Source organism: Rhinolophus sinicus, linkage group LG06 (genome assembly GCF_036562045.2).
Source record: "Rhinolophus sinicus isolate RSC01 linkage group LG06, ASM3656204v1, whole genome shotgun sequence".
Taxonomy (NCBI): Eukaryota; Metazoa; Chordata; class Mammalia; order Chiroptera; family Rhinolophidae; genus Rhinolophus; species Rhinolophus sinicus.
Genome location: NC_133756.1, coordinates 3,340,197 through 3,545,629, shown reverse-complemented (window position 1 = coordinate 3,545,629; position 205,433 = coordinate 3,340,197). Strand labels below are relative to the sequence as shown.

General features: G+C 44.2%; 2 protein-coding genes, 1 long non-coding RNA gene and 1 pseudogene across 6 annotated transcripts; 2 read left to right on the top strand and 2 right to left on the bottom strand.

Annotated features, from left to right (window-relative positions):
* Positions 1–1,170: 1,170 nt before the first annotated feature.
* Positions 1,171–18,098, top strand: PARK7 (Parkinsonism associated deglycase). 3 transcript variants are annotated; one of them, XM_019746787.2, is made up of 7 exons: positions 1,171–1,308; positions 2,473–2,585; positions 3,932–4,033; positions 6,312–6,371; positions 7,231–7,300; positions 11,858–11,944; positions 17,748–18,098. In XM_019746787.2, the coding sequence occupies exons 2-7, from the start codon at positions 2,496–2,498 to the stop codon at positions 17,906–17,908; spliced, it is 570 nt and encodes a 189-aa protein (XP_019602346.1). In that variant the 5' UTR covers positions 1,171–1,308; positions 2,473–2,495; the 3' UTR covers positions 17,909–18,098. The 3 variants fall into 3 exon arrangements, with proteins under 3 accessions (XP_019602346.1, XP_019602347.1, XP_074190213.1); XM_019746788.2 differs by having other exon boundaries at positions 1,300–1,451; XM_074334112.1 differs by lacking the exon at positions 1,171–1,308 and adding an exon at positions 1,917–1,941.
* A 15,542-nt stretch (positions 18,099–33,640) lies between these two features.
* LOC109455237 (kallikrein-1) lies at positions 33,641–36,228 on the bottom strand (annotated as a pseudogene).
* Positions 36,229–45,848: 9,620 nt separating this feature from the next.
* Positions 45,849–59,784, bottom strand: ERRFI1 (ERBB receptor feedback inhibitor 1). Of its 2 annotated transcripts, none has more exons than XM_074334111.1 (4): positions 59,644–59,784; positions 49,488–49,681; positions 49,307–49,383; positions 45,849–48,463 (listed from the first exon to the last, which is right to left on the bottom strand). In XM_074334111.1, the coding sequence occupies exons 2-4, from the start codon at positions 49,607–49,609 to the stop codon at positions 47,286–47,288; spliced, it is 1,377 nt and encodes a 458-aa protein (XP_074190212.1). In that variant the 5' UTR covers positions 49,610–49,681; positions 59,644–59,784; the 3' UTR covers positions 45,849–47,285. The 2 variants fall into 2 exon arrangements, with proteins under 2 accessions (XP_074190212.1, XP_019602283.1); XM_019746724.2 differs by lacking the exon at positions 59,644–59,784 and adding an exon at positions 59,081–59,221.
* Positions 56,873–204,483, top strand: LOC109455265 (uncharacterized). Its single transcript, XR_012497830.1, has 13 exons — positions 56,873–56,887; positions 59,119–59,829; positions 72,534–72,696; positions 79,523–79,654; positions 84,279–84,425; positions 94,446–94,546; positions 171,088–171,218; positions 176,273–180,705; positions 183,600–187,163; positions 187,852–188,815; positions 191,798–194,162; positions 195,376–196,273; positions 203,412–204,483. It is a non-coding gene; the product is annotated as an uncharacterized LOC109455265 (long non-coding RNA).
* Positions 204,484–205,433: the final 950 nt, after the last annotated feature.

Here is a 205,433-nt window from a genome sequence, read left to right as displayed (position 1 = left end):
CACTGACATACTTAAAATACTGTTTGATCTCATATATTACTGGTGAGAGTGCTAAGTGATTCAACTTGCATGGAGTTGCTCAAGTGTATTTCCCACTTCTGGCAATTCACCCTCCGGTTACACCTGCACAAGTAGGACATACGAATAAGGTCATTCAGTGCAGTGCTGTCTGCAGAGAAAGCGATTGGAAATAACCTAAGTGTTGTCAGCAAGGCATCAGTAAATAAACCATGGGACATGCCAACAATAGCTCACTTATCTATCTGGGGTGCCTGGGGAGGGGAGGTGGAGGAAGTACTTCTTGAAATGAAAAGCTCTGAGCTCTGAAGATACTCAGTAAGGCAGTGGTGGCGGGAGGGGGGTACAGAACAATGTATATAGTCTGCTACATTTCTATGAAAAAGAATGAAAATAATGATGTATATTTCTATTTGCTTGTGCTCGCATAAAGAAATACTGGAAAGATGCCCAAGAAACTATTAACGTTGTTTCTTGTAGGGATGGGGTTGGAACTGCATGGGGACAGAGGCAGCAAGGGGCCTGTCTGTTCAACGTAACACCCTTATCCTCTTGGTGTTTGAAAATGGTAAAAGTATCAATATTCAAAAACTTTTAAAAATAAAGTTTGAGATTATAATTTCAATACATTTAATCAAGTACTTGTTAGATTTATGTCCTCAGCATTGCTATAATCCTGACGATGCAAAAGCAGCACTGGGATGTTTCTAAAAAAAACTGAGAAACTAACACACGTGAAATTACCGTGTGTAACTAAATTAGTGTCACGCGGACTGGCGACCAAGCGTGGGAGCGAGAAGACCGGGAAGACTTTGAAGAAAGAGTCCTGGTAGAGCGGTGGGCGCTCCGGGGAAGAGGAGCCATGCAAAGAGAGACCGCAATGCACAGAGGAAACGTGAAGAACAACTCAGAGCAAGAAGCCTCAGCTCTCGAGTCGGGCTTTGCATTTACGGGTCGCGGCAAGAAGCGGGTTAAATCCTGCGGTGGCGCGGGCAGGGCGGGCCGTGCCATTCGGGGCGGGGGTGATTTCGTGAGGCTGCGTGAGTCCACGGGATTCGCTCGGTGCTGGGTGTTCCAACTGGAACCCTACGAAGCGAACAATCGGGACGTGGAAAGGCAGGCCCTCCTCTGATTTTCTCCGAGGTGGGTTCGGCCGGCCGGACGTTACGTACGTGATACGAGCGGCGTGCGGCTGCGCAGTGAGGGGCTGAGGCACCGGGCCTTGCGGCGCGCGTCTGCGCAGTGAGAGCAGGCGAGCAGTCCGGCGGCGTGCATCTGCGCAGTGCGTAGGTGAGGGCCTGACTAGGGTGGCGTTCGAGTATTCGCGCGTGGGTCCTCGTCTAGTCCGGTTTTGGTTCATTTTTTTTCCTGGCGCAGAAGTGCCACCGAAGGGGCGGAGGAGCCGCGTCTGTGGGAGGAGAGGCGAGGTTCAGGTCGGGGCCTGGGGAGCGCGGCGCGTGCGTGGGCCGTGGCGCTGTGGGCGGCGAGGGGCCGCGGGGCCGCCGGGCTGGACAGGCCCTGGCCGCGGGGGCGGGGCCTCGGAAGGAAGCCCCGCAGGCCGTGTCCCCGAGCCCACGCGCACCCCAGCCGGCGGCTCGCGGCAGCCGAGGAATGTGCGGCTTTCTAGGATAAGCAGATAGTTGGACTTTCACATGCTGGCGTAGGAGCAACTTGCAAGCTTCCGACATTGTGTGCATGGCTTCCCACCAGTTGGAACTTAGTTAATCCTGTGTGTGTTGGAATCGTTTTATTAAAGTCTATTTTGCATGGACAGCAAACGACAGAAAGAGAATAGGCTGAGACCTGTTCAGACCCTGGTGTAGCAGCTGCCGTTCACAACGACAGAACTAAGTGCGAAGAGAGTCTACAGTCGGGTTGCCTTCAGTGAGGGGGGAATTCCAATTTTCTCCAGTAACAATAAAAGTGTGTTCACATATTTTAACACTGATACCCCCCCGCACCAAATTTTTAGTACAGTTATTGGAACTAGAAAAATCCCCTCCAAAAACCTTACAGATTAATTACTAAAAACTGTGTATTTAGGTTTTTTTGCCCATGAAATTACGTTTAGTCGTTTCTCTATAATGTAGTGCTTCAAAAGACTTTTATCTCCCTGCATAATGTAAAATACAAGACCCATGCCCTTGTGTTTTAGAAAATTTCATTTGCATTATTAGCAATTAAATTTTAAAATCATGGTAAGAAATTAATTCGAACACGTGTTAGCAACCGTGTTTTCATCTCAAAAATACAGTAATTGAAATTTTATTCCATAAATCAGTATTAACCTAAAATGCTTTTTTCATATTCCATTGTGTTTATCAGAACTTTTCCCTGGGAGGCGCTTAATTACTCTGCTTAAAATGTTTGTAAACTTAAAAATTTTGTCTATTCCATGGTCACAGTGCAAGTTTTTTGGAAAAAAAAAAAATTTTTTTTTTTTTTTTAATTAAGTCTTTGAAAACTACAACGTAAAAATGGCTTCCAAAAGAGCTCTGGTCATCCTGGCTAAAGGAGCAGAGGAGATGGAGACCGTCATCCCTGTAGATGTCATGAGACGAGCTGGAGTAAGTCCCTCAGCGTTTTCTAGCCCTCCTCCTTTTAAAAACATTTTTTTTTATTTTTAAAAGTTATTTTGAATAAAACAATAACTTATGAAATATTTCCAACATACACAAGAGACTGTATAATAATAATTACCTGTTTATTTTCTGCCCATATTAATACTTGCTAACATTTTGCCATATTTCTTTCAGACCAATTTCTTGAAGAACAAATGCTTTAAAGAAAGCATTGCAAATCACTATGTAAATTTCCCCAGTCCTGTTCCCCTTCTGTCCTGGGAGGAACCTGGGAATATGATTCCCCGTACTTAGCTGTCCACAAATGTGTAGAAAAGGTTTATTACTTTTCAGTAAGTTCAGATATTTCAGTGGAGATTGTGGAGTGTTAGCATTAGACAGTAGTTCTCATAGATGTATGTAGTATATAACCCCACTAAACACGTAAATAGTGTTTACTGAGTGCTACCTATCATTCTTAGCACTTAGATAAACACATAAACTTGTTTAAATCTTACAAAAACCCTATGAGTTATCACCATCCTCATTTTACAGTTGAAGAAACAAGCACAGAGACACTAAATAAAGTGCCCACATCGTTAAGTTGAAGAGCTGGGGCAGACCAGGGCAGTCTGGCCCCAGAGTCTGTTAACCCTCCATAACCATTATCATCTGGTTTTCACACGTGATGATACGTATGGGTCCAGGTGGTTTATTTAAAATTGCTGCTTAGTATTATACTGGATGACTATGCCACAATCTAGCTTTCTGAATTTATTCTTATTCCTTTGTTTCACATCATTACAATTCTGTAATATTCTTGTACAGGCTTCAGGCTCTCTGCCTAAAAGTGGACTTGCTAGGTCATAGGACAGCCCCTAGTTGGTGTGACTAGATTTTATTAAATGACTGCAAAGAAGCAGCATGGGAGACCACCAGCAGTGACGAAAATTCCCAATTTCCTGTCCCAGCTCTTAGTATTGTCAATTTTGTAAATGTTTGCAAGATTATTTCTATCTTAAGAAAGTACCATGAGGTTGAAATGGCAACAGTAATTTTGCAAGATGGATTATTAATAGAATAATTAAATAAATTGTCAGCCAAACAAGAACACTTGTGGGAGAAAGGACACTAACCAGACAGGGTGCCGGGACAGTGTCTGTAAATCAGCATTGTCCCAGGCAAACTGGGACAGACCTAGTTATTAAACATAGTTTGCTAGCATATTAGCTTAAAGGCAGCATGGTTTTGTTGTGGGATTTCCTGCCAAGTTATTTTAAAACACAGGGCAACTGTGAAAATGTTACTCTGTTTCATTGTTCTTAAATATCATGATGATGTCTTTCTCTTAGATTAAGGTCACCGTCGCGGGTTTGGCTGGAAAAGACCCCGTACAATGTAGCCGAGATGTTGTCATTTGTCCTGATGCCAGTCTGGAAGATGCAAAAAAAGAGGTTTGTTCTCCATACTTGGAATTACTTGTCTTACTGCTTTTTTATTAGTTTCTTGAAGTGTCTTTTGACTACATCTAAAGCTGTTGTTAGTATAGAGTTGTTTTAAGAAAGTTTCTTTGCTTGAATGTCTTCCCCACAATGAGCCCTGGGAAGTGGAGCCCTGGGCCTTTTACCTCTGTATCCACAAACCTGGCAGTTTCCTGATTCCTCCTGCGCCCAGTAGGTGGGTTGGGGGTGGATGGAGGCTGGGACGCTTCCATCAGTATTCTTCTGGCTCACACTGGCAGCCCTCCCTCTGGTGACAACTTGGACTTGATAAAAGAATCAATGGCCACATTCCCCATTCATTTCTGATTCTTTATTTGAAAGCTACTTTTTACCTTTTCAGTGACACAGAAGTAGTTAGTGATTCATTTCATGTGGGACACTTCACACTTGATTCGTGGTTGGATTAAGGGAGGAGGAGGAGTTCTACTTAAACTGCGTCACCTGTATTTTTAGAATTACGGTTCTTACTTACTGTTGAGGTCAAACTGTCAAGCTCTGAGGTCCCTTTCCTCAGAAGCTTGCCCGCCCACATGTGCACAGACACTTTTGCACGCCCTTTCGTGGGGTGCAGGCTGACCTGGCCTGTGTGAAGGGAGTGAGGGCTGTATGCCCTCTTGCAGCGGAGACTTGGCAGGAAGAGAGGCAGAGCAGCTCATGGATGGTCATTTGTGTCCTGGAAGGATCCTGGAGTCTGGTTCCCCGTACTTAGCTGTCCACAAATGCATAGAAAAAGGGGTATTACTTTTTAGGTTCATTTCAGTGGTAGATTGTGGAGTGTTAGAATATTGGCATTTACATGTAAGTTGTTGAAACTTTCTAAAGAGCACGTTGAACGGGAGAGTGGCAGTAAACATTCCTTCTCTTCTTTTTCATCCTACGGTGTCTGGGTGTTTAGAACAGTTGTTACCTTTTGTGTCTATTCATTTGTCAGTTCGGATTTTAAAAGGAGTGAAAGAAATTCTATACTTTATATATTTCCTTTATAGTTTTTAATTTTGCTTGGTTTTAAAACAACAGTAGGATGTTTATAGTTGTTAAAAGTAATTCTAAATACTAAATGTTACTCTAAATACCTACTAAATATAATTTGCTTAGTGACTAAATTTTTTTATTTTTAAAGATTTTATTGAGGAAGGGGAACAGGACTTTATTGGGGAACAGTCTGTACTTCCAGGCCTTTTTTCCAAGTCAAGTTGTTGTCCTTTCAATCTTAGTTGTGGAGGGCGCAGCTCAGCTCCAGGTCCAGTTGCTGTTGCTAGTTGCAGGGGGCGCAGCCCACCATCCCTTGCGGGACTAGAGGAATTGAACTGGCAACCTTGTGGTTGAGAGTCTGCGCTCCAACCAACTGAGCCATCTGGGAGGCAGCTCAGCTTACGGTGCCGTGTTCAGTCTCAGTTGCAGGGGGCAGAGCCCACCATCCCTTGCGGGACTCGAGGAGTCAAACCGGCAACCTTGTGGTTGAGAGCCCACTGGCCCATGTGGAAATCAAACTGGCAGCCTTCGGAGTTAGGAGCATGGTTCTCCAACCGCCTGAGCCACCGGGCCGGCCCGTGACTAAATTTTTAAAACAAAATTTTTTTAATATCTGAAAGTATTGTTAAACCAATTTCCATCTTGTAATTTCAGAAAGTTTGAAATTATTAGGTTTCTAGGATGTTTAGATGTTTGCGATACTGAAATATTGTCTCCTCCCTAAGTTTTATTTTTCATCAAGTTAAAAAATTTTTTCTGTGCCTCTTAAAATTTGTTTTTGTTTTGATTATGTTTTATTACTATGCACATTCTTGTTGAAAAACAATTTATACAGTATAGAAATACATAAACTCAAAATATTGAATGTCTCTTTCCCATTCCCCCTCCCCTCCATCCTATACCACCCCCCTTTGTCTCTGAGTGTCTGTATACTGTGCACATACATCAGGGGGTGTATGCAATAGACACATACATCTCCGTGCATACAGTTTTTTTCTTTTTACAAGAATGAGATCATGCGGCACCTGCAGTTGTGCAATGTGGACGCCCTTGCATGTTACTGCAGACAAATATTCTGCCTTTTTTGCTAGTTACAACAATATTCCATGATAGAGATGCACTTTATTTAACTGTTCTATGAACAGTTTCTTGCTATGAACCATACTTAAAATATGGAAGTGTTATTGACTGTCACTTTAGTGCACATTTCAAATGAAAATGTTTTCACTTTCTTTTTTTATTTTTTAAACTGTTGCAGGGACCTTATGACGTGGTGGTTCTGCCAGGAGGTAATTTGGGTGCACAGAATTTATCTGAGGTAAAAACTGTATAAAGTATTTCTACATCTGCTTGTGTTCTGTTGATTTTGTTATTAAAATATTTCAGGAAGGAGGCTGTGAATAAAATAGGACTAGGTGAAATTAACAAAATGGTGTTCTAACTTAATTTAAAAAAACATTTCTAATGGCATTTAGAAGTAAGCTGAATCGGTGGAACAGTTATATATGAACAGATTTGGTGAATACAATCCAAATGTTAGACTATTCCCCACCGCCCCCAGCAGCAGAAGAAAATTATGTGTTTTATGAAGGGTTAAGCATAGAAAGATAAGAAATTGGCTGTCTATTCAACAATGGGGTTTGGGAGGTGGTTGCAGGAGCGAGAACTGCCAACTTGAATGAAAACTGGCATCCAGAAAGACCACTGCTTCTTCATTTTAAGCCTTAGGTGAGGAGTCAGCCTCCAGGAAGAGAGAGAGAGGAGGGCGGGCAGGGCTGACCAGCTCAGAAGCAGGTCAAATCGGATATCTCGGACTGTAACCCTTCCTGACTGCCATGAAAACACCCAGCCACCACATTCCCTCACTTCCATGTCTTTTCTCCTTAGATACAAAATGGCAGGAGTCAGTGTGGAAAATTGCTTTTCTCATCTCATCCTTAAACATCTTTAAGAAAAGGATGCCTTTCTCTTCCAGTAAATGCCTTGATTGGGTTTAGGAATGTAGAAACATTATGAGTTTGATAATTTTACATTAGTAATTTAGAAATATTGTTGAAAAATGGTTAAATTTAAGATCTTGTGGTTTAAGCTAGAATCTGATTCTACCAAAGGTTCTAGCCAGAGATTGGCTTGTGGCTTAATGTTAACTCGATGTGTTTTGGGTTTTCTTTGAGTAGTCTGCTGCTGTGAAAGAGATACTGAAGGAACAAGAGAAGAGGAAGGGCCTCATAGCTGCTATCTGTGCAGGTAACGTGCAGACCATTCGTGTTTAAGTGTGTCGTCGGTTTTCTTAAAAAAATACTGCAAGACTTTGTTCCAAATACTTCTCGCCCTTCATAAAGTGTGAAGGGCATCTGGGTCGGCCTATTTGGTTTGGGTGGCATGAGCTAGTGTCGTTTCAGAAATGACTACAATTGTTGTCTTCCTCTCCGTGCCTCTGGTCTACATTCTGTGAAACGTCGTGTTTTCTGTGTTTGGTTGACCTCGGAGGAAAATAAGGCCCTCTGGAAATCAGTGAACAGCTTGTTACAGCAAATCTTTGTGCCAGAAAGTATTTGTGCCAGCACCCAGTCAGCAAGAATCGGCTGGAGTAAGCGTAACAGGTCTGCCCTGTGCTTGCCCTGTGGCTGCAGAGGCCTCTGGGTACTTTCTGCCTGGGCCTTGTGCTCAGGGCTGCATTGAGGCACTGTACTACCTGCCACATCATTTGGGGTAAGCTCGTTGGTGTTTCGTAGGTGTCCCCACATCTTGCAACTTAGTAACATTTTGATTTCTGATCCCATTTTACGAGTAAATCCGTTCTTGCTCTAATATCAGATGGTGTTCTGCCATCTTGCATTCTTTCCATAGTGTAATTTTGACCAGTGCCTGCCTTACTATATATAGGTCTTTATTAAATGTTCGTCAAGAGAGTGAATAAATAAATGACTGAATGGATGGATTTGATAAGATGGCACGGTGTTGTCTTGTAGGCTTTTTAAAAGAAGTTACAGACTAGGGATCCTGGGGACTGTGCATTAGAGCCGGGGTTCTCACTGTTCATTCAGGGGCTCTCAAGGTCAAAGCAGATACTAAGACGTTATTGGCCTTTGTCCTTGTTCTCACAGGAGTGTCCACAGAGTGTGACGTTGCCATGATCTGGGCATGGCATGTGTGCTTGAGTATTCTTGTGTCGTAAAAATTTCCCAGTTTTAATTTATAGCGGGGCAATTATTGATAGCTACAACCCACATAAACGCTACAGGGGTCCAGAGACCTAAATGTTTGGGAACCACTGCTTTTGACTGGGAAGGACGAGGAGGTGGGCGCCCTCCAGGCCCTGTCCCTGGGTCCTGCTCAGCAGCAGCCTGTGGGACACAGGGATGGGTCTCTGCTGACAGCACCCCAGTCAGTGTAGCCCAAGCCCCTCACCCCTTGGTGGGGAGGAAGTCAGAGTGCCTGTTCGTTGTGTGAGGACTGAGTCCAATTGCCCCGCCCCAGCCTCATTCTTAGATGCTCTCAGCAAAGGAAGAGAGGAGTTTGGGCCGGGGCTCTTCTCTTAGGACTCTGCTGAAAGGAAAAACCAGAGTCAGTTTGTCCTGTGTCACGAGGGTGGCAGAATTATCACCCACATCTGGTTCACTGTTTTGTGCCCAGGCAAGCTTGAATACTTAGACTTATAATCATTTAAATCATTAAAAAATAAACAGTGTTTGTATTGTTGAGTATCCTGCACTGCTCTTCTGGTGCTGCTCTTCTGGGATAGGAAGAAGTGTGATTGTTAAGATGGCAATTCTGAAGTGTTGCAGTTAGGAATCGGTAGCTGTTCATTGAACTGAAGGAATATTAGCCTAGCCCCTAATAGTGAATGAGAGGCCGAATTGGAAGGGAGACTCTCATGAGAAGAAAATGAAATGAGATTCGCTCTGGGTGGGAAATGGGAAGGGGAAGGAAGCCTGGCAGTGAAGGAGCCAGCGGTTGTCAGAGGTGAGTCTAAGTACAATCTCAGGGACGCCTGGAGGGGCTGAGGGGTGGCCCCGGTGTTCTTTCTGTTAGTCACCACATGGTGGCGCTGGTGGCTTTCTCGGCTGCCGGAGGGATTCTGTCCTCGGTGCTCTCTGCCTCCTGCTCAGAGCTGGATTCCTGCTGCAGACTCAGCAGTGTTTTCATCCGTCAGAATTTCAAGTAATAGTACTGAATTATCTCTTCTCTAGTTTTCCAAATTGGATTTTTAAGCCTCAGAAAGCAGTAATGATGAGCTTACCATATGAGTAAGACATCACCAGTAAATTCCTACTTTCAACTGGAACATACGTGACTGTAGGCAGCAGTTTTCTCACCTGTGGGGAGCGGCCTAGAAATTCCTGACTCGCTGTGCGATCACTCTTCTCACTGTACAGTCGTCTCTTGTGGTATTCGTTCAAGTTAAAATTGAGTGATAATGATGCAGTTTTTATGGACTTTTAAATTTGCTGCCGTGCATAGCTGTCTCATATTGAGGATAAAAACAACTAGGTGGAGAGTGATATCAAATGTATTTGAGACTTTTGATTTAAGGAATGTAAGTCAGGGCGGCCAGATAGCTCAGTTGGTTAGAGCGCGAGCTCTTAACAACAGGGTTGCTGGTTCGATTCCCATATGGGATGGTGGGCTGTGCCCCCTGCAACTAGATTGAAAACGACGACTTGACTTGGAGCCGATGGGTCCTGGAAAAACACACTGTTCCCCAATATTCCCCAATTAAAACAAAAGAAAGAAAAAGAAATGTAAGTCAGCACTTGGTCTGAAGCTGACACCTAATACTAGGCAGAAAGCTTGTGTAATTGCATATTTATATGATCTTCCTTTGTAGCAGCTCTGAGCCTGTCATTGGAGCAGCCTGTTGGTACATTACATAACTGCTTTTTACTTGGGGTCATGTTGAAAAATGAAAGGTCAGTAAGAGCAAGTGCTGGGATTTGTTGAAGCTCAAGTGCACAGACGGCCGTAGGGTCTTGGCTACAGTGCTGACCACTCAGAAGGTCAAGGTGTGGTTCTAACGCATGGTTTTCTAGGTGTGACATGAGGTCTTATATTTTTTGTGTGTGGCTTAGATAAAAAAAAAGGTAGAATGACTACTTTTAAAAAAGTTTTAAGATAATATAACAAAGGTTAAAACCTTTTCGGTTTTAGTCTTTATTTGAGGACCGTTACGTACAGAAAATTATGCTTGTGATTGTCAATGAAGTTGACCATTCTTAGTGAACACATTTTGATAAAAACCTCAAGTTAGCAAATGCTTATTTTTAAAAACTTCATTTTACGAGGGAAGGCATAGAGGATCGCAAAGTGGCTATTCACGGCTCCTCACTTAGTAGTTTTAATAAAGAAACGCTAGTGCCTCCATCTCAGACCCGTAAACGTTGCACAGGTATATCCTTCAGGGCTAGACTGTGTTCTGTTCATTTTAATAATTTTACCACCTGGTATGTTTGGATGGATGGATTAGTGCTAGCTTTACTTTCAAGTAAAAAAATAAAGTTAGTCCATAAAATAGTCAACTCCAGAAGTTTGGAGAGCACCAGTTGCCTCTAATGTAGAACTTAATTTTTCATTTGCTAAGAGGTTAGCCCTTGGTGGTTTCCCGCTTTAGTACACTGATAACATGTACTGCCTGCTCCTTGAGGGGAGGCCACAGTCTGTTTATCTGTGTGCTCTTTGGAGGTCATGGTCAATCTTTATGATTAAATGGTTACTGAAGTGTTTTGAGTCTGTACCTTTTTGCCAGAAGTACTCAGCAAATGATGTATTCCATACTTTAGCTCTCATTTTAAGAAGTGTTTAATTTCAAAATTGTGAGTATATTTTAGGTAAGAGCTTCGTGAACTTTTTTTTAAAAGATTTTATTGGGGAAGGGGAACAGGACTTTATTGGGGAACAATGTGTACTTCCGGGACTTTTCCCAAGTCAAGTTGTTGTCCTTTCAGTCTTAGTTGTGGAGGGCGCAGCTCAGCTCCAGGTCCAGTTGCCGTTGCTAGTTGCAGGGGGCACAGCCCACCATCCCTTGCGAGAGTCGAACCGGCAACCTTGTGGTTGAGAGGATGTGCTCCAACCAACTGAGCCATCCGGGAGCTCAGCAGCAGCTCAGCTCAAGGTGCCGTGTTCAATCTTAGTTGCAGGGGGCGGAACCCACCATCCCTTGTGGGAATTGAGGAGTTGAACCGGCAACCTTGTGTTGAGAGCCCACTGGCCCATGTGGGAATCGAACCGGCAGCCTTTGGCGTTAGGAGCACAGAGCTCCAACTGCCTGAGCCACCGGGCCGGCCCAAGCCTCCTGATTTTGAAGAATGTGTCATGCGGGATGTCATGCAGGGTCTCAGCTCCCGCTCCCCACACAAGAACACCCACGGAGCCACAGGTAGGGGAGTCACACCACTATAGTATCACTGGCGGCTGGGCTGGAGACACAGGAGGCAGGAGCCACATGATCCTCAACCCGTCATCCACTTGTCCCTGCCAAGCAACCTCACTGGCCAGCTGCAGTCTGCCTCTCTCCAACCCGTAATCCACACTCCGCCACGCCACGCCACACCACTACACCACCCTTTGCTATCTTACCCACGGCGGTTATATCAGTGGCTAATGGCTAACCGGTAACAGCCAATGGCCAACTAGTCCCAGTTGATGACCATCTACTACCCGAGCCAGCACCTTTCTATGTGAGGCCGAGAGCCTGGCAACTGCTTTCTGGGGCTCTGTCCCCACAGAATACTTTGCTGTTGTAATTTTTAACACACAGGTTTTTCTATATCTACATTTAAATCTTTTTATTAATCTTCTTTTTAGGTCCTACGGCTCTGTTGGCTCATGAAATAGGTTTTGGAAGCAAAGTTACAACACACCCACTTGCGAAAGACAAAATGATGAATGGAAGTAAGTATATGCTTATATTTTAATAAGACCTTTTCAAAAAGCTATAATTTTGCATTGTTTCCCGCCCGGTGTAATCTAATTTGTAGAGATCCTCTGCGGCTGAGGTGTGGTGTGTTCCTTACTCTCTTTGCCAGGATTTTAACCTGAGAGGGAGCTAAGCGGCAGGATAGAGAGGCCTGTCTGGCTGTGCCCTGGTGGGGATAGGGTGCTCAGCCAGAGGCCAGCCGGATTCCTGACTGGCACAGGTTGAAGTGATTATGACATGCATTTAACTAGTATTTTTACTAAATGCTTTGCTGGCAGCCTGAGGATAAATTTTAAATCTCACCCGAGTTTCAGAAAGTGCCCTTTTGGCCCCAGTCCAGAGTAAAATGGACATTGTTCTCTTCCTTCAGAGAGTGCCCAGGAGGCAGGCCTGCTGGCCTTGGTGACATGTTTCTTTTCTAAATACCAGCTAGACATTTAACTTCTATTAATTTATTTTTATAATAACTTATTTTCATGGTAAAAAATGCAGACAGTGTAAAAGCGGGTGAAGTAAATACATGTTCCTTTTCTCTAACTTGCCACCCCTTGTGCTTGTCAGCGGTAACTTCTGTTCAGGTTCCTTGTGTATCTGTACACTTCTCTCTGCACACACTGATTAGCCCTCATGGTTTAAGTTTTACTCAAATGACAGCTACTGAATACATTGTTCTACACCTTGCTTTTTTAACCTAAATCTTAGATCTTTTTTTTTTTTGTAATTTATCAAATAGTTCTCTAGTTCTCTTGTGTGGCTTATTATTTGAGGCTATAAAAGAAGCATGATATTGTTTCCTCCAGGAGTTAACAGCTTGAAGAGACATATCCATCAAATTTTAAAATACAGGGCAGCATATAATTAACAGCAAAACAAGGTATAATACGAGCACTGAGTGTACAGCTATGTAATGATCAGGGCTTCCCCGGTAACAGCTCCTGACATTCAGAGCACCAACCCGGTGGCATCTTTGTCACACAGGTGGTGTCTTCCTCTGCCATCTGAGTCTGGAGTGCACGTAACAGAGAGGCAGAGACCCTGGGACTTGCAGAGGGAAAGAAGATCACACTAGTGTGGATAATTGCAAGAGAATGAGAAGTTTCTAGTTAGAAGCCAAAAGTGATTCACCTGGCGTTCAGCTAGTGAGGAAACTGAGTCACTGCTTCCGTTTAAAACACCAACCAACCAAAAATCAGTGAATCAATAAGATGAAATAATACCAAAGCTGATTTGAAGAAAACTGCAACCGATACACTTTCTCCCCTGTCAGTCCTGTCCTGGGCTTATCCTGAGCTAAAAAAGTAGAGCAACTAACATCATATCTTTTCCCAGCAAACAAAAGGAATGCAGTTTTCATTGCTGTTTTTTAAATTCATAGACAATATTTTTTAGAGCAGTTCTAGGTTCCCAGCAGAAACTCCGTGTCCCCCACCCCCCACGTGCACAGTGTCCCCCACACGAGGTGGTACATTTGTTACAATGGGTGAGCCAACACTGACACATCATCGTCACCCAAAGTCCATAGTTTACATTGGGGTTCCCTCTTGGTGTTGGACATTCTGCATATTAAATTTGATCCAAAGTAGTATTTTCTTGAAAACCGACACTTTTTTATTTTAATTGCCGGCAAAGATACTAGGTTGTCAATACCATCTATGTGAAAATTTAAAAAGGCTCTCGCTCCTGGGCATTTTTTTAATGTGGGAGTTTAATTTACTCCGAGGTAATGGAGAGGTTTTGGAGGATCAGAAAGAACAGAATCTGGCTTTCTGTAGTGGTGACATATTAGAAGGAAGGCTTGAGTGGAACCCATTCCTCCATGACCTGATGGGGTATGTGTTGTTTCTGTGCCCTCACAATGCCCGAGAGCATTACGGTCGGTTGGGAGGGGAGGAAGATTAGACTGTAAGCTCTCAGGCGTTCGGAGTACATTCACAGGCATGTTCTCTGTGGAGTCTCACAGTCCCCAGTGCCCTGCAAGCGTGTGTTGGAAACAGGCTCAGAAGAGGCCAGAACCCAGGCCCAGCCTCTGCCCCAGTGAGGTTCCCACACGCATTCACATTCCCCGGCATTGATGGCTACTATAAGAAACAGGTATTTGAAGTTTCTGCCCTTTCAGAACATTTTACGAGGTGGAGCTGTGATTACTTCTTGGATGTCTCGTTGGGTGAGGCCCTTCTGGTCGTCACCTTGAATTTAATAGATGAGTAGAAAATTTTTACACAAATAAGCAGTCTAATCCGAGTGCAAAGTCCTTCCATTTCTCACTTTTTAAGTAAGTTGTGGCTTTAATGCTTTTCAGTTCTCATCTGTCCATGTAGTAAGCCTCCGAATGCCTGTCACTGAGCAGTGAGGAGGGGGTCTCTGGAGCCAGAGGACCACTCACTGTGTGACCAGGTGGTTCCTGAACCTCTGAGCCTCATTTTCTCGTCTGTCATCCGAGAACAGTATCAGCTGCTTCTCAGGGTTGTTGATGGGCTCGGAGAGTTAATGGGTTTAACACACTTAGAGCCTTGCAGCGCTTGGCTGTGCTGGGACACAGTGGGGACAGGCTGCTCTCGCCCTGCCACTCTGTGCCAGCGTTGGTTTGACTGGATTCCCACAAGAGTCCTGTTAGGTTGGTGACATCCCCATTCTACAGCAGAGAAAAGTGAAGCTCAGAGAGGTCAGGCAGCTACTAAATGGCAGACCTGGGATTTGATCCCAGACCCACTGTGCTCAGGGGTCAGCGACCTTTCCTTCAAGGGCCGAATAGTAAGTGTTTCAGGCTTTCTGGGACTTCAGGTCTGTTGGAGCTCTGAAGGAGCCCCCGACCAAATCGGTGGGGGTACCCATGTTAGTGGCTGACCACTTGCCCCTGGCCTCCCCAGTTGCTTTTTCTCTGAAGAGACTTTCTGGTTTGGGAGTGTTTGCTTCAAGTTAGAAGAAATGAACGCCCTGTGCCAGATGGAATATGAGGTGTGAGTGCCCAGCTCCCCTGTTGAAATGAACCCGGCTCCGTGGTGAGTGCGTGTGCGTTGCTTTTCTTTGTCTTCGCCACTAGGAGGCGGTAGGTGATAAGTGCAGACCATTTGTTCTTCCTGGTTTAAATTTTGAAAAGAACTGTGGACCATCTTTAAACATCTTTAACCAGTTTAAGCTGTATTTGTAATGTTTTACCCACAAAGAGGTTGTTAAGTGAACCCTTTCGAGCTGTGCCTGGTGTTGCCCCAGTTGAGGCAGCTCATCCCACAGCTCTGGCAGACCCAGCTCAGCTGGTTTTCTAGTTTAGCATTTAAAATGACCTTGGCCTGCTTTCTCCATCAGTCAATGAGGTTAGACTATGAAAACCTTCCCCCTCAAAGCAGGGCTCCTCTTTTTCTCCACAGTAGTGACTAGGAAATTATTGACATACTGTGTTTCAATTTTTTTCCCTTGGTTATTCATGATAGTAAGACAAATTATCACAGGTGGTGTTAATCCACTTTGAAAGACGTAGACACCAGTGCGTGGGTTGTAGAGCCCATCGTACCAGTCGTTAGGTGACGTTTTCTGCCTGTATTGATTGAACAAGGCTTTCCTGAGGTGCTCCTTAGGCTGTGGGAGACGGCATAGCCGTGGTCTGCACTGCCTTTGGGGTGCCGGACGGAAAGTGGTCAACACAGTGCCTGCCTGGCTCTACCTGCAGTGACAGGACATGGCAGGATTTCATAGAGGAACCTCCTCAGCTTTAACCCCTCCCCTAAACCTGCTTGTCCTTCGTGTCCCATGTCACTGCGTGCCACCGCTACCCACCGGTTGCCCGGAGCAGATAGCTGGGAGTCATCCTTGACGCCTCCCGTGTCGAGTACGTCACTGAGTTCTGGGCATTTTATCGCCAAACGTTCATTTCCTCTCTATTGCCACTGTCCCCATCCAGGTCACAGTTAGCTGCCACCTGGATGGCAGGTTCTCTTCTGTCTCCCTTCCGGTTCCTTCTAGTTCAGCCTCAGTGTAGGCCAGACCCAGAGAGCTCGTGCCCCATGACATGGAGTTCAGTCTTTAGGTGCAGGGGAAAGTCGGCGAAGGGTCTGGTGGAGAGAACTGGGTAAGATCTGATTTGCACTTGGGAAAGGTCACCTCTTTGGTGACGCCGAGCACGCAGTGGTAGGAAGGCAAGGCAGAGGGGCTGTGAGGTGAAGATCGTCGTTCCGGCCTGGGCACGCGCAGAGAAAACGAACGGACTTGCATTCGCCGTCATCCTCCTGATGCGTGGGCGCCTCTCCTTGGTGCCGTCGATACTCCAGGCCAGGCAGAGGCAGGTGAAGGCCAAGCCTTTACAGAGTGGACAGTAAACAAGGAGACTGGCACATAGTGTATAAACTTGTGTCCATGCTGGGGGGTGCTATAATCTGGGGGACCTGGTTTCAAGGGTGGTCACAGATCCCACCTCCCAGGCGTTGGTGCGGAAACCCAAGGAGCACGTTGCTGAGAAGAGCTTTCTGGGCAAGGAAGCAGCCAGTGCAGCGCCTCCTGGGGCAGGAACGGCCAGGCTGCTCAGTAACCGAGAGCTGCAGGAGGGAAGTGATGGGCACAAGTGGGGCGTCTCTGTGCAGTGGGCCACCTGGGGCCGGGGCTGGGGAGGCCACTTGGAGGAATCCCAGTGGCAGGAGACTTGCTGCATGTGGGAGAAGCATGTTTCCTATTACTGTATTTACAACAGCGGGGCCAACTGAGGGATGACACAGAGGGAACCTAGTCCCTGAGAAGGGAATGTGGCTTCTCCCTCCACACAATTCCCCCCGCCCCCAAAAAAAGTTACGCTGTAATTGTTTTTGAGACAGTAGAGCGTGTGTGTGCATAACACAGGTAGTTTCTGCCTTCAGCACTTTCACCCTCATCCCTCTTTCCCTCCAGCGTCTTATAGGGAGGAAAAACAATTTTCCCTCGACCCTTCTCAGTCCTTGGCTGAGAGCCCTGTAATAACAGACAGATTAACAAGAGAAAAACACACAGAAGTCTACTGACATGTCTGCCTCCTGAATCCATGGGAGATACCCAGGGAGAATGAGGGCTCGTGAGGTGGTTTGGAATTCCGACTTAGATATTATCTTAGTAGGGAAAGAGGACGGAGGCCTCTCGGGAGAGGGAATGGTTTTTAGGGAAGGCAACTGGGCCTTAGAAGAGCGGATGAGAGGTAGGATCGATTGTGACAAAGTCTGGGTGTGGTGTCGACTTCTGGTCTCCTGTCCTGTGACAAGAGTCCATCTTCCCTGGCTGATGAAACTCGGGGAGGCGGGAGGGGATGTATGACCGTTGAGCTCCTTCTGGAGGATCTGTGTTCGGGCCAAGAAAGGGGTTCGGAGAAAGCCTCTCCCTGCATTGTCTGGTTGTCAAGAGCCTTCCTCTCAAAATAATATGTCAAAGTCACGTATTTGCGGTGTCGTGTCCTGAACTCGACAGTCACTGCTGCCCTTCGGTTTACAGAATTGATGCTGAGCGTTCATTGTATGATAGAAGTGTGAGCAATTCGCATTTACTGGGAATTATTAAGCAGCTGCTCTCGCCTTTCGTGTGTGTGTTTGTTTCCTGTCCCAGTTGTTGGTTCCTCTGGCCCTTTGCTGTACCAGCCTCCTTCGTACCCACATGCTGCCCTCTGAAGGGTTGGGAACGCCTGGTTGTTTCTGAACGGCTGCCTGCAGTGGTGTGTGTTTTCTAATTTATCTAAGTGAGGCCAGTGACGCGCTGCGCCGGCTTGGCTGTAAGCGGGAGTCACTGTTGGCCAGCGCAGCCCATCAGGATGTAACCCTTTTCTCGTCCAAGGTCATTACAGCTACTCGGAGAATCGCGTGGAGCAGGACGGCCTGATCATCACGAGCCGGGGGCCGGGGACCAGCTTCGAGTTTGCTCTCGCCATTGTCACGGCGCTGAGCGGCAAGGAGGTGGCCGAGCAGGTGAAGGCCCCGCTGGTCCTTAGAGACTAGAGCACAAGTTCCCGCAGTGGGTCACAAATAGGCCGCTTGTCACCACTTTCACTGAGTTCACTTTAAACAGAAGTGGGTGGTTACTCTGCAGAGCCCCGTCGTGAAGTGACACCTACAGATTCCTCGCCCTACAGTTGTGTCCCCACATTTCTGAACCTTGATTGCAGAATAAACAACACTTAGCAAACTACTGGTTGTTCCTTCATTTGTCTCCCGTTTCTTTTGTGACACTAAACTCATTATCAGGTTCATGTGCAGCTCTTAAGTGTTGACACAGCTACTGATATAAAAGAACAGTGAACATGTGTTACTGGGCTTTGTAGTAATTACCGGCGGCCAAAAAGATGTACACAAGTGGACGCTTGGTCAGCGTCGCCCAAGCAGGAGCTCGCTGTCATCAGAGGTGTCTGGACGCTGATGGGAACCGCTTTGAGCACGTCTTGTCATTGCAGAAGTCAAACGTGACTTGTATTCATCTTTTGTTATCGGTATATATCGAGTAGTACAATTTTAATAGTTTTTTCCTTTCCTAAAATGCGAATCCCTTGTTTTGGCACCCTCTGTGTGTATTTGGTCTTCCACTTGCCTCTGGCACAGAGCTCCCAAACCCTTGGAATTTCCTGAGCCTTGAGAGTGATCAAGTGTCTCTTGTCATTTTAATAAGGTGGCTTTTGGATCCCACCAGAGGGTGGGGGCTGGTTGTCAGTGGAGCCAACCATGTGGTTAGAGGGTTGGAACTTTCAGCCACACTGACTTCTGGGGAGGGGCTTGGGGTTGAATGAGTCACCAACGGCCAGTGACTCAGTTATGACTGTGTAATGAAGCCTCCATAAAAACCCAAAAGGACAGCTAGGTGATTGGCCCCTTTTTCAGAGAGTTGCCACATTGGGGAACCAGAAGGCTTCCACCATGCCACCATGCTGGGCCCCAAGCTCTGCGAGGACAGAAGCTCCTTCCATCAGGACCTCCCCCGTGTATCTTCAATCGGCTGTTAATTCATAACCTTTAATTTTAACACCTTTTGTAATAAATCAGTAATCTAGTGAGTAAACGGGTTTTCCTCTGTTCTGTGAGCCGTTCTAGCAAGTTAATTGAACCCAAGGAGGGGGTCAGACCCCCAGCCTGTAGCTGGTTGGTCAGAAGCACAGGTGACAGCCTGGGCTTGCCAGTGGCATGTGCAGTAGAGGGCGGTCTTGGATGTAGCCCTTCTTCTGTGGGATCACGGTCTGTCTCTGGGTAGCGTCAGAATCCTGTGGCTCCTCCGACACCTGCTGCTGTCTAAGAATTGCCTGGTGTGGGGAGGCCTACACACGCATGCACACACCCATGGGAATTGGTTCCGGAGACCTCTTCCAACGCGTTTTACACATCAATAACAAAAAGCATGAAAGCAGAGATTTAAGAGGCTTGTGATTTCTCTCCCATTCAACCAATGAAGTTGGCCTTGATGGTGAATTTTGGTCAGCCAGTACTTCTTTTTCCATAGTAGAAAGTCCTCAAGCCTTTCGAGGCTGATGCAGCCTCTCTTTCCCTTCCTCAGGTAACAGCTGCCAGCTGTTCACTGGGTGAAACTCCCCAGCTCCCACGGCAGTGGATAAAACACACCAGGCAGGGCAGAGCCTTCTCTGCCCCGATCACAGACCAGTCAGCCAGGGGGACTCAGGTCTGGCCTCTGCCCAGCCTGGCGCTGTTCTCTCTGCTGGGAACCTGGAGCTGCTGGCAGCCACCTGGTCACTGTGACGATGGCTCCATCACGAGAGGTGGACAGCTGGGCCGTTCCTTGACCCAAGATCCAGCTGGACCTGAGTGAGAACACTTTTTGGACTTATGGACAGGAGCCAACAAATTCCCAGCTTTGTATGTGAGACCTTACTTGTGACTGACAGTGACGGAGGAGTTAAGTAGTGGTCAGGCTGCTGCGAACACCTGAGCTACTACCACCGTGTTGCCCCGAAAAGAAGACCTGGCCGGACCATCAGCTCTAATGCTTCTTTTGGAGCAAAAATTAAGACCTCGTCTTATTTTACTATAATATAAGACCCGGTCTTATATTAATTTTTGCTCCAAAACACGCATTAGAGCTGATGGTCCGGCTAGGTCTTATTTCTGGGGAAACACGGTAAGTAGAATATTGAAGCACAGCACGGAGAGTGGCACTCTGCTGTACCCCCTAGTCACCGCTGCCCTTTCTTGCCCCCCTCTTGTTCCTTCCCCACCCCCCTCCGGTGATAGTACCAGAGTCAGCAGACTTTCTGGAAAGGCGAGGTTGGGAATATTTCAGACATGCGGGCCCTAAAGTCACTAGTGGTCACAGCTTCTCTGCCCTGACAGCCTGAAAGCAGCCACAAATACTTCATGTGATAAGCATGGCTGTGTCCCAACAGCTTCGTTGTACAAAACAGGGGTGGAGGTGGGGGGCCTTGGCCTGTAGTTTGCCAACCACTGGACCAGAAGGCAAGGCAGATGTTAATTTTTTAAAATGTGAACATGTTATTGCACATTTTGATAAGCGCTGTCACAATACAAAGAATGCTAAGGGGCAGAGAGCAGGAGTGGCTGCGTGGGGGTGGGGTGGGTGGGAGGGCAGGTCTCTGAGGACGGGACATTGGAGCTGAGACCTGAGGTGGGAGTGGGGGTTGGATTTCATTCCTTCAGCAGCTCTGTTTTGCCCCTTCTTTGTACCAAGCCCTGTTCCTGGGACTGGGAATAAGCCCCTGAGAGAGAGAGACTGTCTTCGTAGAGCTTATATTGTGGGAGAGAGAAAAATACAAATTTGAGAATATCTACATTCTAGGAAAAGATGGAGGGTAAGAAGGCAGTGGCGAGGCTATGTTCTCAGGGTGCTGAGGGAAGGCCTCTCTGAAAGGGGACCTTAGAGGAAATGCAGAGATTTAGGTGTGAACGAGGCAGGTGTCTGGAATGCTGAAGAGCCTTCCAAGCAGAAGAAACAGGCCCTGAGGCAGGAGTGTTTGGGGTGTGGAGGAACAGCCAGGGGGCCAGGTTGAGGGGGACTCTCTGGGTGAAGCTGGAGGAGAGCCGGAACCCAGACTTTGGGACAGACTGGGGGTGGGAGCAACCGGAGGCGGCCCTGGGCCTGCGGTTCAAAGGCTCAGAGGTGAGGCCCAGGGTGGGCGGCTGGAGGCACAGGGGGATGGCAGAGGGGGGGCGCCCATGTGCGTGTGAGACGCACAGTCCCCACATCTCTTCAACACAAGGTCAAACGGAAATTCCACAAGCTGCAAGGCGGGGTAGGTGGGTTTAGAGTTCAGGTAGATGGATTTGAAATGTCTATAAAATACACCTTTAATAAAGGAAGAAAAACTTGAGACCTGTTACATGGAAAGTCACAAATTACTGCTGACCCCTGAAAGTCAATTTTGTGTTCAAGGTGAGCATCTGTCAACTCCCAAATTACAGGGTGATTCTCCCCCCTCAGCCCCTGCCTCTGAATAAGCTCCCAGGAATTTTAGAGGGATCTGCAGGAAGGGGGCTGTTGAAAGCCATTATCTCTTTGAATTTTCATTATCTCTTTGGATTGTTGTGCCCTTGGGGCAGCCAGGAAAGGTTGTTGGGCAAGATGAAAGCATTTAAGAGAATCTTTAGCCCTGGTGTGGTAGTGAGTATTTTTTTCCATAACAGTGTTTGGGGTGGGGCCCCAGGACCCGCTTTATCTACACCTGGGGCCCTTTCTGACCAGGTCAAGAATTACTGGCTTTAGGCATATCGATAACGTTTAAAAGCCTCCGCTCCCTATCTGCCCACTTTTCTATGCTAAACACACCTGCTCACTTCCTTCTAGGAAGTGAGGGGCTTGGGGGCGGGCTGTTACGCAAACAAGGAAAACTTGGGAACTGAAATAGGAGGGGTGCTGTCTATGTTTGAAAGTGACCCGGAGTAGGAATTGAGGTGTGTGGCCCCTCCAGCTTGACTGTCCTCTGCCTGAGCCTCGATGGCTCAAATCGGGGGACTTGGGGCATCATTCCATTCTTCACACTTGTTTCTAGAGCTCCACCTGTTTGCCCGTGGCCACCTGGAGTGTTAGGGGGGAGATCATGTTTAGAAATCACGTCTGGAGCCCAGAGCTCAGCCCCCTCCACTGAAAGGAGAATTCCTCGTAAAGGATGTGCTCAGAGCCCTTGACCGGCTCTTGGCCGTGGCTTTCCCACTGCGGGCAGGAGTGGCCAGGCTCCAATCCCTGAGGCCCTGGCAAGTGTTGCTCTAGGGAAGTGACCTCCGAACTGCCTTTCTGAAGGGAGCGTTAGTAATTGTGACTTTCAGATACTAGGTCAAAGCCACACAAATGAAGGGTTTGGAGCGATTTGTTTCCCAGGTGTAAGATAGTTGAACAGGGAAGGGAGTCAGGGCTTATTGAGCACCTGCTGTGTACAAAACATCCAGCTAGGTAGCTAATTGCTTTCACACTTGACAAAAAGGATTATATGTCACTGTTCTGCCCCTTGGTTTTTCACTTATTGTATCTTAAGAATTTTTTCCTCTACGGACATGTGGAGAGGTACTTTTAGCTATTAGGTTGGTGCCAAAGTAATTGCTGTTTAAAAGGTTAAAAATAATTGTAAAAACCGCAATTACTTTGGCACCAACCTAATACATCATTCAACTCAGCCATCAGTAACAACCTTACAAAGTGACCATTGTCATCTATTGTCAAAAGGAAAAGAAAAACCTAGTCTCTTTAAAGGTCAAGAACCTGTCTGTCAAAAAAAAGAAAAAAAGAAAGAAAGAACCTGTCTGTCCTGTGCTATAGGATTGTGGGAAGGACCGAAGGCTACAATAAAGGGGGATGCACATTTCGTAAACTGTGAAGCATTAAATGAAAAGTGGCATTTCAGTGTGGCCAACTGTATCATCCTGGAGTTGTGTTCTGTATCCTAGGGTGTTGGTTCCCTACGGAGTGAGGGGAACCAAAAAAAATTCAAATGTTCCTGCAGAATCTTTGCATAATGTTCTGCTTTTTTTTTTTTTTTTTTTTTTTTGGAAAACCCCTGTCTACCCTTAGGGACCTGGGTGTCCAAGAAGCAGTACTGCATCTAGCCACTGTCACTCACCTGTCTCGTTCTAGCCACAGCATCTTCCCCACTACACGTGGGATCAGAGTCAGTGAGGTGCCAGGAAGGGGCCACAGGAAATCCTGTTTGCATCTGGGCTGGACACACCCCGCTAGCTCCTAGTGTGGGGTCCTTTCGGAGCTGGTGCTTCTCCCCAGGACCTGGGATCCCCTGGGACCACACACTGAGGAAGTATTCACCATTGTCACCATCACTGTCATCATCACCACCTGTCGACAAAAGATGTCCAGACCTGTAGAGAATTTTTATAAGAGTTTATTTGAGCCAAAGTGACAAATGCCGGGGAGCAAGGTCTCAAATGCCCCTGAGAATAACAGTTTTGCAGCTTCTTTTATACATTTGAAATGAAGGAAGATGACATGGAGGGAGGAGAAAGCAAGGGGGGATTGGCTTACAGGAGAGTTAAGATCCTCTGCTCCCTCAGCGGTGGTTAGGGCTTATTTCAAAGGTGTGTTAACCTGGGTGGGCAGAAACAATGGACAGGGCTGGCTGAAGACAAAGATAAACCTTTCACTAAAGAAGTTGCCTGCCTGGGGCGTGACTACCCACCTGACCGGCCCAGTTAGGAATTTCTGATGGGATCACCCTGGGAGTCTACTTTCCGGAGAACCCCTTTTCAATCTGCAAAACCATCACTTATCCTCCTCCTCATCATCTTCACTTCCTGCAGCCCCCAGGGGCTGTTTCAGGTCCCCAAACAGGTCCCAGGCCAGCCAGAACCCCTCCACCCCCCACTGGGCCTCACAGCTCAACTGCTTTCTGTTGCCTTTTCCTCATGTGACATCCTCAGGTCTTCTCTTTTAAAAAAGTATTTTGTTTTTGAATTCAGCCTGCTATTGGAGATTTTTGCTGAGCTTAAAAGTAACGTTCGAATGAAAAGTTCATTGTCTTCAAAAATGAAGAAGAAAAAAGTCGTGGGTGACGGAGGAGTCATCGACAGCAGGCACAGAGCTTGGGTGGGAGGACAGAGCCTGAGTGAGGCAGCTGGAGCCTCACAACTGTCTCATCTTTGCTGGAGCGGTTTTTTTAAACGCCAAGCAGAGTGAGTGTGCGGTACAGAGTGCTTGGCTCAGGTTTCTTTTTTCAAAGGGAGAATAATATTTCACAGTTTACTGCAGAGAAAGTTGTGCTTTGTTTTTAAACCCAAATGGGACGTAGCTGGTGCCAGCGTCCTAAAGTCCAGCGTCCTGCCCCGAGGGTTTGTCATTCCAGCCACCCTCCCCTCCAGGACTTAGGGTGAGGCTTTGGCCCTGGCTGACTTGAGCCTCTGCTCCCCAGGTGTGTCGTCAGTTTCAAACAAGAAACAGAATTCTCTGCATTCACCCAGAATGACTAGCCCTGGGGACGGAGGGGGGTCAGTGGCAGCCTTGACATGAATACCTGGCCAGGTGGAAGGCAGGTAAAAGGGGATGATATGGAAACTGGTGGGCAAGCCTCAGAGCCTGAGACATCCCCTCCGATTGGCAGTAAGCCGTGAATCAATGCAAAAATGAACTGCAAGTTCACCAGCAGGATGAGATCACCCTCTTCTAATACTTGGTTATGCTTCTGCATCCCTTCTCCAAGAATGACTGCCACTCAGCATGCTTACATCAGAGTAAATCATCTCCGGATTGTGGATAACACGAAATTGTTAACCCAAGAGGCATCTAGCTCACTGCCACCTGCGTCTTAAAACACTGTTAGGAATTTAATTATACAAAGGCTACATCAAGTCAATACCAGCTCCTTGGAAAAGATTCAAATGATACGTGAATGCAACACTTGAAAGTTCCGTTTCATGTCCTCCCTCCCCCAGAGCCCCTCCCTTTCCCCAAATTCATACTCTGGGGTTGCTCTTCCAGTCTGTTTTCCATGAATTTACAACTGTGTAATCATACACATCCATACCCACCACATTACATTATGTTGCAATATAAATACACACATTATAGTTTTAAATATTTTAAAATAGATAAATAGGGTCCTATTGTGTACATTCTTTTGCAAATTGAATTTTTAAGAACTTGGTATGTCTTAGAGATCTGCTCATGTCAGGTTGGCTGTTCATGTGACAGCTGAACAGGATTCCACAGCACAGCTGGATTAGAAATGATTTAACCATTCCTCTACTAATGCATTTCCCCCCGATTTTTATTGTGGTAAAATACACATAACAAAGTTTATCATCTAGCCATTTTTAAGTGTACAGTTCAGGGGCATTAACTACATTCATATTGTACAACCATCACCACCATCCATCTCCAGAACTCTTTTCATCTTTTAATAACACTGACACTCTGTCCCCATTAAACACTCACTCCCTCAGCTGCTGGGAAACCCCTTTCCACCTTCTGTCTATGAATTTGACTACTCGAGGTACCTCATGTGAGTGGTCACATGGTATTCGTTTTTTGTGACTGGCTTATTTCTTTTAGCAATAATGTCCTCGGAGTTCATCCATGCTGTAGCGTGTGTCAGAATTTCCTTCCTTTTTAAGGATGAGTAATAGTCCATTCTGTGTCTATACCACATTTTGTTTCTCCATTCATTTGTTGATGGACACTCGGGTTGCGTCTGCGTTTAGCTATTGTGAATAATGCTGTTATGAACATGGGGGTACAAATTTCTCTTTTGAGACCCTGCTTTCAGTTCTTTTGGGTACATACCCAGAAGTGGAATTGCTAGATTTTATTGTAATTCTCGTTTTAATTTTTGAGGAACTGCCAGATTGTTTTCCACAGCGCTGCACCATTTCACATTCCCAGCAACAGTATACAAGGGTTCCAGTTTTATTACATCCTCACCACAACTTTTTGTGTTTTTTTTTTTTTTAATTGTAGCCTTCCTAATGGGTGTGAGGTGCTATTTCATTGGCTTTGATTTGTATTTCCCTTGTGATTAGTGACGATGTCTTTTCATGTGCTTATTGGCCATTTGTATGTCTGCTTTGGAGGCATGTCTGTTCAGTCCTTTGTTCATTTTTTAATCGGGTTTAGTTTTCTTGTTGATATTAATGGATTTTAAGGTATTTTTACAGTTATTAAATATTTTTTAAAATGTCTTCAGGAATACATTTGTGCAAGTGTGAATATTTTTAGAGGATTTTTCGGATCAAAGAGCAGGCACACTGATTTTGATACAGATGGCCAAGTTGCCCTCCAATCTGCCCATTTCCGCCATGCTCAACAATACTGGTTATTAGCCATCTTCTTACTTAAAAATCTTCATTGTGAAATAGCGTATAGACAGAGAGTAGGTGAAAATGCAGAGGTACAATTTTAAATGCATGCCTGTTTACCCACCACCCATGTTAAAGAAAGGAGCTTCACCGGTGCCTGATTGGGTGGTCTTCCCCAACACCCCCACCTAATACCCCAAAGTAAGCCCTTTCATGAGGGCACGAATCGTCCAGTTTCTCCGTTGTACTGTTGGCGAACATTTGGGTCGTTTCCAGTGTTTTGCATGGATCTCCTGATGCACGTGTGTAAGAGTTTCTCCAGGGTGCACACCTGGTTATGGACCACTTGTTCTTTTTTTTTTTTTTTAATTTTATTGGGGAAGGGGAACGGGCCTCTATTACTGGGGAACAGTGTGTACTTCCAGGCCTTTTTTCCAAGTCAAGTTGTTGTCTTTTCAATCTTAGTTGTGGAGGGTGCCGTTCAGCTTCAAGTTGTTGTCTTTTCAGTCTTAGTTGTGGAGGGCGCAGCTCAGCTCCAGGTCCAGTTGTTGCTAGTTGCAGGGGGCACAGCCCACCATCCCTTGCGGGACTCCAGGAATTGAACTGGCAAACTTTGTGGTTGAGAGCCCACTGGCCCATGTGGGAATCGAACCGGCAGCCTTCGGAGTTAGGAGCACAGAGCTCCAACCGCCTGAGCCACCGGGCCGGCCCTCGATCACTTGTTCTTGATTGCAGAAGTGACAAGGGCCCTTACCTGCTTTTGTTTCAAAGATCCCTTGGCACACTAGTAAAGCCTGTGGACACCTTCTTAGAATAACATTTAAAAATATGTCAAATAAAATACATAGGAATACAAGGGAAATCAATTATATTAGAATATAGTTTTCAAAATAGTTCAAAAAAACAAATTTATGTTAAGCAATCTATGTTCTTCCTCGATTAAATGGTATGTTAGCAATTGGTCTAATAGCGACCATGATTTAGAAGTTGTGATGAGCATAAATGATATTTTGAGATATCTGCAGCAAGTTTAACGTGATATGCAAAAAATCTGTGTTCTGTTGGTGCAAGTCTACTTCACCAGCTTCACCAATACTACTTCAGTTTGGTTCCTAATAGAAGAAATACCAACTTTCAGTTAGAGATTTTTGAAGATAGTTTTTCCCATTCAAGCTCACAGCGCCCCCTGAATTCTTTCCATGCACCCAGGTTAAGAATCCCTGTACTAGGAAATGCTAGACCATTGCCCGAGCGGTGTTGGCAATTTACAATCCATGAGCAGTGAATAAGGTTGACTGTTGTTCCATATCCTGACATGCTAGCTATTGTCCAAAGTTTTAATTATTGCCAGTGTGGCGGATGTGAAAGGCTTTCCTTTGCATTTTCCCTATTACTCGCGAAGCGTCTTTCATATTTTTTCTTTGTCTGTGCATTGAATATCTTTTGCTCATATTTCTGTTTTTCTGTCTTTTTCTTTTTGACTTGTAGGAATTCTTTATATATTCTGGATATTAATCACTATTATTGATATGTGTGGCAAATATCTTCTTCGGGACTGTGGTTTGCCTTTTCACTCTATGGTATCTGTGATCAACAGAAATTCTTAATTTTAATGTAGTAGAATCTGTCGATTTTTGTCTTTATAGTTTGTGCTAAATTCTTTTCTATCTCAAGATCATAAATATGTCCACTTGTGTTGTTTACTAAATTACTTAGTTTTGCATCCCACATTTAAGTCTATGCCTCCTGGACTTAATTTTGAGTGTGTGAGATAGAGATCTGGTTTCATTTTTGTCACATAGAGTTCATTAGTCGTCCCAGTGCCAAGTAGTGAGTGGTCCCTCTTTTCCCTACTAATCTGCAGTTCTGGTTCTGTCCTAAATCAAATTTCCATAGTTTGTCTTCATCTGTGGGCTGTTTGATCAATCTGTTGGTCTCTGCTGGCATCAGTCCACACGGGCTAACTTCTCCTGTGGAGGTAATTCTCCCAACTTCTTCAGGAGTATCTCGGCTATTCGTAGCCTCGGCTCTTCCAGACAAATGTTAGAATCAGCTTATCAAGTCTTCACAAAAAATGCTGTTGGAATTTTTATTGGGATTGCATTAAATTTGGGCAATGTTGACATCTTTCTTATATTGAATCTTTTTATCCAAGAACATAGTATACTTACCATTCATTTAGGTCTTTAAGAGCTAATGTCTTTCAATAAAGTTTTGTAATTTCTTTTTATTTATTTATTTATTTATTTATTTTTAAGATTTTTTTTTTTTTTTAATTGGGGAAGGGGAACAGGACTTTATTGGGGAACAGTGTGTACTTCCAGGCCTTTTTTCCAAGTCAAGTTGTTGTCCTTTCAGTCTTAGTTGTGGAGGGCGCAGCTCAGCTCCAGGTCCAGTTGTTGCTAGTTGCAGGGGGCACAGCCCACCATCCCTTGCGGGACTCCAGGAATTGAACTGGCAAACTTTGTGGTTGAGAGCCCACTGGCCCATGTGGGAATCGAACCGGCAGCCTTCGGAGTTAGGAGCACAGAGCTCCAACCGCCTGAGCCACCGGGCCGGCCCTCGATCACTTGTTCTTGATTGCAGAAGTGACAAGGGCCCTTACCTGCTTTTGTTTCAAAGATCCCTTGGCACACTAGTAAAGCCTGTGGACACCTTCTTAGAATAACATTTAAAAATATGTCAAATAAAATACATAGGAATACAAGGGGAATCAATTATATTAGAATATAGTTTTCAAAATAGTTCAAAAAAACAAATTTATGTTAAGCAATCTATGTTCTTCCTCGATTAAATGGTATGTTAGCAATTGGTCTAATAGCGACCATGATTTAGAAGTTGTGATGAGCATAAATGATATTTTGAGATATCTGCAGCAAGTTTAACGTGATATGCAAAAAATCTGTGTTCTGTTGGTGCAAGTCTACTTCACCAGCTTCACCAATACTACTTCAGTTTGGTTCCTAATAGAAGAAATACCAACTTTCAGTTAGAGATTTTTGAAGATAGTTTTTCCCATTCAAGCTCACAGCGCCCCCTGAATTCTTTCCATGCACCCAGGTTAAGAATCCCTGTACTAGGAAATGCTAGACCATTGCCCGAGCGGTGTTGGCAATTTACAATCCATGAGCAGTGAATAAGGTTGACTGTTGTTCCATATCCTGACATGCTAGCTATTGTCCAAAGTTTTAATTATTGCCAGTGTGGCGGATGTGAAAGGCTTTCCTTTGCATTTTCCCTATTACTCATGAAGCGTCTTTCATATTTTTTCTTTGTCTGTGCATTGAATATCTTTTGCTCATATTTCTGTTTTTCTGTCTTTTTCTTTTTGACTTGTAGGAATTCTTTATATATTCTGGATATTAATCACTATTATTGATATGTGTGGCAAATATCTTCTTCGGGACTGTGGTTTGCCTTTTCACTCTATGGTATCTGTGATCAACAGAAATTCTTAATTTTAATGTAGTAGAATCTGTCGATTTTTGTCTTTATAGTTTGTGCTAAATTCTTTTCTATCTCAAGATCATAAATATGTCCACTTGTGTTGTTTACTAAATTACTTAGTTTTGCATCCCACATTTAAGTCTATGCCTCCTGGACTTAATTTTGAGTGTGTGAGATAGAGATCTGGTTTCATTTTTGTCACATAGAGTTCATTAGTCGTCCCAGTGCCAAGTAGTGAGTGGTCCCTCTTTTCCCTACTAATCTGCAGTTCTGGTTCTGTCCTAAATCAAATTTCCATAGTTTGTCTTCATCTGTGGGCTGTTTGATCAATCTGTTGGTCTCTGCTGGCATCAGTCCACACGGGCTAACTTCTCCTGTGGAGGTAATTCTCCCAACTTCTTCAGGAGTATCTCGGCTATTCGTAGCCTCGGCTCTTCCAGACAAATGTTAGAATCAGCTTATCAAGTCTTCACAAAAAATGCTGTTGGAATTTTTATTGGGATTGCATTAAATTTGGGCAATGTTGACATCTTTCTTATATTGAATCTTTTTATCCAAGAACATAGTATACTTACCATTCATTTAGGTCTTTAAGAGCTAATGTCTTTCAATAAAGTTTTGTAATTTCTTTTTATTTATTTATTTATTTATTTTTAAGATTTTTTTTTTTTTAATTGGGGAAGGGAACAGGACTTTATTGGGGAACAGTGTGTACTTCCAGGCCTTTTTTCCAAGTCAAGTTGTTGTCCTTTCAGTCTTAGTTGTGGAGGGCGCAGCTCAGCTCCAGGTCCAGTTGCCGTTGCTAGTTGCAGGGGGCACAGCCCACCATCCCATGCGGGAGTTGAACTGGCAACCTTGTGGTTGAGAGGACGCACTCCAACCAACTGAGCCATCCGGGAGCTCAGCGGCAGCTCAGCTCAAGGTGCTGTGTTCAATCTTAGTTGCAGGGGGCGCAGCCCACCATACCCTTGTGGGACTCGAGGAATTGAACTGGCAACCTTGTGGTTGAGAGCCCACTGGCCCATGTGGGAATCAAACCAGCAGCCTTCAGAGTTAGGAGCATGGAGCTCTAACCGCCTGAGCCACCAGGCCGGCCCCTGTAATTTCTTAATAAAGGACTTGCATATCTTTTATTAGATTTATTATTAGGTTTCTTTCTCCTTTCCCTCCCTCCCTCCCTTTTGATATTGTAAATACATTTTAAAATTTGTTTTCTGGTTGCTGCTGGTATATAGACATGCAGATACTTTTATATACTGATCATGTATTCAGCCTTTTAAAACTCTCTTATTCTAATATAATGTAGCTATAAGTTATTTTGAATTTTTTGTATAGATATTCGTATCATCAGTAAAGACAATTTATTTCTCTCTTTCCAATCCTTAAATGTTTTATTTTCTTGCCGTTCTACCCTTGTTAGGATCTCTAGTAGAATGATAAATTCAAGTGATTACAATGGGCATGTCACATCATGTTGGATTATAAAGAGAATTAAATATAACATTTGCCATAGAATTTTAAATTTATTTTTATTAAACCTTTGGTGTTTTTCAGTCTCACTGCAAATCCACGATTTGTGAATATATTTCTTTCCTCCCACCCTCCCTCCCTCCTTTCCTCCCTTTCCTCCCTTCCCTTCCCTTCCCTTCCCTTCCCTTCCCTTCTTCCCTTCTTCCCTTCTTCCCTTCTTCCCTTCTTCCCTTCTTCCCTTCTTCCCTTCTTTCCTTCTTTCCTTCTTTCCTTCCTTCCTTTTAATCTATAGGAATTTATTAGGATTTCTAGATTTGAGCCTTGGTATAGTTCAACAATTCTGGAAATTTTTCGCCTATTGCCTTTTCCAGTGTTGCTTCTTCCGCATTCTCTCTGGGCTCTCCTTCCAGATAATCTGATTTACATCTTTTTATTTTATCTTTCATATCTTTAACCTGTCCCTCATGTTTTCCATCCTTTTTCTTTTGGTCCTTTATTCAATGTAATTTCTTCAGGTCCATCATGTAGTTCATTAATTCTTCACCTGTGTCCAATCTGGTGGCTGACACGTTCATTGAACTACTAATTTTTTTAAATTAAAGTTTATTGGGGTGACAATTGTTAGTAAAGTTACATAGATTTCAGGTGTACAATTCTGTATTACATCATCTATAAATCCCATTGTGTGTTCACCACCCAGAGTCAGTTCTCCTTCCATCACCATATATTTGATCCCCTTTACCCTCATCTACCACCACCCCTCTCCCCCCTTACCCTCTGCTCTGGTAACCACTAAACTATTGTCTGTGTCTATGAGTTTTTGTTTCTCATTTGTTTGTCTTATTCTTTTGTTGTTTTTGGTTTATATACCACATATCAGTGAAATCATATGGTTCTCTGCTTTTTCTGTCTGACTTATTTCGCTTAGCATTATAATCTCAAGATCCCTCAATGTTGTCACAAATGGTCCTATTTCATCTTTTCTTACCGCCGAATAGTATTCCATTGTGTATATATACCACAACTTCTTTATCCATTCATCTATCGAAGGACATTTTGGTTGTTTCCATGTCTTGGCCACCGTAAACAAAGCTGCAATGAACATTGGAGCACACGGGTCTTTCTGTATAAATGTTTTCAGATTTTTTTGGGTAGATACCCAGGAGAGGGATTGCTGGGTCATATGGTAATTCTATTCATAATTTTTTGAGGAACCTCCACACTGCCTTCCATAACGGCTGCACCAGTCTGCATTCCCACCAACAGTGTATGAGGGTTCCTTTTTCTCCACAGCCTCTCCAACACTTGTTACTATTTGTCTTGTTGATGATAGCCATTCTGACTGGGGTGAGGTGATATCTCACTGTGGTTTTTATTTGCATTTCTCTGATGATTAGTGATGTTGAGCATTTTTTCATATGTCTGTTTGCCATTTGTATGTCCTCTTTGGAGAAATGTCTCTTTAGGTCCTCTGCCCATTTTTCAATTGGGTTGTTTGTTTTTTTGTTGATGAGTTCCTTGTATATTTTGGATATTAGCCCCTTATCAGAGGCACTGTTTGCAAAAATCTTCTCCCATTCAGTTGGTTGCCTCTTTATTTTGTCGATGGTTTCTTTTGCTGTACAGAAGCTTTCAAGTTTGATATAATTCCATTCATTTATTTTAGCTTTTACTTCCCTTGCCTTTGGAGTCAAATTCATGAAATGCTCTTTGAACCCAAGGTCCGTAAGTTTAGAACCTATGTTTTCTTCTATGTAGTTTATTGTTTCAGGTCTTATGTTTAAGTCTTTGATCCATTTTGAATTAATTTTGGTACATGGTGACAGATAGCAGTCCAGTTTCATTATTTTGCACGTGGCTTTCCAATTCTGCCAGCACCATTTATTGAAGAGGCTGTCTTTGCTCCATTGTTTTTTTTTGTTTTGTTTTGTTTTGTTTTGCTTCTTTGTCAAACTTATCTGTCCATATTTATATGGTTTTATTTCTGGGTTCTCAATTCTATTCCATTGGTTTCTGTGTCTGTTTTTCTGCCAATACTGTGCTGTTTTGATTATTGTGGCCCTGTAATACAAGCTAAAGTCAGGGAGTGTGATACCTCCAGCATTGTTCTTTTTTCTTAAGATTGCTTTGGCTATTCGGGGTCTTTTGTGATTCCAAACAAATCTGATGGGTTTTTGTTCTATTTCTTGAAAAAATGCCATTGGGATTTTGATGGGGATTGCATTAAATCTGTATATCGCTTTGGGTAATATGGCCATTTTGACTATGTTGATTCTTCCAATGCATGAGCACAGAATGTCTTTCCATTTCTTTGTGTCTTCAATTTCTTTTAAAAATCTCTTATTGTTTTCAGCATATAGGTCTTTTCACATCCCTGGTTATGAACTATTAATTTTAATTACTACATATACATTTTCTTTTAAAATGTTTTGTTCATTTTCAAATCTATTTGTTCTATATACATATTTATTTATTTAAACATACTAAACACATGGATTTCATGTTCTGTGTCTGGTATTTCTAAAATCTGAAGTCTTTGCGGTTCTGTTTCTGCTGTCCGTGGTTCTTCTTTTTTTTTTTTTTATGCGTATTTAGTTTTGCAGGGGGTCAGGGACAGGGCGGGGACATTCAGGGCTTGGCTGCCGTGGTCTCCTTGATCCACTCCAGGAAGGGCGGAAGTTTGGTGAGGACGCCGGGCGTACTGGGTCGGGCCCAGGATGTGATTCACATCCAGGATGTGGTTCCTTGGAGCACACCATCACAGATCAGCAGGCCCCCTGAGTCACCCACACAGGTGTCCTTGCCACCCTGCAAGTGGCCAGCATGCACCATGACATCTGTCACCTCTGGAGGCCGGCATTGGCACACACATCGTTGGGCAGGAGCTGGAGGTCCACACACTGGAGCTCACCTGGGTGCTCAGACCAATGGATCCAGTTTGAGGTCGCCCCGGCCGGGGCATAGCAGGTGCTCCCCAGGCGGGGTTCCTGGGGGGACAGGTCCAGGATCTTCACAGTGTCTGTTATCTGGCGTCCTCTGCCAGGTGGAGCAGCCTGAGGTCGTGGCTGTCTGAGTCTTCTCCTGGATAGGTGGGTGGTTCCTCCGAGGCCAGGTTGCAGTGAGGGTGTGGGAAGCGCTCACTGACCTGGACAGACTGTGCTGTGTCTCCATGCTCAACAGGTTGTGGCAACCCAGCCAGAGCTGGTAATTACTGGGGAGAGAGAGGGACCAAGGGAATGAGAAGAGAGGAGGGGAAAGGGAGACGGGGCAGGGCAGCATGGGGGCGGGTCCCAAAGGAGAGAAAGAGAAACAAGGACAAAAACTGAGCATGAAAGCTTTAAAATCATGGAGAAATAGAGACAGTGGGAAAGCAAAAGAATGTGACAGTGGGAAAGGCAGATCCAGAGACAAAGAGAAAGGGAGTGAAAAACAGAGAGCTTAAAAAGATACAGGGAATGAGAAAGTCAGAAGGGAGAACAGAGAGACAGAGGGAGCAGAAGGGAGGTAGGGTGAGGAAGAGAAAAGACAGAGACGGTGAGAAACAGACAAGTGGAAGAAGCAGGAGGGAAAGAACAGAACACGGGAGGAGAGTGAGAGGTACACAAAGTGGGAGAGGGATGGAGGAAGTAAAGAGAGAGGAGAAACAGGCCTCCGTGGTTCTTGCTATCCCTATTTATGGTGCTGTATTTCCTTGTGGCTTTTGCTTGGGAAATGTTCATTTTCCTCTATTTTATTTTTTCTGAGGTTTGGGCTGTGGTTAAGTTCTTTCAGAGAGGGTTTGCATTTGCTGCTGAATGTCACCTGAAGGCCCTATCATTCCATGACACATGTCGTGTGTGGTTTCAGTTTTAGGGGACTAGAAACCACTCAGTGTGGAATGAAGCAGAAAGGGGTTTAAAATAGGGAATTGGGTGTTTATAAAATCACTGGAAAAACTGGAGGAGTGGTCATAGGCTGCTGTTGAAAACCACATGACCATAGTTTTGGCTCAGGAAGCTGGGCTTGGGAGGCCACTGCCGCTACCGCAGCTGTGACCATAACAACCACATCTACCCGCAAAGCTGCGGCTGAAACCCTGAAAGGCTGCGTCTGGCCTCTGCCACAACTGTCTCTTACACGTGTCTCCACACCCTGATTGCCAGTAGAAAGAGCACCTCTGCCTCACTTCCATTTACCAAATCTCATGCAGGTCTGAGCAATTGGCAGAACCAAACTCACACGTAGAAGCTCGCTGCAAAAGAGCCTCAAAAACTAAGCTCTTACTTGCCAGTCTCTGTGATACAGGAGTCGGAGGTGCGCCGAGTCCTGGGAACTCCCAGTAGTTGCTGTTCTGTAACAGCGTGTTTCTGGGTAGCCTTTTGTCAGCATTTGCCTAGTGTATCTTTTCCATCCCCTTATTTTAAACCTGCAGGAGACACTAGTCACTGGCTACTACTGAACACTCATTTCTAATTCCCTTCTCACTTGTATACTTTTACTACATAGGCTGCGGGTGACCCGCCTCTTTTGCCAGGTGACAACAGTTTTGATTAATGAAACACAAGCAGAAGTCTATTGAGAGGTCTGGGAAGGTTTTTGGTTTTCTTGAAAAAGGAAGCAATGGGACCACTGTTGCTTCATTCCCTTCCCTTTCTTCATTGTGGACATACTGCCTGGAGCCTTGGCAGCCATTCTGTGATTATGAGGAAAAATTGCTGGGATACCATCCCTACCCTGCAATACTAGCAGCCACCTGCCTCCAGACTTCTACAAGGAAAATAAACCCACTTTGTTAGCAACTGCTAGTTGGTGTTTCTGTTATTTGTATTTAAAATATATAACTTTGTTTTTACATGTGTCTTCTATGAATAACGTAGATTTTGTTGTGCTTGCTAAACTGAAAGCCTCTGAATTTTTAAATGGGAGTTTAATTCAGTCCCCTTTTGGGATTACTGATATGTTTTGACATATTCCTGCAGTCTTTTTCTCTGTTTTTTTTTTTTTTTAATATTAGATTTCCCCCTTTTTCTTACCAATTATTAGATCGATCTTTTTCTTCAGGTGGTTTAGAAGTAGACATGCAATTTTCACTATCCCAGCTGAGATAACTTTCTGACCTTTTTTTCCTTTTGTGTGCTGTACTTTGAGTACTTCCCCTTATCTGTCTTTACATCCATGTTAGAATCTTTTCTTTTGCAGTATCCAATCTGCTGTCAATTCTCTAACACAAAAACTTTTCCAGATGTAGCATTTTTCAGGTCTAAGATTTCCATGGGGTTCTTTTTTGCAGTTTCTATGTCACTCCTGAAAATTCCCTATACCTTCTTACCCACAGTATCCATCTTTACCTGTAACAGCTTTGACACATTTATCATAATGATTTTAGAGTGTTTGCTAATTCTAGCATCTGGGTTCTCTGTGGGTCTGCTTCTATTGATTGCTTTTTCCTCTTGACTGTGGATTGCATTCTCCTGCTTCTTTGCATGTCTCATAAGTTTTGATCTGAACATTATGGATGATACACTGTAGTACAATGATTTCTGTCACCTTCCTCTGAAAAATGATGAATTTTGTTCCCGAAGGCCGTTACACTACTGGCTGATAACCGTGCCCCTGCGGCAGCTTGTTTCTAGGCTTTGTGAGGGCAGGTTTATTTCAGTTTTGCCCTTAATCTACGATGTGGCCCTCACTTCTAAAATGTGGCCCTTCTGGGGACTTAGTCAATAGCCTAGGAGGTTCACCAAACATCTCTAACTTGGCTTAACTTGAGTGCCAAGCTTTGTGTCAGCAGCTGAGCAGCTGCTAAAATGTCTCCTCAGTCTTTTGGCTTTCCAGTTGTCACTTGCCACCGAGCCCTTTTGGAGGAATGACCTGTGCAAGCACAGTTGAGGATTCAGCCAAGGGTTTAGGGGTGTTTGTACACAGACTTCAGGACTTCATCCTTTCCAGTGTCTACAGCACCCGCCCCCCGCCATTGCCCAGCTACTCCGGCAGCCCTGAAATCCAAATTCTCTTTCTTTGGCCTAAAAAGACTGCCACTGTGTGTTTGAACTGTATTTCCTGTGGTCTGGGAAACTTAAGGAACGTTCTTGGGGGAAAGCGGGTTACACGTGGATCTCCACTAGTTTGTTTCCTTTCTTTGCTCTCCAGTACCTTCACTTAGTTGCTCTTTATATTCTGTCCTGAGTTTATAATTGCCAGAGGCAGGATGGTTAATCTGATACATGTTTCTGTGCTATTACCTGAAGTGGACCTTACCCTTTAAAGCTTTAATGTACACTTAACAGTATTCAGTAATATCCAGAATCAACCAATTCTATCCTGTTGTCCAAACAGACAAAAATCTTAGCCTGTTTTCCTTTCCCTCCTTTTTCTCCTCCTCCTTGAATTAACCTGGAACCTTAGTTCTCTATTATTATTCACTTGTTAGTTTTGTTAAGCGTGAACAATGATGTAAATGTCTCTGGAAGTTGTGATGGTTTCCAGTCTGCCACTGCCCACCAGGCGCTGCATCTTCCTCCTTCTTAGAGGTCTCTTTGTCTGGCTGTGTTTCCATCCTTGAGAGTTTTTCAGAGAGCAAATCTGAGTGACAGACTTTCTGAGGCTTGTATGCCCCAGATATTTTATTCTGACCTTTTATCTGTATGTGAACTTGGCTGAGTTCATGTTCATTTTTTCTTAGAACCTTGATGAGATTGCTCTATTTTCTCCTAGTGCCCTATGTTGCTGGAGCTCATGTAATTCTTACTCCTTTGTAAGGTCACTTTCTGCTTGTTTTTCCCTTTGGAGGGTTTTTTGTTGTTGTTGTTGTTGTTCTTGTTTTTGTTGTTTTATCCTTGGTATTCTGAAGTTTTGGGAAATGTGTCTGGGTTGGTCTTATTTTCAAGTGAATCATTTGGCATCAGAGGGTCCTTTCCACGTGAAAGCCTGTGTCTTTCTTCAGATCTGGGAATTTTTCTTCTATTATGTTTTAATTACTTTTTTTATGCCACTTTCTATTACTGTCTTCAGATTCTAAATGCCTTTTAACTTTTTTTCACATTTCCTATCTCTTGGCTTTTCCCCCCCAAAATAGCCTATTTTTGTCTCATGCATGAAATATTCTGTCTAATCTCTGAGGATTATTTTAACATCTGTTTGTGAAATGTTTGCATGGGTGCTGGTCGCTGTTCATTGAGTTTTTTGCTTTTCTCGGTATTAACGTTCCTCAAATGTTTGGTGATTTTAAGTGTTATGTTCTTATTTGTGTTTGCAAAACTCCATCCCCCTGTCTGTGGAGGCAGGCTCTGATGACAGGAGCTGGGAAGAGGAAGGCCCGTGCATCTGGACAGAGTGTGCAGCAGGGCTGGCTGGAGGCTCTCATCCAGGGGGGCTTCCCATTGTGCCCAGAGTTCTTGCTCCCTGGGGCCTTGTTGTATCTCGCTAACACCCATGCCCTAGCCTGTAGGCATACTCACTGATGCCGCTGGGCACAGGTGGGGGTGGGTGGGGTGGGGTGTGCTGGGGGAGGCGCTGGCTGGCTGATACTCCGACTTGGTTCTCTAGGTAGTCAACCTGACTACCGCCCCAGGCTCTGTCCTGTTCCGTTTCCATAAACACCGATCTTTCTCAGAAGTCTTGGAACTGCTTTCACAGAAGTCATGTCCTACGAATGTTTTAGCCTTTCTTTTCCTTTGATCCTATTTCTCCATCAAACCACCCCTATCTGCTTTGTATCTCTCACGAATTCCTGAAATGGCCTGGTGTGCCAGTAGACATTTTTGTTTTTTACGTATAGATTTATTCTTTTTAAAAATTATTTATTTATTTTATTTTTTCTTTTTTCTTTTTTAAAATTTATTGGGGTGACAATTGTTAGTAAAATTACATAGCTTTCAGGTGTACAATTCTGTATTACATCATCTATAAATCCCATTGTGTGTTCACCACCCAGAGTCCGTTCTTCTTCCATCACCATATATTTGATCCCCCTTACCCTCATCTCCCACCCCCCAACCCCCAGATTTATTCTTAATATCAGAAGATTTCAGTTGTTTAGCAGGGAGGTAGGAGGCCTGCATGCATTTGGCTATGGATGGACTCTCCGTAACTATTCAGTTACATTCCTGGCTACAAACTATAGAACAGGAGAGCTGCCCCACTCTGAATAGTGTTGCTTGTCTTGGTTGAGGTTCAAACTTGAAGGAGAAAGACCTGCCAACCTCAGGATTTGTAACCACAAAAGGAGTTGAAAACTTATCCTTAAAGTTAGCAAATTTCAGAAGAAAATTTTAAAAGAAAAATTTAGAAGTAAAATGCCCACCTGAAACCAGTTATGGAGAAGCAAGGTGATAAACAAGTCGAGGGAAATGCACATGGACTTCTCAGTCAGCCATGCTTGTGTCAGCAGACACTGATGTATAAATAATATGGCAAAGTTTTATGTGCAACTCTGGGTGTGGCGTTTATGTATGATTCAGAAAGAATAATATGAGTTTGTATAGGTGGAAATGGGCATTTGGGTGGGGTTTAAGCAAGGACGGAATTATAATGCATGCCGGGTGGATGGTAACACCTCTTTTGGCCTATAAGGCTGTTCAGAGAAAACTGTATCCAGAAAACTGCCTTTTGGGAATACTGAGTGCTTAGACTCCTTGGGAATACGATCTAAGAAAAAAAATCACATGACTTACAGTCCGTAGGAGTTATCTACGGACTGACACTGCAGGTTTTAGAGGAAAGCATTGTAAGTGAGCATTTCAGATCCGTAAATCAATTTCTTTATGAGATCCTTATCAATGACAGATGACACGTGGCAATCTATGTATTATTATTCAAGTTGGTGGGTCCTTGCAAAAGGAACAATTGCACTGATTCAGCATCCACTCACCTTGGAAGGGGGAGAAAAGTGTAGCTTCACAAACAAAAACAGATTTCTGGCCGCTGTCCTTAAAGTCTTCCTACACAGCTGGTTAGCGACAGGACCAACAGCCGTTGGGTTCCACTCTCCCACAGCGCTACTGTCCCCCCTCAGCCGCCGACTGGCATGTGCCCGCCGCAGGTTTGGTCTTAGTGACAGTGACTTTATCGCTGGGCTCTGTACAAGCGTCCTTTCTTTTGAACGAAGCCTCTTGCTTCTCAGGCTGTCTGATGACGTCACACAACAACGATTCTTTCCTGGTGCCCAGCACTGCGCCTGGCAAATAGCCGGTTTCCGATAACTGGCAGCTGGTAAACACCTGCGAGCAAGTTCAATAAGCCGAAGTTCCACCACGCGAGACAGCTCGCAGGCCGCAGCTGCACTGCGTGCAGGCACACACGCGGCTTGGGGACGCGATGTTGTGCTTTTCTGCTCACGCACTCGCGGGCGGCGCCACGCGGTCGCTGCTGTGCTGAGTTAGGGGGCAGGTGGAAGGTTGAGATGAAAACTCCCAAAAGGTAGGGACTGGAACGTTGATGGCAAGATAAAGCTGTGGCAATGCTCTGAGCAGAAAGAACTGCCAGGTTCAATGGACTCTTGTTGTCTTTGGAATGTGGTTATTATAATGTGTACGAACGTGACGCACGGAGCTCGGCGCCTCCCCCACCCGGCTGCGCGGGCAGTGAGAACCGAGCCCGCGCTATCTTCACAGTTCTGGGATCATGTGAGCCGGCCACCTGGGCTCCGGCAAGCACCAGACGTGTAATTAGAGGCTCCGGGCCCGGGTGATGCGCAGACAAGTCTTATCATGCGCCCGGCTGCCGTGGCTGCGCGGCTGCCTGCGCAGCACCGGGGAGTTGGGCGCCCCAGCCTGGCTGAACTGCCGGAACTGTCCAAGAACGGTGATCGATCACTAAATAGAAAACTGCGCGAGGACACCAGTTCCTGCACGAACACTGGCCCAGCCGGGGATTTGGCACATGCAAAATGCAGCTTCCTGCGCGCTGTGCCCGAGGCCGCTCAGGGCTCAGGCCAGAAAGACAGACTCATTAGCCTTACACAAGAAGGGAGTGTACAGAAGTCGTGCAGTCCCAGGAGGGAGGCACTGGGCTAAACCCTCCCACTGTAAAATGAAGAAATGTGCACGCACCAAGCGTGTGATTAGATGTTTATTTGACGTGCTCCAAAGTTATTTCCGAGGAATGAAGGTGGTGTCTTTCCCCATAAGGGTACCAAGTCGAGGTGGCTGATACACACATATTCCCAAGGATTGGTCCCTCCCCCTCACCTTTTTACGTAGGGAGGGGATAAGCAACAGTTGTATGCATTGTCGGGGATACAGTTTTAGTGAACTTGCTGCAGGCTAACTTGCTTGGGGTTCCTGGCAGTTTTCTGGAATCACAGGCTGAGGGATGATGGGCTTTGAGAGGCAGCTCTTTCTAAGCAGGTGAACACCAGGACCTGGAAGAGTCCTTGGGTCTGTTCCCAACCCTCTCCCATCTCCAGACCTCATCGGCTGCCCTGCCAGGTGGTGGAACAAAGGGTCGGTGCAGGGTGGAAGGATTCCCTCAGGTATAGAGATCCATCCAGGCCAAGTGGGCTGGCCACTGAATCCTGATAACATGAAAGCAGAGCTGAGCTTGTTTAAACACGCTCTGGTGAAGTGATTCTCAGCAGCTCAGGCAGAAGTAGCTGAAAGGTCGATACTTTCAAGTGAAAAGAAAGCATGAAAATGCACGTCCCTCAAATTGCATTGACATAATACCCCCCTCAAATTTCACTTAGTGACAAGGAGTAAGAGGCGAGGGTGGCCAAGTTTGGATGCATTGGGACCTTGTACCCTATTATCTCCTCTCTCTCCTTTCCCCAAATAAAACCCAAAGCTTCTCCTAAAAGTTGTGATGTCCACGTGGAGAAGGGCCAGAGCGTCTGTCCAATGATCCAGTCTACAAAGAAAACGTGCCTCGGAGTGTATTTTAGTTCGAACCAAGCTTGTTTTCCTCAGGACAAGAACACCTCAAAACTCTAGTCCTGGTTTAGAAATTCAGTTCTCCTCCTGATTTGTTTACACATTTCAGATCGAAAGATGTGGACACTCAAGGCTGTGTGTTTCTAAAGGCCTTTAAAAGACACACCATTCGCAAACCCTCAGAGTTTGAAGTACTCTCTTTATTACAGCTAATGCAGATTAATCTTGCAGAAGATCTTGGCAGATCAAAGTTAACACGTAGTTTATCTTCTCAGTCACCATGACCATAACGTATAGTTACATGGCAACATACGAGGTGTGATAAAAAAATATGGTGAATGTTTAAAAAAATGTATTACAGTACAAGACACATTGCCATTAATCCCCCTCAAAATGTTCCCCTTTGTTTTGAACACACTTAATCCCATCGTCCTTGCCACTTTCTGAAGCAGTTCTGGAAGTCCTCTTTCATGAGTGTCCTTACTTGTGCTGTCATGGCTGCCTCGATGTCCTGAATTGATTCAAAACGTTTTCCTTTCATGGTCATTTTGACTTCGGGGAAGAACCAGAAGTCTCACCATGCCAGATCTGGTGAATAAGGTGGGTGAGGACACATCGCAATGTTTCTATTTGACAGAAATTGCTGTATACCGGACGTGAAGTGACACAGAGCCTTTCCATTGTGATAAAAAAAAAATATGGTGCATGCTGCTGCCAAGTGCCATCCAACGGAAAGACAGGGATCTTCAATAAGGGAAGTGGCACGTCGAACCTTAGTAACAGTGTGTGACAAGTGTCAACTTGTTCGGTGCAGTCAGTCAGGTGTGAGCTATGGTTGAGAGACGGTGTATTTAAAGTATGTGGTAAATCATCCTCCATCATGACAACGCTCCGTGTCACACATCGCTTCTGGTACAGCAATTTCTGTCAGATAAAGACATTATGGTTTGTCACCATCCACCTTATTTGCTGGATCTGGCATCGTGTGACTTCTGGCTCTTCCCCAAAGTCAAACTGATTCAGGACGTGGAGGCAGCCACAACAGCACAGCTAAAGACACTCATGAAAGAGGACTTCCAGAACTGCTTCAGAAAGTGGCAAGAATGAGGGGCGGCCAGTTAGCTCAGTTGGTTAGTATGGTGCTGATAACACCAAGGTTGCTGGTTCGATCCTGCATGGGCCACTGTGAGCTGCGCCCTCCTTGAAAAAAAAAAGAAGTGGCAAGAATGATGGGATAAATGGGTTCATAGCAAGGGGGAGTATTTTGAGAGGGATTAATGGCAATGTGTCTTTCACTGTAACAAAATTTTTAAAGTTAAATATTCACCATATTGTTTGATCATACCTCGTGTTTTTAAAGCTTTGTTAGCTTTTCACAGAATACCTAACAATGCCAAAATTAATTTGTAAATTAATTTTAAAAGGTAGGACCCAAGTCCATTTTGATAGTAACTATTTCGAGATAAAATACTTTGAGTGTTACGACATGTCAGCTTCCCGGTTTTGATAATGGACTATAATTATATAAGATGTTATCATTGGGGGAATCTGGATAATGGGTACAGGGGACTTCTCTGAAACTTTTTGGGAGTCTATAATTATTTAAAAATAAAAAGGTAAAAAAAAGAAAACTATATGCAATAACCATGCTAGAAGCTTATTTTTAAGAAAAAGTCTCCATATACCCTAAAATTATAAATTATGTGATGAAATTAGAACTAAAATAATTTAATATATATTGTGATTTTTGAACCAGTAGACGGATGGAGTTCTCTTTAACTATGAAACACTCTGGAAGAATCCATGGGCCTTTTTTAGAATAGGACCCCTAGCAGTGAAGAAACATCCTCTTAAAGATGGTTCTTTTCTACATAGTTAAGACATCACTTGAGACCTAGAGATAAATAGTCAACACAGAAACAAGATTAAACTTCCACAAGCAAGTGGAATGTAATAAAAACATAGGCTCCTCATTCTGATTATTGCAACCTGGGCAGACTTAAACTGTAGCATTATCCAAATTTTGAGTTGACTTACAAAGGAGTCTTTCTGACCGTAACGCCTGCTTTCTGCCCTAAGTCCCTAATAATGCAGCCTCTGGGTTCGTATGGTGTTGTGCGGTGCTCCAGCAGGGTCCCACATTGACGGGAAAGTGAGGCTCAGGGAAGCTAAGGGGATCCTTCACACAGGATGTCCTGACTGCAGGACAGTACTTTGTTACTAGCACAAATTAGCATGGCCTGGAAAAAGTAGGAATGTGTATATTCTCTCCCAAATCAAAGAAAAGCCCCAAGGTAAGAGGGAAGATACGGAACTAGATAGTCTTGACCACAATGCAGAAAGGCAGTGGAGGGGGAAAGGCAAAACGAGATGCAGAGTAGTGGAAACACTCGTTCAGACTTTCTCTCCGCTGTTGGGAGCTGGAGGACGCACAGCTGGGCTCTCAAGTCATGCGCTGCTGGTCTGCGTCTCACCTGAGGTCCCAAACCTGCCATTTCTCTAAGTATCTTTCAAAGCCAGTTTTCCTCCATCTCCACCGCCCAACACTCATCTCAGGATAGCCTGTCCTGAAGTCTCCCCGTTTCCAATCTGTTCTCCGCAACAGCCACTGTCATCTTTTTTAAATAAACCAGATCACGTCACTCCCTTGTGTAAATCTTTAAGGAGCGTCCACTACCCTTTCCCACTGTCCATCCTACTCCTGCCCTAACAACTTCCAGCTTCTGGAAAAGTCCCAGCCTTTTCTTTGATGCCCCAGGGTTTTACCCTTGTTTACTTTACTGTTCCTCCCTCTTCATTCGCCTCCTTCAGTGTCCATTCCAGGCCTTCAAATCTTACCGCCTCAGAGAGGTAGGGGCCCTTGTCACGGCCGTACTTTGCTTTTTAGCATTTACCATACATTGTAATTATGTTCTGCTTTAAGTTCTGTAAGGGCAGGGGTGTGTCTGCTCTCTCAGCATCCAGCATGTGGCTGGTGTTCAACAAATGTCTGTTGAATGAGCTCCCCAAGCCCATGTCTTCATCTGTAACAGGCCAGAAAGGACATCTGACTTTCAGGATGATGGAGAGTAACAGATGATCACCACAGTAATTACTGTGGTTTATAGGCCATTGTCAGAGACTAGTCCTATTGTGGGTATTAACCCTCCCCCCATTTTACCAGTGAGAAAACTGATGTGCAGAGATTTTGAAGAATCTGCCCAACACATAATCAGAAAGAGGTAGAGTTGGACTTTCAGCCCAGATGGATTTCCGAGTCCTCATTCTGGACTCTGGAGAGTACGGAGCACCTGCACATGCTCATTTAAGGTCATCAAGCGCTTCAGCGTCACCAGGAACCCCGGGTTTGTTGACAGCAGGAGGGAGAGCAGCTTGATTTTAGGACAGAGGAAACCGAGAACTGGGCGACCTGCTGAGTGCCTTTACGGGAGGCATTCCAGCTTCCTCCTGCATCCCAAAGCTGCCAGGTGGACTTGCCAGCTCTGTGAGAGGCTGGGCAGGCTGGGGATGGCCTCACATCAGGCAAGAAGCAGAGCTTCCCAAGAGCCCAGAGTCATCCGGACTTAGTCTTAAAACACCAAATGAGTCACATCATGTCTATCAGAGCCGGTTTCTTCCGGTTCCTTCCCCTGGATGGGGCCGCCCTCCCCAGATGACACCTGTTTTGATAGTAATATACCAGCCTCAATTCACATTCACTTTCTTATTAAAGGTAAATACAAATAGCTCATTTTCACTGTGCATTTGTATATTTAAATATAAATTGCTCAAATTATTTGTCATTTTAGGGAATGACAGTAAATTTCAAGTTTAATATGTTAAACTGCAAAAAAACAAATCTTCCCTTCTGCTTACAGATATAACGTTGTCAAATTACTTGAGACATAAAATTTTGTTAAGAGTTTAGGCAAGAAACATTATTAACGGTATCATAAATAAGTATTATAACTTTATTAAAATGAAAAGACAATATTCAAAATAATGCAACAAAAATGAATAAAATCCTTTGTCCAATACTGTACACATAATGCAGAAATCAGTGCATTTTTCTAAAGCACGTTTTTAACCTTCATTTAAGTTCATACTAAAATATAAGCTTTAAATAGCTCAAATAATATCATTCAGCAGTTTAAACTGTAAACAGTTTGTTGAACTGTTAAGAGAACATTGCAGTAATGTACCTGTTAGTGAGCACCTCCTCTTTTGTGCTTAACTATACAAGATAAATACACCAAAGCTGTGGGAGTGGGAGCGCCAGCCGTGTCTTGCTGCATCCAAGGGGAGCGGCCAGCTGTGCGAGTTTTCAAAGCAAACGATGCTGATGTGACCTCTGGTATTAAGACACACTGCGCTCTTGGTCAGAAGTGTTTTACTGAAAAAGTAGACAGTCCCCAGGAAATACTGAACAGGAACCAGCAACACAAGGCCAGCTTGTGTTGTGCTTGTTTATTAATACAGTCTAAAAAACAAAAACAAAAAAACCACAACACACATCCCCACACAGTAACTCTCAATCATAGTGACTCGCTTACGCCTGACGTTCTCAACACTGGCGAGCAGTTCGGGTGCCCCGTTTCTGTAAGGCGCATGTGACAGACAGTGGGCCGTTTCAGTGGGTGGAACAAAGCAGGAACTGTAAGGAAAATGTACTAATTCTCTGATCTTCTCAGTTTTCAAGATGTGAGACATGTACAGGTGAAAAATATGGTTGCCAAATAAACCGCTATCCCTCCCCTCAACCAAACAGGAAGCCTTTCGGTCTTGGGACAATTTTTAAACTAGGTAGGTAGAGAGCCACAGTGAGAACGTACACTCTGCCCTCCATGGAAAAGATAACTTGCAAAAATAAATGAAACAAACTATGACAGGCCAAAGAGCCAGAAATCTTCAAACTTACTAAGCAAAAATAATTTTTTTTTTTATGATTTTGATCTAAACACTGCATTTTCCTCCGTTTGCTCAATTTTCAGTCTATCAGGAGCCATTCTCCAGCTTGAGTTTTTATCATTCTAAATATATATTACTCTAAGACAGTAACTAACTGGTTAACCTGCAACTATGGTCTCCGGTTACACCGCGAGTTTATACAGAAGGTACACGATGTATGCGTACAGAAAGGCTTCCCTCTGCCCTCCCGGCCGTCACGGCCCAGCCTGGGACAGACTCTTCTCCAGCGCTAACGAAAGCAGGCATCCTCAGCATAGCAGTACCTCACACCGGCTCTCGGCCTTGCTCCTTAACAGAGAGTTCAACTGTTTTGTTCTGTAACCTGAAACGTTTTCCCGTGCACGTCAACCACACTGGAAAATCGTTGGAGAACCGTCTCCTCCCGCGGAACGTCTGCTGACCCACGAGCCAGACAGAGTCTAGGGAGACACAACGTAGGACAAGTGTTTCCGCTTCACGTGCCCCCCCAGATCCACTTTTGTTTTAGAGTCCAGCTTTTCTGTGGCTGAGACGACACTGCAGTCAGCAGGTAACGGCTGGATTTGGGCGCTTGTTTCTTCTGCTTCCCTAAAGAATTTTTCGTATTTGTCCAGGTACGGTGGCCTCTCAGGTAGTAGGTAATAATGTGTTGAACTGACCTTCTTCCCATTTTCAATAATGGGCAGGATGCAGGGAACCTTACTGGCAGACCCTTCGCTGTTCTGTCTTTGTAGAGCTTTGCTGCTGACGTACTTGGGGTCGGGGGCAAAGCTCTGTGTGGGGGGCATGACCCCATTGAGGTAAGACGGCAGGCTTTTAGGACTCGGTGTGCGGGAGTTACTCCGGGACAGAGGTTCCCTTGGGGGCACTTTCGGAGGCCTGTCTTCATCACTGTAGGTGCTGGACGTGACCTCGGCCGACCACCTCCTGTAATCTGGCTTCACTGGCCTGGGAGGTATGGGCACCCGGGGGGGGACCTCAGGTTTGTCCTCGTCGGAGTTGGGAGAAGCTCTGTGTAGGTAGCTGGATATCCTAATGGCGGGCTTGTGAAAGGACCCAGCCGGTCCTGAGTGAGACCTTCTCAGTCTCCGGTGGCTCTGAGGCAGAGCAGGGTTTGCGCTGTGCGCGCCGGCGCTCGGCTCGGCGGCCGGGCTGAGCCCCGCGGTGGACGCCGCGGGGGCATCGAAATACGCGTAGTTGATCTGGCCGCAGCCGCGGAAGCTCCGCCGGCCGGGGACGTCGTACTTGAAGTCAGACAGCGTGCGGTCTTCCAGAAGCAAGGCGGTGTCTGAGCTGGTGAAGTACTCGACCTCACAGTCCGTGTCGTCCAGAGAGGGGCCTTCGGAGACGGGCAGCGGCGGCAGGGGCCGAGAGCCCCGCTCGCACAGGGCCGCACAGGGGCACACGGAGGGGCAGGTTTTGATGGGAGTGAGCGGAGGGGGAGAAGCACACACCCCATTGACCGAGAGTTTCTTAAGACCACACACAACTCGATCCTCTTCATGTGGCCCCAAATTCTCACCTGGAGGAATGAGAAGAGGGGGCAAGCTGGGCCTCTGAGAGGGGCCGTTTTCTGCGGAGCAGAGGCCGTTCATCGCAGCAGCTGTGGAAGCGCGCCCTGGAACCAACGAGAGACGTCAGTGAGGGACCCGCCGGCGCCCACCCGTGACCACAGCCCCGCTATGTGTGCTCCTGCAGCGTCTGCCTAAATGAATAGAGCGACGTGCCGGCTGGAACCGAGAACACCCATGCAACAGCCACAGGCGTAATTAGAGGCTGGAGATTGTTAACAGCGATCTGGTTCAAAGAACAGATTAGCTCGTCTCCCTCGGACATGTGCACGCCACACACCCACGCACCGCGGGCAGGTTTTGTGACATGTGCAAAATTCGCAGAAGATGCACAGCATGTAATTTACGTGACTAGCAGGCTCGGCCAGCCTAGTCATTTACTGTGCGACCACACGAGGTGCGGCCTAAGGCCTCACTTCAGTGCCATCTGAGTACTGTGAGTGAGTGGACTTGTTTGCCACGTGATAAGCAGCTCTTGATAAAAATCTAAGGCACATAATGTTGCCATTAAAAGTACTATGTGGTGTATCATATACTTTTCTAAGTTTTTCAAATAAACGTTTACACTACTTCATCACTTCCGAACAGGCAACACTGGTAACAAAGTCCAGTTCCTGCAAGTTATGTGTGTTTCATAGGTGGGGTTAGAACTGAATTCTTGATTTGAAAAGATCACACTTCCACAGACAGATCAGTGAGTGGAGACCTGGTACCGGTGGTTTGAGAACTGGTCATCCCCAGGATCTGTAGCCACTAGGGGTCAGACTGTTGTTGGAAACAATTCAGGTCCTTTCCTCATTTAAACAGTCATGCTGGAGAACAAGCTAACAGCCCAGACCACGCCACCTTCTGCTCCCAGGGCCAACTTCCCGGATTTGCAGAACACATACCGAGAGATGTTAGGTGCGCCTGACCAGGAGCGTTCAGACTGTAGGCCATGGTTATGGGGTCAATATTGAAAAAGTTACTGAAAGGAAAGGAAAGACATCTTGGTCATAAACAAGTCGTGGTCCTATTCTCCATCTCATTTCAATATCCCAAGATTCCGGGGGCATGGGGTCCCGTACATACTTTTCAAACTCCCTGCGACTGGCCCAGTAGGACTTCATGTTCCCCACGGCTTGGCCATCGTGGAGAAACCCCGTTTTCAACGGGACCCGAACCTCCTGAGCAGCCACTCCCGCAGAGGACATCGTGCCTTATTCTGGGTCGACTCCACACTTGGGATCCTAGGGGCTTGTTGGTCGACTGGTAGCTTTCGTCCCCTAGAGGGATAAAGAAGAGATGAGAGCATGAAGGAAACAACTCAGAAATACCCACGAATAGCTAATATTGGAGAATTTGGGGGGATGTTGGAGAGAAAAATTTAGTTACAGACTTTCACTTCATTCTGACATTTTTACACTCACTGCTACTTCTTGTGAGGGTGTTTGAAGGAGGACACTGAAAATACTGTTTTTCATAAACACTAATCCAAGATGTATAATGTGCTCAGCAAAGCGAGAAATAATCGACCGACCGCCCACAAAAGCAGGCCTCCTGGTGCAGACTGACACTTGCACAGCAAACCCTGCTGGCCTGCCAAAGCACACAGACCTTTCTCCAGCCTCCCGACACCGACCTCCAGTGTGTGTTTGCACTGGGAAAGGAGCTCATCTTCCCCTGAGCTAAAAGGAATTTCAGAAACCACTGGATCCCGTACTGCAGAACTCCTACTATTCACTGAAACCTGACGACACTTAGATCAGAGGAGACTCTCCAGCTGGCACCTGATTCCCCCGCAGCCCAGCATTTATTTGGATTCTCTATTTCAGGGTTGGCCCTGGGAAGACAAATTCTCCAGTTATTACTTGTTCACAAGAATAAAAGAAATATATGAAGACACTAATTTCCATTATCTTGTAAAAATCAAGTTCTGCAAGATTACTGGCTTCGGTGGAGGCCTGGGACAGCTTCCTCCTCCCTTGTAGAGACAATCTTAAAGGTACATTCCTCACATTGTCATCTGAAGTACCTGGCTGCTTCCAGGCCTGGACAACAAAAGCTAAGGAAGTGCAAGTTTTCTTAATCTAGTAGTTCCTCCACTTTAGGGATCACCCCCTCCTCCAGTCAGATGTACCTGTCTGGGGCCCCCAGAGCCTTTTAAATTCTCCTTTTATTACTCATTATAGCATCAATGCTAATGTTAATTAGCATCATCTTGGCTGTCTTCAGGTAATTCATGTTTGCTTAGAATACGGTTAGGACATCATGTGTCAGCTATCTGTGTAACACTGACCCCTTCTGAGATGTGTGCACATAAACTTGGTAACGCTTTCATTCTCACCAAACATTTGTGCATAGGTTTGGTTTTGTTTTATGGACAAATCTGTCACCTCTTGCTAGACTGTGAGCTCAGATAAGAGGCTCTGTCCCAATCATTAATTATCCTGGGCACACTAGCAGGAGTTCAAGAAGGGAATGTTCGTTGAATGAATGTTTGTACAGTACTACCTATTACTGATAGCAATTGCATGTATATAATGTGTAAGGCATAGGGTTTTTTGCTTTTAGCTAAAGATCTAAACAAATACTTTGCAAGTGTTTATTATTTGTTTTTTCCACATAAGAAGGAACAGAGAGATAGTAATGTTTCAGTGACAAAGTAGGGATGGGTCCCAATTACTGAGTCTCAGGTTTTTACTCTCAAAGTCAGCTGTTTTGACACACAAGGCAGAGATAAATAAGTTTAAAATAATATTTCAGATAGTCAAACATTATTTTTCTTTAATCAGTCTCTCAGATATGTGATTAAAAGGAGGGGAGAAAAGCCCATCATTTAAGAAATCTAAGTTATTGGGAGGTCTTTTATTTTTTTTAAAGGTCGGTTTTTAGATTATTGAAATGAAGCAAATGTATTTTTCCCTTCTTGAATCAAGTAAAGCTACACAAAAATTTAAAAACCAATTTTTAGAAAAGATCGCTAGGCACTCCCTCTGTGTACTGAGGGTGTTTCCCGGTGGTGTTTCCCAAGCACCCCACAAACACTGGAAGGCTGTAGGGAAAGGATCTGTGGTAATACAAAAATGAAAGGCCAGATAGGAAGGAGAATATGGTATTTAAGTAGTTTGAAAGCACACGTTTGAAGATGGTTCATCCAGATTACAGGAAAATGCTGCGGGGGATTCTGGAGGCCCAACCCCCACCTGTCTGCAGGCTAACAAGTACTACCAGCAATTACTGTGTCAGCCTCCTAATGCCATCTAAATCTCAGCTTTCAACAGAACGATTGTGTAACTATCGCCTCTGCTGAAATTGCCTCAGAATTCTAAACTTACATTTCAATGGTCCCTTAAAATTATTTATATGGTCTAGAAAAAAGTTATTTTTTATTCATTGTTTCCATCACCTACTTGTTAGCTTTCTTAAGAAAAAAAATTGTTTTAGTATAAAAAGAATTGTGTTCACTAAGCCAGCTCACTTCTGACCACAATAGTGTCTTTGTGTATTCATAGAAGGTGACCTGCCTCTACCATTTCAATGGGGAATTGTGAATGGGCCATGTTATGAAACCATCGGAACTTCCTACTTGCTTGCATGGGAGAAGAGAGAAGGGCATTATAATTGCATGTTTTCATCTTTTAGAAAATAACTTCAAACTGTACACTCAAAAAGGGTAACCTGCCATAGGTTTGGAAGCAAACTTTTAAAATGTATCCCTCAGATTGTGTATGAAGGGTATGGGATCACCTGAAGTTCTTGTACACCTCTCTCAGAACTCGAAGGATTTAACATGTATGCTGCTGGGGGAATCAACCAGTTTGGTCAACCTCAAGTTAAAAAGAAACACACTGCTTAAGTGACATTTAACTACTGCTGCACTGTTTCAAATAGTTTCCTCTTAACTGTAAGCCTAGCTCTGCCTTATAGTTCATTAGGACAACAACTGCAAAAATATATCGATGTGGAAAAATCAGTATCAGTACAGGATGGGATTCTGTTATGAAATGCAAACATGAGAGCTACTGCTAATCCAGACAGCATGGGGCAGACCAGGATCTAACTCACCTTGGGTATAACAACTTTCCTAAAATGTGTAAACTAATCTTTCACCTTTAAGTGTGTCAGAAACAGTTAAATCCCAGATGTGAACTACTTTTTCCTGTTAAACATCACTTGATTGATTGATTTTTTCTGATTCAAGGGAAAAAAAACACCAAAAAAAAAACCACCCCAAAACCATTTCTCTTGAGATGGTCCTTTTATTTTCTCTCTTTACCCCCATCACCTCCCTGGGTTCTGATCCACGTGTACAGCTCCAGCTCTTCATCGACAGCCCTGAGCCCCGGCTCCGGCTTCCACTTAGCATTTCCTATTGTCTGGTGATCTTTTTTCCACTGGGATGGTCCTCTGGCATCCTCAACTCTACAAACCAAACTCCTGTCACTGACTTCACACCCCCACCCCCTTCCCAAACCAGTTCAGGGTCCAAGAGGACCACACTTCTCCTGGAGGCACCATTTTTAACCTGAGTTACAGCCAATACACATTCAGTTTCCTGAGTCCTGTGCCTACTGCTACATGGTTTCTCCAATCTGTCTTCCTTCTGTTCACTGGACCGCTCTGCCCTGGGTCTGAAAGCAGCCAATCCATCCCACACACCAGTCCCAGATCAATACTCCTGAATTACAGTGGAAGAGCTAAGATCTTCCACTGCTTAATAGCTAAATAAAAGCGCCTCAGTCTGGCAGTGAGGCCTCTACTATGAGGCCCCAATCTACCCTTGTAAAGCTCTTGCTTCTCTTTCCCCCAAATCTGTCAGAACGCCACTCCTCTACGGCCATCTCTTAGAACACTTTCTCCACAAACCCGCGGAGCAAAGCCTTCTGTTCTTGGATTATTCTGTGCTGTGCCCCCATTCCTTTCCCATCCTCCAAAACTCCTAGGACAGAACCTGTTTGTCCCTGGAGATCCTGGCATCATTCATTTCTAACCAATATTTATTAAACAGATATTGAGAAAATATTCATCTCATTTTTAAAATTTTAAAAAGTTACAATGAAAACTTCACATGTACTGTATGTAAATCAGTGAGGAACTAAGGGATAAAAACAAAGGATTGTAAGGGATAAACTTAATGTGTGCTGTAACAAGTTTAGGATATGTAGCAGGCAAGGAATTTTCATTAAATTCATTTCCAAAATCCAAAGTGGACAGTTTGCAGACACGGTAAAAATTATAAGCTTAAATGGTTAACAATGTAACTTTCTAAACTGGTTTCTGTTACTGTATATTTACTTAAGGCAATCAGGGGAGTGCTTTCTGAAAACTACAAATTTCACCTTCTCTTACACACTACTCCTTCTGGATTATATAATGCACCTACTATGTTTTTGGTGTTAAAAACAAAACAAAAAAGCACATTGCACATTCTTTTTTTTTTTTAATGTTCAAAATGGATTTTTTTTGCACATTCCATATTAAGGTGAAATCACATGCCTTTACCTTGAGGCCAGTCTCTTTGAAACTTTTTTTAAAGAACCAGGCTACCTTAAGACAGTAACCTAGATCTGCTCACCTTGCCTCCAGATCTCATTAATAAATGTCAGAAGCAATCCACAAGAGGAGGAGGGGCACATTTTTGTCACACAACTCATCCAGCTCTGCCCAGTGCTTCCTTATTTAAAAGTGTGATGTAATTTCCTTCTTTCAATCTGGTTTTAAAACCTGATTTCTGTTTATTCAGGGTGATAAATGGTCTTTTCAGGGGCATTTAACAATTACCTACCTAACTATTCCCATACCCAGGGAGATGCAAGGTAACTATATTTAGAGCCAAAATTTGTAAAAAGGAAACGATTTAGAAACATGACAAATCCTGATTTTATTTTTTTATGTTCCTTAGTGGAGTTTTATTTTACTGACAAATCAATCCCATGATTTTAGATCCTCCCCCAAATAAACCAACACGTGCATGCTTGCTTACCTTCCTTTTGAAAATGTCTAAAATAATCACGTTTGGAAAAAAAACAAACAAAACCCCACCATTTTTATTGTGATTCATGTCTAAAGCATTAGTACCCAAGCTGAATATTCAACTGAGCTGTTTCACAGAATTTCAATTTTTCTTAATAATATAAGAAAACTTACTGATTTGATATTCACCTACATACTCAGTGTTTATGAGTTGTAGTGTTGTGTGACCTATTTCCTGAAAGCAAAAGACTTCAAAATCAAAGGCCCCCATTTGGTTTTTTCCCCAGGGTTTTTAACAGGCTATGACTTGGGGAAGGGGAAAAGGGTCAGGCAAGTTAGAAAAATTTCCTTCACTGTACCTTGCTACTGTGAAAAGCATAAACAGCCTTCACATTAAAAGCATAGGTGACTTAATATAATCCATTAAAAAAAAAGCATAGGTGACTTAAAACATGTTTTATATTATGTTAATAAATTGTAATTAAAATCCTCCTGCATGAATTCAAACTAAACTTGCTGGTTTCAGTAAAGACGGAAGAGTCCAGCAGGTGCGGAGGGGCATTTTTATCCTCCTTAGCTCCACCCCTCATTCCTCTTCAACAGGCCTAGTACACAACAGCCCATTTGTACGTGGTAAAAACTGAGGCAACAGGGAAAATAATTTATCTTCAGATTGTCAAAATCAAAGCTAAGTGACATAATTTCTTGACTAATTTGGACTATTTTCTTGCTAAGTATTTTAAGAAATGGCAAGCTAACAAAAAGCCTATTTGTTGGATTTCCATAGTTATCAATAGCCTTTTGATTCACTTAGTCTACACAATTTTAGTGTGACAGCAGGTATCTTCTTTTGTCCTTTGTAGTTTTCCTACAGAGTACTACAACCAGTAGCAACGCACGCACGCACGTGCACATGATGGAAAAATATTATTCCTTTTAGACACACATAATAGATTTCTCACTGTAAAAGACAGGTGAATTCTGTTCCAATTTTAATAACAACAAGCGCAATGGCCTAATGATGGATGGAAATCGGGTCTTTAAAATCTCTAATTTACTTAATGAACATTTAACACTTTGTAAGCAGGCATTTTCCTGCCAAATCGCGTCGTAACGCGGGGCTTTTTTCACATTTTCTTGCCAAAATTAGACTTTCCGTAAAATATTCATATCTTTCGATCTATTTGATATTTTTCTATGAAACTTTCAGTGTTTTAGTTTAAAAAGAGGTGCAAAATATGTGTTATTCTCGTCTCCCGCGCTTTGGTATAAAAAGCGATATGACGAGTTTACTCGTTTCCTGCAAAAAATGTGTTAAGTCACCCAATGGGTAACTCTAGATTGTTATAATGAACATAACCAGTAAGAATAATAGCAAGTTCAATTGACATTTATCTGACAGGCATTGTTCTAAGTGCTTTATATATATTAACTTACTGAATCCTGTCAACAACCCTATGAGATGGGTTACTATTGCTACCCTCATTAACAGAAGAGGAACTGGAGGCAGTTAAGTAACTTAGCTTGGTCAAGGTCGAGTGGTGGGGCTGCTTAAACCGCAGAAGGCCTCTCACCGCCACACCAGCTCCGCAAGCCCCCACACACTTACACCAGGGGAAGAGCTGACCCGCTACAAAGCTCCAGTTCTGAGGGGACCTCAGACAGACTTCTCTGGGGATTTGCAGCTTGGTAATAGTTTTTCTTGGGTGATCCTTAGACTATGAAAGTTCCTGTTTTACTTCAACTCCCTCAAATTCTCCTGTAAAAGTTATTAGTTGCAGATTTGGCCTATGTATCCTCTAAAAAGGGTGGGTTAAAGTATTACTTTTACATTCCATGCCTACTTCAAACAATTCTTCGGAAGCCCTCAATCTTGAATGACGCCCCACCATCATGTATCCATTACACGGGCGTATTTGACATAACATAAGCCTGTCTTGACCAGAAAAAGGGGCTACTACATCTCCCCACAGGCCTCCTGCGTCACTCTCACAGCACGCATCCCAATGATGCCATTACAAATATTCTGTATTTGTCAAGCACTCAACAAATTACAAAGCACTTTCTAATACATTATCTCACTTGATCCCCACAACATCCCTGTAAGAGGCAGGGATTATAATCTCCATTTTGCAGATGAGGAAATGAAGCGAAGTTAAACAGCTTCCTGTTACTAGCAAAAAGGCCATCCCAGCTCTTCTGCCCTAGAACCCAGCATTTTCCTCACTAAACTTCCACTGCCTCTCCTTTCCACAGGGTCTTCATTTCAGGCAACCACCTCATTTCTCCTCCTAACAGTTTATAAATGGGGAAACTGATGCAAAGAATGGCTAAGTGAAATGCTCAAGACGTAAGCGTTAGTCAATTTCAGAGAGAAAAACAGGAACTCAACTCATAGTAGTTAACTGACAAATTCTTAGTGGGCAAAGATTAATTATTTTCACAAATGCTTATTCTGGACAAGATACTATGCTTGGTGACAGTGACATGGCTGCGGCCGGATGAAGCTTAGTCCAGTGGGGAGAGCAACAACAGTAAGAAGCAAACAACAATTTCAGATGGTGGTCATTTCAGATTCAGTAAGAGGGTAAGGAGGCAGGAGAACAGACTTACCCCGGTGGTTAGGGAAGGCCTCTCCAAGGCGACTTTTTATATTGAAATCCAAAGCACGGAAAAGAGGCAGCCATGGGAAGTCAGGAGAGCTTTCCACGCACAGAGAGTAGTATTTTTTAAAGACAACCTGTAACTCGTGGATTTTCCCATTCCGTGGGCTTTTAATAAAAGCTATTGGAGTCTTCTAATCCTCACCTTCCTGTTTCCTCTGTTAAACTGTAATGTTTTGTTGGCACTTTGGAGTTGAAAAGGCTTCTTCATGTAGCCAGAGCCCCATTATTTTAAAAATATTGAGGCCTGGAAGATTGGCCTTTTAGTAATACTGCCCAACTTTATGGTATAAGGGACTGGACTAAAGAATCAATGACTCTGAATCGCAGCATCTTTTGTTTCCCTTCTGAAGTCTGAACTCCACACTAACTTTTCCCTACCTTAAAACTACTCTTTCAAACTTACATTCAGAACCCTGAAACTCCCCCGTTTTATCTCCCTTCACAACACATGTGTTTATACTGTGCAAACAATGCTAGAACGCCACGACTGGATTTTATCTAGGGAGTTATTCATTAGCTTTTATCAAGTATGGCCAAACAGCAGCACCAAAGGATGCACAGGAATCCTGATGATAAGCAGCCACTCACATTTATTCAGGTTGAGAGCAGAGCTGTTTCTCTGGTAGAGGGACTATGACATTCAGATTCCTGGAATTACCCTTGGCACCACCTCCTCCCTCCTCTGCTCACCTTTCTAAAGCGACCGATGGTATGTGGACATTCAGGTCAGTTTCAAGCACGTGAGAGTGTACCTGTAATTTAGCAACTTGCTTTTAAAAGCTCCCATCAGTATTAGCAGAAAGGAACTACTACTATCTGGTTCAACTTCTGAGAAGCAGCAGGTAAGAGTCTTTTCACACAAAAACTCAAGAATACAGTATAATTTTTAAATCTCATAGAAAGATTTTCTGCCAGTATCTTCTGCCAACTGGAAGTAGGAAAAACAATTCATTGAAACAGTAATTTTATCTGTCAAAATATGAATAATTCAGACATTTCCTAACAGTCATAAAAAAAACAGATTTGCTTTGCAACCCTTATCAGTGACGGATCCAATCCTGCTGAGCTTTAAAGTGTAAAATATGCTTTCGTGCAATTATTTATCAACCATCAACTATGTGCAAGGGTGCATAAGATAGACGCTGGACAAGGCAGAGTTCCTGCCCTTAAGAAGTTTGCAATCTAATACACATTAGGTTATATAAATCATTAGTCCAGCATCTCTATCACCTAGCAGCCAATAGCCACTGGAACACAGATGAAAATAAACTCAAGTGAAGGGAGGAGGATGGCAAATAGTGTCTGAAGTCCATGCTAAAACCTGTATGGATTTCTCTGTACATATTTCCTAATATCTGGACAAGAGCTTGGTTGCTAACATACTGGTAACAATCAGTCAGCATGTTAACAAGAAACCAACTTTTATTTTGGTCTTAGCAAAATCTGGTCATTTCCTGAAATGGGTACCTTGCTGGTCTTTGGTCTGTTTAAATAAAGCTTCACTTAAAACTATAATTACAGACATGCAAAAAAGGAAAGAAAAAAAAAAAGAAAAGCAGTTAAAAAAACAAACAGCAAGACTAGGTATGATGAACTTAAGATGTTCCAGTTTCAACAAACGTACACCACTGCATTCTTACAGATCGGTAAAAGCTTAAAAGTCTGCAGAACACTTGCTCTCCAGAAAGAAAAGACGAAAAAAAAAAAAAGCGTTTTAACCTCACCTTTCCTCACCCCTGACAGTTGCCTAGAAACCAGTCCTGCCCTACCTGTGTTGCAGGTGTACCTCAAGTCACCAACACATCTCTTTTAAAGCTACAAGTCTCTATTCTGACTGCACTTAAGTTTATGACTAACAATCTATTCATATTTTTTATCAGGTAGGAGACTGGTTTCTTTCAAGCAATGACGAAACCCTAATAAAGACTTAGCAAGGACCAATACAACACCAATCACGGTTAAGGAGTCATCTCGGTTGTAATAAGACTATGATACACACATAAATACACACGTACACACGAGAAATACCCATTGAGCGCTCACGTTTGGAGCAGAATTCCGCGGTTCCCCTCCTTTTGCAGCAGCATTTAGGAAGCTCACAGCAGGTCACATTTCTGAGCGAGGAGGAGGGCACGGAACTACCGGATGAATTAGGGAATACCGACTGCGGCGGACCGTCGTCGCGGAGACGGAGCAGTGGGGCCGCGGCTCACAACTGGTGCCGGTCACCGGCCGGCAATCACCCACCGCAGCTTCGGGGATGGGGCGTGAGGGCGCCCGGTGCGCGCCCGGGTAACGCAGCCCCCAGTGTGAAAAAGGCGCCCGCCCGAGGCCGCCGCCAGCCCGCGGGCACAGGACCCCGGCTCGCCGCTCCGGCCCCTCCGCAGCGGTCTCGGTGCGCGGCCGGCGACGCGAGGGGCGCCCCCAGGCCCATCTGCGCGCCCAGGCCGGTCCCTCCCTCCGCTTCTCCGTCCGTCCCGGGGAGACTCCGCGTCGGGCGACCCTCTTCGCGCCGCAGAACCCGCCTTGCGTCGGGAGCCGCCCGCAGCCCCGAGCGGCAGGGGCGCGGCGCCGCCCTGCCCACCCTCAGCCCGCAGGCCCCTTACCCCCGCGGAGCCGCGGCTGCCCCACGGCGCTCTCCCGCGCATGTCCGTCCCGGCTGGCTCAGCGCCGCGGGCTCAGGGGCCCCGACACCGCGCAGGCGCCTCGCCGCTCGCAGCCGCTCGCTCCCCGCTCGCGCTCCTCGCTCGCACTCGGCCGCCGTCGCCCGACCGCGGCCGCCAGGCTTTAAAGTAAGTGATGACGTCGTCTCCCACCGCCCCACCTCCCCCGCGCAGCCAATCCGGGCCGCCAGCTGCTTAAAGCGGCGATGCCGCGGCCGGGCTCGAGCGTGGGGTCCACCCGCGTCGCGCGGCCCTGCGGGGCCGCCTTTGTCTCCCCAGACGTGTTTCTGGGGCGCCGCAGCCCCGCGCCTCACCTCCGCGGGCTCCGAGCGGCCGCTGCCGAGCCCGGGAACGCCTCACACGGACTTTTCCCCCCGAAGTGTGCGGGCAGCCCGGCCTCGGCAGTGGTTCCTGCCTCACCCCAAGGCGGCGCCGTGCCTCGCACGGAGTTTCCCGTCTTTTTCAGCCGCCGGGACGGTTTTTGCGTGTTTCCTCCTGTCCGCGGGCCGCCGCAGCGTGGGTGGGCGGAGGAACCGGGAGCAGGAGAGTGGAGGTTTCTCGGACGGGTCTTAGTAGGGCCGTGTCTGCCCCTCGGCAGGCCCCACGGTCACCACGAGGCCCGCGGGCCGCAGTGTGGGAGGGACAGCGAGGGGGCAGCGTGGGACGACAGTGTGGGGTAGCAAGGGACAATTAGTGTGACAGTGCGGTGCGGCAGCCTGGGACATCGGGACAGTGCGGGACAGCACAGTACAGAGCAGGACAGTAAGGGGCCGTGTGGGACAGCTGGAGACTGTGCCGGGCAGCGAGGCCACATTGGAGAGTGGGGAGGGTCTACCCAGCCACCTCCCCTCTGACCACACGTTTGAAAATCTCAGCCAGACCCTCGTGGCAGCTGATCTGGCCAGGGCCGCCCACGGGCTTCCAGAAGGAGCACCTTCACTCCCGACCCGGCGTTCCCTTGAGTTCCCCATGTTGAGCTGACCCATGCCGACCTCAACATCTCTTGGCATAGGGGCAGCCATTGATGCCCCAGGACAAAACGCCAGCGAGCCCGTGGGAGGAGGTTTCTTGGCGCGCCAGTGATGCAACTTAGGCTTATAGTTTAACCGTAAAATAAATAATAGAAATGATAACAAACCAAGAGTAACTAAAGTAAGAAAAAAAGCAAACAGACAGAAACCCTCCAGTTTTAACTAGAACAAATGCCCTGAATTGTCCTCTATTGAGTGGAGGCCAGAGACCTCTCGCTGACCTCTTTAGTCTCCGAGGAGCCCCTCCTTGCATTTCAGCAATAACGCCTGATAGTTGTACATTTCGCACTGCCTAATGGGGCTAGTTTAACATATTGAATGGGAGATTCCAACCTCATTATCAGGTTAACTATTAACTTCGCACTCCATGAAACCATTTGCCTTTTCTACCCTATTATTTACTTACATTCTCCTGAATTTAATTCAAAGGCCTAATTTTGAATCCAAGTCCTTAACACACACACACACACTCACACACACACACACACACACTCCTCTGAAGTATCCCTTTGCCCTCTTTCAGTTGCAAGATAAATGAATGTTTAGCAGAGATAAGCTATCCTTTCTGACCAGAGGGTGGGGGGGGGCTCCTCTGGACTGCAGAGAGGCTTTGGGCCATTTTCATGCCTAGTCTACTTATCAACAATGGTAATTTCATCTTTTTGTTAACTTATCTTCTTACTGCCATTCATTTAGTATTATTTTAGGATGATGGAAATTAGTCACAACTAATTGCTGGTTTTCTTACCCAATTAACTAGGTTTTTGAATTCACAGAAAATCCCCCCCCCCTTTGGTGTCATTTATGTTGACGGCTTACCCATATGCTGTTATCAGTGTAAAAAAAGGATCAGCGGGAAAAGCTGCCAGAGAACATCTTTTCAGACTTCACAGTGCAGCATTTACTGAATGGGGACCTACATGAGCTCAAGTTTCTTCGGAAAGGAACCCTAGTTACGCTACTTCAAGTTGCTACAATACAGGGGTAATTTGTGCTGGCCTTATTGGCATGCTTTTACATCTCCCTATTCATAAAAAGTGATAATCACCAGAGCAACCATCAAACACACCCCTTCTTTAGAGAAAGAAGATCAACAGGATACTTACTATATGGTTGTGAGCTGTGTGATGTGCTAATGTTTGGGTAGATTGTCAAAAAACATGAAATCACATGAGTAATATGTGATTAATCCGATTTTTTTCTTCTGCTCTATTTTAATCTTGCAAAATAAACATCATGATTTATTCATTTGGGGGGGAAATCCAGTTGTAGCTGATAGCCTACTGAATTTTGCCTACAATTATAGTCATATAATGTGGCTCTCTCAGCTGTGAATGAATTACATGAGGAAACTTATACCCCACAAGTCTTTTATCTAATAGTCTACTAAGGATATTTTGTAATACTATTAATATATCAATAATAAAGTATCTGGAGGGAATTGAAAGGAAAATGCTAAGCAACTTGAAATATTAGCAAATTGCATTTATCAAGTGATCATTTATTGACTTCTAATGGATTAGAATACTAGTTTGGAGGTTTAGGGAAAAAAATATTCTCTTTGTGCTGAACCTAACTTTTTAAAAATTATCTCCAGTAAGAAAGAAATTTAAAGTCGGACAATGTTTATGGTTTTTTTAAAAATATCTCTCGTAGTCCATTTAATTTTGAAGCCACTTTACAAGGAATTTATATTAGCTGATTGTTTTTCACATTGAAGCCCCTCACACATCTAAAACGTTAGACTTACATCACATTGACCCAGATTGTCACTTTGCACTTGCCCTTCTTTCAGTGTAAGAAGAAGCTGTCCTTGGAGTGAGAACAAGGGGAGGTTCTGGCTCAGAAACCTTAGACTCTGCTTTCCTAAGGACATTGCTCTTTTCTCTCCTCTCCCAGTCATCTCACAAGTCATGCATAGCCATAAACATGCTGGACAGGGACCTTTCAACGCTTCCAAATTTATATTTTGATACTATTTGAATCCCGCAGGCGTGTACACATTTTGGTATTTATTCTTCTTGATTATAAATGATTTTGTGTTCCTCCTTTTGAGCAAAGAAATATTTTAAAGTGAGACACTTTCTGCATTACCCTTAGTCCTAGAGCCTTTACTTTTGTTCATTCACAATATAAATGTAACTATGCACTTTTTTTTTTTTTTTTACTAATTTATAAATAAGTGTGCAGTAAAGAAATACATGACAATGGAAGAACTGCATTTCTTAGAGGTCAGTTTGTTAGTATGCCACTTTCTGTTTTGGAAACATCTGGGCACAGATACATATATTTGTATATCCAATAAACTTTGTGGATTACTTTCAGACACACATGCTGATAAGAGCCAAGATTCATTCATGAGGAATGCCTCATCACAACCTAAGTCTCTACTGAGCTTTCAACTTTAGCAGCCATTTGAAAAGTGGCACAGAAAAAGATTTCTTTAAAATTTCCATTTTCCTTTATGTAGTTAGGGATACTACACCCCCTTCCTCACTTTTCCTCAGAGAGAGAGAGAGAGAGAGCAAGAGAGAGAGAGAGCAGGCTGGTTTTAATTTATCTATTGTTTTATTGTCTGTTGTTTTAAGTGTTGTGTTAGCTTAACTACTTTTTCTTAGTATGTGTTTTACAGAGGCTTTTTGTATAGTTGCTTATTTTTAATTAAGCCACTTTACACTTAATTTTCTCTCAATACACATTTGATACTATTGGAGATTATTGTATTTCTAGTTCTATTCCGTTTCTAGAACTTATAACCATCAGAATTTTTAGGGCCCTATAGATACATTAATTTAATATGTAGATGTTTACAAGACATTTTTTTCAAATTTCTTTTAAACACTAACCTGAGTTTATCTTCAAATGTTAACATCACATTTTCTCCCCAGTAAGTGCTGTATTTCCTATTAGCTGGCCAGTAGGGGGTGCTCTAGTCCCTTGCAAAATAAATAAATAAATTAAACATATTAATGTAAACTCTTCATAAGAGATTTCAGAAATATATTTCACTCCTTCATAGCCACCAACACAGATGAAATATGTTTATATAGACACAAGCAAATAGTTCAGCATATGTATGGAAAGTAAAATTGTTATATTAAGAAAAGGAAACTTTGAGATGTTTACTTCTTTGAATTTAGTTCTAAAATAATTTGGTATTATTATACCAAATGGACCCCTTGGTAACAGATACTTTCCTTCATTCTAGAAAAAGAAGAATAAGAAAAATGGGGCAGTGATGGAGAGCCCAGGCCCTGGAATCAGAGGGTTTGGGTGTGAATCCCAACTCACTGGCTGTAAGACTCAGGCAAGTGACTTACCCTCTTGTAAGCTGGGGATGACGGGTTTTTACTCCGCAGGGCTACTGGACAGATAAATGAGATTATACATGTAAGAGTGTTTAGAACACGGCCTGGCCCCCATCAGGGTTCGATAACTGTTAGTTGTTTTTATCAATATTGTTATTCTCATTGTTACTGTTCTGTATTCTTTGAGAGATTTTTGAACACCTTTCACTGCAAGATTCCAAAATTCTCTATTGCTTATTAGTATGCATGATTTGTCAAGGAGGTTGTTTCATTAAATTCCAGGAGCATAAATGATTTAAAAGATAAAATGTCTTACTTTATCTGCAGTATTTCCACTTAAGAGGCTATAAAATCTTAAGCCAAAGAAAGGCACCTGTCATAGTGAAATTTCAGGCACCAACAGTTCTTGGGGAGATATGCTACGAGCAGGGAGAATCTTCTAGTATCTCTCAAGGGAAGGTACAAGTAGCCTTATGTCTAAGAGCATTTACGTATAAGCCCATACTTATAAATACCCACAGGCATGTTTCCTTTTAAAAAAAGCAGATTTAATTTGTGCATAAACTTAAAGTGCCTGAAGAACTTTTCAATATGAACAGCTTTCCCACATTCTCTGGAATGCCAAGACAAAGAGACCTACGCAGCGACTAGATACAGTAGCATTGAAAAGAACTGAACAAGTGCCAACACTTCTTGGTATTTTCATTCATACATTTATTCATTCATCCATCAGTAAATATTTATTGAACTCCTACTACATGCCAGTCCATGTTAGATACCCAGCAGTGAGCAAGAGAGACACAATTACTGTCCTCAGAGAACTTTCAGTTGTGGGGGTTATGGATAAGCACAGGGGAAGTGGGGTGTTAGGGTGGGATAGGGGGCTGGTGGTATGCTATGGGTATGCTATTAGGACAGGCATCAACCCAGACCTGGGGGAGTCAGGAGAGCCTTCCAGACCAAGTGATGTCTTCAGCAGTGGGAAGGTGAAGGGGGACGAGGAGGAGGTTGACAAGAAGGTAAGCGATGAGGCTGGACAGGTTAAACAGAGGCCCGGTTTTACTTGACTGTATAAGCCATGCTAAGAAGTTCAGACTCTGGGCTAAAAGTAAGGGAGCCATTGAAAAAGTCTGAAGTGGACAGTGACATGTTTAAGTTTCTGAGTTAGAGAGGTCACTCTTGTTGCCATAGGTATTGTGTGACCAAAAGAGTTGTAATTTTGGGTTGGGGGTGCTACGTTGCCTTCTTAGTTCTGACTTATCATTTTTGGCTAGGGCACTGGTTCTAACTCTGGGACATGGAGGCTTGAAGTAATTATGAAGCAGTTGAAAGACAAGAAGGGGGATAGAGAGAAAGAGAAACAAATGCAGGGTTTAGTCAGCTCCTTCATCTTTACCCACTTAGGGTAACAGGAGTGGTGTCTGGCTTGTTTGGGGAAATACAGGTTGATGTGCATGGTCTGCAATTAATCCTTCGGTATCCACAACATTGGCCAAGTTACAAATACCCAGTGGAGACACCACGAGAACTCAGGGCTTTAGGTTTAATATTCCTTTTATCAGGGAGGGTATGAAGTTAAATCTGTTACAAAGGTTAGATGAATGTTGGTTGATACTTTAGTTAAATTTTGCCAGTACATTTGTCACCAGAATTTCTTTTGAGTTGTTTCTGACCTCTTCCTTAGTCAATCAAAGACTATGGAATTTAATTTCCAGGTTATACTTTTCTTAAAATAATGATTGTGAATGACCCGTATTTTAAAGGTGGAGGATTTTTTTTCCCTATAAAAAAGCATATTTGACTTTGTAATTAAGACAGTTCCTAGCCTTCTGTTGTAAAGCATGTGTGATTATATCATTAACCTGAGGATGCTGTGATTAATGAAAGCTGTTTAGGAAAAAATGTGACAAAAGTGTAGTTTTCACTGATTAAGAAATTTAATAAAATCTACCCCTTATTAATGCATATTGGCATGTCCATTAGAGGGCATCTCATGATATCCAGGGTAAGCATTATATTCATTCAACACATTCTTGCCAAGAGTCTACCATACTTCTGATGGTTTCTACGTTTTCAAAGTAAAATTCAGAACAATTTCCACTCATTTGAGCTTTCTGGTTGCTTGTATTTCAAGTTTTCTTTAACACTTTATACGCATTTGCTTCATCGCATTAGAGTATCTGATCCTTTACTTACTATTGTTTATTTTCTGTCTCCTGTTGTTGACTCTCTTGGTCATAGGTACAAGCTTAAATTGTAGGAGGGAAGGCTTGGTGAGTGCAAACAGCCTAACTGATACAGAAATGCCAAAGAGACTTCAGAGCAAGGCTGTAGATTCTACCTCCTTAGAAACCTTTAAGAATCAAACAAACTCTCTAACCAGTATTTTCACTAGTACTCTAAACTAAGGAAATAAACATAAATAGAGAAAGCTGTTTTCCCAAAGATGTACAATGCAGTTATTCATAATAGTGAAAAACTGGCCTGTTAGCAGGACAACTGGTCAAGTAAAATACGGATTATCTATTCAGCTATTATAATGATGCTTATAATAATTTTGTAATTAGGAATAGTAACTAATAATAGCTAACACTTTTATAGCATTTACTAAGAACGAGGCACTGTTCTAAGGCTTTATGTATATGAATTAATTTAACTTTCACGACAACCCTATGAGGTACATGCTATTACTATGCCCAATTTACGACAGAGGTTGAGTAATATGCCCAAAGTTACAAAGCTAGTAACTGTGGATTCAAACCGAGGCCATTAGTTTACTTTTCACAGCTATAAATTCTCCCAGTATCATGTATAGTGAAAAAAGTAGAATACAAAATTGAATATGGAATTCAATTTTGTGAGTTGAATCAATTCACTTGTAATCAATTAGGATTTTTAAATTTGCTAGTCACAGAAAACCCAACTCAAATTTGTTTAAGAAAAAAAAAAGGAATTCAGTGGTTCAGTAACCGAAAAGCCTAAGGGTGTGTAGCTGTATGTACTGCTTTATTCAGATGCTCAATGTCCCCAGATCAGGATTTTCTTTAACTTGTGGCTTTGTCCTCTTTTGTATTGATTGTGTCTTGTGATTCCTCAGTGGCGTGTTGGCTGCCAGCAGCAACAAGAGGTTAGATGGCTGTAGGGAAACCCTAGGGTCATTCAATTAAAACAACAACAACAATAACAACAACAACAAAGATCTCATTTAGTGGTTTGAACAAAAACCTGGGCGGGATTCTCCCTAGTACAAACTGAAGGCCAGAGAATGCAGGCCTCTGATTGGCCCAGCCTGAGCATAAGCCCACCCTTGGAACCAACTGTAGAATCAGCTCCATCTGAAGCACATTGAGAGTAAGGAAGTGTTAGTTTCCTACAGTGAAACTGAAGAATGGATTTGGGGAAAAGAGAGACAGATGTTTTTAGTATACATCAAGTATCCACAACAACCATTTAAAAAAAAAATCTATAAGATAAGCATTTAAAACTGTGAACTTACAAATTTCTTGAAGTTTTTCTGTTCTTTGACCCCGATGACACTGCCCTGTTAGACCTTTTTGATGCCTCCTCTGTCCTTTTCAGTCGTCTGTCCTTCTCTTTCTTGGGTGCTTAGCTGTATGGATTCTCTGAAGCTATCGTATGTGTTTCTAAGTTAGCCATCTCATTAAATTCCTGAACTTTTATTATTACTCTATATGAATTGCACCCAAGTCTAATTGTAGCCCTGTCTTCTTTCTCAACTTTTAATAACAAATTTTCCGTTTTTTACCAGTGCTTCTCCTTTGGATATTTGTAGCAGATTGGCTTGCTTGGGAAGCAGGCTTTGAGATGGAGTATGTTATTAGAGTGTGCTCTTAGGCTCTGTTGAAGGGAAGTGGAGAAAGCAGATTTGGGCAGAAGTTGAGCTGTGATGCAGGCCCAATATAAATATATATATATATATATTTTTAGTGGTTATCTAGAAACTGTGAAATCCATATTTGACACAGCAAAGTCTAAAACTAATATCTCTACCCTCCTGAAAAAATATAAGAAACACTATAAGAACATGTTAACTCACATCACTGCATCCCAATTTTCATGTTCTTGTTTAGAATTTTAATCTTTTTAGCACCACTAATTGGACATTATCATTATTGTTTATATAGACAGCCAATACTTATTTAGATTTAACCATATATCATTTTTCTTCATCATCCCCTCAGATATTATCCCTCAGGTATTATTTTAGGGTTAGTTTTCTTTCTACAATATATTTCTTTTGGAAGTTCCTTTAGGAATAATTGGTTGGTTGAAAACTCAAAAACTAGCAGGTCTTGCTTGCTTGAAAATGTCTTTTTTTTACCCTCCTTCTTGCAAGATAACTTCATGTATATACAACTCTAAGCTGACAAGTTTTTCCTCAGAATTTTGAAAGTATTATTTCACTGTCTTCTAATATCACTACTGATGAAAAATTTGTTTTCGGTCTAATTGTCCTTTTCTTAAAATTGTCCTTTTATGTAGGTATTATCTTTTCTCTCTGTCTTTAAAGTCTTTGTCTTTATTGGTGAATTGCAATTTGTTTACAGTTGGTCTATGAAAGTTCTTTCATTTGTATATGAGGATTATATTTGATCAGTTCTAGAAAACTGTTAGATATTATTTCTATTGCCTCCTCCCCATTCTTTTTTTCTCCTTCTATAACTTTGATTAGATGAGTAATAGACCTTCTTACTCTGTCCTTTGTGCATCTTAACTCTTTTGCATTTTCTATTCCTGCCTCTCTCTGGGGATTTTGTGCAATTTCTTCAAATTTATCTTCCAATTTGTTATTACTCTCTTTAACTATATCTGTTACTTAACATTAATTGACTTTATAGCATCAATTATTATATCTGTCATGTTTAGATATTACATTTGATTTTATTTCAAATATGCTTGATCATTTTTTATAATTTTTTTCCGTCTCTAAAATTTTCTTTTATTTCTTAAATTATAGTAAACATAATATTTTGTATTTGGCATCTAATAATTCCAATATCTGCAGTCTTTGTGGGTCTGCTTCTGCTGTTAGTTTTTCTACTTAGTCTTATTTTTAATAACTTGTTTCCTCAAGTATTTTGTGCTTTTTGATTCGAAGCTTATATTCTTTGGAACTTTATCTTTGGGAATTCAAGGTTGGTGTTTGTTTATGCTAGATACCTAGAAGCACTACTGAGCCAGGATCACTTGAATAAACTATATTTTGGCTAGGAGTTGTAGGGCTACCACACAGAAACTGTGGGTTTTGACCTGTGTAAGAAAGGGCTTGTGAATTCTCAGGGGAAATTTTCTTCCTTTCCACCTCAGCCAAGATATGAACAAGCAAGTACAGTAAGGTGCCATTTACGGACGGGGATACATTCTGAGAACTATGTCGTTGGGCAACTTAGACATCGTGTGAACGTCATTGATTGCAGTACACAAACCTAAATGCTGCCTACTACACATTTAGGCTGCATGATACAGCCTATAGCTCCTAGGCTACAAGCCCGTACAGCATGTTACTGTACAAAACAACATGAGATTAAATCAAGCACAAGAGAAAATGATGCCATCAAGAGACGTGATAAACATGAGCTGTATGAGGTTGCTGCCAGCATAACAGGGTATACTATTTTACAGCAAACTTTTCTTATTAGTAGAAAGAGCACACTTTAAAATAATGTTAAAAAGCATAGTCTGGCAAATACACAAACCAGTACCATAGGTGTTTATTTCCATTATCAAGTATTTACTGTACATAATTGCATGTGCTATACTTTTATACGACTGGCATGGCAGTAGGTTTGTTTATACCAGCATCACCACAGACACATGAGTAATGCATTGCACTATGAAGTTACAATGGATACGACGTCGTTGGGTGATAGGAATTTTTTAGCTCCATTGTAATCTTATGGGACCACCATCATATAGATAGTCCGTGATTGACCAAAGTGTCATTTATGTGGCTCCTGACTATGTCCCCTTCATCTCCCTCTTCAAACATTTTCCTAATTCATCTACTGAAGGTGTCACCTTTCAGGCAGACACCTTCAGTAGATGAATTAGGAAATTCTCAAGTTTACGCAGTCTTTTCTATGGCACCTCACCCCATGCAGGTACCTGGCTTTGTCTCACCAATCCCACAGACTCAGCCCACTAAAACTCAAGGCCAGGAGTCAACAAACTTTTCTATAAGGGACCAGATATAATCATTTTAGGCCTTGCAGGCCATGTGGTCTCTGTTGCAACTACTCAGCTCTGCCATTGTAGCATGAAAGCAGGCATAGACCATACATAAATGAATGGGTGGGGTTGTGTTCCAATAAAACTTTATTTACAAAAACAGGTGGCAAGCTATATGTGATTCGCTGACCTCTGCTCTTGTTCATCAGGAATTGGCAAATGCTCTCAATTGACGGATGCCAATTTCCTTACCTATTTAGAATCGTGCTTTCTTCTTAGGTCAGGTCTCTGAGGGTTTTACTTACAATTTTGCCAGTCATGCCTTTATAAAGATGTTTTAAATGCAGTTGAGTTGTTCTGGGCCAGGAGGGTTTCTCTGGATGTCTACTCCACCATTGGTACAGATTTTCTCAGACTGTCAGGCTGCTCAGAGACCTTTAATAAACACATTTGCTTAACGTATTGAGTTCGGATTTCTCAGGTGGGCATTTAAGGTTTTTGATTATCTGTCTGTAGCTTATCTTTCCAAGTCTTAGTTTCCTTACAATTACCATGTTTTCAGCCAAACTAGAATACTCACGCTTTCTTGAATAAGCCTTCCTCTCTCCCCATCTCTCCCATTTTTATGCTGTACGCTGTACTATCCTTACATGTTTGTTTTCCATGGCAACAGTAGCCAGTTCAAAGACGCTTTTATGTTCAGATCTCACCTCAGATACCACCTCCTTCATTTTCATCTCAGTTGGATGTACTCTGTCTTTCCTCAGTGTTCTGTCCTATGTTATGATCATTTGTAAAATTGTTTTGACCACCTCTGCTAAATTGTAAGCTCATTGAGGACAGAGGACATTCCTTACCCAACTTTGTAGATGTTCTTATTCCCTCACAGAGTACCTAGCATTATATTTTAAAAATAGCATGTACTTAAATATTTGCAAAATGAATGAATACATAACTTTTTTTTTCCACTTGGGAAAACTCAATATTTTATTGTAAGGCCCATGTTATTTTTCAAAGGTCGATCTTTAGTTCTTCCTTAGGCTTATCAGTCACTCATTACACCCATCACATTCCTTCAGAAAGAATGACAGTCATGCTTATGTCCTACAACCCATGTACAATCTCTTTTCATGGTGTCTGAAGTTATTGCTGGCAAAATAGTGACAACACCCAAAGATAACTACTGTTAACAGTGTACATATTGTTAACATTTCCCATTGTATAAGCACTCTTTCACAATATGACATTTTCATGGCTACTTAGTAATCCATCATACGGATATAGCATGATTCATGTCTGACCAATCCCGATGTTAGACTTTTAACATAATACAAGATGTGATCAAACAATGCAGTGAATGTTTACATTAAATTTATTACAGTAAAAGACACATTGTCCTTAATCCTCCTCAAAATACACCCCCCCCCCCCCGCTTCGAACACACTTCTTGCCACTTTTTGAAGCAGCTCTGGGAGTCCTCTTTCATGAGTGTCTTTAGTTGCACTGTTGTGGCGGGCTCCATGTCCTGAATTGATTCCAAATGTTTACTTTTCATGATAATTTTGACTTTGGGGAAGAGCCAGAAGTCTCATGGTGCCAGATCCAGTGAATAAGGTGGATGAGGACACACCGTAATGTTTTTATTTGACAGAACTTGCTGTACCAGAAGCGATGTGTGACATGGAGAATTGTCATGATGGAGGATGATTTACAGCACACTTTAAAACACACCTTCTCTCAACCGTAGCTCACACCCGACTGACTGCACTGAACAAGTTGAAACTTGTCACACACTGTTATTAAGGTTCGATGCGCTGCTTCCCGTATTGAAGATCCCTGCCTTTCCGTTGGATGGCACTCAGCAGCAGTCACCGTAGTTTCTGATCACAACAGAAAGGCGCCATGTCACACATCACTTCTGGTACGGAAATTTCTGTCAAATAAACACATTACGGTGTGTCTTCATCCACCTTATTCACCAGATCTGGCATCGTGCAACTTCTGGCTCTTTCCCAAAGTCAAAATGATTCAGGACATCGAGGCAGCCATGACAGCACAACTAAAGACACTCACAAAAGAGGACTTCCAGAACTGCTTCAGAAAGTGGCAAAAACGATGGGATAAGTGTGTTCGAAGCAAGGGGGAGTATTTTGAGGGGAATTAATGGCAATGTGTCTTTTACTGTATTAAATTTTTTTAATGTCAACATTCACGGTATTTTTTAACCATACCTCGTATTATTATAAATAATGTTATAATGAACTGCCTTGTACGTAATTTTCCACTTCTCTGCTTATTTCCTCAGGATAAATTCTATCAAGTGAAGGAACTGCTGAGTCAAAGGGACTGAAGGTCTTTACAAGCTTTTTCTCTTGCCAAATTGCAACCAGAGTATTGGACCAATTGGGACCTCCACCAGCAGTACAGTGCCCATTTAATGATACACTCTCCAGCTTTGGATTTTTTTGGTTAGTTTCAGTTTTTTTCTTTATTTGTTTTTGAGTGCTAATTTATCAAGTAAAATTTGATTACAGTTTTAAGAAAATGTACGTTTCTCTTATTGATACATATATATGTACACACACACACACACACACACACACACACGTCAACTAACCCTTATACTTTTTTTTTTTGTTACTTACTTGTTCATTTATCTTTCCTTTTGTGACATTTGTCTTTTTCTTATGATTTATATATTAAAGAATTTATTCATTGTCTATCACATAGGTTACAAATATCTTCCCATTTTCATATATGTCTTTTCTTTTTGTTTAAGACAATTTTTTGCCTTAAAAATTTTTAAATTTTGACATAATTTCAGACTTACAGAAAAGTTATAAGATTAGTACCAAGAATTCTCAGATGCCTTCACCCAGAGTCCTCAAATGTTAACATTTTATTACCTTTGTCTTATTCCCTTCTCCATTTTTATCTATTGGTATCATTCTCTGTTTCTATCTATTGGTATATATTTGAACTATTTACAAATAAGTTGTAGTCACGAAGCTATGACATTTAAAAAAGTAGCTGTAAGGATTTTTAAAATAGACTTTATTTTTTAGGACAGTTTTAGATTTACAGAAAAACTGAGAAGATAGTACAGAGTTCCCACATACCCCGTACCTAGTTCCTTCTATTTAACATTGTACTTAAAATGAATGAACCAATATTGATACATTACTATTAGCTAATGTCCATCGTTTATTTGGATTGCCTTAGTTTTTACCTAATGTCCTTTATCTGTTCCAGGAGCCCATCCAGGACACCACGTAACATTTAGTTGTCATGTCCCTTTAGGCTCCTCTTGACTATGGCAGTTTCTCAGACTTTCCTTGTCTTTGATAATCTTGACAATTTTGAGGAGTGCTGGTCAGGTATTTTGTTGAATGTCCCTCTTAATATTTTGAATGTCCCATCCTAATATTTTTCCTTAGGATGTTGTTGGTTCTGGGGAGGCAGACCAGAGAGGCAGAGTGCCATCTTCATCACATCAAGGTGCATGCTACTGACGTGATTTGTCACTGTTGATGTTTACCTTGACCTGACGGGTACAGAGTCTTCTAAGGCCTAGATAGACATAATCAGTAGTATTTGGGTCAGGTCAGCTATTCTGAACAAATGTTGGAGGTTCAAGTTATCTTTGAATCATCATGAAAACTATACAGTAGCCAGAGAACTGTTGTATTCATTGCAATTCATGAACCTGAATAATATGTGGATGGGAATTCCCTCACTGTATGATTAAATTTATACAGTGTGTTTTGGTAATGCTACCATCTAGGAATTAATGTTAAAACAGAAAGTCTTAAGATCAGTTCTTTAATACACGTAGCATATTACGTGAACTGCACACATTTTTGCCTGCATCCATATGGAGGTAGGGATGTCTGTGTGTCTGTATCCCAGATGGGGCCTTTGATTTTCTAGGATTGTTTTGCAAAGGAACACATCTTATCTAGAAATGATCTAGCTGTCTTGTTTTAACTATCCTTGTTTCCACCCACTGAATAAAACTTTTGAATGCTTGAGCAGTTAAATTTCCCACATCCTCCATTTGATCATTTCCAGGAGCCAATAAGAAAGGTTAGTAAAGTGAATCTGAACGATTTATTTGTACAGAAAGAATGAATTTCCTCTTAGTCGCACATCCGACACCCACACGATACCTCATCTGTGGTGCTGGGAAGGAATACTTTCAGGAGAAATTTGATGCCCAATTAGTGTGTTTTAATTTAGTCAGTGGAATTTCCATCTGGCTCTAATGTGTATTTTGGAGGGTTTGACTAGAACAGAGTTAAACAGTTTATTAGTTTGTGAGATGGGGTCAGTAGGCACAAAGGACTTTCCACACAAGCAGGATTTTACAAATTGAATGTTTTCCCTCATTTTGTTAGTGGCAGGATGACCAGGGACAGAGAGGGCACGTGCTACTTATTTTGTGATTAAAAAACCTTAATATGAATAGTTTAAAATAAGAAAGAATGTCACAAAAATGGATGGTAGATAGACGTCTTCTCTTCTAGAGAATTTGGAAATTTACAGGTACCTAGATATCTGGCAGATAGAAATGTTTCCTTGTTCTGGACTACAAGGCACAAAACTTTATCTACTTTAGATAAGTGCATTTTGCATAAGTAAAAAGCATGTGTTTAAAGAGTTTTATTTTCTATCTATATGTAGAGAGAGAGAGAAGGGAGGGGTCAGAGAGAGAACCTATTCAACTTTCAAAACTTCCCTATGTTGGGTACATTCACACACTAATATTGGAACTAATAACTAAACTCAACCACCACAGAAATATCTAAGATAAATAAGCCTATTATAAAAGTGAAGTTTCCACTGAATGTTTTGATACCTATTCTACCTAAAAACAGGGGATTCCAGAAGTTTCGGATCCTGGCCAAAAAATCCTGTTGTCACATGTATCTTTTTCAAGCAGGCGTATGTTGCGTTTAAAGGCCCTCAGTTGTTCAGTTTCCATCCACTTGCATGTGGTCTTAGACGGACGACATGGTCCAGGCACTTCCCTAAGAATCACGCTTTCTTCTTGGGCGCCCTTGTTTCTGGTCGTTCTGTCCCACTGTTCAGTAACGTCCACACTTGGTTATCTCTTACCATTTTCCCTGCTGTGTGCTTAGAGTCACACTTATGGTTTAGATTTTCTGTTTTTCATGAAGGCATCATAATGCAAGATCCAATGATTGTGGCATATTCCGTTTGAATAGGAAGTCTGAGTGTGATCCTTTTGACAGTTCGTCCTGATTTCAGAGGATTATGAACTCATTCTTTTTAAGAGAAAGGTGATTATATACCCATAAAACTTTTGAAAGTGGCCTTTGCTAACTTGCGAGTCCGATTGTGTTTAATCATCACTGCTAAGATATAATTGAGCAAGCCCCAGGCAGAGGCGTTTCCCACAAAAACATTCAGACCTTCCAGGAACAGGACCAGAAATTTCTCCATATGTCTGTAGACTGAACCTCAGGATGTCTGTGAACAGTTTACTGTTTCCACTGTACCCTTAAGTTTGTTTCCCAGCCATGAAATTGCCCATGAGAAAGAGTCGTGCAACTGCTCACTGTTAGTCACTTTATATTTCCTGAATATTCCCTGTTTAATTTCCCTGGTAGCTGGCAATAACATCCAGGATTTAAGTTGCTAAAGGGAATTCGGGAAAACCCACATAAATGTCTAAGATGAGGTTTGGCAAGCTATGCCTCTTGGTGACATAACAATGTCATAACTAGAGATTTCATCAAACAGAGGAGGCAGGAAATCCCCACCGTTGCCAGACACCCACTTAAACTCACTGGAGTCTGAGGACCATCGTTTGTTAAAAATGGATTCTACACAGTTTTAAATTTGATTATCAGGCTCCTGGAATACAAATTTGGGCCCGGAGTTGAGATGCACTGAGGTTTCTTTTAAAATGGTCATCTTAACGGATTTCTTAGACAAAGAAAAGAAAACTTAGTAAAGTTCCTGTAAGGGGAGCAACAGCTTCTCCATGAAAAGCCTGGCTCTGCTCCCTCCGGATGGGGCTTCAGCTCCAGGGACAACACGCTGGGCCTCACCCATCAGCCAAGCCAACCACAGCAATCAGAGTGACCGCGGGGTTCCCAGGCTGACTTTTCTCATGCACATGATTATTAATTTTATAAATTATTACTTTATATATTGTAAAAATTAAATTTACTGGGGGTAATATTGGTTAATAACATATAATTTTCAGGTGTACAAGATTATAATTTGACATCCGTATACTGTGTGCTCCCCACCCAAAGTCCAGTTTCCTTCAGTATCCAAACTATACAAAGAGCTCACACAACTCAAGAACAAAAAAACAAACAATCCAATGATTTTGAATTTAAGACAGAATTCTGTAAGTTGAGGTATTAAATTTATCTTTATCACTGTAAAAATGGTCCAATGTGTTCTGAATTTTATCCCATCTTCAATGTTTTATAGTTTGTAAGTTTTAATTATTTCAAGGTAACTTTCCCTTTTGTTCCTTTTTCTGTTTTTATTGTGGTTTGGATCTAAGAATATGACCAAATTCTGTTCTAGAATTTGACAACTTTTTATTAGAGAGACCTGTGTGCTCGAAAAGGAAGTTCGTTGTTCTGCTCTTCAGTTCTCTCCTTTCATACTTGCTAATTCTGTCCTTCTTATTGTGTCGTCCTGGGCGACTGTCTTTGTCTAATTCTTTGATATTTAATTCTATCGCATTGGTAAATATTGAGGTCACTGGTTACCATTATATATGTCTAGTTGCTGTATTTCCTCCATTTATGACATTTTTATTATATTAATCGGATTATGAAATGAGTTTTATGTTTTTATTGTTTAATGGTCTGCCATTACACAGTGATTTTATCTGTTAATGCTTCTTGCTGTGGCATTGATTTAGTCTGATACTATGGTGACCTGCTCTGCTCTTCTTAAATTTGTGCAGGTGTCTTAGAATGTAGACCACATTGTTATTTCAAAAGTTGATATCAGTCCATGTTTACATAACTCCTGTTGACAACAGATTGTTGAATTTTGCTGTGTAGTGAAGTCCAGTCTATTTGCTTATGGTGTTATAATTATATCTCCAAATTTATATCTTCAGCCCTAAACTCTCCCCTCAACTCCAGATCTTGGATGTCTCATAGGCATCTCTGTTTGTTTCCTAGAGTTCCCTTGACAATGTACCACATGGCTTAAAACAATAGAAATTTATTGTCACATAGTTTTGGAGGCCAGAAGTCCAAAACCAAGGTGTCGGCAGGGCCAGGCTCCCTAAGACTCCAGGTAGGATCCCTCCTTGCCCTTTCCAGCTTCTGTTGGTGGCTGTCAGTCGTTGGTGTTCCTTGACTTGCAGCTGCGTCAGTCTCTGCTCCATCTTCAAATGCTCGATCTTATAAGGACACCAGTCATATTGGATTAGGGCTCACCCTATTCCAGTGTGATCCCATCTTAACTAATTACCTCTTTAAGACCTCTTTTCCAAATAAGATCTCATGGTAAGGTACTAGGGGCTGGGACTGCAATATCTCTTTTTGGAGGACACAAAATTTTTATATAATTTTAATATAAAATTCTATAAAGTGTTTTTATATAAAAATTTTTAAAAGGTTTATATAATTTTTCACAGCTTTGTTGAGCTATCTTCTTGTGGTTTTTTGAGATAGTTTTGCCTTAAGACCTAAGTATTTGCTTGTCTTTGCCTCCGTCTCCTTCCCCTAATCTTCTCGTGGCTTACTTAGATCACTGAGCTCTCTGCTCAGAACTTGCTTCTTCAAAGAGACTTCTACTCACCACTCTCCTCCACTTACACTGTTGTTGTTTTTTTAGCACATTTTATGTTTGTTTAACACTGTCCATTTCCCCAACTAGAATGTAGGACCTATGAGAGCAGGAAATTCGTCTTGCATCCGACCACTATATTCCCAGGGCCTAGAACAGTGCCTGGCACCCACAGGGCACTCAATAAATAGCTGCTGAATTAATACAAGAATGACTATGATTGTAGCATCACCCATTTCCCGGTTGCTTTATTGAGCAGAGATCTGAATCAGAGGGAACAGGAAAATGTAGGGGAAGAGTGTTTACTAAGTAGACTGTGGGAGGACAGTACGTGCAAAGGGCCTGAGGCAAGAGTGTGTTTGGTATGTTCAAATAACAGTGGGGTTGGTCAGGGAGTGTAGGCAAGTAGCAGGAGATGTAATCCGAGAAGGGGACGATAATCAAGCCACTCTCCTCTTGCCCATCACGTCAGGCCACCTGGTGTTCTTTCCCTGGTTGTTCTAATCGTTGTCTTCTCATTTTTGGTTTAAATGTGACCTCCCTTTCGTTATTCTGTGTCACAGCACCATACAGCATTTATTACCAGCAGTAAATCTGTTTACTCTTAATTTTTTTGCCCCACTACCCCAACCGGCACATAAGTGCCATGCAGGTCAAGACCATATTTGTTCGATAATCGTTGGGCTTCTAGGACCTAGTGTGGTGCATGTTCCCACAAGCATTGGTTAAATGAATGAATGGAGATAATCTTCTATTGATAAATAAGCTCCCCTGAGTAGTTTAATTCAGTTTATAAAAAAGTTGTCTCTCTTTTACTGGGAGGAAAGAAAGAAGAAAAAGGCAACCATGTCTAAATATGTCCCTACCTCCCATATTTATTACCAAATAATATGGTTATATTTCTGGCATTCTCCTATGTGACATTTCTTGATTCCCATGACCTTAGAGCATATCCCTTATGAATACTAAGGCTCTGTTTTTCTCTTTACCACATGTATCAAATTTTTATCCAAAATATTTTCCTAGTGTTTCTTGATTTTCTTCTCACATATTCTTCATAACATTAACCTTATAAGGCATGTAAATATTTCTAGTCTGAGCTTAAACCAGAAAGAAGTGAAGTTAATTGCCTACAGTTAATAAGTATATCAAGGAGCTTTTATGAAGTGGTTTGTTTACTGATTTTGCACCTATTTATTTTCTGCATATTACTATATACAAGGCACTGGGCTAGGCACTGGGGGCCTGGGGTGAGCCGAGCTGGAGAGACACAGTTCCTGCTTCCCCAAAGCTTATGTTCTGTTGTGAGATAGGTATTAAAAATTATTTACATAAGAAATTATTGAATTACAACTTACATGTAAGTGACACACAAAGGAAGAGTGAGCATACAATGCTGTGAAATTATCTTACAGTGGAACCTGAGCTAGTCTTAGGGGTCAAGGAAGGCTTTGCTGGTTGCCTCCCAATAATCATTTATTCCTTTTTTGTTACCAACAGAACCCCAATTTTATTTGGATCAGCAGGGTAGCCACCTTAAAAACTCCGTTTTTGTACCCCCCTTGCACCTGGGGACGTCCAGTGATAACCCAGGCTTAACCAGAGAGATGGGAGAAGCGGACGGAGTGCTGGGTGAGTGTTGTTTTCTTGCTATAGGCACCACCTTTCCATCCTCAGCTCTTCCTTCCACTTCCTGCTGCTAGGAGATGTCCCTGCAGTGACGTGAGGATTGAAGTCACGTACTGACAATGGTAGAGCCCGGGGCATTGTGACATCTAGGACCTACTGCACCTGGCCTGGATTTTCTGTCCCTGCTTCTTGTTTGTTGGTGACAATGAGCCCCTTTCTGACTAAGCCACAGGAGATGGGTTTCTACTACACACAGTCAAACCAATTCCTGATGCGTACAGCTTACTTGAGGATGTGACATTTGAACCGGGCTTTGAAAGGTCTGAGTAGCAACTAACTTGGAAAAGGGGGCCAAGGAAAGAGTACTTCCCAAGAGCTTTGCTCAGACCCGGGTTCATTGTCCGAGTTCGAGAGCATTGGATTAGGACTTCTTAAACACCTCTGAACTTGGCCTGGGGGATGACCTGCTGGGAGAAAAGTCTGGTAGTAGCAGCAGTAGTAGCAGCAGCAGCAGCAGCAGCAGCAGCAGCAGCAGCAGCAGTAGCAGCAGCAGTAGTAATAGTAGCAGTAGCAGCAGCAGCAGTAGCAGCAGCAGCAGCAGTAGCAGCAGCAGCAGCAGCAGCAGCAGCAGCAGTAGCAGCAGCAGTAGTAATAGTAGCAGTAGCAGCAGCAGCAGTAGCAGCAACAGTCGCAGTAGCAGCAGCAGCAGCAGCAGTAGCAGCAGCAGCAGCAGCAGCAGCAGCAGTAGTAATAGTAGCAGTAGCAGCAGCAGTAATAGTAGCAGTAGCAGCAGCAGCAGTAGCAGCAGCAGTCGCAGTAGCAGCAGCAGCAGCAGCAGCAGTCGCAGTAGCAGCAGCAGCAGCAGCAGTAGCAGCAGCAGCAGCAGTAGCAGCAGCAGCAGCAGCAGCAGCAGTAGTAATAGTAGCAGCAGCAGCAGCAGCAGTAGTAATAGTAGCAGTAGCAGCAGCAGCAGCAGCAGCAGCAGCAGCAGCAGCAGCAGTAGCAGCAGCAGCAGCAGCAGTCGCAGTAGCAGCAGCAGCAGTAGCAGCAGCAGCAGCAGCAGCAGCAGCAGCAGCAGCAGCAGCAGCAGCAGCATTTAGTCCTCACAACAACCCTTTGAGGAACATGCTGTAGTTGTCCCCATGTTGCAGTTGAGGAGTTGGAAGCAAAGGGAGTTGAAGACACTGCCCCAGGTGGCATAGCTGGTCAACGAGAGGTCAGGGGTGGACCCCAGTTGTGGGGCTCAAGAGCCTGTGCTCATTTGTTCCTGACAGGCAGAGCTTGACCCAAACCCTGAACTCGTTCCTGCGTCCTTCCCTTCGATGACGAACAGGATTCCTGAGATGTGTGCACAGACATAGGAAATGTTGACTGTTCCGACAGAGGAGTGTACTTCTGGATTCTAGTCCTCAGTAGCCAGTAAGCCAACTAGGCGGTGGGTTTGGAAAACTTCACGTAGATCTCCTTTCTATTGCTTTTGGGATGCCTACTGAAAGACTTGTTCCCTTGCATTTTGAAAAGCAGGTATGTCTATACCTATTCCTATAGATATATCTATACCCTGCTTCAAATTCTACTGGTTTGTTCCATTTCTGATAAAAACAATTATCCCAGTTCATGCAGAGCTTATTCCAGCATCTAGACCCTTGCTTTGTCCATCGTCCACTCCTTGTTCTGGAAGCCCCTCGAACAATCTAAACCTACCTCTTTAGGTCCAGCTTGAGACGACTCTGAGAGTAATCCACTGACTACTAGTTCAAAATTAGTTCAAAAACTGTTTGTTACTGGTCTGCAACAAGATGAGTAGAGGTATTAAGAGTAAGCATTTAGAGACTTTTGGACAATTTAGCATTACCCGAAAATCCAGGCACATGGTCCACGAGTGAGTGTGTGGACAGGGCATAGCTCTGGGTGCAGCTGAACTGACATGATGAGTTGGATGTAGCATGAGCTGTGCCGCTGTCTGGGCGGTAGGGCCGCTTGTTGGTTCACGATGGATAGAAAATTAAAAGTGATCCTCGCCATCGATAGTTTGGAATCACTGCTCTAACCCATATCTGTTTTTCCCACTTGTGATTCATCCTGGTAATTCAGTTGGTATCATGTAATCTCACCCTGTACCATACATACATGATACACACATATGACACACATATATGATGCATGTATATGACACACATGACACATATATGTGACATATACAACATATACACACACACACACACATATATATATACTTTATTCTAGTTGTTTCATCTATGGAGGCCTCACCTCCTTGCTTGTATTGCAGGACCTCTGATGGCAGACGCCATCCCTTCTCTTCTCTTGTGTTTCCATAGCACTTAGCACGATACTGTCTGAATACAGTAGGCACTCATGGTTTTTTGCTTTTACTATGATTCAGATTATAAGATGAGGTAGTATTGGGCAGGCAGAAGGAGAAGAATCTACTTTGCCTCACTTGGTGCTAAAAGGGAAAAAAAAAATCCCTAATAACTAATTTTTTAGAAATACAAGGTCAATAAAGAACCTTCAGACAAACTATTGTAATGACCATTTATGGGAGCCGGTTGTGTGCCAGGCATTGTGGTGGATTTATTTACACACATTATTTCATTTAATCTTTATACCATCTCTTACAAGTAGGTATAATTACCCCCATTTTGCAGATGAAGGAAGTGAGGGGTCAGGTTGGGAGGCTTGCCCCAGGTTACAGGGCCCCTAAATAGTGGGGTCTGTCTGACTTCAAACACCTTTTCTTACTCCCATTAGCACAGCAGTTATTGCCAAAAGGGAATGTTACTGGATATAGATTATACTTTAAATGTACTCTCTCATTTTTTTCAAAAACAGCTTTCTTTGTAATTGCTTTGATGTCTTATATTTCCATTAAAGCTTTTCCTTCATATACTTAACTTTTACTTCAGAGGATGGTGCAAAAGCTACGCTCAGTCTCAGCCATCTAGCAAATTACAATTCCAGCTTTACCTTGGAATCTCCTGGGAGTAGAGAGAGACAAAGGCTTCTTCTCTGGGTGTAATTAGGCTGTAATTCAGCCTCCTCGCCAGGGAGGTCGGGACATGCAGCTTTAGCAGAGATCTGAGTCCTGCCATTGAGAACAGTATGCATTACATGCCTCTCTGGTGTGTCATCGTACTGTTTCTAGTATGGGGTTTTCAGATGCCGCTTTCGGGTTCTGTGGGGATAATTGTTTTTTAGTGTTTTCAGGAGTTTCCAAGGCTTCTATTATTTAATTTAAATGTATATTTATTTGTTCATAATAGGCTGTCTTTGAAAATTATTTTGACAACTTGCTGTCCTGAGTTAGAATTGAATCGCCATTTTGATAAGACAAATGCACATTTACTATCGACTAAGATAGTCAACCTGGTCATTTAATTATCCTCCAGAACATGCATTTATAATTGTATACGTTTAAGTGTATTTTATAAAATTGAAATGATCACTTAAAGGATAAAGTTGGTTAGGGGTAAAGTGAAGATTTTTTTTTATGGTATTTGAATTTCTAAATCAGAATCAGGTCTATCCTTTAAAAATGATTTTTATGTTTTCAAAAACAAGGGTACCAGGAGTTGTCTGTATTCAGTTGAGTTCTTGGGTCCTTAACAAATTCAAAAGAAGTTTAATTATGGTTGAGAATCAAATTCTGTCTTTTGTTTATTATGAGGCAATCTAGTAATTAAAAAAGAAAACAGAATAAATGTGACTCAGGATGTTATTATAAGGAGGGAAGATAGAAGGAAGGAAAAAAGTGAAGTTTCCTCTTTGAAATTTAAGTGGTCTGCCAAAACCTAGTTACTTAGTGTGGTCCCTCTTATGTCTAGGAGTTAAGTAATTTAGTCAATTATCTGCTCTCACTGTTCCTTTAATCCCTCACATCTAACTGGTGATCCCAGCCTGAGTTCCATCTGCTAACTGAAGCTCTTAACCTGTCCCTTGCTCTCCAATCCCACTGCCCTGCAGCTACTTTATCCCTTGCCTTTTAACTGGTCTCCTTGAGCCCAGGAGCTTCCATTCTCCAGTCCACACCACTGCCAATCCAAACTACTGATGGTATTTTCCAAAACATAAAGCTCATCACCTCACTCCACTTAACCTCCTTCCATCTTCATTTCTCACGGGAAGAAACAGAAAAGGACAAGATAAAACATAGACACAAAATAAGGGTAAGGACAAGATGAAACACAGAGGCCTCACCTTTGAACTTTTGCCCACCCTCCCCTCTGCATTATCGCTGGTATTTGAGCCTCAGGGACAAGCCTCTTGGTCCTAGGTCTGACCTCTGGATCACACTGAGCGTTGGGCCTGGAATGTTCTTCATCAGCCTGCCTGCCTGCCTTCCCCGAGGCTCCATCACCTCCTTGATAAACTCTCCTCCCCTCTCCCTGCTTCTATTTAACCAAAATCTCAGTGCAGTTTCAATATTAATCTAGGTTACTTAAGCTTTGATTATTACATTTGTATCTAATAATTGTATTTTAATAGCGGTGTGGCACCGTGGTTGAGACCTCGGGCTCTGATGCCAACTGCCTGGGTTTCAAATTGGGCTTGGCCATTTCCTAGCTGCGTTGTCTGGGCACATTGCTTACGCAATGTGTACTTTCAGGTCATTCATCTGAATATGGGGATCACAACTGTATCTATCCACTTCAGTGAAGAGTCAGTGAATCAGTGCACAGAAAGCTCTTGGAACACTGGCTGTGACAGCTGACGTTTACTGAGCGATTTGTTCATTCCATGAAGACGCCATGATGTGAGTTTCATTGATTTTATTTGAGAAAATGCTTTAAAACTTCATGATTTTTGTTATTGCTGAATTCATTTGTAAGATAAAGAAGGGGATAAGGTTAAAAATCAATTGTAACAAATTGTTATTCGTTGGTAGAGTTTTACTCAGGAAAATGAAAAACTTTTATACCCTTGGGCAGAAATGTTCAATGCCGTTCTTTGTTTTTAAAGATTTTATTGGGGAAGGGGAACAGGACTTTATTGGGGAACAGTGTGTACTTCCAGGACTTTTTTCCAAGTCAAGTTGTTGTCCTTTCAATCTTAGTTGTGGAGGGTGCCATTCAGCTTCAAGTTGTTGTCCTTTCAGTCTTAGTTGTGGAGGGCGCAGCTCAGCTCCAGGTCCAGTTGCGTTGCTAGTTGCAGGGGGCGCAGCCCACCATCCCTTGCGGGAGTCAAACTGGCAACCTTGTGGTTGAGAGCCCACTGGCCCATGTGGGAATCAAACCGGCAGCCTTCGGAGTTAGGAGCATGGCGCTCCAACCACCTGAGCCACCGGGCCGGCCCCCTGCAGTTCTTGAATTTTAGTAATTTTAGTTATTGGTAGATTATCTATAATTTATTAAACTCATTTGCTGGGTTGCTGAAGAATCCCCTGCTCGTGTGACGTCACGTTCACGCACACGGCAGACCCAGACTGACGCGTCAAGACTCTGGAGCCTGGTTCCTTGACCATCGTCACCAGGAATTACAGTTTAATTGTCCAGTTTTCCCATGGTTGAGTCCAATTGTCACCATTCTAAATGATGCTGAAATGAACTTCCTTTACCCCAAAGTTTTGTGCATCTTTAATGACTTCCTTAGACCACACTGATCAAAGCAGAATTATCAGATTAAAGGAAATAACCGATGAAATCTTTGGGTACTAATTGCTACTGTACCTTCCAAATAGGTTGTGTGCATTTACACCCTTATCAACAGCATTTGTTTCCTCCATACTTTCGCTATCAGTGAGTGTTTGTCTTGTTTATCTTTCTTAACTTCATAGGCAAAAAGAAGAAGGAGAAAGGGGAAATGGGGACGGTCTATCTTATCTCTTGCTCTTGTAGGGGAGGAAAACCTGCACGCCCACTTGCATTTCTTTATTAGTTTTTAATACAAGATTTATGTTTCAGGTGTCACTATTTTTCAGACCACAGAAATTTTAATAACTAAAACTTTTCATACCTAATGTTTTAAAACATCTACATACATTAAACACAAGAGGAAAAAAAACCTGTTAGATACTAATGTATTAAGTATGATTAAGAAGAATCACAAGACTCCAGAATCTAAAGACTGATTTTTAAAAAGGACAACAATTTATATCAAAGAAACTCAGTCTGGAACTTAATGTTTTCATTGACTGGTGGGAGTGTGTAGAGTTTAATGAATCATAGTGAGACTTTAGATAACTGAAGAGACATCTGATACATATTGTTTGTGGACCAAATTTCATGGTGATATAGTTTGAAAAATGACCAGAACTACTAATTTCATTCCTCTTTTTATCCAAAAAGGCCTATGAATTAGAAAGATTAATATACAACTTTGTAATGATTCGGTGTCTCTATCGCTTACCTCCCACAGTTTTCTTTTTAGGTACTCTCTGGAATGATTATGGATGTAAAAAGGGATGTTATGCGTACTTATATCTAGAAAGCAGTTAGACGTGAGGATTTTCACCAGAGATATTAATATATATTTTTAAAATTCAAATAACCTTCATGGTGTTGGAAGGTGGAATTCTGGAGACCAGAGAGGGGAAGGAAGGGGTTAAACATGGTAGGGGAGCTGGGACAGGCGTCTGAGCGACTGCTCATTAGGAAATCTGGTATTTCAGGTTAGACTGGGCTTTGGGAATGGCTGCTCCTTTGTTTAAGAGAAAAAGTGCTTTAGATCTGGCTGTGCTCTGGGAGGTTGACTTTGTAGAAAATGAATCCTAAACCTTTCTAGCGTAAGAAAGTCAGGTGGGGCCTTGCAGTGGCTGGAACAGACCTCACCCCATGAGTCCGGGATGGCATCTCTGAATTCCTAAGGTCACACATCATCACAGCCCGATAGCCGAGGCTAAGGCCTCGTGCCACAGCGCACCCACGCACGCTGGGAATAAATCTGGAAACGTAGCGAATAGTCCACACATGTTTGAGTGTTCGCCTTTCTTGACTCAGAGCTGTTTATTTCCTTCACATTTATTGTGAGATGAACTTTTTGTAAAGTGATATTGAAGTTGTCGTTTTTACTTTCAGATGATTTCGTTTTCTTACTTTTCGTATTTTGAGATTCATTTATTTCTCTGATGACCGGCATGCGTATGGGGGTTTCTACTTGCAGGTTTTTTTTTGGTGGTTGCTTCACTTAACCTGTGACTAAGTGGTTAAAAAAAACCCTCCTAAATTGTAGGAGTACATGTTGTTCTAGGCCTGATAAAAAGGAGTAAATTGCACTCTTCATTCCTGTCATTCTTTACCCCTCCCCTTCCTTCAAAATCATCATCAAAAGTCAGTTGGAAAGTTCTTAATTAATCTACAGCGAGCCCTGTATAGGTTTATTTTGAATTAGTTCCTTTAGGAGTTCACCTACTAAGCATTGAGGGAGGCGGCTAAAAAAATAACACTTTTCCTCCCACCTTCTAAGTTCTTCTAGCTGGGCTAATAATCAAATTAACAGAAACAGATTCACAGGAGAAAACCAAATTTTAATATATGCAATGGGGAATTCACATAGGCAAGAAAGTTCCAAAGACAGTGAGGCAACGTTGGGTACATACGACATTTTGGACAAAGGAGAAAGGGGGAAGGCGGGATCTTAGATTTCAAAAGTGAGAATGGGTGATTTGCAGCTTGTCGAGGAAGAGCCAAACACACAAGGCAGGTAAAGTTTTGCTGGGCAGCCAAAAACAATGAATCACAGGGTGCAATCTAGTAAACAAGCCCCTGTTTGACGCTCTCCCATCCATCTGACTGGATTCAAGTCAGGCTGCTGCGGTGAACATCCGAGATTCCCTTCCTGGAGTAGGTTTATCCCTCTGAATCTCTGAGGCAGGAAAGCGCAGAGGGTCCAAGGTTCTTTCTGAGTCTTGTTTCTTAATAAGCAGCTTAAAAATCAAGATCCCAAAAAGACAACTTTAGGGTGGCAAAACTTTGGTCCCCTTCAGCCCTAACTGATCTTTTGTTCACTTGTGTATCATTCTGTAAATGTTCCCACCCCTAGCTCCTGGGCTTCTTAAGTTCTCCAGTCTCTGTACAATGCCCGAAGGGAAGAAAATAGATAAGAGAAGGAACTGGTTGGGAAGGAGGGAAAGAGTATTGAGGCTGATAAACCGGAATGTAAAATAAATAATAAATTTGTGATTTCGTGGAAAGTGTAGTAGACCAGGAATCTAAAACCGGGTTTTAAACTCAGCTCTCCTCTTATCAGTTGTGTGAAATTGCACAGTTTCATTTAACCTTATGAGCCCTGGTTTCATGACTTGTGAAGTGGGAATTATAACACCTGTGAGGCCTCTTTCCTTAGGATGGTTGTGAGAATCAAATGAAATTCTATATGCAAAATCACTTTGTAAGCTCTAAAGCTCTCTCCAAGAGTAATATGTAATTATCATTTTGGAAAGAAAATATAAGAGACAGGCAGGAAAGTGCATCCAAATTGGGAGTTCATTCTGGAGTGAGGTTTTCATGCTCATTGGGAAGAGTGCTCCTTAGGGAATAAACCAGAGGGATATTTGGGGGAAAATGAACATTCCAGGCAGAGGCAACAGCAGTGCACAGCAGTGTCCAAGCAGCACTAAGAAGGCTGGTAGGCTGGAGCAGAGTGAGCTGGGAGACAGGAGGAGGAAGCGAGGACCCTGGCTTTTACTCTGCAGGAGAAGGGGACCTTGGGAGCCGCTGAGCAGAGGACGGATGTAAATCTGACTTACATTTTGAAAGGATTCCTCTGAGCTGTATGTGGAGAAGTGGCTTAAGGGAGTGGACAGAAAGCAGGGAGGCTAGTTGAGAAGCTTCGTGGTAATTCAGACCAAGATAGTGGTGATTTGACCCACAGTGTTAGTAAGGGGGCTGCTGAGAAACAGATTGTAGAACTGTTTCAAAGGAAAGGCCAAGAAGATTTGCTGACGGATTGGCCGTGGGATGTGAAGGAAAGTGGATTCCCAGGGTGTGGGCCTGGGTGACCAGAAGGATGGGGTCACCAGTAAGGAGCTGGGAAGACCATGGGTAGAGCAAGTTTTGAGGGGCAGATAAAGAGCTCCGTTCCCCCATACTTGAGATGATGATTAGTTGTCCAGTCTATTTTTGAATCCTAAGATAATAAATCCAAAGGAGCAATTTTCTTTAATTTATACATGTAGTAAAGGAGTACCACATGTTGCCCGAGGAGTGAATATTAAGATTGCCCTTTTGTATGTAGCATTCTACACCTGACCATTTCCTCCTGGAGCACAACAGAATTCCATTTTTCCTCAGGTAGACAGTAACCTGGATTCCATTCCATTGCACTTTTTTATTTTATTTGATGACCTATTTGTAATAAATACTTCATTTATTTATAAGATTTTTATAAAAATGTAGCTAACCTACAATATTGTATTGTTTTCAGGTGTACGTCATAGTCATTCAGCAGGACCCACCTGGTGCTATACATGGTTATTACCATATTATTGATTATATTTCCTGTGTTTTTCTTTACATCCCCATGACTATATTCTAACTACCAACTTGTATTTCTTAATCCCTTCACCTTTTTCTATCTTCACCCATCTATCACCCTGAGAAATCTAGTCCCCATCTGACACCATACATAGTTATTAAATATTATTGACTGTATTCCTTATGCTGTACCCTACATCTCCCTGACTACTGTGTAACAACCAATTTGTACTTCTTAATCTCATTCACTTTTTTACCCACCCCCAAACCCCCCTGTCATCTGATAACCATCCAAATGTTCTCTGTATCTGTAAGTTTGTTTCTGTTTTGTGTGTTTATTGTGTTCTTTAGATTCCACTTATAAGTGAAATCATATCACATTTGTCTTTTACTGTCTGACTTACTACAGTGAGCATAATACCCTCTAAGTCTATCCATGTTGTCACAGATGGCAAGATTTCGTTCTTTCTTAGTGGCATAGTAATACTCCATTGTATATATGTACCACCTCTTCTTCATCCATTCAGGGACACCCAGGTTGCCTTCATGTGTTGGTTATTGTAAATAATGCTGCAATGAACATATGAATGAGCACATCCCCTTAAAGTAGCGTTTGGGTTTCTTTGGATAAATACCCAGACGTAGGGTTACTAGGTCCTTCATTGTCTTTTATTATAGTCTTTGTTTTAAAGTCTGTTTTGTCTGGTATAAGTATTTCTACCCCAGGTTTTATTGTTTGTTTGTTTCCATTTTCATGAAACATCTTTTTCTATCCCTTTACTTTCAGTCTGTGTGTCTTTCGATCTGAAGTGAGTCTCTTGTAGGCAGCATATGGAAGGGTCTTGTTTTATTATCCATTCAGTGCCCCTCCCCCATATTTTGATTGGAGCATTTAATCCATTTACATTAAAAGTAATTGTTCATAGGTATGTAGTTATTGCCATTTTATTATTCATAGTTTTGATTTTTTTCATCTTAAGGAAGTCCCTCTAACATTCCTTGTAATACTGGTTTGGTGGTGATGAACTCCTTTAGCTTTTTCTTGTCTGGGAAGCTCTTTATCTGTACTTTCATTCTAAATGATAGCTTTGCTGGGTAAAGTAATCTTGTAGGCCCTTGCTTTTCATCATGTTGAATATTTTGTGCCCATCCCTTCTGGCCTGTAAAATTTCTGTTGAGAAATCAGCTGCCAGTCTTATGGGAACTCCCTTGTAGGTAACTAACTACTTTTCTCTTGCTGCTTTTAGGATTCTCTCTTTGTATTTAACCTTTGGCATTTTAATTATAATGTGTCTTGGTGTGGGCCTGTTTGGGTTCATCTTGTTTGGGACTCTCTGCGCTTCCTGAGCTTGTATATATCTGTTTCCTTTGCCAGATTAGGGAAGTTTTCCATCATTATTTCTTCAAATAGGTTTCCAATTCCTTGCTTTCTCTCTTCTCCTGCTGGTACCCCTATAATGTGAATGTTGGTATGTTTGATGTTGTTCCAGAGGCCCCTTAAACTCTCATTTTTTTTCTTGGATTCTTTTTTCTCTTTGCTGTTCTGATTGGGTGTTTCCTGCTACCTTATCTTCTAACTTGCTGCTTTGATCCTCTGCTTCATCTAATCTACTGTTTATTCCCTGTAATGCATTCTTCATTTTTGTTATTGTGTTCCTTTTTCTGTTTTCTGTCTCCACTTTTCTGTTTTCCTATCTCTTTGTTGAGGTTCTTCCTGAGATCTGTGAGCATCCTTATAACCAGTGCTTGGAACTCTGCGTCTGGTGAACTGCTTGTCTCCATTTTGTTTAGTTATTTTTGTGGAGCTTTGTTCTGTTCTTTTATTTGGGACGTATTTCTTTGTCTCCCCATTTTGGTTGCTTCCCTGTGTTTGTTTCTATGCATTAGGTAGGGCTGCTGTGTCTCCCGGTCTTAGTAAGTGGCCTTATGTAGTAGGTGTGCTGTGGGGCTCAGTGGCACAGTCTCCCTGGTCACCTGAGCTGGGTGCTCCAGGTGTGTCCCTTGTGTGGGTTGTGTGTGCCCTCCTGTAGTAGTTGAGCCTTGGTTGCTGTTTGCCCATCAGTGGGAGGGACTGATCCTTGGTCTCACTGGTTGTGAGGATTGGCCTTGACTACAGTGGAGGAGTTGTGGTGCAGGGGCTGAGCCTACAGAGCAGGATCTGCCTCAGCAGGACTCTGGTACCTGCCCAATCTGCCCCTTGGGTGTGTCCTCCTTGGAGGTGGCTGGGTGCTCCAGCTTGTTTTGAAGCTTGCCCCTGGGCATGCCAGCCCCAGGGCCACCTGGGATGTCAAATTCAACCACAGCTCGTGCCCCAGCTGGGGCCACCTGGTGGCCCCTTAAAGCAATCCTGCAGATGGCTGCCGCCTGTGCAGTGCTTGTAAGTGCCTGAAGGGGCCGAGCTACAAACCAAGGCCGGTTGCCGCTAATGCTGGGCTTGGGGCTGCTCAGCCCAAGGTACAGGACATACTCAAGCAGCTGCTGCTCGTCTGGGTTCCATGAAGCTTTGAGAGACCCTGGCAAAGTCTGCAGCTTGAGCCAAGGTAGGCGGTTTGTACGAAAAAGTCACTGGAAGTGGCTTGAATGTACCTGAAAGTTGGGCAGGGGTGTGGTCTCAGAATCACCAGGGTGGGGCCAGCTTGATGGAGATTCAGGAATGGGGGAGAGCTCAACAAAGAAACTTCCACCAGCTCCTCCTTCTGGGATGACGCTGCCCCTCCCACCCTCTTCCTGAAGCCAGATACCTCAGTACCCCCACCATCCCAATCCCCATATGTCCCTGTCTCCTCTCCAGCTGCTGCCCCAGCATTGGAGCTCAAAGCCAGTGATTCTGTTGGTGAGTAAGTCCATCGGTGAGTAAGTCCGTGCACAGTCCCTTTAGGAGGAGCGCCTGGGACCCCAGCTGCCCTCCGTCTCACTCAGCCACAATCTCCGCTGGTTTTCACAACCAGAAATTATGGGGACCTCTCTCTAGGACACTGGAACCCTGGGCTGGGAGCCTGGTGTGGCACTGGGACCCCTTGCTCCTCTGAGGGGAGGGGAGGACCTCCGCAGCTGAGATATACCCCCCCGATTTTTAATGGTCACACGTGGGTGTGGGACCGGCTCGTTCTGCATCTCTGCCCCTCCTACCAGTCTCGAGGTGGCTTCTTCTGAAGGTCCTTAGTTGTAGGGCTTCAGTTCAGGAGACTTCAGGGAATTCTTAATGGCGGTTGTTCTGTAGTTTAGTTGTGATTTTGATATGGTCGTGAGAGGAAGTAAGCACAGTGTTTATTTATTCTGCCATCTTGGCGGGAACTCACAAATACTCTGGATTCCATTTTAGAACTAATAGAACCGTTGTCCTTGTTTGATGCTTGCTTTATTATGTAAGGAGCTTATTTTTACAGTAAGCTTTTTGAACAAAATTGTACAGTGTTACTCTACTTCTAGCCATACCTAAGTAAAATTACATGAAGTGCAATTTATCTAATAACTGAGGTCTTGGGTCATCATTTAGAGCAGCAGCTATCCATCATCCATCAACGAATGCTGAGAGCATCGTGTGCTGGCAGCTTTTCTAGCCCCTTACAGAGAGGTAGGTGTCTGAGGTCTCTTGAGAGTGTTAGAACTTTTTGCCTCCAGACTGGCTTTATATGAGTAGCTTTTTTCCTCTCCAGGCAGTTACACTTGTTCTCCTTATGTCTCTTCTCTGTGCATATGCCATTTGGTGCATTCTCTTTGTCACTGCTATTTGAATATCTTTTTGTTTTCCCTTTGCCTTCTCAGCAGAGTTCCACTTAGCTAAGGTTGTCATGTAAATGATTCTCAGATAAGTGAGATATTACGGATTTTACACGTTCCCTCCTATGTTTCGGCCAAGGAAGCTACAGGGCTAGGATCATGCTGAAGAGCTGCTAGTCGAACAGATCTGACTGGGTGAAAATCATCAAAACAGCGTATTCATTACTTACATCTGTGCATAGCTAGGGAAGGGAACCAAAGTTTTGCCACCAGAAAGCTGCCTTTTTGGGATATTGATTTTCAGCTGATTATTAAGAAACAAGGCTCAGAAAGAACCTTTGGCCCTCCCCCACTTCCTGCCCAAGAGATTCAGACAGAGAAACTTGCTTGGGGAAGGAAACCTTAGGATGTTCTCCGTTAGCCTAATTTGAATTAAGTCTGGTAAATAGCGGGGCTTTAGGCAAGGGGCCTATTAGCCAGATACCGTGTCCTATTGTTTCTGAGTTGCCTAGCGAGACTTTACCTGCCAGGTGTGTTCTGCTCTTCCTCTCTACCTGTAAATCTCCCATTCTTCCTTCTGAAATCTAAGACCCCATTTCTCCCCCTTTCTTCTTTGTCCAATATATCTCATGGACCCAGTGTTGCCTCATTGCCTTTGGAACTTTCATGGGTCTGTGAATTCCCCATGCACATGTATTAAAATATGATTTTCTCCTGTGAATCTCTCTGTTAATTTGATGATGAGCCCAGATAGAAGAACTTAGAAGGTGGGAGGAAAAGTATTATGTTTTTAGCCCCCACACTAGTTTGTAGACTTTTTCTCAGCTGGATTATAATTTTGCTTATATTCTCTGTAGGAACAGCGTTCTTTACATAGGAACGCCCCAATACCTGTTGTTGATAACTAACATGTCACAGAAAAAAACAGCTCAGAGGAAATGTTACTGAAACAGAAAGACTGTGCATACCACAAAAATTAATGTTAATAAACTAAGATATGTTGCTAGATATTTGTATCCAGAGAAATGGATTTACCACTGAGCTAACTTTAAAAAAAAATATTGTGGGCCGGCCCAGTGGCTCAGGCGGTTAGAGCTCCGTGCTCCTAACTCCGAAGGCTGCTGGTTCGATTCCCACGTGGGCCAGTGGGCTCTCAACCACAAGGTTGCCGGTTCGATTCCTCGAGCCCCGCAAGGGATGGTGGGCTCCGCCCCCTGCAACCATGATTGAACATGGCACCTTGAGCTGAGCTGCTGCTGAGCTCCCGGATGGCTCAGTTGGTTGGAGCGCGTCCTCTCAACCACAAGGTTGCTGGTTCGACTCCCGCAAGGGATGGTGGGCCGTGCCCCCTACAACTAGCAACGGCAACTGGACGGGGAGCTGAGCTGCGCCCTCCACAACTAAGATTGAAAGGACAACAACTTGAAGCTGAACAGAACCCTCCACAACTAAGATTGAAAGGACAACAACTTGACTTGGAGAAAAGTCCTGGAAGTACACAGTGTTCCCCAATAAAGTCCTGTTCCCCTTCCCCAATAAAATCTTAAAAAAAAAAAAAATATTGCCTGGTCAAAACATTACTTTTGATTCTAAGCATTGAATGGTAAACCTTAGTCCCTAAAATGTATTCATCCTTCCGACAGCTGATCATTCAGGATTTTTGCTAGAATCCAAGTGGTTTTTCCAAGGAAATTGCCGGTTTCCTGCTGAAGCTGTTCACACTCTCTTGAAGTCAAGAAAGGAGGTGAGTGTTAATTTGCTTTCTCTTAGTCTTGTAGAATTCTTGCTCAGTCCAGCGGTGTTGGGTGAGGTCCGAATTTTTGTTTCAGTCACACAGATGACAAGACTGAATGACATTATGACATTGTCTTGGTTGGACGAGGCACAATCTTGCCACCATATCAACTAACACTAGCATAGTCTGTTATCTGGAATCTCAAAATGGCTGAATATGCAGTGTTCGAAAGGATCAAAGGAATATACTGAAATGAATTTTTTTTTTTAAAGGTATACACATTTTTTTATTGGGGGAGGGGAACAGGACTTTATTGGGCAACAGTGTGTACTTCCAGGACTTTTTTTTTTTTTTTCCAAGTCAATTTGTTGTCTTTTCAATCTTAGTTGTGGAGGGTGCCATTCAGCTTCAAGTTGTTGTCCTTTCAGTCTTAGTTGTGGAGAGCGCAGCTCAGCTCCAGGTCCAGTTGCCATTGCTAGTTGCAGGGGGCAGAGCCCACCATCCCTTGTGGGAGTCAAGGAATTGAACTGGCAACCTTGTGGTTGAGAGCCCACTGGCCCACATGGGAATCGAACCGGCAGCCTTCGGAGTTAGGAGCATGGAGCTCTAACCGCCTGAGCCACCGGGCCGGCCCTGAAATGAAATTTTTTGAGCTGTGTGTTTAATGATGGGTTTTTGTCATGTTTGGTGTTACAAGAAGGAGTTGGAGCTTAGTATCACTTTCAGCTGGGCTGTAAAGTGATAAGTGAGGCAAAAGAAATGAGTCTGAAGGACAGAAACGCACACATACTCGGGGACCTCCCCTGTCCCGAGGATGGGAAATGACTTGGCAGGAGCACTTTGGGACAGTCCGGAGGGAATTGGTTTTCCAGCTGCTGTGCTGCATTTTCCTTATTAGTCTTTGCTCCCACGGTCTAAAAGCAAATACCGGATCTCAGTGCCTACAGCACTGGTCGAGAACTGCAGCTCCCCTCATGGGTGACTCACAGGCCCCAGCAAACCACGTACTGTAAGGGCTGGCGGCGAACCACCTCCCGGCTGCGGCACAGCAGCATCTGAACTTGGCCTCCACTTTGCTGTTGACCATTGCTCTCATCTTAACGGGATCATCAGGGTGGGGTTTAGACTGGTTCCTGCGATTCATTTGTCCTCAACTGCATTTCTCGATTGCTCTGAAAACATTTGGGAAGACATATTTAATATTTACTTCAAATTTAGGAGTTTTGCAGGCTAACACAATGGAACGTTCAGTAGCGTATACTTTGGTGCGTCAATGACTCATTCTGTGGAGGGTAAAAGTTTTGGTTAATTCAAAGCTTGGTTATTATTTGCTGCTATTTCATGATAAATAGGCGGTGAGCCACCTTTACAAGAACTTGTTCCCTCAATAGGATGTCCTCTTGCCTCTTCTGCCAAACCTCGCCTCTGCTCAAAGGCTCATTCTTGCGGATTCACTAGAGGCAGACGAAATATAGTTCACCTGGGTGTAGGAGGCTTCCACACCACTTGTGAGTATGGATTAGCACACGAGTGCCGTTGACCCACGAAGGAGTACAAACAGGATGCAATTTCAGAGAAAGGAAAGAAATCCTTTCTGCCTCACTTTGTACCCTAATGCCTGTGTGTTTCAGCCCAGCATTTTACTTAGTTTTAGTATTGTTTTTTAAAAAATGTTCTACTGGATTATAAACACACTGAGTCAGAGGCCACGTTCTTGTCATCTTTCTACCTCCTCCCTGTTCTAGTACACTCGCCCGACACGGGACACAGCACTTTACACGTAACATGTGCCTGTAAGCATTTGCTGACATAATTGCATTGGAGAAGGCTTTGTTGAAAAGGTACAGCTTGGGCTCCGCTCGCAGATAGAGAGGCGACATACTGCCCATGTATGAGTCATTTGTTCTGGGCCTTGAGGAAGAATTTGAAAAGTCAAAACAGAGTGGAGACGCATGCCAGGGTGGTGGAATGACTCCAGCAGAGCTGAGTGTTAGAGGTCAGGGGGGAGGCCAGCCAAGCTGTTGTTTTGGAGAATAATTGGGATACTAGGGTGGCTCCATGTAATAGGAGGGCCGTACACAGGTGCTGTGGTTCGAATCGATGCCAAATGAATAGCTCTGTTTCCTCCCTGTTTCATGTCTTCTTCATTGGTCCCTTAGCACATTTATTACACCTGTGGTGGCGCTGAGGGGTGGCTGGGGCTGCTAATCTGACGTCACTGTCCCTCTTCTTTTATTTTTTTATTGGGGAAGGGGAACAGGACTTTATTGGGGAACAGTGTGCACTTCCAGGACTTTTTTCCAAGTCAAGTTGTTGTCCTTTCAATCTTAGTTGTGGAGAGTGCCGTTCAGCTTCAAGTTGTTGTTCTTTCAGTCTTAGTTGTGGAGGGCGCAGCTCAGCTCCAGGTCCAGTTGCCGTTGCTAGTTGCAGGGGGCGCAGCCCACCATCCCTTGCGGGAGTCAAACCAGCAAGCTTGTGGTTGAGAGGACGCGCTCCAACCAACTGAGCCATCCGGGAGCTCAGCAGCAGCTCTGCTCAAGGTGCCATGTTCAATCATGGTTGCAGGGGGCGGAGCCCACCACCCGTTGTGGGACTCGAGGAGTTGAACCGGCAACCTTGTGGTTGAGAGCCCACTGGCCCATGTGGGAATCGAACCGGCAGCCTTCGGAGTTAGGAGCACGGAGCTCCAACCGCCTGAGCCACCGGGCCGGCCCTCATCATTGTCCCTCTTTTTGAAGTGTATACATTTTATTTTTAATTAGTTTGTTCTGGAATTGGTTTGTTTTCAGGAAAGAGGTTGAGTGCATTTTGAAAGACTATTTGAACATTGGATTGAGAAAATTAAAGTTTCGTTTTTATTTTTCTGGGAAGGAACCTGGATAACTTTATAGAGATGTCACGGATGAATCATAGGAATTCCTTAAAATCAGAAAGACAGCAGGGATAGGGAAAGACAGCAGGTTTGGGGAAATAAATGAGTTTCCTTGGACAGTGCTGGTGGGACATCTAGGAAGAGCTGGAAATAGCTATTTGAAAATAGGACTAGAGTTCAAGAGTAGTTGGGGCTAGGAAGAGAGTTAGCAGACAAAAGTAGTAGTTAGAAGTGGGAGACGGTGCCTAGGGAGCGCAGGTAGTCTGGGCTCCTTAAGTGGGATCCAGGGTGGCCCAGACAATTGGGGTTCACGGCTCTATAACCACCAGAAATTATAAGCAATATTTCCTGTGAGTTTCCACTTGGTGTGCTGGATGGAGTGCGTCCGTAAATTTGATCAGATTCTCAGAGGTATCCAAAGGTGAAGAAGTCAGTGAGATGGACTGGGAGATAAGAGCAAGACGTTCAGAACTCTGAGGGGCCTCAGTATTTAAGGAGTGAGGACAGAGGAGCCAGGGAAATGGACCAAAGATACAAGGAGGACAGCAGTTCACCCAAGAGGTCAGGAGGACATGGAAGGCAGTGGAGAGCGTGGCCAACAGGGCTCAATGGTGCCTTCACTGTGGGTCTGGTTAAAAGAACAGGGTGGACTGACAGTGAGGAAGCCATTGGCGACTTTCAGAAGAGCAGAGTGACTGGAAGGCACGTTGTGCTCAGCGGAGAATGGAAACCAGGGAGCAGGAACAAGGTTAGCCTTCTCTTTCTGGAATGTTAGACTTTGACAAGAGTGAGTGTTTACTGAGTTCCTGAGAAGGGCTGGAACTCATGCCATTCTTTGTGGATATAAATGTGAGCAAGGTGACGTAGGTTTTCCATCATGGATCTGAGGGTCTCGTGGGAGAGAGGCACTGATCAAATGATGACACAAAGTGAATGTGTCATCACAAACTGGGGCAGTGCCTTGGCAGGAAGAAATATGGTGCTAATTGGGGGGCCAGAAAAGGATCCCTGAGGATGTGAAATTGGAGCTTAGACCTGAAGGGTGAAGGGGAATGAAATAGTTGGGGGTGAGCGTAGAAAGCAGAATATTCCAGGCAATGGGGAAAGCAAATGCGAAACCTAGTGCGTGGAGAGAGCAAAGGGGACAGTGACAGGAGTCCCTTCTGGGTCTTCTGAACGATCATAAGGATTTGAGTCTAAGAACAATGAGGAAATTGCTGACGTGTGGACGTTAACACACGTTAACTGCTAAGGCAGTCAGTTTTGCATTTTCAAATAAAGTAGAAGAATCCAGGTGAGACATAATGATCACTTGGCCCAGCATCCTGGCGAAGAAGAAGAGAAGCAGATGGGTGAAGAATTATGTAGATGCTGAAAGAGCACCAACAGGTAGGAGAGAGCACAGGGACATCGGAGCTCCTGCAAGAGGTCAGAGGTCAAGTTTTTCTTCAGGTGCTGAATAGTGGAGCTTCTGTGTAGGCAAAGGGAGAGAGCAGTGGAGAGAGAGAGCTTGAAGCAATAAAACCCAGCAGGGGCCATAGGGGAACGAGACTCAGAAACACTGGTCTTCTAAGGTGAAAAGAAAGACAGGGACGTTTATAGGTTGAAAGGAGGAGGCAAGGTGAGGCTTGCAGCCTTGATCCACAAAGGGGGACTACGATGTGTGTGGGGGTGAGACTGTAACCCCCAAATAATAGGGTTGCGTCTGGAGGAAGAGCAGCAAGAGGGTCTGAGATGGCTCACAGCAGGGACGGAGCGGCCATTTGTGTTGCACAAATGGTACCTGGCCCTCATTGTACCTTGCAAAGTCCATATTTCAATTTTATAATTAGAAACAGAGTCAGGGCATTTAAACGTCCAAAGGTCAAAGCAGATATCTTGAGCTCTATGAAGAAATCTTCTTTTTCCTGAATGCATGGTGGTTTGCTCTACTGTTGAGATCAGGGTTGGCTGGGCGGTTCCCGCAGAGTGAGGAAGAGAAGAGATCTGCTCAGAGACTTTGCTGTCTTACTCAGGAGAACTGAATCACTGTTCTGTAAAACAATGGTTTGCATCTTCATACTAACAATGCCATCCAGCCATTGGAATGCCAGTGATATCAATCAGTCCTTAAAAATAGGCACTTGTTGGCTTTATTAAGTTGAATATGGAAGATGCAGTAAAAAACCGTTGTGTCGGATCTAGGAAAATAATGTGCTAACTTCGTGTCCTACTTCAGAAAAAAATCAGAATTGACGTCGGACCTTTTAAAAAATTATCTAAAGGGATTAATGTTCATCTTCCCCTCTTTTTAAAAATATGGTTGTGGAGTATCTGTCAGAATGGAGTATGCTCTGAAACTGACTGTTTTTAACACATCAGATTCTTACTGCAGAACCTCTGCGTGAATTTATGTGTTTGTGGCATCTTGTGCTGTTTTCCAGGCACGAGTACAATTTGCCACAAAAGGACTTTTCTCTATGAGATGCCTGCCCTTTGAAGATCAGAGAAGAAATGTAGCATGTGTGTGCCCTGTCGCATTACACATGAGTAGTCCAGTGCTGTCTGGAGGACTGGTTCTGCCTGACAATTTTGAAATAAATGCAGCTGGAATCATTTTTGATTCAACCCTTGGCAAACCTTCAATGTGTACGAAAGAGAGAGAGAGAGAGAATACTGTGGAGGAGGCTCAAAATAGTCATCCTCATGTCTCTTAGAATTGCCAGTAAACGGTAGGTTAGCCCGGTCCTGTTGGGGTTCAGTGAGCCTCTGGGAAGAAATTATTATTATTGAGTTACTCCATCTAGTTGCAGAGCATAAGGCCTGGTACACTGAAGTGTTTAAAGGATATGAGCCACTAATGTTTTTCAGAGTTATTATTATGTTAATGTTTTTCAGAGTTATTATTATGTAAAATTATTAACTTGCCAGGATTCAATTTGTACCTGAAAGGGCCTTGATCACAGACCAAATTTCCTTCTCTCCACATACGGCCTATCGGTTCTCGACTGAGATATCCAAGTTTCGTGCGCTACACATTCAAAGAAGACTATTCGTCATTGGGGAAGTGTTTTTTAGTTCTGTTCCAGCTTTGCAACTGACTTCTGTGTTACCAAGTTTTCAAGCCCTCACAGTTTACTTGTAGAACCAGATAAGTTTAGCAGCCGATGAAGTCTCCACCTTCTGGGTCTGATTCCTTTCAGAGTTCCCCAGAGGACGAGGTCTTGGAATTTTCCCTAAATGTCTATCCTCCTAGGGCTGAATCGGACTTCTGGCGTTTCCTGTTCTATACTGGGAACCAGAAGCTTTCTGAATTATCTCATAGGACGTTTCCTGATCTGTGAATCTTTAGTGCATGAAGATCATGTTTTTCCCTTCATCGTTGCCCTGACTCTCAATCTCCAAGGAACATGTGTGTATTTCATTACAAGTCCACCATTTCCCGCATTCAATGATAAACATGTGGGTTACAGTGTGTACATTCATGCAGCACACCAAAGGTTACCAGTGCACGTTTATTGCTTGTTACATCATTTTACTGTGGGGCTGATTCACTAAATCAGTTTGTTTAGCAATTAACTAATATTAAGTAAGGCGACTGCACCAATTTGCACCAGCCCTGGCTTAGCTGACTCCACCACCTCCTCCCTCTTCTAATCAGCAGCTTGATAAGGTTCCCCTCATCAGGCCTTGAGTAGGAGGCTAGAACGAGCACCTTCACAGGCCGGATCTCTACCAGAGGACAGCAAGCACCGAGCAGATTCTATGCACCCAAACATGTAGGCCACCCTGTCTTGTTAATAATTACATTCACTTCAGGTTTTGAGAGCTCTTCTCTTGCTATTGTTTACTTGACCCTTTGTGGCTTAGATTAGATTGTTCTGATTCCCAACTCCAGGGCAGGGTCTTCGTCCCAGTGTCACACCGCGCGGCAAAAGTCACGTTATTTCACCTTGCTTGTGTCAAATTCCTGATTACTTTTGCTCTTTATGTTCCATTAGCAGTAGATAAGTTACCACCAGAACCAAAATTAAATTTGGTTTATTAATTGGATGTTTCCAACATTTTATTTGCAAAAGTTTCAAATATACAGAAAAGCTGAAAGAACTGTGCAGTGAACACCCAGTACCTAGAATCTACCAGTAGCGTTTTAATGTGTCTGTTTATCACATCACCATCTATCCACCCATCAGCACATCTCATTTTTGGTAATTTTTTATTTTGAAATAACTTTAGACTTATAGAAAAGTTGCAAAAGTAATACAGAGCATTCACAAATACCCTCCACCAGCTTCCGCTAAAGTTAGCATCTTACAGAAACCACGATGCAATGATCAAGACCAGAAAATGAATATTACTACTAATGAATCTACAGATCTTATTTAAATTTCATGCATTTTCCACTAATGTCAGTTTTCTGGCCAGCATCCAACCCAGGGCCCCCCTGTTGGGTTTCCTCAGTCTCCTCCAATCTCTGCTAGTTTCTCAGTCTTTGTCTGTGACCACTGTGGCTCCTTTGAAGTGTACTGGCCACATATTTTATCGGCTGTCCTGCAATTTGAGTTTGTCTAAAGTTTTCTCGTGATTAGATTGAGACTGTGCATCTTTTACAAAAATAGCACAGAAGTGAGACTATGCCCTTCTCAGTCCATCGAATCAGGGGGGTTATGTGATGTCACCCTGTGTAATTACTACCGTGTAATTACTTTTATCACTGCATAAGGGGTTGTGCGCCAGGTTTCTCCACTGTAAATTTACTATTTTTCACTTTGTAAATAGCAAGTGTTTTGGAGGAGATACTTTGAGACCATGCAAATATGCCGCTTCTCCTTAAACTTTCGCTTAATTAATTTTAGCATTGAAGGGTTGTTTCTGCAGCAATTATTTCTAATTCTCTAATGGCACTTTCCTGCGTCCCTCATTCTTTCTACATTCATTAGCTGGAATTAAACTGCAAGGAAGAGGTGTCCCTTCTTCCCCATTTGTTTATTTATTCAATTATTTATTCATAACACATAGAGTCAGGAATATTTATTTTAATCTTTGGGTTAAAATCCAGTGTTATCATTATTTATGTTATTGCTCAGATTGTCGCAGTTTGATCGCCAGAAGCTTTCTTCAGATTAGCTCAAGTCCTTTTGACATGCCCCATCATTTTTTGAGTACTTTCTTACTTGCTGGCACTATGAGATATTGCAGGCTCATTTTTTATTTTCCCTAGTTTTTTTTTCCTCTAAGGAGCCCTGTTTTTGGGGTTTTTGTTTGTTTGTTTTTGTTTTTTGAGAATGGTACTTACAAACCAAGATCTGGGCGCTAAGTGTGGTTATTGCTACGGGGGTGTCACTGTCTTCAGGCTCTCGTAGAGAGCTGGGAAATACGTGTGTTTATTAAGACCTATACACATCCATACACACACCTGTATTTCTCCATCTGGTGTGAGGATATATGTGCATATATGTATTCATAGCCACATGAAATCATGAGTTCATACTGATGCCTTTGAGACCAATTCAACAGCACGGGTTCATTCTGGACCATCCCTTTTCTCTACTAGTAACTTCTGCCTCCATCAGTGAAAAACGTAGCTCTCATTATCCACAACATATTTGCTTATTTGGTTAGTCCTAGTGTACACGCAAAGTAGATTCAGAATCGCTAATCCATACCCCGGTGAGAAACAAATTTGCGAATTAGAGTATGATATTTGTACACAATTCTTTTGTTTTTTAGCATTGTAGTGTACAGCCAAAATACTGTTTCCCCAAGTCACTTGGCTTAGTTCTTTTCTTCCCCCACCCTCTTCTGGTCGGATGTCTCCTCATTTCTAATACAGTTAGGCTCATCTGTTACTGTTTGTATTTCATTGTAGGTTTCCTCCATATCTTGGTTGATTTTAAATATTTACATTTACTTTGTTTGTGTTGGGGGGGAAGGGTTCGATATGAGAAACACATTGCCCGATTCTAAAGTTGGAACTATGAAGAGAGGTGCACTCAGGGAAGGGCTGCTTTTCCCCCATTCTTCCCACTATATTCCCATCTACTCCTTGCAGGTAACAAATCTCCTTGGTTTCAGGTTTATCCTTCTTGTATTTCTTTGATACACATTAGCAGATCCATGAACATTTCCATGTATCTCTTTCTTTCTTATGTGAATCCACCTTTTTTTTATGCATCTCACAGTAAGTTGCAGCTATCAGTACACTTTGCACCAGACACTTCAGCATACCTCTCATTAACTAGAGTTCCATTTTTGTGTGTGATTGTTTTTTTCTTTTTGGTAAGATTCTGCCTTTTCTTCAAGGTAAAATTCGTGTGCAATAAAATGCATGAACCTTAAGTGTACCATGGGATAAGTATTGACAAATGTATAAACTTGTGTCATGCAAACCCCTGACAAAATGGAGGCCATTACCGTAACCTTATAACATCCCCTCACACTCCTTTCCAGTTGCTTCTTGCTCTAGCCCCCGAGACTACCTGTATTCTGATTTTTTTCTAGCATCGAGTGGTTTGGCCTTTTCTAGAATTTCATATACATGGAATCGTGCAATGTGTAGTCTTCTGTGAAAAGCCTCTCACTCAGACTAATGTTTTTGAAATGCGTCCGCCTTGTGGTGTGGGACACTAGTTTATTCTTTTTTATTGTCTGTAGCATTCCGTTGCACGAGTAATGCAATCAGTTTTTGAGATGCGGGGACGAAAAGTGAAGATTTTCTGTTCATGTGCGGTTAGCCTGTTTTTCATCTGATGCTTCCGATTCTTCTGATATTCCAATGGCCATGCGACATGCATTTTAAATTATTTTAAATAATTCAGCCTTGTGCCCATTGCCAAGTGTATCCACCTATGCGTAGTGTTCTTTTCCAAAAAGCTCAGTATTAATACACAGATTCTATGCAGACAAAGAAATGTCCTTTAAGATATCTAATGTTGAGAAATTCATCCCACAGAAACCTTAATTCAGTAATTATTTCTTGAACATTTATTATATGCAGGTTACTGCATCAGGCGTTTGGGAAGGCAGGCAGGAAGAAGGCAGAACAGCCTGGTTAGTAGATATTTAGTGCATTCAAGATACATTAGGATGACGTCAAAGAGAGAATTTTCTGTAAAGAATCTCAATCATCATCTCATGTGTTTCCTGCAAATCTTATGAGAAATACAGTGATCTTCAAAACCAGTAGTTTTTTTTTTCTTTTTTCCCCCTTCTTCTGCCTCCCCCCACCCCACTCTGGTTCAAGCCATTGTTTCTTAGTCTAGTCCCTACGGCAGCACAGCAGCCCACGTCAGCACACAGCAGCCCACCGCAGCTCACGCTGACCTCCAGCTGCTCACGGCGGCCCAGCTCCAGGAAGAGCTGTTGTTCACAATCTTAGCTATAGAGGGCGCAGCTCACTGGCCCATGTGGGAATTGAACCGGTAACCTTGGCGATAGGAGCACGGCGCTCCAGCCACCAGAGCCACCAGGTTGGTCCCAAAACCAGTAGTTTTAAAGAAACTGCACCACCTTCTTATTCCATATACAGGGATAAATTCAAAATGGATTAAAGACGTAAATAGTAAGACCTGAAACCATAAAATTCCTAGAAAAAAAGCATAGGCAGTAAACTCTCAGACATTGCTCTTAGTGATATACATATATATTTTTATATATTTCCTCTGGTAAGGGAAGCAAAAGAAAAAAAAACAAATGGGACTACATCAAATTTAAAAAGTATTTGCACAGCAAAGACAACCATCAACAAACAACCTACTGGATGGGAGAGATGTTTGCTAATGATGCACCCAATAAGGGGTTAATATCCAAAATTTATAAAGAGCTCATATAATTTAACACCAAAAAAACCAAACAGTCAATTAAAAAATGGGTAGAGGACCTTTGGAGAGTAGACATTTCTCCAAAGAGGACGTATAGCTGGCCAATAGACATATGTAAAGATGCTTGACGTCACTAATCATCAGGGAAATCCAAATCAAAACCACAATGAGATATCACCTCACTCCGGTCAGAATGGCTATCATCAATAAATCAACAAACAAGTGTTGGCAAGGATGTAGAAAAAGGGAACGCTCGTGCATTGGTGGTGGGATTACAAATTGGTGCAGCCACTGTGGAAAACAGTGTGGCGGTTCCTCAAAAAGTTAAAAATGGAACTACCATGTGATCCAGGAATTTCACTTCTGGGTATCTATCCAAAGAAACGCAAAACACTAATTCAAAAGGATACATGCATCCCTATGTTCATTGCCGTGCTATTTACAATAGCCAAGATATGGAAACAACTTAAGTGCCCATCAATAGACAATTGAATAAAGAAGATGTGGTACATACTCATATATACAGTGGAATATTACTCGGCCATAAAAAAGAATGAAATCTTGCCATTTGTGACAACATGGATGGACGTGGAGGGTATTGTACTGAGTGCAGTAAGTCAGACAGAGAAAGACAAATACTATGTGATCTCACTTATATGTGGAATCTAAAGAATAAAATAAATGAACACACAAAACAGAAACAGACTTATAGATACAGAGAACAAACTGATGGTTGCCAGGTGGGCAGGGGATTGAGGAGCTGGGTGAAAAAGGTGAAGGGATTAAGAAGTACTAATTGATAGTTACAAAATAGTCATGTAATATAAAGTACAGCATAGGGAATATAGTCAATAATATTGTAATAACTCTGGCTAGTGCCAGGTGGGTACTAGGCTTACGGAGGGGAGAGGATCACTTCGTAAGTTATATAAATGTCTAACCACGATGCTGTACACATGAAACTAATATAAAATAATATTGAATGTCAACTGTAATTGAAAAAAAACACCCAGTAGTCTGATAGTAAAACCATGCACACAGTAAAAACCGTGGTTTTTGTACTTGTCTTGTGGGCTCGGGTTGTGGAGAGGGATTAGCCAGCAAGAGTGAGAACACAATGGAAGCTGACAGGGGCCAGAGCTCTGCTGCCATATGGGTGATGGTGTGAGGAAGCGATTCCTGTTGATTTGGTGCCAGTTCTGACCTCTGGGGGCAGCTGCTGCCAGGCAGGTAGAGCAGAGTTGGTGCTGAACCAGCAACGGAGCACTGCACAGCTGCCTGCCCTCCGCACCCCCCTGGATTTCATGGGGATGGAGTGGGGCACGCTTTCCGCGTCTGTATAAGTAGACAGGCCCCTTCACCTCTTATACGTGCACAAAATAAGGCAAAGCATGGCTAAATCATTTCCCCAGGCTCACACCACGGAAGGCACTCAATGCATGGTGAAATTAGTTGAATAGTTGTGTTTATTTTAAATCTCTCTCTTGCTCTTTTTAACATCTTATTGAGTACCTTGTAAGAAACTTTTTGGTATCATACAGTAACTCCTGAACTTGGAAATGACAAATGCTTTTTTTTTTTTAATGAAAACTATGAACTGGAATGGACATGAACTTCTTCCAAAACACTTTAAAGAAACATATTATCATGTGGAATCTCATTTTAAATGAATCAGAGTACAGTAAATCTCAAAATATCCACTAAACTGTCTGCTGTGGTTTACTAAACAGGAAAATGACTTCAGCAGGATGGTCTTTTCCCCAAGATCCACAGCAGGCAGCCTTTTGTGCTGTTCTGAAAACATCTTAATTCTCCCTCAAGTACCATGTTTCTTGGAATTACTCACCGGAAATTAATAGTATTCTGAGTTTTAAAGTCATTCAAACCACCAGTGAGTATGTAATAGTGCTTAGCAGTCGTATAAAAAGTGATCGAGCACAGTTTATGATAGCATTAGTCACAACTGCACATCACACCCCCACCCCATACACACACACAGAGATGTATGTTGCTACTCCGCTGTGCTCCCTGGGCTGCTGTACCGGGTAGTGACAACAGAAAAGATAAATAAATCAAATGTGCTGGAGAGCGTCAGGTCCGAGGGAGAAAACCTGGCAAAGACGGGATCGGACCATGTGGGGGTGGAGGCAGGTGGGGGTGGTGGGATCTACAGCTCTAGTGGTCACTGAGGGGGTGACATTAGAGTGGAGACCTCAACACGTCATGTGGACATCTGGGGAAGAACATTGCAGCAAAGGGTGTGTGCGGAGGCCCTGAGACAGGAGTGTGCCAGAGGAACGTGAGGGCACAGGTGGAACGTAGTGAATGGGAGGAGGGTGATTGGGGATGAGGGTAAAGTGGGAATAAGGGCCACATCAGGAAAGCCTTCGCAGTAAGGACTTCGGCTTTTCCTCCAAGTCGTGGGGGAAGCCACCAGAGGGTTTTGAGGTGAGAGGTGACATGATCTGACTTGTGTCTTTAAGCACCCAAAGCAGAGACAGAAGTTGAGAAGCTCTGGTGAACCAGAGACTGCAGCCCAGAAATTCTTTTGAGGGAGGGAAAGGCCATTTCCAATGTTTTAGAGACAGGTCAGTTCTCCTCAAAAACAAATAAGAACGCACAGCAATTGTTCAGATAAGTGAGCAGTTGGGGATTAAATATGTGATGTTATTTTTAGAATCTGGCATTTTTTTGTTTTTTAATGCCTTGTTGCTGGTTTCTCGTTGTATCTTTTAGAGCACACCATAAGGAAAGATAAGGAGGCATGCCCTTCCAAGTATAGCACTGAATCAGAAGACCTTGTTTTCAGTTTTGGTCTTGATTTTGACCTTGTAAAATCTTAGGACTAGTTACTTAATTTTTCTGAGCTTTAATTTCCTCAGTGGAGAGCATAATTGTTAATTACATTATGGAATTATTATGTCAATTAATGACATGCTAATAATCTGATGGTCATAAAGTGTCTTTGAAATAGGCATGACATAAACCTGTGGTGGTGACCAATTAGTGTCACCATTACAAGAAACACATGGCACTTGAGCACCAAAAAGTTCACAGACAGGAAAAACTGTGGGCGAGCGGGAGGAGACTGGTGTGAACTTGGAAAGAGATGAGTGGTGAGGAGAATGACATTTAATTTCAGGACATTTTGATGTTTGTGAACAGGGATTTTGCAGTGCTACCTAATGAAGGGACGCATACTTCGGGAGGATGGGGGGAAAAGAGAGCGTGTGTGTTAACGCAAATCCCCTTCTGGACCCAGATGCTGGTGCGTAGCACATGTGTCACTTTGCTACCCTGTTAATCCTCAGGTGTCATATCTGACTTGACTATCTTGAATTTTTAAGTAGCGTTTCCAAAGGCTGGCAAGGTTGACCTCTGAAGCAGATGTCGTGGGTAATGGTAGGCATATTACAACGTGTGCTATTTATTTTCCTATTACACACTAATGTATCACACAAAACTGTGAAATCGCATAGGACTTGTCACAACTTTTGGTGACTAACGCGGTGAACCCACGGGGATCTTTCTCCAAGACACAGGATGATTGGTATGATTGTTGGCCAAGGGGAGGGCGCTCAAGGACCTCGACCAGTTGGGGTCAAAGTGTCTGTTGCTCTGATAGGGGCCCTTCACGGCTTTGTGTATTCATCCACTAGACATTCTGTGATAATATCCTGTGTTGGGTGCCGCGGGGCATAAAAAGATGAGGAAGACACCATCCCTATCGCCAATGAGTTTATAATCTAACAGGGAAATAACTGTAAAATCAGGCACTTTGTGATAATGTGTCAGGAGCCGTCATGAAGGTGCCGCAGAGGGAGGTTGGGAGTGGGGAGGGTCCTGGCTCGCAGGACAGGGGCGCTTTGTGCAGGAGCTGGCTCTGGGGGGGCGGGGCGGCAGTGCAGTCAAGTTGGGGTAAAAAAAACCAAGGGATGGTTGGGTAAGGCTCCTCGGAGGACGACGCACACCTGCCAGGTAGAACTTCACAGACACAAAGGAGATAAGAGGAGGACGGTACGGCCAAGCGCCAGGCCTGAAACCTGCTGGGTGTGTGATGGGGGCGGGGTAGCCATCAGTTAGACTGGAGCAAGGGAGAAAAACCCCGCGAAGTAGATTTGGGCCAGATTTTATGTTTGAAAGTCAGGCTGGGGAGTTTGCAGGCCGGTACTCAAGATCTCTGCGTGAGCTGTGACATTTGCAAAGGGGAGTTTAGGGACATTAACCTGGCAGTATTGTGTAGGGTACACTGAAAGGAGAAATGAGTTGGCTATCGCAATAGTACAATGAGGTGAGGAGAGAGGATCCATGGGAACATAATGTGACAGAGAGACAGGCAAGGATGAGGGTTAAAGAAAAAAATTAGCATGACTTGGGGACCATGAACCATGAAAAGCAACCCAAATACAGGGATCATCCCAGGGAAGGGGGAGGCAGAGATTTTCCTAAAGGGTTGATCAGTGGGAAGCTGGAAAACGGTAAGTGGGAAAGGAAAGGAAAGTTCATAGGTGGAATCTCACTCTGACGAGTCATTATCACCTCCCACCACCAGAGTGGTGGGGACCAGCCTCCTGGCGGTTGGGTACCTTGACCTCTGTCAAGGTGTGTGGTTAGTGGAAGGACAGTGTTTCCACTCAGTGCCATCTAATCTCTGTGAACGTGATCAGATGTCTGGCTCCGGCTATTTGAATTTATTCCCCCTGGTTGTGTGTGTCAGCGTGGAAGTAAACGTTTATGCAGCTTTGTAGAGAATAAAGGTCATGTACATACGTGTTTGTTTCTAAATGAGCTGTAATTATATTCACAGCTCAGGACTCCATGACTCACCTCTGCCCTCATTAACTCCACCCAATGAAACTGCCTCTTTCCTTCACATATGAAGTCACTTCATCCACTTCACTTTTTAAATCTTGGCAAGAAATTTAATATGACATTTTTTTCTTTTCTTTTTTTTTTTGGAAAGCAATCCAAAAGTTTGGATACCACACTCTCATGAGAGCCACCACGTACTCATAGGGAGACACATCCGCTCCCCAAACATGAGCTGGTTCTATATTTCTCACTGAGACTGGGTGATCTCCACATCATCGCTGGAGGTGAGAAGGGCAAAGGGTCCATAGGTAGTGAGTATGTTTGACACATTGAACTTCAACCAAAGATCAGAAAGCATTGTGGAAATTTTGGTTTCTTAATCTCAGTCAATCTAAATGCCCGGCGAGAGGGGAAAAGTAAAACAAATACAAACAGAACATCCTGCCTTGAGCTCTGAGGGAAGCCGCTCACAGGAAAAGGCTATAAATCAGGGGAGGCCAACGCTCATCCTGTGGCCAGGAGAAGCGACATTTTCCACAGGGAGAGAGCCAGAGTGAAGGAGGCAGGAAAACACTGGAATCCCTTCAAGTCCCTTGCTGTAAACACTCGTCTCACCAAGTTTTTTTGAGTGTTTGCGATGGTTAGAAGATTGTTTTCAGGACCAAGGAGACACAGTTCCTGCTCTTGGCGTACAATAAATTTATTTATTTACATATAATAGTTTCTGAGGTAATTGGAAGGATCTGTAGGTATTTAGAATCATGTGTTGATGTGTGATGCAGTCTTTACAAATACAGTCTTCGAAACCAGTATCCTTGGTAATGACACTGAAAATATTATTTTTCTGAGTAATTGTGAATTTCAAAATAATTTTAACCCTGAAAAGAATGATTCTCATTAGCTTTAAGATTCACACTGGCTAAACCTCCATGGCGTGCCCACATCATGCTCTAACATATCTTACCTTACTCAGTAACTACAACTTTGTGCTGTCGTTTGAGCACCCCCATTTTAGAGATGAGGAAACTGAGGCTCAGAGAGGTTGAATAACTTCCCCAACTTCATACTAGTCAGTGGCAGAAAAGGGATTAAAACCCAGGTCTTCAGGTTGTAAGTTCTCTGTTTCTTCACTGTACCAAAGCTGCTACCCCATGAGAAAATATACCTGAAACAGACTCACCTCTAGGCCTATGGAAAAGAAATTCACCTCTACCCTGAAGTGAAGGGAATTTAAAATCCTCTGGACAAGATTCATAATCCCTTCTCACGTACCATTCTCATTTTGGAGTTTAATGTTCAACGAGACTATCATGTGGAAATCCAGCAAGCAATCCTAGGAGATTTTCAGACTAAATTATAAAACCCGTAATGTTTACATGGTCTAGATAAATTTTCATTGCTTTTTTATGTTTCAATTTCCTATAGTAAAACGGCCCTTACATAAACATGAAAAAAAATTCCCAACACTCAAATATTATTTTGTATCTACTTTCACTATCTTCAAGCTTTCCAGTCAGTTCAAAAAATGTATTGTCTCTGCTACTACTGTCCTTCTTCCCTTGTTCCTGAGACTGTACAGTAAGTATAAGCTTGTTCTGAAGTTAATGATTAAAATCTTGGGGTGGATGTTATCATTTCTTGGGAACATTCTTGGGTCATCTATTAGTTTCTGGTTCTGAAACAGCAGAATATAGATTCTTTTCTTTCTTTTTTTTAAATTAAAGTTTATTGGGGTGACAATTGTTAGTAAAGTTACATAGATTTCAGGTGTACAATTCTGTATTACATCCTCTATAAATCACATTGTGTGTTCACCACCCAGAGTCAGTTCTCCTTCCATCACCATATATTGGATCCCTTTTACCCTCATCTACCACCCCCATCCCAGAATATAGATTCTAAAGCAGCATTATATAGATTCTGATTTCTAGAGAAGTCCACCCATTGTTAATGGTTTTTATATAATGCACCACCTTGTAGATTTCTACTTTGAACATTTCTCCCTCTTAATTAGTGGTTGTGTTGTCAAGGACACTTCCTCTGTCAGGTTGGTTTTCAACCAGAGTCTTATTTCAAGGGAGCTACCTTCTAAAGAAGGATTCCGAAATATACATTTCTACTATAAGACATTTCTGTATTTTTGTGTAATACCTGTTTCTAATACATTTTTCTAAATATAGTTATTTATGTCATCGAGACTGATGGTACATTCAAAAGAAATCTAAAGCAAATCAGGCTTTTTAAAACAAATGTTTCTAAGTAGTGTTTTATAGAAGTTGACCTATTTTAGTGTCACCAAAAGGTTATTTCAGGTCAGTGAAAAAGGATATGCTAATGAACAGCAAAGGCTACATGTGTTGATTCCTAAAGGACAACTCAGATTTTGTGAGATTTTAAGGTTTTTTTTCAGTGATTCACAATCAGTTTTGCAATTTGAAAGCAGCGTGTGAGTCATTCAGTTTATGAATCTGTTGTCACTTCCTTGGAAAAGGGCTCCCTTTCCTTATGGCTTTTTAAAGTTGAATTCAGTGATCTGAAAGCTATCATTTTCACTGCATTTTTCCTACTTCTTGAAGAAAGAGGATGTTAGATACCAGTTTCATCTTTAAGGGAATAGTGATGTAAATTATTTAAGACATCACTATTCTGGACTCATAAGTAAGTCACAGTAGAATTAATAGTTATATTAATTTTTTGAACAAACTATCAAAGTACAAGTCGTAATTTTCCAAGTTCTAAATATGAATTCTGTTTTCAGTTATCTTGGTTCTGCTTCCCAATGCAATGAAACTCTGGCCACCTGTAGGACAGCGGGGTGATTACGGCCTTTCACTGCGATGCAAGAGCAACTTTAACACAAAACAAAACACCCTCAGCTAGTAAGGAACACGCTCTGGGGGACTGCAGGTGGCAAGGCCTCTGAGAAGAGGAGAGAAGCCGGTCTTCAGGCCTAGACAGATCAGTTACAGTGTTTTCGGATTCCTTTTTTGATCAGGAAATCAGATGGACGTCCTCAAGGTTCATTTGGGTCACAGGTGGGGCCCTTACTTAAAGTGTCTATTTCATAGTCCATATTAGGTAACAGGAACTGCCTGAAAGGCATTTCTTTTCATTCTGTGTCATTCAACCATAAATGACTCAGTTCTGATATTATTTACCACGCTCTGCTGAACTCCTAGGAAAGGCAGCTGTTGGACACGTGACGCTAATCTGATCCTCTCAGCAGGGAAGGCTGTGAGTGACAAGTAAAGGGGTTCATTTTCTCTAAGATCACATTAATGTAATAGCTGCCTCATCCCCTGGGGACTTGATAGACTCCTCAAAGTGCTTCATTTCTAAAATAATGTAGTCTTAATCTGAGTAATTTTACTGTCACCTGGTGAAGCTTATGAACTGTTTAAGGGGGATTTAAGAAAATCACACTTGAAACCGTATGGGATTAGAGAAACTAAAGTAATTTAGTAGCAGCAACAAATGTGCAAATATTATTAAACATTAATCTAGCATTTGGAATGTCACCAAATCTTATTATTGTTACTTTTTAAAAATAGACTTTATTTTTATCTTAAGTTTAAGGTTCACAGCCAACTGCGCAGAAACTGCAGAGTTCCCATATACCCTGTTTCCACACAGGCCCAGACCCCGCCAACACCCTCACTACAGTGGTACCTTTATTATAATCGATGGACCTACATTGACACACCATCATCACCCAAAGTCCATAGTTTACATTACAGAGTCCAACGTTCATTCTATGGATTTTAACAAATGTATAAAGACTTGAATATAATATTATAGTATCATACCCCTTAAAAACCTCTGTGCTCTGCCCATTTAGAGATCTTACCTTTTCTTGTTTCAAATTAAATTATCTAAATCTGAATTAAAATCCAAAAATTTAAAAAAAGCACAGGGACCCAAGTGTTTAACTTAAAATTAATGGTAGTTTAAAATCATTAATGTTTTTGCTTAAAGTATACAATATTAAATATTAAATGTCAACATTAGTATTAAGATTTTATTAATTCAGAACATGTGTCTGAAATTGCTGGCTTAGTAAATTAAATAGTTTAAGTGTCTGAGAAACTTTCAGCCAAAGGACAGTACCAACTATTACCAGTCTCCTGGCATCTGGAACTTTGCTAAAATTAAGCACATAAACAACAACAAAGGACAAAAAAAAAAAAAAAGAAAAGAAAAACTCTGAAAAATCTCCAAATCTTAGGAAAATAAACAACACATTTTTTTAATAACCCATGAGTCAAAGAAGAAATCACAGCAAAAATTAGAAAATATTTTGTACTAAATAGAAATGAAAAGGCAATATATCAAAATTTGTGACATGCTGTTAAAGCAGTGCTTAGAGGGAAGTTTGCAGCATTAAATACATATATTTGAAAAAAAGAAGTGTCTAAAATTAATGATGTAATTTTCCGCCTTAAGAGACCAGAAAAACAAAAACAAATTAAAGCACACATAAGCACAAGAGTGAAAACTAATGAAATAGAAAATATTAAAACAATAGAGAAAAATCAATGGAACCAATAGTTGGTGCTTTGAAAAGGTTAATAAAATTGATAAACCTCTAGCCAGAATGGTCATGAAAAAAGGGAAAGTGCAAATTACCAATGTCAAGAATAAAAGGACTTCACCATAATACTACAGATATTAAAAAGATTATAAGGTATTTTGAACAATTAATGCCAATAAATTCGACTACTGAAATGGACAAATTCTTTGAAAAATCATAAATTACTGAAACTGACTCAAGAAGAACTGAAAAATCTCAACAGCCTTATAGCTATTAAAGAAATTAAATTTGTCATTTCAGTTCTGACAAAGATGACACCAGGCCCAGATGACTTCCCTGGAGAATTGTGGGAAATATTTCAGAAAGAAATAATCCCCATCCTACACAAACTTTCGGGAAATAGAAGTAAAGGTAACACTTTCCAACTCATTTTATGAGGGTGGTAATACCCCGATACCTAAACCAGACAAAATTATTATTTTAATAAAATTATAGACCAGTATCCCTTACTAGTATAGGTACAAAATCGTTAACATGTTAAAAACATATATTGTTATATAAACATACATAACAATATATTATATATAACGTATAATAATATCTATACAATAATATCTATACCTATGTCTATAGAGAGAGACTAATATAGAGAGATGTTATACAACAAGTGAGGTTTATTCCAGGAATTCAAGATTGGTTTAATTTTCAAAATCAATATAACTCAAAAAATAAAGGAGGAGAACTATGTGATATTAATGTTGGCAATTCCAAAACCACCTCCAGATTCAATGATTCTTTCTGATCATTCCCCTAAGACTCATAGGATTAAGCATATAGTCATACTCATAGCTAGGATTTATTACAGTGAGAGGATGGATATAAGTCAAAATCAGCAATGAAGTAAAGTCTGGGATAGACCAGGTGTAAGCTTCTAAAAGTCCTCTCCCTGTGCTAGATTCCTGCAAGCATCAGGTTGTGACAACAGGCATGAAATGCTATCTAGCAGAGAAGCTCATTAGAAATGCTTTTTATTGGAGGCTGGTCACATAGGCAACCTCTGCTTGGCACATACCAAAATTCCAGACTCCAAGAACGGAATCAGGGTTCAGCTTAAACCACATTGTTCGTACAAACAGTTTAGGCACATTGAGCCACTTCTCTGAGTTCTGGGAATGATGGGGACCCTCCCAAAATCTAAGTTCCCAGATGGCAGCCAAAGGCCAACCTTGCAAACAGGCCTTTCCAAGGATAACAGTCTCAGGCCTGCTATGTTAACTCTTTTCTACACAATACCTCCACAGATGCCCCCTTACCCCAAAGAAAATCAAACTTTTGACAACATTTAATACCTATTCATAAACTGTTGGCAGACTAGGAACAGAAAGGAACTGCCTAATAAAGGATATCTGTAAAATCCCTAGCACTAATCTTAATGGTGAAACACAATGCTTTTTCCCTGAGATTGGGAACAAGACAGGATGTCACTCCCACCTTTCCTATTCAACATTATACTGAAAGTCCTAGTCTGTGCAATAAAGCAAGAAAAATAAATAAAAGGTATACATATTGGAAAGATATAAAATGATTTTTATTCACGGACAACATGATCTTGTACATAGACAATCCTAAGGAATCTACCAAAAATGTTCCTTGGCTATAGCTGAATTTAGTAAGGTTGCAGGATACAAGGTCACTATACAAAAATCAATTGAATTTTTATATACTAGTAATGAACAATTGAAAATTCAAATAGAAAATACCATTTATGATAGCTTCTAAAATCATGAAGTACTCAGGGATAATCTTAACAATTTATAAAACCTGTACACAGAAAATTATAAAATATCGCTGGGAGGCATTTTAAAAGATGTAAATAAATAGGTAGATGGACCATATTCATGAGACCAGACTCAATATTTTAAAAAATGTCAATTATCTCTCAATTGATCTGGAGAGTCAATGCAATCCCAGTTAAAGCTCTAGCAGTCTTTTTATAGAAATTGACAAACTGATCCTAAAATTTATATGGAAATGGAAAGAGCCTACAAAAGCCAAAATGATTTTGAAAATGGAGAACAAAGTTGGCAGACTCACATTATTGGATTTAAGGATTTAATGTTCATCTATACTAATAAAGACAGTGTGGCATAAAAACAGGCATCTGGGTCACTGGAACAGTATGGAGAGTACTGAAAATAGATCCATCTATATATAGGCAATTGATTTTTGACAGAGTGGCCAGGGTAACTCAGTTTGGGGAAAAGAAGACCTTTTCAACAAATTGTGCAGGAAAAACTGGATATCCACATGGAAAATAGGAATCTTGATAGTTTCTCTATACAAAATTAACTTGAAATGGATCGTATCTCTTACGTAATTAAAAAACTTGTTTATGAATGTATAGGAGAAAACTCTTTGAAACCTTGGGATAGGCAAAGATTTCTTAACTAGACCCAAAAACACAATACATAAAAAATTGAAAAAATGAACTTCATTAAAGTTAAAAACTTTTACTTTTGGTAAGACAGTGTCAAGAACATAAAAAGGAGACAGGATCTACAATACAATTACAATAAGCCAGAACATAAAAAGATGCTCGGCATCGTTAGGCATCGGGGAATTAGAAGCGAAAACCACAGGTAGTACCTACACTGAGCAAGGCTAAAATAGAGCAGGATAACATCAAGTGCTGATAGGAATGTGGAACAACTGCAGCTCTCATACATTGTTACTGGTCGTGGAACACAGTAAAAGCACTTTGGAAAACAGCTTGTCAGTTTCTTGTAAAGGTATACATGTGATTTAATCCCGCTCCTCGTTGTGTACCCAACATAAATGAAAACGGGTCTACGTGAAACAGGTCTTGTGCACGGACGTTATAGCAATTTTATCCGTAACAATTGCCAAAGAACTAGAAGCAACCAAAATGTCCATCTACAGGTAAATGGATAAATAAATTGTGATATATTTATGCAACGCAATATTATTTTGCAATACAAAGGACCACTGACGAATTTTGAAAACATGTTGAGTGAAGGAAGCCAGACACAAAAGCGTACCTACTGTATGAGTTCAGTCTCCAGAACGCTTGTCATCTTGCAAAACAGAAACTCGATATCCATTAAATAACAACGTCCCATCCCCCATCGCTCCAGTCCTGGGCATCTGCCAATCTACTTTTGTCTCTTTGAATCTGACTACTCCAGGTACCTTGTGGAAGTGGACTCGTACAGTGTTTGTCTTTTTGTAACTGGCTAATGTCACTTAGCATGAGATCATCAAGATTCACCCATGCACATACCCCTCTGAGGGGCCCTTAGAGTGACTTCCTCTCGGCCACACTGCTGTGTCCCTCACTGCACTCTTCCCACTTCCTGCATTGACATCACTCATTGTGGTATTCGCTATCACTCTTGTAGTTTTCTGGTGTCACCATCACAACTCGTCTGCTCTCACCACTGCTGTCTTGCAGGGAGGACATTTTCTTTCCCCCTCAAGAGTTGAAAATTGGCTGCAGTATAACGAAGTCCACAGGCTGGGAAGACAGAGGAGACATAAGGGAAGGAAAATGCCTATCAGACAGAAAGAGGAAGAAATCCTTTTACTAGGGGACGAGCAAGTCAAAGGAATGAGATAGGATTAGGCCCTCGGGGACTCAGTGACCTCCAGTGCTGTGTCCAGGTCGTCTGCTTTCTCAGACACTCCTTGATATGCCTGAATTCACAGCTTGACATGCAGCTAAGACACGTGTTCCCAGCCGTCTAAGTCCCTATTGTCATTGGCACAGAGGTTTCCTAGCAGTGAGTAATTATAGTTTGTATTGACCATATTGAGGTACAAAGGCAGCTGCCACACTAATTTTTTGAAGTCAGTGGTTATCAAGGATGGAATCTGTTATTATTTCAATGTTTATCGAGTTCCCTAATGTGCTAAGCACTTATTAAGATTACCAAATAAAGGCACAGCATGGAGAAGTGATGTGGCCACAGCGACTTGCAATTTCAAGGGAATTTCAAGGGCCAGTTGCAAGGGCATCGTGAGTGATTGGACAAACAGTAGAAAAGCGTCATGTGGAGAAGCATATGCTACATCTATTTAAGGAAATATAATCTAAACTGTATTTAGGATGCAGGTGCAGTCCAAAGTGTTGATTATAACCCAGGAAGGAGAGCTATAACTCATAGTTACCAAGTCCAACAGAATGCTGGGGTCATCTGGAAGGATGTTGGAAACAAACAAATTATATGATCATGCCATTAAATGGGAGCATGGTAAATGAGCGAACACCTTTAGCCAATGACTTGTCTTCCTGGCCCCCAGCCAAACACAAAAAACGTCCTTTCTATTTAAAACGGAAACCACCCCCACCCCCCTACCCCACCTCGACCCAAGACTCTCAGGCATGTAGAGTCTGTCTTCTTAAGTTTGGTTTCCAGTAGGAGGCCCTTTGCCTGGAAGGCCATAATTGACTAATAAATGAATCACCTAGCCCAGTGGTGATAACCTATTTTACATGAGGTCAAGTCCGGGAAAAGAAAAATGTATTCTGGGATTTTTTGCCCCCCATTTAAAATCAGAATAGATTTGAGACCCATGGCATATAGGTAGACTTTTTAAAATTTACATTACCTTCCTGATTCAGTAATAAAATGTCAACCAGTAAAATGGGACTGTATTAAGATCTGGGCAAAGTTGGTACGTAGTAAAATGAAAGATTATTCTAATCTCTTACCCAGAAATTAGATCGTGGCCTATGTGATGACAAGAATTAGTCTACAGCCTCTGCATCATGGATATAACCCTGTGTGGCTTAGGGTATTGGCTATCGCTGTCACCAGTGACCTGTGCCAATCCTCCCCCCTCACACCTGCCCAAATAGCAGTGTGGCTTTAAATAAGATATTTAATGACTGGGACAAGATACAATAATACTTTAGTCATGTTTTACGTAACACACCTAACCCTAATGTATATAGCCATAATATACACGTGAGAATTACAAACATGCTATAATCAGAGGAGCGTGCGTTCTTTGTTCATTAAATATTTGAGTGCATGCTGTGCCAAGCACTGTGCAAGATGGTGAGCAGAGAAGCGTGAGCACTATAATAAAAAAGACAAATAATAACAAGTGCTGTTGAGGTTGTAGAGAAGTTGGCATCCTCATACGTTGCTGGTGGGAATGTGAAATGGTGCAGCTTCTTTGCAAAACAGTTTGGCGTTTCCTCAGAAAGTTAACGTCGAGTTACCATATGATTCAGCTGTTCCACAACTAGGGAAGTGAAACCCAAGGAAAATGAACACATATGTCCGCACAAGAACCTGTACATGGATGTTCATAGCATCGTTAGTCATAAAAGCCAAAGTGCAGGAACAACCCAAATAGCCACACTGATGAGGGGATAGATAAAACGTGGCGTATCCTCGTGATGGAGTGGTATTTGGCAGCAGAAAGGAATAAAGTTGTGACTCACGCTACAAAATGGATGAACCTTGAAAACATGCTAAGTGAAAGGAGCCAGTCACAAAAAAAACACTTATTGTATGCTCCCATTTGTATTAAATGTACACAATAGGTAAATCGATAGAGACAGAAAGTAGCTTTGTGTTTGTCTAGGGCTGGGGGGGTTGGGAATAAGGTGTAACTGCTAATGGCCATGGGTTTCTTTTGGGGGTGATGAAAAGGGTCTAAAAGTGATTGTGATGGTTGTACAACTCTGTGAGCATACTAAAAGCCATTGAATTGTACACTTTAAACAAGTGAATTGTGTGGAATGTGAATTATATCTTAATAAAGCTGTTAGGTTGTTTTTTTAAAAAAAGACAATGAGTAAACAAAACAGACGCAATTTCTGCCCTAATAGAGCTAGTTGAGACTAGCAACAGCAAAGCCAGAGGTGAGTGAAATAACGTCTTTGGTATGCTGAAGTAAAATAACTTTCTCTGTAGAAGTGCAGCTCTAGTGAAACGATCTTTCAAGGATGAGTGTGAAATGAAGATACTGATCCACATGGTAAATCTCTGTAAACGTCAAAGGACTGGTCTCACACGGTCCACTTTTTTTTTTAATCACAATAGTAAGTTTTTCTTATTTTTATTTTTTTAAAGATTTTTATTATTTGGGAAGGGGATCAGGACTTTATTGGGGAACAGTGTGTACTTCCAGGACTTTTTCCAAGTCAAGTTGTTGTCCTTTTAATCTTAGTTGTGGAGGGCGCAGCTCAGCTCCAGGTCCAGTTGCCGTTGTTAGTTGCAGGGGGCGCAGCCCACCATCCCTTACAGGAGTCAAACCAGCAACCTTGTGGTTGAGAGGATGCGCTCCAACCAACTGAGACATCCAGGAGCTCAGCTCAAGGTGCCGTGTTCAATCTTAGTTGCAGGGGGCGGAGCCCACCATCCCTTGCGGGAGTCGAGGCATTGAACTGGCAACCTTGTGGTTGAGAGCCCACTGGCCCATGTGGGAATCAAACCGGTAGCCTTCAGCGTTAGGAGCAGGTAACTCCAACCACCTGAGCCACCGGGCCGGCCCATAAGTTATTAATGAATAACAAATAATGTATCTATCTCCTGTACTTTGAGAAGTTAAAAAAAGATTTCTACATAACTTAATGTAAAATAAAATATAATGAAAATTAGGAATTACTTGACAGTGACTGATAAAAATACTACATGTTAGAACTGAAAGAATGTTACTGAAGCAATAATTAGAGTAAACATTTCAGCCATAAACACTTACATTAGAAATCAAGAACTGATGTCAATTTGTGAGCCAAGTGTTCAGGGTGACAAGTTAGAGTAAGGGCTGAAGAATAAATGCAAGGAAAGTAGGAAGAAGAGAATCCTCAAAATAGGAAGATTAATGAAATAGAAAACAAAGACAGGTCATAAAGGATTAATAAGGAGAAGAATCGGTTATTTGAAAAGATCAAAGAACAAATAAACTCACACTCCAGTAAAATTGATCAAAACAAGAAGAGAGAAGGTACAAATAGACACTAAGACTGAATTGACATATAAATATAGATGGAGCAGAGCTTAAAATGATAACAGGATATATGAACATCTTTAAGATTATAAATTGATAAATTTCTAGAAATATTTAACTTATCAACAGCGACTCAAGAGGAAATATTAGGGGTGGCCGGTTAGCTCAGGTGTTTAGAGCGTGGTGCTGATAACACCAAGGTTGCTGGTTCGATCCCGCATGGGCCACTGTGAGCTGCACCCTCCTTAAAAAAAAAGAAGAGAAAGAAATAGTAATCCTGATTGGTTCTAAACCCATTAAAGAAATGGAAATACAAGATAAAAATCTCCTTCAAGGAAATGTCACGCCCAGATGATTCTGTAGATTAGATTTACCAAACAGTCAAGGAAGAAATAATTGCAACACGAACTCTCCCAAGTCACAGAGATGCAAGGAACACTCTTTCACTAATTTATTGAAACCCAAATCAATTCTGATCATCATGACCCCAAATCCGGACAAGAATGGTACAAGAAAGGAGCGTTCCCGACCAGTTTCACTCGTGAAGATAGCTGTAAAAATTCTAAGCAGAATATGGGTAAACGGAATCAAGGAACGTGTGAGAAAGAAAAGCTACGTGGTTGCCTCAGTCAGTGCAAAGAGCAAATGATAGCATTTAACGTTCATGCACGATTAAAAAAAAATCTTAACAGCCCACAAGGAGAGAATATCTGTAATAATGAAGACCATTTATTTACAAAAACAAACAAATTTACAGCAAATCTTAAACTTAATAATGAAATATTGAAAACGTTCTCTTTAAAATTAGGAACCACTCAGAGACACCATCTGACCCCTTCTAGTCCACATGGTGACAGAATGGCCGTCAACGCAGCAAGATAAGGAAGGAAAGTCACAGAATTGGAAAGGAAGAAGTAAAACAGAAACCATTCAGAGATGTATTTGACAGGCGTCTTAGAAAATCCTAAAGATTATAAAGACAGATTAATAAAGGATTTTTAGAGCAGTTGCTGTAAAATCAAAACAGAAAGATCAATGACATTTCTACAATGTTGCTGCATCAACAACAGTCAGTGAAAAATAGGAGATGAAAATGATACTATTTTTTGATAGTACTTAGAAATAAATGCAACAAAAATGAGCAAGACATTTATTGAGAATTTTATATTTGCCTGACAGACATTAAAGACCTAAATAAATGGAGAGTTATATCATGCCTTTGAAGCTCTAACTCCCCTTTTTTGCTGCCCCCAACTTTATTGAGCTATAGTTGACCTATAATATTGTATAAGTTTCAGGTGTACAACGTGCTGATCTGATACACGTATAGATTGCAGTATGGTCACCACGAATATATTAGTGTTACCTAACACCTCTGTCATGTCACATCATCACCATTTCCTTCTGTGGTGAGAACATCTGAGATCTACTCTCTTAGCCACTTTCAAATAGACCGTAGAGTATTGTTATAATATACAATACTGTGCTTTAGATTCCTGGAACTTACTCATCTTATAACCGGAAGTTCGTACCTTTGACCAACACGTCCCCATTTCCCCACCCCCAATCCCTGGTAACCACCGTTCTACTCTCTGTTTTCATGAGAATAAAACCAAAAGTTCTTAATGATGTTATGTTACATTTCCATTATATTACATATACAAATACTGTATTTGTCTTTCTCTGGCTCATTTCCACACCTCCTAAATGTATCAGTTCTCCCTTAACTGAACTATAGATTCAGTGTGGTTCCAATAAATTCCAACAAATTGTTTGTTATGTTTTGTTTTGGTGGAATTTGACAAATCGAATCTTTAATTTGCTGGTTATAAACTAGTACAACAAGATATCATTCTGTAAAAGGAAAATCAACGTATTCACTCTATGCATAATGCTCTGGGTAAATTTTGGATGGAGGGAATATTTCTTTTCTATTGCTATGTAACAAATTAGCTCAAATTTAGCAGTTTAAAACAATACCTATTTATTACCTCGGTCATGTAGGACAGAAGTCTGGCGTGGTGTGGCTGAGTTTTCTGCTCAGCACATCACAAGGCTGAAATCAAGATATGGACTGGGTGGGGTTTCTGTCTGGAGGCACGGCGTGAAAATCTGTTTCCATAAATTACTACGTATATAAAATTTCTTCATTCAGCATAATATTTATTTTATGTTCTTGGCATATAGCCTTACTACATAAGTTGATTTTTTGATTCAGAAATTGTTGAACTTTATCAAATGTTTTCTGTGTAGCAAAGTAGTAATATTATTTTTCTCCATTAAACCATAAATATAGTGAATTATATAGGTGGGTTTCCTGATGCTAAACCATCCTTACATTCATGGAGCACTGTGCTTTATTTTATTTTATGTTTTTTAATTTTTATTGGGGAGCAGTGTGTTTTTCCAGGACCCATCAGCTCCAAGTCAAGTCGTTGTTTTCAATCTAGTTGTGGAGGGTACAGCTCACTGGCCCACGTGGGGATCGAACCGGTGACCTTGGTGTTATGAGCACTGTGCTCTAACCAACTGAGTCACCCGGCCGCCCCTTATTTTTAAAATATTATTAAAAGTATCTGACTGCTAATGAGTTAGAGTAAATTTTCATTTGCTTTTTTTTTTTTTTTAATTGGGGAAGGAGAAACAGGACTTTATTGGAGAACAGTGTGTACATCCAGGACTTTTTTTTTTTTTCCCAAGTCAACTTGTTGTCCTTTCAATCTTAGTTCAGCTTCAAGTTGTTGTCCTTTCAGTCTTAGTAGTGGAGGGCACGGCTCAGCTCCAGGTCCAGTTGCTGTTGTGGTTGCTAGTTGCAGGGGGCGCAGCCCACCATCCCTTGCAGGAGTCGAACCGGCAAGCTTGTGGTTGAGAGGATGTGCTCCAACCAACAGAGCCATCTGGGAGCTCAGTGGCAGCTCAGCTCAAGGTGCTGTGTTCAATCTTTAGTTGCAGGGGGCGCTGACCACCATCCCTTGGGGGATTCGAGGAATCGAACTGTCAACCTTGTGTTGAGAGCCCACTGGCCCATGTGGGAATCGAACCCGCAGCCTTAGGAGTTAGGAGCACGGAGCTCTAACTGCCTGAGCCACCGGGCTGGCCCCTTCATTTGCTTTTTAACTAGTTAAGCTTCTCCTTCTGTAATTCACATATTTATCTCCACGGCCATGTTTTTCATCTCTGTTTATAAGTGAAATTAGCCTGCTGTTTTTTTTCCTTTTAATGTTCTCAGTCAGTTTTCAGTTAGGGAATCAGAGTTTTACTAATTTCATTAAACCAGTTTGGCAGATTTTTTACCTCAATTTTTTCTTGTACCTTTTCTTTCTTTTCTTCCCTTTTTAAAAAAAATTAGTTTCAGGTGTACAAAGCAATGTAATAGTTAGACAGCCTTTCTTCCTTTCTATTGAAACAATTTGCCTAAGAGGGATTTTCTGTCATTGGAAATTTGTTAAAAACTCATCTGTAATATTGTCTGAAATAGATGCATGAGTTGGAGGTGAGAGGAGGTACAATGACAGCGGGCGAGATTTTAAAAATCATATTAAAAAGTAAATGAGAATAAAAAAAATAAATGAGAAGATGCGTAATCCACCTTACGGAGCTTGGCTATGAAAGAGAGCAGAGTAAGAAGGTTCCTGAAGGAGGACACAGGGTCCAGGACGTTTTGGTGTGTTATTTGTTCATCTTGTTTTAGGATAGGAGATAGTAGAGAAACTCAAAGGGCTGCTGAGTCCCATCCTGCAGAGAGGAAGTGTTTGCAGACGGGGGAGGAGAGAGATGGAATAAGCAAAGTGTCAAAGACCAGGAGGAGACGGAGGAGTGGGGACACTTCTGCTGAGACTGCAGGGGGGAGGGAGAAACTCGTGGAAGTGGGTTTGTGGATTTGGTGGTGCCAAGGGAGGAAGGCCTTTCACACCCACACTCTTGAAAGAGGAAAGGAGACTGAGATGGTCCAGGGAATGGCTTGGAGTATAAGGGATGACAACATGGAGGGGACGTCATGAAATTCTTTGCAATTACTGAAGTTTTAAAGCAAGGCAGCCCGTCCCATATCTTAGAACAACAACAACAACAAAAAGTCCACATGTAGATAGTTATAGCTCTTATAAATCCAAAAGACATTATGGTTTAAAAATACACAGAAAGAATGCAAAAGGTACAGCCAATAGGGATGACAGTGTGACAGTTTCTTCCCAAACTAAACATACTCTTACCATATGATTCAGCAATCGCACTGCTCGATATTTATCCAAATGAGCTGAAAACGTATATCCCCACGAAAAGCTGCGTATGAACATTTATAGCAGCTTTATTCATCTTTGCCAAAACTTGGAAGCAGCCAAGATGTCCTTAGTCGGTGATGGATAAACACACTGGTCCATCCAGACAATGGGGTATTATTCAGCTGTAAGAAGAAAGGAGCCCTGAAGCCACCAAAAGATCCGGAGGAAACGTAAATGCGTATGACTAAGTGAAAAAAGCCAGTCTGGAAGGGATACACACTGTATGATTCCAAGTGTGTGACATCCGGAAAAGGCAAAACTATGGAGATGATGAAAAGTTCATTGGTTGCCAGGGCTTGGATGAGGTGAGAGACAAATAGGAGAATTTTTAGGGCAGTGAAACTATTCTGTATGATATTACAATGGTGGATACGTGTCATTATACATTTGTAAAATCCCATGGAATGCACAAAACCAAGAATGTACCTAATGTAAACTATGGGATTCAGTTAATAACAACATAGCGATTGGCTCATCAATTACAACAAATATACCACCCTGATGCAAGATGTCAATAACAGTGGAGATTGGGGGGGGCGAAGGGGTCCTGCTAAAGAAATAGCCTCATTTAAAAATAAGTAAATAATTGAAAAGTGGAAAAGCTCAGAAATAGTGAAGAGTATATGTATGAATATTTCAGGCCACGATGGGACACTGAGGATGTTTGGGGGTGCGTTCTTGCTTCATCAGCGTGTATCGACTAGTCCAGAGCTTGCGTGAGGAAAGCGTGGCCCCAGCAGGTGAGACGAGGGTGGGAATGAGAAAAAGGACAGGAAGTGGAGGGAACAGGGCAGCCGCGTTGGCCTGGGGGCTTGCACAGTGTGGCGTGGCTTCGCGTTTTGCTGTCCTGGAGGTCACACTTTCTTTAATGCCAGAATTAAAGTCATCCCGGTTCCTACCTGCCTGACTGCAGGAAGCTCTGTGTGTTACCAGGTCCTTTTCCCAAGTCCACAGGTCCACAAATCCACTTGAGTCAGCCATCATGCTGTGACTGGACTTCTCCTGCTACCAGTAGATTCCTGTAGGGGCCTCTGACTTTCCAGACCCTTCCTTCAATTCCTCTCAGGGTTAGCAAAGACGAGGCTCTCAGTAAAACCTTGCTGAAAGCTTTGGTATGATGGAATATGACACTGCAGAGCTTAAAACTGGATGCCAGATGCGCTGACTGGTAAATCTTGAGACGGGAGCCTTGAGTTGGGTGTTCTGGAGTGTTTTCTAATACCAACCACCAGTTCTCGGATTCTCCCACACCAACTGGGTGTCCAACAACTCAATCCAGTTCAGTTCAGTTCAGTTCAATTCAATTCAGTTCAATTCAATTCAATAATCGACTAACTGCCCAGAGTTAATGCAGACCCCACAGCTTAAGAGCTCAGTCCTACAAGACTGCCGCCACATCAGATGCTTGTTGCAAGTCCCGAGCCACCTATACTTCTGACTGAACAGCTATAAATCGGGGGTTCCCATAACTCCCTCTTAAGGTTTGATCATTTGCTAGAACAGCTCACGGAACTCGGGAAGGCACTTTGCTTATGTTTACCAGTTTATTATAAGGATACAACTCAGGAACAGCCAAAAGGAAGAGATGCACAGAGCAGGCTATGGAGGGCGGGGGGCCGGTGTGGGTCCCCCCGCGCCTCTCTTGGTGTAGCACCCTCCCACACTTCCGTGTATTCACCAACTCAGTAGCTCATCAAATCTTATTGTTCAAGAGCTTTCATAAAGTGTTTTCTTTTTAAATTAAAGTTTATTGGGGTGACAGATGTTAGTAAAGTTACACAAGCTTTCATAAAGTTTAATCTTCAGCCCCCGTTCCTCATTTCCTGGAGATTTATGGGGTGGCTGGAAGTTCCAACCATCTAATCACCTCGTCATTCTGGTGACCAGCCAGTCCCGTCAGAAGCTATCTAGGGCCTCCACCCTAAGTCACCACATTAGCATAAACTCACGCCTGATCAAAAGGGGCTTATTATGAATAACAAAAGAATTATCACTCAGGAAATTCCAAGAGTTTTAGGAACCTGGGACAAAGACCAAATTGGAGGATGCCAGAAAAATGTATTCACAGGACTTGTATTCATCATTTGTTATCGGTATATACTGAGTATTACAATTTTAATACAGTTTTCTCCCTTTCTTAAAATGTGTGTACATTCTTTTGGCCCCCTCTTTGTATTTGGCCCGCTCTAGTGCCTCTGCGTATTCCATGGTCAGCCCCACGTGGGATGGTGCAGATGACACGCAGGCTGAGTACCAAGCATTCTTTGTAGAAACTTTGTATTTGAGATTTCAGAGTTAAAAAGTCATCATGAGAAGATCAGAACTTTGTTGGTTATCTCGCTACTCTTTCAGTGTTGGCTCACAGCCTGTTACATGAGTTTAAATTTGAGTTCGTTTCTAATAATAAAAACTTGGAGATTTCTGATTTTTCTTTATAAAACTAGGAGGGACTGCAGTGATAGTGCATTGGCACAACTGTCTGAAGGTGATCCGGGCTGTCTTTTGGGGCAGATGTGTCCTCCCCAGCTCCCCCCAGTCCCCTCCACACCCCACAGCCTTCCTGACACCAGGAGGCTAACACCATTTGCCAAATGGTCTTTCTGGTTGCAGCACTCGAGGTTCACTGAGTGTTCCCCAAAGGCAAAGTTCAGGTTCCCACCTCTTGCAACACCCGGAACTCTAGTCTCGAAATACCTTGGGTTTTCCTTTCCCGTGATAGTCAATTTAAGGACTCCTTCCTCCAACTGTGTGGACATAGAGGGGACCAGTGGAAAGTCTAGGAATCTCTTTTTGAGCACAGGCCACCACCTCTCCCCAGGTATGTGCATCAGTGACAAACTGAGTAGCTTAAGTCCTTTTAATATGTAACATTCTAGCCTCATACCATCCCTAAGGTTTCATTTTTTAAGTTTTATTTTTAGGGTGGGTGGCGTTTCCAATTTAGCAGGTGGCACCAGTGGCCAGAACTATTTCTTAATCACTTACTCTGTTTCTGAACTCTTTCCATTTCTATGGCTGGGTAAAAGCAGCCCCTGCAGTCTGAGTATTTCGATTCTTCTTTTTGCCCGAGAGGTTTGGAATATGAAATTCTTTTGTTAATAGCTGTAAAAATATAATGTTGAAATTTTGACCATTAATACCGTGCACACAGCAATAAAAGGGTGCCTTTTCTGTGGATGTTTCAGAGTTGACTGAAAAATACAAATTCTAATTCCTTAGAGAGCTGGTTGTGTTAAAATATTTACAGAAGGTCAAGGAGTAGAGACGTGAAGCTGTGGGCAGTGGTTAAGCGAGGCCGGCCTTTCAAGCCTTGTTTATTCTGGAAATAACTCTGGAAAATGCCTTGTGCAGTTCCCCAGAGGCCTGGACGTGGGCCTGTGTCAGTACATGACGAGTGAAAACAAGTCGCTCCTTTGCAACGTGGAGCACAATTTATAAAAAAGGTCTTTCTTAGAACTTCCAGACAGACCTGAGGGACTAGAAGTGAACTTGAAGTGTGAGGAAGTCAGAGTAAGCGCTTAGACCAGAAAAAAAAAAAAAGAAAGTAACCCAACTTTATAACTGATTTAGATAGTGGAAATTTTATAAACATCAAGTCCCCTGAAATCCAGTGGTTTGAAGTGGATCTGAAACACTGGTTTGTTTTCATCGATTTCCCAGCTCAGCAATGAAGTCATTTTCTGAGGATCCGGATGGTTGTTGCCTTCTTGGCGTGTCCCTGTCTCTTGAAAGTCACTCCCAGGAGGGTATGACTTGGTTGGTTTATGCCCAGTGCCCACGGGGTCTGGTGGGCGGGAAGCACCACCTGGTTGTCGGATGAACAAAACTTTATATGCGTTCGGTCTCTCGGACAGTGATGAATGGACGGTCATGACAGGCTCTGCCCCAGGATAGCCTAACACATGTTACAAACCACGACTATGTGAAATCCTTTTCATTCACAAGCACGCCGGTTCATAAAGCACTTCTACAGGCGGGCCTGGTCTCTGAGAGGACTGAATGTCTGCTGGCTGTCTGATGCTTTGGTGTGTGTCCGCTTCTGCCATTACTCTGATCAGTCTCCCTCCTCTGCCCACCTTCCTCTCCCCCAGAGACCAGTTCTAGGACCTGGCGTAGGGTCTCGCTGAGCCAGAGTACACCAGTCAGTCTTTCTCAAGAATTTTGAACCTGGGTCTCAGAGAGAAAGTCCATTTTCTCCATGCTCTGGAATTATTAGCATGTGGGATTGAAAGCTGCTGGTGGCCAGGGCTCCTGCCATGTGGAGGGAGAGGGTCTCCAGAAAGACAGCACCCAGGCGGCTTCAAACCCAGGCGGTCTGACTGATGCCAGTTGTGTCGCCCCAGTAAACAAGAGTGAAGTGGCATGTAGGGGGCACAGAGAGCCATCAGTGCCATCTGCCTCTTAATGCAAATGCTATCCTTGCCTTTTCTGCACTGCGCTTTCCTGACCAGCCGCACTGCTTCTTGCCTAAGCTAGTTTGCATTCAGTTTGCATCACTGACAATGGAAAAAGAATCGTAAAAATACAGCGTACCTCACTAGGAAAGCAATAGTGAACTCCCCTTTGTAGTCTGAAAAAGCAGGCCGAACTTCAGTATTCATAAGAAATTATTTGAAATTAGAAAGTGCAAATCTTTGGTCTGTGTATGGATTTGTCCATATTAGCGTGTGTGTTCTTTTTTTTTTTTTTTTTTAACACATTCATGTTCTTTCTGAAATACAAAATTCTTTCTTAAAACGTTGTATCCATATGGTGATGGTGAGTATTAGCATTTCTTGAGTGTTCACTGTGTGCCAGGTACTACTTTGCTGTGTTAACACTTTTCATCCTCACAAAAACCAATGAAACACATATTGTTACTTTCCCCCATTTTGTAGATGTGGAAACTAAAGCACAGAAAAATTAAGTGGCTTTCACCCGGGGCACACAGCTGGTAAGTGACAGAGACAGGATTTGAACCCAAGCATTCCAAGTTCAGAGACTGGGTTTTTAATATAGAGATTTGTAGAAGTATTGAAAACCACTCATTTTGTTTAGTTATTGCAATCTTGTTTAAAACTGAATTACACGTTTTTATTTGTTTGCAATCATTTTTGCTGTCTTTCAAGGCAATTAGAAAGTTGGAAATGCCCGAAAAGGTATTCGGCTCCATGACTGGAACTTACGTTTTAGGAGACTTCAGCCCTGGGAGGTTTTTACTCTGCTTTTCAGCGTTAGAGCCGGTACTAGAATTCACAGCTCTGATTTCCATTCCTGCTGGACCCTTCTGTGAATGGGTCTTTAAGCAAATACCGACTTCTCCCAGCAGCAAAAGCTGGGCAGTGGTCTGGTCTTAAAGAATGAATCTGAAGCCCAGGAGGCCAGCGCTCTCCTGGGGCCTCCGTCCCGATTCTTCACAACTTTGTATCGCTTCTCCGCCTTGCTTTTGGTTAGTAAGGAATCCAGGCTCTCTGTCCAGCTTTGTATCTTGGTCATCAATGTTCAATAGATCAAACAGAAAGATGATCGAAATACTCAGCCCCACCTGCTCAGTGTCCCCGAGGGACTTTGGAAGTAGGAGAAATTGACCACGGCCCGTCGTCCTGTCATTCCTGTGAAACACGTCATGCTGGTTGCTGGAGAATTTGGTGGAAATGGAGAGTTGTGACCTGGAGTCTTTGGCTAAGGGCTAATTTCCTACCTGTTACCATTTCCTTTTTTTTTGGAGCAATTGGGAAAACAACTGGTCTCCTCCTTTAGTCATGACCAGAGGGGAAGGTGGAGAATCAAAATCCTGACCCCTCATTTCCTGTGAGATTGTGAAATGAAAAAGTAAGCATGTAATGAATGTGGCAGTTCAGAACAATTGCCCCTATTGTGGAGAGAATACTGGTTTCTTTTCCTCTTCACACAAACTCTGTCCGGTGGAGAGGCTAACCAGAAGGAAAAGACAGTCCCGTCGTGGGCTTTCTAGGCTGCCCAACTTTGCAGGGAGAAAATCCGGCAAGGTTTGCATTGTGGGCAGTTTGTAGATATTTTCAAGGTTTAGGCTGAACGTCCTCGAGTTACTCAGAAAACAGTAGGTTTCTTTAGAGGAAGTCATCCTGAATGCTTCAGAAGGCCTGTCATTATCCTGCAGGGTGAGAAGGGACAAGCAGAGGACTCGGCCCACTTGATGACCTGAGTTACTAAGAGCCTGCGAGTTGGTGATGGGGGTGGCCTTTGCCTCAACTCAGGAGCCTTTCCACTTCTCTGAGTTTTTTCCTTTTAAGGCTTCCCCACAGGGAGCCCTTCAGAGAACAGGGTCATGTTGACCCAGGGCTGTGACTCACGCCAGGCTTTTCTGTGCCTCCTCTGCAAAGACTCCAGTCGACAGCAAGACCTTATAAGAGTTCCGTGAAGGAGGGCAAACGGCTCCATCAGACTTGAGGAACAGGCGACGTGTTCAGCTGTGTCACTTGGTCTTTACCTTTTAATTATCTGGTAAAAAATATTCCCAAACTATGGGGAAAGACTTCTTTGGAGTCCGTATATACTATCCTTTGCTTCATTTTGCAAATGCTTATTCAGAAACTACTGTGTACCCATGTGAAATAATAGTAATATATATATATTTCTGCCCCAGTTCTAATATTTTAGTCTGTGACCCTGGTTCCCAACACAGAGTTCCTAAGTCCCTTGTAATTTTCTAGGTGATAGGAATGTCTTTTGTTCTAATGAGGTGGCTCCTGGGTCGCTCCTGAATAGGGGCTGGTCACCAGAAAGACCAAGCCGTGACTCGAAGCTTGGAACTTTCATCGTTCCCCTCCTCCCCTCTTCCCTGCAGAGGGGAGAGGGGCTGGGAAGTGAGTCAATACTCCATCATGCCTACGTGACAAAGCCTCCACAAAAACCCCAAAGTATGGGATGTGAAGAGCTTCCTGGTCAGTGAACACATCTACGGGCAGGGAGGGTCACGTACCCCAGCTCCACAGGGACAGAAGCTCTTGGGCTTGGGGCACTTCTGGACCTCACCCTATGTACGTCTTCATCTGGCTGTTCCTCTTCATTCTCCTTCATTATGTAATAAAACAGTAAACATAAGTCATTGTTTTCCTGAGTACCTGAGCCATTCTAGCATATGACTGAGCCCGAGAAGGGGGTTGTGGGCATCCTGCTTTCTAATTGGTCAGACAGAAGCATAGGTGACAGCCTGCACATGTGCTTGGCACCTGAAGTCAGGGCCGTCTTGTGGGCCTTCACCTGTGGGATCGTGATGCTGCCTCTAGGTAGGCAGCGTCAGGATTGTGCTTAATTGTAGGACAGCCAGCTGGCGTCTGGAGGAGGCTTGCAGGATTGTTTGGCGGGGGAGCCACCCCACCCCCCAAATCTGGTGGCAGAAGTAAAGTATTGAGAATAGAGGAAAACGATGTGTGTTTCCTAGACAACATGGATTTGTGCTAATCTCTGGAAATACAGCAATAAACGAATCAGATTATATCCCTAATCTCATAGAATGTGTGAGTTAAATGGGCAGTTACAATTAGTATGATGAATGCTGTGATGGGCAAAGGTGAAGGTCATATAGAAACCCCTAAGGAGAGTTCTGACCTGCACGTTGGGTCAGGAAGGGCAAATGGAGAGAAAGTCATCCAGGCCAGGGGGTGTCTCCCTCCTACTGTCTGTCTCCTCTAGACTGACTTTTTTGAGGTGGTATATAAACCCCTTTAAGGCAGATATTTAAAAGAAAATAATATTATGCCCTATTTATTTAATTTGTTGTTGTATTTTTACTAACAGCCACAGACTACAGAGAAGTTGCAACTGTAATACAAAACCCTTTTCTTCCCCAAGCCATTTAAGTGGAAGTTACCAGCGCGATGGCCCATCAAACCCAGACACTTCGGTGTGTAATTCCTACAAACAAGGACATTCTCCTACATAAGCGCCACACAACCATCAACATCAGGAAATTAGCAGTGACTCATCACCACCATCTAATCCTCAGATGCCACTCGAGTTGTGCCCGTGGTCCCAAGAATGGCCATTACGGTGCAGGGAACCTGTCCATGGTCACACATTGATTGCGTTGTTATGTCTCCTTCCTTAGGCTTCCCTTGACCTTCACGACCTTGCCAACCTTTGAAGAGAAAAAGACAGTGGTTTTGTAGAATGTCCTTCAGTTTTTATTTGTCTGATGGTCCCTCGTGATTAGATTCACAGTGTGAATCTTTGGCAGAAGCATCTCAGAGGAGGTGCTGTGCTCTTCTCTTTGCTTCGTAACTCGTGCTGCAGGATTTCAATTCATCCTATTCCTGATCACCTGATAAAGTGGCATCGGCTGGGCTTCTTCACTGTGAGGTGGCCCTTATGCCCTCTGTCATGAATATGTATTTTGAGGGGGGTACTGAAAAACATCCGTTTCTCATCAAACTCTTAATTCAGTATGGGTTTATGCTTTCCTATTTTATTCAATGGGTTATAATCTGTTCTGATTTTTTTTTAATATTCAAATTGTCCTATATTTGGTTGCCTCTTCAAGCTGACTTCTGTGTTCTTTTGATACATCCGAATCATTCTTTGAGCATTTCTATTTTTTTCTGACACAGATAGATGTCCTAGCTCTGGAATCAGCTGTTTCTCCAAGGAGCTTTTAGTGGAGAATGGTATTTAGAAATCAAGATCTAAGCATTAAGTGTGTTCATTGCTGTTGAGATGTTGTTGCTCCGAGGCTGTCTTGGTCGACAGCTAGAAATATACATATGTAAATATATACATTTGTTTCCATATCTCTTTGGATGGAAGTCCTTGAATTCACACCGATACCTTGGGTTCCAACCCGACACCACAGGGTTCATTCTCGCTTTCTCCCTTTCCGTATTTGTACCTCCTCTCTCTGACAGTGAGAAACCTGGTTCCCATTATTCCGAGCGTGCTTTCTTATTTGATCAATCCCTGTGCATAACCAGTCTCCATCACCACCTCCTGCCCCCTGTGGAGCCCCTCCTAACCCTGCCCGGCTCTGATGCCCTAGCTGGACCACGACTCGCCCAGAGGCCTTCTCTGCCTGATTTGGGTTCTGCCTCCCCACGCTGGGCTGCCTTCCTCAGACACCCACCTCCCGTGCTCTACCACCTTCATGACTTTGGGACTGAATTTTTGAGGAAGGGCCGTGAAGGGAAAGAAAAAAGCAGGAGGAAAGGGAAAAATGAAAGGAAACAGGGGAGGAGGCATGCGAAAGAGGATAGGAAGGGCCATTTACAGTATTTTAGTTTCCCTTGTCTTGGTCACACCTTTGCCGTATCATATGATATATTGTCACGTCAAAATCACGCTTACATGGCACGGTGCCCTCATTTAGCCACCTCTCCATTCCTCTCTCTACCTCCCGACTGTCCACCAGTCCATCCGTCCTGTCCGCAGCCATCTTGGAACCAGGTCCAGAGCTGCTGTTCTAGACCGTCCAGTCTGTCCGCTTCATCGAGGAGCCAGTTGCCTGAAAGGAATGGAGAATTTTAACTTCTTTGTGGAGGAACACAGAAAGAGCACAGACTCAGGACACCTGATATAATTCTAGGCAATTATGAGGTCATATCTCTGGAAGGAAAAATACGGATAAATGTGTCTTTCTAAGGTTTTGTCTGTTTTTTTTTAAAGTGGGAATTAGCACCATTGTTTATCTTTCATTCAGAAAGTTTTTAGAGAAATACAGATACTCATTACCTCAGTATTGTATCAATTCAACTTTCCCAAAGCTAACTAAGAATGTTAGAAAAATACAGCTAAGTTCATACTAAGAATCATTAGAGACTTTAAAAGTGTGTAAATTTAAGTGTAACATTAGTTACTTCCTTCAAAAGTAAGCTCGAGCCAGTATCTAGTCCCATTAGAATTAATTCATAGACAAACCACCACCACCACCACCACCAAAAACCCCTAGGACAATTGGAGCTATAATATTTTGGTTGAAATTTTAATTTACATTATATGTACCTTTTGGAAGTGGTGTATTTTAGAGATTTTTAAAATAGAAGCAAGACCAGGACAACCATGGAAAGTTTTAATAGAAACATCCATATCCTTACCTGGATCAAAAGGGCTGCACCCCAGTTTTATATTCTGGGGTAACTGTATGAGCACCTCCGAGAGCAAACTCGTCAAACCGCAAGTTACCTTATTCAGGGTAATCTGATGGTTTAATCCTGGTGCAATATGCTTTTGTCAGTATCACAGCAAAATGATAATACTGTTATTTTAGTAATCATTTCAAGTAATACCAAATGCCACTGTAATAACAAGAGAATTTGGTGGGAGCTGCAGGAGGTAAGTGGTGTTGAGGGTTGGGAGGGTTTGGGGTGAGGGGATCAGGATTAGATGAGGGCTGGGAGAGGTGCAGAGGGAAGAGAGATTGAAGAGAGAGAAATCTAAGCAAAATGCCCACAAAAGTCTACAATAATAGTGTTATATTCACAAACATTCTGTTATTTCTTGTACCTAAAAATATGGCATCAAAAGGGCAGGAGGAAACTTTTGGGGAGTGATGGGTACATTCATTTTCTCGATTGTAGTAATGGTATACGCATATGTCAAAACTTATTGAAGTGTGTACTTTTAAATGTGCAGCTTATTTTGTGTCTCAATAAAGCTGTTTCTTTAAAGAGTACGTGGTGACAAGAATGCGCAAACCAGTACTATAGTTGCCACCTATGTCAAAATTTAAATAGGCCAAACTGGTGTGGGGCTTTCTGCTTGGACCTGGGAAGGGCCTGGGCCAGTAATTTCCACCTGCTCTTGCTAGATCACAGGTGCCCTCAAGGAGCTTATCTCCCTGGAGTGAATTGTTTTCATGGGGGCAGGTAATTAATCCAGAGGTCTCTATTTTTGTGTTTTTAATTAATTAGGCCTTGCATGCAGGTTTCAGGGAGGAAAAACTTTTCCTCTACCTCTTAGGTTCAGTAATGGAGGGCCTGTGAATTAAACTGAAAAAAAAAAAAAAAAAAAAAAAAAAGGCAGTTTAATAGGGAAAAAGGTACACAATTTTTATTGACATTTACCTAGTCATTTAAATAAGCACAGACCAAAAAAAAAGTGAAACTCAAAGAAGTGGGAGACTTGGGGGCTCATATACAATTTTAACAAAGGAAAGGGGGTTCGGGTTTCAAGAAGTGATAAGGCATGGGGAAGTAACTAGGAACTATATGGGGGAACTAATGGAAGATAATGGTTATTTTAGTAAGGCCTGTCTGTGCAAACTTGTCTTGGTGTCCCTCTTTATCTCCAGTGATAAGAACGCTCTCTTCCTTGTATGGGGGGTGGGTCTGGAGTGGGGATTTGGGGGTTGGGGGGGCAGGAGACGTCTTCAGAAAGGGATATCTATGTCCTGCCTTTGGGTAGTTAAGGGGAGGACAGAGAATTCTTCTTCCATTTGTTTATTCTCAGTTGCTTTCAACTCAAAATAATCCTTATGCCATATGCGTATTTTGGGGTGATGTAGTCTCATCCCCTTCACAGAAAAATCAGCAGCAACTGAATCTTTTAGGAGACTTTCTGCCTCTGCTTCCCACTTGACTCCCCAACCATTTTATTGTCGCTTCATCGTGGGGCCAGGGGGCACGGGGTAACCTCAGGTCAGTCTGCGCTGGCCCGCTAGGGGCTTCTGGGCGTTTTGCATTTTGATTATCTCCTCATTTCAGCCAGTCTGTATGCTCCTCCCTCTCTCTTGCCTTGGGGCCCCCTGTGTTAGCTGACTCTCCCACTTCCTCCCTCTCCCTCTCATCCTGAGATAGGACACTCGAAATAGCTTTTATCCATTTTAAAACATTATGCAGTATTTTTCCTCTTGCCTTTGTTTTCTCTGTCAAGTTCACATTTTGTCTGAATGTACTAACATTACACATTTTGTGAACACTGATAATTTTTCCAACATAAAATGTTTCCTAATGTTGAATTTTGTCCATAGCACATCCTCCTACTTCAAAAAAACACCAAACTTTTTAAAAATCCCTCCCCCCCCCCTTTTTTTTAAATGAAAGGGTTTGGCTCAAAAGCCTCAAAAGCTGTGGCCACCAGCTGAGATCCTAAAATGACCCAAGAGTGGTGCTAGGGGAGAGTGAAATAAATAAATCAATCCCTTTCCAAGAAGTTTAGCCTTGAAGAACATTCTAGAACAAAACTGCGGGCCCCCTGCCATCCTCCGCCCTTCTGTTTTGGTTGGCCCCAGTCCTACAATGTCATCTTCTTTCTGGACCAAAACAATGCCTGAAATAGTGAGGATTTCTACATTTTTCCTTAAAAACAAACAAAAAAATTAAGAGTTCTATGTCTCAGTTAAATATTTTAAATTTCAGTTCAGAAGGTACCTTTATTAAAAGTACATACGTTGGAGACCCTGTCCCACAAACATTATTTTTTAAAAATTCCAGAGCTTGCAGACATTTCAGAATTCCAAAGTCACAGATTTTTTTTTTTAAGCCTGATTTGTAAGAACAAGACCAACTCACAAATATTAAAATGCATTACAGATAACAGTGACAGTAAGACTCAGTTGTTTTTTTTTTCTTCCGGGGTGTGTGTTAATCAGCCTCTCACCACCCTTAGTTTTTTCCTTGCTCTTTTTAACCCACATCCTCAAAAACTGAAGAATTTTCCTGTTCTCCCCCCTTCCCATCTTATACTTTGGCCATTATGCAATTTTGCTTATTGATAGGCTGGGGGGGGAGGAAGGGGAGTTTCATGGAGTCTTCAGGATCTTCTGCATTTCCTTAACTCTCCCCCCACTTGTTCTCATGAACATTTTCAAACATACCAGATATATAGAGCAAATAGAACCGTGGCCATGCCTATACCCACCATCCAACTTTAACGATCATTGCCATTTTTCAATGTGGTTTCATTCATCTTCCACACCACCACCTTTTTTCTTTTTTCCTTAGAATTATTTTAAAGCAAATCCTAAACAGGACATAATTTTACCCATAAATACCTCAGTGTGTACTCCGTCTTTGTCCTAATCTGCGGACAATACCACTGCCGACCTAACACAACTATCAAAAATCCTTTAATGACTGGTTGGGCCGGAGTGGACCACAGCCAAGCTTGCACTGACTTAGGGCTGCCGTGGGTGAGCAGAGTTGGTGGCTGGGGATGAGGGCTGGGTGGGAACGGAGGAGAGGGAGGCCAAGCTGTAATGCACTGACCCTTCTGTGTGTGTCACGCATCGAATCATAACAACCTTGGGAGAGGAATGGCTGCTTCACGCCACCTCCAAAGTCTCCTGAGAATTGCTCTTTCGACAACTTCTAACCCAGGACTATCGCAGGAAAGGGATTTGGGGGAGTCTAGCTCCAGCTTAGCCAAGATGACACCGTACAAACCACCACATTCATCCATAAGCAGTCCATGTTCCCACTCCCCCCAGTGCCTCCGTAATGGGTTTTACATCTGATTTCTTCAAATTGGGGTCCAAACGAGATCCACATATTGCATTTGTTATGTCTTTCTTAATCTAGAATTGTTTCCTCTTCCCCTTTTCTCCATGACATTTATTTGTTGAAGAGCCTGGGTCGTTGGAATTTCTGCAGAAATTCCCTACATTGTGCATCTGGCTCATTCTGTCCTCCTGGCGTAATGGCTGTGAGCTCTAGAGGCTGAGACAGGGTTTTGTTGTTGTTATTGTTTGTTTTGTTTTGGCAACAATCCCTGAAGGTCCTTAGCTTTCTGACTCCCTTTGGGCTTCTGAACCAGGACACAGACACCAGGACACAGCCCAGGGCTGCTGTCCTGCCCTAAACTCAGCTTTCTTCCCTTAATCCCTAAGCGTGAATGTCCCATGTAGGGAAGCTGGATAAACTCCACTCGAGTAATTCCTTCATCCACCCAGCCTCACGCCACGGGCTGGCTAGCCTGTCTCATGTGCGCAGTACTTACTTAGTTCACTGTTTCCTCTTTCGTCTTGCTGGACGTTGTAAGCATGGGGGTGCCAATTTCATCTTTGCCACCAACAGTAGAACCAAATTTTGCCGTGTATAATGTGCACCCATGTTTTGGGCCCAAACTTTCAGGGGAAAAAGAATCTTTTGTTTTAATTTTTTTAATTCAAATTTTTATTTGTTTACATTTAGGTACTTGTTTTTTGTATTATAAAGGAATTTTAGCATTTTTTTTGGGCATATTATGGTACAAAAAAGTTTATGTAACAAATATTTACAAAACACAAGAACAGATACAAGATATAAGAAATTTTATGTACCGGTGACAAATTTACGATATTTATACATCACAGAAGGTCAAGAAGTTTCAAGTTCGTCGTAAGTTCAACAAAACCGACGGTCGTATTCCAGGGTATTATTTTGCATGTGGATATCGGTTTTGATTTCTAGAGTTACACTTTTAACTCATATGCATAAATAAAAGAATTAAAAACATTTACATAGATACAGAATTAGTACTACCCATGTGTAATGCACATCGTTATTTTTCCCTCACAAATTTGGGTGAAAAGTGCTCATTATACACGGAAAAATACGGCATGTCAGTTGGATCAACATCTAGTAGGAAGAGACCACATATACCCCTTCGCTAGAGGATTAGATTGAATTCCCTGTTTATTTAGACAAGGATACCGAGGCTTAGAGGAAGTGGGGTGTCCCCTCCCCCTCCAGGGTGGAAACAGATGCAACATATCTCAGGGTAGCTCCCCAGGGACCAAAGTGGACTCCCCTTTGGGGCCCATCAATACTGTCTACACTATGCCCTTGAACTTTTGTCCTCTGAGCTTATTATCACTATTCAAGAACTTGCTCTCTAGCAATCAATGGCTTTTGTTCAAGAGAACAAAACTTTTTTATCAACACTGGGTCTTCCTGTTTCTTGAACCAAACTCAGCTTCCGCAGGGTCACTTCCTCCCCAGGGAGGAGAAATCGGAGTTGGTGCCAGGGTTTCCCTGAACTCTATCCCTGCCCCCAGATTCCTGATGTTCTGGAATGTCCATTTCCCGGCAGCCGTAGCCCCTCAAGCTCTGCATTAACGCACCTTAATATGAATGTTTGAGACAGTTTGGTGTGAAGACCGTAATCCCACCAGAAGATGACTGTACTAACCCCTCGAAGTTTTTCATTGATAAGAAAACAGTTAAAATATTTTTATAAAGGACTCGTGGATCTGTGAAAATGCATTTTGACAGAAGAAAACGTATTTTCGAGATAAAACAAGGTCCTGCCCAGGGAGGCAGATCTGAGCGGATAGGGGTGAGCATACACGAAGGTCACCGGTCAGTGTCCAATTTCAGCAAAAGGGGCTGGGTCGGGAGGGTCTCAGGGATTCTTAGAAAGGATGTGTGGCTGAAGCACTGGGTTTAGAAGTGGACATAACGAGCTTCCAGGAAACTCGAAGCATTGTCCTGTTCCACACCCTCAGTCGGAGGCAGGTCCTAGGATTTTCGATTTCATCAGATTGGCCCCAAAGGGAAGAGGCGATTCCATAAAAGGATCAGGTGCCATCGGAACGAGAGAATGGTTACAGGGCGACTCAAACCTGACACAGATCCACATTCCCTTTATATAAAGTAAGAGGAGCCCGGCCAGCTTCCTTTTAGTGTGGAAAAAATGGACAGTTTCTGGGCTTTAAAAAAAAAAGTAGGTCTAAAACCTGAGCATAAAGGAATTTATTTCCTAAACTCTAGCTCCATAAACAATACCATGAAAGGCCAGAAGGAAGGTTATCAGATTAGGGTATTTGTGTTTAATTTCTCAACTTACCACATTCCGAGGGCAGGATTTATAGTCACTGGCAGGGAATGTTTCAGAGAACACCCAGGGGCAGGGAAATGTGGTCATTTGCGTTTTGAAACCCAGAACTGTATGTTTCTACAGCTGCCGACTTAACCAGCTCTCTGGGGATGACAGGCTTAGTTCATCTTGGCCAAGGGACAGCATGGCTGAATTTCTGGTCACAGAAATAACAGCGTCCCTTGCAGGACATCTGAGGAGAGTTAGAATGAGGAAGAGCCAGTCAGCTGTAAAGGGCGGCCCCTCAGCTTGGAGACCTGAGATATTAGTGGAAAAGAATCTGGGAGGAAATTAAGTTTGTCCTGGTGGACCGAAGCGTTCATGTCATAAAGGCAGAAAAGTGCTTCCATCTCTCATTCTTTTTTAAAAGTAGAAGAATGACTAAACTTCTTTTAACCTTCAAAGTGGAATGGTTTGATTGCCTTTGAGTGGTGAGTGGTGCTGACACTTGGGGTCCTCACTCTGGATCTTCACCCGACCCCTATGGGCAGCTAACACACACTGTGAAATCCTTTTCATTTCAAAATTTATACCCAAGGAAACTCAGAGAACACTGACGATTAAAATAAATGCTAAAAAGGAGAATAGAATGATAAAATTTCTACAAATTGGCTGTTACACGAGCTTTCTCAGATTTCTTAGTCATAGTCATTGGATCAAAATTAAATCTATCCAATATTAAAAGCTAAAACGTAATGACAATGCTACCCAATCTAACTCGTCATTTGTTAGGAATAAAGATTACACCCACGTTTTGTTTTTGCTAAGAAGCCCTTACAAGGAGCAATCTGGAACCTTCTCTCTTGTCATTTAGAAGTAAAATGTGAACTTATGTGTATATAAAAACCTCCATTATTAAAACTCAGTTTAAAAAAACATGCAAAAATTCCAAACAGTTCATAGAACCAATTTTATTTTTGATGCCATAATATATACATAACTTTGAACCTACATTTCTCACAAAACGTATCACTTTAAAATGTGTTGATAAATCATAACTTTTTTTGATGTGATTAATTTAAAGTAAATTAAACAGTATAGGTCTCTCCTTAAATATGATAAAGTGAAATAAAGATTTTTATATAAGTTGAGGTTTTTGGGTTGTGTAGAAATCGACCAACTGCAACAGTAAAGGATGGTGTGGGCTTTAGTTCCTGCCACACACTCCTCCCCCCACACTTCTGGAATTTCCATCACCACTACCACCCCCAAACAACCTAAATAAGCCATGATCTGAAAATGCCAGCGTTTTGCTCTGCAAATCCTGCATAGCAACATTAGCTCCGTCTCTTTGCCTCTGTCTACCACAAAGCTGCAGCAGTCCGATGGTGGAAAATCTGAGGCTGCCGATAAAACCAGTTCTGCCAGTTGAGGCACAAAACCACCTGTGAGGTGGTCGTGATGGGAGGAAAAGAATGGGAGGAAATGCTGAGTCACGTGGGATCTGGGGAGCAGGAAAGAATCGTGGCCTCTTTGGAAGCAGGGGTTCCCGTTTGCTCAAAGCTTTTGCTATGAGTTGCCGAACTGCCTTCTAGAACAATTTGGGGGGCCTTGGGCTTTGGTCCATTTGCCTCTTCCTTCTGTAGCTGCTTCAGGCCGAGGAGGCTCCTTGATGGTCTCAGCTGCAGCCCAGGTTTCATGTTCAGAGCCCTCAGAACCTTGAGCTTCCAGGAGCATCTGGGGTGGACATGGTCAGCAGGCGTGATCAGCCAGCCTCACCCGCTCTGTCTCTTTTGTGACCCGTTAACCCTGACAGCAGGTGCTGCGAGAAGTCTCTGCCTCTAGCACCTCGTGTGTGGCAGACACGGCTACTTGCCCCCATGATCACTATTCTCCCCTTTCCCTAATTATCAGAAGTCTGATTTTGTTCAGGGTGGCATCGTGTCCAGCTTAAACACCCACCTTTCCTGAGGCCCTTGCAGCTAGGGGTGGCCAGATGACGTGGCTCTGCGGCGTGCGGGAAGTCTGCCAGCGCTTTCTGAGATGCGTGCTTTTGTGATCTGGTACCACTGTACTTCCTCCCTTGTCTGCGTCTTCCAACTGGGAATGTGGCCGTGAGGCTGGAGCTGGAGCAGTCGTCTTGAGGCCAAGAGGTAAAAAGACATGAAGCCACAAGCACCTGCTAAGGGTGGTGAAGCAGAAAGATGGAAGGAGTCTGGAGCAGCATGTTGGGCTGCATAGGCCTGCCCTGGCCTTTGCGGAGCCTGGGCAAGAGGAGAGATGGTGGCCTACACATTGTGTCCCTATCTGAAAAACTGTCCACCAAGCTAATCAATTGTTCGACAAAATATATTCTGTCCTCCGAGCTTGATGAAGGTGGAAAACAATGCGTAAAGCCATGGTTTTTATGGCTTTATATGACTTAAAGTCAGCAAAATACCAACGACAACCAAAGATTCTGATACACTTTTGTGTATTCCAGTGCAAACGAATGATGAATTATGTGTGATTCAGGATTGTACTATGCCTTCGAAGCGGCACTCTGAGTTGTGGTTAACACTGTCGAGGGGGGTGGACATAGGATGTAGGATGAGGCCTGTGGAATGAATAACCCACTAACACCAGAAAATTACGTGGAAGTTTTCTTTTCTTTTCTTTTCTTTTTTTTTAAGTAGATCTTGAATTTGGGCTTATTTCATTAGAACTTATAACCTTTTAAAGAAAAAGAGTGACAAAACCCTTTTATTCTTGTTCGTTTGGAAGGAATTTTTGACCTGATCCTGGATGGTTGTGATTTTTCTCTGTTTGTACATCTAGAACAGTGCTTTGGAAACCAAGCTAAGCTCAGTAATTCTGAAAGCAGTTTCATAAGTTCAAAGAAGTTGTTTATAAAGACACATGATGGGTGACGCTTTCCCTTTCTAAATGGCAGTCGCACTGGTGAAGCAGAAGGCAAACTTAATAAGTAGCTATTATGTGAAGCCACAAAGAACTCTGAATTCTGTGGTGGCAGGTCCTCTGACTTCTCCACCAACACACGGAGACTTAAATAGTCTTGTGGTTTCAGATCCAGAAATGTAGTCTTTCCACAGCCCTTCTCCTGTGAGTTGTCAAAGGAAAAATCCTTCCAGAACCATCAGCATGAGGGCAGCTATGCTTCAGAATAGTGGTTGGACATTTACGGGGCTTCAAACTATACACAAGAGCGTTCATGTGCAGAGAGCAGATATTGGGGCTTTTAGAAGACAGTTTATCAATATCCCAGAGTCTAGAAAGCTCTACCAAGCCTGAGAGGCCAGCCTGGCTGCAAGCCATAGCCTTAACTCTGTGAATTCCAGTTCATTTCAACTTCTGGTCTAGACTGGGCTCTTGTCACCACCGTGAGACATTCACCTGTTCCGTCACCACTCAGAACACACGTGTGGGAGGAGGGTGTGCACTATGGTTGGAATTGTGTCACCTTCCAAATCCATATGTTGAAGCCCTAACCCCCATCGTGTATTTCGAGACAGGGCCTTGAAGGAGATGTTTAAGATTAAATTAGGTCACAAGGGTGGGTCCTAATTCAACAGGACTGGTGTCCTTGTAAGAACAGGAAGAGACACCAGGGCCCTGTCTCTCCCACCGTGTGAGCACACAGCCGGAAGGAGGCTGTCTGCAAGCCGGGAAGGTGGCTCCCACTAGACCCTACCATGCTGGACCTTGATCTTGGACCTGCAGCTTCCAGAATGATGAGACAATATATTTCTGTCGTGTCTGTGGTATTTTGTGATGGCGGCCCAAGCAGCCTGCTACGGTGTGGTTGGCCTCCCCGTTCACTTCTCCTTTACATCTAGAGTAGGCGCCCCGAAACTCTTCCTTCCCAAGATATTTTGTAAGAATTTAGCTGTCCCACTGGTTTAAAAACAGGATATTTCATGTTCGGCTTTATGTTTTGTTTTCTCCTTATCTTGTTAATTGTATTTGAATGTGAAAGTAAAAAAGAAATAATAATGATGATAATAATAATAATAATGCAGAAGTGTGTGCTCTGAGGGGAAACTGGCAGACAGTTGAGATTGCCTGTGTGGCTTGACAGCAAAAAGGATTGGGCAGATTAGTATATGGTGACACTTTTGGTTAATGCCTTCCAGTTCACCAACACCCACCCATATGTGATCGCATTGGTGCCTCATATTAACTCTTGGAGGCATGGAGCACAGATAATACTATGTCTATTTTAGAGATGGTAAAACTGAGGCTTGAGAGGTTAGATGCCCAGTCAAGGTCACAGAGCTGCAGGTGAGTGTCAGAATCAGAGCTCCCCCTCACGTGGTGAAGACGAGGGTGTTTGTGCTGTGTGGTGCTGTGTACAGGGAATACTTTGGGAAATTGCTATAACAAACGGAATTATATCCTATAATTTAAAGAAGTTCCATAAGGAGAGAGTGTCTGGTGGTGGCCCCGTCCACCCCATGCTGACGTGTGCAGGTCTGGGTCCCAGTGGTCATGTGTGGGCTGAAGGCCATCTGCTCTTGGCTCTAACTCGCATGACCTTTATGTGTAACTTCTTTTCAAAACAGCAAAAATAATTTTTTTATAGAAATATACCCATTTGTTATCTCTCTGGGTCACTTCTAAAACGTTTATGCACAACTCGTGGTAAAAGAAGCCATGTAATGTGGCTTTGAGCAATAGTTTGCTTTTTCCCCTCCATCAACTCTTAGAAAGCCCTCAAAACAAAGAACAAAAAACAGAACCACAGACTCAGTCCCACATGAAACTGGGACAGAATCATCCAGCCGAGCTTCCCCTGTGAGGAAGAGCAGCAGATGGCGGTGAGGAAGCCGCCGAGAGCCTGCGGATTAAAGTGGAGAAGGGGAGGCCAGGGTGAGGTGAGGGGTGCTGACAGTGGGGGTTCTGTGGGTAGCAATTAGAACGGCCTACTCACTTCTCTCGCTTAGACCAGACTTGTAGCAGTGTTCGTGCTCTAGCTGCGTCGGATCTCCTAAGGGGCTTTAAAAATGGCGATGTCCAGGCACCCACACCCCTCCCCCCCTCCCCCCTCCCCAGGGCTGTATTGAGGAGAAGGATCTGGGCTCCACCCTGGGCCCTTCCCCCTCTGCTCTCTGTGCCTGCCAGCCTGCAGAGAGCAGGTGTCCCGTCAGTCTCGCCCATCTGGGGAGGCTGCCATGTTCCGGCACAGCTGAGTGGGTGCACTTAATTCCAGGGTGTAGTGGGAGGAGGTTCCCTTGGCCAGTGGACAAGGAACCGCCTTCTCCCAACAGCCTCAGCGATGGGAAAGCTGGGTTTTGATCCCCATCTCTCTGACTCCAGCTTTCGGTTAGCTCTGCATACTTTCTCAGGAAGTCACTGGAAGACATGGTCCATCAGGGTGAAGGGGCAACTAAGAATAGCCCAGAACAAGGGAGACAGGAAATCCCAGAAAGGAGAGCTTCAAGGAGCATGTGGGATTTCCAGGGCGATGGCGGTGGGAAGTCAAGGGCAGATTTATGCAGCCACCAAGGAAACAGAGTGTGGCTGGGATCAGGAGCCCAGGAAGGAGTCTCTTGGAAACAAAAATGGAGCCGGCTGGTTATCAGGTGGGTGGAGCCATGTGGGCTGAGGGCATGTGAAGAGGTGTGAGGATACAGCACAGGAACAAAGACAATGTAAATATAAAGCAACTATTAACTTTAGGACAAACAAAAAGTAGTAGAAGAAACAAAGTATAATCACAGTTTATTACCTGACTCAGCAGTGAACGACGGTTACATGATCTAACCCAAAGTAATGCTCTAACTAACTACATTGCAAGAACATGCATCCTCAGCTACCGTAACAGGAAAGCAGTAGATGGTGTCTAAAATGGATTAACCAAGACGGAGGGATATAACTGTACTTGAAAATGTGGAAGTCACCCCTGCAAGAATCAGCAAAGACTTGAAAGTATCTAATGAGATTCCGTGGGGCAAGAGATTGCTCTTCTGATTTGTCTCTGTGTTGCAATAAGCCTGCTAACACTGCTTGCCAAAACAAGCATGCAGAACCGCCCCCAAAGGACCAGACACTCGTGTTTCACTTTGAGAAAAATACAAATTAAGAATCCAGTTTGGGCTTCTATTCGGTTCTCTGCTCCGACCCACATCCCGAGGACGGCAAGCTTAACCCAATCTGTGCCCCACTGACAGCCTCTGCCCCTTTGTATCTCTGCATGTAACCCAGCTATGCACACTGCACATGCACAATTAGAATGTGTCGTTAATAATAAAAACAATTAGTTATATACTAAGAATTCTGTTATGTCCTTAATAGCAGGAAGTGCACTTCTCTCTGCTTATTTTGGATGAGTTTGATTCTAGTTAGGAAGCAAGGGAATTCCAGCATCTGTAATTCATGTCGTCTTGAGTTAGACCCCTGCTGAGTTCCTCACCTCACACAGCGGTGCTCGGTCCACATCAGCTCACATGGGGCATCCTGTACTCCCAGAGCTGTGTAGCTGAGTCTGGGCACACGTTCCGTTGTCTTAGCCACATCTGTGGTAAACTTGATTCTGGTTGGCAGGGTTTTAAAAATGAATGTTCTGTAGTGTGAACTCTCAAGCGTATTTCAATACTAATTTGTATTTCTATCTGCCTCCAAAAGGGTTTTTGAGGCAGCTTACAGTAAAATAATAATAATAACAAAACCCGTAGAAATTGTAGCTTTATTCATAATTGCCAAAAATGAGAAGCAACCAAGACATCCTTCAGTAGGTGATGGATAAACAAACTGTGGCACATCCAGACAGTGGAATATTATTCAGCGATAAAAAGAAATGTGCTGTTAAGCCACAAAAAAGACATACCGCTTGTGGTGGAGCCTCAGACACATCTTTCTAAGTGAAAGGAGCCAGTCTGAAAAGGCAACATACTGTATAATTCAACTATATGACATTTTGGGAAAGCAAAACTATGGAGACAGCAGAAAGATCAGGGTTGCCAAGGGTTACAGGGGAGGGCGGGCTGAATAGGCAGAGCTCAGGGGATTTTTAGGGCAGTGAAACCACTCTATTGTGCTGCAATGGGGGATAGGATACATGTCATTATGTGTTTGTCAAAACCCTTAGAGCACAACACAAAGCGTGAACACTGACATAAACGAGGGGCTTTCGTTCATAATAATGTGTCAATACTAGGTCACCAACAGGGACAAGAGTACCACACAAATGCAAGACGTTAATAATGAGGGCAGCTGTAGAGAGCGAGGGGAGGGAGTAGATGGGAACTGTGTACTTTCTGTTCAGTGTTTCCTGTAAACCTAAAACTGCTCGAATGAATGAATGAATTCACTTAAAGAATCGGTATCTCAGTGAACCCCAAAACCATTAGAATAAGAATGAAGTCACAGGTACAATTACACCAGCGAACTCAGGGTAAGAAAAGGCACTCAGTGGAACACAGACCTTTATTCTGGATTCTCATACAGGCAGGTCCAAGGGGATGGATTACATCCAGTGCATTGCCTGCAAACAGGAAATCGACCAGCTTGTGGGGAGACGCAGACCAACTCGGAGATGAACCTGTCCCACAGTTTTTATTCCTGAGGGACAAACAACAGAAGGGTGATGACTTTGACTGGACTTTCACTAGAAGTCCTACATGTTACCAATTCATACCAAGCCCCTGATTTAAGAAATCGGGGAGGGCCTGCTGGTACCTCGCAGCTCACACAGGCAGCTCTGTGGGGGAGGGTGGAGTGAAGGACGGAGACATCCTTCTCCTGGATGGCTGCTTATCGTGATCAAATTTTATGAATATTGATTTGTCCCTCAGCTTCCAAGCTGAGTCAAGGCTGGGCCAGATGTATCTTGTACGCTTATCTGCTCAAAATTTTTTGGAAGGGTTGCTTTGAAAATCCATGTGCAAGCAGTGTTCTTGTTATTATAGATTTAGGGCTTTAAGATATAACCCTCATGTTTCCTTCCTTGCATTAGCCCAGGAAATCACAATACCATAGACGTGACAACTGAAGGGGCTTTGAAGATTAGGGGGTCTCCCTCATTTACAGATGAAGGGGCCCGAACAGAGGTAACTGCTTGGTTTGGGGGCCCACAGCTAGTTAACACCAGAGCTGGTTCAAAGGCTCTGGTTGATATCAGTTAAGTGACATGCCTGATCCTTCCACTAGCATAAAATGACTGCCCTGGGTCAGGCCAGATTCTAGGGCACTCATTATGATGTCAGCAGGCAGGGGACACTACCCAGAAGGAGGAGCCCATGGGACTCTACACAGGCTACCTGACTGCCATCTGGACGACCACGCCGTCCTGCTCAGGCAACCTGCCCGCCTCCTCGGGAAGGTGTGTGCTATTGGGACTTGCAGGTGTTTGAGCAGCCACATAGAAAGCCCCATTTTGCAGGATGCTTGCTGACCTAGGTGTGGAGAGAGGAGTGCTGGGTTAAGGTCACTCTTTAAAAGGTCTAGGGAATTCTGATCCCCTGGCCATCTCAACACCCTCCACCCCCAACAACAACAGCTTTCTAGAATTCAGCCTGAAAGGAAATCTTGCTGCGCTTTCTGCTGGCCCGAGTACTAAGTGTCATGAGTGTGCTTGGTGGGGGAGGGGCGGCCGTTGCTCTGTCAGCAGAACCCCAGATGTTGAGACTGGGCTCTTTGCACTCTGTGGCCCAGCTGACATTCCTGGTGGCTGTGTTTATTTTGCTGGGTTGAACACAGCCCTCACTGGGGGCACTTTGGGTTTGATGATGGTTCAAAACATGTTTTTGTTACTAACGGGCGGTGAAGGTGAAGCTAAGTGACTTCTAAGGCTAAGGGCTCAAGTATGGTAGTAGGAACTCTCCATCAGCGACTTTCCTGCAGTTTGATCTGAAGTCTGCTGACTCCAATGGCGGAACCCCTTCCTGCCGGTAGCTCTAGAATAAACGAATGCCTGGGTTTTCTTCATTCCTCCAGGACAAAGGACTTGGTCGTGAGCCTCTGCGGCTGGCCGCTAGTGGTGGGCTGAGTGGCCAGGAATGATGGAGGCCTGGGTGCTCCACGGGTGGCATTTCCGTGACTGCCCGCTCTGGGAGCTCAGTGCTCAGGCAGTGGTTACTGGAGTGCTCACTCTGTTCCAGGACTGACAGCCCGGGAGGAAACATCACATAAATGCAGGCGTCACCTTGCAAAAACTAAACCCACGCTACATATTAAATAGTCCCATTGTCAGAAGTGAGAAATCTAAATTGTATTTTTATCTAAAAAACAAAAACCAATGGAGATGATTATACTTTGCTCTCTGAGGTCTCCCGTGCCTTTAGATGAGGGAGGAAGATGCCTCTTTGTGCTCCATCTTGGAAAAGCCTTTGTTTTTTCAAAGGGAAAGAGGTGGGCTACGTGTAGCAGAAATTTTTAAAAATTACATGTTTATTCCAAAGTAGAAATGTTCTTTCAATAACAGTAAGTAAAAAAAGGAAAACAGGATAAAAAGGGGAAAAGCAGTAAAATGACAGTCCTTGATTATTAGAAGGAAATGACCTCATCTATCTATTACCCTAGGAAGACAAGGTTTGGAGAAATTTGCATCCTAGGCACTGGTGAAGATCCATGGGTCCTTATTGCATCTTTTTAAAGAGCCCACCTGGCATTCCCCAATGCAGTGTACTGTGTCCAGGTGGCTTAAAGATTTTTTTTAAGGCAGTGTGGGGTTTGCAATGAGGTTTACACGGAATTAAGTCACGAGCCGCTTGTTTCGTGTGCTGTTCTGCATTTGCTCTGTTCCCAGCCAGGCCTTTCTGGTTCTTGGAAGCCCTGGAAGAACCGGGAGCTGAAGGCAATGGCCTGGTTGCCCGGTCCTGACAGGAACAATTGGTTTCAGTCTCCGCCTGCCTGGGAATGCGGTTTGGTGGAGGAAGAGAAGGAGGTGAGCGGGGGAGGAGGCCTCCGGAGCCCGCACAGCAATGCTTGCTCCGAGGGCCAGAGAACCTCCCCACGGTCCTCTTCCCTGTCACTCTGCCTCCATCCCCGCGCCCCAGAGCAGCCGCTGCCTGGTCTTCCTCCTGGGGGCCTCACCGCCATCCCAGTCCTCCAGGCCCATGCCTCCGACCACTGTCATCGATGTAAATTTATGTTGTTTTATACATAATTGACTGCATTGTAAGGAAGCTCTGGGGGTTCACAGTGCAGGAATCGTATCTGGGGGTTGGGCTTATCTCTAGCAAAGGGGGTTCCCTCTGTTATTCCAGCACGAGGATGCTAGTCCACGAGTCCTGTACTTTCCTCGTATTAATCAAGCAGCCTCAGGTCGGATGGCTGGGTTAGGTTTCGCTGACGGCAAGGGAGGTGCAGAGCGGTTGGCACAAATATTCAATATGCTTGGTGAGGCACAATGGGAGCTAGATACTTGGTCTGTGTCCCTGGCACACAGCCCCTAAAGCCCTTGGAATCTAGGGAGTGATAAGACTGTCTTTTGTATGCCAGTGAAGTGACTGGGGGCTGGGGGCGCCCAGAGAGCTTCGGGATGGGGCTGGTCGCCAGAAAACCACTGCACGACTAGAGGTTTGGAACTTTCAGCCCTCCACCCCCTCCAAGGAGGGAAGAGGGGCTGGAGATTGAGTTACTAATCAATGGCCAAAGATTTAATCCATCATGCCTCCATAAACACCCTACCCTAATGGGCTCAGAGAGCTTCAAGGTGCTGGGACGGTGCTGTGCCCGCAGAGGGCACGGAAGTCCACACCCTTTCCCCGTACACAGCCCCGTGCATCTCCTCCATTTGGTTTTTCCTGGGCTGTCTCCTCTGTAACAGACCAGTAGTAGTTCTGTGAGCTGTTCTAGCAAATTGTCAACCCTGAGGAGTGGGTCACGGGAACCCCTGATTTATAACCAGTCAGTCTGAACTATGGGTGGCATCTGAAGTGACAGAAGCCTTGTAGGACTGAGCCCTTAACCTGGAGAGGTCTGACGCTAACTCCGGGTGGTGTCGGAACTGAATTGAATTATTGAACACCTAATTGGTTTGGCTATGAGAAAAAAACCCACACATTCGATGTGAGTAAAAACAGCTCGTGTGGTAATTCTATTGTCGTAGGTATTCTGGTTTATTAATTTGTAATAATACAAATTATAATTACAAATTAATAAACCACACTGTTCTTCCTTTTGTTTTGTTGGTGTGGAAACCAAGATATGGGATGTCTGGGGAACTTGCTCAGATCATGGGAGTTCTAGCACTGGGACGAAAACCCTGCTAATCCGTGCTCTTTGCACACATTGCTTCTCAAAAGAAAGCAGGACTAGGGAATCGGGGCTTTTCGGAAGATAAGAATTTTCTGATGATGCTTTGTGGCATTACCTGTGCCACACACACATAGTCTGGTATATTCAACTCTAAACACACCCTGAAAATGCCCTCCCCCAACCCAGCATCCTTCTGGCCCTGGAGAGGGGAGGTCTCGCAGAGAGGCTCCTGGAGCAAAGGCAATGGAAGTTATCTGTGCACACGGACTCAAGGGCCTTACAGAGCCCCCCACACCAGGGTGGTTGGGGAGACACAGACGAGAGGCCCGAGACCCCGAGAGGGACATGGAAGTGACTACAAGGACTGGTGGGCTGGAAGAAGCCTCAGATTTGGTCGGTGGGGACAAAGAGCGAAAGATTGGACCACAGGAACCCTCACTGAACTCTTAGCCTCATCACAGTGGCCACGGGGATGGACGGTGGTTCCCAACAGCTGAGGATGGGAGGGGCCAGCAAGAGCAGAGGGTCATGGACCAGGTGTGCACGGTTCTGTCTGTGACCCCAGATGCTGCGTCAATGTCCCCCACCTCCAGGTCCCACCTAGGGGAGGAAAGGGGTGAGGGTGGGGAGAATCCCAAACTGACCAGAGTAGCTGATTACACAAAATAAACTGAATTTAAGCCACGTGTCCAACTTACTCTGGACTGCAACATTAAGTGTTCAGCTACCAAATGGCTAATGGTTGAGGTGAACTGTAATAGACGACAACGGCCAGCATTCTCCAGAGAAACAAAGCCAATAGGACAGAAACACTAAGAGATGTATTTCAGCATCGGCCCCTGTCCTCATGGGGCTGGCAAGTCGGACGTCTGAAGGGCAGGCCAGTAGGATAGAGCTGACGCTACAAGCTTGTTTTTTTTTTCCAAATTTTTTTCTTTGTGTAAAATATAAATAGTATAAAGTAGACCATTTTAACCATTTTTAGGTGTATGGTTCAGTGGCATTAAGTCCATTCACATGCTGTGCAACCAGCACCACCCTCATCTTCAGAACTTTTCCATCATCCCAATCGGAAACGCTGTCCCCAAGTCTACTGTTTCTTCCACCTGGACACCTCAAGAACCTTGCCTGCCCTTCCTTGCCAAGTCTGGTCTGTGGTCATCCCTCTCACTGCGTCATGACAGTCCCCTGGGTGGTCTTCCTGCCTCCAGCCTTTCCGAAGCATCTCCTGTCATGTATCTTCCAGGCCGGGCCCTTGGGTGGCTCCTCCCATTCCCTGGAGGACAAATCCATCCCTTAGCACGACCTCCAAGACTAAGGAAAGCTCTGTGTACATTTCCTCCTGCTGTTTCCAGGGCTTGGTAAACTGCGACCCTTGGCATGTTGTTGTTGTTGTTTTATTCTACTTCTTTCTTTGAAAGAAAGAAAGAAAAAGGTTAGGATGGGCGAGGGGAGGCCCTAGTCTCCTTGATGTCCGAATCCTACGCGATGTGTCCAGCATGGTCGGGGAGGTTCTGGGAGCCAGAGTCGCCTGGGCGGAGGGAGGCTCCATCGGCACAACTCCAGGTGACCCGTGCTCGCGGCCTCTCCGAGTGAATTAAGCTCTTGCCCCAAGAGCCCCCCTGAGACCGGGTTCCTGCAGCACACTCTGTTTTATGCATAGAAACCTCATGCTACCTGGTGAAGCGGGGCTGGGATGCTGACCTGACATTTGAAAGGCTTTCATGTTTCTTTCTTGCTGCAGCCACGCCTCACTGTTTTCTGTAAGTTTCATGAGCCCCAAAAAGATGATGGGAATCGTTTCAGCACCCGTGTGAGTTAATTTACCAAGACCGTCAGCACAGAGGTGTTGATTGGGTTTCAATCAACAGGAAAACACTGTGATGAGCCTCACTTCCTGCTTGTGAGGAAACCATCATAGTTATATTGCCTGGGGAGGCCAACAGACAGGTCAGGGAAACTGATGTCCCTTGCAGCTGCCCACCTGGGGAGCAGGACCGATTTTCTTCTGGTGACAAAGGGAGAGGAGGAACAATGGGCGCACTTTACTCAGGAAGTGACTAAATCACACCCCCTGGGCCAAGTAGCCCAGGTGCAGATGTTTCCTCTGCAGGGAGATGCAAGGGGGTTTATGGGCTGCACACTCCTATCAGAAGCTGATAAGAGAGGTGCTAGGCCATTGGTCCTCTGCTGATTGGAGAAGTGTTTCATAAGGCCTAAGCGTGAGACACCTAAGGGTGACTCATCCACACAGGTGATGCTCTGCTCAAAAAAACTATCTGTAGGCGGGAACAAACACACACACACACACACACACAGGCGCACACACACAGGCGCGCGCGCGCACACACACACCTTAAACTTTGTAATCAGGGCCCCAGGAAGTGGTAAAGTCAGACAGATAATATGAGGACCCCTCCCGCCCTCACAGATTATAACCAGAAGGTGAAATCTGATAGGAGAGAAGGAAAAGGAAGCAGCCGTGAGACAGTGAGGCCGTGTCCGTGTGGTATCAGCATCCCAGTGGGTTGAGCTACCTCCTTGTACCCAACCTGCGACCTCCTCGGGCTCCGGTCACCTGGTCCCTTCAGAAGTGCACTCCCAGGACAAACTGGCTTCTCGCGCTGGCTTGTCACCTATCACACAGTGTAACACAGTGACAGGCGTGGCTTCTCACAGGGAGGCTACGCAGGTGTGCGCGTGAGGGTGGGTCTCCCAACACTTGGGAGTTTTCAAAAATCGGAACGTCTTATAAATAATACTTCACGGTTGTACAGCTCCCAGCACATGACTGCCACGTCCTCGAGGTCAGCATCGGTCCTTCCTCGTGCGGTCCCCACTGCACCTGCGCGCAGGTAGCCTCTCCAAGAGGGTAGTTCAATGAGTGATGGAATTTTCCACCAGAATCTGTGCCTCCATTACTTTTTCTTTGGGGGGCCCAGTCTTCACTGAAATGAATCCAATGTAAAACTCTTAAAAATACCCAGAATGCAACACTTTTCAGGGATTTAATCTAATTGTCACGTAAGCTGAATCAATCACATTGAATGTTCTAAGTAGAGAAAATGAGTCAGCAACACTCAGTAGCAAGGTCAAGGGGGTCTCTAGCTTCAGCCTCTACTATCCTGGGGGGTCTGAGCTGATGTTTCTGCAACCTCTGAGCCTTGGGTGGGTGGCACTGTCCTCGAATGCCTCCTGTGGGCTCCCCTTCACGATTTCCACCTTATCTGGAAGAAGTCAAGCTACAATACTGCAAAGGAAATGGGGTGATTAGATGCTATAAGCAGTGACACAAATTCTGCCAACTAATTTGAGGTCAATAGCCAATCTTAAAATGAGTGAGAGAGTTGGGGGAGTGGGGGAGGAAGATGAAAGAGAGAGAGAGAGAGAGAGAGACAAACACACACACACTCTGGCATTCGTCCCAAGTATTTCACCCATAAACTGGTTTAGGCCGGTGAGACAGGATGTTCTGCAGAGCACAGCTCACGTGATCACAGTGTGAACAAACAGATGGTGCATCATTAACAAAATGCAAGGCTGCATTTCGTAGTTTTTGCAGGGTGTCAGCGACCCAGGCACTTTAATTAAAAACATAAAAAACAAAGTGGCCAAGGCTGAATTCCGTCCTGTTCAAGCTCGGCAATGCGGAGGGGCTGCCCGTGAACGCAGGCCCACTCATGTGCAAAGTGTGACTGATTTGCAGCCGGCTGTCCCCCTATATCGGACCTGTGGTTCTGCAGCACACAGTGGGATGGGGCAGCTCCAGGGCACAGACCCTGCCCCCCTTCCTCTTAGGGGACACGTGCAAGCCACAGGGAGTTCAGAGGACCAGGCCAAGCATAGGGTGAGTCCTGAGTATGCACAGGCAGGTGTCAGGTGTCACCTTGCTTCTCAGAAGCTGAGTCTAGGAGGGCCAGGAGGGCCAAACCATAGTCGCTGAGGAGCCCACGTAAGAACTTGGGACCAAAGGGCATGGGTGTCACGGATGCCCCACTCTGCTCTTGGCAGCATGAGGCCATGGTCAGGGCTCTGTGCCTGGGGCTCAAAAGCCTTCTGTCCCAAACCCTGCTCCACCACCCACAAGTGGGGGGACACCTTACTAGTTAGGCTTGGTGTGCTCACCTGTGGGATTGTGACCGTGCTCTCCCCGTGAGAGAAGCAGTGGGAAGAGCAGGTGAGGCCCTGGCCAGTGTCGGCCACACCGGTGAACGTAGTTGTCCGGAGCTGGACTCCTTCCCCAGGAGCCCACCTTAACCCTGGGGACGGAGGCTTCACGGTGTGGGGACGCTGGGCTACAGGTTGCACCAGGAAAGAAAGGAAAGGGACCAGCAAGGCCAGGGATGGAAAACAGAGCCTAGAGCGACCAGGGAGCAGAGAGAAGTTCCCTGGAGTTGAAGGGGTGACACATGACACAGTGCCGGGTGGGGAATCACAGCCAGCTTGCCAAGAACTGTGTGACATCAAGGTCTTTATCTCCAGGCTAAGAGGAGCTGCTGGAGCTTTTAAGGAAGGAATTGATTGGGTGAGATACATGCTTTCAAAGGCTCCTGTGGTGCGTGTGGAAGGAAGGCACAGCCAGGCCAACCGTGCAGGTGAGGTGGCAGAGGTTTGCACCAAGGCGAGAAAGCCAGGGGGAGACGGTGGAGAGAGACGGAAATGGTGCAGGAAGCTGCGAGGAAGGCTGTAAGCATTTAGAAGTTTATGTAGTCGTGGCTTCTGAACGCATTAATGAAATCATTTGTAAGACTTTTTTTTTATTTTTTAAAGATTTTATTGGGGAAGGGGAACAGGACTTTATTGGGGAACAGTGTGCACTTCCAGGACCTTTCTCCAAGTCAAGTTGTTGTCCTTTCAGTCTTAGTTGTGGAGGGCGCAGCTCAGCTCCAGGTCCAGTTGCCGTTGCTAGTTGCAGGGGGCACAGCCCACCATCCCTTGTGAGAGTTGAACCAGCAACCTTGTGGTTGAGAGGATGCATTCCAACCCACTGAGCCATCCGGGAGCTCAGCGGCAGCTCAGCTCAAGGTTCAATTTTAGTTGCAGGGGGCGCTGCCCACCATCCCTTGCGGGACTCGAGGAATTGAACTGGCAACCTTGTGGTTGAGAGCCCACTGACCCATGTGGGAATCGAACCGGCAGCCTTTGGAGTTAGGAGCATGGAGCTCCAAATGCCTGAGCCACTGGGCTGGCCCTGTAGCACTTTTTATGATCGTTTGCTCAAACCCAAATTTTCAATCATCCAACCAACTGAAGGTCCTAATCCCTTTAGATTTTAGGACTTCCACTGTTGTTAAATATTTTGTAGCAAATCACAACATTCAATAATTCCATGTGCTTCTCTAAAATGGCAGTATTGTTTGAGCCAGTACCATGTATGTGCCCTCATCATACACACACACCTGCACATACACACAAACATACCTGAAACTTTTACCTCGTCAACTTGGTGTGTAAATTTAATTCAATAACCACCAGAGAAAGAAAATTCACCTAATTTTTAGCGTTCTTTTTAACCCATCATACAATCCAGCCAGATGCAACATCCATTTATTGACCAACTATCATCTATGTTTGGCTCTTTGAGAGATGCTAAAAAAATAGTATTTTACCTGGGCCATCTGTTTAACACAGTCAATCGTGTTGGTGACATAAGATCTCCATACTAGAAACAAGAACAATGTGAGACAGGCTGTAACCACATGCTCCAGCCATTCAAAAAGGCCGTGAGTGTGCCAGTGCCAAAATTGGCATTCTATCTACAATTGCTATCGCCAACCCTCTCTGTCTATAAAAATCTTCTCTCTCCTTCAAGTGCTACTTCTTCCATGAATCTTTTTTTTTCCCCATCCCAAAGTGATCATTTGCTTTCAGTATTTTTAAAAATATATTATTTGATACTACAGAATATCAAACATAACATCTATGTTAATTAAGGTATAATAATGTAAAGAATCCTTGAGCCCAGCATGCAAACCAAGAACTAGAATATCACTGATAACTTGTATGTCTTCCTATGTCATTTTTCCCTTTCCGTCTCTACTCTCCTTTTCCCCAGGTAACCATGACCTTAAATTTTGTGTTTATCAAGGCTTTGCCTTTTTTTTTTTTAGATTATGTAATTTCTTTTCATATGTTTGGTTTTTTTAAGCAAAGTGTAATTTATGCACAGATTTTTAAATTTTTATTTATTTTTTTGTTGGGGAATATTGGGGAACAGTGTGTTTCTCCAGGGCCCATCAGCTCCAAGTTGTTGTCCTTCAATCTAGTTGTGGAGGGTGCAGCTCAGGTCCAAGTCCAGTCACCGTTTTCAATCTTTAGTTGCAGGGGGCACAGCCCACCATCCCATGTGGGAATTGAACTGGCAACCTTGTTGTTGAGAGCTCGCGCTCAAACCAACTGAGACATCTGGCCACCCCTCCGGAAGCTCAGAGGCAGCTTGTTGTATTCAATCTAGTTGTGGAGGGTGCAGCTCACTGGCCCATGTGGGAACTGAACCGGCAACCCTGTTGTCCAGAGCTCGCGCTCTAACCAACTGAACCTTCCGGTCACCCCAACAATGCACAGATTTTAAGTGTATAGTTTGATGAGCTTTGAAAAATATTTGCATCCATAGAACTATTATCCCATTCAAAAATATATTTCCATTACCCCAGAAATACCTATCCATTCTTCTTTCTCCATAAATTAGTTTTGCCTGTTTTAGAATTTCATATAAATGGAATCATGATATTTACTCTTTTGTGTTAATTTCTTATTATTGTCCATGATAACATTTTTGAGATTCACCATGTGATTGAGAGTATCAGTGGTTGTTTATTTTTATTGTGGAGTAGTATTTTATTGTATGAATATCCTGCACTTTGTTTACTCCTGTCTTTGTTGATCTATCCATGCACATTGTTTCCAGTTTGAGGCTTTTGCAAATAATACTATGGGGGATTTTTTTTATACATCATTATTTTTTTAAATATATAGGGCAGGAGGGTTTTATCTCAAATGTATGTGTGTTTGCTTATTATTTAGTTTTGCTGGGTTTTGAGCTCTGTAATAATGGCATCATGTTGTATGTAATGTTTTGGAACTTTTTCCCCCATTTAACATTTTGTCTCCAGGATTAATCTATGTTATGACATGCAACTGATTTTTTTTTTTTTCGAACAGGACTTTATTGGGGAACAGTGTGTACTTCAGGACTTTATTTGAAGTCAAGTTGTTGTCCTTTCAATCTTAGTTGTGGAGGGTTCTGTTCAGCTTCAAGTTGTTGTCCTTTCAGTCTTAGTTGTGGAGGGCGCAGCTCAGCTCCAGATCCAGTTGCCGTTTTCTAGTTGCAGGGGGCACAGCCCACCATCCCTTGCGGGAGTCGAACCGGCAACCTTGTGGTTGAGAGCCCGCGCTCCAACCAACATCTGAGCCATCTGGGAGGCAGTTCAGCTCAAGGTGCCGTGTTCAATCTTAGTTGCAGGGGGCAGAGCCCACCATCCCTTGTGGGACTCAAGGAATTGAACTGGCAACCTGGCGTTTGAGAGCCCACTGGCCCATGTGGGAATCGAACCGGCAGCCTTCGGAGTTAGGAGCACAGAGCTCTAACCGCCTGAGCCACCGGGCCAGCCCGCAACTGATTTTTAAATATAGCTCTTACAGGCAGCAATCTTGCTAAACTATCATACTATTTTTTTAAAATCTCTATTGTACTTTTGGGTTTTGTATATAGAAAATGATATCATCTGCAGATAATAACTGTCTTGTTTCTTCCTTTCTAGTCCTTATGCCTTGAACTTATTTTTCTTGTTATTTCACTCAGTAGAATGCCAGTAAATTTTGAGGAAAATTAGTGATTGTGGCACACTTGTCTTTTTCCTAATCCTAAAGGGAATACTTGGAACATTTTAATATTTATACTGTTTGTTTGCTTATATTCTCTACCAGATTAGGGAAGTTTATTCTAATTTTAGTTTACTAGACTAATATTAGTTCACTAAAGTTTTTTTTAAATTGAAATGAGTATAAAAATTTATCAACTCTTTTTGTGCCTCCATTGAGATGATCAGATGTTGTTTCTCATTCAATCTGTTATTGGGTGAAGACTACCTGAAGTTGGCTATTGTCTACTGGAAAACAAAAGTAAGTACCCTACCTATCAACTTGCTGAATTGTTGGAAGCAAAACAGTATCTACACACAAAAAAGAGATCACTACCTCAAATGTGCAGACAGAGAAACAATCTATCAAATACAATGAACAACCAAGGAGACTCGGGAGCACAGAGAAAAGAAAATGAAAAGTCTCCAGAAACCAAACTCAAAGACATAGAAGACTGTGATTTAAATGACAAAGAACTCAAGACTGCAGTTATGAAGAAACTCAATGACATACAAGAAAACTCGGAAAGGCAGTTCAATTAACTCAGGAATAAAATTAATGAACAAAAGGAATACTTTACCAAAGAGATTGAAACTATAAAAGGAACCAAACAGAAGTTATGGAGCTGACAAATTCAATAAATGAGATGAGCAGCGCATTAGAGAGCATTGAAAATAGAGCAGAACAGATGGAAAGAGAGAATTAGCAAACTTGAAGATAGAAACCTAGAAGTGACCCAGGAGGAAGAAGAGAACTGAGAGTTAAGAAAAACGAAAGAACTCTTTGAGAACTATCTGACTACATTACAAAGGTCAAAGGGAGGAGAAGAGAGGGAACGGGAACAGAGAACCCACTCAAAGAAATAATTGATGAGAACTTCCAAAACCTATGGAAAGAATGGGACTTGAATAGAGGAAGTAACAGAACACCTAATTATATCAATGCAAAAAGACCTTCTCCAAGACACACTTCATTCAAACTGTCAAAAATTAATGACAAAGAAAGAATTGTCAAGATAGCCAGTGGAAAAAAAGACTGTAACCTACAAAGGAAACTCAATTAAATTATCATCAGATTTCTTAGTAGAAACATTACAAGATAGGAGAGAGTGGAAGGAAACAGTCAAATTATTGAAAGAGAGAAACCATCTACCAAGGATAATATATCCAGCAAAGTTTCTTTCAGATATGAGGAGAAAACAAAGGCTTTACTAGACAAACAAAAACTGAGGAAAGTTGACACCACAAATCTGCTTACAAGAAATGTTGAAAGGAGCTCTTCTACCAGAAACCAAAACTTTGAGTAAGATGATTAGCAGACAGGCAGAATCAGGAAATCGCAAATCTATTTCAGAATAGGTTATTAAACACTTAATTTATAACATAAAAGTTAAAGGCAGGGAAAGGGCATTAAAAATAACTATATAGAGCAATTTAGTAACAAATGCACAACATAAAAAGGGATACTTTGTGACGACAAAATCATAAAAAGTGAGGAGAAAAAGGATTGAAGAAGTACAAGTGAATGAAGGTAAGAGGCAAGCAGAAAAAAAGGACTGTTGTATGCATGAGATATTTTATGCAAACCTAATGCTAACAGCAAAACAAAAACCCAGACCTGAGACATGAAACATAAAAAAGAGGAAATGGAGAAAAAACATCATAGAAAACTGCTGAACTAAAATAGCAGACAGAATCACAAGGGAAAAGAAACAATGGAGATACAGAGCAACCAGAAAGCAAAAGATAAAATGGCTGTAGTAAGTCCTCATTTATCAATAATTGCCCTAAATGTAAATGCACTGAGCTCACCAATCAAAAGATGCAGAGTAGTGGGATGGATTAGAGGAAAATAGATATTCTCTAACAGTTGCATTCAGGGTTTTAAGTAAGTCCATTGGATCAAGGCTATTAATCAAATTATCCAAATATATGATTTTTTATTTATTTTTTTTTTGCTGCTTAACTTACCAGTAATTGAGAAATACTGTGGATTTGTCCATTTTTCTCTGTAATTCTATCAGTCTTTGATTTACATGGTGTGAGACTTTTAAATTAGGTGTATACAAATACAAGTATATTTAGAATTCTCGTGTCTTCCTGGTGAATTGGAATTTTTATCATTATATAGTAGCAACATTTTTTGTCTTAGAGCCTATTTTTTTCAATATTGATATAGTCATGCCAGTTCTCCTTTGGTTAATTCAAAGGATATGTTCCTGGTGTATCTTTTTCCATCCTTTTACTGTCCACTTTTCCAAGTCCTTTTGCTTTAGGTGTCTCCCAAACAAGATTTCTCCCAGTATGATGATGTCAGCCTTTTAACTTACGGATTTAACCCATTTCTATTTGGGAGGATCGTGAATATTGTGATATGTAAGTTTCCACTGTCTTAATGAAGGGCATTGGAGAGGATGAGCCCCTGGGTGATATATTTTTGTCAGTAATCAAACCAAGTCATGTGACAACCCAGGTGTGTTGATTGTCTTTGATTCTTCCTCAACGTGTTTCTACTTCATCTTGAAAAAAAAATGTTCCTTTCTGATTAGAGATCGGGATGCCACCAAATCTTTGGGAAATTAATGAATCCACATAATTTCCCAAAGCTTTTTTTCAGGAAACTTGAAGCGGTAGCAGACTGTTGAGGAGAAAGCATGGGCTTTAGTGCTGGGCAGAGTTGACTGCTCGCCTTGCTCGGCCACTTTCTAGCTGTGTGATTGGGTAGTTTCCTTACTCTCTCTGAATTTATTTCTTCATCTGGAAATCAAGAATGATCACAGCTGCTTCCCTAAGATCTTTACCACGTGCAAAGAGTTGCAGGTGCCCAACAAATGTTCACGCACTGTCTTCTTCTCCTTCCTCTTTCCAGGGCCATGGCCTGGATGACGTGAAGACTGTTTTGTAAATATTACAAATCAGATGTGTCCGTGCGATTACTGCTTATGAAAATCACTTTATGTCCTGACTTAGGTAATTCATCTCAACCCATTGTAAAAACAATGTCAGCTTCATTTCAGCAGCCTATTCTGTGTTGGTCTTCGATTTCAAGCCATTACTGAGCTTTCTGAAGCTTTTTGTTTGCTTTTTTTTTAGGGTAGTTAGAGTGTGACTTAGGTAATATAATTGCATACTCAGGAATTCGCAGAGATCAAAACACAGATCTGTAATGGTGCCAGGAAGAATAAGTAGTTCCCAGTGTGTAAGAGTAAAAAAGCACAAGAAAGCTAAAAAACACCCAAAGTCTGAATCCTGTACAGATGAGGAACTTAGTGGTCTCTTTCCTGAGCTCTTCTGACCCATCAAATCTTGATAAAACGAAGTATTAACAATCTATCACAGATCTCGTCCTGTTCCTCTTCCCTTGTTTTTTATCATCACCAAATACTTTGATTGTCTGTGGGTGTTAGAATTAGATAGTTTTTGTGTGATTGGTCATTTGGCCAGAATGTCTTTATGTATCACTATGTGCTCAGTACCGGGTTTTTTTGTGTGTGTTTTTCCCCATGCTCTCTAGCAGTTTGGAGTCTAGTATGGGATCTCAAAACGTAAGATTAAATAGAGGATGTGTTTGAATACATGCAAAAGCGAGGCCATCAACTTTGAGCTTTTTTATGCATGTCATGGTTTGGCTAAGGTGGAAGCATGGGACCATCAGGAAAGGGTTACTAGAGACACTGCTGGTGCCCAGAATCTTGTGACAGTGGTGCTGCCACTCTCTGACTGTGTGATCTTGGGCAAGCTGCTTCAGTCCTGAATAGAGGATGCTGGTATTTTTTTAATGGAGTAGATGTAAGGATTAAATGAGTCAGGATATGTAAAGCACTTGTGTCTAGAGCTTCCCAGCCAACGTGCAGGGCACACAGGTTTCCAGTGGGTGACAGACTGCTGGTCCTGCACTCCTGGCTATGAGCATCCCCTCTACACCCCGTGTGCCTGAAACATCGCATCTCCTCTGAGGGCCGTGACAGACAAAGCCTGGAGGGCGCACGCGGTCTGGTTCTCTGGGCCTGAGGGAGGGGTGTCGGGAGATGAATGCATTGTGTAGCAAGACAAGGCCCCCGTTAAGAGTCTGTATTTGGTCTATTGGCCTCAGTGGTTTTTGAGCTTTTATTTGATCTGTCGGCAGCAAAAGTAGTTGACACTTGTGAGCACCTCTAAGACCAAAAGCAACTGCAGTGATTTGTGCCTCTGCTATTCTCAGGAGTCGGAATATAATTTGAATTAAAAATGATTCTTTAACGTAAACATTTGTACTAGGGAGTGAATTCCTACTCTCTCCTTCAATCTCTCAGATTGATTTCAAGTTGTCATACCTGAAAAGTGTGAGTCGTGGAACAGCTCGCTTGGTCTGTCCTGTCTGTCACATGCTCAGTGGCACTAGGGAGTTAGGGATTCATATTAAACGCACCCAGTGAAACAAGAAGTGGCATGTTGCTCGTTGTAGAAGGTCGGATGGGCACATCCGGTTCCTAATCTCTCTCCTTTGTATCTCTTTGGCGATTTCCATAATTAAAAGTTTTTAAACATTTGCTCAGATAATTAAAAGGCCCTTATATAGGATAAAGAGTGATATGGCATTATGATAAACTCTGTTGTTTATATTCTTATAACATTTTTAAAACAATAGAAGGAGTCTGTAGAACCTGTTTCTTGTCTGATTTCTCTCCTTTCTTTCCTTTATTTTTTTTGTTTTTGTTTTTCTCTGTCTTCCTTATTTATCTTTTTTCTTTTTCTTTTTTAATCAAACGCTTATGAAATGTTACACTCATGAAGAGCTGACAGTGACATAGACAGTGGCCAGGCTATACAACTGATAACAAAACTAGTTTTTTTTAGTAACTAGTTAAACGAGCTGCAATTGTTTCATCAATAAAACCGTTGACTAAGAGGCATCTTGAGTACTTTTTGAAGAATGGGAAGGGTTTTGTTGTTGTTTTTGTTTTAAGTGTGTTTTTCCAGGACCCATCAGCTCCAAGTCAAGTAGTTGTCTCAATCTAGTTGTGGAGGGCGCAGCTCACACTGACCCAAGCGAAGATCTAACCAGCAACCCTGGTGTTAAGAGCACCGCGCTCTAACCAGCTGACCTAACCGGCCGCCTCAAGAATTGGAAGGGTTTTTAATGGAAGAATGTCAATATATGTTCTCCTAGTCTACGGAGGTCTGAAAAAGAGGAAAGATTTTAAAATAAAATCTTGCCTCTGAAGGAAGAGTTGAAAGATGGTAAGCTTCCATAAATCAATCAACCCATCGCAGTGAGTTCAGATGCTTTGCCAGGCGCTGTGTTAGCACTGGGGGCAAATGGACAGTGGCTGTAACCCCTGGTGATGAAGTGGAGAGGTGGCCTTCCCTAGATGGTGGCACCCCACGGGCCTCGGGCTGGGGGCCTCTGAGTTTGTCTCAGGCATGCCAAAACAGTGAGGACCTGAGCATTTGTACTGGCTGCTAAACACAGAAGAAGAAAAAACCCCTGAAAAAGTAAAATCAGTGTTTAAATATCTATGAGATATAACATATCAATATTGCTAGTTTATAATTTACAATCCATAAACGTCTCCTCGCATTGGACAGCTACGTGCAAGGTTACATATTTTTTCCATGCGCACAAATTTCCAAGTTTGCATGATGCTTACTGAGAAAGTCATAGACAATCATAAATTAGTTATTTGTAGCCTAATAACATTTTTTATTTAAAGTTATCTTTATTTTTAATTATAGTAAAATACACATAACATAAAATTTAGCATCTTAATCGTTTTTAAGTGTAAAGTTCATTAGTGTTAAATACATTCACATTGTGTGCAATCCATCTCCATGTAGCCTAATCATTTCAAAGGCAAAATTGCAAAAGTTTCAAATATTTTCATGGAAAGAAGTACAGTTAACTAGGGGACCTGTCTGATACAATGTGGGATGGGGCCCCCTCCATAAAGAGTCTTTAGATCTAAGGGTTTTGAAAACAGTCCTAGGACACATAAGAGATTTTTTAAAATTTCCTTGATTATATAAACACACAATTTTTGCATACTTCAAAAGATGCTAGAAGGTACATATAGGAAAATTTAAGATGACCCCATACTGAGAGACAACCACCGTTAACATTTTGATTAAAAATACTTTCTAAAGTTTTTTCTCTGCTTAAGGCCTCAATACACATACACAGGTTTTTAAACAGCCTTTTTGAGACATCATTTACACAACATTTAATTCACCCATTTAAAGTATACAGTTTAGTGGTTTTTAGTATATTCATAGAGTTGTGCAACCATCATCAAAATCAATTTTAGAACATTTCTATCATCTCAAGAGGAAACCAAAGTACCCATCAGCTGTCACCCCACATTTCTCCCCAAACCACTCCCATCCCTGCCCTAGGCAACCACTAATCTACACTCTGTTTCTGTGGATTGACCAGTTCTGGATATTTCATCTAGATTGAATTAGACATGTAGTCTTTTGTATCTTGCTTCTTTCACTAAGCATAAGTTTTCCAAATTCTTCCATGTTGTAGCATGTAAATAATATTCCGTTATATGGACAGGCAATATTTTATTTATCCATTGATCAATTGATAGACATTTGGGTTGTTTCCACTTTGAGGCTATTATGAATAATACTTCTATTAAATTCGTGTGAAAGTTTTTTTGTGGACATACATTTTCATTTCTCTTGGGTATATACCTAGGAGTGGAATTGCCGGGTCATATGGTGACTGTTTAATCTTTTGAGGAGCTGCCAGACTGTTTTCCAAAGCAGCTGCACCATTTTATGTTCCCACCAGCAAAGTACGAGGATTCCAGTTTCTCCCTATCCTCACCAACACTTACTATTTTTGGTCATAGCCATCCTAGTGGTTGAGAAGTGGCACATAAATAGGTTTTTAAGGAGGAGGAGGGGTGGCCGATTAGCTCAGTTGGTTAGAGCTTGGTGCTGATAACACCAAGGTTGTGGGTTTGATCCCCCACATGGGCCACTTTCAGCTGCGTCCTTCTTAAAAAAAAAAAAAAGAAAAGGAAAGAAAAAAAAGAAAGAAAAGAAAACAAAGAAAAGAAAAAGAGATGAGGTCATTTAATATGCATGTTTTTGTTTATTACTTTTTCATGTAACATTTAATGGTAGGTATCAATCCAAGTCAACAAATATACTAATTTTTAAAACCTGCATGGTATTCCATTAAAAAGTAGTCTAATAATTATGTAGTTAACCTCTGTTGTTGGGCATTGCACTTCCTTTCAGTTTTTGCTATTATATACAGCGCTGCAGTAGCCAGCCTCACACTTTCGTGTATATCTTGTGCATTTGTTCCTTTATTTCTCCTGTATGTCAAAATGCTTACCTTTCTAAGATCTTTGATTGATATTTTGCCAAATATCTTTCCAGAAAGATTCCACTCATGTATCCCCCCATATCCTAATCCATAGTGGTTCCTATATTAAAAATTTTTAAATATGATAATCTAAAAAAATCTCATTTTAATTCAAATATCTTTGATTGCTAATGTGATAAAACATCTTTTTGTGGCATATCAACAATTTTTTAAAAATTATCTAGTTGCAATCTTTGTCTATTGAAAAATTCATCTTTTTTATTGATTTGTAAGACCTCTTTATGTAATTTAATCTGCTTTTTCATGTTTGCAGAAAATGTTTGTCATCAGTCTTTTAACTTTGATTATGGCATTTTTGCATTCAGCTGCATAAATACTTATGTATTCAAATCTCAGGATTTTTGAAGTTATGGTTTCTTGCTCTGGTATGGAAAGTTCTTCCTCAGCCCTACATTACGACAATATTTACTTATGTTTTCATCAAATACTTTAATATATTTTTAAGAATCAACTCTTTAATCCGTGTAAAATTTATTTTTGTATAAGATGTGAGGTAGGGATCTAGCTTTTTTCTTTTTTCCAAATCATGAGTCAGTTGTCCCAAAACTATGTGGTAAATAATCATTCTAAGATGATTCAACATGCTATATTTTGTCATATACTCAATTCCCACGTTTACTTGAGTCAGTTTATGAACTTACTATTCTGTCACTTGTTATTTTAGTTACCATAGCTTCATCATGGGTTTTTTTAATTTTTAGGACAAATGCCCCCTCAATACTGTTTTTCTAAAAAAAAAAAAAAAGAAATAAAAGTTTTGGCTATTCTTCATATATTTGTTCCAAACAAATTTTTTAATCATTTAGTTAATTAAAAAACAAAACCGAAAAATCCTAATGGGATTTTGAATGGACTTGAGTTACAGTTATAGATTACTTTGGGGAAGAATGGATAACTGCTGTATTAGTCCAGTTCTCTGCAGGAAATTGGTGGCTCCGTCAAACTGGGTAATGTCACCAGAATTTATTTACAGAGGCATGGCACGTTTGCTGGGGCTCGGAAGTGAGGCAGGGGTGGGGTTGGGTGTGGGTGACTGTGGCCTCCCCCAGCTCTGAAGGGACCAGGGCACCCGGGAGAGAAGGAAGAGCTGTATGGTGATTTCACTTGGCAGGCACAGTGGCCTTTCGTTTCTCTTCTCCTGACCTCTGTCTCTGGCTGACCAGATGCAACCAAAGCCAGAGGGCAAAGGACCTCAGAGCAGGATGGGGCAGGACGGAGAGTGGGCCTCGGGGGCGAAGGCAACAGAAGCAGCATCCTTGCAATCTCAGGCCATCGGCACATAACTTAGTCAAAGTTGAGGTGAGAAAGTTAAAAAAACAATTTTTACCCATTGTAAGGGAGATTCATCCCCAGCAATCCCCTCCTCCGCCACACACACACACACACACACACACACACACACACACACACACATTTTATTAAATCCCCAGTTGGCTTTGGGCTGCCCTTGCGGTATTTGATCCGGCAGCCTTGTCTCTCCTGGATGGGGCTCATAAAAGCAGTATCATGTCCCTAGTCCCAGAACGCAGTCCAGCATTAGGCCCTCAACTGAACGGACCCACTAACAAAGTTTAGAAGCCATGGGTGTGGGTCACTGGTCAGTTATTTAGATTTAGTCAAAAGTGGCAGGGGTGTTTTAAGTTTATTTTAATGCTGCATTTTAATTTTTCTTCAGCCGTCTGGGGAGATGATGGGAGAGGGAGGGGGTGTGAGGATGGTAGTCTGAAGCCACCTGGGACATCACCCTGCTTCCTGTGACTGTCCCCTCTGCTGAGCCCCTGCCTGACTCCCTGCAGTGGCCTTTGGTGCACAGCTTCGATCCCAGGGGTCTCTGGAGCTGAGGGAATTACATTTGTTGGGTTGTTTCAGGAGAAACTCGGGAGGAAGAGGGGTCAGACGTGTGGATAAACTGGATGCAGTTCTCACCTGTGTCCTTACAGACCGTATCTGTGGATGATTTTGGCTTCCACGGAAGCCCACACGGGTAAAAGCCAGACCTGAGAATTTCTGAGACTTCCTCCTCTGTGATTGCTGAGTCTGAAGGGAGATGGCATGGGCTCGCCCAGCCCGTTGTTCTGAGTCTAGTGTCTGATGAGCGTAAATCATAGTTTGAACACCTTCTCTGGTCAAGACACTTTTCTTTGCTCTGGGTCCATGAATAGCCAGTACATGTCCTCATTTCAAAATGAAAGAACTTGGGAATGAACGAGAAAAATGCATCGCCCCTGAACAAACAAGGCAAAGCAGGTGGTCCACAGACCAACGATCAGTCGTGCTGTGTTCACATCGAAAGGCTAATGCATCGTTCAGAGACTCATGATGCTCTGCTTACCATCTCCCCTGAGCTAAGGACAAGGGGGAACTGGTTAGAATCACTCCAGGAAGTTTACATTATAGTGAAGGAACAGTCCACCCACAGGAAGGGGTCCTAGATGATTCTGCTGTGGCTCAGGGAGGACACACATGTTTTGGTACCTGTTCCCCCAGTGACAGAGAGACTCGAGCACGTACATCTTGGGTGGGCTCCAACTACAGTGCTTTGAAGTTCAGGGGGATCGAAACCTCACTGAACCCTGTTTATGAGCCAGCATCGCAGATGAAAACTTAGATGATGACAGATATCTGAACGCTTGCCTGAGCAAACTGGGCTGAGCCGTCCTGCTCGTGTTTGGTGTCGCTTCTCAAAAAGGCGACTTTGGCATTTATTAGGCATTACATCATTCTCTCTTTCATGAGCTGAAATTATGAAATATCAAGAAAGAAGGAATTAAGTAGATGGGACGAGGGGTTGTGAGACGTTTCGCTACGATGACCTTACATAAGGTGATGACATGAGCAGGCTTATTCACCCAGCCCTTCCCTTGTTTGGACAGTGACTGGGCCATTCAAGATGTTTTGGAAGCAACTAGAAATAGGACCAATTGCCATATTCTGAGGTAGGAAGAACATGTGTCTTGGGCTAGAAACAAGAAAACCGAAGAGGCAGCGAACGATTGGGGAGTATGTATTAGTCGGTTACGCTTCAAAACATTTACAGCAATCCATGTGCATTCTAAAAGCAATCAATGTCAGGCTTTTTAAATCCTTTCTCTGGGGATCATGACAATACAAAGCCACTCAGAATCGGCCTTTCGTTTCTGGTGCAGGTTTCGGCAGAGTCTGGTCATCATCCTCGTGGGGGATCACAGGGCTGCTGCCTGTGACTGTGCGGCACACCCCAGGAGAGACCCTAAAAGGCCCTAGTCCTTTTAGTGTCATCTGCTGTCGCTCCAAATAGGTAAGGTGCGCCACAGGAAGCAGGGTGAGGTCCTAGGTGGCTTGAGCCGTTCGTATCTGGTGGTATAACCGTTCGTATCTGTTCCACCGCCACTGCTGTACCATTAGCAAGGCACCAAGGAGAGTGTGCTGAGGGCCGAGACAGGATGACAGCCTGTTTCCGAGGGCTTGGGGTAAAGCTGGATGTTAAAACAAATACTTGTGAAAGAACTCAGAGACAGGAAAGCAGTGGCCTGGTTGGGAGTCTATTCTTGAGTTATGGGAGAGTGGCAGCGTTACAGGAAGGTTGGGCCGCAGATGTTGTGGAATTGAAGACACGCAGAGTGGCGTGAATGAGCCCACGCAGGAGGCCGCTGCAGCCATCCCAGGGCCAGGCTATGAGAGCTTGAACCAGAGGAGAATGAGAGGAACAGTGCGAAGGAAGGGAAAAGAAGACATGGAGACAGCTTGCACCTGGGAAGGAGAGGGAAGTGCTGGAGCCTGGGGGAGCTGCCATGGGCCTGGGCAGGCCGGGCTGGGCTGGGAGGGACGGGGCAAGGTAAACGTGGGTCCTGAGTTATAGTGCACGCGGGGCCCCCAAGAGGTGTCCCGTGCCAAGCAATTCGAAACACAGGATTGGGGTGCGTGACCAAACTGCAGATAAGGATTTCAGAGTCATCGTCCTGGAAATGAAAAGGTGAAGTCAGGAGAATGGATGAGGGCCCCAAGGACCCAGTCTCTCTCCCTCCCTCCCTCCCTCCCTCCTTCCTTCATCTCCTTTCTCTATTTCTCTCTTTCCCCAACCTCCCTCCCCCTTCCCCCCTCTCTCTTCCTCTGTCTCTCTCTTTCTTTCTTCCAGTGCCCCCCTTTTTAAAAAGTTCTTTTTACCTCTCCCTTTCCTGCTTGCGCTCCCCTCTCTCTCACTGTCAGTCCTCTAATGTATTTGATGGGTGGTGTTTGGTTTTTTATAAGGTCTTGCAGTTTATGTACTGCTCTTTAAGTTCACATACTTTTGGTAACTTTTTTTTTATTTTTTTTAAAAAAGATTTTATTGGGGAAGGGGAACAGTACTTTATTGGAGAACAGTGTGTACTTCCAGGCCTTTTTTCCAAGTCAAGTTGTTGTCCTTTCAGTCTTAGTTGTGGAGGGTGCAGCTCAGCTCCAGGTCCAGTTGCCGTTGCTAGTTGCAGGGGGCACAGCCCACCATCCCTTGTGGGAGTCAAACCGGCAACCTTGTGGTTGAGAGCCCGCGCTCCAACCAACTGAGCCATCCGGGAGGCAGCTCAGCTCAAGGTGCCGTGTTCAATCTTAGTTGCAGGGGGCAGAGCCCACCATCCCTTGTGGGACTTGAGGAGTTGAACCAGCAACCTTGTGGTTGAGAGCCCACTGGCCCATGTGGGAATCGAACCGGCAGCCTTCGGAGTTAGGAGCATGGAGTTCTAACCTCCTGAGCCACCAGGCCGGCCCCACTTTTGGTAACTTTTTGTTTTGGAATAATTTCAAATTTACTGAAAAGTTGCAAGAATAGTACAAGGAACTCCCCGTATACCCTTTATTCGGATTCATTCATTTGCCCCATTTGTGCATCATTCTCACTCTCTCTTCCCAGCTCCCTCTTTCTCCCCTGCCCCCCACACATCTGAGCTCACATCTGAACCATCTGAGGGTCAGTAGGACGCTTTGTACGTGTCTAACTCAGTGCATGTTTTCCAACAGTGAAGACATCCTCGTACACAACCCCAACAAAGTGATGAAAATCACCAAATTTGATATGAACAGAAAGCCGTTGTCCAAACCACAAGCCATCTTCACACTTCACCAACTGTCCCAATATTGTCCCTGTAGCTTTTCTCCTGGTTCTGGGACGTATCCAGGACGGCAGAGAGTGTTTCGCCACTGGCTTCTCCACCCACACCTGACATGCCTGGGCCTCCGTGTGTCCCAGGCCTGAGAGCAAACGCCGCCCCCCTCGTGCTCCTGGGGAAGTGGGTGGTGAGCCCTCCTCACGGTGGCACCGCATGTTGCTCTTTAGCTTTGTCAGGGCCACCTTTACCTTCCTTTCTGCCCTAGAGGAGATCTCCAGGGACATGTCCGTCAGTTGCTCTGCAGGGACTCCCAGTGGCCTCTCTGTTGCCCGGCTGTGGGACCTTGGGCAGCTCAGCCCATTTGTTCATCTGTGAAACTAGAATGCGCCCATTTCCCTGGGGTTTTCTGGGGATTGGACGGATCTGTTAGGAGCATTAAGTGACAGATGGTGCTCAGGAAATGAGAGCCACTCTCTTCCTCCTCCATCTTCATTTCATCAGCAACATTGTCACTGTCAACTGGCCCCTGGGTCGTAGGTGCTCAGTGAAAGGTTTGTGCGACGACTGAGTTTAGGCTGAGCAAACATTTGGTAATATGTGAGGTGATGGGGGGGCACCGGGAAAAGAGTGGCGGCTTCCAGGAGGGTGTTTAGAGCTGGACCGACTGTATCATCAAGCCCCGTCGCCCTGCAAATTCCACAGTTAGGAGACTCGTGGGCACCGACAGGGGAGAATGAAGGAAACGCGAGGAGGCGGGATGCACTAGAAGTTGACTCAGCGAGCACAGCGGTGTGGGCAGGCATGTGGCAGGATTGCTGTGGCGGTGCTGGGTGCTCACATGCCACTGGGGCAGGGACCTTCTGGATTGATCCGCGGGCAGGTTCACTGTGGCCTTCACGGCTCCCATGAATTGAGCACTCACTGGATTTCAGGCTCTGTGTCTGGAAGGCAGGTATGCTTATTCCCACCTGAGCATGAGCTGAGTCTAGGGCTTGAGAGAGTAGGGCCACACAGGTAGGAGATGGGAGAGCTGACACTCAGCAAAGGGCCCGGATGGTGAGGGCAGAGCCTGTAGGGAGGGGAACTGAGAAAGCTTCTCCCTGAAACTGGGCCAGAAGGACTGGGAAGCAGCAGTTCTGAGAGGGGATGGAGGGAATGGAAGGCCTCCTGTAGTAGAGCTGGGGTGGGGGGCAGTGTTTCTAGGAAGGAAACTGAGAGGTGTGTGAAAGGACAGGCCAGGTGTGATGCACAAGGCCGGGCCTGGGTCCTTCGGAGCTTTCTGTGATTTGTGAGCTGGGGGTGGGGCCCAGGGTGGGGATTGGTGAAGGAGCAGGGTCCCCAGCAGGCAGGAGGGGTGGAGCCCGGGGTGGGGGAGGGTCTGGCATCCCCACCCAGGCCAGCCTCCTGCACTGAGTCAGTGCCCCTTGTTAATTCAGGAGGGAGTTATGACCATGTGGGTTGGAGAGGAAGGGCGGAGGCCAGACCCTCTGGACGCATCTACGTGCAGGGAGGGGGGAGGGGGCCTCAGCGAGGGCACAGCAAGAAGTGTCCAGAGCAGCAGCTGCTGTGCTCCGGAGGCTCGAGGGGGTCAGCTCCTGGGGTCAGTCCCAGGAGTCACTCAGTGGGGCCCGGGAGACAAGGCCACACTGGCTGTCAGGAGGCTGTTGCCTGATTTCAAGGGATGAAGGACTGACGGGCAGTGAGGAGATGGCCATTGGCAGTAGTTACTATTTAAAACACGGGAAACACAAACTGTCTCAAACACAATTCCTCCTTTCTGAGCCGTGAAGAACCCAGGCCATCTGCCCCTGTCCAGTCACTAGCCCTAACCTCTCACCTGACTCGGAGGAGCAGGAGGGGGTGAGGTGGCTGCACCCCAGGCCTGGTCCCGTGGGATGTGCTGACATCCCGTGGAACCGTCCCTCCTACAAGTTACAGTCTGGGGAATGTGATGGTCCCTGGGGACCCAGAGACAGCGTAACCCCATGTACTCCTGGGCATTGACAGTCTCAGCTAATTGGACTTGGGGGGATTAAGGAAAAGCCATATCCGTCCTGGGTGTTTGTTTGTTGTGGTTCCGCCCTGGTGAAGGCACGGAAAGTGCACACCATTTCCTTCCAAAACCCTTTGTAGATTTTAGAGGCCTGAGCTCCTTACAGTGCCCACTGGTGTGGGGGAGGCCAGCAGAGGGAGATTAATTGGATTGCTCCTTTGGAGAGGGAGGGGGTTCGCCCAAGGTGACAGAGGGCAATTGGGCAGAAAGTGTCTGTGTGTCCGGGAACTGCAGGGCTTTCAGGGGAGGAATTGGGGGTGCAGAGAGGGCCCCACTGCACACACCACCTTTGTTGGGAAGGGTGGGGCTGCACTTGTCCTTGAGAGAGGCATGAGGGTCTCTGAGGTCGAGTCCTTGGAGAGCTTCTAAGAGCTGGGATCCACAGGGCCTTGCGATGCTCAGCCAGAGAAGACGGGGAGACGGAGGCCCTGGCCTCTGAGCACCAAAGACGGGCCCCTCCTTTTTGCTCCGGATTCTGGACACGGAACAACAGTGCCTCGATGGTGACTGGTGTCTACCTTGCCCTGCAGGGGGTTAGGGGACCAGAGCCAGGTTACCTTTGGTTTAGAAAGATGAGCAGGCAGTGCTGTGTGCCACTCACCCCTGCTGGGCCCTGAAGCAACTGGAGGCGTCCACACGTGCGTCCCGTTTTAACTGATTTGTACTTGCAATGTTCAAATCATTTTTTCTAACATTTTAAATGATTTATGATTTCTGTTTTTTTATTATGAAAAATTGCATACACACACACACACACACACACACACACGGCTAGGGCCCATCCAACTTTAACAGCTGCCAACTTAGATAATCTTGTTTCAACTAGACTTCTCTATTATTGTTTTTTCAATGTAAACTTTTTAATGAAAACGAATATTTTAGAAAAGTGTACAAATCGTGAGTCAACTTGAACATTTGCATCCTCTTGTATCATTTTGAAGCAACTTAGTCATATTACATCATCTATATATTTCATCCTTATATATGTATTTTTAATTACAGCAAACAGCACATAACTTTCCATTTACCATCATAACAATGTTTAAGTGTCCAGCTCAGCAGTGTTAAGTATAGTCACATTTTTGTGCAACAGACTCCAGACTTCGTTATCTGGCAACAGTGAAACTCTGTTTCAAATCATTTTTAACAAGAGTGGTTGGAGAGCTACCGTGCCAAATCTGTCTAAAAAAAGATGTGTGTGTTCATCTTCTGTCACAGTACATACCATGGAAGACAGGGAAGGGACGCATGGTCGCGACTTTACACCTGATACCAAAAAGTCTCCGTGAACAAAAGGTCTGCTGCGTGCCATGGCCTGTCGGGCACCCTCCCTGGACGCACGATGACAGCCGGCTGGACGGCACATATAAAGTGAGACAAGGTCTTGGCTCTGCAACCCTTGTGACTGCCACCTGTGCACACATGGAGTGACCTTTCACGTGTTCTCATGGTGGCCCCATAGCACGCCAAGATCTGGTAAGAATGGTTCAGAAAGAAGTGGTTTTATGTTTTTCTGACGGACGCAGTGAAGAGCTAAGAACTTTTGCTGGGTGAAGGGCTGTGGGAACGGCTGCTGTGAGGGGAATGGTAGTTCCTCAACCTGATTCTATCATTATTATTTACATTCTGTGTTCTCTCTTTCAAGAATATTTTTTTGACATTTGCCTCCTGGCAGAGCTGGGACGAATGAGTGGGAGTCGCAGGAGGTGGGTTTGGCTGAACACAAGGGAAGAATGTTCTTAGTCAGAGCCGTCCAAAAACGGAAGGGCCTGACTCACAAGACAGCGTGTCCCCAGCCTGGGTAAGGCCTGGTGAGGTCCCTTCAGGGGAGCGCCACTCAGTGCTGTGAAGATGAGTGCACAGATCATTTTGGAGCACCTACTATGTGCCAGGCAGTGTTCTAAGCACTTTTACATGGACTAACCCATGTCATCTTCAAACAGCCCTATGAGATGGGTACTCTTATGGCCTGCTATTTCCTTCATTTTACAGATGAGGAAACTGAGCCACACTGAGGCTTAGAGAGCCTCCCCGTAAGGGAGGGAGGCGGGGCTAACAGCGGGTGGTGGGACACCCCTGCTGGTAACCCCTGTGTCCTATGATGTTGATCTGATCGTCAGGTGTCCAGGGGTCCCAGGCCCTGCTCGGTGAGCAGCTGTCGTTGCTAAAAGCAGTTACAAGCAGATGACTCTGCATAAAATGTTCAGCTGGACATGAGGAGGGCTGCTAGATTCCAGTCAGGGCGCCCCAGTCAGAGTAGCCGGCTGGGCTTGCTTCAGGGCAGGGGGCCAGTGAAATGTCCCAGCCCCTGGCACTGGCATCCAGCTCGCTCTGCCCACCCTGTGCCCGAGTCTGAGCTGGCTTCATGCCTTGTTCCTTCAAGCTCATCCTCCAGTTTCAGGAACCCACCCAGACTTTCCCCGAGGCGAGCCCTTGCCTTGGTCCTCTGCCCAGGACACAGTTTCTCTGACAATGGCGGAGGGGGAGCGGCGAGGTGAGCCTTGGAATGTGGGCTGGATGCCTGGATCGCCCACCCCCGGGAGACGTTCCTCATACTTCTCATCTACACTTTCCACGGCCATTTGGAATGCGATGCTCATTTCCAACGACTGGTCACGATCACAGCGTGCCAGCTCGCGAAATCGCGGACACATGGCAGGACGCTGCAGACGCTGCTGGCTTCCCGCCTCCTCCCGCCACAGCCCGAGGGGCCCGTGGTGAGCGTAGCCCCTTGGCTTTCCGCCCACCAGGGTCCCTGCCACAGAAGACACGTCTCACCACTGTCCGAGGGAGAAAGCTCTTACATGTTAATCTGCCCTGCGGTGGAAACAGTGAGCAGGGCTGTGGCCCCCGGCTGTCGTCAGTTGTGCTAAAGTGATTCCTTCGCATAACGCTCTGAGTTGGAAAACTTGGTGCCACTTAGCTCAAGGACCTGCTCAAGGACGAGAAAGGACTAAAACATCCCTAAAACTCTTTCCAGCTGTGAAATGTTCTGATTCATGACCAAGGGAAAGAGGAAAATGGGTATGGAATGAGATAAAAATACTTTGTGTAGTGGGCCGGGAGAGAGGGCACAGGCCCTTGCCTCCAGAGTCAGCCCCAGGCTACTGAAAGTTCAGGCTCCTGCCCAATCTGTGTTCTGGTTTCCTTGTGCTTTTATGTCACAAAGTCCCCCAAAAGGGGATGTTTACAAATGCCCCCACAGTGGAGTCCGATCTGGGGACTGGTCTAGAGGCTGCTGCTTGACACAGTGTGGGCCTCCCAGGGCCTGGCCGTCTTAAGCATTTCTGTGACCGCTACAAGTAAGGCACCTCACAAGCGTTACCCACGGTGGGCTTTTCCTAGCAGTAATTCTATAAAGTGGGTTAAAAGAATTTTTCTGATTTTGTACATGGGGAAAACTGACGTACTAGAAGGTTTAGTCATTTTTCCAGAATGTGTAAATGGTGGGGGGAAAGTTTCAGTTCTGAGATTAGCTGCATCCTTCCCAGCTAAGCAAGCCTTGAATCTCCATCAATCACAGCTTTGAAGAAGAGAGAGTCGCTTCTTGCTCTCCACCAAATATTTGCCCCAAATTGCTGCACCTGCTGTAAAATTAGAGATTTGTGAGGCTTGAAATTGAAGGCTCTGTCTTCTCTCTTTCTTTCAAGACACCTTGGACCTGCAGCCAAACCTTCATTCAGAATAAAGCAGGAAATCCTTTATTGCTAATTCCACTGCCTTGGGAAATCATTTGGGCCAGAAGGAAAAACAGTGTGTGTGTGTTTAACCATTTTAAGCATCTGTCATTGTGACACAATCTTTATAGCCTTTTGTGAACTTTCCTGATGATTATCTCCCCCCCATGTTCTTTCCCCACAGCTGTCTGGCCCTTTTCCTGGGCCAGCCTGATCATCTGAAATAACAGGATTTCTGAAATCCCAACAATTCTCTATCCCAAATGATGGTTTTGCTCCATGGGGCCCAGTGAGTTTTTTTTAGAATGTTGGGCTCTGGCATGTCACAAAGGAAAGAACTGTAATGCTCTTATAATGAAGGATAATTTATCAAATTGGAAAGACACCAGATGGAAACACTGCCATCCTCCATTTCCTCAAAACCTCTTTCCAAATATTCAAATAAAAACAGTCTTCAAGGGAGGAAATCATTGTCATCCTGTGGAAATCGCACAAGCAAGCATTGCAGGTCTCCAGGTATCGGCTAACTCTCCCAAATTTTAAAACTTAGTGATATGTTAATAAGTAGCATTTCTTTGGCTCTGTTCCACTTTAGAGAAAAGTGTAAGTAATTTTAGGGAATTTTGAATATGAGTCTCCTTCTCATGGGTGGAAAATTGTCTGTCTCAGATTTGGGGAGAGAAAAAGGTCTTGCGTCGGTTTGGATGGGCCAAGGGACTTGTTTCCAGGCCAGGAAAGGTTTGCCAGGATGCGATTGCCTGGATCTCAGTGTTTGAAGAATTCCTCGCTGGGGATTTTGACAGTATCCAGGACGTGGGCAGGGTGGCTATCTTCTCTCCTGGGTGACTTTGGACTTATGTGATGATCTGGAAGGGGAGACTTCAGCCACCAATCTGGAACTTTCTCATACCTTTCCTAAACGTAGTTCCGTGGTCTTTTGGAGAAAATACCAACAGTGTAGGTTCCAGTGAGCACACACCTCATGCAGCTCTCTACCTGTCGTCCATGGGGGGCCCTGGGGTCAACACGACCTTAGCTAATTTAAGATATGATGCTAACTTAAGCCTCATGTTTTCAATCCATCTCCCTATAATAACGTTTTTGAAAGAGAGCGAAAATTACGGAGCATCGTCATGGAGAGGGTTTCAGTAGTTTTGTGTATTCCTGACTTATACATTGCCTCCCTTGGCCAACGGCAGAAGGAATGTTTAGTGACCTCTCCTTTCACTGTCCACCAAGCCCAGGATCTGAGGTGCTGTGAAATTTCTCATACAATTAGTCTGGATCACGAAATGGCACTTTGCACATAGATCCCTTTCCACTGTTTTCCACCACAAGAATTATAACATTTTTGTCCAGGAAACTGGAGGATCCTGTGTTATCTATCTCAGTGGGTTTTCACAAGCAGAAAACGGGCCTTATCATGTACTCAGAATCGTAAGATACAAACGATCTGGAGAATCATGTTGCCTAACCTCTTCTCACAGTGAGGAAATCATGCTTGGAGCAGGTGACATTAGCCTGGGGCAATGGTGGCCAAGCCCACAGGATGACGAAAACCCCAGCAAATGGGCCAAGAGGGCTCATTCTACCACCCACATGGCCTCTGGGTGACTGGGGGCCTCTTGTCCTGCTTTGCAACACACAAAACTCTAAAATGCAAGAACCGGAATGCGTTAGCCTGGCTCCCTTCTCTAGATGACACTCTGGGGTGAGTCAGGGTCCTGTGTGTCTGCACCGCCACTCGCCCGGAAAGCAGGGCCTAGAAGGAGGTAAGCAGCCAGTGGGGACCTCTCAGGTAGCCCCCAGGTGACAGAGGCTCAGGTCAGCCAGGGATGCAAACTTGAGTGTCAGCCTTTCTCACCTGCAGCCTTTGGCTACAGCCTTTTCTGAAGGGTTGCCAGCTCCTGGGTGTAACGACCCTGATGATGGAAGACCTTGATTTGGTGTCTGAAAGAATTCTCAGGTTAGAAGGTGAGTGCTGCAGTTTCTTAAAGCTGATTTCACCCTCAGAAGGAGAATTCTTCTGAGACATGTGGAAAAGGGGCTGCAAACTGCCCCTTCCCAGTGCATCCGGAGCCTTCATTTGGGAAACGTTTCAGGCGGCATCTTCTGATGGCACAGACCTTCCTTTCTGTGTCTTCTGAGTCTCCACTGGACTCTGACCCCCTGTTCTTTGCTGGGCTCTGTTAACACTCGGTCCTGGTGGAGCCGTGGGATTTAACCCACAGAGACCCCATGGGGCAAGACGCAGGGCCATGAATCCCTAAGGTGGTGAGCCCCACATCTGAAAGCACCACCTGGTAACAAACGTTCTCTGGGTGGGAACCTTGGCATTTATTCATCCATCGAGCATCTATATGTAAAGTCCCAGGCACTTTACGAAAATAGGGAGTCCTTCTGTCCTGATCACAACCATATGAGGCGAGTGCTGTGTGGAGAGTGAAACCCAGAGAGGTTAACTAATGAGCCACAGCCAGGAAATGGGGAGGGGGAGCTGGTCCCTGTCTGCCCAGCTCCGGAGCCTCTGGCCTCCACTCCACTGCCTCCTATGAGATGGGCGATGCAGGGAGAGCTGTCTCCTTATCAGTTTGCCACATGGACAAAAAAGCATTGAGTCAGAGCAGAGCAGTTTCAGTGATGAGTTCAGGAGACACTGGGATACTGGCTGCAGGGCGGGGGTGGGGTGGGGAGGCTGTGACGCCCACCTGCCTCCTTCGAGGCTTCTCATCACGAACTAAGTTGTGTTTGGGGAGAATCTCAGGGATTCTTCAGAGCTGGCAGTGCGTTCCTTTGCCTTTGGAGGACGTGAGGTTCTCATTAGCAACCTTGGGAAACCTGAGTTTTCTCTCTACCAAGTGAGTAAATATGTGTTTGGAAATAAAAGCTGGGGCATGTCACATGTCAGCGTTGCTTTGGGCTATTGGCCTTGGAACAGCGACCACTTACGACAGGTTGGCAGGACGGGAGCCTCTGCTAGGATGGGGTGCATGGAGACTGTGGGTGAGAGGACACCTCTGAAAAGCCCAGGGCCTCTGCAGTGCAGGCTGGGGCTGGGGCCTGGCGCCCGGATTTCGGTGAAAAGGAGCAGGTGGCAGTTCTCTGGAGCGTCATGAAACCCCTGCAAAGCATGTGCTTCGTTTGCAGGGACGGTTGCCAAAGTCTTGCCCTTGAAATAATTCTCCAGGTCTCTCTACCAGAAAAAAGATTTAATTTGGAGAATAAGGAGGAGAGAGAGAGAATATGAAGACCGGGCAGGAATAGCCAGGTTAGAATAAAGCTCCAAGGATTCTGAAGAGAGGAATTTTACTCTAGGAGCCTGTTGGAAGGACAGAGCCCCCCTGGCCCCACCTTCCGCAAAGCAAAGACTCAAAACCACAGCTGAACTTCAAGGGTTGGTCTGGCACATCTGGGCCGCTAAGCCTTCACATGGATGCAGCATGGCCCTCAGGACCCCTTAGTTCCAGCTTTGAGAAAACTGTGCTGTGTTTACTTGGATCATGTCCACACCCCGGTGCCATGGCAGCCCCCAGACGGGGGACACGCTTTCCGCCCACCTGTGCTCGTTAGCAGTGCTTGCTTAGGTTCAGCAGTGGAGGTGTGTTGAAAGCTGGGAGAAGACTGAGTCATCCGCCTTCTTCTCAACCTCAACTTATTTCTGGGAATGTGGAGAACACCCCAGCAACGTGACATTCCTTAGCTTGTAGTCGTAAGGCAACTCCCCACTTCCTTTCTAGTCATGTTGCATCATCTTTCTGAACAGGATGGAACAGAGTGACTTGAAACTTACATGCCTTTAGGAGAGAAAGGGGGAGAATGTGTGAGAGCCCCACCCCACCCTGCATAGGGCAGCCCGTTATCCTGCCCAGAGGGAGGGTGGGCAGGCGCTCTCGGCCGCCTTCTCTTGCTGGGGATAAGAAGGACATACGTTATGCATTTTCTGTGCTCATGTCATCATCATGGAAAAAAAGTTACAGTAGGATCAAGATGTCTCCTGTCACAGCACATGATCGCCAGGCGTCTGGATCCATCGGTGCAGGTGAGGGGTCCTGCAGTCTTTGAAATTCTCTGCCCTCATCGTGTCACAATAAGTCATGCAAAAGGTGAATGATCTCTGTCAAACCTTTGGCCTGTGGGTAAACTTCTGTACATCGAAATCCCAGAAGAATGTTATTGATTAACACAGCTAACAAACAAACATTGAGGGTTTGTGGAGGGGAGCTGGGGGGGGGGGGACAGGTGAGTGCAGAAATGAACACAGAGGGAACCTGCTGTCAAGGGAACAGTGTCATGGTGGACACTATACCCTCCACGCCCTGCAGTGCAGGGTGAGCCAAGCGTGGGGCTCAGGGAGGGGAGTGGGATGCCACCAGGAAAGCATTTGGGAAGACCAGCCCCAGAGGGATGTTTGAGCTGGGCTGAGAGGAGGCTGGGATTCTGGGAAATGCTGTCCGTCCGGTGGTGGGACCAGCACAAAGAGGGGTGTGAAAGTACAGGGAACACATAGACAGGAGGCTGACGCAGAGTCGGGGAGAGGCAGAAGTCAGGGCGGGTGGGGTGTGGGCGGAGGAGTGACCAGGCTGGAAACGTGCTAGGACAGTTCGGACTTTAGTTTGGAGGTGGTTTGAGCCATTGAGAGTCTTGATGGAGTGACAAGCTCCAGACGTGCTATGGCGGCACACTGAAATTTGGCCTGGGAAAGGCTGAAGGTAGGGACCAGTTAGGAGGCCGTGTCAGTACGGGGGCGGGGCTTGAACCACAGCAAAGGGAACAAGGATGGTACTGATACGCATTGCAGCTTCCCCTTGGAGAGCTGCCCTTGGGATGGGCATGGCGCGAAGCACTTACGGGAGCTCTCTGTTTTACAGTCAGAGCCCTAAGTGGCAGGTCTGCGATCACCCCATCTTACAGATGAAGTTGCTGAGGCTCACAGAAGGGAGGAACCTGCCCACGGCGACGCAGTACATAAGGAGCAGGGCTGGGATTTCAGCAGAGGCCCCTGTGACTCCAGCCACGGTCTGCACAGTGGACAAACAGAAGTGCTTGAAACCCAGTTAACTGTGGGAGGGGGAGGGACACGTCCTGGGTGCTGGTGCCTGGGCACCGCAGAGGACAGATGACAGTGTCTAAGACGGGGACAGGCAGGTGGGGAGGAGGAACTTGTAACTACGGTAGGTTGGTTGGGACCAAATGAATACTTGACACCAGCCAAGTGCTGTGGGCGGCATTAATAGTCTGTGACTGGAGCTACAGGCCCAAGGTTCGTGTAAAAGACCAGCTAGAAGTGTCGACTGGGTGCAGAGGGAAGGTGTTTGTAGATATCACTGGCCTGAGAAGGCAGGGTGCAAACAGCCTTCCCTGGCTGGAAAGGTCGTCATGTGTCAGGCAATGGGCTGCTTGCCCAGCGTTCTTAGGACAACCTGTGACATGTTACTATTGCCATCGTTTGTTTGTAGGTGAGAAAACAAGAGCTTGGGGACATTAAGTAACTTGCTTAAGGTCTCACATCTAGGAAAGCTGGGACTCCCGAGCGCATCCACAATCAACAGATATGGGGAGAATTCACCCGAGAGGCTATAAAGCTGCAAACTGGAGTTGTAGGCTCGCCCCACTTCCTTTATTTGCTTGCTTATCTGCATTCTGTCTGTAGTGAATATGCACTGTTGTGTTTTTTTTTTGTAATAGGACAAAAATGTTTTAATAAAGCAAAAAGATGGAATGTAAATTGGTAGACTTTTGGAAGACAGTTTGCCATCCTCCATCAAAAGCTGAAAATCTCGCATATTCTTGGACCCAGCAATTCCATTTTTAGAAGATAATCACACAACCAGGCAGAGACGTATGTGTAAAGACATCAAAGGCAGACCTCTGGGAATACCCTACATGTCCAATAATAAGGGATTGAGATACATTTTGACTCAGTCTTATAGTTGAATTCAATACCAAGTAGCATTCAAAAGGCACACACAGATTTACATGGGGATGTAAAGATTGTTTATGAGCTATTCATACCCAAGGAAAAATACACTATAAAACATTATCCACCAATTGGTTTCATTTGGGTAAAAAATGCATTTATATGAATACATTCATTAAATAATTCAGCTTTTTAGAGAAGTAACTGCAAATAATTGAGACCCATGTTCGTAGGAAGAGGCCACAGAGTGTGTGTGACGGGGAGGAAACCCAACCGGGTGAGCAAGTGGCTCTTGAAGGATTAGGAGGGTTGGAAGGATATACACAAAAACGCTTTGTGACTTTAATTTCTCCTTTTAACTATCTGTCTTTTCTAGGTTTTTTTCCTACAGTAAAAACGGACTTCTTGGGAAGAGATATTTACTTTTAAATAATTTTTAAAATAGAAAGGCAAGAAACAGATGCCGGAGTAAGAAAAGGTGAAGATGGCGTGAGTTCCAGAAGTCATGGAGGACAGACCTCCCAGAAGCAGTCAGCAGTAGCAGGTGCCTCTGAAAGACCCGGCAAGTTATAGACCAACAGGGACCTCATGTGTCTTATGGGAAACGTTGATTTATTGTTACTTATCTCTAGCCACTTTCCTCTCGGTCCAGACCACGTTTTCCATTCCTTGGGTAGTTTAGACTTAGCGTCAGAACGGCCTACTCCCTCCACCCCTTCACTCCAGCCCCCAAACAGACAGGCAGACACCAGACCCGTTCACCTGGGTTCTCCATGTTCTATGGTCGCACCACCAAACACTCGAAGCTGAGGGTCATTTAGATGCACATTTAAATGATCCTTTACACATCCCTTTGACTAAGCTCTCTTTCTCGCTAACCTCAGGCTACAGCCTGGTCAGGCCTGCCTCCTCTCTCACCTGGACCAACTCACCACCAGCTCGGTGATGGTCCTCCTTCCCCATCCTCCTCACTTTCACGGATTCCAGATGCTGCAGGACCATTTGACCCACACATAGCACGCTGCTCCCACTCTCTCCAGAATAAAGTCTCACTTCTTTAAAATATTGCAAATAGTGACGCAATAAGCATTGTGTTCATACAACTGGGTTTTTTTTCCATTCAAAGTATTTCCTTGGGATAAATTCTCAGGATTGAAGGGCTTGTATCAACACTTCCACACTCCTGAAATTGAGCCCTTTGCCCCCGCATTCGTCTCCAACATAAATGTTTTTAGGGTTTGTAGAAAAAAAATTCTTAATTTTTGTGCCCTGACTCTGCCTCTATTTTTTTTCCTCTCTTTTACATCAGGTCCAAGTTACCTTTTTATTGAGAAAAATTATTTTAATTTTAAAGCATTGTCTTTAAGCACCTTCTTCCTTCCAGTTTTTTGTTTTTTGATTTTGCGTTTCAATTTCAGGTTATAGAAACCTTTTTCTGTAAATGGCAGGCATTTCACAATTTTTGCAATATGGCGATTTCTCCCCAGTGAATTATTTTAAAAAGCTGGTCAGGGATGAGTGGGAGGTTGGGCTTACTTGCTTCTAGATGCTCCAAGTTATAGTAAAAATTATATAAATAAAAATTAAGCGTGGTGGGACATCTGCATTCTAGTGGATAACTCACTCACTAACTTAATGAGCTGTTTTCTTTTTTTTTAATAAAGAAAAATTTCATAGGCAAGGTCCCTGGATCTGGAGATACAGAAGAACTCGTTTGAATTGACTTAGCAGGTTTGACAAACTTTTGGCTGCCCTGGAATTTTCACCAGGATAAAACGATAGCTGAATAAGTGACGGACCTTCTCCTAGCCTCTGGATTTAATCCTATCCCAGAATGTCAGAACCAAGTGTGCTGACAAATGCTAGGCTGATTTTATTTGATCTTTACTGGGCTAATGGAGAGCTTTCAGCAGAACTTGGGTCATTAATATAAACTGTTGACTTTAAATAAAACTTACTATCTCTAGATTAAATACGCATTTTCAGTGACATAGCTTTTCCTTAAACCAGGGATAGTCTGGGAAAGGCTGTTTCAAAAATGCCTTTATCAAATGCTCTGGGCTCTCCAAGCCTCTGACCTGCTTTCTCATCGTCACCGATGATAAAGGAATGCCTCTGGCATCCGCTAGCTACAAACCAACCAAGCCACCCACACTTGTCCCCATCCTACCTTCCTCGCTATCTGCTCAATAAAAATTCCTGGAAGGAACTCTGACCCTCCTGCCTCAGAGCCTTTGCATATGCTGTTGACTCTGCTCACGTGTTTCCGCCCCACCCTGCCCCACCTCTGCTTTCCTCAGTCCTTCCTCACAGCTTGCTTTGACTGCTCTTGGAGGGTCCAAGCCCATCTTGTGTGTCCTCCTGGCTTTGTGTACCTGTCACAGGTGTCTTTTTAGATTTATTTGTGCCTTTATGTGTTGCAGTGGGACTGAGGCTAGTGAACACACGGCCAATGTCTCCATTGTCTCCAGGGATACTTGCTATCGAACCATGACTATGATCTGCAAAGTCAAAGGTGAGATGCCGCCTCAGAGCACCTGGCAGGTGGGAGATCACACTGACCCCTGAAAAGGTCCTGTGCTGCCATCGCTGTATTCTAGGGGATGTAATAAATAAGTATTAATACCACAGAAAAGGCGATGGTAGCTAACTAGAGAGAAGTATTTTCAGCGAGGCCTGTGGTCCACCTACGAAACACAGGTCCACACCTCTCGTCTCTGCTGCCTTCCTCCTGTCAAAGCCTCCATCAGCTCTCCGATGGACCTCTTGAAAAATCTTCCCATCGTGTGCCTCATTCCCACTCCGGCTCTACAAAATCTACCTTCTCCATAGCAGCTGGGATAATTGTCTAACAATCTAGATAGAATTGCATCACGGCCCTGCTCACAGCTGGTGTGACTTACTGTCCCGTTAGAACAGGTCCCAGTCCCTGGTCAGTGCGCCCTGGTTCTCACCCGCTCTGCTCTGGCCACCCTGGCTGCTTTGGGGACCTCAGAAGCTTGTTTTTTCTACTGGGAAAGCTCTCTATGGTTGTTCCGTCTCCCATCCAAGTCTCCATTTAATTGTCACTCCTTGGAGAGACCTTCCTTGGGCCTCAGACACTTAGTTTTCGTCTCGTCCTATTTGTGCTTCTTCCTGGTTCTTAACTCTTGTCTGAGTCGTTTCTTTTCTAGTTGATGTGTTTGCTCGTCTTTTCCCCCCAGGGTGCTCATTCCTGAGAAGTAGGTGACTGAGTGTCAGCAGCTGGAGCGTGCCTGGGACCCGGAAGCCTTAGCACAGATGTGGCGACTGGAAGAAGACACACTCTGAATTATCACCAGTGACAAGCAGTGTGACTGCGGTGGAGGAGAAACGCAGCGTGTTAGGATTGCGAGGGTCCATCTAATCCGTGCAGCATCCCTGAGGGGGCATCCAGACTCGGCCTGACCTCTTGCAGGGACCGAGAGCTAATTATCGCTCAGGGGACACAGAGGGAATAGACAGACGTAGACAGTGAGGTGACATTATGTAATTCTCACGAGCTGATTTAATAATCCCTCTCTGATTCACCACTAAGCATAACATTTATTATTATTAAGCACATACTCTGGGCGTGGCAGACATGCTAAAACCAACCTGAGCTTGTGCCCCGAGAGAGGACTTCACATGCCCTGGGAGGTCGCGGCACTGAGCCCTGTCCCAGCTGTCTCGGTGTTGGTAAATACAGTGAAAATTCAAAGGGTGATGCTGGAAAATGGCCATGATAAAGCCCGGCACCTAGTAAGTGCCCAGTAAATCTTTGTTTCACTTTTCTTGCAGAGAGAACAGCAATTATTTCTACCAGGGCAGGCAACTGTGGGTGGTGGACACAGGACCACCTTGCTAGAAACAACATTTCCCAGCCTCCTTTGCAGCTGGTGGGCTGTTTGACCAAGTTCTGGTTCGTGTGCGCTCCAGTCAGGAGTGCAACTTCCTGGCAGGGCCTCAAAACACTGGGCATGCACCCCCTCCCCATTCCCCATCTCTGGGCTGACAGGCTTGGCAGGGACTTAGTTTCAACCACAGCGAGGAGATCAGTGTCCTGGAACATGACAGAAATGAAAACGGGTGCGATCGGGGAGCAGCACCTCCTCGCCAGCCCACCCTCCTGGCTGTTACGGGAAAGGAGGCGGGAAACATCTCTCACAGGTAAGCCGTTGCATTTGGGGGTGGGGGGGGGGGGTCTCTTTGTTATAGGAACATTGCCTTTACCTCACTCTCACAGAATTGGGGAAGACTTTGTCCAAGGTGCTGATGTTTGAATTGGACATTGAAGGATAAATAGGAATTTGTCAATGGAGGGGTGAGGTGGGTGCAAAGTCCAGAAAGAGGGAACTGTGTTGTATGCAAAAGTCTGGAGGCAAGGAAGCCTGGGCTGATTCTAGCCTGCTGTGCCCCCATGAAAACCTGTTTGTTACATGCAGATTCCCGGGGCTCCCTCCACCCCAACCCCAATACCACCACTCAGACCCTCTGAATCAGCATCTGCAGGGGACGGGCCAAAGAATTTGTTTTCACCCAGTGCCCGGGTCATTCTGACCAGCAAGTTTGGGAAGTGCTGAGCTTGGCACACAGGCTGCAAGGGATGCACTGGGGACTGAGTTAGGAAAGCTGGATTGAGCCAAAAGTCAATGGCCTTGGATCCCACAAGAAACTTGAACTTTAACACACAGTCTACTTCTCTTCTTTTGGGGGAGAAGTCACACATCCTTTTTAAAAATTGATGAAATGTGTAACCCTTTTCCCAGAAAAATGCTCCTTCTTCCCCTGACATTGGAATATTTTTTCAGGTACCCAAGAATCCACTCTTTGACACCAGTGGAAGAAACTTGGGGGTCGTGATTTCAATCTAGACAGGGACCTGATCACAGCAAAGAGCAGTGTGGTAACCAGTGTCTAATAATTAAATCTGTGAGACAATTAACAGGAGAAAACAACCAAATGTAACTACATACGTACGCGTGGGAACCCCACATACATGAGAGAGTCAGAGATCCCACATACACAAGAGATTCAAAGACAGAAAGTTGACACGAGGTACACCTGACATTCTGAGGTAAGGATTGGCTCAGGGCTGCAGAGGAGAGGAAGGTCATTGCAGGATGAAGAAGAGCAGACATTCAGCAATTAGAGGTTTGCTCAGCCATATGGATACATCAAAATAGACGTTATTTCTGGTGATAACTCGTATTGCAGGCAAGGCCCCTCATCTAAGTTCTTTAAGGGAGAGGTCAGTTTCTCGTGAGACCATAGGGTCTCAATTGCCTTTAGCTTAAAATAATTCACATGCCAACGTGGCACATTTTGGGGAGGCCTGTTCTGAACCCCTCCATGGGCAAGGCCCTCCAGGGGGAAAGGCCAGCTAATAGGCAAGTGAGGATGGAGGTCGGACCCAGGGGGCCCTCACAGGAATGGAGGAGGTAGATGAAAGAGCGTCAGAACAAAGGAAGCCAGGATGTGTGACCAGTAACTGGGCAAGAGTCTGGAAGGGGCAGAATTCAATGATGAGAGAGGTTTCCCACTTGGAGGCCAGCTTGGGAGGGTGCAAGGACAGTGCCTCCAGTTCTTTGACATGTCCCCTTGACAATAATGAGTGGAAGGAGTCAGGCAGTGATTCCCAGAAAACTGTGGACATTCAGGTACAAGTTTCGAAGGGGCCCAAGATGGAGCTGCCGTACTCATTGAGTGCGGTGATTGACAGATAATGAGTGGGAGTCATGGTCTCCTCCAGAGAGAGGCTGTAAAGTGCAGGCGAAGGCAAGGCCCTGGAGAGACCCACCTCTGACGGGAGGCAGGAGAGCAGCCCACAAAAAGGGAGCATAAGAGGAGAGGGCGACAGAGAGACCACGGGTCCGAAAGTCAGACAAGCTACCCTGCAAGGCCTCTGGACCGTGCAGCTCAGGGGTCACTGGACAGCCTTCAAAGAGCCTTTCTTTTGCTGACTGTGCCATGACACAGCCACGTATTTAGAGATAAGGATACATGATGTCTGCAATTTACTTGCAGGGGAAAAAAAAATATTATATTTACAGAGGGGGCCAAAAAAATGTATACACATTTTAAGAAAGGAAAACGGTATCAAAATTGTAATGCTCAGTATATACCGATAACAAAAGGTGAATACAAGGCCCATTTGACTTCTGCAATGACAAGAGGTGCTCAAAGTGGTTACCATCAGCGTCCAGACACTTCTGATGACGGCGAACTATTGCTTGAGCCACGCTGACCAAAGTGTCCACTTGTATACATTTTTTTGGCCACCGGTATAATATATATAATACGTATATGTAACAACATACAGAACACACAGAAACACAAATATATACTTATACCCATGAACATACGTATTTAAATAGATTGATAAAGCGAATGTGGTAAAACGTTCACAAGTGGAGAACCTGGGCGAATGCTTCAGGGAGTTCTTCCTACTACACTTGCACCATCTTTAAGTTTGAAATGATATAAACATAAAAATCCCCTTGTTTAGAAAGGACACTGGGAGGTGAGTGCAGGATGTGAGGCAGACAGTGGTGGCTCAGCCCGTGCAAACAGCTCTGGGGAGTCAGGCAGGTGAAGGGAAAGGAGGGCGCGGGCGTTGGAGGGGTGGCTTTTCTTAAGATGAGGCTCAGGAAGGAGGAGTGGGTACTTGAGCATAATTTGGGGCTGAAACAACTGTCCCAGAGCGAGGGTGAGGGGCAAGGGGTGGGGAAAGAGGGGAAGCTGGTAGGCAGATGAGGGCGCAGGGAGGAGGCCCAACCGGGTTGAAAATGGAGACCCAAGCCCAGGGGTCAGCCGCGGAGCAGAACGGGGCTGGGGCCACTTGCCCCGGCGACAGCGAGCCCGCCCACTCCGTCGGTGGCCCCCGGAAGCGGTTGCCCCTTTAAGGGGCGGGCGGTGAGTCAGGCGGCCGGGGTGGGGGTGCAGCCCGCTGGGGGGCCGCGGGGCGCAGGAAGTGGGCTCCCAGCTCGGCAAATCCTTCCCCCTGAGCTGGCGGCACCTCGGTGATCAAAGTGATTTTTACGCGTTTAGAATTTTTCAAGTGAGCACTTGTGCGGTGGCACCTCGTCCTTGTCGCGCGTGTGCCGTGAAGAAATTTACCCGCGTATTTATAGCCGGTGTTTATTTTTGCAGAGCTCCCAACTTGAGCTTCGCTAAGTGCTAGTCGCAGCGACTGAGTCCTGGCTGTCCTGCCACAGGACCCAGCACAGGGCCTGGTTGACTTTCCTGCGCTGTCTGTGACCTGGGGGAGCCCCTGTGTGCTGAGAACAGGGACGACCGGAGTTAGGAGCTAAGAGCTGGTCTGTCGGGGACTCACCCCCGCCCCCAGGCAAACAGCCAGATGGGCCACCCATCCTCCCCGCCACTCCGCGTCCCCTCCAGGTGCAGAATCAGACCGTCTTCCTCCGCCCTCGGCGGTTCCCCTCTGAAGTCAGAGCCATCTCACACTTTGGAGGAAAATGATTTAGCTTTTGATTCACCCTGAAGCTGACACGTCCTCTGAAACTTGTCTCCTCTCCCCTGCGCTCAGTGTGGGGCCCTGGAACCACACTTCACAGAGACAGAGTCGAGTTCCCAAAAGTTACCCCAAGTCAGGTGGGATGAGGTCCCTTAGGAGCTGCGCCCTCTCCCCCACCCTGACACGTGGGGCTGTACCCTCTGCCAAGGAAAGAGCCGGTTCAGAAACGTAAGAAAGACCAGGTGTGCCGTCCAGGATGAGTTTCAGAGCTGTCACTTGCCCTGTCCTCCTCCTCGTATTAATCACCCTGACTTACAGAAATTTCCCTGGGGTTGCCTGGGGAGGGTGTGGATTTCCAGTCCCGGAAGACATTTCTGGCAAAAGCTCTGCATTTGGACTTGACTGTTCAATGCCTTTACAGAGTGACTGGCTGTTCAGGGCAGAGGAGACTTTCAGGGCAGTCCTTGGCCTCTAGGCCTCTGGGCACCGCTCAGCATCCAGCAAACCCCATCTTGGATCGTTTACTGGCCCCTGGAGCAGCTAGCCGGCCCATTATCTGCCATGAGTCAGGGCCTCTGAATTTATTTTACATTTGTTCTGAAGCAGCCCGGATTTGGCTGAAGTCACCCCCATTCAGCTCTAGACTGTGAAGCCCCACTTGCCCAGCAGTTGTGTTTAAAAGAAAGGATCAGAGTATAATGCCCTTTTGTTCGATTTTGCTTTTACTCTTCCCAGAAAATGGGTCTGTGGGTGGGAGTGGAGGGATTTCAGACCCACAGTCCCAGGCAGAGATTCTGCAGCTCCTGGTGGCTGGTGGGGCTCCACTTCTCCCTGCCATCCCCCCCACACCCCTGCCCCAGTAGCCCAGGGCCACCCTCCTGGGTGGACCAGCACAGTGCAGGAGAACAGAGTTGCGGCAGGAAAGACTAACTGCTGAAATTGGTCTCCTGTGGGGGCCAGGAGAGCTCCTGCTGAGACCACCTCATCCTTGACGCCCTCAGTGACCTTGGCGTGTCACAGCCTCTGCCTGGGAGACGATTTGGGCTGGCAGATTGCTAGCACTAGGTGTGCACGCTTCTCTTCTTAATTTCTACCTTGCAGAAGGAGAATGGCTCCTATTGGGTCAGCTGGGTCCTTCCTGAACGCTTCCTCTCTGTGTGGGCACCTGGCATGTTGGAGAGCAGGCAAACACCCATCTGAAATCTGACTTGAACTTTGGGTTATTTAAAACAATACTTCTCTTGATTTCATTCCTTTATGCTTTTTTAAAGTTATGTATAGAATCATGCTGAAAATTATAGCGCCCCTAAAAACAAAAAGGCAGGAAGTACTTTTAATGTTACAGTAGGTATAACTCTCGGCTTTCACTGGATGGTCTTCTGTGATGTTGGCCTAATTAATTCAATTCCACTTGCTCACCTTTGTGCGGCAGGAGATGGGAAGAGTCGGTTTGGAATGTAACTTTGTAAAGGCGTTGGGCTTTTAGAAGGACGTGTTCTAAATAAGCTCTCTCATTCCATTCCTCGATGTGCAGGAGCGTCAGTCTTAGGCTCCCCTGAAACCCATGAATGACTGGATTGCACAAGGTGACCGGACCTGGAGCTGACACTCCCTTATCTTCTGTATTAAACACAATTCCAGAGGGGAAAGCCGGCCTGGGCATTAGCTCTGAAATGAGCTGGCACCTCACCCTGGGGCTGAGTTCCCCAGACTGTGACTGGCCAAGCAGAGGTGTGATGGGATTGGACACCTGGAAGTTTGGGGCACCCGATCCCCTCATTCATGGGTGTTCTAAAACGAAGCTTTTAAGGAAACCTAGAAATAAGATACAGTAATACCTTGGTTTTCGAACGTCTCCATTAACGAACATTTTGGTTTACGAACCCGGAAGTAAATGCTTCGGTTTTCGAACATTTCTCGAGAGTCGAACACGTCACGCAGCTTCCGCCGAATGCAAGATCCTATGGCCAGCTGTCGGCTGTTTTCGAATGTTTCAGAACTTGAACGGTCTTCTGGAACAAATTGCGTTCGAAAACTGAGGTACCATTGTATATTCTTCCTCTTAAATGATTTACTCTGGTCTAAATAATGACAGTCACATCAACCATAATTTATTCTAATCTTACTGGTTTGAAGAATGTCATAATTTACATACACATTGTAAAAAAATGTTTTGCTAAGCAAGAAAGATCAGAGGGAAAACATTTAATTTATGTAAGAAAAAAACATGTTTGTCGTGATTTTAGAAGCTCTCATTTGTATATCAGTCCTTTAAGGTTGGTTTAAATGATTCCCCAAATAAATTGGCCGGTGTCTCTAGAGGGCAAAATTCTATTTTCCTCTACTTTGGTTTTCTGTACAGTTTTGAGGATACTCTAAATTTTGTTTAAAATATTGAAAGGGATGAAAACATGCCACCCCAAAACATGCCACTTTGGCATAAGGATTACTTTGAGGTGGGGGCCATTGAGAAAAAGCAGGCATAGGAAACACATTGTACCCTCCAGCTATCTGCCTAAAAGCAGGGCATGAATATTTCTTGGGAAGATAGCCCCCTTCTCATACCAGTAAGAGAACAGTCTTTGTTCCCAGAGTTGGAGACAGAGCCAGGAAGGGTCCACATAAACAAAACATTGCTAAATAGCCCTTAGCTGCCATTAGTTTCTCCAATATGTTTACCTTCCCACAATTCACCACCTCTAGAAGCCTAATCTCCTTTTCCTTTGTCCTGTCACTTCTCAAAAATTGATGGCCCTTTGTTAAAACGGTATATAAGTCCCCCAAGTTTAATTGCTTCTTTGGATCTTTATTTCTTTTCTATGAAGGCTTTTGTGTGTGTCAGAATATTAACATCAAATAACAAGTATATGCCTCTTCTGTTAATCTGTCTTGTCAGTCTAATTTGCAGGCCTCAGGAGCAGAACCTAAGAGGAAAGAGGAATGTTTTTTCCTCCCTACAATATTGTCTAATTAAATTAAGATGAATGGTTTTATAATTTAGTCTGATCTATAAGGTTTTATTATATGATAAATAATTTTGAGAAAGAAAGATCCCATTTCTCACCATAGCATGGAGCCATTTGAAAAATTCTTTAGAGACATATTCATCCCCCCCCCCCCCTACCCCAGCACCCCCAAGAATATCCGTTTCTTCATTCTGGAGACAAACAGGTAAGAGATACTGCAGAGATTCACAAGTTGAAAACAAATGTGAATCCTTTTCTTTCTGGGGGGTTTTTGTCCCATCTGCCAGGTGATTTCCTGCCTGGCTGCTCACACTGGCTGTGCTAATTGGTCATCATTTGCTGATAGAGCCAAGCCTTTATTTCTCATCCCAGGTAGGAGAAAATGTGAAATGGTGCGAAGGAAGTGGCTTAAAGCTTCCCCAGGATAGGGGTGGGAGTAGACAGAGCCTGGGAAATAAACACATTCCAGCTCAGTGCTTGCCAGAGAGTCTCAGCACCACCTGTCACCACTGGGCCCTGTCATCCTGCTGCTCTCCCAACCCCCCCCCCCCACTGTGGCCATCACGGTGGGTGGTCCTGTACCTGCCTGTGTACCACGCCCAGCTCCGAAGCAGACACGTCATGTGCACCTCACAGCCATGGGGATCAAAATCCCGCTTGGGTGCATTTCTGTGCAGACACCATGATGGCAGCTCCAGGGACAGCCCACGAGCAGGGTGCCTCTCTCTGTCTGAGGGGAGCAACACATGCAAGCTGGTCACCGGGTCCAAAGAAGAGATGAACCAGCTCAGGACCGACCAGTTTGGACTTTGAAGCTGAATATCACAGAGGAGGGAACGTCCCAGGAATCAATGGTCTGGGTTGCTGTGGACAGCGGTGTCACAGGGACAGAACCAGAGGTCAGGAAGTGTCCTGTGATTCACCGGGAACAGTGGACAGGCAGAAATCACACTTGTGGCCCGGAAGTAGGGTTTCACAGAATGAAGCGGGCCGTGCAGGAGCGGGCCCATTCTAAACGGAGAAGCCTGGCCCGAAGGCTGAGGCAGGCGGGTGAAGGGGCACTAATGGTGACAATGAGAGAAGGACAGTCAGCTACCACAGGCCCCCGGCCCAGGGGAATTCCATCCCGTTTCAGACAGAGCGCCCTAACCGGACAGAGAGCAGAGTCTAGCCGTGACATCTGCTGTAAGTAAATCCGCTTCCTTCACCCACCAAAGTTTATCGGGCATCAGCCATTAGCCAGGCACTGGGGTGGGTACTGGGGACACAGTGGTGAGCAAGACAGAGGCCACAGTCCCCTCTCTCCGGGACCTGACCTTGCAATGGCTGGAAGCAAGCAAAAACCAAAACCAAAGTAAATAGACTCATACAATAATTGCAAGTTGACCTAGGTACTCTGAAGACACAAGGGGCTAAGATGGAGAATAGCAGGGGGGGGCCACAAAGGGGAGGGTAATAATCAGAGGAAGACGCATGGAGGATGTAAGATTCACCCTGAGACCTAAAGGAAGAGAAGAAGCCAGTTAAGCAAAGGGGAGAGGACATAGTAGGTGCAAAGGCCCTGGGGCATGAAAGAGTTGGCCCTGTTCAAAGGATGGAAAGAACCAAGCAGCAGCGATACAGGACACACTTGGTGAGAAGGGCAGGGCGTTCAGTGTATGCAGCATGGGTGACGTGATCTTCATGTTTTAAGAAGGCCGTTTTTGCTGCCATGTGGAAACTAGATCGTGGGGGCTTCTGACAAATACTTAACTTACTAACAATTTCATGTCTCAGAGGAGCTACTGCCAGGAACAGCCAACATATGGAGGGGCTGTTAGCCAAGTAGAAATGATAGAAACCCAGAAGTAAGCAACTATGTAACCTTAGGGTGCGTGGTATCCAAGAAGGATGACACAGTTTGGCCTGTTTTCTAATCTTCAGCATGGCAGGTTGCAAAGGACACTGAGGAATGTTATGATTCTAAGATGTGCATCTCTAAAGGGGCGATCAGTTTGAAAAGCTGGAAATTCTAACTGTAATTACAAATGACTTTCTCCCACCGAGGGAACACCGAGCAGTGATTGCACATGTCATTCCACAGGGAAGCTGAGACTTTTAAGGGATAGGTACCTACCAGGAAAGAGAGTTACCTAATGCTGGACAAATACGAGACACTGATAACACTGCTGAGAATCGTCCCAGGAATGCACAGCACAATAGGAAGGGAAATTTAAAAATGATTAGGGAAAGATGCTGGGGCCACTGCAGACAAAGCCTTGGGGAGACGGGTCTCCTCATCTATGTCGTTTCTGTACTTCTGTGTCAAGAGGATCTCTTCAGGCAAAGAGGCAGGAAACCTGCCAGAAGAGGAGGGGACTCTGAAGGCAGGGCTTCCTTTGCTATCGGCACAACTGGCCCCAGAGAGGCACCCAGTATTTGTTGAGTGAATGCATGCATGCGTGCCTGTATGAATGAATGAATGAATGGCAATGAGGGTATTAGAGTGCTGCTATGCTAAAGATACGTGCGAACTATCCAGGCCGGGGGACCATAGACTCTCCCAGAAGAGGACTTGGCCCTTTTCCTTGGCGTCCCAACATCTATCGGCTGCCTCTGCATGGGAGGCAGCCCTCACCCCCCGGCACAGACACATGAAGGGATGGGACTTCTCCCTTCCTGGCAGCTAGGCCACGGGTCTGAGGCCTGGACTGGCACGTGTGAAGCAGGGACTGCTGAGAGGTTTTGCCAGTGGAGATGGGGCGGGCAGCAGCATCACGACCACCCAGGATCCGTGGGCGAGCATGGCAGGGGTTCTGTCTCCTGCCTCCCCAGCGGTATTGTCTTCCTTTCTTTAAAACTTTTTATTCTGCAATAAGTACAGATGCACAGCAAGGGACAGATTGTAGAGAGGTCCTGGGACCCTTCACCGCTGAGGTTACGCTACACGTCGCCACAGAATGATACCCGGACCCAGAAATGGGCCTGTTTTAAAGTCTGGTTCTGAGTCTGCCTACTGGTTGCTGCTCCAGCCAATATCGTCCCCAAAATCTTCTTTCTGTCTAAATCAACCAGAGTCAGTTTTGCCATTTCCAAGGTGGGGAAGCCAAGAACAAAGAGCCTTCTGGCCCAAGAGCAAGAGCGGGGGAGGGAGGGGGGAAGCTGTAGAATTGGGAATTGATAATAAATCTTTCAGAGCAGTAAGGGGGCAGGGGCGGTGGGAGGAGGACGCAGTTTAGGAATCTTTCAGGGGTAGACCTGGCAGGTCTGGATTTGGTTAGGAGGAGAAAGGCAGAGGGGGAGGGGGGGAGAGGGAGGAAAGGGGAAGAGGGAAAGGAGGGAGGAAAGAGGAGGTGGGAGGGCGGGAAGGAAGGGAGGGGGAGGGAGAAGCTGAGGAAGGAGAAACTAATCAGAAGTAGACAAGGGCTTTGAGTCACAGCCTGAGTCACTGCAGATGTAATGAATTGCATGGAACCAGGGAAATGGGAAACAGGCCCCTCAGACACTGGGGGCCCTGGCTTTCTTGGGGGCATCATTCTGGTTTGCAGGGCTCGTGGCGCGGTTCAGGGCTCACTTGTGAAGCGCTGCTCTTTCCCTCCTGCGTGAGCCGTGCGGTGGGCCAGTGTGGGCACTGGTTCTGTGTGGGGCACCGCAGCAGCGGTTGGTGGGACTGCGGAGGTTTCCCGGGGCTGATAATCCTCTCCTCCCCCGTCTAAGTTTCTCATAACAACGGCGTGATACCTCGCGTTTCCGAAGCGCCTCTGCACCAGGGGCTTTTCTAATCCACAGCTTTTAACTTATAACGTTCGTTATTCTAGGTTGGCACTAGGATGGGTCCTGTTTCCCAGGGTGACAGAGAAATAGAGGAGTCAGGCAGATGGAGCCCAAAGCATCCTTCTCATCACTGAGCAAAGGCTGTCACAGAACACGGCTTGGCATGTAGGTTCCCCTCCTAAGTTAGAGAGCTGCCTGCACCCAGGAGCAGGGCACGGCCCTTCTACCAGACACACTGGGCGGGGAAGATGCCCCTCTCTGAGGAAGGGGTGAGTGAGACAGAGACAGGTCCAGGACCCCCGCGGGGAGCTGTCTCCCCAACCCAGGACAGAGAAGGGGTGATGTTTTCACAGGAGGCGAGTATGGTGCTTTGCTGACATGCACAGACAGTACTGCTGGATGGAGGGCGTCTCGGGGTCAGAAGCTGCAAAGACAACCACATGTGAGGCCTGAGGTTTGAACACAACTTCCCAAGCAGTTAAGGTGGACAATTGGGGACAGACAGCTGTTATTAAGGACACAGGGTGGACAAGACTTGCTTTGACTCTTTAGATGTGGGGGTGATGGTGGCCCCCAGGTCATGGGGCTGTTCACTGAGACCCAGGTCACTCAGGGAGAGTTAGGTTCGTTTCGAACAGTCAGAGATGTGTGGCCCAGTGAGACACTGGGGAGAGGAACTGGCTGGATATTTGAGTCATCAGCACATTCACTCAGCAGATACTTATCCAGCACCGAGTATGTGCCAAGAGCTTTCCTAAGTGCTGGGACTGGCATGGGCGGGAGATAACTGCCTAGATCACTGCCTGCGTGGAGTGTAGAATCCAGTGGGGAGACAGACAACAAAAATACATGGAAGTAAATATGTGACGACAAATTACTCGAAGTGCTCTGACAGCTGGGGGCTCAGGGAAGGTGTCTCACAGAGAAGCTCAGAGGAGGGGCGAGCACTCCAGGCAGAGGAGAGGACCCAAAAAGCACATGCAAAGGTCCTGTGACAGAAAGGTTGGTCTGCCCAGGGAGCCAGAATAAGGCCTGAGAAGCCAGGTCCAGTCATGATCACAGAGGAGAAAGATGGTGGATAAAGCTGGAGTCAGGGAGGGCGGATCACATTTGGATTTAATTCTAAGTCCCAGGGGATGTCATCAAAGACTTTACAACAAGGAGTAAGAGGAGACTTAGAGGTGAGAAAGTCTGGTGACTTGCAGTAGAATGATGGCTGGGAAGCTAGATGGGTGGGATCTGAGAAATCTTTTGGCGTAGAATCAATAAGTCTTGGTGATGGATTGGATTTGGGGGGTGAGGGAGGAAGAAGGAAGCAGGCCTCCCAGGTTTCTGTCTGAGCAGCTGGTGAAGGGGGAGCTGCTCACGGAGAGAGGGACCGGTGGACGCAGGTGAAGTTTGACAGGCAGTGGGACAACCAAAGGGAAATGTCAAGTAGCTGATTGGAGATGTGGGTGTGGAGCGTGGACCACACGTCAGGTAACCAACGTAGGTCTGGAAAACATGAGCTTCCTGAAGATGTGTAAAGTCATGGAGACGGGGCAGACAGGAGAACTTAGAATCAGACAAGGAAGCCTGGGACCCAGCACTGAGGACCCCCCTCTTAGAGAACAGGTGGAGGGGTCTTTGGTGAAGGGTCTGGAGGAGCAGCTGAAACAGTGAGATTCGGTGGGGGTGAGATTCCTCGGGTAAACCTGTGTGTGGAGGTGGTGGCCCTGGAGAAAAGGAGGCAATGCCTCTAAATATCCGAGTAGAAGAGTGTAGACTCATCCTGTCTACACGTGCAATACGGTGTTTGGCTCAACAGAAGGAAAAACTGCCCAAATCCAGAGTGTGCAGAGATGGTCAAAATGATCAGGAGGGAATTTGGGCACTTGGAGAAGTCCTTCCAGCTCTGACATTTTATTATTTGAGTTCTCGCTTATGTCTGAAACAAGGGACAAAATAAGAATTTGCTTTATTTCAAAGTTAGCCTTTTTATAAAACGTAAGTAACTAAACCCAGTCATTCGACATATTTACTGAACTCCCACAGTGTACTGGGCACTGGGACGTGTGACAACTGCCACAGCAAAGCTGCCTGCCCTCGTGCAGCCTCCAGCTTCCTGTTTGTGTGCACGTTTATTTTCTATCCAGAAAGTGCGAGTCCGCGACCATTTTCACATTTTCCTGTTGGTCACCAGAGGGTAACAAAAGATCAGTGTGGAAAAAAAGAATGAATCCGTTTCCCAACACATTTAGTCTATGGTCTGCAGCCCAGAGAAAATCATTAGAAAGTTAAGTAGATGCGGAGTGGCTCCACACCCTCATCAAGCAAAACTTCCCCTTCCATGAAAAGAAATAAACTTTCCATATATTTACCACCGATAAAACCCGCACTGGTAAAGGGGGTTCGATTGGAGGTTTCAGTGCTGTAATTTACGGTGCAGATGCTTCTCTCCCAGGCGCCCTGGAAGCCAAAGGAAGCAGCCTACACAGAAGTACAGGACGCAGTTAATCGTGTGTGTGCCATTCTCCACACGCCTCACTCCTTTCCTTTCAATATGCCCCTTTCCCCCTTAAAAAGTGCCTTTGTTATTCTTTCATCAAATATTTATAGAGGGCTTCTGTGTGCAGACTCCGAGCTGGGCACCAGGTGAATGGGGGTGGAGGTGGCTGGAGGAGGGGCACCGTGGAGGTGGAGAGTGTCAGGCAAGGTTCCTTGAGTGCAAAGAACAGAAATCAAGCTGGTTAAATTGAGCAGAAAAGGAGGTTGGGGAAGGACACAGAAGCTCTGAATCTAAGGAAAAGCTCAACACTCAGGAGTCATAAAGAATGGAGCGGGGTGGGCAGGAGAGAGGGGTGGGAGTGGGCAGGCAAGGACAGGCTGTGGAAAGCACAGCCGCTGAGGGGCGCTCTCTTCAGGGCACCGCCTCTGAAATAAACCTGTTCCAATTATTTTGTTGTTGTAAAGTCTAATGCCGTAAGGGTCAAGGGTCAAAGTCCAGAGGGAGGTGTTTCATTGGTCAGGCTTTCGCCACACCCTCTGGGAAGGTGGAGCATATTGGTTGACACCGTATTATGGGCATAGGTAATCCCTTTCAGGAAAATCAGTTCCATTCTTATGGGGAGAATGATAAATTCATGATAAAGGAAGAAGGGAGGTGCTGTGATCAAGAATAAGACCCACACTTGAGAAGCTGGTGAGATATTGGGGAGGAAGCTGAGCGTTGCAGACAGATGGGGTGGGGCGTGTCCCGCAGGTGAAGCAGCACTTTCACAACCATGAAGTGAGAAAGAGCCAGAGCTGAGAAAGGCACAACTTGAAGGCCCCAGGGTTGGAGGGGCTGGAAGACGGGAGTGAGAGGCAGGACATTATGGGCTGTTCAGGGGTTTTCTAAGTGTGTTGAGAAGCCATAAAAGCGTCTTTAAAAAGAAAGTAACATGATCTGATTGTCATTTTAAAAGACTGTCCTGGCTGGAAGGTAGATGATATAGTGGAGTGTGTGCTCAACAGGGTAAGTTTACTTTGTGGGTGCTCCATCAGCACTGGTGTGGTTGAGAATGGAGCCTGGAATGTGTAGGAGAGGATGAACTGTTCCTCTAACCTGTTATACTCTGTATCTGGGGTATGCAAATTAAACTGACAAAAGACATTAATAGGAGAACAGGCAGAGAGATTTTATTTTTACGTGAATGGGAACTTCACAGAAAAGAAGTAAAAACCCTTTTTTAATGAGGGGATTATATACCATTATAACAAAAAGCAACATATTGTGGGAAAGTGCCAAGACAAAGGTAAAGGGGTTTCTAGGGCAGTAAATTGTGGGCAGGTAAATATATGGGGGAACTAATGGTACAGAAGGGTTATGTAGGGCTTAGGTAAGGATGTATTGGTGCAGATTCACCTTGGTACCATCTTCATCTCTGGGGGTAGGGTTGCTTTTCTAACACGGGAGGTGAGAGGACACCTTCATGAGGGGAGTTGATGCTCTGCTTCCAGGCTTGGTGGGAGGGCAGAGAGCCCTTCCTGTGCCTTCAGCCCCAAATAATCCTTATGTCAAAGTAGCGTATTTTTGAGGTGGCATATTCTGATGTCCTTCAAAGGCATGGGGCCAAGCTCAGGCAGGCCAAGGGTCAGGGGAGGCCAGTTACGACAGGGAGAAGAAAACAACTATCACAGATGCCGGAGACACAGAGTGAGAGTCTAGAGACCTTTGGCCTAGGGAAGAACAAGCAGCTGTGACAGAGACAAGCCCAAGACGCAGGGCGTCCTCGACGGCGGGAGGGAGCCCACAGGGTCCAGGCCCCCAAGCAGGTGGGCCAAGGAGGAGGAAGGGGAAGGAGACACCCTGAGTCTAGGTCCATAGTTAGGTCCAAAGTCTGCAGAGGCTAAGATGGGCCTGGGGCAGAAGCAGGACCTCAGGACAAGTGCCAGAACACAGAATGTCTGCTCTCTGTGCCCGGTTTGTCTTCTTGCCAGGGAGAGAAGCGGATACAAAGACCCAAGTGTCCTGAAGGATCTTGATTGAAGCAAAGGGTTTGGGGGTTAGACAATGTGGTTCTCATCTAGGAACCTTTTTCTCCTACAGATGTACCTGCACAAACGCACAAAGATATATGTCCGAGGGTGCTCACTGAGGCAGTGTGTGTTATAGGCAACACACAGACTGATAAACGAGAAAGCAGCTGACATGTACCTTAACAGGCAATTGGTTAAACCCATCACGGGCACCCATACAGTGGAATACTGTGCAGCCATGGAAAAGAATGAAGTAGACAAAACCAAAGCTCGAATGCCAGGCGTCCCAGTGTGGCTGTGTCCCCTCGGACAAGTCCCTTCCCTCTCTGTGCCTCTTCCTCCTTTGTAAAGTTGACAGGTACATTAGAGAATCTGCCACGTCCCTTCCAGTGACTCAGAGATTGATGAATGGCTCGACCCGATGCTGTCGACCCACAGCAGCAGATATTATTCAGCAGGAGAAAGAATGAAGCCCTGATTCACGCCCCAACACGGATGAACCCTGAAAACATGATCCTGAGAAAAAGAAGCCAGTCACGAAGCCCAGCTGTCGAATGGTTCCCAGGATGGGCAAATGCACAGGCAGGCACAGGAACTCTATCGGTGGGTGGCTGCCCGGGGTGAGGGGAATAGGAAGGGATGGCTAAGAGGTGTGAGTTTCTCTTTGGGAACAGGCAAATGTTCCGAAATTGATTGCACAACTGTACGAATGCACGACAAACCACAGGCTTGTACACTTTACATGGGCAGACTTCAGGGTATGTGACTTACATCTCAATAAAGCCGTGAAAAAGAAAAGGTTCCATTTTCCAAAAAGAAGACAATCCCCATGTCCCCGGACCCACGCTGTGCACTCCGCAGCAGCAGGGACCCACAAACCAGTCGAAGCCGACACGCATTTCCGAGCCTCTCAGAAAAGTTAGGGACAGTTTATTAGGAATCCCAGGTGCTGGTGTTTAAACTCCTACTACACCTGAGGCAACTTTTGCAGTTGCACAGATTTGGGTATCGGGGAGCAAAGAGGAGCTCCAGAGTCCCCGGGCAGTTTGATGAAGGGAACTAGAAAGTGGAGGGCCCTACTCATCTGCGTGCCTGAGCCGTCCTCTACAACAGGGGGAAGAGACAATAAAGTTCTGACTCTGGTGATTGTCATTGCAGAAAAAAAAAAAAAATTAAACGACAACATGGGTAGGAAATGGGATGCTGAGATGTTGTAGTTGGCTGTTTCATCACCAAGTGAGTGTGTTTCCAACTATAAAAGTGATTTGGTGCCGGGTATCAATTTGGAAAGTGCCCGAGGAAAATCTCTGTCTGAAATCTAGACGGGGAGGTGCTCCCTGTAGAGCCGTCTGCCCACAGGAGTGAGAGTTGCCAGAGGGTTAGCGAGTAATTACGTTATTTCTGTTATAGAGCCTGGTATGTCCGTAATAAAAGTTAGTGATTATGCACAGACTTTCAGACATTTCAGAAGAGTCTAGACTGAAAACACTAAAAGAAATCTTTATATGGTCACTCTTTAGAAGTCGGATTTTCAAGTTACTTCAATACCAGCAAAGCTGGTATTTTCTTTTTTTGTTATTGTTGTCATTTTTTTGTGTTTTGTCATCCAACAGCTCCACTGAGGAAAGCTCCGTTAGGAATCTCAGAACAGGTCTAGGCTATAAATTATATTTCAAAACATTAAAAGCTATAGCATTAAGACAGAAATGCCAAAGGCAGAACATTTTAAAATGAGAAAAAAAGATTTTTCACTTTTTATTTGTAGGGTTGGAAGCTTTCATCTCTTTCTCTAAACACTATAAACATACCCTTTTTTATTCCTTCCCCAGTGGAAGGAGAATGAAATACAAAGTTGGTAGTAAGTAGTTATATTCTGATACAGTTGTAGAATTTTAGAATTAGGAAGAACACCTCCCCACCATCCCAACCAGTTCAACTTTTTATTTCATAGGAAAGGAAACCAAAGCTCAGAAAGATCAAATGACTTATCCATAGTCACAGTTTCAGGCCCCTAGGGAATTAACACATCAAGGTTCATTGATGACTTTATGCATTTAAGACCATGAACTCATAGTTAGAAGGTCCCTGTGAT

Coding starts and splice junctions, on each gene's coding strand:
- PARK7 (XM_019746787.2), top strand. CDS start 2,496: ATGGCTTCCAAAAGAGCTCTGGTCATCCTGGCTAAAGGAGCAGAGGAG. Junction 4,034..6,311: donor TGGAAGATGCAAAAAAAGAG/GTTTGTTCTCCA, acceptor AAACTGTTGCAG/GGACCTTATGACGTGGTGGT. Junction 11,945..17,747: donor AGACAAAATGATGAATGGAA/GTAAGTATATGC, acceptor TTCTCGTCCAAG/GTCATTACAGCTACTCGGAG.
- ERRFI1 (XM_074334111.1), bottom strand. CDS start 49,609: ATGTCCTCTGCGGGAGTGGCTGCTCAGGAGGTTCGGGTCCCGTTGAAA. Junction 49,384..49,487: donor AGTCGCAGGGAGTTTGAAAA/GTATGTACGGGA, acceptor CTTTCCTTTCAG/TAACTTTTTCAATATTGACC. Junction 48,464..49,306: donor GGCGCACCTAACATCTCTCG/GTATGTGTTCTG, acceptor CGTTGGTTCCAG/GGCGCGCTTCCACAGCTGCT.